At 49.4% G+C, this 249411-nt stretch overlaps 13 protein-coding genes and 1 long non-coding RNA gene across 50 annotated transcripts; 6 read left to right on the forward strand and 8 right to left on the reverse strand.

Annotated features, from left to right (window-relative positions):
* Window positions 1-4249: 4249 nt before the first annotated feature.
* LOC121354728 lies at window positions 4250-6189 on the forward strand. Its single transcript, XR_005955323.1, has 3 exons — window positions 4250-4425; window positions 5095-5274; window positions 6036-6189. It is a non-coding gene; the product is annotated as an uncharacterized LOC121354728 (long non-coding RNA).
* A 3195-nt stretch (window positions 6190-9384) lies between these two features.
* On the forward strand, window positions 9385-35702 carry BACH1 (BTB domain and CNC homolog 1). Of its 8 annotated transcripts, none has more exons than XM_041469528.1 (6): window positions 9399-9476; window positions 18506-18567; window positions 20907-21204; window positions 22978-24369; window positions 25997-26203; window positions 32327-35702. In XM_041469528.1, exons 3-6 carry the CDS (start codon window positions 20965-20967, stop codon window positions 32786-32788), a joined length of 2301 nt encoding a protein of 766 aa, XP_041325462.1. In that variant the 5' UTR covers window positions 9399-9476; window positions 18506-18567; window positions 20907-20964; the 3' UTR covers window positions 32789-35702. The 8 variants fall into 8 exon arrangements, with proteins under 8 accessions (XP_041325461.1, XP_041325462.1, XP_041325463.1 ...); XM_041469531.1 differs by lacking the exons at window positions 9399-9476; window positions 18506-18567 and adding exons at window positions 9483-9986; window positions 28168-28254 and having other exon boundaries at window positions 32327-32459; XM_041469532.1 differs by lacking the exons at window positions 9399-9476; window positions 18506-18567 and adding exons at window positions 9483-9986; window positions 28171-28254 and having other exon boundaries at window positions 32327-32459.
* An 8226-nt stretch (window positions 35703-43928) lies between these two features.
* Window positions 43929-67723, reverse strand: PAXBP1 (PAX3 and PAX7 binding protein 1). Of its 3 annotated transcripts, none has more exons than XM_041469536.1 (18): window positions 67153-67723; window positions 66270-66398; window positions 64494-64670; window positions 63306-63401; window positions 62521-62624; window positions 61938-62158; window positions 60811-61000; window positions 56762-56885; window positions 54645-54744; window positions 54070-54185; window positions 51467-51666; window positions 49906-50050; window positions 49589-49710; window positions 48938-49014; window positions 48611-48677; window positions 46940-47086; window positions 46392-46546; window positions 43929-45187 (listed from the first exon to the last, which is right to left on the reverse strand). In XM_041469536.1, the coding sequence occupies exons 1-18, from the start codon at window positions 67610-67612 to the stop codon at window positions 45070-45072; spliced, it is 2748 nt and encodes a 915-aa protein (XP_041325470.1). In that variant the 5' UTR covers window positions 67613-67723; the 3' UTR covers window positions 43929-45069. The 3 variants fall into 3 exon arrangements, with proteins under 3 accessions (XP_041325470.1, XP_041325469.1, XP_041325471.1); XM_041469535.1 differs by having other exon boundaries at window positions 63180-63401; XM_041469537.1 differs by lacking the exon at window positions 66270-66398 and having other exon boundaries at window positions 63180-63401.
* A 16923-nt stretch (window positions 67724-84646) lies between these two features.
* On the reverse strand, window positions 84647-86975 carry LOC121354713 (interleukin 18 binding protein). 2 transcript variants are annotated; one of them, XM_041469518.1, is made up of 5 exons: window positions 86678-86975; window positions 86315-86377; window positions 86063-86128; window positions 85696-85825; window positions 84647-85586 (listed from the first exon to the last, which is right to left on the reverse strand). In XM_041469518.1, exons 1-5 carry the CDS (start codon window positions 86958-86960, stop codon window positions 85400-85402), a joined length of 729 nt encoding a protein of 242 aa, XP_041325452.1. In that variant the 5' UTR covers window positions 86961-86975; the 3' UTR covers window positions 84647-85399. The 2 variants fall into 2 exon arrangements, with proteins under 2 accessions (XP_041325452.1, XP_041325451.1); XM_041469517.1 differs by having other exon boundaries at window positions 86597-86932.
* Window positions 86976-87967: 992 nt separating this feature from the next.
* RNF121 (ring finger protein 121) lies at window positions 87968-103567 on the reverse strand. 13 transcript variants are annotated; one of them, XM_041469506.1, is made up of 10 exons: window positions 102790-102865; window positions 100055-100133; window positions 97984-98021; window positions 96038-96179; window positions 94442-94634; window positions 93902-94009; window positions 93356-93476; window positions 91235-91368; window positions 89553-89654; window positions 87968-89230 (listed from the first exon to the last, which is right to left on the reverse strand). In XM_041469506.1, exons 1-10 carry the CDS (start codon window positions 102844-102846, stop codon window positions 89110-89112), a joined length of 1095 nt encoding a protein of 364 aa, XP_041325440.1. In that variant the 5' UTR covers window positions 102847-102865; the 3' UTR covers window positions 87968-89109. The 13 variants fall into 13 exon arrangements, 12 of the variants coding, with proteins under 12 accessions (XP_041325440.1, XP_041325441.1, XP_041325444.1 ...); XM_041469507.1 differs by having other exon boundaries at window positions 89553-89679; window positions 91219-91368; XR_005955322.1 differs by lacking the exon at window positions 87968-89230 and adding an exon at window positions 90592-90983 and having other exon boundaries at window positions 89553-89679; window positions 91219-91368.
* A 148-nt stretch (window positions 103568-103715) lies between these two features.
* On the forward strand, window positions 103716-107487 carry LOC121354719 (putative short transient receptor potential channel 2-like protein). The gene is given in 10 exon segments (XM_041469538.1): window positions 103716-103736; window positions 104147-104305; window positions 104308-104411; window positions 104515-104646; window positions 105093-105115; window positions 105311-105437; window positions 105814-106111; window positions 106739-106820; window positions 106971-107110; window positions 107349-107487. Coding segments are annotated over 7 exon segments (864 nt in total). The 3' UTR covers window positions 106739-106820; window positions 106971-107110; window positions 107349-107487.
* A 535-nt stretch (window positions 107488-108022) lies between these two features.
* Window positions 108023-132077, reverse strand: NUMA1 (nuclear mitotic apparatus protein 1). 6 transcript variants are annotated; one of them, XM_041469503.1, is made up of 25 exons: window positions 131646-132077; window positions 129365-129437; window positions 128346-128434; window positions 126569-126648; window positions 125784-125866; window positions 125615-125695; window positions 125248-125332; window positions 124724-124850; window positions 124025-124179; window positions 123567-123684; window positions 121375-121492; window positions 120892-121032; window positions 120427-120549; window positions 112817-114934; window positions 112107-112148; window positions 111118-111186; window positions 110905-111015; window positions 110606-110824; window positions 110440-110505; window positions 109921-110194; window positions 109687-109823; window positions 109383-109583; window positions 108923-109030; window positions 108677-108835; window positions 108028-108473 (listed from the first exon to the last, which is right to left on the reverse strand). In XM_041469503.1, the coding sequence occupies exons 1-25, from the start codon at window positions 131678-131680 to the stop codon at window positions 108438-108440; spliced, it is 4848 nt and encodes a 1615-aa protein (XP_041325437.1). In that variant the 5' UTR covers window positions 131681-132077; the 3' UTR covers window positions 108028-108437. The 6 variants fall into 6 exon arrangements, with proteins under 6 accessions (XP_041325436.1, XP_041325437.1, XP_041325433.1 ...); XM_041469499.1 differs by lacking the exons at window positions 120427-120549; window positions 120892-121032; window positions 121375-121492; ... (8 more) ...; window positions 129365-129437; window positions 131646-132077 and adding exons at window positions 115881-116003; window positions 116346-116486; window positions 116829-116946; window positions 118373-118693 and having other exon boundaries at window positions 108031-108473; window positions 110461-110505; window positions 112817-114973; XM_041469498.1 differs by lacking the exons at window positions 120427-120549; window positions 120892-121032; window positions 121375-121492; ... (8 more) ...; window positions 129365-129437; window positions 131646-132077 and adding exons at window positions 115881-116003; window positions 116346-116486; window positions 116829-116946; window positions 118373-118693 and having other exon boundaries at window positions 108031-108473; window positions 112817-114973.
* Window positions 132078-133460: 1383 nt separating this feature from the next.
* On the reverse strand, window positions 133461-137975 carry LAMTOR1 (late endosomal/lysosomal adaptor, MAPK and MTOR activator 1). 3 transcript variants are annotated; one of them, XM_041469524.1, is made up of 5 exons: window positions 137781-137975; window positions 136505-136650; window positions 135444-135521; window positions 134861-134987; window positions 133461-134583 (listed from the first exon to the last, which is right to left on the reverse strand). In XM_041469524.1, exons 1-5 carry the CDS (start codon window positions 137820-137822, stop codon window positions 134491-134493), a joined length of 486 nt encoding a protein of 161 aa, XP_041325458.1. In that variant the 5' UTR covers window positions 137823-137975; the 3' UTR covers window positions 133461-134490. The 3 variants fall into 3 exon arrangements, with proteins under 3 accessions (XP_041325458.1, XP_041325457.1, XP_041325459.1); XM_041469523.1 differs by lacking the exon at window positions 137781-137975 and adding an exon at window positions 137181-137763; XM_041469525.1 differs by lacking the exons at window positions 135444-135521; window positions 137781-137975 and adding an exon at window positions 137181-137769.
* On the forward strand, window positions 137952-142960 carry TOMT (transmembrane O-methyltransferase). Of its 3 annotated transcripts, XM_041469522.1 has the most exons (5): window positions 137952-138078; window positions 138564-138719; window positions 141426-141674; window positions 142112-142308; window positions 142533-142960. In XM_041469522.1, the coding sequence occupies exons 3-5, from the start codon at window positions 141488-141490 to the stop codon at window positions 142851-142853; spliced, it is 705 nt and encodes a 234-aa protein (XP_041325456.1). In that variant the 5' UTR covers window positions 137952-138078; window positions 138564-138719; window positions 141426-141487; the 3' UTR covers window positions 142854-142960. The 3 variants fall into 3 exon arrangements, with proteins under 3 accessions (XP_041325456.1, XP_041325455.1, XP_041325454.1); XM_041469521.1 differs by lacking the exon at window positions 137952-138078 and having other exon boundaries at window positions 138108-138719; XM_041469520.1 differs by lacking the exons at window positions 137952-138078; window positions 138564-138719 and having other exon boundaries at window positions 141413-141674.
* A 181-nt stretch (window positions 142961-143141) lies between these two features.
* ANAPC15 (anaphase promoting complex subunit 15) lies at window positions 143142-148881 on the reverse strand. 2 transcript variants are annotated; one of them, XM_041469555.1, is made up of 4 exons: window positions 148711-148881; window positions 143771-143830; window positions 143553-143690; window positions 143142-143412 (listed from the first exon to the last, which is right to left on the reverse strand). In XM_041469555.1, the coding sequence occupies exons 1-4, from the start codon at window positions 148864-148866 to the stop codon at window positions 143365-143367; spliced, it is 402 nt and encodes a 133-aa protein (XP_041325489.1). In that variant the 5' UTR covers window positions 148867-148881; the 3' UTR covers window positions 143142-143364. The 2 variants fall into 2 exon arrangements, with proteins under 2 accessions (XP_041325489.1, XP_041325490.1); XM_041469556.1 differs by lacking the exon at window positions 148711-148881 and adding an exon at window positions 144826-145026.
* Window positions 145159-147835, forward strand: LOC121354726 (folate receptor alpha-like). 4 transcript variants are annotated; one of them, XM_041469551.1, is made up of 6 exons: window positions 145159-145303; window positions 146058-146138; window positions 146309-146456; window positions 146670-146858; window positions 146935-147070; window positions 147440-147835. In XM_041469551.1, the coding sequence occupies exons 1-6, from the start codon at window positions 145266-145268 to the stop codon at window positions 147712-147714; spliced, it is 867 nt and encodes a 288-aa protein (XP_041325485.1). In that variant the 5' UTR covers window positions 145159-145265; the 3' UTR covers window positions 147715-147835. The 4 variants fall into 4 exon arrangements, with proteins under 4 accessions (XP_041325485.1, XP_041325488.1, XP_041325487.1 ...); XM_041469554.1 differs by lacking the exon at window positions 147440-147835 and adding an exon at window positions 147346-147374; XM_041469553.1 differs by having other exon boundaries at window positions 145159-146138.
* A 122-nt stretch (window positions 148882-149003) lies between the features above and the next one.
* Window positions 149004-164659, forward strand: INPPL1 (inositol polyphosphate phosphatase like 1). 2 transcript variants are annotated; one of them, XM_041469541.1, is made up of 28 exons: window positions 149004-149195; window positions 153334-153397; window positions 154094-154244; window positions 154330-154450; window positions 154527-154664; window positions 154747-154837; window positions 155065-155154; window positions 155494-155592; window positions 155778-155928; window positions 156146-156252; window positions 156502-156604; window positions 156682-156878; window positions 157250-157367; window positions 157890-157986; window positions 158078-158216; window positions 158307-158406; window positions 158489-158577; window positions 158657-158738; window positions 158833-158922; window positions 159034-159147; window positions 159263-159351; window positions 159438-159525; window positions 159610-159765; window positions 159836-159920; window positions 160307-160456; window positions 160528-161251; window positions 161342-161460; window positions 161948-164657. In XM_041469541.1, exons 1-28 carry the CDS (start codon window positions 149023-149025, stop codon window positions 162036-162038), a joined length of 3816 nt encoding a protein of 1271 aa, XP_041325475.1. In that variant the 5' UTR covers window positions 149004-149022; the 3' UTR covers window positions 162039-164657. The 2 variants fall into 2 exon arrangements, with proteins under 2 accessions (XP_041325475.1, XP_041325474.1); XM_041469540.1 differs by having other exon boundaries at window positions 160528-161460; window positions 161948-164659.
* PHOX2A (paired like homeobox 2A) lies at window positions 162601-169235 on the reverse strand. The gene is made up of 3 exons (XM_041469542.1): window positions 168998-169235; window positions 167160-167347; window positions 162601-166186 (listed from the first exon to the last, which is right to left on the reverse strand). The coding sequence occupies exons 1-3, from the start codon at window positions 169203-169205 to the stop codon at window positions 165758-165760; spliced, it is 825 nt and encodes a 274-aa protein (XP_041325476.1). The 5' UTR covers window positions 169206-169235; the 3' UTR covers window positions 162601-165757.
* Window positions 169236-172768: 3533 nt separating this feature from the next.
* On the reverse strand, window positions 172769-246607 carry CLPB (caseinolytic mitochondrial matrix peptidase chaperone subunit B). Its single transcript, XM_041469550.1, has 16 exons — window positions 245861-246607; window positions 244939-244990; window positions 231432-231518; window positions 219334-219437; window positions 215049-215177; window positions 200663-200760; window positions 194525-194639; window positions 187688-187765; window positions 185505-185560; window positions 182222-182266; window positions 180135-180296; window positions 178293-178449; window positions 175352-175425; window positions 174774-174893; window positions 174235-174339; window positions 172769-173463 (listed from the first exon to the last, which is right to left on the reverse strand). The coding sequence occupies exons 1-16, from the start codon at window positions 246534-246536 to the stop codon at window positions 173212-173214; spliced, it is 2310 nt and encodes a 769-aa protein (XP_041325484.1). The 5' UTR covers window positions 246537-246607; the 3' UTR covers window positions 172769-173211.
* Window positions 246608-249411: the final 2804 nt, after the last annotated feature.

Raw genomic sequence — 249411 nt, forward strand, 5'->3', positions numbered from 1 at the left:
TCATATCACCAAGCCTGCCAGAGCTCAAGGAGCATTTGGACAACACTCTCAAGCACAGGATGGGATTCTTGGAGCTGCCCTGTGCAGAGTCAGGAGCTGGACTTCAAAGACCCTTTTGGGTCCCTTCCAGCTAAGGATATTCTTTGATTCTGTGATTCTATTATCATGATTCTCTTTGTCAGAGACCTCCATCACAGGCTTTATCTGGTGAAAATGCTGTCTTTCTTGATTGAGATAAATATATTCTTTATTATCATTCATTAGGGGATTTATAGTACCAGTGGCATTGTGTCACCTTGCACATTACCTCACGACCTTCTGGTTGTCCACCTGTTCTGGTAAATCACAGTTTTCTGCAGCAACAGCAGACTGCTCTCCAATACACATTATCCTTTACACTACTCTTAAGATACACTGTAATTTAAGAAATGTCATGAAAATAATGTGTCATTTAATTTAAATATAATTTTATATTTAACAGTGAAAATTACAAGATAAGCGTTAAGAAGATATAAGTTAATCTTGTCTTGAATATGACAAGATATTAGTTGCTTCTAATGTTGATTTCTCTATTCTCACCAGCATCAGCAGTGTAAAAACTTGGCAGCAGTTAACTCAAACTGCACCATTTGTGATAATCAATAGTGTTATTTCAAAACCAGAAAGTACCTAGAAAATACAACTGACTCTTCAGCAGTTTTTTTCTGCTGTATCATTTCCACTGCAATTGGCAAATAACTAAAAAACCCAAGCAGGCTGTTCATGTCCTGACAGAAATAATTTTTCCTTTGCCCTGTGCAACTGAGAACCTTTAAACCCAAATCTATACCGCAGTTTACATTTGAGAAGTTTCTAGAAACGTTTAAGTGGTTGTCAATAGTATTTCTCACTTTATGCAACAGCAAGTATTGATATCAATGACAGCCAACTTTATATTAATAGAAACATGTGAAGCCTAGTCATCATGTCCTTACAAATACAACTGCTGGCAACATAAAAACAGTTAAAAGTTTCTTGTTGGAAGAAGAGCAGCTACTAATCCGAATCAAAATGCCTGTGGTGACACATGACCTCTCTCAGTCAAACAGGCAAGATTTGGGCAATGAGAGGCAGAACCTCAAACTGTGTTTTATCTGTATATCATGTCACATTTCAGCTAATCTAAATGCATATTGACAGACAGGTTTACAAGTCTCATATGTGAATCAGTTGTGAAAAAAAGTAATTTTCCAAAGATGGTGAAATTGGTCATTAATTATTATTACACAAGGACATTCACCCAAAACTGGTTTTACACAAAATATCTGTTACTCCTTGTTTTTTGAGATTAGTGTCTGGAAGTTTCCTTCTCATTCTGCTATATCGTTTCAGTTTGTTAAATCACATTGTGCCACCAGTGGAACTGCCAAGTGGTATTAAAATAGCACAGATCAGAATGATGGAGAAACACTTCTCTGACATTTCCTGATATGCAACAGAACAGGGTATGTTATGAATGGATTTTTAAAGGCTTGTTCACTCAGATCTTAGTGGGACTACTCCTCTACTTATGTACGTGTGCTCTGTTAAGTGTCTCAGTCTTAGCAGAAGAGGGACTCAGCCCATCCTATATTCCATTTTACTCTCTCTTTGGAGTATTTGTAACTCACAACCCTGGAGTTGTATAATTTTGCATAAACATTCATTACATAGGCTATAAGTGCCAGTCCCAAAGCCTAAATTCCCAGCTGCAGTGGTGATTTGCATTCCCAAATGCTTCTGTTACATTTGTTACTTTGCTTCAGAAACGCTGTTAAAAATGCCCCTGTATTGTTCACCCTCATCCACACCTCAGGATCTCTTAATAACACAGGAGCCACTACTGCGTATTCACATGCAATTTCTGTATGTATTTATTAAATTCATGCTCAGAGTAAAACGTCCAATTTTGATTCATCTAAGGCATGTGAGGGAGCACTCAGAGCTGAAGGCTTATCAGGTCCAAACCTTACTGTGCTCTGCTGTAGCTGCAAGCAGAGATGTAAACAAGTTGACCCTAACTTGCAAAACTCCACCTGAACTCCAGAATCCCAAATTTTCCAAGTCATTCTGAGGTGGAGGGACATGAGGAGAAGTAGGTAATAAGCACACCATGGAGAACATCACTGCCCCAGGGCATTTTGAGAGGTTAGTCAGCAGCAGACTGCTCTGCCAAGCACTTCCTCTGGATGCCCCAAGAGTAGCAGTGTGCTTGGTATAAGCAGGTAGAGGAGACTGCTCTGCAGGTCCCATAAATGGTCACATCCTCTTAGAAAGGCTGTAAGGGTCTTGCTCTCCTGGGTAGTACACCCACCCACAGACAACAGTCTTACACAACGCCTTACTACAACCAGCTACGTAGTCGGACAGTCCTTGAGTCAATACAGCTGGAATTTGCTAGATAGATAAAAGAGGAGGATTTTGTACTGGAGAAAGAATCACAGTGGCACAGGAAACACTAAGAGAAAATTAATCTAAGCAAAACAACAGTCAGGAATCACCTTATAGGAAATTCAAGTTTCTAGGTCTCTTTATCAGGAAGTAAGTGGGCAAAGAAGGACCCACAAAAATTAGATTCTCTCCCAGCCTTTTGGTAGTGTGGCAACCTTTCACTTCCTCTGCCTTCCCTTCTTTTTCTCAACCTTCCAAATACTTGCTGAGGTGAAGCAGCCAACACGTAACTAAGCTGGTCTCTCCTTGGGACTGAAAACCCTATGTGAGCTCTGCAAACAAGAGATAGAGGCCAATTTCAGGAAAGATAGAGAATTTGCAAAGAAACTATCACCAGTATACTCACAGACTGCTTTTCATCACTGCACTCAAGCCTAGCATACGTTTGACCATTTTGGATATCGAACCAGCCCCAAGGCATGTAACAGTAGGTTGCTGCACCAGCCAGTCTGTATTTAAAAAGCCTTCATTGATTTTTTCAGGTTGTTTTTTTGCAGACAGTTTTGAAAAGGTCCCAGGCTATGCAAGCTCTGGCTGGAGCAGCAGCCAGGCTCCAAAAACACTCAAGACCTGCACAGCCATTAAGAACAATATTTACAGGTTTGTCTGTAAAAAAGCAGCCCTCAAAATTGCTGGAATCATGCAAGAACACACCAGAGATTTTTGCTGAGTAAATATGTCTTTGACAAGGCACTTTGGCCTATTTCAGCCTTCCTTTAGTACTTCATCCCTGCTAAGTAAAAGCTAAGGGAAGATCTTAGCAGGTAAAATACCAGAAGGGGTGATATAAAGATGATGGACATGGGCTCTTCTCAATGGCATCCAGTGACAGGCAACTGGCACAGACTGGAACAAAGGAGGCTCCATCTGAGCATCAGGGAATCTCTTTTCACTCTAAGCGTGACCAAGCACTGCCATCCCTAGAGATACCAAAAAGTGTCTAGGCATGGTCCTGAGCCCTGTGCAGCCCTGCTTGAGCAGAGTGTTTGGAGCAGATGTACCTTAAAACCTCAGCCATGCTGTGATTGCGTGAAGGGAAAGGGGAAGAGAAACTGTGCTCCTGAAATAAGCTTTGACGCTGGTTTCAAGAAGTTCCTGCTTGCACTGTGAGAAACTCAGCTCCAAAAGGTTTCTAAAAAAAGGTTGTGAATCTCCTCCTCTGGTCCTGGCACTCCTTAGCTGGACTCCTATGATGTGGATCCTGAGCTGTGCAAGAAGGGAGAGGAAAAGTACAAACAGTAGGAAATTTGCTGATTATTGTGTGCTAAGCTATACCCCATATGAGAAAAAAAAAAAAAAAAAAAAAAAAAAAAAAAAAAAAAAAAGAAAAAAAAAAAAGAAAAAAGCTAAGAACCAAGTTATCAGGAAATGACACTGTATAATCAGTTCCATCAGTTCTATAACAAGTTCCAGATTTGCAAGTGCACTTTCCAATTGTCAGCTTGCTGTTTTCAGTAACTTTCATCCTCTGACAAGCACCAACCACTAGTTTGTGCACCATCCAATGATCTGGTTTTGAGAAGCTATCAGAGCCAGTACAGAGAATTGCAGGTTTACGTGTCTCTCTCTCTCTCTCTTTCTTTTTTTAAAATTTTTATTTTTAATTTTCATGCTGATGGCAGTATCTTCTTCTGTGTCTGGTTTGCACTAGGTTACTTTTTGCTGTGTGTAACAGTTTTGGTGACTTTCACAGAACTAACCTGGAGATAAAATCAAAAGTAGAGTTAAAACTGGCCTCATTTTCCCTGCAGTAGAGCTGTGCACTTAAACCATGACTCATCATGACTTGCAGTCACACCCAGACCCATGATGAGCTGACTGGCCAGTCTTGAGAACAGAAGGCAATCCAGATAGGCACAGCAGAAGGGTGAAGGTTGGCTCCCTCCTCTTACCGGATCACCACAGTGATAAACAAGCCAGCAATCACCCTGGTTTCTCAACTGAGGTTCCAGCTTGGTAATGAGTCCTAGAAACTGAACAGCCTCTGCTGTGGGACATTTTAATGTGCAGCTCTAGACAGCAGTAGATAGTGAATCAAATTTTCCTCTCTTATGACAAATGGGGAAATGTACAACCTCAGAAAAATATATCACCTTTTCTAAAAGCTGTAACAGGAGAGTGACTATGTCAAACAGTCAAACTATTTTCCTGGCAAGTCATTGAATGATCAATACATGAATAGCAGGCTACAATATGCTTATGCTGTGAAATTAAAACTTAGCCAAGTGTTTGAATGCCTGGTACTCTTTCCTACTTTTGGTATGCTTTCCAGCCTTAGCCAGCTCTTCAAATACATCATTCACTTTTGCAATCATTCTGTGTAGCAAAAGCAAGCTGAGTGATCATAAAGAAGAATTTATTTAAGCAAAAGAGTAGCTTCATAAGTTATTTTAAAAAATTATGTTATATCATGCTGCAAAAGACATGTTACTTTATGCCACTATCAGACACCTCCAAAAGCAAATGCAATTTCACTGTTCTCTATTCTGGTCCTCATATATCCACAGTAGCCTTCAGACAGCCTAAGTCCTTCAGAAGGTTTCTACCAATAAATGTTAAAATTAATCTTTCTTCAGGCATTAGACTCAAAAAGAAAATATGCTTTATTTCTGTATTTTCTTTCAGAGCACGTGAACTGTTCCAGTCCAATGCCTGAAAACCTAACCTTTTGAGTCATTTAACCAGTGTTTTTGTTGTACATCTGTCTGTCTTGGTTGCGTCTGACCTCTGGGATGATTGCAATAGAAAAAACATTCAATTTTTCTTTCTTTCTTCACTATGACTCAACATCCTTCTCCTCTCAGGGTATGACTACAGTTCATAGGGAATAGATCCAAAATTTCAACATTTCAAGCGTCTCACCCACAGATACTTTTGTCATTTAAGAAGTCTCAGGGTACCTATTTTTGCAAATATACTGAACATTCCCTGGGTTATAATCTGGGGTGGGGAGGGTTAGCATTTTTCTAGAGAAGCAACAAACCAGTACTCCAGATATCCCGATAATGAAGCGCTAAGGAGTAAACTTCTGGATTAAAGCAGTTCAGAGTGAAAGCAATAACCAGATACATGTGGGAATATTGCACTACCAGCAATTAGCTCTCCTAAACTAAGCATATGCAGAGGGGTCATCCCAAATTGCTACTTCAGGAGGCTCTCAATAGACTGTATTATAAATTAAAGGGATGGGTTCTTCCCCAGCAGTTTGTTTTGTGAAGAGATTACTCTTTTCCCCAGCATGACCCCTTCACTTGGAAACAGTGGGGTCTGGTATGGATTCAGTCTGTGGTCCTGGGAATGCACATCCTCAGTCCCCCGAGCATCAGATGTTTCACCAGGTCTCCCTCTACCTTCCCAAGCTCCTGGTGTTTCCATCAGTCCATGTGTGGATATGCACCTGGACGGAAACTAAGAGCCTGTGGGTTTCAGGCTCAGCAGTTTTCTGACTTAATTCACACAGAGCCCTCCCAGGTGCGACCCCTCAGCACAACTCGAGGCTGGAGACACTCATCGAGCCCTGCACGACACGCTCTGCTTTCCCCACACGTACCTGCCTTTCCTCACAGGGTTCAAGAGAGCTACTGTGTGACAATGCCTGGTCTGGACAGCCTGGCTGCGGTGCTTTCACCTCACCTCCTGAACACCTCTGGTCTTCTCCCAGATCAATCAGCTCAGGCATTGCTGACAGAATTACAGCCATTGATGGTGTTTACTCCAAGCTTCCAGGAAGGCAAATCCATTTTTCATTAATAAATTGTTTTCCTCTTTTAAGTTCCCTTATGAGGTTTTTTTAGCTGTCCTACTGCAATTCTCATTCTTTGGTCTTTTCATACAGCTCCCCCAGCCTATCTAAGCAGATCTCTTTCTTTTCTGCAGCTAGCCCCTTTGTTTCCCACCTTTTTGCCATTGTTTATACATGGTTTATATCCCTTCTCACGGAATCAAAAATAATTCTCATTCTATTAAAAAAAAGAAGTCCCTTTTTTCCCATTGAAATGTTACTGCTTAATTTAAGGATCACAGTTTTAAAAATGGTATCTGGAAAAAAAAAAAAAAAAAAGGAAACAAACCAGATTTAACTGAGACACCAGTTTTCATTTTAAGACGATTTTATGTGAATGTGGACCGTATTAGCTGTAGGTTTCAGAGAATTTCACTTAGAGCTGCATTTTAAAAGATAGTTTACTAGAATAGGATTTACTTCTAGATAGAAAGCATTTTTTTCTCATTTTTTGTAAAGAGGGAATGTAAAAATATTTTCCTATGATTAACACCATGCTTTCCCAGGACAAACAAAAGACTTTTGTAAGCCAGAAACCACAAAAAATAAGCATGTGTGTTCCCAAGGATTAGAACAGTATTACACACATACAGCAGAAGACGGTATGGAAATAAATTCTAAAATAATGTGTTCAAAGGCTTCAAAAACCATTTTAAAATAAGAGTCAGTTTTTCAGCTCATACCTATTGACACAGCCCTGAGGTTTCTATCACTTAGATACATACCACAGGAGCTCCTTGATAGCTCAATTTACAGTTAGAAAATGTTATCTAAATGTAGATTAGAAAACAGCTTTTGTGTTTGCAAGTTCACAGGAGGGAGTGGTTTAGCTTTCATTTACTGGAATGTAAAATGGACAAATCTTCTACATGATGCCTACAGAAGTCATATTTGATGTGGCCAAGTGTGCAGCAGGGTCATCAGCCTCTGCCCTGTGAACGTAGAAGATGGGCCTTCAGCATTAATTGTTCCTAATGACTCCCCAGCACTTTTGCTGTGAAGGATTCTGATGGCAGCATCCTGCAGAACTCCATGGCCATGGGTTTAATCCAGGAGTTCTGTCTCTAGCCTAACCCAGTGATACACATTCCCTCCACAAAAGCATGGGACAGGCATCTCCAAAAGGAGTTTCATCACAGCTGTCTCAGACACCAGCCACAGAGAGGGAACAATTATCCCATGGAGTTGCCTATCCAGTTCCCTCAGCTACAGAGGACCCTAGATGAGTTGCTTAGACTAGATGGCTAAATTTTAGATGGCTAAAGGTTGGTGAGGTGAATCTCACCTTTAGCCTTGGGATACGGGATATGTCACAATTTACCTCTGGAGAATTTATTGGTCAAGTTTCTATGGTAGGAAACCAGCTTCAGCATAGAAAGGATGAAAAGAGGGGACAAGGGCAGAAGAGAACACACCCAATATTAAAGATGGCCTAAGTATTCCATAGTATGACCTGTGCCCTGCAGTCCATACAGCTAACCTGCAGATTAGAGCACTTTCATCTCTCTGGACCAGAATCAATCCACAGAGCAGCCAGAGCTCAATAAATCCAGTTACAAACTGGGGGTAGCTGAGGCTGGAGCTTTTAGAATGCCAGAAGCAGAAAACAACACAAAGACAGCTCCAGCCAGGCTTCATAAGGAAGTAACAATATTTGATAGAATGGAACTTAAAGTCCCATTAACGCCACCACTGTACCAGAAAAATAAATCTATTTCAAAAAAAAGGGACATTTTCCCTTGCTTTCTTTTGGTGATATTGTTATTATTTGTTATCATGCACGCTAACTTTGTGAGCATTTGTCACCTGAGTTTTTATATTGTTTTAAATACTTAAAGCATTTGTTATTCATCTGCAGGAAGATGTATGTCCCTGATTTTTAGCTTAGATTCCCAGATATCCTTTTTATTGGTTTTACTTCTTCACCTTAGGAAAAAAATTGACTATATTTTTTTATTTTTTCCTCTTCTAGTTATGTCTAATTTCCATGCAGGAAGTACTTATGCAGTTCTTCATTCTGACTGTGAGTGAGAACCAAGCTATTACACTGTAACTTCACTCCCTATTGTGTGGGAAGGAAGAATTGCATCATCCCTAAGATCCAGAACAGGAGATGAAGATCCCTTCTTGGTGGGTGCGGTCCATGATTTTGTAGTCAGTCTTTCAACCAAAGAGCTCCTTTTGTTTTTATTCATTTTTTCCCTCTTCTGTTTCCCTCTCTTCCCCACAAAAATCTTTGTGGAAGACCAAAAAAACCCAAAAAAACCCAACTTTCAGTTTAGCAGTAGGTATTTTAAATTTTAAGCTTAAGCGCTGTAAACATCTCATACTTCTGCAACTCAGCTTTTACCATCTAAACAGTTGCCTTTATTCCCCTCTTCACGTGTGAGTACCAGGGGAATAGGAATTCCCAGCAGATGTAAGAGCATGACAACAAGTCATAGAAAACATAAAAAGCAGGCATAGAAACTTTGATTCAGAGTACCTTAAGTATTGTTAGTACCCAAATCTCAAGACAAATGCTATTTTTAGGATATCATTACCTAATAGCTGCTCTTAAATTTAAACTCCAACAAATTGCTTAGGTTATTTTGTAATGCAACTCTTTGTACTGGTGAATATGTTGACCAACTAATAAATACAAATAATTAAATTCTGCCTTCTTAACAAGGTGAAAGGCCATCAGCGAACAGACATTGAAGGAAAATCTGTATTAGCCTCTACCAAAACTGAAAGCCTACTGTAAAAACAGCTGAAGAAAGTTATGCAACACTTAAATACAGTGTAAAACAGTGTGCCACTCTACAAGACATTAAAAAAAAAAAAAAACATTCAAAGGCACACTAAATTGTTAAACTGGGTTAAAATATCTTAACAGTGCAATTCCCATTAGCACTCTTGGCAGTGCATAATTTGCTGTCAATAACGTTTTATTCACGAGCTTCTGGAGGAGGCTGCCTTCCCTGATGCCCTTGGATAAACAGGTACGTGGAATTTGGGAGGGAGGGAACAGAGAGAGGGAAGGAGGCAGGGCAGGAGGCAGGGAAAGGAGGGAGACAGGGCAGGGCAGGAGGCAGGGAAGGGAAGGGGGCAGAGCCGGGCAGAGCGGGGCAGAGCAGGGCAGAGCCGGTCAGGGCAGAGCCGGGCACGGCCGGGCCCGGGCTGCGCGTGGGGCCAGAAGGGACCGGGAGAGGCGGCGGCGACGACGACGACGGCGGGCACCGAGGTAAAGCCGCACCGCACGGGCCGCCGGCGGGAGCGTGCGCGGTGAAGGATTGGCGGCGGGGGTGCTAAGACGGCACCCTTCGGGCGGAGGGTGCGGTGAGGCGGGGATCGCAGTGTGTTCACAGCGCGTTCACAGCGGTAGTGTCGGTGGCGCGGCCTTTCCTCGGTGCCGCCCGGCCCGTGCGGGGCCGGGGGTCCCGCCCGCGGGGGCGCCGGGGCGGTGTCGGAGGCGCTTCGTCAGCGCCGGGCACCGGCGGCGGCTTTCCCTCGGCGGTGCCTTGCTGAGGGTGTTGCCCCCTTCCCCGAGAGCGGTCCTTGCTCCGTGCCTCGGCCCCGGTTCGCAGGGGTGCCCTTGTGCCCCGCTGGCGCAGGCGAGACTGTCCCACGCCGCGCTCCCCGGTGCTGTGCGAAAGGGCCGGCTCAGCCCCGCTGGGAAGTCGGCGCGATCCCCGCTCTGCCGGGCTGAGGGGTGCAGCTGGTATTCGTTTCCCTTTGAGGGGAGCCGGGGAAGGTCTGTTTTAGATTGTAAACAACGAAATACAAATCCTGTCCGTCCTGTTCTGTGCGCTGAGATCCTCGGCACGCTTTGGGGCTTGGTGGAAATGTAGTAATCACAAAAGAACAGTTACCCCTTTTAGCCTGGCGGTGATCCCAAAATCATCTACAACTCGGTCTTCCAAATCTTTATTTGAACTAAAAAAGGAGGGAGAAAGTGTTCTAGCAGTAAAGGTAACTGTATGTGGAGTAAATTTTGACAGACACGTTAATTTGAGGCACTTGAGGAAGGAGTTTCTCTGTGGAAAACATCTGGCTGCAGTAATGGAGTAATTGCAATCCAGAAGCACTGTAAATTAAGGTGATGCGGCACTCAGATGCTCTAGCATATAGTGACTTATTTAATCTCAAGTATTACACCATACAGCAAGAAAAGAAAGGACTATATTCCTGTCAACATGATGAGTCTGAATTAAACCATCTAAGGTAAATCACAAAATACGATTTGTAATATGAGTTTAGCTTTAAAGATTACTTAAATAGCATAATTACTGTTGCATGCCCTAATTCAAGTGAATAAGCATGCATGTACCTTAGCAAGCAGTGAGGCCCAAAACAGGAAGATTTGCAGAGAGAAGCAGTTGTCACTGAAAACTGAATACTCACTGTGTTTTTCAGAAAGTTTCCCTTTGACCTGGCTTAGTAAATCTGAAAAAAAAAAATAGTTAAATCCCTTAGTATTTGAAATTCTTGAGAACTTCTAGAGTGTGTTTTCCAATTTACTTCAAAAAAAGAGCCTACACTTGTTGTCTGGGTTCATCTTGTGATGTAAGCAAAAGCATAATAAATGGGGTGTTTGGGAAGTTTGCTTCACTAGCACACTTCTGATTTTAACTGAAATGCTGACGTACAGCTTTAGCTTCTATCAGCCGTATCTTTGAGTTTGTGTAAAAATGTAGAAGATCTTAATGTGTTAAATGTTTGCTTTTAATTAGTTCTAATATTATTATGCAAAGGATATTTTGAACACTAATAAATTTCTTATGATAGAAATGGTCTAGTATTAAAACCCATACCCTTTACCTGATCCTTTGGATCAGGTGGGCACTCTTGTTAGGTGTAGAATAGACAGGTCTTTGCACATGAGTTCTGTAAGTCCCAAATAACTCTGCTCTGTGGTTCAGGGAAACGTACTTAAACAAGTCACCTTGTCATTGTCATCCCCACCTTCCAAGTTTGATAATCAGCATGTTTCTGTAAACACTTCATGGGTTTCCTTTTAACCATAGTCCTGTCTTTCTCCCTGCACTGGGCATGCTGGTATGGGGGCAGAGAAGAGTGGTAGATCAGTCAGAGGGCTCACATTTGTGTCTGAATGCTGGCATTTTAATTGTCCCGTAGAATTTGACCACTGAAAATTTCATGGAGGAGGTTTTGGGGAGCAGGAGAAAACACTGTGGTATTCATAATGTGAGTCCTGTTTATGTGTAGTCCTTAGTTAAACCAGAGGTAGCGTGTTGGTTGATGCAAGTGTGGGTAGGAACAAAACATTGAGTGAGCCAAAATTAACTGCTGAACCAGTCATTAAGTTGTGTAGATTCAGCTTAGTGTGACCACAGTGGGGATGATGTATGAGGATCCACCTGCATGTTTCCCTGCCCCCACCTCTAATTCAGAGGTAAGCAGTCTGGAGAGGGGACTAAAAGTGATGGAAAGGCTTGCTTTGCTGTAGTAAATCAAAGGCTGCATCACAAGGCACTCTGTTTCCAGCAGTATGCAGTTTTTTTTTTTTGGTTAAGGCACTCTTAAGGGTGGAAGAAAGTTTTGTTCTTGTTAAGTATGAAGGGAAAATGTAGTATTTGGTATAAAAGTGAGTTAGAAGGTCAGAGTTAGGCTCAACTGACTGATCAGCTACTGAAGCTTTAAAAAGGGGAAAGCGTGCTGTGAAGGGTAAATTGACTTCAGAAGCATTGGTGAAATACAAATAAATTGAGTTTAATCATTAAACATACATTGGAGAGCGGGAGAGGTGTAGCCTAGGGTGTCAGTAACTAAATGAGAGCCTGTGTCTTAAAGAATATTCAAGTAATTTTAAAAATTGTGTTGAGATACTTTGTGAATGACTTTATTTGAGCTGTCAACATAATGTTTGTAGGTGTCTGGATTCCAGTCTTGCCCCATTGACAAATACTGTGATAAATAAATATATGGCACTTGCTCGCCCTGTTCATTATACTTTTAAGGTCATCAAATCACAGAATCCTGGAGTGGTTTGCATGGGAAGGGACCTTAAAAGATCATCCATTTCCAACCCACTGCCATGAGCAGGGACACCTTCCACTAGATCAGGTTAATCCAAGCCTCATCCAGCCTGGCTCTGAACACTTCAGGGATGGGGCAGCCACAGCTTCTCTGGGCAACCTGTGCCAGGGCCTCACCACCCTCACAGGGCAGAATTTTTCTAATAGCTAAAGCCTGCTTTCTTTCAATTTGAAGCCACTCCTCCTTGTTCTGCCAGTCCAGACCCTTGTCCAGAGTCCCTATCCAGCTCTCGTGGAGCCTCTTAGGCACTGGCAGGAGCTCTAAGCTCTCCCTGGAGCCTTTTCTTCTCCAGGATGAACACCCCCAGCTTTCCCAGCCTGTCTCCAGAGCAGAGGGGCTCCAGCCTCCAGAGCATCTTTTTGTTCTTCTCTAGACTTATTCCAGAAGATCCATGTCCTTCTGATTTTCTCCCCCCAGAGAGTCAGAGATCAGTATTTCATGTGGTAGCATCCCAAAAATGGTTACTTACAGGTCAGTTAGAAAGATTGTGTCTTTTGACATCATATGTCAAAGATAGAAAATAGTCTACAGTTTCAGGATGGGAAGACTGAGACAGTTTCATGTGATTTTTTGGAGACCTTTACTAGTGCTACTATCTGAAGCCTGGTCTAGTGCATATATATATGTATATATTTAATTTTGTTATTATATATTGTTAGTTCTGATAAACCTATGCTGTTCTGTTTTCATAGAAATGTTTCTGAAGTTCATTCTGATTTATGTCTAAAACATTTGCAGGTTTCTTTCAGTTTCACATACTGTGAAGAACAGTTGTAGAAACAAATCAAAGTTAAACAGATAATGCCTGAAATGAGATTCTGAATATAATTTCCAACAAGAATTTTCTTTGACTTGGAAATATAGCTGTTTCACAGTGCTTTCAGCTTGTTTCTTGTGTCTTTCTAAGTACATTAAATGGTTAATTTAGTACTCATCATAAATACTTTGGCATATCTACTTGTAAATGGATTGTGATAGTCATTCAGATTAAGTGATTAATGTGGTTTGTTTAAATGTGGCAATGAGTAGAATATGTAGCTCTAAATACAAAGGTATTTGTCCTTTAAGCAAAGGCAGGAGTTGACAGTAGATTTTAGTTGTGCATGCTTTACTTTAAATCTTTATCCTAAGTGAATATTTTATTATCTAACCTAGTACTTATTTAAGAAAAAAATGAAACCACTTTTTACTTGTATTTTTGGGGTGTTGTGTTTGTGGTTATTTTTGTTGTTGATAGATGCTTTGGGGTTTTTTTAAAAGTTCTGTAGAAAGTCTGTGCATTGTTATCTTTCCAGAGCATTTCTCTGTGAATACCAGCACAACTGAAGGGCTGTAAGTGATGGGATTTTTCAGAGGAGTCTCTGAAATCCCTTCAGACCTATTTCATTTTTTAGCAGTGAAACAAACCAAATCCCACAACATGATTTTTATCCCTGATCCCAAAATTAAACAATTAGCGTCATCTAAAATAATGGGAAACTGCAGAGTAGTTTGGGGTTTATTTGGCTTTGACACAGACTTTGTGTCATCCTCTGGGGGAAGCTTTTCAAACGTCTGTTCTTTGGAAAATGTCTATGGTTACATGGTATCAATCTCTTTTTTTCCTTTTAAAATCATGGCTTCTGGAGGCTTGTGACTACTAGGATTCTCAGGATCCCCCTTGCTCTCCTTCCCATGTCCCAGTTTCTCATATAGCATGCAAATACTGAGAAAAAAAGTGTGTATTCAGTCTTAAAACCTGGAAAACGGGTCTTAGCCCAGACTTAAGACTTGTCAGACTTATGTGATTCTTTTTAATACTCATTTGTGACTTGACAGGAGTCCAAATGCAATGTTTAAAATTATTCTACAAAAATACAGACTAGTAATTTTTTAAAATCTCATATAAGTAATTAAGCTGTGAATAATACCTTCCATGTGTTGGGCTAATAAAGAAGACAGTTTAGAATTATGACTCTACTAATAACTGAAGATTAAATATATTTTCTTCCTAAAGGAGAAAGCATTGTTCTTGGGCAGCAAAGCTTGCTTTTTCGTTTTTAATCACTTTTTTCTTTTGCATTCTTTTTGAAGATGAAGCAATGAGCATGCACACTAAAATGCTTGTTCATTCTTTGTCAGCATAATGTGAATCAGCAGCTATTAACCACTGTAGGCATTCATCTGTAATATAACTATTTCCTTAAAAGGAGAGATAGCTGGGGGCAAGGACAAAGAGATAAAACTGTAGAAAAAAGCCTTTGCAATGTGTTTTGAATGAGCTGTATCTTATCTAAACTGTCTTGTTTTAGCAGTAGTAAATTATAGTTGTCACTTTGGACTTCACATGTGTGGATGACAGAACTTTTTTTGTAGGCTAAAGTAAGTGTAAATGTCAACCCTAAGAAAACTGATGGAATGACTGACCTGCTAGAACTTACTCAATAGGTCAGCATAATAGGAGTTGCACCAAGTTTTGTTTTCTCCAGGCTATATTTTTGAGGGTCTACAATTATATTTTTACCAACTGAGGAATTTGTAGTGTTCCAAGGATACAGATGTTTTAGAAGCATGGTGCTAACTGAACAGACCCTTATTTTCTGCTAGGTGATAAATTAATCTTGCTAGTTTTATCATTTTTGTGATCACAACTGAATTTACATTCCAAGTGCCCAAGTTCAAGCAGCTTAGAGAGCAGTGACAGCCAAGGTGTGTCCTGCCTCGGTTATGCAGCTACCAAGGGGAGCTTTGCTCTCTGCTCTCTTACTTCAGAACTTCACCAGGGTACAAGTGATGCTGTGATTGCTGGAGAGGGTTGGTACCCGGTGTGGTATTGCTAGATCCTTGTTCACTAAGGAAGGACTAAGGAACAGGGTTTTATTTACATTTTTAGTAATTTGGGTAACCTTAAGCTGGATCACGTATGGAAATTATATGGTAGGTGCAGATCAGAAAAAAGCCAGACACATATAGACTGAGTTGATTGGGATGGTAGGGATGCTTAATTTACATCTGAGACTCGGAATAAAAGGCTAGCTCTTCTTTATAGGAATATCTAAATTGGATTCATTCACCGATGGAAAATAAGAGGCTTTTGCTCTTTAAAAGAACACTGAGCTCATAGGATGTAACTCTTGTAGATCAAGTGTTTTTGCTTGGCTCTTGCTAGAACCATGGCTTAGTGGAGCTTAAACAGCAGGACCACACGTCCATTTTTGCTAGTTTATTGCCCCAGTTGCTCTTAGGTATGTTACAGTTGATGGTAACAATTTAGTTTCCTGTGTTTTATTTGGCAGTGATTTTTTGAGACAATTGTTAGGTTTGGATCCTAGATTGGATTACATCGGGTGCCTTTGGATGAGTCCTCTCTTCTTCAATGTTTAGCTGGTGATAAGGAAATTCCTGGTCACAGAGGCCCGGTGAGATCCTGCTGGATAGGAGTGGCTGCTCCGCAAGGCTTACTGGAGTGCTGGGTCCTCAGCTGTCCAGGAGAAGAGGGAGAGTGTCAAATGATTTCTGTATCAAAACCTTCTCCAGTTTACTCTGCTCTTCAGTCTGTTTTTTCCTGAATTTGAAAAAACTGTAGTTTGGAGGGGAAAAAAGAATTTGGAAGACAAACTTTGATATACAGAGATGGATGCTGCCTCTAGATTTGGTGTTCCCAGTGCATCTTGGTGACTATTAGATACTATAATTTAATTTTCCAGGTCCTTGGATTTAGCGCATAGAGTGAAGATTGTAAAATGTAAATAGCTGTTTTTCCTGAAAGTCTAAGTTTTCAAAGTAGTAAAGATATGACTGTCATTATTTTCATGGGTTTCTGTGCTCTGATTTAGTATTTTTAATGACACTTGAAACATTCAGAATGTTCAAAAAGCGTTTTGGTAAAGATATATGCAAATGCGTGTGCTTTTGTCACCTTAAATGACAATTTGATGCCTTTTAGCTTCCTTCAACTCTTCCAGGACACTTATTTGTCCACAGGATGTTGAGTGTCCTCTTACATGTGGTGGTGGTGCTGAGCTTGGATGAAAGTTTGTCTGCCTTGTGTGAGATTTTTGTGTGGATGAGGAATATATCACACTATTTTGGGTTCTACTCTGGTACTCTGTTCCTACTCTTGTACTCTACATGCAGTGGATACATTCCTCAACAAGCTTACCTGTTTTACTGCTATTTTCTTCTGTAACTTAGTTCCTTATAGCTTTAGCTTTGCCTGGTTTCAACCACCATGAGTCTCATCTTTGGAATACTTTCTTTTTTTTTTTTTTTAACTATCAATGGGGAGACTTTATGGTTTACCTGAGAATCTACATCAAGTGACTCTAAAGCGGAGACTGTGGTGGAAGGAAGTAAAGGATTTTATATCTACCTTTATTCTCCAGTCAGCTAGTAAAGAGCAGTAATTGTTACCAGGTGTAAGCAATCAGATGAGCAAACCTGCAGCCTAATTTTAAAGTACCTTACACTCACTGTACCTCACTATTACCTTCCTGTAATAATGTAATGAATGACTTTGAATGCATGAGAAAAATGAGCCTTGGATGAGATGTGTATTTTACGAGGAGTCCTGATGAGCGTTTTGCTCGGGTCTCTATACTGTATACTTAAAGAAACATGTATTCCTTCTTTAAATGTGGTTGCACTACTGATTTCCATTAACATAAGTATTTATATGTTCTTCAGAAAAAAGAAATATATATAGTCATTTGCATGGAGAGATGTCTAAATTTACTGAAGATATGGTAATTTTGGGGGTAACTGTTGGGCATAATTTTCATAATTGTATACTAGTAGGGAGAAAAAAATTGAGTTACTTCTCTTTGATAAAGCAGAATAAAGTTTTATAGCTGGTACTTAGGAGGAAATATTTTTGCCCTTATGCAAAATATTATTTATCTCAAGATCATTGGTAAAGAATGAAAACTTTGTAGTAGCAGACTTGGTTGTGCTTCAAGTGTTCCTGTAGGTTTTATACTAGCATGTGTGTATGCTTACATTCACATTCATTTTTTAATTTTCAGTCTCAAGAGTATGAGATTATTAGGTGTGCAGGGTTTCAGGTGAGAGGAATTTGAAGAATGCTCACACTACTAGTTTTCTTCCACAAACTGAGGATTTGTAGAGTGAGCTTTAATGGTGTTACTTCTTTAATCCTTCCAACCTCTGTTATGAGAACTATTTTAGGTTTTGAAAGATCTTTTTGGACTCTCCAGATTTCTTATGGCAATGTCTGTTACAAATATCTATTTGTTATTGTTTGTAGTATCGATTTTCCTTTTTAATACCTGGTTGCTGATATTATTTCCGAAAGTGGTAAAAAGAGCCTGATAAGTAATATTTGTAGAAAATTCAATTATGTAACATGGACAGAAAAGCCTAGAAGGCCTATCCTCATGACAGTTGTAGCACAGACTTGTAAGTTTAATTGAATTGTTTTCTCTGCTTCATACCTTTTCCTCTCTTTGTCCACCCAATCATAAATAAAACTAATTTTAAGAATTCTGGGTGGTCTAGAAGAACAGTTATAGTAGAAGAGAAATTTAACCATTCACAGAAGAGATGTACTTTTTCTCTTTGCTATGACAGGAACCATTCTTGTTGTGGATGTGTGTAGAACAAATCTAGTTATAGAGAAGGTATTTTGTACTCACGCTGCTGTGGAAAATCTGGTTGGCTGTCATGACAGATACTATCGTAAATGTGGTATCCTGCCCTTATTACACAACTGGAAAACAGAATTCAGACATTCACAAGTTTGGCCTCTGTTAGTTCTTAATTGTAACAGCTTTTAACAGTGGTTGCATTTTCTCTTTCCCATTTCATGCTTTTGTTTTCACCAGCATTTTCAGTTTTCTGATGCTTTACCTTTGGAATTTTTTTCTATTGTATTTGAATACCTGAATTTTACAAAGACTGAGACAAATTTAATGTTTGAGGGGTAGTGTGGGAGTGATATTTTTGTTTTGTGGGGTTTTTTTAAGGGTTCTCCTAATGTTTGAAATGCTTATTAAGTGCTGCATGCTATATTTTGGATACCTCAAACTTGTCATCCTGTTTAAATGTAGAGGGGACATAACTTGGCTGATGAAGTCCTCACAATTAGGAAGTACAACATTCTGTCAGAGTAAAGTGTTAAATGGAGTTATGCTCACACTAAGTATTTCATTCACTTCTCAAGAAACAGAAGGTAGTGTTTCAGTGTGGAAAGCTTATTTTTTTTTTTCCTGGCAGATGAAACATTGGAAGCTTTCCCTCAGTGCTCCAAGTAGTCCACAAGCTGCTTTGAAAGGATGGTGTGTGTCTCACAGAGATAAATGAGAAGGACGGTTAACTCTTCTTTGCATTAATTTTTCTGTATCTATACAAATAGAAATAAACTACTGTTCCTTTTAGCCTTCTGTGCTAGAGAAGCGTAGTGAACTGAACTGGATATTGGAATTGATTATTTAATCAGGAAAAACCCAAAAGCAGCATATATGATCTGTGTTGTCTATCTAAGAAGATAGAAAAAAAGAACACTTTAAGGCTTGTCTTTAACTGCAGTCTCCCTCATGAGTTTTGCCTAATGCTCACCCAGAATATGTCCTTGTCTATAATACTTCCCTGTGCTCCCCACCACTGTGGATTTAGTCTTCAATTTTTCTGGTTTGTCCTCTGTTACTTTTTGGGGTTTTGAGGGTTTTTTTTTAAACCTTGTAACAAATACACGAGTTATACTTCATTAAACTTTGTGTGCTGTAAGATATGAGCAAGATGATCAGTTAGGCTATAGAGCAATCCAGTTAGGAATATATAATTTATATTGCACTAGTTTTCATAAGCTCTTCTAAAAATAGAGTTTCATGAATAGCAGTTCCATGAGGAATAATTTTGTTCCCATGTAAATTGATTGGAAATTAAATATTTCCTAAGTTAATGAATCTGTAGTCTTGTTATTAGGTATATGAAAACATTTAAACTGTTTCCTTCCAAAAATAAGCCCTTTAGGATTAACAGTGCATGCCATATAGCACTTTTGTCTACTGCTTCTTACAGAGAAAAACTCAGCTTTGTGGAACTTTAGGGATTTTCCCCTCAAAACTTCTGTTTTCACCATACATTTGTACATTTTGTTGGTGAAATTAAGTGTACAGTGTTCCATAAGGGAGTGGGAAGGGCAGGTAATGCTAATGTGCTCTGCACTTCCCTGGGGTCCGGCCTAGTACTGTGCTGTTACTGCCACTGGAAATGGGGATCTTTTTCTTCTCTCTTTCTGTTCAAAAGTTCACTCAAAATGCCTGTGTGCCATGAAAATAGCTTGACCAGTAGTAACCAGGAGCACAGCTGGCAGCGTGGTTGCTTTTTCCGCAGTGTGTTTAAATATGTCCATGCCCTGTGCACTCCCCATGTTGTGAAAGTTTCCCCACACCTGAAACCTGAGGATTTGCACTGGCTACAGTTTCATTATTGTTGGGAACTGGCAGATGGTAACAACCTCTGTTGAGCAATAGAGCCATGAGGTAGTCCCGTGTCAGCTGAAGTGAGTCTCCACAGCTATGCTCAATTACAGGAACTCTGGGGTCAAGTGTAATCTGAATGCTTGGTTTGTTAAGGTATAATGTGTCCTAGTAATACCATATTTTCTTTATAGGATAATTCCAAGTCTGATTTAAGTGGTTTCTTGATCGAGCAAGGACACTTCTTAATAATCTTTTTTCTTCCTTTTAATTGGAAGCGAGGCTCAATTGAAAGTGAAATACAGTGTAAAGATCAGATTTGGAAATACTTTCAAACTTTGCCCTCTCTAGCAGAACTGCCTTCTCCCTAGCCCTTCTATTTTTCTGCAAATTTAAGAATCTTCAGAACCATTATATATGAGTTATATATTTCAAGGTTTTAAATATTGTATAATATTAACTGTTGTTTATTATCCAATGAATAGTGTTGAGAACTTTGTCAGAAGAGAGACAGTATTCCATTGCCAGGTCTGAATTATGATCTGAATCATAATGATCCATTTGGAAAGCAAGCTTGTAAAAAGTATGACAAATCAAGTAGTCATGGAAGAAAAGGGGGGAAAAAGTTTGTGTTAAGGCAGTTAGAGAATTCAAATTTTAAAACACCAACCTACTAGAAAAGCAGGGTATTTTGCCAATGCCTGATTGGTTTAGCAGACAAAATGCTTTTGAAAGAAGACAGAACACATATATTTTTGACTGCATTAGGTGAATCAGTAAAATGAAATAGCTCGCATAGTATTTTGGTGAATTTTAGTTTAATGCATTTGTTTTATTTCTCTTTACATTTTCATAGTGTTGGAATTAGAATATACCAATTACTAAGAATGAAATCTTAGATAATTTCTAGGTGTTACAGTAAATTTATACCTCTGAATCACTTGGCTAAGAAAGAACTGTTCTTTATTGCAGAGGTCCATTTTTTGGTCTGTGAGATTATAAAAGCTGTGTTAAGATGTACATATCAAGGTTTGGGTACTTTAAATAGTCACAAGCATGCATTTATTTGAAGTACTGATTTGAAGAAGAATTAGACCAGGACAGCGCACGTTTAACATGCTTGTGTTTCAGTACCGATAGGTTCCTCCTGTTGGACGTGACTTTCAGGGGTACACCTTGTTTCTTTGCTCCCCCAGGTCTGAAGCACAGAAGCATGCTTTCCGCTGAGCCTCACACTACCACCTGTGATACAGAATGTCTCTAAGTGAGAACAACAGTGTGGTGTTTGCCTATGAATCTTCAGTGCACAGTACCAACGTACTCCTCAGCCTTGATGATCAGCGAAAGCAAGATATCCTTTGTGATGTTACAATTTTAGTGGAAGATCAGCGATTTCGGGCTCACAAAGCTGTGCTTGCAGCTTGCAGCAGTTACTTTCTTTCAAGAATTGTGGGCCAGGTGGATGCTGATCTTATCATCACCTTACCGGAAGAGGTGAGTGTCACTCCCTTCTGCATTTTACCTCCTAGTGCTTCTAATCTGCTTTGTTCAGTTCTGTTTTATGGTAGGCTGGGGTTTAATTGATGATTTAGAGTAGGGGATTTAAGAGCTGAAAGACACCAGCCCACAATCTGGGGTACCAAAAATATTTTTTTAATTCAAGTACTTCATATATATTATATTGTAAAGACTAAATGCTGTCATCTTGCTCTGAGGTCTGTTGGTTTTTTGCCAGTGCTTTTATTCTTTGACTTTCATCCCAAATAAAAATTAGATAAATGACTACTGCAAGAATTGCTTTTCTAGGTCAGTCACACTAAGAGTCTTTCTACGATTTTTTTCTTGTTTGAGCATAGCTAGCTAGAAATATATAAGAGAAAGTGAAAGGAGTATTTTTCCCCTCTTGATCATTGCAGTTTTTGTAGTGTGTCCCCTTTAAATAGAAAGAAGTTACAGTTTTAAAATACCGTTGTATTTTTTTATTTCAGTTTCATTTATGAATGCTACTTATTTGTAAAGCAACTTTAATGTTTTGTTAACTACACTAAGTCTGAAGACATGTTGACAGATTATGGATAAACTGTCTTTTACATTCTGCTTCCCTGCATTTTAAAGGATGAATTAATGTGGTGGTATAATCTCCAGAGCATATTTCAAATGCTATTTTAAGAATTCTTTAGGAAGATTGTAAGTGTTTACAGACAGTTTTAAAGGACTGGGCTCTGTGCAGATCTCATCAACTTCATGTGTTGTGTTCTTTAAAAAGAACATACCAAACAACTACTAAAAAAACCAAAGTAAACAAACCCTCAACTGATTCTTAAATTGAATTGCGTTAATAATTCATTATTTTGCTGGCAGAAGGGTTCAGTGTAGTTAATGCATTGATATAGTGCTTTATTTAACATAAAATACTGGTCATTTCAATAAAGGCAGAGAGCAGAGTGTGGACTTGAGTTTAGTTATTAATAGTGGACATACTGCTTTATTCTTCATTTGCAGAGAAGAGGCTAAAGGAAGTGTCATGTAGTTGGTAATCTGTGGGATCTGTTTGTGGCTTTCTGCTTGATTCCTTAGACATTTTTTTTATGTGTAGAAGATCTTGCGCAGTTTCTAATGATACAGTTTTTGTTTATCTCTGGGTTCCTTGATAGGCAACTGCTGTGAAGACATAAATGTTCAATTAAAATCACTTGCTCTAAAGGGGCTTTAAACTGAAAATTCTGTTTGGTGTACCATTTTTGAGTGTCTTTCTTTAAATCTATGGGAGGAAGAAAGGAGTAGGTGGCTGTAGTAGTAAATAATCACATGTGGTCAGACTCCATTTCTTTGAACTTTTTGCATGAATGGTGCATAAGACTAAGTGATTAACAGTAATTGCTCATGGAAAACTACAATTAAATACCAGCAGCATACTGTAAAGTAATTAGTATACAACTTGCTTTGAAATATATCTTTGTGAGGTTGGAATCTAATTACTACTAGATTTTCAGTATACAACAGTACTTTCTGCTTATAGTACTGCATTGCCAGAACGTTTTATTAAGAGACAGATCACAGTAAAGAAAACTGTCACAAAATATGCGTGATACAATTGTATCAGAAGAATTGTTTCAGAATGAGTTTGACCAAGTTTTCACAATAGAACAAGTCTGCTGCTTTTGTCCTGTGCTCTGTCCTGCTGGCAAGACAGGTAAATTTGTGTATTTCTCTGCTTAAAGCCAAATTGACCATACTAATTTTTTTTTTCATTTGTTTTTGTAATAGGTAACACTTAAAGGATTTAGTCCTTTGCTTCAGTTTGCGTATACAGCAAAACTTGTTTTAAATAAAGACAATGTGTCTGAGGTTTGCAAATGTGCAGAATTTCTGGGTGTACACAACATTGAGGAGTCCTGCTTTCAATTTCTCAAATTCAGATTTTTGGACTTTAAATTGGATCAGCAGGAATGTCCTAGGAAGAAGTGTTGCACACAGCGTTGTCAGAAAGCAAACCCTAAAACTGGCAATGTGGATGATGGAGACCTAGAAATAAATTATGAAGTAGAAGCACTTCTAGAAAAGGAATATAGTCAAATTCCTGACACAAAGCCCTGTAAAGATGAAGAAAATGCTAAATCATCGCCTGTTCTCCAAAATAATGCCAATCAAAACTGTGATCCTGTACATTTAGAAAGGGGTAGTGCTTCCAGCTTATCTTCCCAATGCCCAAAGTATAGAAAATTCCAGAAAGCCTTTGGAAATGACAAAGTTAATACTTCAGAGTCCAGTTCCAGTATTAAAGATGTTCAGGTACCACCATTTGCAACTTCTCTTGAGAAGGAAATACCTGATAATGATGGTATACAAAAAGCTCAGGAGTGTGTGCCTATGCAGCTGATCTCAAACTGTGAAGAGACTCAGGTAGAAATGGAGGAAGGGGAAGAAGGCATTCAGAAAAAAGAAGAGTTAAGGAGAGATTCTGTAACTCGGAATGTGTCATGTCCTGTGGAGAAAATGGATCTTGCTGCTTTCCCCCAAAACTCTGCTGCACCTCATGGACTCAATTCTGTGTCTGTTCTACATAGTTGTGAGCAATATGGTAACTTGAATTTCAGTAGTATGCAAAACAACACAGTCTTAGCTGAAAAAACTGTGTTAAGTACTGGAGCTGGAAATGACAAAACTGAAAGTCAAGGTAACCCGTCTTCAAAGGTGGATTTGTGCATTAGGGAAGCCACTAGCATCACCTCAGCTGGAGATCGAAGCAGTGTGGAGAGAGAGATAGCAGAACAGCTAGCACAGGGGTTCTGGAGTGATGTTCACAGCACAGATGCCTGTCAAATACATTTACCACCTGCAGTTTCTAAAGAGTATTTGGAGCCCACGTACTCGGGGAAAAAATCAGAGTGTCCGTGGCTGGGGATCAGGATCAGTGAAAGCCCTGAACCTTGCTCTCAGCGAACTTTTACAACACTGAATTCAGTCAATTGCCCCTTTATAAGCAATCTTAGCACTGAAGGATGTTCCAACACCTCTGAAATAAACAGTGGAGATTATGTTCAGGGACAGCAACAAGAACAGTGTCCCTATAACTATGTAATAAGTCTGGGAGAGGATTCGGAGACTGACACTGAGGGAGACAGTGAATCCTGTTCAGCAAGAGAGCAAGAATGTGAGGTAAGAATATCCTGATGTATCCTTTGCTTCCCAGTCTTTTAAGGCCGTATTCAAAAATCTGAGTTTTCCGTGTTTTGTTGTTCTGGGTTTTTTTCTGTGGCTGCTTGTTTTAAAAAAGTCTGGGACTGAAACTTTAAATAACCATTCAGAGGTTTATATGGAAGGTCACTGTTAATTCAAGGAGACTGAATAAAAGTATGAAAGTATTTTTGGTCAGATACTGAAATGTTAGATGCTTACATATTAGATCTTTTAAGATTTTTTTCTGGAACTGTCAGAAAAAGTTGTGAGCCTTAAATCAAGGCATGAAGGTTCATTCTTAGATTTTTTTTTTTCTTTTATCTGCTTCAGTTTACAGTTTAAGGAAACTCTAAACTTCTTGGAACCTTTGTTTAATAGAAACTTACCAGTTTTCTTGGGTTTATTCTGAGCTGTGGGGTGAAGGTGGGAGAGAAATTATACTTCAGATTTAATGTGAAGTGAAAATTAAGCTTTTAAACTTGCTTCAACAGTTGTATATTTAAGACTGTTTAATAATATCACCTTCTCTAGTACTAAGTGATATACCTGGAACAATTTCCATCTCAGTTCTTAGAATCATAGAATCGCAGTGTAATTCTGCATGATGGATCATTAAATGTTACAAAAATTCAGTTATTCTCAAAGCACTAGGGTTTTTATTTTTCAAGATGCAGGGCCTTACTGAGGCTGAACATAATGGAACCTGCCATCAATACAAAAAATCTGGAGTGCTAAACAAAAGGCCAGAATTTGTTAAAAACATTCCTCACATTTATGTAACAGAGCAAGTGGTATCATTGCTGAGGACAGTACTCTGGGATTTCTTATTATTTTTTTCCTGTTTGTCACCAGTAGTAGCCAGTCAGAGGAAGGATTTCCCTGTGTTCTTTTTAAACTAAATACAGATCTTTGACCACAGCAAGGTGACATATTCTGCTACTTACTACACTCAAATGAAAGGATTAAAATAAAATGTCTTTAGTTGGATACTCAAAATCATGGTGATTATTTTGTAAAGGTAAATATGTTTTTCAGTATTAGTCAACACTTTGTGATCTCAAATGCTTTTGTAGCTCAGGTATACAACAGTAGCAAGAGCCTGGTCCTCTGTCTTCTCCAACACTCAAAAATAAAAGATGACTATTGTAACTTCTGTATTTTAAGGAAATACCTGTTTCAGATTAACTTTTCCTGCAGAAAATAAAAAGCGTTGGTATAAAACTGTATGCAGGATACAGTCTTAATAGCAGCTTTGGGAAAACTTTAGACTGTATGAGTGAGTCTTGACACCTGTTTTGTATCTCACCAAACTGTAACTCGTTCTTAGTGTATCACCTGCATATTTGATGCACACACAAGTAGCTTTCAGCCTATTCTGAATATGCTTGTAAGGATCTAAGCTCTACTGCACCTGTGCTTGAACTCCTGTAGTTGAATCCCCTGGATTTTATCCCATCATCTGATGGTTGTTAGTTTGCTCTTGTCTCTGAGATGTAGGAATAAAGATGAGTTGTGTGGTAAAGAATGCTTAAGATGGAAACTTGAGTTGTTGGTGTTTATGTATATTAATTCCACCTTAGATTTACAACTGTATCTCACATTCTAGGTAAAACTGCCGTTTAATGCACAAAGGATTATCTCACTTTCCAGAAATGACTTCCAGTCATTTCTGAAAATGCATAAATTAACTCCTGAACAATTGGACTGTATTCATGATATCCGAAGACGAAGTAAAAACAGAATTGCAGCACAGCGATGTCGCAAGAGAAAACTTGACTGTATACAAAATCTTGAATCTGAAATTGAAAAGCTGGTATGTATAAATATTCATTGCTGTTGTCATGTCTTTCTCTAAACATCTTGACTGGCTATCTGGCAGTAGCTTGAGAGTGGGGTGATTTACTACTTTTTCCACTCAAGTTTATCAGTCTTGTATAACTCCTTGATAGCAGTTCTAGGTTTTTCTGAGCCTTGCTCTAAAGTACACACATCTTTCCTTCTGTGGACTTGTTTCCATTCAAATAAAACATGCATCACAGCATAATTTTTGGTGAATGATGTTTCTGAAACCCATAAGCTTTGAATTTAATTGTACAGAATGATTCCCAGATTGTTATCCTATACTGCTTTTTGCCTCTTCCCCTTTCTTGCTTCAAGATTTTGTTCTTCAGCTCATGGTATTGCTCATGATCAAGTTTGCAGTTACGCAATTGTTAGTTGTGTAAGTACTGTTCTTGGAACACATCAACGTGGGCTGGCAAACTGTTTCCTGAGTCTTGAATGTTAAAAATGAGACCCTTGCAGAAAGGCAGAAGATACAGAAGAACTTGGGAAGTTGCTTGCCTTTTTAGCAGTTGCATCAAGATTGTAGCTGAGGAATTGATGCATCCAGATTTCTCAGCAGCCATCTGTTAATACATTTTCTCCTCCTTAAGAAGGCAATAAAAAGATAAATATGTAATTTAAGAGAAATGTAGGTAATCTGAGGTTAAGATTATGTAAAAATAGCAAAGGCAAGAAGATAATTGAGTGGCTTTTCAGAAAAACAAGTCTTTGACTCTCATCTCAGTTTCATAGTTGGTCATAGCCATGTGCACGAAATAGTTCAGTTGTTTAGGACTACTGTACTCTCATTCATGGAGCATTTTAGGCTTTGTGTACCTGAATTTGGTATCTGCATCAGCTGGAACATAGCAGTCATGTTGCATCTTTTTTGACTTCAAAGTGAAAAGGAAAGTAAAGTTAGAGCCAAGTGCCACGGACTGGAAACTTACTTTCTTGTGATAATCATCTTTCACTCCATCTACTCCTACTTCTGCAATGAGGAGTTCGGCTTTGAAAGAGGGCTTGCAGTGCCACAGAGCTCTGATAAGCTGACAGAGCAGGTTGTGCTCAATAAAGAAGGTGCGCTGTGAGGGAGGGTAATCAGGTGATTGTACTAATAATATCCTTACTGAAGAGAGAAGTTGCATTTCTGACACTTCAGAACTTTTTGCCTGGTTTTGTCATCATGTTGTCATTTCTGTTATGTAACTCTGTCAATATTTTGCAATACTTGGGCAGGTGATTAAAGGTTGATGTGCAAGATTAGGCATGTGGCTGTTTGAAACTAATAATTATAATATCCTTCTTTCTGTGGACCTATGCTGGAACAGATTGAATGTCTGCTGTTTGACAGGTAACACTGTGCAAGGCCTAGATAATAAGTGTTGAGTCTTGAGAACTGTGAGGTGAGGTCTGAGTTATATGAATCATCCTCTAGGCACAAACATGTTCCAGTTGCATATGTTTATTTCAACTGTGTGGTAAGTTTCTTCAGAAATTCTTGAAAAGACTCTGTTTGGAGCTGTTGACCATGCCTGACAGCCACAGATCATCAAATTTGTATAAGCTGTACGCAAATACAGAAACATCAAGATCAGTCTAGGCATGATTTCCAGATGGATGGAAGAAAAGAGATGTCGAGGAGGGGCTATGTATGGTACATCCAGGTTGCTTCATGCGTGATGGCTCCTGCCTTGTTCCTCTTCTCTGGGTCAGTCATGTCTCAGACCTTTTAGACTTTGATCATCTCATGGTTTCATCTGTAATGGGGCTTTGAGAGGGAATAGAATGGTGTAGCTGTAGTTTAACAGCTCTTGACAAGTAGATAATACTCTGTACTACCAGTTAGGAAATACTTTTTCGTGGAATTCCTCATCCTGGTTTTCAGTATGTGCAACATGTTGTCTTGTATTAGTTTCTATTTGGTGCTGCTTCAGTTTTTTTCTCTTTCAGAAGATGCTTGTGGTGTGTTTCTTGGAAAAGTCCTGTATTTGGAACAGAATGACCCCTGCCTGGCTAGAGGCTGGAGACTAGCAGCTGGCAAGTAGCTTTGCTGACAAGCACCTTGGGGCCTGGTCAGACAGCAGGCTGAGCATGGATCAGCAACATGTCCAGACTAAAAAAAAAACGCCATCAGTGTCCTGGACTGTGTTAACAGGAGTGCAGCCCATTGTTGGAGGGCAGTGCTTATTACCTATCTTGGCACATGTAACACTGAATTGTTTGCTGGGTTTTCACCCCGCCCAGTCCCAGGAGCACATTGATCAACAGAAGGAAGGTTGGGTGAAGGCCGTTGGCATGGCCAGGCCTGAAGTACTTCTGTGGTGAGAGGCCAAAGAAATGGGGCTTCTACCCAGAAAAGGGGTGGGGAGACCTAATGGCTCCCTGCCCATATCTGTGGGACAGTCCTTGAGGTTATACAGCCTTTGGTAGTGGAAGATCTTCAGCTTTCTGGGGGAGTACTTGTCAGCAAGAGAACAAGAGATGTGGTCTTAAATTACAAGGGGGATTTCATCTGAATGTAAGGAAAAGTTTTTTCTTCCACTGGGGACAGGCAGGCAGTGGAGCAGTTCACCCTGAAAGGCTGTGCATGCACTGTCTTTGAGGGTTTTATGGCATGACTGAGCAAAGCCCTGAGCAGCCTGATCTTACCTGATCTCCGACTTTGTTTTGAGCAGCAGGTCAGACTACAGACTGCTGTGGTACCTCCCCTCCCAAGTGATTTTGTAAAATTGGAAATCTTACATTAAGTTCTACTTAGATTGAATAAAAATATTGTTCAGTGCTGAATATGTTATTTGGGAGAGTTACCTTTGATCATGTCTTTTGATCTTCTGTACTGATAAAGTCATTTTTTTACCTTCCCATATGGCCTTTGCTTATTGACCTTTCAGGTGAATCTGGGTGTTCGTTGATGTTCTGTATTTGAGAACATGCAAGGGCTACTTAGGAAATGTTAAAACCAGCTTGTTAGAAACAGCTCTTTCAGAGACCCTGTGTATATTCACATTCCTTGTACTTTCTCCTGGACAATGGGATGACCCTGCCTGAGCAGGGAGGTCAGACCACATGACCCACTGTGGTCCCTTCCAACCTGACCCATCCTTGGATTTTTCACTTGGAAACTTTTAAAATGAGGGTACTTGCGAGGGGGAGCAGAGTAGAGGACAACTGGTCTCAAGAAGCACTACTTTGCTGAAGATTCTGTAGCTGAGGAGGATGTCAGTGCTCCAAGAAAAATGTAATTGAGATCTTGTTATATATATTATAGCAGGGTGAGGTGAGTGAACTAAGTACATTCTTTAGCAGGAGATTCAAAAGAGCTCTCAGTTTTTTATGACCTCAAAACTGACTGACTTTGTTTTATAGTATTAGTATTATGCTGATAAAATAAAATAATAATATTTAAATGCATTAACCTGTCAACAGCTTCAGAAGGGAGGTGAGGAATTTATGCTGGAATGACTATTTCTGAATATTGCTTTAAATAGCAGTCCAGATAATTTTATTATAATAATGCAGAGCTGAGTGCCTCTACATAAACAAAAGGTATTAGGTGATCTGCCTAACAGAATGGAAAGATTATTCTGATCAGTATTGAAAAACACCTGGAGAAGAATGCAGGGATCAGTCACAGCCAGCATGGCTCCATGAGGGGAAAGTCCTGCTTGTCAAATGATTTCCTTGTATGGCAGGGTAACCCACCCAGCTGATCTAGGAAAGCTAGTAGATGTAATCCTCTTGGACTTCACCAAAGCTTTTGACAGGCTCTCCCAGGATCCTTCTGAACAAAATGTCCAGCCCACAGCTGGATAAAAACATCATGTCGGCGAGAGCAACTGGGTCATGGGTCAGGAGCAAATGGTGACAGTGACTGGGGTGACATCAGGTCCCCAGTGGGGTTCTGCAGGGCTGCATCCTGAGCCCTGTGCTCCTCACCACCTTCATTGACCACCTGGACAGAGGACTCAATGGATCACACCCTAGGTTTGCCATTGACACTAAACTGGGAGGAGTTTGTCAACTCCCTCAAGGGCAAAGAGGCCCTGCAGAGAGACCTGGACCAATTGGACACTTGGACAATCACCAACAGTGTGGAGTTTAATGAGGACAAGTGCCAGATTCTGCTTGGGGACAGGGCAGCCCTGGCTGTGTGTGTGGACTGGGGAATGAGAGGCTGGAGAGCAGCTGTAGAAAGGGACCTGGGGTTCCTGGTCCATGGCCAGTTGAACAGGAGTCAGCAGTGCCCTGGTGGCCAGGAGGGACATCCGTGTCCTGGGGGGCATCAGGCACAGCATTGCCAGCCAGGCAAGAGGGGGCATTGTGCCGCTCTGCTCTGCACTGGGGCAGCCTCACCTCGAGTGCTGGGGGCAGTTTTGGGCACCATGGTTTAAAAAATGGTCTTAAGCCATTGGAGAGCATCCAAAGAAGGGTCGTGAGGATGGGGAAGGGTCTGGAGGGGGGAAATCTTATGAGAGATGACTGTGGGCATTCAGTCTGTTCAGTCTGGAGAAACGGAGACTAAGGGGAGATCTCATTGAGGTCTTCAGCATCCTCCAGAGGGACAGGTGCCAATCTCCTTGTGACTAGTGACGGGACTCGAGGAAACAGCATAAAGCCAAGTCATGGAAGGTTTAGGTTGGACATTAGGAAAAGCCTCTTCCCCCTTTAGGGTAGTTGGACACTGGAGCAGACTCCCCAGGGCAGTGGTCACAGCACCAAGCCTGACAGAGTTCAAGAAGTGTTTGGACAAAGTTCTCAGGCACAGGGTGTGACTCTTGAGGTATCCTGTGCAGGCTCAGGAGTTGGACTCAGTGATCCTGATGGCTCCTTTCCAGTGTGGCATATTTTATGATTAACAACTGTTCCCAGTATGCTAACAAATAGAAATTTATTCGCCAAGTCCTCTTTCTTTTAATTTTAGACAAAAAGAACTGGCAACAACTGTTCCTCTTGCCAAATGCTGCCTAAACTTAAATCAGTTCTTTCAAAAAGAAGTTGTAGGGGTTGCATTATGAGGTTTCTCTGCAAAAGGGGATGTGAGGAGGAGTGAAAATAATAAAACTTTACAAGAGCGAGTTGACATAACAGTAGATGTAACACATAATCCCTATGATTAAGACTTGAAAACTATTTAAAGCCTTGTGTGTCTTCAAAAATCTATCTTCTTTTAATTAATTAATTACAGAATTAAAAATGTTTGTGACATGTTTGGATTCTGGTTCTTTGTCCTTTTCGTTCAACTTCTTCATGATGGTCTTGGTTGTTCCCTATCCTTTGCCATTTCCTCATTTTTCTTTATTCAAAAAGTTGCTTGTTTCCGTGATTAGACTTCTCAGTTATCAGTGTCTTTTCATCTTTAGCCAGTTCTATCAGAAGTCTCACAAAAATTCACAACATTGAAGCCAAGTAAAAACTTGATTTAATACAGGCTACTTTTTTCTACTTGATAGTTATTATTGAGTTGCCATCCTGTTTGTTGCCATGTGCTTGGACAATCCTGCTACATAATCTCTAGGTTGTTAGTTGTTCACCACATCTTCTTTCCTTTACCTTTCTGAAATTTTCTATCTAATTTAAGAACTATACTTAACTACATTGTTTGTCCTGTAGTGGATTTGGCACTTCTTAAGAATGTAAGTTACTTTCACCAAACAGAAGAGTATCAGCAATTAAAATGATATGTGATTTTCAGCATTTCAATTTTAAAATACAGATCTCTATGAAGACTGCTTGATGTTTTGTTGGCTCATTGGTAGTGGTTTGTGTTATCCTGGAACTAGTGTTTCAGGAATATTCACTGTAAGTGCAGCTATGTTTCATTTGTTCAATAACTACAAATTACTCCTTTGTCTGCCAGCATGAGTTTGGAAAAAGCTGCGTATCTGAAAAAACAGATCAGATATCTTAACTGATGATGCTTCCAGAGAGGTTAGGATTGACCTTTTGATATGTGTTTGATTGTGTTGTTGCTTATTTTCTTAATGCCAAATTACTTCTATTTCAGCAGACCAGAGTATGTAAGGTCTTGTTTTAGCTTTGATAGGAACTTAAAACATAGTTTTTATGTTAAAATGTAGATGTATTTAAAATACTATTTTTCCTTTTGCAGCAAAATGAGAAGGAGAATTTGCTGAAGGAAAGAAACCACATTTTATCAACTCTGGGTGAGACAAAGCAAAATCTGACTGGACTTTGCCAACAGGTGTGTAAGGAAGCAGCCTTGAGTCAAGAGCAAATACAAATACTTGCAAAATATTCTTCTTCAGATTGTCCACTCTCATTTTTGTTCCCAAAAAGAGAACAAACAGCTCCATCTGATAGTGAGCTTGTGCTACCAGCATCTGTAGAATCAGCAAATGGTGTTTCAGGTGTCCCACCTACAGCTGAGCAGAGTTCCTGTTATCAGTGTGTCAAAAGCGTGTGTGAGGCCGCGTATGATCAAGTACAAGAACTGCATCCAGTTCCTGCCAGAACATTGGAGCAAACGTCGCTCGTGGAGCCGTGTGGACAGAACAGTGGCATCACAGACTTCTGCCAGCAAATGACTGACAAATGCACTACAGATGAATGAATCTCTCCTTCCCATTGCCAGCCTCTCAGCATTGCAACAAGAAGTGGGATTGAGCATTATTGGAAAGTAACTTACTAAGTGAAAGAAACGACAAAAGTTTAATCTTTTGAAGCTATATTGACAATTACATGGTCACCATTATTACTTGGCAAGCTTTGTGTTTGCTCTGTGTAGTTCCAGAACATAATTTGTATGTGTCAGCCTTGGAGCTTTTTCTGTGTGGTGATGCCAAGGAGGGTTCAGGAAAGCTGTTGGAAAGTACAAATTCCATGCACAGGTGCTTATTTGTGAGGAAGTTTTGTTCACGTGTAGAGCAGCCTACTCCGATTTATGCCACAGTACTTAATGTTACTCTGCATTTTAAGGAAAGCCTCATGACACTGTTTATGCGCAATGACTTCTATACCTGGAATTCTTCTAAGACTTCTTTCTTCCTGGTAGACAAACCTTAAAAGCATATATAGCTCTGTAAATGTTCATTTTGTAGATGGGCTGTTACATGACAGGATGAGGAGATTTTGAAAAGTGCATTCTGGTATAGCTCCTTGCTTCCTGCTGCTCCCCTCCCCATCCCAGAGAAGACTTTACTGAATTAAAGTAGTAGGCTACTAGTAGTAGTAGAATTGATTGGTAGTAGGCTTTTATTGAATAAGTGGTTTTGTCTTGTCGCTGTAGTACAGAATTAAAAGAACTGGAGCGGCAGAGGTGCTGCCACATACTGCTCTCTTCTCTAAGTTTAGTGGGAGGAATAACAACGCACTGTGGAAGGCAGGCATCTGAAACTGGTGCAGTTCTTGGATGAGTGTGCATTGGATCCTCTGGCATCTGAATCCCATAGGCTTAATAAAACTCACAGTTGTATTGTGACTTCCTGTCCTAGCACCTTCAAGCTTGCTGCTTGTTTGTGGCAAGTTGGAATCAAAGTATTGTGAAAGTCTAAGGACAGACTTTTTTTTTTTTTTTTTTTTTTTTTTTTTTTTTTTTTTTTTTTAAGGTATTCAGGCACCACATTTTTTTCTTTCAGTGCCTAACTGCCTCAAGTAAGTTACAAATATTTGTTCTCTGATCACTGGGACCAGTAAAGTTCAATTTCAGAATCAATCTTCAGGATACTTGATGGCTAAACCTGTAGTATATTTTCAATGGCTTGTGCTATTAGCATAGATATATAAAAAGTTTATTGAAGAAATTAGCTGGAGTTACTTCCTTATTACTTGGTGAAGGAGAAATTCAGCTACTGAAAATAATCCCCATTTTCTAGATTTTTACATAGCAGTGGATGCATATTGTATACCAATGATGTTTTGTTATTGAGATGCTATTCTCACACCAGAACTAAGTATTGAACCTCACCACAGAAAACTTTGGGTTTGCTGGTTTACAAAACATGAAGAATCTTGTACAAGCCAGTGGAATTCTTCATTTCCTACCTCAGAATGTGTATTAGCTTTTTGTGTCTTTATGTGCATGTACAGTAGGCAGCAACTAAGCAACAGCCCTTGTAAATACTGCTTTTCAGTTTTACCTTGCAGCAAGGCAAAACTTGTTCTTGGCAAGGCTCTTTTTTTTCCTCTCCCCAGCATCCATAGGTAACATAGCATTAATAAATACAGTAAGCCACTTATTTAAAACAAAAATTTAAAAATTAACAGATTTCAACAGGACTTCTCGTAACCAGCACGCAACACAAATGACTACACTACCTCACCTATGGGACTGAAAGTTGATTCAAATCTCTAGTGAATCCTGGGATTTTCATCATGTATCATTACTTTTTTAAGGGAAAAAATATGCTGATGGCGCATAGCTTGTATAAATCACAATGCTTGCAGTAATTGAAATTCAGAAATAAATACTACATGGCAGACATCATGATAATTGGATTGAAATTCTTTTAAATTACATAATTGAGATATGGTGATCCTGTATATGTATTACTTCATGAAGTTCTCCGGGCTTTTTCTTCAGTTTCTGTAGATTCCTGGTTAATTTAATCCTGTCTCCCTCCCACACTGCCACCCTGGGAAGCATTTTGCTATTATGTCTCCATTTTGTTTAAAAAAGCAAACCAAAAAGAAATAATAAAAAACAAAATTCAAAGCCCAAACCTCTACTGTTCATAACTACTATCACTTTTAAAGCTGGTGATATTCTGAAATGACGTGGACAATGGCATTAAAACATTGTCCTAGTAGTGCACATAGTTGGAAATAGAATTCCTTGGGTTAAGTCCTTATTATAACAAGTTGGAGCGTCTTTGTAGGGAATGGCTGTCTGGGAGCTTATCCAGTGGCCCAAAGGCCTGACACACTTTGCTGCAGATGTTGGAACACAAGGTCAGTGATGCAATATCCCTAAAGAGTTGTGCTCCACTGCTGGAGTCTGGGGATCAGCCACAGCCTGAATTGCATGTAGCTGATGGTGGAGGGATTCCAGGGCAGGAATCATGGCAGTCATTGACCTATGATAAAAGTAACATCATGTTTTTAAACCTGATATGAACTTGATGAAGTTTGAGGGTAGGTTTGTGCCTGACCAGCTGCATCTAATTAATTTTTAAAATATTTATTTAATACCATAGACCTACAAGTTGCATGTTGACTTCTATAAGCCTATATCATCAACTTGCAAATGTTATGAATGAATGACAATTTTATGATACAGAATTCTCAGGAAAATGTTTTTGGAGTTTGGTTTTATTTTTTTTCTCTTCCAGTAAAGAAACATTCATTTTTGAAATTGTAAAATACTTTGTTAAAGCATGTTTTAAAATACTTTGAACAGACTATCTTAAAGCCATATGGGTATGATGGCATACAGATTGTAAAATAAACAGATAATTACAACAGTTGATTTTGTATTTTTCGTAATTCAGTATTTTCTAAGTCTGCAATAAAAACCACTATCCTTTCTACAAAGGCTTTTCTATTTTGTGTAAGTTTTCTGCTGTGAAAGTCTCTACTGGTGCATTATTCATTTATGTAGTACTGCTCTAGCAGTTCTGAAAATGGTAGCAATAAAGTATAATTTATAAATTTAATAGGCCCAAACCAGTAGCTTAGGATTCTTCAGACAAAGCTGAAATCTAATAATACAGAGGTAATTGTACCAAAGTTTGGTATCTACTAAATTACTCATTATTAATATTTCCTCAGTAGTGTGTATTTTGCCATATTGATTTTCTTTTTTAATTGCATATTGTTAATTACATGAATGTTCTTCTCAACTTACTGAAGATTAAATTTGCCATGTGGAAGACCTGCTGTTTCATATGAATGACAGAGCCAAAATAGGCAGAATTTAAAATAAAAACCCTAAAAATTATTAACAAGTAATGAGTGAGAATAATACAACCATACAAGTAAGTTGAGTATATCTTGTTAACTTGAGAAATAACATTTAAGGCTTTCTTGTTATATGTTAATAGTCTAGTAAGAATTCAGTATGATACTTTAACAAGGTTTCCTAATTTTTTATAATCTACTATTTCATATTTACTGTGGAAGAGGAGGAGATGGATGTGAGAGATTTGGGAAGAAACAAGACTCAGTAATCAAAATAGCACTCCAGCATGTGTACATATTCAACTTAATTAACTGTTGAAGGCCATAAGTCTCAAGCTGTCAGGTGAACTGGTATGATTTTGTTTAGAAGTATTTGGTGATGAGAGAGACTGAAAAGTTCTAAATCATATTGCAATTTTATTTCTCAGCCCAGTGGTGATAAATCAGATGATACATTTCATGTCAGCCTGGCAACATTTGGGACTTTTTCAGGCAATGATCTAGGAAATAGAAGGATTTTCAGTGAACAGCCTCTATTGTTTCTGAGTTTTCATTCCTGTTACTTTGACTCTTGTTAAAAATACACTTGATTTGCTTTAGTACAGGATCCACTGAAGTCCTTCAGATGGAGCCTCATCAGGTTGCACTTATACAGGCCTGTCAGATACTTTTAGGTGGCAGTGAAAAATGGTGTGTTGAATCAACATGTGAAGATAATTTAAATACAGATGTTATAACACTGTTGTTTGGTATTGTTACACAATTGCTCGTTGTCAATAATTACAAGTTATAAAACTACCCATATTTACAACATTTACTTGAATGCAGAATAATCAACTACCAGCTGTGTGAAATTATTATTCTTAACAAAGTAGTAGTAAAAACCAGGGGACAGGTGCAGGGATAAAAGACAATAGAAGTCACAGAGTCCCTAGAGCGGATAATAGCAGACCATGGGAGTTTGGGGAATATCACTGACAGCTGTCTGTTGGACTGGTCCATTTTTCACATGTGGTGTGTGAATGTAGGAATCTTAAAAGGTACATGTAATTTTCAGACTCTTATTCTGGTCTCTGAAGTTAATCAGTCCTGCTTACCCATAAAATCATGGAACTTTGCTAACCTGCATCTATCCAGATGTTATCCCAAAAAGCCTATGGACCTGTCATTGTTCTTGCTGAAAATCTGTCCTGTGAATTGTTTCACCGGCTTTTATAAGGACTTTTAAAACACTGACAATTTTTGTGCTTTTACATCATTTCTTTTTTCTTCCCTCTACAAGAATTTTAGTAAACCTTTTACATGCAAATCAAAATAGTGGATGTAGGACTGAATGAGATTCTGTGCTTTGTGTTATACAGAATACCAGAATTTGTTGTGGTCTTCTGAGTCATAAAATTACTATTTCAGCTTTGTGCTGGACTTACAAGACTTCAAAATCTTACAGAGAAATTTGGACTCTTAACTGGTTGGAAATGTCAGAGTAACAGGCAGCAACAGAACTGTGTGTGGGGACGTTCTTTTGCAGTCTTTGTCCTTTAGGTGTTTCCCTTCTGCTACATCCCAGGCTGACATGAATTGTGTAGTGTAGCCACACCTGCCAGTTCAGACCAATGGACTTTTAAGTAAAGTAAGTATTGAGGCTTGTATGCCCTGAGTTGCCATCAGAGGTATGTGCCTGTTCAAACCAGCTCTCACCATCTATCTCTAGCAGTGCATTAAGGACAGAACTGGGAGCTGTCTCTGCCCTAAAAGGCAGAGAGCATCTGTGTTGACCTCAAAAAGTAAGATTTTTTGTATGTGTGTGACTCCCTTTGTGAATTCTTCACGTTTTCATGTAGTACTATGCAGCTCTGAGTTTCAAGGTTTGTGGAAGGCAAATTAATCTCTTGCACTGAACTTTCTTATGCATGCTGTCATTGCTAGTGAGGGAGAAAATACTGTGATGTGGGCTCCTGAGAGAGGATGATGGTGCCTTTCCTTGGGAAGGAAAGCACCTTGACACAGTATTGGTATGGAGATGATTGGTTGCCCAAGAGAGGTTAAAGCCAGCAGCATCTTTCTCTCTTGGCATTGTGTCTGTGGGAGCAATCCCCAGGGCTATTAAAATTTCAGAGGTCAACTCATGAAGGAGGATTACATTACCTCTCCTTGGGAAGGAAAGCACCCAGCTCCAGTGTTGGTAGTGCAGATTTGTAGGGTGCCTATAGAAATTCTTGGCCAGGAACAACTTTCTCTCTTGGCACTTTTTGTGTGGGAGCCATCCCCAGACGTATTCTGGAGTGGGCTCCTGAAAAATCAAATTACCTTTCCTTGGGAAGGAAAGCACCTAGCCCCGTTATTGGTGGTGCAGATAATAACATGCCATGGGGAGTTAACAGCCAGGAATATTTTATTTTCTTGGAAACCTTTGTATGGGAACAATCCTTGGACATGTTCAGTTTTGGAGCTCAGCTTCGTATTTCAGTGTTGGGCTCATGAAAGAGGATGACAGCACCTTTCTTTCCTCAGGAAGGAATGCACATAGTGCCAGTGTTGGTGATTTAGATAAAAGGCTGCCTAGAGGTGGTAAAAGCCAGCAACAACTTTCTGTCCTGGATGCTTTTGTGTGAGATCAGTCCCTGAATGTATTCAGGACTGAATGAATTCAGGATGGCTCCAATTTTCAGAGAAGGTCTTCTGAAAAAGAATGACAATACCTATCCATAGAAAGGACAGAGCCTGATCCCATTTTTGGTGTTGGAAATGTGAGGTGCCCAGGGAGTATAAAAGCCAACAATAGGTTTCTCTTCTAGCACTTTTCCTATGGGAGCAATCACCAGTTGTATTCATTTTTGGAGCTGGTATCCAAAGTTAGGAGAGGGGCTTCTGAAGAAGTATGGCAGTAGCTTTCCTTGGGAAGGAAGGCACGTACTCCCAGTATTGGCAATGCAGATGATAGGCTGTTCATGGGGTATAAAGGCTAGGAAGGGTTTTCCATCCTGGCACATTTTGTATGAGAGCAATGTATTCCATAATTCTGCAGGTAGTGTGCAGAATTGGGCAAGTGGCTCCTGAAGGAGGTACCTTTCCTAGGGAAGGAAAGCATGTATTGACAGTGAGGGTGCTCTAGATAATTGCCTACTTAATGGAGGTAAAGGCCAGAAACATCTTTCTGTCCTGGAACCTTCTGTGTAGAAGCAAATCTTGAACACATTCAATTTTGGAGCTCAGCTGCAAATTCCAGAGGTGGGATTCCAAAATAGGATGTCACTACTTTTCTTTGGGAAGGAATGCACAATACGCTCAGTGTTGGTGGGAATTTGTCTTTGTCCTGCAAGATCAAGGATAGCAAACCAGATACATCAAAATAAATTATTTACTCTCATAGTCTTCAGATGACAGCATCCCCTATTTTGTTACCCCCTCCAAAAAAGAATCAGTCTGGGCTTGGAGCCCAAACAAAAGGTGCCAGGAGAGAAAGCTTGTGCTGGCCTTTACCTCTCCTGGGCAGCCTCTCATCTGCACCACCACCATGGGGACTAAGTGCTTTCCTTGCAAAGTTGAATGGTGCTGCCATAAATTTCAGAATACCTCCTCCAAAATTTGAATCTGAGCACCATCATTAAAGACATCCAGGGATTGCTCCCAAACAAAAGATGCCAGAACACAAAGCTGATACTGGTCCTTTTCTCTCCTTGGCATACTGTCATCTGCTGCAACAATATTGAGCTTCGTGCTTTTCTGCCCAAGGAAAGGCAGTCTCATCCACTTTCTGGAGCCCACATCCAAAACTGAAATACAGCCTTCAAATCTTAACAGGTTCCAAAATTGAGGCTATACAGGAGGCCCCAAGAGAACAAACTGTTACTGGCTTTTAGGTCTCCTGAGCAGCCTGGTGACTTCAACCACTACTGGGGTTACATGCTTTCTTTCACAAGGAAAGATACAGTTCACTTTTTGGAGGGCATATGCAAAATTTAAATTCAATCTTCAAAACTAAACAGGGCACAGGATTACTCTCACAAAAAAAAAAAAAAAAAAATGTCCCAAGAAGAAAGGTTTTATTGCTGTTTACCTTGTCTGGGCAGCCCAGCATCTATACAAAAAACACTGGGGCAAGGTGCTCTCCTTTCCCAGGAAGCTGTTTCACCCCCTTTCTCTCTCCCTCCTAGAAATTTGGATACCACTGCTCAATTGAATACATCCAGGGACTGATCCCACAAAAGAGATTCCAGAACAGAAAGCAGTTGCTGGCCTTAACCTCTGTGAGGCAGCTCTCATCTGCAGGATGAGCTTGTGTATATTTCCAAGGAAAGGTGATGTGATTCATGTTCAGGACACTAGCTCCGACAAATGGATCCAAGCTGCAAAGGGAAAAAGTGTTGCTGGTCTTTACCTCCCCTGGGTAAGTTATTTCCTCCTACTGAAACATGTGGTCTAGGTGCTTTCCTTCCCATGTAAAAGAACTGTTGTTCTCTTTCAGGATACCTCCCGCAATTTTGAATACATCCAAAGGTTGCTTGCACAAAAAACTTTTTAGGACAAAGTTCTTGTTGGCCTTTACCTTCCTTTGGAAGCTTGTGATCTACAGCAGCAACACTGGCATTATGTTCTGTATTTCCTAAGGAATGGTACTGTCACTCAGTTCCTAGGCCCCACTTTGGAAATTTCAGGCTGAGCTCAAAAATTGAATATGTCCAAGGATTGCTCCAACACAACAGGTGCCAGGCTAGAAAGTTGTTCCTGGCCTTCATTTCCAGTGGGCAGCCTATGACCAGGACTTAAAAACACTGGGGTCTCCAGGTTTTCCTTCCCATGGAACAGCAGTTTACCAGCTGTAAGAGGGAGTGCATGCTGCTAGTGTGATGTGAATTAAAGGTTGCAAATGGAATCTGAAGGCCAGACAAACTTTCCTGCCCTGGAACATTGCTTTTTGCCAGTACTGACAATTTCAACTTGGCATGTGCACACTTCATTTCTTCTGGAGAATCAGGACATTTGCCTCTTTTGCAACTACACTGTCGCCATCGTGTGGATGGCAGCGGGGAAGGTAAAAGACACCACAAGCTTTTTGTTGGGACCCTGTTGGTGTGGGAGCAGTTCGTAAACTGTTTGGGATCTTGGGTCTGTAAGAGGGAAAGAATGGGAAGGTACATGGAGAAGGAAACTGAACAGCACCAGGGTGTGCACAGGCTGCAAGCAGAAGGTGATGCCCAGCTTCTTGGTTTCTTTTTGTTCTAGGACCTTACTCTGGGGGTTATTGGAGATTTCAAATTGGCACATGGCCTCCTCACCAGACTGTAGGAGTATGAGACCCTACATACAGCTGGCAAGAAAAGTGCATAGCCCCAGTGTTTGGGTGCACTGACAGGCAGTGAGGAGAAGGGGCAGTCCAGCAAATCCTTTTTTACTGGTACATTTTTCTGTGTGAGCTGCAGTTGTTTAATTCCCTGTGTCCACAGCAGCTATCCCAAAAGCCCAATTATGTCCTTTTGTGTCCTTGAAATACCTTCTCCTGAGGCAATCTATGCCCAGGATATCCTGGGCCTCTGGGCCGGTCACAATGGGGAGCCATTTGTTCACAGTCAGGCTTGGGATCGCCCTGCTGCCACAGAAATACAGATCGATTCTGCCCCTACATATCTTGATGGCATCAGGGTACTTTGTGCACCAGTGTCAATTAAAGCCTTATATCCGATGCCAGGCCATTGGATCCACACAGCCCCATAGATCAGATTGTCCCTTTCCTCCACCTGGCAGGAGAGAGGCCCCCTCTAGTTCTCATCATGGTACTCACTGCTCACTTCTTGTAAACATGAACTGGAATCCTTCAAGAGGACTGGAAGTAACATCAGCCTTCCTGTTGTGTCTGAGGACTTGCCCACAGGAAATGGGAAAGGCATTTATACCTGTGCTGCCAGGGCAAAGGTGGGTTTTCCATCCCACTTCTTGATGTGCTCTCCATAGTTATGCAGGTAAAACCAAAGGTTACTTGTGGTGTGCACCCTCTCTCTCAAGCAGAAGGTTCCTGCTTCCAATAGCAGAAACTCCAGGCTCTAGGGCTGGGTGTGGGACACTTCTTGTAATCACTGGTAGTCCTCTTTAAATTGCTGCAGGTCCTTGGATAGTCTTTCCACGGACAAGACACAGGCCTGACGGGGGCAGAAAAAATACTTCATATAGCTGGAGTTTGATAAGAGAAGCTTGGTAACTACTCTTTGTTCTTCTTTCCATGGCAGCACTGCCAATGACCTGTCATATGACACTGGCGTGCTCTGTCAGAATTTCTGCCATGGTTTGTGTACACTGGACTTCATCTGGATTTACAGGGGATTGCTCATCATTTGAATCCTTATAGATTATCTCCAGCACCATTAATTCTCTCCAAGATACTGGGTACCTTGCTCCGTGGTGTTCCACATGCCTCAATGCACCACTTGATCCCAGTCTTTTGTGGGTTGTGCCCTCATTGTGCCTCAGCCTGGGACTCAAGTAAGGCTGTCTTGGAATAGGAATGGTACTTCCAGATTTACTGCTCCCACTGAAACCATTCTAAACTATGAGCCACTTGCTCACTTCTGCCCAAGGCAGGAGATTTGGGGGCACAAAAGGTAAAGATCATGGGTTGAGATAGGAACACTTTCCTAGAAAAAAGCGAGGAGAGAAAAAAAAAACAGTAACAGCAACAGTATGAATAAATAAATAATAAGAAATAAGTAAATAAATAAATAACAAAGAGAACTGTGACCACTTCCTCAGCTCCAAATGACACTTACTTGTCACTCCCAGCCCTTATCCAATGACTCTCTCCAGCTCTCTTACAGGTTCCCTTCAGATCCTCTTCAAGATACTGAAATCAGTAACATTTTTAGCAGAGACAACTCAAATCTGTCACTATTAAATCATGCAACTACAACTGCAATACTATTTCAAATATCCAAAGTATGATTTATGTAGGTATGTGAATTCCAGTGTTAATCCTATTGTGTTCACTTGAGAAATCCATCTTTTAAAGATTTTTTTTCTGACATACTGGAATAGTCAACCAGAACCAGCACCCACATCATTCCCTTCACTCCCTTTCTAAAGCAGCAAAGCTTGCCAAGTTGTACTGCAACAACTCCTTGACAGATGAGTTTATTGAAGCGATTTTTAAAAGATTTCTGAGTGTGCTCCATCAGTCCCAACTGTTCAGAAAAACAACTATCCAGTGGCCCAAGAAGTGTCCATGCTACAAATGGCATGTGTTTAATATACTCATTTATATCACATGCCACAAGTACAAATACTATTCAGTATGCAGATTGCTACAGTTCCCTGAAGTAAAAGGTGGGCACACATGGAGAATAGCTCTTAATCCAAGACTGTTACAGCTCTCCACCTGCCTTGGAGCCCAAGATCAAGTCACTAGTGTTTTCATGTATATCAACAGATTTTTGGAGTGGTTTTCACTTACATTTAAATTAAATGCCTTGGGTTTTTTAGGACTACACTTAGATGATATTTAGTGATGAGAGGAATGAGATTTGTCTTTACAAACAAGCTGTGGGTCTGTTGGTAGATAAAACTAGCACTGGGAGATAAAAGAAACAATGGGAAGGATTCCACTGATGGATGAATGGAAAAAGATATTTGCTTTTACAAATAAACTTCAGGTTTGCTGATAAATGAAATTGGACATTGAAAGATGAAATTAACAATGGGGGAAAACCCTAAATTCCATAAGAATTAAAAATTTAAAGGGATAGTTATACATTCGAGGGACATCTTCAGGATCAGGTGTATTAGGAAGTCTGTACCTCTCAAGTACCTCAGCCAATGGGGAAAGAGAGAGGGAAATGTGCCCAGGAAATTAGGATAAAAAGGAGGCTGTGTCCTCCAAAAAACTGAGAGACCCCAGGGGAACGCCCCACGGCCTCTCCCTTTATTTGAATAAAGTAAAAGGACTTCTCTGTCCCCTTTTGGACATAAACCTCTGATGTTTGTGGATTAATTTTCCTAACAGTGGGAAGTGTAACATTTTAATATTTACAAGACAAATACTTCAAAGATTTCAAAATACCTTCATTTTGCTCCATATCTTCATCCACTCTAACCTGAAGAAATAGCTTCCATGAAAGACATTACAAAACAAAACAAAACAAAAAAAACAAAACAAAGCAAACAAACAAAAAACCAAACCCAACTGCCTCCCCCCAATCCTGACACAACTTAAGCAATTTAGAAAAGGAAGGAGGGTCCAGAATTCAGAGGTAAACCATTAGTCCTACGAAATGTAAGTTGTTTTGAGCTTAGGAAGTGCCACCATCTACACATGCACAGTAAGCAAAAATTCACAGTGTTTGCCTGTATAAAAAAAAAAAAAAAACCTTCACCATTTATCCAGATCTTCCTTTTGAAGAAGAGTGGTAAGAGTTCCATATTCTGAATGCAAATCACTTTTTAGTTACTCCACTTGGAGTGCACAGCTGCTTTTTAAAGGTCAGGATCCACTTCAATGTGCCCCTATTCTTCAACTCGTGACTTTTCACATATTGGAATGTTTTACCAGCCCTTTTGACCAATAATACGATCATTTTATTTTCAAAATAAGTATTTTTTAGCAAATGAAAAGCTTATTGCAACAGTACAACATCTCTATATCCAGTGTGAAAGCAACATGGTGGTATAAATATATGCATCACTGTATTACACAGAATCTATTATACACATTCCAGTTAACCATGGAACAATTAACAGGAGTAGATGACCATTGATTATGGGCACAAAGTATTTTTGTGAACAAGATTTTGAGAAACTTGAGGAAAAATCTGGTTTCTGGAAAGATGACAATCTTGGGATTCCATTTTTGTTTTCAATGAAGTCAATGATTTTTATTTTTAAGGATGCTGTATATAAGAACGCATTTTGTATTAAAACAAAGATCAATACTTTACAGTGTAAGAAACTTTACATATGTACATAAATTACACATCAGGAATGGTTTTAAAGCTCAAAATGAGTGGTGGGAAAAGTCTATTTTCCTTCTACTAGAATCTTGAACTCTTTTACGTTGTGATCATTTGCAACAGTAACAGCATGATCCAGAGCTCGGATACTTGCTAGAAGCTTTATGATCTGCTTTATGTGCTCCCTAAAAAAGAGGCAGGAGAAGTCAATACAGAAACAGAACAATCAATGACATTGACTAATTTTCCAACAGAAGACTACATTATGGAGCCATATATTTCATATTCCTGTTGCAGATTTATTATATTTGCTTAATGAGGTAATGGCAACAGATTTGTTAAATGCTGGGAAAAAGCAAGACAGAAGATAGAAATCAAATTAGAACCTGCTATGAAAACAGGATAATTGGATGTTTCTCTTCCAATAAAAATGTTTACCAAGTTATCATTTCACCTGGTAAAGAAAGTTCTTTCAAATTTAGAAACACACCAGCAAAACAAGAGAGTTCAAAACCTTAAATAAATCTAAATCCCAAACTGTTACACTGAAACACAGGACTCTACCAAGACTGGAAGACTGTTCATTGCTGTGCTGCTGCTGCTCCCATAGCATGTCAGCTTACTTGGCCAGCAGTAACGTGTCTAATGCAAACTTTTAATTAAGCTGATCACTGGATTCAAGTAAAATTACTCTTGGATCTCAGGCAAAACAGGTTCATCTAGTTGGTTGTGTAAATAGTCAGAACTTTTGAACTGCATACAAAAGACAGTTTGCAATTTAGAAGCCACTATGCAGGAGTCAGCAACAGGCTCACAAGGTGGAACAGGCCACACATGGTAGCAACAAAATTTGGCAGAATCATAGAAAGCTTTGGTTGGAAGGTACTTTAAAGCTTATCTCAGTCCAACTCCTGCCATGAACAGGTTCACCTTCCAGCAGACCAGGTTGCTTAGAGCTCCAGTCAACCTGGCATGGAGCATTTCTAGGGACAAGAAGCTTCTCTGGGCAACCTGTGCCAGGGCCTCACCACCCTCACAGCCAAGAATTCCTTCCCAGTATCTAACACAAATATCTCCTCCTTCTGGTTTAAAGCCATCCCCCTTGTCCTGACAGTATCTGCTCATATAAAAAGTGCTTCTCCCTGCTTTTTATAAACCCCCTTAAGAATCCAGGACACTAAGCAGTAGTGCAAAATATATTATCAGCGTTACAGTATTTCCAGCAGTTGCTATTTTCAGACACCTTAAAAGTATCCATTTCTAACATCTGAATTCAAAGAAGTTTCCAAAGACACACAGCAGGATGGAGAGAGTTACCCATGTTTGCGTGCATTGGCAAAATAAATCAAATCACACGAACTGCAAGTGCTTTAACTCAAAGTAAGTTACCTGGCATTTCTCTTCTCTACATCAGAGCAACCAATGCTGTTTCTGTAAATTGTATCAGCCAGGTGAACAAGGTATCTACAGAAGTTTTCTAGCTGAGAAATAGTCTTGTCTCCCGTTAGATTAGTGAACCACTGCTTAGGGAAGCAAGCAATTACCTATGAAAAATGGGAAAAAGGAAGTTAAAACACAACGTAATAAAAATTTTTAAAAGCTACGTAACATGTATAACTTGTGAAGTCTGCCTAGTAAGACTGCAGAGATAAGGCCAAACTGAGTGAAAAAATGAGAAAACTACCAAAAAACCCCACACCAAAATCCACACAGTAAAGCACTGAAACCCACAGTATAGCTAATCCATCTACAGGCATGAGCAAGAGAAGGTTCTTTCTTTAGTCTGTATACTACAAAAAAAGAAAAATAAATCTATTTTTTACTAACTACAGCTTTTGAAGTATCAAAGCCAAGATTTCATAGGCAGTGTCAAGTTTTAACTATATTTTTCTTTCAGTTTAAATCCATTACTTTAAACATTGCTTGATTTTACTTACACTTTGAGCTTTCTTAATGCTGTCCTCTCCATACTCTGAGTTTTGAAAAGCCATAAGAATGTATCTATTTAGTAACCCATCTATGGACAGCTCCTGTAGAGTTTTGTTTGAGAGGATTCCATACCACTGGAGAAAGTTTCCCAATAACTAAAAATACAACACAGGGAAAATAACTATTCCAAAATGTACTGAAACCAGAGAGTTGATCAAACATATCAAACATTTTAAAATATTTTAAATATTTTGCAAACCTATTCAGAATACAGTCTCCCTTGCTGCTGCCATTTGAACAGAAAATTCCAGAGAAGAGTTCTGCTTGTGTGATCATGGAGAGGAGTTGTTCAGTCAGCATTAGTCTCTACTTATCTGTTTAGCTGGGAGTTAATTTTTTTCAGTCTTTTACTGGACAAAAACTATGCACAGCTATGAGCTCCCATATTCCCCAAAAGTAGTGTCTTTTATTCTGACAAGCACAAGGATACAAAAAACCTAGGGTGAGTAAGCTAAGTGACCCCATAACACTCAAGTTGAAATGATGGTGCTTCCACCAGACAACCTCTTCAACTACAAAACCAATTAAGTTGGAAAAGACCTCTGAGATCAAGTCCACTCTTAGACCAAACACCACCTTGTCAACTTGATCAGAATATGGAGTGTCATGTCCATCTTCAAAAACACCTCCAGGGATGTGACTCCACCACCTTGCCAGGCAGTCCACCCCCATGGTTAATTATCCTTTCTGTGAAAAAATTCTTCCCAATGTCCATCCTGAAGCTCTCCTGGCAGAGCTTAAGGACATTTCCTTTCATCCTGTCACTGGCTGCCTGGGAGCAGAGCCAGACCCCACTTGCCCACACTGCACTGTCAAGCAGTGATAAGGTGCCCCTGTCCTGTCTCCCCCCTTCCCCACCTCCTCTTTTCCAGGCTGAACAACCCCAACTCCCTCAGTTGCTCCTCACAGGACTTCCCCTCTAGACCCTTCCCAGCTCTGTTCCCATCTCTGGACATGCTCCCACCCCTCAATGTCCTTCCTGAATTGAGAGGCCCAGAGCTGGACACAGCATTCGAGGTGTGGCCTCAGCAGTGCCCAGCACAGAGGGACAATCACTGCCATGGTCCTTCCGCACACACCATTGCTGGTACAGGCCATGTGCCCTTGACCCTTCTTGCTCACCTGGGCACATCTGGCTTGCCTTCAGCTGCTGTTCACCTGCATGCCCAGGGCCTTTCCTGCCACTCAGCCCCCAGTTCTGGGGTTACTGTGGACAGAGCATAGGGACCCAGCACCTGGCCTTGCTGACCCTCATCCCACTGGCCTCATCAATCCAGGTCCCTCTGCAAAGCCTTCCTGCCCTCCAGCAGATCAACACTCCTGCCCAACTTAGTGCCATCCACAAGTTTACTGAGGGTGCATTTGATCCCCTCATCCAGACCATCAATAAGGACATAAAACAGGACTGGACCCAAAAGTGAGCCCTGGGGGACACCACTAGTGACTGGATACATCATGAAGAGGGCACAGTGTGTTATCAAAGACTAAGAATCCAGAGTTGGAGTTTTTGCAAGTGAAGTTGAAGCAGTTTCCATCTACTGTTTTCCACAAAGTTGAGGAGGATTTTACTGCTACACTGTCTTAGACCAAAGATTTACTAGACATATTTACTGACTTACCTTAACAGAGGACCAAAACTGACGTTGGAAAAACAAATATGGACCAGAGTTCTTGTTTTCTAAGATGCTGGAAAGTAAGACATTTCTTTAATGAGCAACCAAGACCACACCTATGTCTTGAATTTGCTGGCTTTTTCCTTCCAAGACACAGTTCACTTCCATAAATATTCCCTTTCATCCTTCTTGTCTCTGCTAAATGCTCCCAGAAGGTTAACAAAAGATCTCCTGTACCCAGGCACTGAACCACACTGGGAAAAACCCCTCTTAACTATGGACAGAACACAGTGACTTGCTAAGGTCTAACACCATAGTTGAAAGTAAACTTACTTTTTTGGATACAAGGGCATGAATACATCATCATCTAGTGTTCTCCTCATTCTTAGCAACAAGGCCTTTAGAAGCATCTGAAACAAGTAATTATTTAATGTCCAATGCACTGCTTAGTAGTTAAACACTCAGAAACTGATTTTTAAAGCAACAAAGAACACGTGTGACCATAACAGTAAACATACATACATATTTGAGCACACAAATAAATAGTCTTAAAGAAGTCTGTAATAATTAACAGAGCAGAAATTTGACACTTTCAATTAAAACTTGAACTATTATTACCACTTCCTGCATTCACAGAAGGCAAGTAAAACAACGCAATTTCCAGGCAATACATTTGAAAAAGCTGCAAAGATCTAAAAAAGAAAAGCCCAAGTATTTGTAGCCAACCCTTACAGCAAAACTGGAGACTAGCAAGTCTTATTACATCTGGTGTATTTTTTTATCTCTGGTATCTATTTTGGGAAGGCTTCACTGAGTTTCTTCTTTTAATTTATCACCATACTTTACTCCCCACAATCAGGCTGCAGAGCATCAAATAACTTTAAAGTTCTTTTTCTTGCTGTACTTCCCAACATAAGGTATTAAAAATGTATTCAACTTCCTTAACGTATGCAACACATTTAAGAAAAAAATCCAACAACTTACTTGTGTATTTTTGTTTTCTGCGTTCACCACTGAGGGATAGCCATCTATTAGTTTCTGTACAATTGCTACCATTCTAGATGTCTGTGTGGTAGAAAAGGGATCCCAGATATTTTCAGAAATTACTGTAAGAGATTAAAGAATTACTCCACTTTACAAATACTGAAATACAGTAATTATTATACAAATACAGTATTATATACTCAAATACAGTATTATATACTCAAATCCATGCAATTATTTACGAAACAGTAAAACCTGAAAGCACAAACAAACATCAGACTCCATAACCCCCTCCCTCCCATTTTTTAAGCCTATACCTGTTAATTTAGGAAGAACAACTCTCTCTACAATGGTAGGCAACAGTGAAATATCAGCATCATCTTTCACCTGCTCCTGCTCTTCACAGCCATAGAACAGCAATGACTCAAACCACAACATTGTTTCAAAATCTCGACACTTGCCCTAATAAAAAAAAGAATTTGGGTTAGATTCCTAAACAAAGATTTGAAGTCAACACATAGAAGACGTATTATGTAAACAAGTATGATACACACACAAAAACAGCTTTAAAACACTCTGCCAAATGAACCAATTCATTCTACCAGCATAGCCACTAGATGTAATGAAAAGAGAAAATGGCTGAAGCAAGACTGATTTTTTAACAGTTTTTGCCCCACAGAATTTAACTCCTACTTACACCTAAACCAAACAAAAGCCTACAGATTAGGGTACAAGTCAGAAGTACAGCTCAACTGTTCTGCATTTTAAAATTATGCCTTCGGTTTTAAAACCCCTTTCTATGAGCACCTTGTAATTTTTCTACCTCAACAAAATGCTTACCAGGATCAGTAACAGAAAGTAGTGAATACAGTTAGACTTTACAATTCTGTACCATGTCTCCAGCTAACATGAGCTTTGTTTTGTTAACCTGAAAACTCAGAGAAATAGCATGGGGGAAATGAGAATGCACAAAAAATGTTTTAATGATGGCATCTTTCTTAGATTTTTCCTTGTTTGATTAATGAAGCCAAACATCAAATTAATAAAATTATTTTAATACTCTGAACTTTCTCTGAAGACAAATCATGCCTCCTCCACTCCGCACTTGGAGAAGAGGCAACAGAAAAACCCCTTCTGCAGATATTCCCTTGGTAGGTTACGGAAAAAAAAAGCACTTCTGAAAAAAGGAGGAACAGAAAGGGAGTCAAAAGCTACCTGAACTGCTTGTCCTGGTGGCATCTCATGAAAGCATACATATCCAGGCTGGACAATAAATGTGTGCCAGGGATACTGGGCTGCCACAGTATCTTTTCCCATGTTCCCTACATAATAACTGGGCAATGAGTACTATGAGAACGACTTGGGCCAGCCAGAATTCTACAGGGTATGGAAGTGTATGTGAGAGACAAATACATAACCTAGAGACAGGTTGTAATGCCACGTAAGAACAAACTTCTTAGTTCCACTTCTGATGAAACAGCATTATCTAGAGTCACAATTTTCTCTGAAGTATTTTAAAGACTAAATGCATTTTCACAGAACCATACAATGGTCTGGGTTGGAAGGGACCTTAAAGATCACCTAGTTCCAACCCACTACCATGGGCAGTTGCAAATTTTTTGGTCTACACCACTTCCTGAGAAGGATCTGGCAACGTGCCAAATTTAACTCTGGTTTGCTGGGAACATAGCAGCTCAACTAGTCCAGGCACCCCCCAGAAAAACTTTGCCCCCAGACAGGTGCCCATTTGAAACTTCATCCCTAGAACACACCTTTAGGAGAAGCATACATCAAAGGTGCAGGTTACTTTGCTCTGCTCAAGTGTGGAAGAACCACCATGTAGCAGTTCACACAGAACCTGCTTGCAGACAAGCTTACCTCCAAAGGAGTCCAGGTAAGCAGCTGAAGTCTGATTAAAGGGTTAAACAACTTTGGTAAACAGAGGCCAATATAAGCATCCTTATAAGAAGCAAAGTACTTGGAGCGCCAAGCTTCAAACTGTGACTTAATGCAATCAATCGAGTAAAAACTTTCCAAAACATCTTCGAAAACTTTGCTGGATTCTTTCAATATACGATCTAGCAAGGAAGAATAGGAACAAAAAGTTAATTACCTACTCCTTGTAGTGCCTCTTTCAAGACATACTTTGATGCTCACTGGCATAAGCTAATTCCCATAAAAAAAACCAAAATAAAAACCCCATCACCTTTAGAAGCTCTGTTACTCCTGCCTCAAACACACAAAGCTATAAAAACAGGAGCACGAGTACTCTCCAATAGACTCGTTTATCACAGGTCTTACTTTTAACATTTCATGGACGGATTTTAAGTTACCAGACGTAATTAGGATTGGTGACATACTGGGCTGTATTCAGAGTGGCTCTAACTTCAAAGCTGGCCTTGCTTTGCATGGGGGTTTCAAACAGGGCCTGATCTCCAGGCCCCTTTCAACCCAGATTATTCTACACCTTTGATAATCCAAGTGCAAATACAGGAGGGCATCTCAGATAAGCCAACTGAACTGCCAGCTCAGACAGGGTGGGTCCTGGCAGACATCATGCTAAAATGCTGCCCAGAACATGCCTGTTAGCACTGGGTAGTGATTATAGGCCTCTAGCACCTTTTCTTTTCTTTTCTTTTTTTTTTTGTATTTGCAGTACCAGTATTCTAGGCAGTCCAGACCTTTTTCTCCATATATTATTTTCCCTTTATCTTTTATATTTCTCAGGGTTAGTTTCATTTTAATCAGTCATATTTGCCGCAGCCACAGTTGTAAATGTTTGGTTACAGTAGTAACCCTTAAGCAATGAACACAACTAGTACACACAGCAGGCAAAGACAGGGCTGAGGGAACAGGAGATTATGTCATATAACTACACCTTTCATACTGGGATTAAGAAAAAACAGTACATATAAAGTTATTAGGTCCAAAGTACACTCCTCTATTCCACTGCTGTTTCTGGACTAACACAAGAGCTACGAACAACAGTAAAAAAGCTTTACAAACACTACACCTCTTCAGAAACTGAAGAAATGTCTACAAAATGCTTTTGCACACATAAATTGCCAAGGTATCAAGTGCAATTCAGCCCCATTGAATCTAGACAATTTAATTTAGCAAAGTTAATTATAGCACCTAACAACCCTGAACAGTTATTCTGTTTATCCAAGACCCCTTCCCTGTAGGAAGAAAATCAGTGCAATCATAAAATTGCAGTAAATTAGCCAGCAACTAAAGGTGTGGAAACCATCTGCACTTCCAAAGGACCTAACAGCCAGACAGTTCATCTAATTGCTTTTCTAGTACGTTCTTACTTTGGGTCTCCACAACCACCTACATCAATGACTTTGCCATTTATTACCTTCTCTGTGGGAAATGACCTCTTTATTTTAAACCTATCCTATCACTTAATTTCATGGTCCCTAGCTATCATACTGTAAAAAGCTGATATTATTCTACTTGGAGAGACCAAAACCATTCAATCCCTCCTCAAATGCAACACAATAAATTCTATGTATGCAATCCTTGCTGGTCTCCTCCTCCTCACTTCTAACCTGATTCTCTTTTAATTAGAGCAAATGCTAATTGTACCACAAGATCTTTCTGCAATGTTTGCATTCAACATTGTTTTCTATCATTTGCACACTTTGCCAAGCTGCAACAAGACTATACAAAACTTTTGTCATTGCATTTCTAGAAGCTTATTCACAACTCCACTAAATCCTTGCCATGAAACAAAAAAGACTTCTAAAGCATTGAGGTTTTCAAAATTTCCCAAGTAAGACAAACATGTATTTCAAGAATGGTAAACTATCTTACAAATTGAAAGACTTACTGACAGTCCAAAAGCTTACTGCCTGCCACCAAAAGCATGTTAGAATTAAACAAAAAGAACCTCACTAAGGATGGGTTATTCAGTCAGCTGCAAGACACACAACAGGTTGGTGATGGAGACTATTCTGGTCACACTGACGATCCAGGAATCGAAAGTTCCTAAACTCCTTCCAAAACATGGTGAAGTATATAAACAGGGCTGTGTTTGGATTCTGTCAAGTATGTGGTATGTTGTTATGTAAGAGAATTGGGATTGTTCAGCCTGGAGAAGAGGCTTCAGGGTAACTTAACTGTGGCCTTAGAGTACCTGAAGGGAGTCTGTGCGATGGAGGGACTATTTACAAGGGCCTGGAGTGACAGGACAAGGGGGAATGGCTTCCCACTGACAGAGGGCAGGGTTAGACAGGATACTGGGAAGAAATTCTTCCCCTGTGAGTGTGGTGAGGCCCTGTCACAAGTTGCCCTGTGCTATGACTGCTCCATGTCTGGAAGTGTTCAAGGCCAGCTTAGATGGGGATTGGAGCAACCTGGTCTAGTGAAAGTTGTTCCTGCCCACGGCAGGGCAGTGGAACTGGGTGGGATTTAAGGTCCCTTCCAACCCAGACCATGCTGTGATTCTGTGATAAAGCTTGCGTAGCTTTTCTAACCTCGCTCCAAGTTAAAGTTTGTGATATCTGTTGAAGTTTCCTCATCATCGCTGGAAAGGCCTTCAAGGTGATCTGCCATCTTCCCAGTCTGCTCTCTCGCTTGTCTGCGGCGAGCTCTAGAAAGGAGCAGCAGTATAAACCAGCTATGATAAAGAAGAGAAACCAGCTGTTTTCCCCACCTATACAATGAATATGCCCACTTAGGCTTGTCCTTTTAGTAGTAGGGAAGTCAAGCTGAGAAGAACTTCTACTATGCCACAACCTCAAGCATTCCACTACGTTGCTGCCTCAAACAGTGAAAAGAAACAAAACCAGCAGAGACCATATAGATATGGAATGTATTTACTATGCTTTCTTTTAGTGATTTTAAATCATTATCAGGGAATGTTTTGTACACTTGCACGATAAGCTGGGATATATAAGAATACCCCTGCCCAGCATACCAGCTGAAGTGTTTTCTTCCCTTTTCAGGGAAGAAGTAAACATTGCCACTTATGTTAGTAAGTCACACAGGACAGTTATATCTTGCAAGCAGACTAAGACTCCTAAAGAAGAAAAGAAATCTCATTCTCTACCTCCTAGCCTCTCTTTCTGCAGTCCGACGCTTGACTTGTTCTTGATAGATCACTCTGTCTCGCCCAAAAGAATCAAGATTTGGAGCCATCAGTGCTTTATCTGTAAAATTACATCAATGAAAATTAAAATGCTTATTTACGATTCTATAAATGTGCTGTAGGCAGTTTCAAAAGAGCCTTTTACCCACTTTTAAACTAAGTATAATTTGAAATAGAAAGTCGAAGTACCAAAAAAGAAAAAAAACCCACAATGCCCCCCAGAAGCCTGAATTCACGACGTGTAGAGGTTAAAACAGAAAGCAGTGGACTTTGGAAACAAATTTCAAATGCCAAATAGTTTTCACCGTACTTCACTCTTATCTCTCACAACAGTGCCGAACTACACAGAAGTCAACAGTTTTAACAGAAATAGCTTAAATGAAATGTCCAAGAAAAAAGTGCTCCTTACATAAACACATTCATCACATAATTGTTAAGAAGAAAACTAGCAAAAAAAAAGCAGACAAGAGTGACTGGGGCAAGAATATACGTTATTTCAGAGTTCTAGTCACATTGTTTCTAAGTTCATATGCTTTAGATTGCCTAAAGTTTAAAACACATCAAAATCTACAGAAAGATAAACCATCTTCCTTCCTTTTTTCAAGCTCTGCTTATCTATGTTCCTGGCTATAGAAAACAACCCAGCTAGAACAGCAGACAGCAGGCAGGAGTGTTTCCAGTTCCTCCTTTCCAGGTAATTTTAAACAGTAGACTGAATGCCAGCCACTGCTCAAGTCCACCCATCAGTATAAACATCAACATTTAAACAACAACCTATCCAAACTTTCCAAATCAGGAATAAATTACATGTTCTGACAAAATCTATTTACGAATTCATAATTTAAAGTATTACTGCCAATCTATGTCAATATTCCAATTCAAGACCTGAACTACTAAGAGCCTTGTCTAAACTTCCAGACACTAAATAAGATCTTTCTCTAAAACCCAACCTCAGCAATGAGAACTATTCCCCATCCTATTATTAAACATCAGTATAAAATATCCATTCTAAGCTTCTTTCAGGAAACAGATTTCTAGTTCTCAAAACAGCATTTTCATGATGAAACCTCAAGGCCATGTGATGCCTGGAACTCCACCCAATAGTCCTAAAAAGAATATGTATACTAACCATTCTATAAAGGAATTACCAACTCTGACATCTTAACATTTCATCATCTTCGGTGAGTTCTAGCTAATGGTATTAACAAGATTTCATCTCTAACAACTGCGGCAGAAGAGGGAAATGGCATTGCTTTAGAATTTTATATCAGCAACAGGACAGAATGCCATTTTTAAAAATGAGAAGTTCTCTGGAGCATAAAGAGGAATGGCTCCTCTTTATGAATCCTCCTATGAATACGATATTTCATCCACTGATTTAATACGCTGAACAAAACCTCTTCCAAGAAACACGTATTTCCATCCAAATTAACATTTACGCTTTTGTAGTGTTTTACATGCTGAAGAGTAACCACCATAAGAAACCTCCTTAGTGAGAATCCCCCATCCTCAAATTCACAGGAAGCAGGCATTTAAACTGGCTATTCTTAAGCTGTATTTCATACAAAGTCACTGTATTAGTCTGATTAGTCTTCCAGTTCTTTAATTTACCAGTTAAGTGTCTGAAATCAAATACTTATACTGGCTACAAAACAGAACATTAGATAGAAGTCTAGCCCAGTGCTTCATGGCTTTATACAGTTAACTGTACATGTTAAATGACATTTATAGATTCAGGAAGGTTAAAATAATTTTTTTTTAAGTTCTGATATAAGAAAATAGGGAGTCACATACTACCACTACTCTCACAGCCACCATGCACACATTTTTAGTGCTGGGAAGAAGAAAATATAGTTAAGAGAAACAGAAAGGAGAGATGAAGTCAGAGTTACAGTGGTTTCGAGTTTAAAACAAAAGAGATTAGAGAACTTTCATCTAAACTTGCTTCTACTTATCTCAAGAGTAAGAATAAACTTCAATAAGACAGTAATACATTAAACATTTACAAATTTCAATTAAGTCATACTAAGTAAACAAGGTTGTTTAATGAATAATAAAAACCTTCAAGATGGACTGACTTGAATGGCTTGAAAACTCCGAAGATTCATCTTTAATATCATCTTGTCGTCTTTGGACAAGGCGGGAAGCTCGCTGTTTGTACAGCTGGTGCATTGCAGATTCAAGTTCGTTAATCAGAGGCACCTGTAAAAATACAACACACCACGTAATACCCGGATCCTGAGCTGCTCAGCTTCTGGGGTCCCAGTCTATTCCGGAGCAAAACGCTGTCACTGTGCTCCCAGCAGCACAAAGTCCTGCCTTTTACTCATCTGTATCACTTGCACCAGGAAATAGTTCCAAGCGTGGAAAGTGCATACATTTAACATTGGCAGCTTTCAATCAGAACAAAAGCATTCTGAAAGCAACTTCCATGGCTTGAATGAGTCTACACAGCTAGACATCCTATTTAGAGGGTGAAATATTCTTTCCAGTATTCTTGCTTTCCCTACCAAGTGTGTCAAGTGTTATGTGGAGGTCTGCAATTCTCAGACATCAATTGTTTCCTCTCTCTCTAAACAAGAATGTAGAAGTATTTTACACTTCAGTGAGAAAATAATCTGACTGTATGCAGTGAAATAAACACCCATCAATCCAACCTACTGAAGCCAGCAGCTACTGTTCTGTGTCCTCTAACTCTTAATAGCACATGCTGAAATACTATGACTGAAATGAAATAAAATCCTGCATAAGGGTGTTATGCCAACAGGTAATTCAAATCAGTAAAATACTCCTCTAGCTTATCACTAAAATTAAAATAGTACAATTTGTGCAAGTTATGCATTAAGCATAACCTTGAATTAATCAGGTAGGACACGTCAGACCTGTCACCTTTTTTTCTTTAATGAACTACTTTGGTATCATCTTAATAAAAATAGATATTATGACAGCCAGGAATTTCCTGACATTAAATAGCAGGTTCACTGCTCTTTTTTTTTTAATTTCCTTTGAAAAAAAAGTCCTTTTGGTATGAACACCTAAGCCATGTCCTCCTTACCTCTGAGATGTATGCTTACTCCACAGTCTTCCAGCCTTTTATATTTCATTGCTGCCTACCATCCAGGATTATGTTTTTTTCAAAACAAAAGATAAAATCAGAAATTGTTTCCTGAAGTATTTTAGAATGTGACTCAGCAACTACTGAAGTTCAGTAAAATGTAAAATTCTGAGTTCATAACTACAGGGTAATTTCAGCTGACTGAGACTGGCATACACATCAGAGAAGAAAAAGGTTTTAGCTCTGTGGGATAAACGGGGCTCCAGGGATTAAAATGAAAGCAGCTCTGCACCAACTCAAAATACACACACTTTTCTTTTGGAGAAAAGAGTAGAGAGAAAGACAAGAAGGGAATAATCTTCCAAGAGCTGGAAGCTCATATTTGGAATTTAAGACAGTTTTGAAAACAGAAATAATAGTTTAAAAATACTAGCTTTACTGCAGTTTACCAGAGGAAATATAGCTTCTTCTCTTAAGCATGTAGAGGAAATTCTAAGATTGAAAAGTTAAATGAAAATTTATCAACACATCCATAGTGGTTCTTTCTGTAATTTTTCTCAGGATAAAAGAAACCTAGTGATGTATTCAAATATATAAATCCACTCAAAATATTTCCCATTCAGAATACAAGACACTTAGAAGCCCTCATTCTTCTCTAATCAATACTGTGGTTGATGAGTAGCTGACAATTTCACTGACTACTATAAAGTTATAGCCCTCATTCCCTGTTTTGTTTAGTCAGTACTTTAAATTCAGTATTTTTAAGGGGATTTTTTTTATTCACTTTCCCTGTAAACAGTGGAAGAGGAAAAGCAGAAAGGTCTCTAAACATTTAGATCACAAGGATAATTCAGATACACAGAGTGTATTTTGGTAAATTACTTTTGCAGGTAAAGTAACAGTTCATCTACTTGTGCTGTCAAAGGTACACCCAGAACAATTCAATCTTTCTGTATCCACTGTATATTCCTACACTCAAAATGTAAAAATGCCATTGTGACTCACCAGCCTTCTCAGAAAGCGTAATTTTTACAGTAATTACTTCTGAAGGAAGTCATGCAACCATCTTCCACTCTCCTGTTTTTCTTATTTATGGGGGGGAAAAAGATTACACAGGATTTGACCTTTCTAGTGCTTGTTTCTAAAATCTGTGTAATAGTTGTCTTCTCATACTCTGCTAAGCCTTAAGACTGATCCTAACATTCAGAATCTCTTCAAAATATCATATTTAAATGTATGTTTTCATATATATATATATAAATATATGTATATACACATAAGGTATTATTATTACACATATACATATTCTTATGTATATTATAATAATGACATACATTATTGTAAATAATAACAACACTTTAAATAGAAGCAGTCAGGGCCACAGGTTCTACAAAAAAGCTGAAGGTAATTTATCTCTACACTCAAAAGATTAGAACTATTTATCATCCTACCGCATTCCATTTAAGTAAAAACTGATACTGATTTTATTACTTGACTTTGTTCCCTTCCGACACCTCCTTTTTAGAAAACTTTTCAGTGTCCTGTGGGCTACTGGTTCTGAATTTGCTGGACCTTTTGTCATCCTGAAAGCACTGAATTCCAAACCACATTATCTAGCCAAACAATATCAAAATAAATGAAATGCTCCTGTTAGACTGACCACATCACCTGCTGCTTTTGCAACTCACTTTACATACAAGTACAGCAGCAGCCTCCACCTGAAACCAGCAAAACTCTGTGAATGCCTCTAAGAAGCCTGAGATGATAAAAGACATAGCTTATGCTATCAAGGAGAACCTCCAGACATGGTTTATAGTCACAAAAGTAATTTAACACAAGGTCTTTAGAAAGCAAACAATGAATAGAGACACAGATATTTAACTTGACTTCTGAAATACAAATTTATCTCAGACTAAAAATGTGAAAACTTATCTTTAATAGGAAATCAGCCATCTGGGTAAGCAGCACTGCCAGCGCTGCTTATGAAAGTACCTTTAATAATCTTCAACAGCTAATGCTAATACAGACTCAGGAATATGGCTTCTTAAGTGAATAATCAATTGCAACTAATTAGTTACACTAATCAGTCAGCTGGGTGAATTAACTGTCCCACACCTCCTGGGTTTCCTCATGACATAGTTACTCTGCACTTTCACAGGATGAAGACTGGACTCTCCCAGTTCCACTAATAGAGGAAAATTAGTATCTAATCCATCAGCACCCAAAATACTTCTCCATTTCTCTCCCACACCTAACAGGCTAGGCAAGCAGTAGCTTAAAACTACTCAATTATTCTGACAAGACATTAAGAAATTAATATACTACTACTTATTCAAGTCAGAAGACAATGAAGAAATAGCCAATATACTGCTAACCGAATTCTACAGCTTCCGCATGTGCTAAATATGTGTGTGTATATATATAGATATTCAAGAGTTTCTATTATATTTACAACAAAGTAAGGAATCAAAACATGGTGCATAACATAAGAAAAAATACTAAGTTTTTGACTTAGAGATGCATAAAAGTATCACACTACATGAAAGAAAAATATTTTTAAGTGTGGGTGTCTGAACAGCTATGCGAGTTTTAAAACTTCTCCCCTTCAGACTCCAGAGCAATAGCAAGAAACACCTGGCAGGAGGAAGTTTATAGTAACACAGAAAATACAAGCCTCTGTTGTTGTGTACATCAAGTACTCCAGAAAGCAGTAATGTCGTAATTCAGCCCTTATTTTTGCTAACCTGATGTCCAACACAGGAAAAAAGGAGTATCTGGGTGAAGCTGAAACGCCAGAGTATCTACGAAAATCCTGAAGACATAAAATCTGCAAGTTTTTAGGCAATCTAAAGTCAGTGAGCTGGGAGGCGAGATTTCTGATAACAAGCTTAGCATGATAGAAAGTTCTTATCAATCCTCAAATAACCAAACCTTTTGAAGAATATGCTCTCAAAGGACTTTTTTCAAAAACAGAGGGAGATGTGTTGTTTGGCATGTAATAAGAGACCCTTTTTTTTTTTTTTTTTTTTTTTTTTTTTTTTTGTAAAGAGATGAATGTTTTTGCATCCTTACCTTTTCACTGAAACACTCAAGCAAGTCTTGGACATACCCTCGCATTTCTTGCAAAAACTTATACCGTTCACCAATACCCCCAGAAGACCCTTCTAATCTTTCAATTGCCTTGGTAGAGTCCTCTTGGCTTTGCTGATGTTTCTCATATTGCTGCCGATTAGCTTTGTGCATTTCTTTCATAGAGTCCAACCTGAAGGGCAATGGATAAATAGTAAATTTACATCCAAAAGTCTGTCTATTTCAGACCATTGAGACATCAAACAGACAGTACAGTGCAAGTACTGAGCCTATATATGGAAAATTTTACAAAGAAATTCTTGACCTTTGATTTGTCATCTTCTCCCCTCTCTCCATGAACCACAAGGCTAATGATGGACACTCATTTGCTAGACTATGCTGTAGTGCATCGCACTGCCCACTCCTACAAATTTCTACAGGAGTTGATAGCACATAGAATAGTGCAAGGCTGTCCCTAATGAAAAGCTGGCAGAACAGGTTGGGGGTGGATGGGGACTACAGCTTATACAAAGCATTCTTTTTCCTCTACTAACTTGATTCACTGTCAAAGGCTACAACACTACAAGGGGCATACAAACCAATTTCGAAGACATGTAAAGCGCAAGCTGTTCATTACATATGATATCTCATTGCAATTGTGTTGCTCATTCCATACCTTCTGCGTACCTGACAAGCAGATTACAATGTTTAAGCCAAAAAACCCCTGTATACACTAAAAATTAAATTCTTTATCTACTGAAGGGGAAATCTCTGATCCACAGTTTAAAGGAACACAGCTTGATAAGCTAAACACCTCACTGGCCTTTCATTTCTTCACTATAAGACTGTGCAGTGTCCAGAAGATGGAACTCAGACCTCTCTTCAACAAGATCAATGGCCTCATATTTAAAGTTTCACTTCCAGAGAAGCAATCCAAGAAGATTTTCGAACAAAGTGTCAGTGTCATCTTCACTTTGAGCTTTTTTGTTTGCCTTTTTTTTTTTTTTAATGGATGTACCAGTCAGTTTCCAGCGATGAAACTCTGTGTTTGCTCACCGAGACTAAAAGACACCTGAGGAACAGAAACCTAGGGGACAGGTCTTTAAGTCTAAAAAGATGGTCTGTCCTACCTGTCTTTAAGCTGTTTCTTTACCAAATCAATAGTAACAGGAGTCATCTCATTACTGGGAGTTTTGAAAGGAACTGTATTATCTGTTTTTTGAGCCTTGGTTTCCGATGATCCATACGCAGCATAGGTGTATGGAATGCCATATGAAGAACCGTAAGACAGTGTCTGGTAAGTGTTCTGGTAGTACACATTATTCACTTCTGCAGGCTGACTTGGTTGAACCTAGTGGCAGAGGAAATGTAATTGTACTATATTAGGCTTTAAAGAAAGGGGAAACTTTTTTACACATTTCAAATCAAAGTGAAAAATGCAAGCAGACACAGTTACAAAATGTAATTATCAAGGGGATTTAAGCATCCAATGTCTAAGACAGAAGAAACAAATGCCCTCAAGAAGGTAAATGGAGAAAATCTTAGTATCATTACCATTCTAAATACTTATACTATTTCCCTTTAAAGAGCATCAGAATTTACAGACTTAATTTCTCAAATGAAACAGCCATCTGTAAACTACCCAAGTTTGTGAAGGATTTAGCCAATACTTGCAGAAACAAATCAAAAAAGAGTGCACAATTATATACATGCCTGGGGTATGTTGATTCCTTTTCGTATCTGCTCTTGCTCCCATCTACTGAGTTCTTCATCTTGCTCCCCTGCCACTAGTGCTTCATCATCGCTTCCCTCAATACCTTCATACAAGTAAGAAAAAGAAGATAATGCATTCATAATTGTTAAGGGCCACAAATCCAAAAACCTGAAACCATGCCTCAGTGAGAACATCTCAGAGCATCTTCCTTTCCTCATCATAAGGAACTAAGGACACTGGCCTGTGAATTATTAGCACAGGCGTTCCACTTGAAAGATCCAATGGGAAAATTCACAATTCACTGCTGGTAAAATCCTCTAATGTCTAACTCCTTTTCCAAAAGGTTATTTTACCTGCTAGCCAGCAAGAAGAATTCTATATCAAATGTTTTTCTTTTCACACTTATATACTTCCTAAAAACAGAGTACAGGAAAAACAGGAATTGAACCTTAGTGTAAGTTTCTATCAGAGTCAGCAGTGTGCACAGGAACATAGTTTTGTGCTCAAAATTTTACAAGCATATTCCATTATGTAGTACTTTTCCTCAGAAATGTTAGGCAACTCCATAAAAACATGTTGTTTCAAAATGCTGAATGGGAGCACTCACAGTGAAAACAGTGTGAACATTTATCAGCTGACCTTCCAAAAAAGGGTTTACCTATTTCCTCAGCAATCTTTTGCCTTTGGGATTTTTCCTTCACTGCAAAAACTATCCTCCTCTTCTCGTCATCATCTTCATCATCACTGGCATCATTTTCATCTTCTCGAACAAGGCGGCCTTTACCTGGTTCACTGTCAACAGGGGTAAAGTCTCCAAGTTCACGAGCCATTTGACGCTTTTTCCTAGCGGCATGAATAAAAGCAGCATCTGGAATTTCTCCTAGAGACAGATGTGTGCACGGTTAAACAATCTCTGCAACAGAACAGGTGTTATAATTTCTTACTGCTCATCTCTGTCACTGTATCAAAACATCTCTGCACACAGAAAAAAAAAAACAAGAGAGGAAGCAAATCCATGCTCATGGAAAACATTTGCAAGCAACTTAGATGCTAAAAGTGTCAACTTTCTGACCAGAAACTCTCAAAGTTAGGACTGTCACAGAAAGTCTGGCTCTGCTTCCAGCAGTTCATGTCATAAGACAGAAGCCTAATGCTCCTATGTGAAATATTCCCAAAGAAGAGGAAGCCCTTTACAGGAGTTGACTATTGCAAAGGGAGGAAGAAAATTAGGTGTGTGACTCTGTAATTTCCTATGCCAGTATTGCTCCCAGCTCTTCTTATTTTGGGGGAATAAAAAGCATCAACCATTTCAACAGACAGTCATCAGCCAGAGATTAAGACTACACCAAATCAGACAAAGTTAATATACAGAAAATTGTACAATCAAGGGGAACATGAAAAGCATCACATCTAATCAGAAAACTCTAAAATGTACAGCACAAAACTTAATGCAACTTACATACATCATTTAAATCAATGTGTGGACCCAGGACACCCATCTGGTACTTGGGGAGCAAACCACCATAATTAGCAAACTAGTTTCAAAAATATTTTCTCAGAAGGATTTCTTTGGCCTCAGGGTTTGACTAAAACCTCAGTATACAAAACAGGATAGGAAAATACTTCAGATACCTTGCAGACCCAATTGAAACATTTTAATTAAAGACGAAATTTTAACTCAAAGCAGCTAATTCTCATGTGAAGTCACCTATTCCAAATCTAGATTTTCTTGCAGTTTGTCATCTACCTGAGAGACAAATTCCTGCTTCTGACATCAGGATGAAGCATTCTGTAGCAAAACATTTTCCCCCATAAGACTTGTAAAGCTGAACACCTTTAGAAAATAGCAGTTGCTTGAACTCTCAGATACTAAATTGTTGGAAACAATTTCCTCATCTCTCACACACATTAGTCTGCTATAAACATTGGTTAAATCACTTGCTAATTTATCAGACATATTACAAAAACCAACCTGGGCGAAGAACATTCAGTGATGACAGAGCACTTGAAAAAGCACCACCAGCTTTTGGTTTTTCTTCTTCCTTCTCACTTTCAACTTCCATTTCTTCTTCACCATGCTCACTGTTTGCAGTCCCATCTTCTTGGCCTACATCCTTATTCTGTCCTATCTTTTCTAGTGGTGCTTCAACTGAAAAGACAGCAAAGTCCATGTTTTACTCCATTTATAAAGATCACTCCAAAGTATTTTTTTAAAGATATAACAACCAAAAGTGAAAATCAAATAAAAATGTTAAATAATAATTTAGTTGTTCGAGATCTAGGAAAATACACTTTCTTAATTGTGATTATATCACTGACATCCTCTCAAAATAAAATGTGACAAGGCTGGCCCCACCAACCACTAAACATTTTCCTCATTGTCAAGTATTAAGAAAGTGGAGGAATTCAACCTTGTGCAACCTTGTCAAAGTCTCTTTCAATGAGAAAGCACTGCCTGTGTTACACCAAGTCTTCCCACAAGAACCAACTGATTTCAAAAGAACCCTTCATTTTCCTCTTGGGCTACACCCTACATTAGGTGGGTAATATACAGATACAGGCAGCAAGTATAAATAATGTGTAAAAAAATGCATGTTAAACCCAGCTACCCAAACCAAGCTGCACATAGCTGAGGTTTCAGACGCAAGCACTTGTTTAGAGAATCCAGGCTACTCTCTCAGTAGCAGCCTTGAAGTCTTTGAACTATAGCCACATGAATTAGGGGGAGCAAAACAAACAGAAATGAAACAAACATGGCCCACACAGACGTGTGCAAAATGTAATGTTTTAAGCATCATTGTGACAGAAGCAAGAATCCAGGTTTTCACAGATGACCTGAACATGAGCCACAGAAATTAAAATTTCTGGTTTTGCTCATGCCCCACACCACTGCATAGGCAATTTAAGGATTCTAATAAGAAAGAATATGTGGGTTTTCCAAATGCAGACAAAACCTTTAAAAATAATTTAATTAAATTTTAAAAGGGTATTTCCTTCATGGGGCCATGTTCAACCCCCACGTGCTTCTCTGGATCATTGCACTCTTTAGGTCATAAACCTCCCAGCTCGTGCTTGTAGCATTACATAATTTATGTAAAAACATAAGTGGAAAAGGAAGCACTACACTTTACCAATGACCCTCCCAAAAACCAATAGTACAATGAAATTGAAGTCCCAGGCTCTATTTCAAGCTCTCAAGGACTGTACATTATTAACAGATCCTTTTAAAAGAGATAGACTTAAAGTGTCTATCATCTAAATCAAGTCTACTCGAATGTCCAAGTCCTGAAACAGGCAGCTGTTTAACAATTAACTTAATAACAAAGACCACCACTCTGCTCACCCCAAAAACCTTCCTTTTCGAAGAAAATGCATTACAAGGACACATCTTGTCAGACAAGCACCAGGTACGTTTTCAAATAAATGGAATTCCTTCCTCATTCAATAAACAATTCATCTGTCATAAACACAACTGCAATTCAGAATACTGATGTCTACCGACAACCATCTAAGAGAGCTCAGAAGTTCCATCCTTCTATTTTAATTTCTACATGAGAACCAAGGGACTCTACCGACATAGACTAGCATTCCTAAGGCTCAAGTAACACATTTCACCTGTGCTTTACTTCAGCTCTAAATGTGACATTTTCTAGAAGACTAACAATTTATTCTGAAAACAAGAAATTAAATTACAGTACTTTATCTTTTTCACTACAGAAGTTACTATTATTATTACTTTTGCAATTACCATCTGTTGGAGAATTGACCTCTGTTCTAACTTTTGATTTTTCAAGATCTTCTTTGTATTCTTTCTTCAACTGTTTTACAATCTTTTTGCTGTAACTTGATTTCTTCACTTTAAAAACTTCTTCTGTTTCTTTAAAAGAGAAATTGGATAATGTTACATCAGATCTGTCAAGGATACTTACTTACTAAATCTCTAAACTTTGTACCTGGAACTTCACAAATGCCACTAACAAACATTGTAGGGTTCTTTCACAGTCTATAGTGAAAGTCTAATTCTATGCCTTCAGTACTTCCATCAAGATTTCAAACGGCAAGTCTTAGAAACCAAGTTTCAGTGATTTCAAGAGAATTCCTTCTAAGACGACTCAAAACTATAAGAACTGTTCGGACAACAGGCAGTGAGTCCGAGGTGACCCATGAACACCAGCCACATCAGATTAAAACAACCTCGACACAAAGCCACGGGACAGTGCTCCTCAGCTAACACTGATGGCTCCAGCGGGAGACTCCTGGCTGCACTTACTCCCGCACAAACCTGCGGGCCACCCAGGTGCGGTGAACGCAGCACAAGTGATGCACCAGCAACACAGAAGCAGAGGCAATTTGAAGCCCTACACCGCAACTCATCCCGCTGGGAGCATGCTGGCCCCGCAGAGCCATGTCGGGCCGGGGAAGCCGCGGGTTCCCCGCTCTCTGTACCGTTCCCTCAAGGCTCGCCCCCTCTTAGCGATCCCACATCAACCCAGGCCACACGGGGGACTGCCCTAAAAAATAAATACGGATCCCGGCCCTCTTGGAGGCCCAGTGCAGACTGAGCAGCTCCGGGTTCCTTCCATCCACTCCCGCAAGAAGCGACCCAAAAGCCAGGCAACCGCCCGCCTCACCCTCCTCCTCGTCCTGGAAGCTGAGCAGGCTGGCCCTCGGCACCTCTTTGTTCTCCTTTGACCGCTTCTTCTCCTTGGGGCGCCCGGCCACCGGCAGCCCATTGCCCTGCTGGGGCTGCGGCGGTGGCGGCGGGGGGCGCAGCACAGCGGGCGCCGGCAGAGCCCCCAGGCCTGCTCGGTCGCCTCCCATCAAGCCCAGCCCCAAGCCGAGAGCCGCTCCGTAGCTCGCGGCACAGGCGAAGGCCGCGGGGCTGCCGGGCAGGGCGAGGGGCACGCAGCCGGCGGGCAGCGGCAGGAGTCCGGCGCCCGACGCCAGCGGCACGGAGGCCTCGCTGGGCCCTTCCCCCGCCGCCCCGGCCGCCGGCGCCGGCTCCTGAGGCGGCTCCTCGTCGCGCTCCTCATCCTCCTCCTCCGAGTCGTTCCGCTTCCGCACATTCACCCTCCGCGCCTTGCGGAACATCCCGCCAGGCACCCCCCGGCCGCCCTGCCAGGCCCCGGTGCCGCCCGCTCCGGCCGCCCCGCGCTGCGGCCCAGGCCCGGCCCCGCGAGCATGGCACCGCCGCCCGCAGCGCCCCCTGCCGTCGGCTCCACCACAGGCGACAGGAGGGCGCGGCACTGCGCCTGCGCGGCGGGGAGAGCGCGGAGCGGGAGCTCGAGGGGCCCACCCCGCACCCGCTGGCCCCTCACGTCCGGCGCCATCTTGTGTCGGGAGAGCAGCGCGACCCGGGCGGAAAGGGGGCGAGCGGAAGGGGAGAGGAGGGTGGTGTAAGTGTAAAGTGACTTGTATTAAAGAAAAGGTTCATCATGCGACATGAGCTTGTTATATAAAATTTGTTTTGTTATACCAGACGTAGATGCGTTTTGGAGACGTCCCTCTGGAAAAATTCTGCGAGCTTCTAATGCAGTACTTCTGTAGTGCAAAGCCATCTAAAATAGAATTGGTAGCGGGTTCTTGGTATCTGCTGGGGCAGAACAGGGCCGTTGGGAAGCTCACCACAATATCGGAGATGTGGATTTCTGTAGTTGAGGGTTTTTTGCTCTTTGCAGGAAAAAATCCTGCAGGGCTTACTTGTGCACTGGAACAAAATGTCTTTTGCACCAGCCTTATTTAGAACACTACAGTGGCAAAAGTAACTAGAAATTTAATTTGCTCTGTTAGAAAGCCCATGGATTTATTAACCTCATTTCTTCCTGAAATGAACAGGCAGGAGATCTTTCTCCTTTTTGATGTCTTTATTAAATGATCAGCTCTGGGTGGTGGCCCGAGGGGTCGCGCACACCACCCCTGCTCTCTGTGGAGACGCAGAGGAGGAGATGATGCAGTTTTGCTGCACAGCAGACCTGGGGCTTCCATCCTCACGGGCCTGCCTAGGAAATTGCTCTACCTGGCTCGAAGTCTAGGGTCCTCACTCTGACCCTGTTCTGTTAGGTTACAGTGGTCTTTAAAACCTCACTAATGGAGTAGGAGTACTCCTTGCTAGTGGAACCCTTCGCTTAGTTTCTTAAATTTTGATTTAGTTTGGTGGTTTTAGGGTCTTTAGTCAGATTCCCTTGAATTCCCCTTAATTTGCATATTTCCCAGGGAGGTTTTCTCGGCGCCATTTTAGAGAGCAGCAGAGGCAGTGCTTGATGGGGTAACAAGGGTATGTGTGGAATGAGGGGATTAACAGTGGAGGTTACTAACACGTTTAATATTGTAACAACAACTTTGCTCATTACAACTTCAGGTTAACAGTAACATTAAAGGTTTTACATTTTAACAACAATTTAATTAACACACTTAACTTCTTACAACTTCACATTAACAGTAATAATTCCAATGGCATTAACTCATAAACTTGTCCATCACATTCCCAACAAGGCCTCAGCTCCTGCTGCATGTGTGAATTTTTGGACACTTGCAGAGACAGCTGGATGAGGGCAGATGACATGAATTATTTGCCTGTGTCTGTAATAGACAGTCATGAGAAGTAACACTGGAAATATTTGTAATTTGGAGAAAAAGGCTTATGGTTTGTTGCCAAGATGGTGACAAAGGAAATGACGTCTTTACAACAGCTGATTCAATTGTTCTCTGGCTGAATTAAATGGAGTTCAGTACTCAGCTTGCAAACACCAGTGTGCTTAAATCTATTTGCAATTACAAAGAGACCTCATTAATTCCATTGTTATCACAATGCTGATTTCAGTGGGAATGCTCACAGTAATGGGGGTTAGGCATGTATTTAAGTTTTCTGAAAAATTAAAGTTTGCTTCCTAGCAAAATTCTCCTTCACTGATTACAGTTATATCAATATGACTGTTTAAAATAGAAATCTTCACTGGTTCCTCCGAATCTTGATAGCCATTCCCCTAAGTGCACAGAGAATCTTGGAATCCGAGATTGGTTTGAGTTGGAAGGGCCCTTAAAGACCTCCCAGTTCAATCCCCCGTGCCATGGGCAAGGACACCTTCCACTGGACCAGTTGCTCAAAGCTCCATCCAGCCTGGCCTTGGACACTCACAGGGATGGAGCAACCACAGCTTCTCTGGGCAGAAGTTTTCTTATATTTTATCTCTGTTTCATGTAATCCATTGCTGGCAATGCAAGGCTCTTACAACTTGCTATTTCAAAGCCTTAATTGTACTGTATGGATGGATCCAGCCTTAGTCATATCTCACAGAATTCAAAACCTGCAGACACAGGCATAGAGCAGCCTTTGGGCTATTTTAGTAGTCCTGGTGTATGTTTTTCAGGGGATGACAACCTTTCTCAGGCAACACATCTGAAAACTGCCCAAAGCTTCACCTCCCTTGTCAGATGAGAGTCATTGTATGGAGTATTTCTACTCTCTCATATGGGAGAGCATGAGCAGTTTGCCATTATCACAAAAGTTGAAGCTCCCTCCATTTGGGGAAATTGCAGGTGTCAGCACATCCATCATGCAGGTGGCAGCCTTTCCTTGGAAAAATATGGATCGGCTGAAGTGGTCCAGTGAAGAGTAAGGGGCTGACACCTGTGATTGTGAGAAAAGTGTGAGGGAACTGGGCATGCTCAAGAAGGATGCCTGGAGGAGGGAAGGCTAAAGTTCATACATGGAAAAAAGCTTGCCAGTAAGGACAAGGCAATTCCACTTTTTTTTTTTCCCCTCTAATTGTAGGTCTAAGTATTAAGAAAATTGCAAAACAACAATAAAAAGCTTTTGACTATTGTGTGAGAATGCTACTGTCACAAGGAAAGTTTATCCTATTCAATGGAAGTTCCAAGTCTATAAAACTGATGTCTTCCATTTTTCTTCAGAAAAAAAAACTAGTTAAACCCCTCATTCATCACTTGTGCTAACATATGCCTATCTGAAAGTGGTGTATTAAGCAAAGAGGATTTTAAGTCTTGAGTAATGTACACAGGATGAATAGCAAACCCATCCAATTTAGATAAAAATGGCATTTAAACTGAGCAGGTGTTAAAATACAAGATTACAGGAAAATGCAATGAGTCAGTCCCTGAATAAACCTAATCTGACTAGCCACATAATCTGATCAGAAAGCCCTAGGGAGACTGCGGCCTTAAGGAAAACAAAATACTGGATTTGCTGTTTTTACTCCATGGGAATTTTAGGAATTCCCTACGTGGGCTGATGGCTGAGATGAATTTTGTTTTCCGTCCCTTTGCTTAAACAAAGAGACTGTACTTATTTAGTTAGTCCATACAGTACTTATTTAGTTAGTCCATAAATTGAGGCAAATAAGTTTGTGATCAAAGCTGAAGTTCTACAGCCTTTCAGGCTGCAGCATGATTCATTCTTGTTGTCAATAGCTTGAAAATTATATTTGTGTCTGCTTGTGCAGCTGAAGCCTGGGCTACTGGCATTAGGTTGTAGCAGTGGAGTGCTCAAGTGTAGTGGCACAAATTCCTGCCCAGCAAGATAAAAATGCAAGATAAAATAGGCAAGCACTGAACTTGAGCACTGAAGCACTGAGCACTGAAGCACTGAATACTGTAGCACTGAACTTGAACAACACACTGACCCTTGAAATGTTTACTGTATAGGATTTTCAGATGCACACAGACTCGAGGAGAAGCAATTCATCTATAAACACCTGTGTAAACTCCTCAAGCCTGTCCATCCTATGTAGAGTTTCTGTCCACAGCAGAGGCAAACGTTACAGCAGGGAAGGCTGTGACATGGAACTGCAGGGAGGCAGAATAATAGGAGAAAACTTAAGGGAAAGGAGCAAATCTTCTCCTCCCAAATAATTGGGAGTGGTAATATCTCCCTTTTTCCCCCAGATGAAGGTCAGCCTCAGCAGGTCACAGCCTGAGAGAGCAGAAAGGAGGCATATGCAAGAATTTAATTTTCATGCTGTGTTTCACACATGCAGCTTGCACTTTTCCTAATAAAGAGTAGAGGGCCAGGATGAGCAGCAGGCTTTGCTTTGCCAGAACACACCTGGAGCTATTCCAGCTTGGAGGTGTGCATGCTGTCTGGAAGGCAGACACACACTGACCTGGGTATTCACATCTGAATTGCATCAGAATAAGCATTTACATAAATGAAAAGTGAGAAGGTATTACCAGCACGGGAGGAGAGAACTGTTTTGCACAGGTGTAAGGTAGAATGATTGGTGGAGTTGTTCTCCCTGGGATTTAAAGTCCAAGTATTAAAAAAACTCCACAAGTCTATATCCATGCATAAAGCATGAACATGCAGGCTCACAAATAAACAATTGTATTTTCATACAAGAAGTACTTTTGTAATTGTAAGGTATGCACAGTCAAAGCCCTGTGTATTCATGTGTCCTGAGAAAAGGACACCTTCTGGGAAGCCAGGTGTCCCAAGGATGGGTGGTCAGCATTGTCCAAAAACCAGAGCTACCTTTGGTGGCTCAAGCTGAGCACTTCAACACTAAAGTACTTACATTTATTTTTTAAAGACCTTTTTAAATTTTCTTTTTTGTATGTCAAATGAACTACTCACTGGAACAAGGGCACTTACACTAAGTGAATGCTAGGAAATAAAGTTTGACAGCAATTTTGGTTATTTCCCAGTACCCTTTCTAACGTGACCTGGACAAAAGTTCAAATTAAACATTACATGAAACTAAGTATTACCTAATCCCAAAACATAATGCTGAAAATTACAGTCTATAGTAGCACTTAATTTTCTATTGTTCAGATCCTAAATTAGGGATAAAAAAGAGCAGAAAGCTGCATGATGAAAAAACTGGTAATATGAAATATTAGTGGTCACTAAGCAGCTGGAGAATGAAACTCTGGAGCCGGGCACCTTGGGGCTGAAAATCTCAGCTCTGTTCACTCAGATAGTGAATGTTGTCATTGCCATTGAGACTCCAGGGCTATATAGAGATAGTATATTTACTTTAGTTTGTCCTTACTGTATCACTGACTTTATTTATAAATTAAATGGCAGAATAAAACAGAAGTCCTAGATGCTCTTTCCTTGAGCCTTCTTTTCCAATGCTCTTCTCAATGCAGTTTTAACTAAATAAAATGTCTCAAATCCTGTCAGCTGGAATAATTCCCATGAAAATCCCTGTCCCCTTTTAAGATTTGCTTAAAGGAGTCTTTGCAAAATGGAGCAAAATCACTCTACCATTCCTTGTGCTTATTATTCATAGAACTATTAATTATTACCTTAGGCATATGGACACAGTGTATAAACAATTGCAAGGCATGAAAGGTAAACTTTGCTGAATCCGTTACTTCACCTCCATTACAAAGCACCAAATTTGAAACAAAAATACCTGCTAGGAGGAGTTACTGGAAAGGGAGAGAAAGCCTCATTCATAAAAATACAAACTATTAAATGTTTCTCTCTTATTTACCCCCCTCCTTTAGAGCCAAAACAGTGACTTACTCTTTCTCTGGATGCCAGCAGATGGGTTTGTCCATGCCCAGTTTCCTGCTTGGTTGAACTTCTCAGCTGTGGCTGGGAATGGGGTCAGTCTGAAGGGCAGGCAGCAGTGCCTTCTCTCTTACTCGATGCTGCACTTTTATGTTGTCATGGGCCAGCATTCCATGGCATTCCCCCACCAGCCAGCAGGGTGGTCCAACGTCTGCCCTGACCATTAATGCCACCTTGTACCACACTGTCAGGAACAAAGGGCTCGCCTGGAAATGCTTAGATGTGCCAGCCAGCTCCCTGCTCAGTCTGGGAGGGGAGCTGGAGTGGCTGGCTGGTGACCTGTGCTCACAGGGGGTTGGATAGGCTGCTGTCCTGGGACAGAAGCAGGGCCTGTGGTGCTTTGCTCCCCTCATGGCTCTGTGTGGCCATCCACCTGGGGAGCCCCATGACTGTCCCCATGGGACATATTCTGCTCTGCCTGCTTCCTAGGGACTTTGGGTAGAGATTTAAAACAAAACTTCAGGCAGACTTGGAAAGCCTGCTCAGCCAACTAGATGGAGTGACTGGAAAGCCGTAAGAGGAATGGCTGAGGTCACCTGGCTTGTTCAGCCTGGAGAAGAGGAGACTGTGAGGGGAAACTTCATAGCAGTCTGCATCTTCCTCACGAGAGGGAGCAGAGGAGCGGGCACTGATCTCTGCTGTCTGTGACCAGGGACAGGACCTTAAGGAATGGCCTGAAGATGTATCAGGGGAGATTTAGTCTGGATATTAGGAAAAGGTTCTTCCTCCAAAGGGTGGTTGGGCAGTGAACAGGCTCCCCAGGGCAGTGGTCATGGCCTCAAGGCTGCCAGAGCTAAACAAGCATTTGGACAATGTTCTCAGGCACAGGGTAGGATTGTTGGAGTGTTCTGTGAAGGGCCAGGAACTGGAAACCATGAACCTTGTGGGTCCCTTCCAACTCAGGATATTCTGTGATTCTATGAAATTTTCAGTCACAGCTTAGCAGAGGCACAACTGGCTTTCAAATGTTCAAACACCATGTAATGCTTCTCCACGATCCGCAGGGAAAACACCACTTTTGTGGCATGTTTTACATTCCAGTTTTCACAGCAGAGTACCTACTGAATGCTAGAATTTCTGCTGCTAGCCTGGGACTAACTGTCCTGAATAAGCAGTGAGATTATTTGCAAGAAAGTATAAGCAGCTTCACAAGGAAATGCAGTAGGACTACACTAAAAAAATCATGAGGCAACGTACTGTGGAGTAAAGGCACTCTAGTAGGGCACATGTAAGGAACAAAGACTAAGAGTTGCTGTGATTCAAATGAAAATATATTTGCTGCTTTTTCAAAAATAATGCCTGGCCTTTACATGCTCCAGGTCCCTCTGGGAACAGCTAATACTGGTAGTACAGTAAGGCCGTTTGGCCAGTCAGGAGGAGTTAGGGTGCCATTTGGGGCCTGGACATCCAGGCATTATTTTTTCCTAGCAAACAGTGCACCTGTCCAAGCCATGAGTTGAAAGCTTTTCCTCGAGAAAGCTGTGGGAAATGGTGTCAACAGCCTTACTAAACCCCAGATAGACAACATCCACAGCCTTTCACTCACCCACCAAGCGGGTCATCTTGTCACAGAAGCCAGGTTGGTCAAGGGGACTTGTCTTTCACAAACCCTTGTTGGCTGGGTTTGATGCCTGGCTGTTCTGCATGTTCCACATTATGGCACTCAGGATGGTGTGCTCCATCACCTTTCAAGGTACCTGAGACTTTTCCTCATTCTTTGTCTCTAGAGTTCCCCAGCCATCCAATAAAGGAGATTCTTCTTTGTTTGGGTTGCAATCAAAATGTCATCCATGTAGTGATAACTGTATGCCTCTGGAAATTGTTCTCTCACTGAAGAGAGCGCCTGTGCAATGTACCATTGACAGATTGTAGGGCTGTTTTTCATGCCTTGGGGAAGAATTCGCCATTGACAACGTTGCAGAGGTGCAGTGTTATTAATGGAAGGCACTGTGAAAGCAAGCTTTGGATATCATCTGGATGCAGTGGAATAGTGAAAAAACAATCCTTCAGGTCCACAATCAGGATGTCCCAGGAGGCAGGTATTATTGTAGGAGAAGGCATACCAGCTTGCAAAGTGCCCGTGCTCTCCATCACAGAGTTGTTTTTTCTTAGGTCATGGAGCAGCCTCCATTTACCAGATTTCTTTTTACAACAAATACAGGGGTGTTCCAAAGGCATATAGATGGCTCTATGTGTCCTTGAGCTGGCTGTTCTTGTGAACTAATGATTTTAGGGCATCTAGCTTTTCTTTTTCAAGGGGCCACTGTGTGGTATCCCCACAGGCTGAGTTGTAAGCCATTTCAGAGCTGGTGTGGGACACCTTACTCCCTTTAACACAGTGGCCCCTGTCAAAAATCCTTCCCTACCCAGCCTCCCCACGTAGACAAAACATCCCTCCCCCACAGGTTCAGTGGTATTATTGTAGGAGAAGGCATACCAGCTTGCAAAGTGCCCGTGCTCTCCATCACAGAGTTGTTTTTTCTTAGGTCATGGAGCAGCCTCCATTTACCAGATTTCTTTTTACAACAAATACAGGGGTGTTCCAAAGGCATATAGATGGCTCTATGTGTCCTTGAGCTGGCTGTTCTTGTGAACTAATGATTTTAGGGCATCTAGCTTTTCTTTTTCAAGGGGCCACTGTGTGGTATCCCCACAGGCTGAGTTGTAAGCCATTTCAGAGCTGGTGTGGGACACCTTACTCCCTTTAACACAGTGGCCCCTGTCAAAAATCCTTCCCTACCCAGCCTCCCCACGTAGACAAAACATCCCTCCCCCACAGGTTCAGTGGTGCAGCAGTGATGTAAGGCCAGATTGTAGCTGTTTGGTCCTCAGGATTTTTGATCAACACAGGATTGCTGCTCAAGTAACAGCAGATCCCGCAGGTGTAGCAGGCCATGATGGAGGACACATGTTGGCAGAGATGATGGTGACATCTGCCCCTGTGTCAGTCATCCCACTGACCTTTATCTGTGAAGGCTTTGCTTTAGGCATCGTAACAGTACAAACCATGTTAGGTCTTTGATCTTCTACGACCTGCGTCCAGCTAACTTGGGGCTGTCCTGTTGATCCGAAGCCTTGGTCTCCTCATTCCCTAAAATCTGTTTTGGGGACAGAAGACTTAAAAGGGATAAGTTGAGCAATTCTGGTTTTTTCAGGTGTAGTCATGGGTAGAGTAGGGGTGAAAACCATTGCATGTATTTTTCCAGTAAAATCTGCATCAACAACACCAGGGTGCACAATGATACCTTGTATTATGGTGCTGGACCTTCCAATTAACAATGCACTCAATCCTTTCCCAACAGGCCCCTGAGCCTTGAGAGGGACCTTTGAGGTACTTATGGTTACTGTGAGAGAGGTGGCCACATCCATTCCAGCTGCTCCTCAAGTCCTTCCTGTGAGCTGATCACATAGGCTTGTACTGGAAGGTAGGAAATTCCTTGTGTTGTCATGCGATTCCCATTCACACTTGGTTTCGTGTTTCCCTGGTTCTTGAGAGATTGACCATTAGCATGAAATTTGGACCTGCACACCTTGGTCACATGTCAGGTCTTTCCACATCAGCTGCAGCTTGCATTTGCTCCCTTCTGTCCTTGAAACGTCCCCTGTGGAAAGGACTTACGGGGACAGTTTACCTTCATGTGGCCTTCTTGTCCACACCTGTAGCAATGAGGTGTTACACTTACAGTGGCTGTTATGGAATCTGCTAACATAGTCATATTATGAGAATTAGATCCAACCTTAGCACAGGCATTTATCATATCATTGAGTGATGGATTTTCATTAGGTAGTAGTTCTATGACCTTTCAGCAGTCCTCATTGGCATTGTCCTTTGCCAGTTGTAAAATTAGATGATTTCTCACTTCAGCATTAACAATTTGTTTTTCCATAGCATCTCGTAATCTCTCTAAAAACAGTACAGTTCCTTTACTCCTTGTCTAATTTTGCACTATGTTTGGGTTGTGTTTGTCATGTTAGTTCCTTTAAATAGTGCCTGCAGACCAAATTCCTTCACCTGTGCCAGAATTAACGGATGTGGCCTGGCCTGGAGTCTTGTATCTCCCACTGACGGGAGACCCAGAAGTTGAGGGACCCCTGCCCCATAACATGGGTCCTCTTGCAAAACCTTTAGATTTTTTAACTCCTGTTTTTCAGCGCTGCTTTTCCACACCGATTCAAAAACCATGTAATGGACAGTTGTAAACACTAGTTTTGCCAGTTGCTTTATATCAAAGGGAGTTATCTCCTTGGTAGTTAAGAACTGTAGCATATTAGCAACTGCAGTAGAACCCAAACCATGTTTGGCCACAAGCTGACACAGTTCAGATAGAACTGGCCATTGAAAAGGAGTACACTTGTCAGAATTAGCTCCATTGCCTCTTATTACTGGATATGCTCCAAGTGTCCCATCCTCAGGCTCCCAGCTCCCTGACATGGCTACATCAATGGGTTCTGCCTCATCATAGACTCACTCCACGCGTGATGGTGGCAAACTTTACCTTTTGCCAGACACTCGCAGGATCAGGCAGGGCTGTCAGCAACAAAACTACTGTGGTGTTGTGGGAAAGACATTTCGTGCTGTTCTTGTGAGCCAGCAAAGGCTTCCTGGAGATAAGGAAAGCCCCTATCTCTCTCAAGGAACACATCAAGGCGATCACTATGCCAGCATGATGGAAGAGGGAAACTTAAAAGATAGGGACGTTAGCTGGCTCACAGAATGAGGTGGCTCCCTGGTTACCTATTGGGAACTTTGTTTCTTTTTAATTACCAATGGGCAATGTATGTTTCTGTTAGGTAAATGTAAATATCTTGAAAAACTACAAAAGCAACATGTTGGTGTAATAAATCTCTCTCATACACCCTTCAGATGGAGTCTGGGTGCTTTGTGCTGTGTCGCACTCTATAGCGACATGGTGTTATTGTGGTATTCCGCAGGGGGATGATAATCCCTTGTATCCAGCAGAGGTGGAGCTGAGGGGATAGTGGCTCCACTTCTGGGTATGTGGTCTGCAGGAGCTTTTGGTGATGTAATTCCCAGACCCGCTCAGGGAAGGATTGGGGGTGGGGCCACGCCCACTAGAGGCATGGCTGTGTTCCAACAGGGGTAGGGCTGGGGGCAGGGCTCTGCCCCCTGAGAGAGGCAGGATCGGGGGTGCAGGCACATCCCCCAGTGTAGGCACAGCCAAGCTCCACAGAGGCATGACTTTGCAACCGGCCCACTCAGTCTCAGCTGGGGGCAGTTTTGACATTTCCATGGTGATGGAAGGTGCAGGCCGCTCTGGTGCAAATGGTGGGAGGGCAGTCCCCGTGGCCACATGGCATGGCACCATGGCCACGGGATTCTCGCCTAGCTTGGCGGTGCAGGGAGGCATTGCAGTGGCCGCCATGTGGTCTGGCCCTGTGGAGTGGGGAGGCATATTGTGTCCCCTCAAGGTAGCAGCATTGCTGATCAACCCAGGACAGCAGCCTCGCACAGCTGAATGGGGGTCTGGCGCCACGCAAAAGGTCAGCAGCACAGCCACAGGGCAGCTTAGCACAACGCAACATCTCTCTGTAGGTGCAAAGCATCTCTGTGCCACCGGAGCAGCACAGTTCGCCAGGGCCATGGCGGTCACCATGACTCCACATGGCTGGATTACATAATCCATTTTGCCACCTCCCTGTGCATTTTCAGCAGCCACAGTGCAGGCAACCCCCAGATTGTCTCCACCCACTGGGGTTCCCCCACTCCCCAGGGCAGCGCTGCCTTCCACGGTCGTCTCACAGTGGCCAGCCATGGTCCCACTGCAGCAGGGCGCGCTCTCACAGTGGCCAGGGCCAGTGTGGCGGGACACAGTGAAGCGGCTGCGCTGCTGCCCAGCATGGCGTTTCCTCATGGCCTGCCAGACCCCCACCACCCTCCGGGGCTGCTCCACTGGCCAGGGCACTGCCTGGACATGCCGAGGCACCGGCTCTGCTGGGACCCAGCCATCCCACCCAGCCCAGCCACACGACTGGGCTGCTGTGTAATCTTCCACATGGCACCCGTTCAGTGCTGCACGGCACTGTGCCTCTCTTGGCACCCGGTCCTCGCTAGGCATCTCGTTTTTTATCTGCATTATTAAATTCAATATAAGTTTTCAAGGTCTTAGGATTTTAACGGCACTTTTGTCACCTTTGTAAGCTGCATCCATTAAATATTTACCAGTCTGTGTCCATGTACGTATATTTAATGCATTCTCTTTGGTAGGTTCCAATCCCTGATTTCTAGTCCATAATATTAATTCTAAAAAATTCTCTTCTTCACATTCTATGTCCCATTCCCTTAGGAAGTTAGCCCCTACCTGCACCACAGGATGTTCTTCCACGGAGATAGATCCTCCCATGTTTTCCAATGGAGTTTTCTTCTATTTAAAAGGGGTATATACCAAGGAAATCTGTATTTTTTAGCAGCTTTTTGCCACAAAACAGCTCTGGTCGCTGTATAATTTGGGCAGCTCTACACACACACCTCTGGTTATATCCAGCTCTTTGCTGGTTCAGCAGCTCTCCGTGCTTGCCCTTTGATTATTTCTTCAGCTTTCCCAATGTCTTTTTCCAGTGGCTCTGCATGCACACAGGCCTGTCTTCTTTTGCGCCCACAGGATCTGGCTCAGTCCAATCATGTCAGTTTAATTATTATTAAATGTAATATGAGGTCACCACATATTACGTTTAATAAATCTGCATGTTTTGTGGGGTCAGTGGTTGGAGACAGGAACAACACACACCCCGATGTCCATGTGGCAAAAGAGCAAGTTTATTCTTCAAACTCCTCTTTATAAAGGCGATTTGAAAAACCCGGTTTGGATAACTCATTGGTCTGATCTTTCACACTGCCCAGCTCACGGACCAGCGAGATGTCTGCAGCTTAGGACGGAATGTAATTGGTTGAGGTTCCTGCCTCTCAGCTCAAGGGCTGGTTTTATGGAGCCAGCTGGGTATCTTATTTATAGCTGAATTAATTGCCCAGTACAAATCAGCTTGTACAGTAACATCCAAGAACCTCCTGAACTCTCTCCTCTGTGTGGATTGTATTTTCAGCAGACATCTAGTGTGTTGAAGCCCCCATGAAGACAAGGACTGGCCATTATGAGACTTGTTTGCCTCTTGGTCCTTGGTTGAGTGATTTCTACCCAGCTCCCACCTGGATATCTGCCCTGTTGGCATTCCCCACAATTCTTACCCACCAACCCTAAACACTTGCATCATCACTATCAAGCTCTAGACAGTCAAAACACTCCCTCACATACAGGACTACCCCACCACCTTTCATTCCTTGCCTGTCCCTTCTGAAGAGTTCACCACCAATCGTTGCACCATTTCAGTGGTGCCAGTCATCCCACCATGTCTTTGTGATGGCAACTATGCCATGGTTTTCCTCCTGTAACATGTCTTCCAGTGCCGCTCGGCCTCGGCTAGCTGGTGACAGGGGGGGCGGCAATCCCCCTCCCCCGAGCTCCATTGAATCCCAGGTGCCAGCGTTGGCATAAAACACAGAGCAGCACACGGGTCCCAGGGTAACTTTATTTGATAGTAAAACTTCCCCTCTTCTTCATCCTGGGACCCCGAACTGAGAGCAGATAGTGACTTATATGTGGGGGCAGGTCTCAGGGAAGGGTACAATCTTTAACAAATCAGGAAAACTGGGAGGGAAAAACAAGGCAGGGAATACAATGTATAAACCAATACAAAATTTCAAGGAAGGAGAATATTTTCAGTGAATTACTAAAGTTTGAAGAAATAGAAACTGGCATCTAATAACAGGAGAAGTGACGAAAGTTCTGGGAAAAGGGCAGAGACAAAAGGAAACAGCATAAGCAAACTGCAAAATTACAAATCAAACAGTAAACATACTAATAAAACAAAAAACACACCACAACATTCCAGGATCTCCTGTTTGCTGCCCACGCTGCACGCACTGGGGCAGATACACTTCAATTGGGTTATCAATCCCAATGCCTTTTTGGGGAGAGAAGCTCCAGTCCCTGAGTGACCATTCTCAGGAGTTTCCATGGTTTCTAGCACATCAGTAACACTTGCACTCTTGCTGCTTTATGGCAATGAAGTAGACATTTCCTATGTCTACTGAGATGGTAGCCTGAACAACCTCACTAACACGCCATCCTTCGAACAGTGTCAAGCCACTCCCAGGCTTATCTCAAGTGACCTGGTTTTTATCCCCTTCCCCCTTCAAATCCAATTTAAGGGTCACTCAACATGCCCTGCTAACTCCCGCACAAAGATTCTTTTCCCTCTGAGACAGGTGTACCCAATAGGCTTGTCACCAGTAGGCTTGTTGTCATCTAAACCATCCCACGATCAAAAACCTCAAAATCCTGTTGGTGACACCTGGCTTAAAGCCAGGGATTTGTCTGTAAAACTTTCCTGTTTCTACCCTGAACAGTGAACCCCCCAGACCAACCCCTCCCAGTTCTACTGCTGACCATGACAACCTGTAGTTGGGAATATGCCTGGGGTCAGCTGGGGTCCAATGTCCTGGCCATGTCCCTTTCCAACTCCTTTCACACCCCCACCCTACTCGCTGGTGGGGCAGTATGAGGAGCACCAAAGGCCTTGATGCTCAGCATTGACTGAAATATCCCTGGTTTATCAATGTTCCCTCCAGCAAAAACCCAACCCACAGCCCCAGGAAAGAAATGGAACTTATCCTCTGCCCAAAACAGTACATTCTCCATCCCTTATTCTATGCCATGTACATCCTGCTCAGGTTCTCTGGTACCCAATACCCACCAGCCCCTTCTCACCCTTAGCTATCATGTACAGATATCATTCCCTTAGTCTATGGACCACTCCTATGAAATGTCCATAAAATGCTCATGAAATGTCCACAACGTCATAGAATCACAAAATGGTTTGGGTTGGGAGGGACCTTAACGCTCATCTTGTTCCAACCCCCTGCCATAAGCAAGGGGCACCTTCCATTGGACCAGGCTGCTCTCCAGGCCCCATCCAACACTGAACATTTCTGGGAATGGAGCATATACCTGCTCTAGTTTGGCCTTCTGCATGGCTGCAGTGCCTCCACGGGTGTACCTGCTCTGTTGGGGGTTTATGCACGGCCACACACTTTGAGGTGTTCCAGCATGACCTCCAGCACAGCCACAGATGCTTCAAGGTGTACTTTCTCTAGCATGGTCTTATCCTTGGACCACATTCCCTTCAGAGTTGCTCCTGCTGCACCATGGACATACCCAATGCTTTGGGGTGTCCTGCTTCCACATGGACACATCCACAGGTCACAGTAAGCAGAAGCAGCCACTAGTGAGAACCAGACTAATTTACAGTAAGGTGAGCACAGGAGCCCTGTGGTTTTACTTTCCCTTTCTCCCTGGCCTCCAGGGCTGCCCTGGCCAGGCTCTCCTCACACCAGATCATACTCCTCATCCCAGGTGCCCCAAGGACAGTGTCTCCTCCTCACCAGAGCTCGCCCAGCTGGATTCCTGCCCTCAGCCAGGGATAGTGCTGCTTGCACCTCCCCCACTATAGCAAATCCTTTATGTGCCATCCCAGCAAGCCCCAGGACCCCTCCTCCTTGGTGGAGGGGTCCTCCAGCACCTCCAACTCTCATCCCCCTGACGCTCCATCACCCATGGATACCTCCCTACATCTGGCTGCTGTCCAGCTCCCTGCTGGCTGATGGTGCCCCTCGTCTGGGGAGGACCCTGCTTCTGAGGGACATGAACCCTGCTGGTATGTGGGGGTGATGGGTGAGCATGGCCAAGTCACTGCTGCCAGCAAAGGAGGAGTCAGAGGTGGCTGAGCACATGAGTGATAAAGTCTTGGGGCTTCACTTTGGCTCAGAAGTAAGCCTGGGGGCCTAGCTGTAGGCTGCCATCCCAGTGTCATGAGCATTGGCCCCATGGTCGCCCTGTTTTTTCTCTGAACCTCCAAGTGTGCTGTACCCTGCTGTCAAGAGCTGAGTACCCAGAGAGAGGTATTGCTGCTGACCTGAGCCACAGCCTATGCTCTCCTCAGCAGCATGGCGGGGATTGGGGCAAGCACCACATCCCGGGTCAGGAGCACTCTGCATTCATGCACCCAGAGTCTCAGGACATGCTGCTGGCTGGGATCCCAGTGAGGTTGCTCCTGGTAGGTGATACAGCAGGGCAGGTCTCAGCTGGTGCTGGCATCACTGTCTGGGTCAGTGCTGGGACGTGTGTCGAGGAAGGGCTTTGCCCTCTGATGCAGCTGGGGTGCTTTCCCCAGCCTGCCCTGCATCTCTCAGCAGCCCCTCCCAGGCCCCAACACCCTCCCTGACCTGACCTTGCTCCTGCTGCCACACCTCCCCAGCCACTTGTGGAGCAACCAGTTGCTTCCCTGTCCACAGCACCACAGCATCTGGGGGCTTCCCTTAGGGTGGCTCTGCCCACCATGGAGCATCTGCTGGCCAGGACTCTGGCCACTGGTAGTCCCCTACACCAGCAAGACCTCCACCTCATCAAGAAGATGATGCTGGACATGGCTCCCACCTTCTTAGCTACTACTGTGTCCACGGAAGCATTCCAGTGCCACCAACCTATCCATGTTGGCTGCTCCACGTCCACCTCCCTCTGGAAAATAGCAGTTGCCCTTCAACTGGGATGTCATCTTCATGATGGAGAACTGCTACAAGTCCCTACCGAGGACTTGTTCCATAAGGACAAGGAGGGCCTCATCCCACTTTTCCAGATGTTTGAGGTTGCTGACATTGCCCGCTTCCAGCGCTGTTTCCGAATGTGTTCAGCACCTATGACTATGATTTTGTGAGAGTTGATGTCCCTGCAGGACAGTCTCTCCTGCCACCAGGCCACAGGGACATGTGGCAGGGAATGGTCCTGTCCCACCAGCTCTGCCAGGACAGGGAGGTCTCGATCTTGGTCATGGCGGGGGGCGTGCCATGGGCACAGGGCTTTGTGCATCTCCGAGCTGCTCTGACCTGTGGTTTGCAGTGGGGTCTGTGGGCAGCAAAGTGTGACACAGCATGGCACAGCACAACACAGCATGGCACGAGATGGCACGGCATGGCGGGGGTGGGTGCCATGCTTTACAGTGAGGAGTGTGCTACTGCCATCACACTGAAAGCAAGGAGAAGGGGTTGGGGATGGAGCCACCAGCATCCCAGGGAGAGTAGCACAGGATGTGGGACACAGGACCATCACACAGGGTCCTGCATGGCAGGTATCTGTGCCCAGCTCAGCGTAGCCATAGTGCCATTGTCCCCGGGACACTGGCTGAGCCTGGCAGGGCCCTTTGCTGAGTGGCAGCTGTGGTGTCAGGATGCAGCTGTGTGTGGGGTCTGTGAGAGGGGATGGAGGCTGGAATTAACCGGGCTACGGGGTGCAGCAGGGCTGCCTTGGGCAGGTCCCTGCCCAGGTGGCTGCTCCACTGCTTGCCTTTCCCTGGCTCCTAAGAGTCACTGTAGGACTGGGGTGTCCCCAGGGGGCTCCTGTGGCTCCCTGGGCTGAGGGCAGCTCATGGGGGCTGCATCTGAAGGCTTCTCCATCCCCCCATCCCTATCCTTCCCACATTCTGAGCATCCTGAAGTGTGATGCCCATAGTCCAGGGGCTGCTCAAGAGGCTCAGAATCTGTTCCCCAGCCAGTCCCACAGCCCAGGGGGGTCGCAGTCCCCACAAGCACTTGAGGGAGCAAGAAGGGGGCTGGGACATAAGAGCAGGGGCCCTGCCAGCACAGGATGGTTACGGGGGCTGCCCCATGGAGCAGCAGATGGGACTCAGCAATGCCATGCTGAGGAACAGCCCCAACCCCCCCAGGTGCAGAGAGGGATGTGATGGTCCCATCTTCCACAGTGCCTGCAACCCAGGGCTTCTCCACCCACCCTCTCCTCCAGGGCAGGGCACAGCCACTGTGCCAGGTATTCCCTGGGCAGAACTGGGACTGACTGTGGCTCTCTAGCCCTTCACCAGGCAGGGAGGGGGTGAGGAATGGATCCTGCCCTTCACAGGCACCAGGGCTACCTCCTCTCCCTCCCTCCTCATCCCACAGGTGCCCTCTACACCCCTGGGCAGCACCACCCCCAGGATGCAGGTGACACTGGGCAGCCTTGACGTACTTTAATAAACCCTGGGGTCCCAGAGCCAGCTATGGGCAGAGCTGGTTCCAACCCAGGCAGTGCTCCTGACTTAGCTTGGGGCACCAGGAGCCCCACTCACAGTGGGGCCAGCACATGTGGGGCCATGCAGTCCCCAAAGCAGGTCAGAGAGACGGGCCTCCCTGGAGGTATCACATGTGCATGCAGTAGTGTGCAGCTGTCAGAGCAGGGAGCTGCACTGCAGGGTGCTCACCCAGCATGGGAGTTGCTCCCTCAGCCCAGGCCCCCACTCTTCCCAGTGACAGGGGCCAGTGCTTGGGACGGCCATCGCACCTCCCTGGTGTCGACACCGAGGGGACTGAGCACCACGCAGGTGAAATTGGTGTGCAGGTGCTGGCTGTTGAAAGAGCTGAAGTGCAGGTCACGGTGCAGGGCCCATCCTGAGCCCTGCAGCTCCTCTCTGTGAACCCAGCGGGGACCAATCAGTGCCCACTCCAGATGGACAGACCCAGGGGCCTTGTCCCAGCCTGGGCTGCCCTGCTGTCACTGCCCCCTGTCCCCATACTCACTGCACTGTCCCCTCACGCACAGCCCCGTCCGGGTGCAGGCTCTCCACGAAGAAGCCGTTCTCCAGCCAGTAGAGCAGTGTCGACTCTGGAAGCTCACTCAACGCTTCACATGACACAGTCACACTCTCCCCTGCAGCCGGAGGGCATGTGAAGGTCAAGGGAGCTGCAAGGATCCCCAGTGCCCTCCAGGCACAGGCAAAGCCCCCCTCCCTAACTAATCAGAATATTCCCCCACCTCATCTGCACCCCAAAATCTTGGCTGTGGGTGGAATATTTGCCTTTTGTCTGCTGGAGGCTGGCACAGAAGCTGAACCCCACTGCAGCCTCCTCACTCTTAGGCCCTGCCATGGCCCTGAGGGTCTCTCACCTGGGTGAGGAAGCTCTGCTGGCATCTGCAGGGTGGTGATGCTGGGCGGCTGCAAGGCCATGGCACCTGGGGGAGCAGCAAGGGGTGAGGTGGGAGGTTGAGAGTGACCCTGAGACCCCACATTTTTGTAGTGGGTGAGGAGGCAGGGTCCCACAAAGGGACAGAGGCTCTGCTCATCCCCAGACCCCTGAAGAGGCCTTTGAGTGGCACAGAGCCCGGGGTTGACCTTAGGCTCTCCAGCCCCCCACTCACCTGTGCAGCAAGCAGCCAGGCCCCAGCAGAGCAGAAGGATCCTGGCAGGGCTTCCCAGGGGCTCTGCAGACAAAAATGGCGCTCAGTGCTGGGCACACAGGGATGCTCCCCATGAGCTTGGGATGGTTTCCCCGGCATTCCCTGAGCCTGGCATGGTCCCATCCTCAGCATCCTCCCAGCTGGCATGGTAACCTCAGCATGCTCCCGCCAGGACTCCCCAAGTCGACGATCCCGTAACCCTCGTATCCGTCCAGCACCCCCGGAGTCTGTGATATCCCGTACCCCCCAGCATCCTCCTCCCGGGGTCACTCAAGTCGTGGCTGGTGCCCCCCAAGGCTGTCCGCCCACCGCTCCGGTACATACGGAGAGTCCGTGCCTCAGACACGGGCGGCGGCGCTCGGCTCCGCGGCGATTTATGAGGCGGCGCGGGGAGGGGCGAGAGGCAGCGCCGTGACTCACCGGGAGCCGCCCTCGGCCCCGCCCCGGCGACGTGGCGCGTTGCCGCCGCACGGAGACCCTCTCCTGGACGCTGACGCGTGTCGATGGGTCGTGCGCCGCCATGTTTCCGAGCCCCATGAACATGCCTTGTGTCCCCAGCACTCCATGCCCCCTGTGCTCTGTGTGGCCTGCACGCAGGGATACACATCCCTCTGGCACTCCCAAGATCGGCATCCCATGACCCTCCCCCCACCCTTGGGAGAACAGCCATGGGCTCGACAAGGATGTAAGGCCCAGCTGGGCCCACCCAGTGTCCAGCACATGGGGCGCTGGCTGAGTATCACAGGATTCTGAACATGCTGGTTTGTTCCCCGATGCTTTGGGATCAGGGACGAGGCAGGGTCTGCACAGGAGGAAGGTGGGTGAAGCCCCCAGGAGACTGAGTACGACAGTGTCTGGGAGAGCCTGGGTGTTGGTCCGTGGGTGTCTCAGCTGGGGGAGGACAACAGCTTAGCAGATAGAAACCCCCCAGGGCTTTCGTTCTTGGCTGCAAGAAGCCATCTCCTGTGTCCCACAGCAGTCCCCCACCCCCAGAGCCAGACCCTTGACAGCAGATGTGGTTCCGACAACCCACTGATTACAAAACCAGGGGCCAGACCCCACACCCCACTTCCCAGCAGCATCAAGGCTGGGAGCCAATGTGGGTACAGCAATAGGGCAGAAGCAGCCACCTGAGTCACAGGCCCTGGCAAGTCTTGGAAAAAAGTCCCTGAACTCCCAGTGAGTTTTGTTTTCCATTCCCAGCAGAGAAGGAAGGTGGCAGGAATAGGAATGTTATGGAGACCTGGCAAGTGCAATACATTCCCAGCCTCCTGCTGGGATAAGGCCACTGGCTGCATCCTCCTCACGCAACCACGGGTGTCAAATGGGCAGTGATGAATCAGAGGTGGCCCCCAGGGCAGCACCCAGCTCCTCTGCCACCTTCCTGCTTCCATCGATACAACCAGCTTAGCTCTGGATGCTAGCGGGTAAAAAAGGTGTGCAGGGAATGCAGATGAGTGCTCACTTCTTTTATGAGGTGAGCATCTGCAGGGAATGCAGATGGGTGCTTGGTCATCATCCACCCAATATCCTTCCCCTAGGAGAGATGAAAGGAGGAACCTTCCATGCCCTGCAGCAAGGAAGATGATCAAGAAAAACCCAGGGCCACATCTCCGTTTCCAGGGCTCTTATTTTGGTGTTTGGCACAACACTGCAATGTGGTCTCACCCAAAAGAAAACTCAAGAGGATGCAGCACGGTGCTGGAGGTCCCCAGGGGGAACACAGCACCCACAGCCATGTCACCATTGTGGCCACTTCCCAAATCCCCTGAGCCAGGAGCTGCCTTATAGCCCTCCACCAGACCCCAGTGCCCTCGGGGAATATGACTCAAGCCTCCACATGCCAAAATACCACCGCTGGCCCTGGGACTGGGGACTTTGCCCCCACCCACTAACAAAAATTGAGCCCAAGGCCACTTGCCCCAGCAGTACTTTGGCATAGCTCCTACCAGCAAGGCCAGGAGGATGTCATGGAGTAATGCTGGAGCCGGGAAACGCCAGCGCCAGCCCAACCTTCACTCCATCCCTTTTGTTGCAGTGCCAAGAGCAATATAGTGAGGACAGACCTGCGCCCTGGGGCAGGGCACCTGCTCGTGAAGTACCATTACCATCACCCAAAAGGGCACAGAGAGGAACAGCACTGGCCCCACTCCATGCCTTGGCTGAACCCCCTGAGCAGTCAGGGGACACTGCTGGACTCCAGGGAGGAACACAGAAAATCTGGGAGCATATAAAAGGGTTCCCCAAGGCAGAGCCCACCATCACCATGCTGGAGAGCAGCCTGGTTGCTGCTGGGTAGCCAGGTGACTTTCCATCCCCTCTTTCAGGGCACTGGGTTCCAGCCTCTCCTCTGTAGCCCCTACATCCCATCCTCACTTCCAGCAAGGCTGCTCCAGGGTGCTGGCGTTGGAAGCCGACAAAGCCTTGGCCCTTCTTGCCATGACCTCCCCTGACAGAGTGGCAGGAAGGAGCTGGAGAACAGCCCCCAGCCCAAAGCTCAGCCCAGGAGGGCCCTGCAAAGGGCTGGACAGAGACAGGGAAAGGGGACAAGTGTCTCTTTGTGGCTGCAATAGAAAGTTTTAAATATGCTCATTAAAATAATTGCTTTTTAAAAAAATCCTTCCCTAGCCCCAGCAGGAGGGGCCCTGATGTTGCTGTCCTTGGTGGTGGCCAAGGTCCTGAGAGGTGACGGAGCAAAGCCAGCATCCCTGGTGGCAATGTCCTCTTGTGGTTCTGCGGCTCCCCACCACCTGCCCTTACTCCAGCCCGAGAATGTAGTTGATTCCCTGGACCAGTCCGATGATCACCGGCTGCCAGGCCACCAAGTAGCGCAGCCAGTCCAGCAGCTGCCCGTACATGACGTGCGGCCTCTCCCAGCTGCGCAGGAAGGAGTTAAAGAGTCGTGGGGAAATGGATGAGAGAAGCATGGCCCACCCAGAAGCCACCCAAAGGTGCCCCAAAGCAGGGACAGAGAACACAGGTGCCCAGAGAGGGATGGACAAGCACTTGGGGAAGGACAGACATGAGTCCTCATGGAGGGACAGCTGTGGCCAGGCTTGCCCTGGGTTTTGCAGGGTCTCTGCCAGAGCCACATGCTGCAGAAACCTACTGAGGGTGCCAGGCAAGTCTCTCACCCCTTGTGTGCTCTACCTACTGCTTCCTTTCCCAAAGTGCTGACTCCCAGCAGGAGAAAGGATACGGATTACTGAACATCCTCTTGAGATCCACCTTCTCTTTGCAGTATGGACACGTCTGCTTCTTCCCGACAATGCACCAGCCCCGGATGCAGAACTCATGAAACCTGGGGAGTGGCACGTTAAGGGGAACTGGAAGAAGAGGGGGTACATGGCTCAGTGTGGAAGAAACCACCAAGGCCAAGGAAGTTCCCCCAGACCACTGGAAACATCCCCCCACATGAGGATGGTGCATTGCAAAACCACAGCCCTTTCCCAGAAGGTGCAGCAGCTTCCAGGGAGAGCAGAAGGAGCTCATGGGGCAGCACAACAGAGCCAGGGTGGCAGTATGAAGGCCCTGACCAATGCATGGGCACCAGGGAGACTGAAACTCTTTGGTGATGGTGCCCAAGCACTGAGAAGGTTTGGACAGCCTGGGAGAGCTCTGTGAACTGCATGCATTTTGGAAACCTTCTTCAAAGGCTTCCTGGAGATTAACATTTAAGGAATTTCTCTGTAAGTAAGGGTCTGACTTACAGGTGCTTGCTATGCTCTGTCAAAAGGATTTGCATAACCTGAGCACAGCCTGGAGAAGTTACAGGAAAATATGAGGTGGCTGCAGCTGACTCTGCCATGTATAGGGATGTCACAGAGCAAACAGACCTTCCCCAGAATATCTCTGCTGCTCAAACCATGGAAGAATGTCAGACAGCAGCAACAGGAATCACTTCCTTGTCAGCCCTGGAGCCACAGATGCAGGAGTGCCCAGCCAGCCATCACCCTTGAGGACCACCAGGAGCACCAACCAGCTCCTCTTGCAGCCACACCACTCCAAGCTGCTGCAGTCCCAGGCCCCTGCACAGTGTCAGCCATAAATCTCACCAATAGCTCTCAAGAGTTAAATTTAGGCTCCTGTTTTGCCAGCATGACCTTTGCTCAAGCCCAGTTTGGAAACCACCTCGCAGGCAGTAACGCACACAGTGCCAGAGGACATCCCATCTCTACACTGAATCACCACAGGGAAAAAACCCCGACTTGCCATCCCAGCTGGGAGTGAGCACTAACCAGTACTTCCAGTTTCAAAACCCACTTCCCATCAATCAGCTGACAGGAAGAGCTGAGTGAGTCCAGTGTGCTGGAAACCCTGGAGGAGTGCTGGAGAAGCAGGAAAGAGCTGGGCTGTGGCCAGAGCAGGTAGCAATCAGCAGTACTGGACCAGGGGGATGTTTTCAGAGGGGGCCAGAAGTGCTTCCCCACAGTTCTTCCTTATAGACCCACTGCAACACATCTCTGATGAGGGGCAGTGTGGCATGGAGCAGGGATGCCTCATGTCCTGACCTCACACCATCACTTCCACCAGAGGATCTGCTGGGGGCACTGCCAGGCAGATGGGTCACAGCAGATTTGTCAAAAGCACGTAAAAACTGAGGTGCAGCTCCATGGCTCAGCAAAGGGAGCTGGGGATGAGAAGGAAGAGGAAACAACCACTTGAGAGGGGCGACGAAGTAATTTCAGGGACACCTCTTCCCATGCCAAGTCAGTGCTGACACAGCCACAGATCACATGCAAATTCAGCCAGACAGCCCCATGTCCCAGAACAGGCATTTCTTCACCCAGTGCGGGAGAAGCCATGGGGCAGGAGCTCCCTGCTGCCCACCCCAGAATGGGGCTAGTGAGGCAGGGGGCTGGCACCTGCAGAGAAGGATACACGTGGTTGCAGGAGAGACGGTAGGTGTTCTCAATGATCCCTTCCTCATTGACATCCACGAAGATCTGCTGGCCACAGACGGCACAGACGCTGTCAGAGAGGTGCTTGGTGGGCATCCCTGAGGCGCTGTAGAACTGAGCAAGGACAGAGCAGAGGGAGAGCAGTGACAGTGGCAGGGCACGTGTCCCACACCCACGGTGGCACAGCTAAGCTCTAAGGAGGGCTGGGGTCAGCATCCCAGGAGTCCAGCCTTGGCCTTTGGGGCTTAAAAACTTTGTTACAGGTCCAGCTGCGGGAAACAACTACAACAGGACAGCTGCTCAGTGATGCAGTGGCCCATCACACCCCAGCCCCATGCACCCCCTCCCCATGTCAAGAGGTCAGCCCTCTTTGCTCCCCAACAGCCAGGTGGGTTTTCAGCTGCCTGTCAGGACCATGCACCCAGGGCAGAGGCTGGGGAAGAGAGCAGGACAAACTGGTGGTCACAACTTTGACCCAAAATAACAGCCTTGGGCTGCCAGTCAGATACAGCCCCCACCTCCAGCCCTGCAGGTCCCTGACACTCATTCAGCAAAGCACAGAGCAGCCACCCCTCTCTATTTCCAAGCCTCACAGCTCAGCACAGGCCTGACATAACACGGAGAGTGCAGTCACAAAACCAGGTCCCACACACTCCAGCTGCAAGGGACCCCTCAGGATCATTGAGTCAAACTCCCTGTTCCACTGCACTACCTAAAACTAAACCATATGGCTAAGGGACTCTGAACTCTGGCAGACTTGATGACATGGTCATGTCTCTAGGGAGCCTGTTCCCTCTGGGTAAATAACCTTTACCCCATGTCCAACCTGCACCTCCCCGATTCAGCTTCACTCCCTTTCCTCACGGCTGAACAACCACCTCCCCTGGCCACACACTGATGCTGTGCCTGATGCACCCCAGGACACAGCTGGCCCCTTTTAGCTGTCAGGACACACTACTGACTTGCTGTGCTGTGAACTCTAACTCCCTAATCCCTTTCCATAGAACTCTCTCTGGACTCTTGCTCCCAAATTTGTACCTATAACCAGGATTACACCTTCCCAGGTAGGGAATCTGGCACTTGCCCCTGTTAAATTTCACACAGCTGGAGCTTGCCCAACTCTCATCTGTCCAGCTCTCTCTCCAAGGAGGTCATAGCTCCTCCTGGTTTAGTACCATCAGCAAAACATGCCTCTGGCAGAGCACTGGCACAGCTTTGCTCTGAACATCCGACAGAGCCCTGAGAATCTAAGAGAGACCCTGTGCCAAGGTGTCCTAGTGTGGCAGGCCAGGGGCTGGAGCAGAACCTCAAGGAGCAGCAGCAGAAAGCTCAGAAAGATGGAAACACGAAGTCCAAGACCCTAAACAGCTGCTGAAAAGAAGAAACATTACCTACTCCACTGGTGTCCTAGGTCATGTATTTTTGGTGGAGTGGGTTATTTTGATATCAGGTGGGTGGGCTACAGATTTTAGGCCACTGCGTCCTCTGTCCACAGGGACAGCTAAAGTTGCAGCAGGTACAAGGAAGGAAGCCCACAGTGGGAATCCTTCCCTGGTGGCTGCAGGTCACATGTTAATACAAGCACAGTGGTGTCAGAAATGGGAGTGTTCATTGGCACTGGAGATTTTAAATGCCCAGGAAAATAAATATTTGTCAGTTTAGCAGGGCTAAACAGATCATTCCACTTCTCCATAGAATCAGAAAATGGCTTGGGTTGGAAGAGACCTTGAAAGGTCACCCAGTATAACCTCCTTCCATGGGCAGGGACACCTTCCACAAATCCAGGTTGTTACAAACTCCATCCAATCTGGCCTGGTAAACTTCCAGTGGATGGGGCAGCCACAGCTTCTCTGGGAAATCTGTGCCAGTGTCTCACCACCCTCAGAGGAAAGAACTTCTTGTCCTGGAGATGGAACCCTGCAGAGGCTGCACTCTTCAGTAAGGATCTCAGAGCAACTCTTATTACATTAGATCCAGGGACCCTTCCATGAGGGGGGAAATTCATTCGAGGGAAGCCAAATCTGCTGCTGAGACCAGCAAGTTTCAGGCCTCCTGATATGGGCACAACTCTGGCCTGGGGTACAGTCCATCGTGAACTCACCCCGATGGTTGAGGCCATGTAATCCGCACACATCTCAGCAAAGTCCCGTTCCAGCACTCCATAGTAAAGACCATAGAAGAGGAGGGAGATGCCAAAGTCCATTGCATCTTCGGGTTTGATTCTACAACAGAAAAACCATCAACAGGGTTTTTTTGAGGGCAAAGACACTGTAATCATATTCTAGAGAATGTATTATTCCAGAGAAGTAGTCAAACTCTCTAACGATGAAGCTGGTTTGGGCTAGAGTCTTCTGCCACGACCCATGGACTGGCTGCTTCTTGCAGTATAGCAAAAAAACCAATGCCACTGCTGCCTCCAGAGCTGGGGGAGCTTCCAACAAGTGAGCTGGAAGAAGGGCTCTCCAGCAACCCAGACCAGTTCAGGTACCAGCACCTCACCTGTCATCCTCCCAGGAGTGAAAGGACACCCCAATAATCTCTTTGGCCCCATTAATCAGATTGCCAAGTAAACTGATTTTGCAGAGTAATAGCCAAAGGTGTGTTCCACCCCATCGCCCCAGGAGTGGGAGCTGAAAAATTCACTCACCTGAATAATAGGTTAAGTCCAAAAAGCGTAAACATGACAGCCATGTACCCCACGATCCCAGTAGCATAGCTGATCTTGTATATTAGTAGAAACCATTTATAAACCAGTCTGTAAAGAATTTTAAAAAAGAATTTCATTACTTCATTTTTTCCTCAATGAAAGTATGCCAATCATCTGAAGAGTTTTATTTTTCACACCTGTTGTGTTTTTGCAGACACTTCACCTACCCTTACACATGGGCAAGAGCTTTACGTTCCTAATTCAACCTGTCACGGGCTGCTCACAATCTTGACTTCCAAACTAAAAACCTCATGATCTCCAAAGGCCATAAGGAAGCATGCTGGGAATGCCTTGGGTGAGGACACCATCCCACATGGAATCCACCTTTCCAGCCCCACCCAGGTACCAGGTATATTGGGCTGGCTGCCAGCTAAGGGCTTCACACCCTTCACACATGTGCAGGGTTCTCACACTCCAAGGGTGCAAAGCTTAACACACATCTGTGCAGGGAAACTGGAAAGAGATCCTTGTAATGGTTACCCTGCGGCTGAGGAGTTTCCCAGGAACAGCAGACAAACCTGGGTGTTGTCTGTACCAGAGGCTTTCGAGTTGCCCGGAAAGTGACAAAAGCTGTGACTGCTGAGAAGAGCACCCAGATCACCAGGAACCGCCACCAGTTCAGCTTGATAGTGAAATACAGAGGCACTACCCACATCTGGAAGAGGGTCACCATCTGCAGGAACAGAGGAAAGGCATTTGAAGCTCGTTCTCTGCTCCTCAGACATCAGAAACACACTGTTAGCTGTGGCAGCCGTTCTCCTGCCTGCATCAAATGGCCCTGAATTGCACCAGGAACCTGGGGAGGTTTGACCTGGGGTACCTAGGGAAGAACTCAAAGCTCAGCACATGAGTTGGACAGGGAGCATCTGAGGGAGCTGGGGAGGCTCAGCCTGGAGAAAAGCAAGCTCAGAGAGGACCTTCCTGTTCTCTGCATCTACCTGAAAATAGGTTATAGCCAAGTGGGGCTCAGTCCATCCTCTCAGGAAACAAGTGACAGGACACTAAGAAAAGGCCTCAAGTTTTGCTGGAGAAGGTTAAGGTTGCATATTGGGAAAATTTCTTCCCAGAAAGGGTGGTGAAACCCTGGCACAGGCTGCCTGTGACAGTGATGGAGTCACCATCCCTGGAGGGATTTAAAAGTTATGTGGATGTGGCACTTAAGGACAAGGTTTAGTGCAGGGCTTGGCAGTGTAGGAGTAACAGCTGGACTCAATGATCTCAGAGGGCTTTTCCAACTCAAACAGTTCCATGACTTTGTGAGGGAGTCAGAGGCAGCAGCCACGTGATTTTTGGGAGCAAAGGGTACAGCTGGCAGGAGAACACAGAGGAATCATCTCCAGAAGAATGCATGGGAGATGATGCACACAACTAGTTGTTGTAAGGCAGCTACATAAACCATCACCTTCCCAGGATCCCAACACTGCAATCACAGACACCTCAGACAGTTATTACATAAGGCAAGAAGGTTTTGGCTTGCCTCTGCACTACAGCCTATTCCCAAAAGGATCTACAGCTGTGCAGCTGAGCTCCCACAGTGCTGCTGGAGGGAAACAGGCAAACAGGTTTAGTTTAAAGTTCAGAGAGGACGGCAAGTACTACCTGTAAACATTAAATCAATATTATTATTATGACCAGGAAGTCAGAGTGAAATTGCTTTAGGTAACTAACAGACTCAGACAAGCTGGTGGCATCAGCAAGTGGCAGGTCTGCTCAGCAGAGTGCTGCAGGAACCATCAAACCCAGGCTGCCAGCAGCAAGAAGCCCCCATTGCTTCCAAGGAAGCACCCACAAAACACAGCTTCCCTCAGGACAACCTCCAGGATCTGCTTGTCCATCCCTGACTGAAAGCACTGTGTCACACTGAGTTATCTGCATCACTTCCAGCAGAAACCTGAGGCCTTCAGAGTCATCCATCCTCATCCCTAGCTAGAATCCCCAACGTCCTGGGACAAACAAGGGGATGCTGGGAAAACAAGGGAATCGACAGCAGACAATAGAAAAACCAGGAACACTTTTCTCATCAGCAAAAGGAGGGCATCACTCAGCACTCCCATGCAGGCTGTAGGGGTAACTTACGTTGTAGGAGCGAGGGTGCCGCTGCTTCCACTGAACCAGGAGGAGCTGTGCCACCACAAGTGTGGCGATGAGGATGAGGACCATTTCGGCATGCATTGCCTCGTGCCCACGGTGCTTGGCATGCATCCGTACATGCTCCACCCTGCAACAACCAGGAAAAGGTGGCTGAAGAGCACACTGGCACAGACTGCATGCTGGGGTACAAACACCTCAGGAGAGCCAGGAAGACCAGATGGAAAAACAGCACTAAGAAGAATTGTGTTTGTGAACAATCCAGAGGGGAAGGGACAAAAGGCTGCTCTGAGACCAGCTCATTTCTACGCTGTGAAAACCAAGAATACTATTTTGCCCATGTGAGCGTGAAGGAGATGGTGAACTCCCACTGACGTACCCGAACTAATGAACATGGAGTGCACAGTTGGCATAACTTGCAATCCCAGAATGGGCAAGGTTAGAAGGGACCTCCAGTGAGGTCATCTCTCTCAACCTTCCTGATCAAGCAGCATCTTCCTAGAGCACACTGCACCTGTTTGACCCAGAGTGTATGCTAATTCTCAATACCAAACCCTCAGCCCAGTTTTGGAACCACTAACACTGTTCTCTCTCTTGTCCAACAAGGGAAAGGCTGGAAGGGTCAGCGGGGAGAGTGGGGGGAACAAGGTGACATCTGGAAAAACCCTCACAACCCCAGCAAATTGCTTCTATCCACCTTGAGTTTCTGGAACAAGTGATTTCCAGCCTGATACTTGCCAGACACCTGGGGTTTCTTTGCCCAGCTTGTGCTGTTTGACCGAAAAACAAGATGGAATTAAGAGCTGACAGACATTGATGAGGTCCCCTGTCAGTCATCTCCTTTTGAGGCTGAACAGCCCCAGCTCCCTCAGCCTCTCCCGATAAGAGTGACACTCTGATCCCCTCATCATCTCTGCAGCCTCCACAGGACCCACTCCAGGACCTCCCTGTCTCTCTTGTCCTGAGGAGCTTAGAACTGGACACAGCACTCCCAGAGGTGCCTCACCAGGGCTGAGTAGAGGGGCAGGATCACCTCCTTTGACTTGCTGTCAATGCTATTCCCAATGCAACCCAGGATCCCATTGGCCTCTTTGGCCCACAGGGCACTGCTGGCTCAGGGACAGTTTGTTCTCCACCAGGACCCCCAGGTCCTTCTCCATAGAGCTGCTCCAGCAAGTCAGCCCCCAGCCTGTGCTGGTGCAATACGGAGAGTCCAGTCTGACTGTGATTTTCAAGAAGCATCTGGATTAAATTTGTTTTTTTAGGAAAAAAGAGGAATTTTTCAGGCCCCTGACTATAAGGCAGACATTGAAGGGCTGGAGAGTGTCTAGAGAAGGGTAAAAGAGCTTGAGAAGGGTCAAGAGCACAAGTCTGGTGAGGAATGGCTGAGGGAGCTGGGGGCACTCAGCCTGGACCAAAGGAAGGTTGGAGGGATCTTCTTGCTGTCTACAGGTCCTTACAGGAGGGTGGGCCCTTCTTCCAGCTAACAAGTGATGGGACAAGAGAAAATGGCCTCAGGTTGTGCCAGGAGAGGTTTAGGATGGATATTGGGAAAATTTCTACACAGAAAGAGCTGTCCAGCCCAAGGACAGGCTGCCCAGTGCAGTGGTGGAGTCCCCATCCCTGGAGGGATTTAACAGACATGCAGATGTGGCACCTGGAGACACGGTTTAGTGATGACCTCGGCAGTGCTGAATGGCTGGACTCTGTAATCTCAGAGGGCTTTTACAACCTTAACTATTTTGTGATTTTATATTTAGCAGCAGTTTAAAAGAAAAAAAACTATTGCCTTTTAAGACAGTCCATACTTCCCCCCATCAAAAAATGGTGATCCTTTCCTGCCCAGCTGTGATCACAGGCTGTGCTGCTCTTGCTCTGGTCAGTAGCAGGAGCTCAATTGAGCTGTATGCTCCAAATCAGCTCCCAAAACTCACCTCCATCTCTCCTCTGGGGACAAGTGTGAAAGATCGATCTAGGGAGAAAAAAAAAACGCCCATGAAATCAGCTGCTGGGAAACTCTGGACTCAGATGCTTTAAATGAGAAACCTCCAAATGCCCACAGTGCCAGCACAGCCCACAGCTGTCCTTCACCTTCCCAGGAAGAGCAGTGACTCTCCCTGCTCCTTTGCCTTACCTACACTCCCATATTTTATTGGAGCCGAGGCTCTGTCCAACATCCCATGTGACTAGAACAAAACGACTGGCTTAAATCCCACATTCACAACCCAGCCAGGTGTCTCAGGGCACAGAGTGGTGATCCCAGTGAAGCCAATGCTCCCACCAGTGGTAGGAGTCCAAAATCCCACTAAGCTGCAGGACAGGGGACAGTATGTCACACACCAGCAACAAATCGATGTCAAAAAGATTTCAAAGTCACAGTAAAAGAAAGATTTAGGCCTTGCTTTGCTGAGATAACTGGAAATTCCTCCCAAACATCACAGGCAGAAGCTATGGAGAGCAAGGGGAGCTGCTGTTATTAGTGATGATTGACAATGGATACTTGTATCCCATCTTCTCCAGTAATATTCACAAAAAGTGTGAATACTCTCAGTTTTGGACAGGGGAGGAATAACGGGAGCTTCAACACTGCATTTCTGCTTTCACCTGGAGCATTATATAGAATCACAGAACCACAGAATGCTTTGAGTTGGAGAGACTGTAAAGGTCATTTTACTCCAACCCTCCTCCCATGGGGACACGTCCTCTAGACCAGGTTGCTCCAAGCACCATCCAACCTGCTGTTGAACACCTCCAGGGATGGGGACTTCACAGTTTGTCTGGGCAAAACCTTCCCTTGATATCTTCAACTAACAGCTGAGGAGCCTCCAGCACCAGTCATGTCCTCACCCAGGGCCACTGACCAGGCAGCACACCCTGACCTATGGCACTGGGGAGGGAATCCCACAGCTCTTCCCATCACCTTTTCTTGGTGAGACACAAACTCAGATTAAATCAATCAATTCATCTGTGCTGGAAACATACATGTGGGGTTTACAAATCCTCACAGTGCTGGAGACACTCCAGTATTGCTGAGGCATTGGAGATGAAGGCTGGAAGCAAGCCATAGCACAGACTGTTATCACTCTTTCCTGCACACACCAGAGATGTGTACACAGGAATGAGCTCCACCTCACCCCACTGGGTACAGGGTTACAGGCTTGGATCCAGCCTTTATGCTGGGGCTCTCCACAGGCTGGTGCAGCAGTCACCTCACCTGCCTGGTCACCATCACCAGCACACAGGTGTCTCCCAGGCAGCAGCTCTGATCACAGCCAGGCTCAGCTGAGGATGCACAGCTGCCTCATTTTCTCTGTGGCACCTAATTTTACCCCAGGGCAAGGAGGTAGGGAAAAACACACCACAGCAATCCATCTGCCTGATGTGGAACATCTGCTGAGTTTCACCCCAGAGCAACACCTGCAAGAAACTCAACCTGCCCTTGAGAATCAAGTCCTGAAGAAACACTTCAGGACTTAGATGCAAAATCTAAAGCTATGAAAATCCTTTTTGGAGCTTGCTGAACTGCATCAGAAGCCAAGGGAAGGTGGTGACAACCTGACACCAAAGAAGGGTGTTTGTATCAACCAAATTCCCTAAGTACCTCTGTTCCTAAAGCAGCCACACCCAGATCCATCAGTTCAGTAATTGCAATGTAATTTGGAGCAACAACTGCTCCAAACAAAGAGGAAAAAAGGAGATGTTAAAATGTTTGCTAGTCACTGCACACAGGAGACTCTGAGAAACCCCTAGTGCTTGTTGGCTCAAGCACAGGTCAATCCCTCTACAAGCTCTGAGAGTCACCTGGGTGCTCCCACTGCCTCCCACCACGAGACTCCCACTCCTCCCAGGCTCTGCCCCCACCCTTGCTGGATGAAGACGTTTGACAAGCACCTTCCAACCACAGCAATGATTTTCATTTCTATATGGTGGCTCAGCTCACTCCCTTGTTCCACACCAGCAGCCACTCCACAGTGTTGGTCCCATCTTGGAGACTGGGATATTTACCAGCCTCTTTCCCTTGGTGTCTTCCCTGGATCTCCAAATTCTTCCAGTAAATGCATTCAAGATGCCTCAGCTCCAAATCCTGTGGAAACACTGCTGCCTCAGACAGTCTTCTTCTGAGCTGTGCTCCCAAGCCAATCAGGGATCCGTGGCTCTGGACACAGTTTTCTCTCAAGTACAAGGACTGAGCTTCACCAGATTCCCCAGAGCTCAAAGCTCCTGAAATAACTTTATTAAGGGGGGCCAGGACGTGACAGAAGGGATGTTGAGAGGGATCTGATGACTGTCAGACAGGACTTGGCAGAGCAGCCACCCTAAGTCAGACCTTCCAGTTAACCCTTCCTTGATCTGCACACTCAGCACAAAAGTTTTGGGTTAGAGCTAAAAATGCACAGGAATGGTGAAGGAAGCACCTGCTCTTGCCAGCAAGCATTCATTCCACATCTAGTTTGGGGTTGTCTGATTTTAACGTGCAGTTTTTGAGTCTTTTGGGTCTCCTTCAAACCCCAACAGCCAGGTAGAAGAACCTCTACTCCTAAATCTCCCTTTACCAAGAGGAGTTTGACAACAACATTTAGGGTGACTGAAGCAGCTGAAGATCAGCTCTACCAAGTGTTCAACACCAGCCTACTCCTGTTTCAGCATCCTTCAGCTGCCATACCAACACAGGACCCAGTGTGCTAACAACTACAGCTCTCAGACAAACTTTTTGTTTTAAAGAAAAGGAATTAAGAACAATTTTTCTTCTCTCTGTCTCCTCTGTAATTCATGATCCTCTCAAAAACCTCAGCCTCTTCCAGGTGATGACTAGGAGAAACTGGATATCTAGGATTAAAGTCTAATCCTCTCCTTGGACATGGCATCATGGCCTTTGGAAGAACCTTGTGCCACTCCCTGGTTTTCTGCAGGAGCTGATGCCCCAAAGCCTCCACAAACCTGTGATCCTCACCACTGGGACAGTCACAGAATAACCTCCTTGAGAAAAACACAAAAACTGTTTATATGGATAACAGCAAAGCTGGAGCCACACATTCCTCACAGCCCAGGGAGCTGGGAGGATCTCTGGGCAAACATACACACCACTGAGAGCTGACTGTAATCCACTTATGCTCTAAATCTCCAGAGGAGGCAAGAAGAATGCCTTGAGGATGGAGAATAAGCAGCTGCTGATTTCAGTTCAAAGCTCCAGAGCAACCAACAGCCTTGATCTCACTTTCCCATTGCCCCAACTTCAGTCTCTGTCTCCCAGCACCTACCAGGAATAACCTGAAATATGGGGAAAATAAATCTCCACAGTGCTGTAAGTCCAACCAAGGCAGGGTGGGATGAGGCATATTCTAGTGAAAGTCTGAAGAGATTTTGGAATCTCAATTCTGCATTTTTTCTGCTCATAAGATGCAGGAACAAGGAGCAGGGAGCGGAAATCTCCCAACTGACCAAACATTTGGATAACTGAAATTAAACCTTTGCCCCTGCACAGGCAGAGCCAGGGCCATGGGACACTTGCCTTTATTCTGGTGGAATGTTAAACTGCTTTCAGTCCCCACCATGAGTGGCTCATCAGCAAACTGATCTGCCCAAAGAGCTGCCAAGACCTCAGGAGAGCACAAGCAGATAGGTTTTGCACCAACAATTTGTGGAATCACAGGGATAAGCACAGTCCTATATGCAGCTCCTCATTTGCTGCTTCCTTGTGGTGCCCTCTCTGCCACGCCCTGATGGAATGAAAAGTGGGAATTTCACTTCTGAGGATCACAGATTTGTATCTTCCACATTTTTACATACAAAGTCACCAAGGAGTATCTTAAAATATAACCATTAGCAACTCAAGAGTGACTGATCTGGGATTTAATCCTCCCATCACCCCACTGCACCACTCTCCGGCAGCAACACAGGGCACAGAGCAGAGGTACAAGCTCCCAGAGCTCAGCCATGCACTAGGGAATCTCCACAACTGGGCCCTGCCAGGAATCTTCTCCAAAACAACCATCAGCATCTGACAATATTTAAGTCACACCACCAATTCATGAGGAAAGGCACAAAAAAATTACCTGACTATACAAGCTAAGTGAACTTATGACCCCTGCGCATCTGCTCCCACAGCACAGACAGGATGGAACCAAGTTTTCCTGGTTCTCTACAAGTGGAAAAAAAACTCCCAAGCATGAAGCACAGGGGACGGTGAAAAGCCACTGCAAAGCCCAGGGCAGCAGTGCCGGAAAGTGGCACACACACTGTGACAGAGCTCCCACTCTGCTTCTAATTCCATCTTTCCAGACAGATTTTTTTTTCCCAGTTTTGCAATTTTTCATCCCCAAGAACATTTAGAAGCCAGCACGGGAACAACAGCTATGCCTCCATCCCTGCGCTCCTGCCCCCCGAGCCCGCACTGTCCCCTATCCCATGGGCCCTCCGAAGTTCCCAGGGCCACCCTGACCCTGTCCTCCTACACCAAGGATCTCCCCCACCCTGACACTCCCCACACCTAGTTTCCCCAAAGGTCTACAAGCTCAGAGTGACCCAGAGTCGCCGCCGTCCCGTTCCAGGGACCCTCCGAGCCCCTCAGCGAACATCCCTATCCCGTTCTTCCGGACCCCGCGTCCCTCAGGACCCACGTCCGCTGCGGCTCCCCTTCACAGAGCACCCCACAGCGCTGAAGCAGCCCGTCCGCGCCTGGGGCCTGGCCTCCCCTGCCCAGTTCCGCCTAAACCGCCCGCCGCCGGCCCCAAGCCCCACACCTCCTCCGCCTCACGCTCAACGGGGCCGCCAACCTCCACCTCCAGCACAGCCGCCATCTTGCCCCGCCCCCCTACTGGCCAGCCTCTTCCGCCGCCGTCCGCCAATCACCGGGCAAGCTGCCGCACCTTGAGCCAATCGCTGGGCTCGGCGCTGCCCCGACGACCAATCAGGAGAGGGGAAGAGTGGAACGGCTGGCAGACACGCCACTTCGGGCGCATAAAAGCGGTGAGCTGTCACAGCTAGGGGCTGGCTCCCGTTTGTAGGCCCGCAGCGGGACGCGTAACCCCCGTCGACAGCACCGGCCGCCTCGCACCGCAGTACCGACCGTGGCAGCGCTGCCGGGCCGCTGCCCTGCCCCCATCCGCCCCTTTCCGCCGCCGCCCCGCGCTGTCCCGGAACGGGCGCAGATGGCAGACGGCTCCTGAGCTCCGCCCGCGGGGGCCGTAGCGCGGCGCTGCCCGCGGGCTGTGTGTCCCGTCAGGCACCGCGGCGGGCCCGGGCCGGACTCGACCCGGGGCACGGTCGGGAGAGCGGCGGGGCGGGAGTGAGGAGCGGGGATCAGGGGTTCCCGTGGCTTGGGCGGCGGGAGATCGGTGCGGCTGGGACTGGGGGGTGAAGCACTGGGTGGACGAATAGCGTGGAGAGGCTGTGGGGCAGAGCCAGCGTTTTAATAGGGCTGGGAAAGTGGGGAACGACGAGGGAGCTGCAGCGATAGCAGAATAGTTCTGAGGCGTTGTTTGTGGGTCTGGGAACACGGGCCGTGGAGCTGAAGGGAATTGCGGGTAAGGACTTGAGGGCACTGTAGAGTAGGGCTGGGGCTGGATGTGGGTGGTACCCGGGTGGCAGAAAGGGGCGGGAATGGGGCGTTGTGGGGTGAGCTGGGGGCACAGGAGTGGCTGAAGGGAGCTGGGGGACTGAATTAGATATGGGGGTTACTGCTGGGACGGTAACCTGAGGGGTGGCGGGGCAGGTCTGGGGGGCACCGCGGCGGTGGGATGGGACTGGGGAGCTGCTGAATGGTCCCAAAGCCAGGAGATGCCCAAGCTCATCAAACTCACCTCTCTGCCCACCAGGCACTGGCGGCATCTGAAGGGAAGTTATGCTCTGGCAGAGTGTTGTCTCCAAAGGATCCTGAATGGCTTTGGTTAAAATCAGCTATATGGTGTCCTTCTCCTCCCAGGTGCCTGGGGGTTTCCTCTGTGGGGCTGGGTGTGGGGGGTGATCCGTCTGAGCTGCTGGGTCTTGGAAGAGGTGGGTCAAGGCATGACAGGGTGCAGAACTACCACACCTTGTTAAGCTGAAGGGCAATGATTCACATCATTTTTGCTTTCTCAAAACTGGATGTTGTTCCTGTAGGTTACCAGAGAATTATGTGTCTCTCCCCTTGTCCAGAACAAGCTAGAGCTGGAGGGGAGGGTGTTTAGGGAGGGGTTGGTACATGATGCTGTGTCCCTGCTGTGTGTGCAGGACCCCAAGTACCCAGCAGAGAACCTGCTGAGTGAGGATAGCATACGGCCCTGACAGCATACGGCTGCCCCAAGGATCACAGCAGGCAGCTGAGCGTGGAGCTGTGACTAAAGAGAGCCAGTCCCATTGGCTATGTTGATGTTGATACTTCCCTGTTCCCCACTCCCATGCAGAAGCCAGGACCATGCCCCGCAATGGGGTCAGCAGCTCTGAACCCCTTTGCCCCGTCCTTCTCGCTGCTCCCCCGGGAACTACAGCTGCACCTTTCTGCAGTTTGTGGTGGGATGCTGGCCCTGTGACCAGCCCTATCTCACCTTGGTGCCCACTGTCACACTGATGACACCAGCTGACTCAAAGCTGGACCAGAATCGCTGCAGGGTTCAGATGTTTTAGGAAGGTAAGGATTGATCCAAAGGAAAAAGGCATAGGGAAGAGTTGTGGGCCTGGTAGTGGGATGGAGCTGATGGGGGGGGATTGGTGATAGTATGTGGCTGATAGGAGGTAGAAGAGGACAGGTAGACCAGGGGTTAGGGTTGTTTATGGCCTCAGGAAAGCTGTACCAGCTCTGCTTCCCTGCCCTTTCTTGTGCCCATAATCCCCCAGGTGTCCTGGGTGGCACAGCAACAGACCAACAAGCAGAGATAGGAGTGGTGTTGGGACAGTGGTCAGTACTGTGCCCCATCCACCCCAGCTGCTCTTCTCCACAGCAGATTTCTCAGAGCTGATGGTGGGGCAGACATGGCACCACGTGCTGTGACAGCTGCAGCTGGTCTGAAGCTGCACAGTTAAAACTGGCTGTAACAGACCCCAACTTGACCAGCCTAGCTCGTTAAAGAGTAGAAGCAAACAAGTCCCTGGGTAAGACAGTGATAAGTTGGATTTGAACTCAAACAGGGGAGCGCAGCCAATCCCATTCAGTCATGAATACAGATATCTAACTGGGTGGTGAGCTGGGTGGCGTTAAGACCCCAGCCAATCAAATGTTCAAGTGCAGGAATTTTGAAGCCCCTATAAAAGGGGGTGCCCATCAATAAACTTTGGCTCTTGTCGCAGGAACTTGGCATGTTCAGTCGTGTGCCTGTCTCCAGAACTGCAGCAGTCTGCAGCTCACCTGTAGCCAGCCCTTTGGTCCATGCAGCTGCTTTGGGCTCTCCTTCATCCGCCTGTGCAAACCACAGGGGTAAGAGCCTGACCCCCCACGGCCACCCCTCCACACAGTAGGTGTCTCTCACACTTCCATGTATCCCTCTCCATGGGGAGGCAGCAGGAAGGGGCTGCTCCTCCATGTGTGGAGGCTCCTCCATGTGTGGGCTCCACTTGTGCCCCATGAAAAGCTCAGGAAGTGCTTGCTGGGCTGAGCTAGGTGCTGTGCCCAGAGTGGTGGGCACAAGGAGCCTGCCTTGATTGCCTGGGGCCTCTCCTTGTCCCATAGGAGGATGCTGAGCACTCAGACAGACCCTAATGCTCCAGCCCTGCCTTTCACAGGACTTTCTTTCCTGAATCATGCATTTACGTGGCCTGATTTATATGTTCCATCCCATCCTGTCCCTGCACAGTGTGGCCTGGAGCCCCTTGAGGTGCTTCCTTGGACCCCAGAGCCCCAGCTCCCGCCAGCTTTGTCCTCCTGCACGGCTGACACTCCCTATCCCCAGGAGATCCAGGGAGGAGAGGCAACTGAGGAGCTGCCTGTGGAAGCTGGAAGGGGCTGCCTGGAGCCTGGCCCACCTCAGCCACTCTGCCTGGATGGTGCTGTTGACAGCGCAGAACCAGGTGCTGAGGCCCAGAGCTGGCACGAGCACCCTGGGGGGTCACCCAAGCTGCTGGCCAAGGATGTGGGAGCTCCTGCAGTGGTAGGTGAGTGAATCTGCACAGCTGTGTCCTGGGCTGGCTCCCAGCCACTGTGGGCAGCAGGGCAAGGGGGAATTCTGCCCCTCTGCTCTGCTCAGGTGAGAGCCCACCTGCAGAGCTGCCTCCAGCTCTGGGACCCCCAACATCAGAAGAGTGTGGAGCAACTGGAATGAGTCCAGAGGCTGTGGAAATGCTCTTGAGGGCTGGAGACCCTCTACTGTGGAGACAAGCTGGAACATCCAGGGCTGTTCAACCTGGAGACAAGAAGGTTCTGAGAATTGGGAGCCCCTTCCACTGCCTAAAGGGGCTCCAAAATAACTGGAGACGGACAATGGCCTGGGAGGACAAGACAAGAGGTAGTGGCTTCAAATTGACAGAAGGCAGGGTTATATGGTATATTATGAAGAAATTCTTCCCTGTGAGGGTGGTAAGACACCAGCACAGGTTGTCCAGAGCAGCTGTGGCTGTCCCATCCCTGGAAGTGTTCCAATGCCAGGTTTGATAGGACTTAGAGCTACCTGGTCTAGTGGAAAGTGTCCCTGCCCATGGTGGCAGGGGCTTGGAACAAGATGAGCTTTAAAATCTCCTCCAACCCAAACTGTCCTCTGTTTGTCATTCCTGCCTTTTTCCCAGGCTCTGCACTGGATGTCCCTACAGCTCCCTTGAGTACCTGCAGGCAGCTGGACAGGCACTGTGCTCACAGCCCTGCTGGCAGGTAATCCCATGGGTCACTGTCTTCCTCCTGCCCTCACCCTGGCTGTTTACTGCTCTCAGTCTTTCCCAGATAATTCTGGGCCCAGCCCTTCACTCTTTTGGGCTGGCAGAATGTGGCATAGGGTACCTCCAGCATGTTACCCCTCTGCAGAGCTCCAGCTGCCACCTGAAGGATGTCCAGGGTGAAAGGAAGAGCTTGAGCCTGTGGCCCCCAAGAGAGAGAAGTCAGGAGGAATGACAGAGGACAGACCAGCAGTGATGGGGAGATAGGTGTCTGCCCCATCTGCTCAGGTGGGTGCTTGGCAGGGGTGTCATCTGGTAGCCAGGGGACACTGAGCAGCAAATGGGGATAGTGGTGGCAGTTCCACAGCTGGGACGCATCACTCCTGCTAGTGCCCTGGCACTGGAGGTGCATCACAGTGTATTTCCAGGCTGCCATGAGAACCATCAGGGAGGGTGTCAGTCCAAACCCCATATCATCCCAACACTAGTGAGCTTGTGACAACCATATCACCTTCCCTTTCCACAGGTCACTTCCTGCTGAATCTGCTCCCCACACATGCCTCCCAGAGTGGAGAAGAACCTGCTGTAGCCTGGCCTTCCTTGTCCCCTGATGGCTGGGTGCCGTGCCCCATTTGCCAGCTGCCCTTTGGTGTGGCAGAGGTGGAGCAGCATGCCAGCAACTGCAGGGAGACACATGGGGCCCTGTCCTCACCCCACTGCCTGCAGGAGGACAGCAGAGCTGGGGACAAACCCTGTGTCACCACCCCTGAGGGCTGAACCTGCAGTACTCAAAGGGGCAGACACTGCAGCCCCCGGACATCTGTGGCAAGGCTGGTGATGGAGGATGGAGAAGGTGTTTCCCACCCCATGGCCAGGTTTGGTGGGGTTTGAAGCACTGTAATAGCAGCGGTTGCTACTGGAGAGGAGTAAGTTAAAGGAGAAAAATAAGAAAGACAGAAATCTGCACTATGACTGCTTGGTGGTACAGCAGGCTCCTTGGGTGAGCATCCTGCCTTGAGACACCGTGTGTAGTCCAGGGATAGGGCAAGGAGGAGGTCATGCTTTCCCTTCTCTCAAGCCCTCGTAAGGGTTCCAGTGCATGTGGACTGTAGGAGGAGGAAGCCAGGATCCCCAGATCAGGTGAAAAATACACTTTATTTACAAGTAGAAACATTTAAAAATGCTGCCTCAGCTTCCCTGGGAGGAGCAGGAGGACAGGGCAGGTGGGGGGGGGGTCCCACACACAGGGAGCAAGGGTGGTGGTGTGAGGGATGCTAAGTTTCACCTCTGTCCCTGTACCTGGGGCTGCAGAATATCCCTGGGGACAGCTCAGCCCCTCCTCTGCACCCCTGTGTGTTTCCAGCCCACAACCTCTGTGCATCCCCTTGCCTTGGGTCCCAGAAGGGTTTGGGATGACAATGGGTACAGGAAGGGCAAGGGGGCCTTGCCATGCCCAGGGCATCCCCACAGTTGTCAGTGGGATATGCAAGGCAGTCGTGTGGGTGGCCCCACCTGTTCACCCTCAGCGCTCCTGGGCCATGGGGGGACAGGAAGAGGTGAGGGGGTGCAGGTAGGGGTCCAGGGCAGAGCCAGCAACGCAGGGACTGGGGAAACCTCAGGATTGCCTGTCCTTGCGCGACTGGCGACTGGCCTGTAAAGGACAGAGCGAAGATGGGAGGTTAAGGACCGTGAACATGACTGAGCCCTACGCTGGGACCTGCTGTTGCCATAGCACCCCAGGGACAGCAGGACTGTCCCCCTTTTCCCCATGGCCTGTATGAACCCAAGGCAGGCTGGGGGCACTGGGGTGAGCATGAGCTCAGAAGTGTGCCCAGAGGGTCAGGCAGTACCTACCTTGCCCTTTGGGGACTTGGCGGTGGCGATGCGGGATGAATGGCGGGTGCCGCTGGAGGATGTGGGAGTGCTCCTCTGGGCCACTGCCCGACGCAGCAGGCGCCTCCCCAGCACCCTGGGGTTGTTGATGCTGAAAGCCACCGACTGGCGTCTCTGAGCCTGCAGAAGAGGAGCAGGACCATTAGCTCAGGGTGGGACAGGACAGAGGGGTCCTTCCTGATCCCTCTTTTTCCCTCTGAAGCTTACTGGTGTGGCTGGGCCTGGCTGCTCACTGTCTTGACTGACTTGGAAGCCACTCTGTGCACTGCGGTCATGGGTGGTCTGGGGCAGTGGGCACCTGGATCGCTTCTTGGACTGGAAAAGAAGGGGAACAGCTAGTACTGCCATCTGAGGCTCAGCCTGCTGTGGGGCTGGCAGCAATGAGGGAACTGTGGGGTTGCAGGGAGGGGATGTGATTGAGGGTAGCAGTGCCCAAGGAAGGCAGAAGGCTCAGCTCTTTGCCTCTGGAATGGCCTCCTTGCCAGCACTGGGAGCATCCCAAATACTAGACACACCACTGGATGCTGGGAATACTGGGCACTGGAATCCAGGATCAGTGGGAACATGTGGCAAATGGGGGTGTTACTCACAGGGCCACAGCAGCTCCCTCAAAATGTGGAACACCTCTTGTTCCCAGCAGGGTGCTGTGATGGGGGACTGAGCTCACCAGGGGGGTGTCAGGGCTCTGGTGGGTCTCCTCCAAAAGGCGCTTCCTCTGCCGGGTAGTGATGCTGCTGGGGGTCTGGGTGCTGCTCTGGCTGCCGGTGGAGATGACCTGAGAGGGCTGCCCGCTGCCACGTTGCAGCGTCTCTTCTGGGTCCCCCATCTTCACATCCTCATCCGTGATGGTTCCAGAGGAGGTGGAGGGCTGGGGAGGGGATGTTGCTGAAGGGCATTGTCCATTGCCAGACCCCCTCCCAAACTCCAGATATGGGCAAAGCGCTGCCTGACCTCCCCCTCCCGCCCCTTACCATGCTCTCTATGGGGTAGCTGGTCTTCAGGTGGGGGGGGCAGGCCTGGTTCCTCCGCTGCAGCTCTGCAAGGCGGTTCCAGTCATCCAGTTGCTCCGGCTCATCTTGGCACATGCCCAGCTTCATGGTGCTCTGGCCTAAATCCGAAGCAAGGAAGGATGAGGAGGCTCCCAGGTAAGACCTGACTCCCCCAAGCCAGGGCAGAACCCCACAGTCAGCAGTTCAAGTGCCTACCCTGCCCACACACACTGAGGCTGGAGCTGCTGGTCTGCTGCAAGCGCAGGGAGCTACGGGTGGCTGGTCGGTACCCAGGGAGGCCTGAAGTCCCAGGGGTCGTCTCTGCAGAGGAGGCTTCCAGCTTTTCAAGAGTTTCCTGGGAGCGGAAGCTGGTGAGGGAACGGGTGGAGGCACCTGAGTGCAGGCGGCCCTTAGCAGGGGAAGATGTTTTTGTGGACTGAGCCAATGGGATGTTCTTGATGCAGACCAGTTCCTCAGACTCTGCCTGTTTCTGGGAGAGAAAAATCCACAGATGGGTTTAGGTTGAATGGACCTTAAAGCTCACCTCCTTCCCTTGGCTGGGATACCTTCTACTAGATCTGGTTGCTCTAAGCTGCATCCAATCTGGCCTTGAACACTTCCAGGCATGGGGCAGCCACAGCTTCTCTGGGCAGCCTGTGCAAGGGCCTCACCAACCTCACAGGGAAGAATTTCTTCCCAATATCCCATCTAACCCTGCCCTCTTGTCAATGGTACCTTTACTGTGGCAGTCATCACCTGGAACTTTCCGAGTTCCTGCACCTGCCGTTTGGAAACCTCCACCTGAATGGGAAGCAGGGAGGAATGGATGGATCTATCCTCCAAGTGAGGTGGTGATGGAAGCGAGGACAAGGAGGGTGAAGCTCAACTATGCCATACCCACCTGAGCTTCCAGGCTGTGGATCTGGCTGGTAAGATTCTTGCAGCTCATCTCAGACTCCTTGGCCTGCAGGATGCTCTGCTGTAGCTCCTTGGCCAGCCTCTCCGATTTGCTCCGAAGCTCCGTGTTCTCTTTCTGCAGGTGCTCCATGGCCTTCAGCTTCTCTGATAGCTCCTGGTTCTGCTGCTTCTTGGCATCATAATGACTTTTTGCCTTCTCCATCTAGAATATAAAGCAGAGGAATCCTGTCAAGCTTTCCAGCAGTGTCAGGCACAGAACGGCCATACTAGCCCCCAGCATACCTGCCCTTTGTAGTGCTCAGCTGCCTGCTCCTTCTGGGTGAGCTGCACCTGCAGCTCTGCCATCTTCTCCTGATGGCTTGTGACCGCTGCCTGCAGCTCCCCTTCGAGTGCCTGTGGGCAGGGAAGAGACTGGCTTAGAGGCAACCCAGGTGAGCCCCCTGGCAGCACCAACAGCTCCAGGACTCAGCCCCCAGGTTTTTGGTCCCTCTTTACTTTAACTCTCTGCTGCTGGGTCCGGGTGGCCTTCTCATGCTGAGTCAGCTTTTTATTCAGCTCATCCACCTGGAAGAATGAACACGGCTTGATGAGATGAGCTCCAGGCACAAAACTACAATCCTGCTGTGGAGGAGCACAGCCCTCCTCTCTAGCCAGCTCTAGGGCACAACAAAGAAATTTCCTGCCACAGGGCAACTGTTCAGCACCACCCACTGCCAAGGAAGATCCCAGGACATGGCAAGGTGACAGTCACCCCATGTTAATCCTTACAGCAAGGCTGGCTGGAACTACCCAAGCATAAGGAGCAGCCATGTGCTGGAAGTAAAGCCTGTGTTAAGTTCCCAGTGCCCAAGCACTTGCAATCTGGAGTCACACAAGTCTTCCAGCACTCTTTGACATAGGTAGCTGGCTGCTGCAAGTTCTGGCCTGGCCATGCTCTGCCTGCTCCAGGGGATGCTTGAGGAGCCCTCAGCCCCCTGGTCATAGCCACAAGGTCTCTGCAGAGTCCTGGACAGCTCTGGCTGGGACTGGACAGGGAAATGTGGCTTTTCCAGCATTGTTTCCCAAGTGCTAACTCCTACCACATCTGAAATCAATGCTGCTCTAGCCACATCTGGACCATGCTGTCTGAGCACAGCTGTTCCTATCAGTTATGCCAAGAGCTGGGCCTTGGTTAAAGGTGAGGGGAGAAGCCATCACAGCACTGCCAGTCCTACACTGAGGAGCCCTGGATGCTCCTGGCAGCCACTTGCTGCGTGTGCTGCCATGGGGTGTGCAAGAAGCCATACCAAGTTGCAGGCACCAATGTGAGGGTGCAGGTGGCAGGATGGGACCCCCTGGATGTGCCCAGAGACTTGGAGCCAAGTGCCTATGGCTGGGTCCATACTGTGAACAGTTCACAAGAGGAGAGGGTGGCTCCAACAGGAAGTGACAAACAAGGAGGGCTGTGCACTGTCACTGAGCAGCCAGCTCTTGGTGTGTGTTACCTGCTTAGTTTGGTCCTTCTGGATTATCTCCAACTGCTCCACCTGCAAGCACAAAAGGCAGAGGTGAGTGCACAGCTGGGACAGAGGCTGTTTTTCATACAACCATGGAGTCATTTAGGTTGGAAAAGCCCTCTGAGACTGAGCGCGCTGCCAAGACCACCACTAATCCACATCCACGTGTCTGTTAAATCCCTCCAGGGATAGGGACTCTACCACTGCCGTGGGCAGATTGTGCCTTGGCTGGACAACCCTTTCAGGGAAGGAATTTTTTCCTAATATCCAACCTAAGCCTCCCCAGGCACAACTTGAAACGATTTTCTGTTGTCATGCCACTTGTTATTTGGGAGAACAAGTTACCTGGGAGACCCCCATCTGGCTGCATCCTCTTTTCAGGGAGCTGTTTCAGGCTTTCAGGGGAGAGACGGTCTCCCTCAGCCTCCTTTTCTCTAGGCTCAGCCCCCCTTCCAACTCCCTTAGCTGCTGCTCATCAGACTAATGCTCCAGATCACTCCCCAGCATCGCTGCCCTTCTCTGGAAATACTCCAGCACCTGAATGTGACAGTCCCTTTCACACCTAGAAATGTGTCCCACACCCCTAGTCCCTGTGCTGGGCAGGACATGGATTCAGGGGTGTGCAGAAGGCTGAACACATCCCTTTTCCAGGAGGGCTCCCCCATTCACATCCCTCCTGCTGGGAGTGGAACCCCTACCTGACTTGTCAGTCTCTGCTTCTCTTCCAGGAGTTTCTTCCTCTCTTCCAGGAGTTTCTTCTTCTCTTCCAAGGCTGCTGCTTTGCTGCTCTCATACTCCTTACTCAGGTTCTCCAGCTTCTGTACTGCCTCCTTAGCCTCCTGCCTGCTGCTGGTCACCAGCTTCTCAGATGCTGCCCGCAACTGCTCCAGCTCCTGCATGTGCCGCTCCCTGGCCTGGCCCAGTTCTGCCTCAAGCTGCCGCTGCCCTTGGCTGCGGCTCTTGCTGAGCCCCTGGTTCTCCTCAGCCAGCCGAGCATTGGCCTGTTGCAGCCCTGCCAGCTGTGTCCCCACCTCTGCTGCATCAGCCTGCAGCTGCTGAATGGCCCGGTCCTTTTCTGCCAACTGCTCCCGCAGTGACGGCACCTCAGCCACCTCCAGCTTGGCCTGCGCCAGCTCGGCTTGTAGCGTGGACACAGCTTTTGCTCTCTGCTCCAGGTCCTGGTGGTGCTGGCTTTCTAGGGAGGCATGCTTGGCCCGAGTGCTGTCGAGCTCCTGCTGCAGAGCAGCCAGGAGCTGCTCCTTCTGTAAGCACTTGTCCTGGCAGACCTTTGCCTCCTGCCGCAGCTCATCCTCCCGCTCGCTCTGGCAATGGCGGTCCCTCTTCAGGGCCTCAATGGTCATCCGCTGCTTCTCCATCTCTTCCTGGCACCGCTGCACCTCCACCTTCATCAATGAGCACCTCTCAGCTGCACGGGAGGCTGCGGTGGCCATCTCTGTCTGCAGCACTCGCAGCCTCTCCTCCAGCTTCTTGCTCTTCTCTGACTCAGCCAGGATCAGGCGTTTCAGCTCCTTGCTCTCCCCTTCCTTCTCTGTCACCTGGTGATGGAGGATGGAGACTTCATGCTCCAGGCTGCTGATCAGGCTGTTCTTCCTCTCCATCTCCTGGACACACTGGGACACTTGTTCCTTCCAGCTCTCCTTCTCCTGCATGGCAGAGCGGAGGGACACCAGCTCCTTCTCTGCAATCCGCAGCTGATCCACGGTGCCTTCCAACTCCTTGGACTTGAGCTTCTCCTGGGACAGCTGCTGGGAGACTCCCTCCAGTGCCTCAGCAGTTCTTTGGGCATCCACCTCCAGCTTGGCCACACGCTGGGCTGCTGTTTGCTCTGCCACAGCCATCTTCTCCTGCAGGGATGAAATCTCAGCCCTCAGCCTCTGCTCCTCACTCTCCTTCTCCTTTGCCCATGACTGAGTGCTGGACAAGTCAGCCTGGAGGCTAGCCAGCCGTTCTGCCTGGGCTTCCACCTTCTCCTGCTCAGCCTGCAGCTGCTGACAGGTCCGGCTGTGCTCTCGGCTCAGCGCCTGTATTTCCTCCTTCAGCCGCCTGCACTCTTTGTCCTCCCCTCGGGCAGCGGGAGAGGCTCCCACGGGCTGCTCCTGGCTCTCCTCTGGCAACTGGCGTGTGGCCAGCTCCTCGCCCTGCCCTGGAAGAGCTAGCTCCCGGCCCTGAACCAGCTGCTGTCTCTCTGCCTCCAGCTCAGCAATCCTGGCCAGGTTGCCTTCCAGGCACTCGGCTGCCCGTCTCTTCTCATCCTCCAATATACCCTCAGTGTTCCGCAGGGATTCCTCCAGGAAGAGCAGCTGCTCCTGCAGGCGGCTGTTCTCCCGGGCCAGCTTCTCCCTCTCAGCCAGCCTCTGTTGGCTCTCCTTTAGCTTGCCCTCCAGCTCTTGCAGCTGGGTTTTCAGTGCCTCTGCTGCCACTCCCTGCTGCTGCTGGGCACCCAGCTCCAGGATCTGGGCTTCCAGTTCACCGACCTTGCGGCTCAGTGCAGCCTTTTCTTCATCCACAGTCTGCAGCTGGCTGCGAAGGGATGTGTTGGCCTGCTGGAGCTGCTGCAGGGCAGAGTCCCTTTCCCTCAGGGCCTGCTCATGCTGGACGCTGAGGGCAGCCAGCCGCTCAGCATGGCCCTCGGCAGCCTGTGCCGGCAGGTCTCGCTTCAGTCTCTCTTGGGCCCAGTGGCTCTCAGAGAGGGAGTTCTGGAGGCTGGTGACAAGGCTGGTCAGCTGCCGCTTCTCCTCCTCCAGCTCCAGTCCTTTGGCCGTGAGGCTGGAAACTTCCTGCTTCAGCTCCTCCAGCTGGCAAACAGAAGAGCAGGGAGACTGTATTGGGTCTGACTTGAGACAGAAAGATAGTGCTGCTCAGCAGTACCCAAAACACTGGTGTGTTATCAACACCTTTCCAGCTACCCATGCAAAGCACAGCACTGTGAAAGCTCCCAAGGGAAAATGAACTCTTAACACACACCACCACCACCCCCCCCGGCCCCCCCAGCAAGGGTCTGGGAGTGGGCACAATGAGGCCAACTGACACAAATTAACCAAAGGGATATTCCACACCATATGAAGTCAGCTCAGATATAAAAGCCAAGGGAGGTTGGAGGAATGGAGGGCAGTCACTATTTTAGTGTTTGCCTTCTGGAGCAACCACTACATGTGCTGAAGCCCTGCTTCCCAGGAAGTGCCTAAACATCACTCGCTGATGGGAAGCAGAGATTAGCTTTTCTCTTTGCTTATGCATGCATAAACTTTCACTTTTCCTTTTTTCCTTTAGTAAAGTGCCTTATCTCAACCTACTAGTTCTTTTCCATCTTATTTTTCTCTCCCCTGTCCTGCTGGGAAGGGGAGTGATAGCGGAGCTTGGTGGGCACCTGGTGCCCAGCCACGGTCAGACTACTACAGGGACAAAACATACACCCCCTATTACTCAAGCTGTAGCCAACATGCTCACCAGAGCCCCATGTGCTGCATCCCACTGGGAGCTACCCAGTGCCTGCCTTCCCTCCCATCACACCCCCAGAGCACCTTGCTTTCCCCTCCGCCTTGTGCCAGTCTGCTCCCTTGGACCCAACACCTTCTTTTCACCAAGCAGAAGATGCTCTCTTCACAACCAGTTAATGTTGTGGGAGGCTGGGGAAGCCACCAGCTCCCTGGCAGCAGTATTTGCAAATTCAGCCCAAAAATTTGCACTCTCCAACTGGAGTAGTTTACTATTCAAGCCCTTGCTGCAGGAGCCCCAATGTACCTTCAAAATGTCCCCCATGACTTCTCCCTTCTCCTGGGTGCTGCACTCCTCCAGCTTGGCCAACTGGTCCTCCAGCACAGAAATCTTTCCCTGTAGAATCTCGATTTTCTCTTCTGAGCATTTCTGGGGACAGAGATGAGACTGAGCATCGTGCACGACAGAAGAGCCAACCAAGCAAGGAGAGGCACAGTCACCCACTCAGTACTGACACCATGCTTTTCCAGCAGCTTTATCTCTCCCCACTACAAGGACAGCAGCCTGTCCCACCATGGGGAACCCTATCTAGGAACAGGGAGAGGCTTCCCACAGGAGCTGACAGTTACACGGCTTCTCCCTGTGTGCTGGCAAAAATGGGCAGGAGGCTCCTGGCCACTGCACCCCGCTTGCAGTTGGTATCTCCCCCAGCTGGGAGGGGGCTATGGGGGAGCTATAGGGGGGCACCCACCACTCCCCAGGCCCGCTGACCTTATCCTGCAGGGCTGCATGCAACTCCTTCTCCAGCTGTCGCTGCTTTTCCTGCGACTGTGCCATGGCAGTGTTGTGCTCCTCTGAGAGCTCATTCAGGGCTCGTTGCAGCTGGACCATATTGCTGGCGATCTCCCGCAGCTGCCAAGTGAAAATCCACCCAGTCCAGAAGAGAGGCAGAGTGTGCCTGTGCTGTTCAGGGCTCTGCCTACTCCCCATTCCCAAGAGCTGCAGCACACATGGGCATCCTGGGTTCTGGGTGTTCACCACATGCAGGCAGCTCCACACAGCCTCCATTCCCCCACCAGAGTTCTTATTTGGATCAGGATCCAGAGCCCAAGGCAGGCTTGGTCACTGGGTCAAAGATTGCATTAGCAGAACCATAAACATCCCAGCATCCAGCACTGCCATCAAATCCTCCTTCCAGGCTCCATCACAAGCAACTGGGCTGTGGGGACATGGAGAGGACACTGCACCCCATACCTTGAAGGAAAGATCCCCATTCTCCTCAGAGAGCTGGTTGATTTTTCGGTCCATCTGGGCTTTTTCAGTCTTCAGGTCCTGGCACTGCCTGAAGGCCTCATGCAGGCGCCCCACCAGGCTGTGGGAAAGGAGATGGTTAAGGAGGCGGTGCATGCTGGCAGCAGGCAAGGATATCACCAGGGATCGGTGCTGCTGGATTTTGCCACGGACACTAAAGGTTCCAAGGGATCTCCATGCCTTGCTGTGACTCTACCATCAACCCAGCTCTAAAACTGGGTCGCGATAGGTGGCAAAGCAGAGTAGAGATACGCAATGTTTGTGCTTTGCACAACCCAACTGCTCCAAACTGAGAGCAGAGGCAGCCTTGGGACTCCAGCCATGGCCCTGCAAAGGGAAATAAGTGAGGAAAGGACAAAAAAAGACATGGCACTTCCAGTGGACGTTGGGCAGCCTTCCTGAGTAAACAATGGCACAGGGAAAGAGCAAAGACCAGGATCCAGTGTGACAGGTGATTTCAAGCGTGTGACAAAGCCTAGTACATGGGATCAAAGTAAAGGCCTGGGAAATGGGCTGGAGTCAGGAGTTCCAGGATCACCCTGAAAGCTTCTCCTTTTCTAGGGCAGGTGAGACCCACAAGGTCAGCACACCCTTTTCACATAACAGGAATAGCTGCTCCCATGCAGGGTTTGAGCTAAGAGTCGGCTGTTAGAACAGGCTGCATGGTTTGGGACTGGATCCATGCCCACTGCAATAAAAATGGGCTGCAGGCCATAACTGCCCTGAGGGCATGGGCAGCATGATGGCAGCACAGCTGTGTCATGGGCTGGTCCCACAGTGCGGACAACAAGGGAGCAGGGGATTCTGCTCCTCTCTGGTGGGACCCCATCTGCAGAGCTGCCTCTGGCTCTGGGGTCCTCAGTATCACAAGGAAGTGGAGCTGCGGGGGCAAGTCCAGAGGAGATGCTCCAAGGGCTGCTGGAGCCCCTCTGCTCTGGAGACAGACTGGGAGAAACCTGGGGGTGTTCAGCCTGGAGTTGAGAAGGCTCTAGGAACATCACAGAGCACCTTCCAGCACCTAAAGGGGCTCCAAGACAGCCAGAGAGGGACTTTGGACAAGAGTCTGGAGCGACAGTGACAGTCTCCCGCTGACAAAGGACAGGGTTAGATCAGCTATTGAGCAGAAATTCTTCCTTGAGAGGGTGGTGAAGCCCTGGCACAGGTTGTCTAGAGAAGCTGTGGCTGCCCCATGTCTGCAAGTATTCAAGGCCAGGCAGGAGGAGGCTTGGAGCAACCTGGTCTAGTGGAAAGTGCCCCTGCCCATGGCAGAGCATTCCAGCTGAATGAGCTTTAAGTTCCTTTCCAACCCAGACCCTTTTCTGATTCTGTGCCTGGTGTCTTCTCCCCAGCAGCAGAGGAACAAGAAGGTTTGCTTTCTCCCCTGTTTCATGCACTGCTAGACAAGAGACAAACAACATAGAGTCTGGGGATGTGGGAGTGACAAGGTCCCACCTAGGAGGAAGGAGTGGATGTTCCTGGAGGATTACCTCTCATTCTTCTCCCTCAGCTCCTCCATTTCTTTGGGCTCCAGCCGGTCTTCAGTTTGCTTCTCACTGAGCTTTACCAAGCGATCAATCCGCTGCTGCATTGTGGTGATCTGAGCATCTGGGGAAGGGGGCAAGAAAGGGCTTGTTACCAAGTTTTCATGTCACCTGAAGCCCCCACAACAGCATTTCTGCACAGAAACCCTGTGCAGCAGGAGATCAGAGCCAGGCTACCAGTGCTGCTGCTCAGCATAGGTGTTGCTTCAGTCATGGCTTTTGTTGCCCAGTATATATAAGGGAATACAAGATGGAAGAAGGAACCTGGAGTCTCACTTGTGGCATGGCAGGATGGACCATGCATGCACTCTTTGTCCTCCCCTCGGGCAGCGGGAGAGGCTCCCACGGGCTGCTCCTGGCTCTCCTCTGGCAACTGGCGTGTGGCCAGCTCCTCGCCCTGCCCTGGAAGAGCTAGCTCCCGGCCCTGAACCAGCTGCTGTCTCTCTGCCTCCAGCTCAGCAATCCTGGCCAGGTTGCCTTCCAGGCACTCGGCTGCCCGTCTCTTCTCATCCTCCAATATACCCTCAGTGTTCCGCAGGGATTCCTCCAGGAAGAGCAGCTGCTCCTGCAGGCGGCTGTTCTCCCGGGCCAGCTTCTCCCTCTCAGCCAGCCTCTGTTGGCTCTCCTTTAGCTTGCCCTCCAGCTCTTGCAGCTGGGTTTTCAGTGCCTCTGCTGCCACTCCCTGCTGCTGCTGGGCACCCAGCTCCAGGATCTGGGCTTCCAGTTCACCGACCTTGCGGCTCAGTGCAGCCTTTTCTTCATCCACAGTCTGCAGCTGGCTGCGAAGGGATGTGTTGGCCTGCTGGAGCTGCTGCAGGGCAGAGTCCCTTTCCCTCAGGGCCTGCTCATGCTGGACGCTGAGGGCAGCCAGCCGCTCAGCATGGCCCTCGGCAGCCTGTGCCGGCAGGTCTCGCTTCAGTCTCTCTTGGGCCCAGTGGCTCTCAGAGAGGGAGTTCTGGAGGCTGGTGACAAGGCTGGTCAGCTGCCGCTTCTCCTCCTCCAGCTCCAGTCCTTTGGCCGTGAGGCTGGAAACTTCCTGCTTCAGCTCCTCCAGCTGGCAAACAGAAGAGCAGGGAGACTGTATTGGGTCTGACTTGAGACAGAAAGATAGTGCTGCTCAGCAGTACCCAAAACACTGGTGTGTTATCAACACCTTTCCAGCTACCCATGCAAAGCACAGCACTGTGAAAGCTCCCAAGGGAAAATGAACTCTTAACACACACCACCACCACCCCCCCCGGCCCCCCCAGCAAGGGTCTGGGAGTGGGCACAATGAGGCCAACTGACACAAATTAACCAAAGGGATATTCCACACCATATGAAGTCAGCTCAGATATAAAAGCCAAGGGAGGTTGGAGGAATGGAGGGCAGTCACTATTTTAGTGTTTGCCTTCTGGAGCAACCACTACATGTGCTGAAGCCCTGCTTCCCAGGAAGTGCCTAAACATCACTCGCTGATGGGAAGCAGAGATTAGCTTTTCTCTTTGCTTATGCATGCATAAACTTTCACTTTTCCTTTTTTCCTTTAGTAAAGTGCCTTATCTCAACCTACTAGTTCTTTTCCATCTTATTTTTCTCTCCCCTGTCCTGCTGGGAAGGGGAGTGATAGCGGAGCTTGGTGGGCACCTGGTGCCCAGCCACGGTCAGACTACTACAGGGACAAAACATACACCCCCTATTACTCAAGCTGTAGCCAACATGCTCACCAGAGCCCCATGTGCTGCATCCCACTGGGAGCTACCCAGTGCCTGCCTTCCCTCCCATCACACCCCCAGAGCACCTTGCTTTCCCCTCCGCCTTGTGCCAGTCTGCTCCCTTGGACCCAACACCTTCTTTTCACCAAGCAGAAGATGCTCTCTTCACAACCAGTTAATGTTGTGGGAGGCTGGGGAAGCCACCAGCTCCCTGGCAGCAGTATTTGCAAATTCAGCCCAAAAATTTGCACTCTCCAACTGGAGTAGTTTACTATTCAAGCCCTTGCTGCAGGAGCCCCAATGTACCTTCAAAATGTCCCCCATGACTTCTCCCTTCTCCTGGGTGCTGCACTCCTCCAGCTTGGCCAACTGGTCCTCCAGCACAGAAATCTTTCCCTGTAGAATCTCGATTTTCTCTTCTGAGCATTTCTGGGGACAGAGATGAGACTGAGCATCGTGCACGACAGAAGAGCCAACCAAGCAAGGAGAGGCACAGTCACCCACTCAGTACTGACACCATGCTTTTCCAGCAGCTTTATCTCTCCCCACTACAAGGACAGCAGCCTGTCCCACCATGGGGAACCCTATCTAGGAACAGGGAGAGGCTTCCCACAGGAGCTGACAGTTACACGGCTTCTCCCTGTGTGCTGGCAAAAATGGGCAGGAGGCTCCTGGCCACTGCACCCCGCTTGCAGTTGGTATCTCCCCCAGCTGGGAGGGGGCTATGGGGGAGCTATAGGGGGGCACCCACCACTCCCCAGGCCCGCTGACCTTATCCTGCAGGGCTGCATGCAACTCCTTCTCCAGCTGTCGCTGCTTTTCCTGCGACTGTGCCATGGCAGTGTTGTGCTCCTCTGAGAGCTCATTCAGGGCTCGTTGCAGCTGGACCATATTGCTGGCGATCTCCCGCAGCTGCCAAGTGAAAATCCACCCAGTCCAGAAGAGAGGCAGAGTGTGCCTGTGCTGTTCAGGGCTCTGCCTACTCCCCATTCCCAAGAGCTGCAGCACACATGGGCATCCTGGGTTCTGGGTGTTCACCACATGCAGGCAGCTCCACACAGCCTCCATTCCCCCACCAGAGTTCTTATTTGGATCAGGATCCAGAGCCCAAGGCAGGCTTGGTCACTGGGTCAAAGATTGCATTAGCAGAACCATAAACATCCCAGCATCCAGCACTGCCATCAAATCCTCCTTCCAGGCTCCATCACAAGCAACTGGGCTGTGGGGACATGGAGAGGACACTGCACCCCATACCTTGAAGGAAAGATCCCCATTCTCCTCAGAGAGCTGGTTGATTTTTCGGTCCATCTGGGCTTTTTCAGTCTTCAGGTCCTGGCACTGCCTGAAGGCCTCATGCAGGCGCCCCACCAGGCTGTGGGAAAGGAGATGGTTAAGGAGGCGGTGCATGCTGGCAGCAGGCAAGGATATCACCAGGGATCGGTGCTGCTGGATTTTGCCACGGACACTAAAGGTTCCAAGGGATCTCCATGCCTTGCTGTGACTCTACCATCAACCCAGCTCTAAAACTGGGTCGCGATAGGTGGCAAAGCAGAGTAGAGATACGCAATGTTTGTGCTTTGCACAACCCAACTGCTCCAAACTGAGAGCAGAGGCAGCCTTGGGACTCCAGCCATGGCCCTGCAAAGGGAAATAAGTGAGGAAAGGACAAAAAAAGACATGGCACTTCCAGTGGACGTTGGGCAGCCTTCCTGAGTAAACAATGGCACAGGGAAAGAGCAAAGACCAGGATCCAGTGTGACAGGTGATTTCAAGCGTGTGACAAAGCCTAGTACATGGGATCAAAGTAAAGGCCTGGGAAATGGGCTGGAGTCAGGAGTTCCAGGATCACCCTGAAAGCTTCTCCTTTTCTAGGGCAGGTGAGACCCACAAGGTCAGCACACCCTTTTCACATAACAGGAATAGCTGCTCCCATGCAGGGTTTGAGCTAAGAGTCGGCTGTTAGAACAGGCTGCATGGTTTGGGACTGGATCCATGCCCACTGCAATAAAAATGGGCTGCAGGCCATAACTGCCCTGAGGGCATGGGCAGCATGATGGCAGCACAGCTGTGTCATGGGCTGGTCCCACAGTGCGGACAACAAGGGAGCAGGGGATTCTGCTCCTCTCTGGTGGGACCCCATCTGCAGAGCTGCCTCTGGCTCTGGGGTCCTCAGTATCACAAGGAAGTGGAGCTGCGGGGGCAAGTCCAGAGGAGATGCTCCAAGGGCTGCTGGAGCCCCTCTGCTCTGGAGACAGACTGGGAGAAACCTGGGGGTGTTCAGCCTGGAGTTGAGAAGGCTCTAGGAACATCACAGAGCACCTTCCAGCACCTAAAGGGGCTCCAAGACAGCCAGAGAGGGACTTTGGACAAGAGTCTGGAGCGACAGTGACAGTCTCCCGCTGACAAAGGACAGGGTTAGATCAGCTATTGAGCAGAAATTCTTCCTTGAGAGGGTGGTGAAGCCCTGGCACAGGTTGTCTAGAGAAGCTGTGGCTGCCCCATGTCTGCAAGTATTCAAGGCCAGGCAGGAGGAGGCTTGGAGCAACCTGGTCTAGTGGAAAGTGCCCCTGCCCATGGCAGAGCATTCCAGCTGAATGAGCTTTAAGTTCCTTTCCAACCCAGACCCTTTTCTGATTCTGTGCCTGGTGTCTTCTCCCCAGCAGCAGAGGAACAAGAAGGTTTGCTTTCTCCCCTGTTTCATGCACTGCTAGACAAGAGACAAACAACATAGAGTCTGGGGATGTGGGAGTGACAAGGTCCCACCTAGGAGGAAGGAGTGGATGTTCCTGGAGGATTACCTCTCATTCTTCTCCCTCAGCTCCTCCATTTCTTTGGGCTCCAGCCGGTCTTCAGTTTGCTTCTCACTGAGCTTTACCAAGCGATCAATCCGCTGCTGCATTGTGGTGATCTGAGCATCTGGGGAAGGGGGCAAGAAAGGGTTTGTTACCAAGTTTTCATGTCACCTGAAGCCCCCACAACAGCATTTCTGCACAGAAACCCTGTGCAGCAGGAGATCAGAGCCAGGCTACCAGTGCTGCTGCTCAGCATAGGTGTTGCTTCAGTCATGGCTTTTGTTGCCCAGTATATATAAGGGAATACAAGATGGAAGAAGGAACCTGGAGTCTCACTTGTGGCATGGCAGGATGGACCATGCATGAGCAGAGTTTTGGTGGGGTCACAACAGAAAAACAGAGAAACAAGGGGAGATCTCTGCCCCACAGAGCCCTCCCTGCGCCCCAGGATGTCCTGGACTGACCCTTCTCAACCCAGACCCTTTTCTGATTCTGTGCCTGGTGTCTTCTCCCCAGCAGCAGAGGAACAAGAAGGTTTGCTTTCTCCCCTGTTTCATGCACTGCTAGACAAGAGACAAACAACATAGAGTCTGGGGATGTGGGAGTGACAAGGTCCCACCTAGGAGGAAGGAGTGGATGTTCCTGGAGGATTACCTCTCATTCTTCTCCCTCAGCTCCTCCATTTCTTTGGGCTCCAGCCGGTCTTCAGTTTGCTTCTCACTGAGCTTTACCAAGCGATCAATCCGCTGCTGCATTGTGGTGATCTGAGCATCTGGGGAAGGGGGCAAGAAAGGGCTTGTTACCAAGTTTTCATGTCACCTGAAGCCCCCACAACAGCATTTCTGCACAGAAACCCTGTGCAGCAGGAGATCAGAGCCAGGCTACCAGTGCTGCTGCTCAGCATAGGTGTTGCTTCAGTCATGGCTTTTGTTGCCCAGTATATATAAGGGAATACAAGATGGAAGAAGGAACCTGGAGTCTCACTTGTGGCATGGCAGGATGGACCATGCATGAGCAGAGTTTTGGTGGGGTCACAACAGAAAAACAGAGAAACAAGGGGAGATCTCTGCCCCACAGAGCCCTCCCTGTGCCCCAGGATGTCCTGGACTGACCCTTCTCCATGATGAGCTTGTGATTCTCCACCACCTCCTCCTCCAGCTCCTCCTGTTTCTTTCTCTCAAAAGCCAGCTGCTCCTTCAGCCGCCGCAGCTGAAACTGGGGGGTCTGCATGATGTCCCCCATGGGCGAAGATGGAGTGCTGGGCAGGCTGCAGGGAGACACACACACAAGCTGGATTATCCCGAGCCAGCACAGGCCCCATACAGCCAGACCTACTCTGCTACTCCCATCTCTGGGGCAGGTTCTCCTGCCTAGATCCCCAAGGAACTGCTGCATTAAAAATCTAGGAACAAAACAACACACATACAAAACAATTTCAATAAAGGAGGTAATATAAAAGCTGGTCTTTCATTGGAGGCCTCCAGGGGCAAATATGGAAAAATGCCTCCATTTGGAGACATGGTTTAGTGGTGGCCTTGGCAGTGCCGAGGGCACAGTTGACTCGATGGTCTCAGAGGGCTTTTCCAACCTGAACGACTCCATGGTTCTAAAAGGAGCTAAAGCCCAAGCTCACCTCCATCATCCATCCCCACATCATGCCCGAGCAACGTGCAGCAGGAGAGCACCAAGGCAGAACAGGGCATTCTGGGGAGTCAGCGTGCAGCCTGGCTACATCTGTGGGTCCCAAAACCTGCCCTACCCACTCCTCCCTTCCTTCATTTCCCCTGGCAGCCAGGAGGCAGGGCACATACTTGGTGCTGGGGAAGGAGGCAATCCTCTGCAGCTCCAGGAAATGCACCTCTCGCTTGTGCGGGAGAGAGAACAGTGGGGAATGCTCCTCAGAGCTGCTGCTGAACACACTGGACAAGGATGCCTCTGCTGGAAACAAAAAGGGAGAAGAAGGCTGTGATCTTTAGTATCTAAGAGGCTGAGCAGCTGAAATCTCAGGGGCACAGGAACCGCAAATTCCAGTAGGGATGGAACAGCCAACTGAGGAAGCCATAAACCTTCCCTACATCCCCATCCCTCCTGCTCCACAGTCCTTCCCCAGCAACTCTGCTCCCACAAGACTGTCAGCATCCCACCTGCTCCTCTCCTCCAGGGAAAGGCTGAGGTACTGTTGAGTGGGAAGAGTCAGCAGATCTAATGTAGCCCTACTCTTGGAGTTTACAGGGGACTGTTTTGTAGCTGAGCGCATCTGGGCTGTGCAGCTGCCTTTATGGCTGGGCAGCTACAGCAGCACAAACAGAAGGAAAAGCCAGGGCCCAGCACTTACCTTTCCTCTGCAGAAAAGACTCCAGATTCTCATTCAGGCACTCCTCGTTATCCAGCACAAATTTGACAATTGATGCTAGTTCAACCTGTGTTGGAAGAGCTGCAGAGTTAGTGGCTCTGCTGCAGGTCACAGGCAGCACCACAGCAGGCGTGGGGCGGTGGGCAGCTCCCTGCCTGCCTGTGCTGCTGCCCACACTTGCCTGCCACAAGCTTTGGATAGCCCAAAACCACCAGTGAGCACCACAGTGCCCACTCCACACCATCTTTCAATGAGACCCAGGAGGGCAAGTCTCAAAGCACTTTCCCCCAAAGGAACCACTGCTTTCCCCTGCACCCCAGATCCAGAGGAGGAACCCCAGAGGGATTACCTGGGTCTTGTAGTCAAATTCCTTCCAGTCCCCAGAGTTCTTGGAACTCATGGCGGTGTGATACAGGAGCAGCACGGCCACCTGAGCAAGGCAGGAAAAGCATGACTAATCCCAGGCCAGTCACAAGCACATTGGTGCCATCTGGGACTAAAACATGCCACACGGTTACCTTGGCCAGCGCCAGCTCCTCTCCATCCAGGAGTTTCTGTGCAGAGACAAGGTTTTCTGCAGCCAATTTGTGCCGGCAGTGCTCTGCAACATGAAGCGGAATTCCCAGTCACATAGGAGCCACTGGGCACACTGCCTCCCCTGAGGTGACACTCATGGCCACGAGGGAACTGTAATGCATCCCCAGGGAGAATGGACATGGGGCAGGATGGGCTCCAGAGCTGAGATCCCAGTGGTCAGCCTTGGCCATTAACTCTGACCGACTTTCATTCCCCTCCCTGGAATTCCACCCTAAATCCCAGCCTCCCCACCTTGGCATCTCTCCTCCAACATCAGGACAAACAGAGAGCTCCATCTCTGGGTGGGATATGAGGTAGGATATGTTTCCTCCAGGAAAGGCTGAGCAAGAGTGTGAGAAACTTCCCATTTCCCCTCCCAGGATTTCTGCTTGGGTAAAGGTTTTCAGCTGGGATTTGAAGAGCTTTACTCCAGGTGCCCAGCTAGGAAAACTGCTCCAGACAGTATCACAAGAGCAGCCACTGGCACTCTGCCTTTCACACCCAGGACCTCCTTTGCTCTGAACCTGGGCTCTGGTAAGGATTTCCATCTGGAAGTTTCCCCTTCCACAGCTGCTGCAGGAAAGCTGCTGGCACCTCACAAAGCTGTTGATGTGGGGTGAGGGGGTCACTTTGTGGAGAGGGAAGCTGCAGCCAGCAGACCAGACTCTCAGAGGTCAGGGACACCGAGCAGGGGCAGTCGCTTTCCCCAGCACACGAAGGGTCTTACTCTGCAGGAAACCATGGATGAAGGAGATCCTCTCTGGCAGTGGCTGCTCCAGCACAGACTCCCCCTCCTTGCTCCCGTGGCTGGAAGAGTGTAGGGTTTGCATTAACCCCTTCTGGAGGGATTAGACCAACGCCGAGTTTTGTGCAGCAGGGTTTGCTGAGCCAGGGGCTGGCTCTGGAGCGCTGCTCTGCCTTCTGCCCCCACACCAGGGCCAGTAGAGCCAGGACCAACCACATGATGCACAGAAGTGGAATCCCTCAGAATTCCCCTGCCGGGAGAGCAGCTGGAGCCGGGCAGCCGACACCCCCTGGCACTGCTTCCTATTCTGCCTGCCAGCCCTGGCATCCAGCACAGCACAGGGAGCTTGTGGTGGCCCCACTGGCCAGGAAGTACCACAGGGGCCAGTCCGTGCATGGAGCCTGGGGTTTTTCTTGCTGGATTTTGGGGAGGCTGAAGCTTCCTCTTGCATTTATTTTTGACTACACTCTTCCTGAGCAGCGATCAGTTCATGGAATATCCTGAGTTGGAAAGGACTCACAAGGGTTATTGAACCTAACTGCAGCTCAGAAATGGCATGCCCAAAACTCACACCAATCATGCTTGACCAGTACTGTCACTTACTCCCAAGGTGTCAAAAGCAGGAACCTGGCCTGGGACAGGGGCTGCCGTGAGGATTTGCTCCTTCTCACGGACTTCCCTTTGTGCCACCGGGAGCTCTTCAGATCAGCCAGCTGCTGTGGCAGCTGCCCTGCTGCCACCCCACTTTATCAAGCAATGGCCAGGCCTCTTCAGAGAGCATGTGCCACCAGGATCCCTACTAATCCGAGCTGGAGCACAGACCCAGGAGATTAACCAGGTCTGACTAAATATATCTGCGGTGCAGGCAGCTCCTTCCTCCCCACCCACCGCAGGCAGATCCCTGCTCCAGGCAGGCTCTCCTTACCCCACACAGGAGGTAATTATAGTAGACAGGCTCCCAGTGAGCCTCCCACCGGAAGGGTTTGAAAGCAATGCATGGCAGCCTCACACCCTCTCAATTTGTTTTGCCAGCTCCTTAACCACTAGGATTCGTCCCACCTCTGATGCCCATTATGGCCTGTAGATTTTAGTTGCCCCTTGCTCCCAGGCAACAAACACAATTCCTGTAGGAGGCATTCCTCCCAACCCTGCCCAGCCACCTCAGGTCCCAGGATGGAGCAAACAGGCTCCATCCTGACCACATTATACTCAGCAGCAGCCTGACATCTCCAGGCAACAGAAGCACTTCATGGGGCAGAAACTGTCATTCTTTACACTGCTTTCCAGATACAAGGTTTCCTCAGGATCCCAAGACTGCCACTCAGGAAAACTTGCTGGGCTGTTCCCTCACCAGAGCAGCATAAAGAGAAATGGATAATCTCCTGTGTGGCTGCAGGAACCCCTGTGCCACTGGCAGCAGCACTCAGGTCTTTTCTTCAATGCCAGGAGTGAACCCGGATGTTAAATGCCAGATGTGATAACAAGTCTCAAATGACTAAGGAACTCTGACCAAAACATTCCCTGGGCAGCTCTGTGGGACCCAACAGCTCTGCAAGCAGACCCCAGCTGTGCAGTGGCACAGATGAGAAGAGATCCCACCATCTCATATGCCAGAGGAGGAGTAAATACCCCAAGAGCCCCACTCCCACCCTGCCCAAGACAGGAGCCTCTTAGCTCCTGGGGGCCAAGGCCAAGGCTCCAGGGACAGCACAGACCCAGCTGCGTGGTTTGAAATGTGTACACAGCTCCCCATACTCACATTTTGTGGATAATTCTGATGAAGACACTACAGTCCTGGAGCTGGGACAGATCACTGAGGGGATCAGGACAAATCTTTGTGCTGTTCACCTAGAAATGGGGTGGGACTGTCAGAAGGCAGAAACCAAGACAAAACTGTGCTGTGCCACTCACCATCTCCAGTCCTGGCAGGGGACAGCAACACTGGTCTGGGGGTGAAAGTAAAACTACCCCTTTAAACCACCCCTGCCCAGGGAACAGATGAACATGGTCCCCATAGCTCCACCTCTGGGAGTCTGGCATAGGTCCCATTTATCACACTGCCGGACCCCTCTTCCCTGGAGAGGCTGAGAGATCTGAGGTGTTCAGCCTGGAGAAGAGAAGGTTCCAGGGAGACCTTAGAGCCCCTGCCAGTGCCTAAAGGGGCTCCAAAAGAGTGGGAAAGGGACTTTGGATAAAGGCCTGGAGTGACAGAACAAGAGGGATTGGCTTCCCACTGACAGAGGGCAGGGTTAGATGGGATATTGGGAAGAAATTTTTCCCTGTGAGGGTTGTCCAGAGAAGCCATGGCTGCCCTATCCCTGGAAGTGTTCAGGGCTAGGCTGGATGTGGTTTGGAGCAAGCTGGTCTAGTGGGAGGTCTCCCTGCCCATGGCAGGGCATTCCAGTTGAATGAGCTTAAAAGCCCCTTCTAACCCAAACCATTCTATGAGTTTCACTTGGACAACCAGTGCTTTGTGAGACAGATCCAACAACCCCTTTGCAGTACAGCTGCTGCCTGCTTCAGGCTCAGCTCCATCTCCCAGGCAGTTTCCATGACCAAGCCATTCCAGCATTTCTGGTTGCTCAACAGGAAGGGTGAGCAAGGCTTCTCCTGCAAACACCCACCTGCCCAGGAACAGCAGGAACTGGACTGCCCTAGGACCTGCCCCAGCCACAATCCCTCCTGTGACAAGCCCCAGCATCATGCCCCAAAGCTGCCAGTGCTGGCAGCAGCATGTCCCACCTATGCAGTGGGCTCCAGCAAGGAGGGGGGACTTACCCAAGCAAGGAGAGCAGCAACCCTTGTGCCATGAACAGACATTGTGGCCAGTCTATTAGGTTCCTTCCCAGACCTAAAAACACCAACAAAGGGGGAGGGGGGATAAAAAAGGTAAACTATAGTAATTATGTTACTAAATTACTTGCACCCAGCACCAGGCATTTGTGCCCACCAAGGAAGGATGTGTCTCTGCATCTGGTCAGCTGTGCGGGAGCAGCCAGCATCCTCCTGCTTCCCCACAGGCTCAGAGTGGGGAGCAATGCTGAGCAGCAGCCAGGTCCACTCCCACAGATTAGGATCCCGACAAGGGATCAATGGAAAACTGCTGCTCGGGCTCCTCATTCTCCTGCTGTGCCTTCCTCCCTCCCTTGCCTCCAAATGTCACTAACATTTCTTGCCCAGCAAGGCAGTGGCCAAGCCATGGAAGCACTGCCAGCTCCCCTTCCCATTGCTGCTAGTGAAAGAACCACGTGCTGGGGGCACAGGTAGCTCGCTGGGCTTCGCTGCATTGGATGGGAGCAGGGATGAGCTGCCCTGACGGGATCTGGGATCACTGCCAGGTCCCCTTCACAGCGACCTTTGCCTCCACACTGGCTGCTCCCAGTGCCACTGCTGGGAACCAAAAAGTCACCCAGATGAGGAGGGAGCTCCTCACCCTGTATTGCACCTGGACACCCGCACCACGATGGGCCAGGAGCCTGGTTGGGATCTGCAGTGCTCAACCAGTCACGGTGGTTTTGGGGACTACAGAGCTCCCACTGCCGTCAGTCCAGCTGGGAAGCATGGGATCCTCAGCAGGACAGGTCCTCCCTCAATTTGGCTAAAACCCAGATCCCTGTCCCATGGCTGGGTCACTCAGCAACTACTGTCCCTCCCCCCGGTGGCACAGCCAAGACCTCTCCCTAAAAATCCACCCAAAGGCACCGGGCAAAGCACTCGTGCAGCACTGGATGCAGACCCTCAGAGAGAACCGTGTCCCACCAGCATCGAGCCGGGTTTTACCAGAACCAGTCTGCAAACACACGGGTGCCTGGTGTGAGATCTGGACGGGAAGGGCTACCCGCTCCTGCCGCGGTCACAGCCTGGCTGTGACACTGGTGACACTGGGCACCCTGAGCATCTGAGACAACGCCACGACCCGCCGTGAGAACGTGTCATTCGTATGGCAGGCGGGAAGTGGTCGGGGAGCCCGCCAGCGGCCGTGAGCGCCTTCCAGCTGCATCCCCGAAGAAAGCAGCTCCGGGAGGCGGTGGGGACCGGGGAACGAGTCCCGGCGGTGGCGGCGGTCGCGGCAGCATTGTCCTTCCCCTCCTTCCCCCGCCGCTCCGGTCACAACACGGCGTTACGCAAGCCCGCGCTCCGGAGCTCCCGACGTGCCAACGCGCCGGGGGACGGCCCGCGGGCCCCGGGCTGTCCCAGGCCAGGGGTCCGGCTGCGGAAGCACCCAGGCCGGGTGAGCGACCTACGACAGCCCCTGGCAAGGACGGGCCCTCAGCTGGCGCGGGGCAGAGGGGGAGAGCAGCCGCCGAGCCGAGCGCCCGGATGTTGGCGAGCCCGGCGCGGCCACCCGCGGCCCCGGGGACCCGCACGTCGGGGGCTGGCGAGGGGCCGGGCCGGAGCCGTACGCTGCGGCGAGGCGGCGGAGCTGGGAGAGCTGAGCTTCGCCGCCCCAGCCTCGCTCCCCCCACCCCCGTGGAAAACAAAACAAGGAAGAGGCAGAAAGTCTTTGTTGGGGCCTTACCGGGGCCGCGCGGCCGTCGTCGGCGCGCTGGGGTTAATCCGCCATGAGCGCGGCAAGCCGCGAAGGGCCGGGGAGGCAGCGGCCACGCACAAAAGAAAAGTTGTTGAGCTTCTCTTCGGCGGGGCTGGCAGGCGGCGGTTCCCCTTCCTGGCCCTACGCCACCCCACGTCACCGCGCCAGGGCCGCGCTCGTTAAAGGCGCACGGCACAGAAACCTCCGGCGCCTCGCCGTGGGGTGCGGAATCGTCCGACCCTGGACGCGCTCACTGCCGTCACCCTGCCCAGGCCCAGTGACGGAGTGCCGGTGGGGCCGGCACAGACCCGCTCCCGGCCCCAGCGCAACTCAGGGAAGCCGGGGCTCGGCAGAGAATGGCTCCCGATACTACGCCTCCCTCTAACCTGACTGGAGTTACATCCCAGCTGACCCCTGAAAAACTACCCCCGATACGCACACACCCCGCAGCCACAGATTCAACGGGAACCGGACCCTACGGGTCACCAGCTAGAGCAGGGAGGACTCGGACGAGGAAGGGAAGCTCACCCTTCGCTGCTGTTCCGGAGACTCTCGGAAGTCATCTCCGCAGCGCCCGGGCTGCCTGAGGAGGATCAGGGCCGCAGGATGGGGCTGCCCCGAGCACGGCACAGGAAGGGCACAAGGAGAAGATTCTTTCAAACCGGCGCTGGGGGCAGCAGAGGAACTCGCAAGGAACGCGGCCGCCGACTGCCGCTGGCGAAGGTTCCGACTTTGCCAAGCCCCGAGAAACGAAGAACCACACGCCCAAGCCTCAGCGCTCCAGCCGCGACCGCCCCGTCCTTAGGGTCGGGGACGCAGCTGAGCTTGGCCCGAGACGGAGGCAATGCCACAGGCGTGCCCCGCCCGCCCGAGGGTTCCGCGCCTTGCCCACCTCTGGCACAGCCGCGCTCTGCGGCCCTGAGCCCCCGCCGAGGAACCACCGGGGCCCGCCCCGCGGGTGATTTCAGCTTTCCTCGTACCGTGATCGTAGCTGGGGATCGTGTCCTTCTTCAGCGTCACCGGGGCTCCAGCCCGTACTGACGGTCCTCTACACCACCGAAGCCGTCAGGGCGCGGACCACGGCCGCGCGTACTCGAACGGCGGCGGCCGCTCTTATTCGAACGGCAGCGCCCGCCCTCGCTGCTGCCCATTGGGCACCGCCGGGCCGGGGGCGTCACGCGGGCGGGCGGACCGCGAATCGCGGGGTCCGGCACTCACACCGGACTGCAGGGGAGGGCGCTCTGCCGGGCACCGGCACGCACGCGGGGCCGTGGGCTACCTGGGGGACACATGCAATAGCCTAAGCGAGGGAAGCTCTAGTGTCGGGGGAGGAGGTTATAGGGCTGCCTGGGGCCAAGGGGAACACAGGCAGGGCCCACCCGTGAAGGTATAGTGATACAGATGGGAACACGGGGGTGTGTGGGAGTGTGGGTCTCAAGTACCCAGTCAGAGGTGAGGACACATGAGGGAGGTTGTGTGACACGTGGAGGGGGTTGTGTGGGGCCACACGGAGTACTGGAAGCCCACAGTGAGTCAGGGGACACGTGGGGGACTCTGGCGGTATGTCACATGCAGACACCCCACTCTGTCCTGCAGTGCCAGCTAGGCAGGAGTCCTCACCAGCCCCCAAACCTGTTAGACCTACTAGTGGGGCCTCGTCTCACTTGGGGGGTCCTGCGCTTGTCCCCGTGGCCACAGCCCTATTTCATCCTGTAGAGGCCCGGATAAGTTTAGTCGTGGACTGGATGGTGGTGGCTCATGTCCCTACCACTGCCCAGGCCACACCAAGACCTGAGAAATGCTTGTTAGGCCTTGGCCTTCACAAAGAGCACCCAGACTAAGCCCCTCTTGAGTTTACTGGATATAATCTGTTCCAAGGAACTAACATCGAGCATCTTTATCGAGCATGTTTATCGAGCATCTGTTTTTTAATGAACAGACTTGGAAACTTATTTTTCTTGCCTGAGTAACAACCCAAGTCAAACAGTATTTTTGCTGTTGAACCTTCAACCAACTCAAATTGTGGCCAGGATGGAAAATTACTATGACTAAAGCCCACTCTCTTGAGTCCTTCTAGACAGCAATCCAAAGTGAGACCTTTTGAGCTCTCAGTTATAAAGGGCTAATGCATACTGAAGTCCACTCTCTAATGACCCTATAAACCGCAGTCCAAAGTAAGTCTCACTGAGAATTCTATTCCCAGAACATAGGAGAGCTAATGTGTATGTCTCAAACACAGATAACTGGATGGCTGTGGAATGAAGCAGGGACTGTTGGCAGTAAACAAGGACTGTTGATATTAACACGCCGTGAGAAAGAAAAAGATATGGCTGAAGAGGGAGGCAAGGTGGAGAAACATCCTTGTTGTAGTTCCTGCTGATAAGCACAAGACAGCACAGCATAAGCACAGGGATGAGTGGCAGGAAGTGGGCATGGACTATAGGGTAGGATTAAGATGACCAAAGACCCCTAAACCCCTCTGACCCATTTCCAGGAAGACCTGAAAGAACAAATTGCACATGGTAACTAATCTGCATAGAAAATGAGAAATCCATCTTCAGGCTGGGGAAACCTATCCATGAAAAGGTACCCTGCAATTTCCATGCCAAGTGTGTAATTTACCAATGAAACTTTCTGATTACTTGCAAACCCTGACTTTTGACATTCCTTTCGACCTTGAGCATTTAGGAATCTCAGGGGCCTCCTTCCCCTTAAAGGTGGATCATCATACATTCCCTGTCCCCTTGTCCTCTTGGCCCTGCAGGACATGATCAAAGAGGTGACAGGGGTCAGACAGATGTGTGTACCCCCCACCAGAGTATGGCTCTCCCATCACATCCATGCTGTGTCCGACAGAGAACAGTGAAAATAGGCACTGGATGAACGTGGCTTTATCTACTGTGGCAAAAAATAATAATTATTTTAAAAAACAAATGAGCAAACAAAAAAAGCAAAATAAAGGTCTAAACATGTAAAAAGGAGAAGGGATGGTGTTGGAGCCACCAGGCCCCATGCAGAGCATCACATCTGGCTGGCTCCAGCCCATCCATCCTGGTGACCTGGCACATGGTGCTGACCCACACCAGGGCCTTCTCGCACCGGCTGTTCCCTTTGTGCTTGTCCCTGTGCAAGGCAGCGTCCAGCTGACACAGCCTCCTCCCCAAAAACACCCACCCACAAGGAGGAGAAAGCCTCAAGCAATGCAGGTGGGCTCGACGTGCCAATGATGGGCGCCTTGGCATTTAGTAGGAAACAGGGTATCTGTCCAAGTTCTGTGGCAGCAGCACGGGGAGGGAAGGGATATAAAGAGAAAAAAATGGGGAAAAAACCAAAAACAACCCAAAGCAATGAAGCAGTAGTGGTAGGGGCAGATTCAGGGGATGCCAAACTGTACAACCAGTTCTTCTTTGGCGTCGACACGGATCTGTGAGAGTGCACTGAAGGCATAGGCAGCTATCCGGGACACCTGCAGGCACGAAGACATGGCTGTGTCACAGGTGACTACTGAAACCCGCAGTTATCCCAAAGAAACTGTTGCAGAAGGTTGGCCTCCAGCCCTAAGGAGTCCCAAAGCCCATCCTGGGCTTTGTTCCCACCTCTAACAAGGCCTTAAACCTGACCTAGTCTTTGCCTTCAGCTCTAAAAAGTCATGTCAGGGCTCTGGGCATTACTGCTCCTCCAGGATGAGGATGTGTCTCTGGAGAGCATGGCAAGGGCTCAGGGCTCAGCCCAGCCCTGCTCACCTGCTGCAGGTCTGCAAAGGGAACAGGGTCGCTGGCGAGCACTTGGTGTGGTTGATTAGTCAGAGATGGCAGCAGTGGGAGCTTCTTCCAGTGCGTCAGGTTGTTGCTGAGCATAGCCAGGCGTGTGCTGTCAGGGAAGAGCAGCGAACATCAGTGCCATGCCAAGACATGGGGACATCCAGAAGATGGGTGCTGCACCCCCAGGCACCCAGAACCCCCAGGGGGAGAAAGGGAGAGCAGTGGTGCTGCACTCCCAGCATCCAGCCCTCTCCACTCCCTGCACCAGGAGGATGAGGGAGCTTCCAGCTCTCCCACACAGGCACCTTTCAAGCAGAAGCAGCCACATCCAGCCCCCCACCATCTGCCCCAAGGGCTGGGTGAGCACAGGAGCCCTTTGTCCTGGGCTCTGCTGCCTGCACTGCCATCAGCTCTCCCTGAGCAGGCTGCACCCTGCTCTCTGAGATGAGGCAGCCCTTCGACATGCCGAGTTCACTCCCCCAGGCCAAAACCCCAGGGACCTGCCCAGGGACACACACAGCTGTGAAGGACTGCGGGCACCCCAGGGGAGAAGTGCAGGTCCCACCTGTACTGCCTGGCTCTGTCCATGTACTCATGCTGCTCCATGCCCTGGGAATCTGCTGCCGACACGTCAATGATGTTGCTGCAGAGACACGAGACAGTGGCTCCCACTGGAGGATCATTACTCCCCCTCAGTTCCCTCCCTATCTCAGAGCATCCTCTGACCAAGGCAGACAAAATCCAGCACCCACCAGACCAGCACCCCAAAACAAACATCTCAAGGCCAAACTCGCCCAATGAATGCTGCCAGCTGGCCATAAGTGCGCCAGGCTGGACTGGCTGTTCACCAGGAAGGAAACGCCAAGGACTGTTTGCCCACAGCTGCCCTGGGGCAGAGGGAGGCAGGCAGAGGCTGCAGGAAGCTGGGGGCTGGTCTGGGCTCTGGGGAGCTTGGCATGCAGCTACCTGGAGAAAAAAGGAACGATTGGGAGGACAATGTCCTTGGCAGATATCCTGAGAGCCCCTGTACCAGGCCCTGGGCTCACAGAGGACCTGGGCGCTTGCTCAGGGCCCTGCCACAGCCCCACTGTGTGCACCCCACAGCAAAGCAGTGCTCAGAGCTGCTGTGGCCCTGCATGCTGGACACACACCAGTGGCCTCTAGCTCTCCAATGTCAGGCAGAGGAGCAGAAGGGCCCATGAGCATCCCAAAGCTCTCCCAGCCAGGTTGGACACAGCCCTCTCCCTACATTGCCCCTGCACACTTGAGGAAAAGCCTCCTCAACAGGGGATCCAGTGCTGCTGCCCCTCCAGCCACCCTCTCCACATCCCCAGGGACTCACTTTCTTATACAAACCCTGTCCCTACTTTCAGCCCAGCAGCTGAGGGGTTACCTCACATCTGGGGTCTTGTCTCTGTGTCCTCATGGGGCTCAAAGCTGAGGGACAGGGCTGTCTGAGGACAGAGGGACGTGGGGGATCTGCCACAGCTCCTCCCTTCCCCTCAGCACATATGGCTGATCACCGGGGCCCTCAGCCAGGCAGCCCCCCAGCTGCGTGCCTCACCCAGGGTCACCGCTGGTCCCCGAGGCGTGCTGCCTGCCCCATGGGCACGGCCTGAGGCTTACATGGCTGTTTTGGCAAGGATGGAGGACAGCATGACCTGCTCATCGGTGCGTGCTGACGGGAGGTTGTGGTAGCTCTGCTCCGCTCCGTTCAGCACCTTGCTGGGCGGGCTGGCTGCCGGCTCCAGCAGCCGCTTTGTCTCCTCCTCCTGAGTGAAAGGCAAGAGGAAAATCAGCCCTGGCTTCCCCACACCAGCAGCACTAACCCCACGGGATAAGGCAAGTCTCACCCTTCCCTCACCAGCCAGGAGGGCTCCCTGTGCACCCCAGTGTAAGTCTACACCGCTTTTAAATCCCACCAGGATTGGGGACTCCAACACTGTTCTAGTCAGCCTATGTCACAGCTGTACAACTTTTAGGGAAATTTTCCCCAATATCTAACCTAAACCTTCTATATCACAACCAGAGGCCCTTTCCTCCTGTCCTGTTGCTTGTTCCCTGGGAGCAGAGACAGACTTCCACCTGGCTCCACCCTCCTGTGTCAGGGAGTTGTAGAGGGTGAGAAGGTAATTCCTGAGCCTCCTAGGAGGCTGAGCCCCCTCGGCTCCCTCAGCCAACTCCTAGTGCTCCAGCCCCTCCTCCAGCTCCATTCCCTTCTCTGGACATGCTCAATGTCCAGAGAAGGGAATGTCCTTCTATGTCTGTCTTGCCCTGAAAGGATGCTCAGCCTGTGACCCACGGTGAGCTGGGAGTGCAACCAGTTCTCCACACACGCTGTCAGTGGCATCTCCAGCTCTTCCCTGGCCAGAAGCTTCCTCTCCCGTTCGTCCTGCTGGGAAATGCTGCTGCGATACTCTAGCCCAGGCGCTTCTCCTTCCTTTCTCACGACACAAGTGCAAGCCGGCTGGGCTCCCCCTGGGACGGGCTGTCACAGCCTAGCTCTCGCCGCACCCGGGGATTAAGTTTCGCGGGACAGGCGACAGCCCCAGTTCTGCCCCGGCCCCTGAGCTGCGTGGCAGTCACGCTGTCCCAAGAAGGAAAAGCTGGCGCTGCTCCCGCCGGTGCCGTTTGAGGCCTTGGACGTACACCGGCAGCGGGAGGGTCTGGCACGACCCCCGAGCCCCCGCGGCACGGGGGGGACACACGAGGCGGGGCGAGACACGCGAGGAACGAGTGACACGAAGGCGGCGACAGGCGGGAGCAGCGCTCAGAGACTGCCCGGGAGCGGGGAAGGGCCGGGCCCCGCCGAGGACGCGCGCTGCCTGCCCCCCCGCAACCGGGAAGCCCCGGGAGTAGGGCCGAGCGTCCCTCCCGGTGCCACCCCCGGCGCCAGGCCCACCTGGTCGGAGGCCTCGGCCTCGTTGCTGTAGCAGCAGCCCATGGCGAGCGCGGCCCCAGCTGCGGCACGGCCCCGCCGCGCGGTCACGTGAGCGCCGAGTCACGCCGGTCACGTGAGCGGCGGGGAACACACGGACACGCACACGCGCGAGCGCGCGCGCAGGGCCGCGCCCGCCGCCGGGGCGCGCGCGGTGGTGTCACGTGGGACGGAACCATGCCAGCACGTGGGCTACGTCACGCAGCCTTGCGGGCGTGGTCACGTGTCTGCTGCCAGGCACCGCCCCCCCCGCGCGCTCCCGGTGAGTCCCGAGCGCGCTCCCGCGCTCAGACGGTGCTCCCGGGGGTCCTGGTGTTCCCAGTGCCCCCGTGTTCCTAGGTCTTCTAGTGCTCAGAATATAAAGTGGGGAAAGAATGGGGAAGAGGGGGATGTCTGGAGTGATGGTGTTTGTTGTCCCAAATAACTGTAACATGTGATGGGGCCCTGCTCTCCTGGAATAGCTGAACACCTGCTTGCCCATGCGAAGTGATGGCTTAATTCCTTGCTTTGCTTTGCTTGTGTGTGTGGTCTTTGCTTTCCCTATTAATCTGTATTAATCTCAACCCATGAGATTTCCAGCTTTTACCAGTCCAATTCTCTCCCTCATCTTTCTGATGGGGGAGTGGGCAAGCGGATGGGTTGGGCTTGGTTCCTGTCCTTGTTTGTCACCCAGCATGGGGCACTAAGGGTTGAGGTAATAATAGAGTGGCTTGGAATCAAATTTGATCTCAGCATTTGCTGTATTAGGTCCAGAGCCACTGGTCACCATGGTGCTTTGTCTGTTCCTGTGGGTATGGTACCCAACCCTGGCTCTGTTCCTGTATTCCTGTATGCGCTTCTCGGGGTGACCTTTTACGGAGCAGGGACAAGGATCGGCATTTCTTTGTTGCTGTGCTGTGGGAGGTGAGTTTATGACACGATAACATCGAGGGCAATGAGGGTACTCTGCGATGTGTATTCAGTGCTGCTCTCCTGCCCTTTCTCCAGCACTACCTTTGGGAGTCCATTAATGACCATACCGAGTCTGTGGGGGGAACAGGGGAAGGATGATTTTCTCCATTTTTCCCCCCTTTTCCTCCTTCGGGCCTGTTACAACAGCTTTTGAGAATTTTTAATTGCCTTTGGATGGTAAGGAGAGCATGTTCTTGTTGGTATGTCTCAGTGCAGTCCACACTGTGTTTAGAGTCACGTTTGGAGGCAGAACTGAGGTTTCCAAGAAGGCCATTCAGAGACCTGTCCCCAGGGAGAATAGCCATGAGTGGCGTGGAATGTGTGAGAAAATTGGCCAATTTTTTGAGAAATTCTCTGCTCCGCTGGTTGGAGAGTTCACCCCTGAACAACTAGAGGACTCTGATAAAGTGACGGAATATTTGCAAGGAGATGCTGTGTCAGCTCCAGAGATGAGCAACTTCCTGCAGTGTGTTGGGCCCTGGCTGCTCTTTACGGGACACTGGTGCTCAGTGGGCAGCACCCTCAGGGGAGGAGGAGGAAACAGAGCAACAGGCACCATGGCCACGCCAGCTGCAGCTGAGCCAGGGGAACAGCCCCTGCTGGGAGCAGTCGCCCCTGCAGGGAAGAAGGAACCCAAGACAAAATCAGTTCAGTTAGTGAGGGATGGCAAAGCATCAGAACAGAGGAGGAGGAGGAGGCCCTCAGAACAGGAGGAGGAGGCAGGGCCAGAGAAAATCGCCTGGTCCATGTCCCCAGGTGAGCTGTAAGATGTGTAAAAAGGTTCCAGCTGCCAGTTAGGTGAGCCCCTGGTGACCTGGCTACTCCAGTGCTGGGATATCCTGGCCCACCATCTGGAACGGGATGGTAGTGAAGCCAAGCAGCTGGGATCCTTGTCCTGGGATGTGAACATTGACAAGGGCATCGGGAAGAGGACAAAAACTCTCAGGCTCTGAAGGCAACTCCAGTCAAGCCTTAGGGAAAGGCATTCTCTCAAGGATGATCAAGTGGTGCATTGAGGCATGTGGAACACCACGGAGCAAGGTACCCAGTATCTTGGAGAGAATTAATGGTGCTGGAGGTTGAGTCTGCTATAGAGATTTGAATAACAAAGTCCCCTTTAGGCCCAGATGTCCAATGTACACAGTCCTTGTGGCACGAGTTTGTACAGAGCATTGCATTGTCATACGCCAACTCACTGTCCAGTAAATTGGCAGAGGGAGCTGTCTGGTGTCGTCTGTTGTCAGAAGGGGGTCTTCCATGTGTACCCCTTGTCATGAATATTGTTGCTGTTACTTGTACCCCTTGTCATGAATATTGTTGCTGTTACTGTTCATTTTCTTATAGCCAGTAAATTGTTCTAATCTTAGCCTGAGATCTTTACCTTTTGTGCCTCCTCTCCATCCTGCCGCTGTGAGAAGGGGGAAAGAAAACAGGGGAGCAGGAGAATGGGCATGGTTTGGAGGGTCTCAGTGGGGGCACTGAACAGGGGAGTACCATTCCTAAGCCACAACAGATCCCAGTGCCCCAGCCCTCTACACCCCGCGTGCTCCCAATGCCCCCATGGTCCCTGGGCCCACAGTGTCCCGAGTGTCCACTGATTAGGGCTCCCAGTCCTCCCAGTGCCAGTGCTTCCGGCTGCCCGTGGTCCTGTTGCCCAGTGTTTCCAGTACCCAGTATTCTCGGTGCACAGTGACAGGACTCCAGCTCCAGTACCAGGACCACAGCTCCTAGTACTACACAACAGTACTGGGACCCCAGCCATGCTACTGGTACCCCAGGCCCCAGTATCAGCGCCCCAGCTCCAGTATCAGCACCCCAGCCCCAGGCCCCTTTATGCAGCCCAGGAGCACCTCCCAGCCCCAGCCTGGCCCCGTCTCCAGCCAGCCCCACGGAGCTGGTAACCGGAGCTCCGATAGCAGCTGCAGCTGTGGTGATACCATCAATAATTGAGTGGCAGCAGGGCTCCACACAGGACTGCCTGCCTCTGTCTGCCTGGAGTGTGGGGACAGGTATGTGCCACCCCCATTGCCCTATCCTGTTGCTGTGGCTGGGCACCCCAACAGCTCAGGGTGTGGGGAGCAGGGTGTGAGGTATAGAATATGGGGGATAGGAGCAGCAAAGCTGGACCAAGGGGGGTGCCAGGGGTTGTGCTGAACAAGGCCCCTCACAGCAGCACAATTCCCTGTAATGCCGGCCCTGCCAACCCCAATATCTGGACCCTGGCAGATGGGTCCCCAGCACTCCCCAGCCCTGACACAGAGATCTCCACAGCATCCTGGGGTGCCCCAGCCCTGCAGGCCCAGCAGCACTGGAGCCCAGGGAGAGGTACTTCCAGGGGGTGCACAGCACATCCAACTCGTGGCATGAGTGGGAGCTGTGAGGCTGGCACCCTGTGCCCCACAGCTCCCACTCATACCACAGCAACCCCTGTGAAGGGATAGATTTGCCTCATTACGGTTTAAGGGCTCACAATGCTTCAATGATCTCTGCACAGGGGAGATTTTCAAAGCCTGGCCAAGGTTATGCTACTGATAGTGGACACAAAGGGTGCGGAACTTCCCATTTGGCAGAACTCCCAAGATAAGTAGGAAACTAACAAAGTCAACTCAGCAACTGTGCAAAAAGCACAGCCTCATTCCCTTGTGATGGTGTCTCCAGCGATTGCCCTGGCCTTCCTCCCCTTCATTGTCACCCTGCTGATCCGGTACCGGCACTACCTGATGCTACTGTACCGGGCAGTGCTGGTGGCCTGGCTGCGAGACCGGCTCACTGGCACCTCGCGGGAGCAGCGTGCCTTCCAATACCTGCTGGCCCATGCCATCCCTGGGGACCCCCACCACATCCTCCAGACCTTCGATCAGTGGTGCTACCACTGTGAGCACCTCAGCTGTGTGGGGCCTGACAAAGGTGAGTGCCACCCTTGCTTGTCCACACCACACAGGGCATGGCAGTGGGCGTGGCCATTGCATCACTGACACGGCCGTGACACTGCCAGCATGCCCACAGCACCACTGGCATGGCCATGGCACGACTGGCATAGCCGTGACACCACTGACATGGCTGTGATAGTGTTGGTGTGATCTCACCACTATCAGCATGGCAGTGGCATTGTTGATATAGCCATAGTATTGTTGGCATGACTGTGGCACCGGTGACATGGCCATTGCACTGCCAGCACAGCCTGGCACTGTCGGTATGGCTATGGCATCATTGACCTGGCTGTGGCATTTTTGGCATGGCTCTCCTCCATCCCTCTGGGTACTGGGAACTGCCTGGCACCTTTGCCCTGCCCAGGGCTGGGGTGGCACAGATGGGTGGGTGCTGAGAGGCACGTGCCATGTCAGGGCGGATCGTGGAGCGGGTGCTGTTGGAGCGGGCACCACTGAGGGTGCTGGAGCTGGGCACGTACTGTGGCTACGGCACGGTGCTGCTGGCACAGGGGCTGCCCCCAGGCGCCCGCCTCTACACCATCGAGGGTGACCCCCGACACGCTGCCGTGGCCGAGAAGGTCATCCGCCTGGCCGGCTTCAGCGAGCAGATGGTGAGCACCCGGACACTGGGATAAAGCTCCGCTCTGCATGTGAAACCAGGGAGGAGGTGGGTGGGGTCCTTTGCTGCTGCGGCAGGGATTGCGGCACCTGCTGGGTAGTGTATGTGGGAAGAGAAAGATCCTGTGCCATGTGGACCTCTCACCACCCTGTGAAGCAGGGTGGTGGGTGGGCACCCTGACACCCTGCCCCAGTGACTGAGGGTGATGCAGCACAGGTGGAGCTGATCGTGGGCCCCTCGGAGGAGGTGATACCCCGCCTGCGTGAGAAGCACGGCCTGATGAATGCCAACTTGGTCTTCATGGATCACTGGAAACGCAGCTACCTGCGGGATCTACGGCTGCTGGAGAGCCACCAGCTGCTGGCTGAGGGGGCCACCATCCTGGCTGATAATGTCCTCTTCCCTGGGGCACCCCATTTCCTGCAGTACGCCAAGACCTGTGGCAAATACCATTGCAAGGTGCACCGCGCCAGCCTGGAGTACTTCCGCGCCATTCCTGACGGTATCGCTGAGCTCCGCTACACCAGTACCAACTGAGCGGGCAGCGGGCTGCTGCCTTGTACTGGCCACAGTTACCATGGGAGTGCCAGGTGCCCAGCCCCCTGCCATGGCTTCAACATGGGCTCTGGAGGAAACGGAGTGGCTGCTGTGGTCTGTTGTGGGGCGCAGTGGGTAACGAGGGGGCTCATTCCCCAGAGTGCTCCTGCCTGCACTGCACAGGGAGGTCTGCCAGGCACACCAGTGGATGGTGGGGAACAGCCCTGCACTTGCCTGGGTGGTACCCCCTGCCTGCCCTGGTGGCCTCAGACACCAGATTTGGGCTTGTTTTCTTGAAAACCAAGTTTATTAGAAAAGATGTGTCAGTTCCAATGTGCCAGGTGGCAGTCTCCCCTCTGGCTCCTCTTGGGGGCGGGGGGGGGCGGTTTCCCTCTGAACTTCCTGCCCCACACAGCACCCGTGGCAGGAGGAGCTTCACTGAATTGTGCCCCAGAGCCGTGGGGGGCAAAGGCTCTCCCCCAGCCTCTGGCTTGGTGTGGCTGTGGCAGAATCAGATCATCCACTGGTCCTGGTCCTGCTCTGTCCCTTCCATGTCCACCTGGGAAAGAAAGAGGTCTGAGATCTCCTCCAGAGCAAGAACTTAATAGAGGGCGTGAAGGAGAGAAGACAGCCCCTGGAGCTCATGCTCAGGGTCCCACACACTCCACATCCCCTGCTTTGGGGTCTCACACTATTTACCTCATTGATCTCCCCATCATCAGGAGACTCATTATAATCATTCATCTCATCCATATCCTGCATGTCCTCATCATCTTCTGAGTCCTCTTCGCTGTCTTCATCATCTTCATCATCCTCCTCCTCCTCCTCATCATAGTGCTGTGGACACAACAGCTCCAGCAACCCGATCTGCCCCTCAAGCCCTGTGGCAACCCCCCACTTCCTGTCCACACACCCACCTCGGACGCTGGCTTTCCTATGGGCACCAAGTTGTTGTCCTTCTCAGCAATGCTCTGGAGCTGGGGAAGGGAGAGAGGTAGGTAAGCACTCCAACAGCTCCACGACACCCCAGCAAAGAGGCCCTTCTGGCCCTTGTGTCACTTACTGACCATGCTTATTTCCAGCCCCAGTCCTGCTGCCTCCCTGGCATCCCGCAGCCAAGAAGGGAAGAGCAGCTTTAACACCCTGCCTGAACACCCTGGCACCAAGCAGGGTGATCCCAATGACCCTCTGGTGCTGAGAGGGTTCGAGGTGTCCCCATGGGTGGCATTAGAAGCCCAAACACAAAGCTTATGTATTTCTTTATCAAAAAATAACCAAATCTGGGACATCTGATCAGCCAGACAAACACAACCACAGCAGATAATTAAAGCTCAATTAAAATACGTCAGCACCTCCCACCCAGAGGGACTTGGAACCTCTTCTACGTGCTGGGGTTTTAATTGATTTAAACTTTATTATTTAATTACAAAAACTTAATTACTGATTTTTTTTTAAACTTTAATCAAATAGATGTTCTTCCCCCCATACTCAGGGGCACTGCAGCACCAAACCACGCTCACAGCACAAACACTTGTCAGTTATCAGGATCAGAAATCACTCCTCGCCTCCCTCGGGAGACTAGTTAATGAATTAATTGGGAGCGAGTGCAGGAGCCTCGGTTCAGCATCTTAGTAATTAACCCCCACACAGTAAACGGGGAGCTCCGGTAACAGCCCGCACCGAGCCAGTGTGACACACGGATGACGGACACGAGAGTAGCGATGCCCGAGCCGGCAACACCGGCACAAGACGCTGAAACACGGGCACAGTCGGTGAGCACCCGGGGGGAGCGACCCAGCGGGGGAGCCCCGTGTCCGGGACACCCCCATCCCGGGCACTGTCTCGGGGCCGCAACGAGCGCCGCGCCCGTGCCCGCTGAAGGAGCAGGGGCCGCTTCCCCAGCGCCGAACCCGTTCCCGGCCTCCTGACACCCGGCCCCGCGGCCTCACTCTCCCCCAGCCCCGGTGCCCACCCAGGCCTGGTGCTGCTGCTCCTGCTGCTGCAGCTCGGTCTCGTCAACGCACGGCCGGTCGAGGTTGAACCAGAGGGACTCGGTGAGGCGGGGCAGGAGTGAGGGGAACAGCGTGGACATGGCGGGAGCGGCGGGAGCAGCGCCAGGCCGGCGCCACCGCCCAGCCGGAAGTGGAGTCCAACCCGGAACCAGTTACGGCGCACGGAGCATGCGCAGAGGGAGTGCGGTGATGCCTGACTGGGCCAGGCCCACAAGGGGGATAATTAATGGTCCGTGGCCTAGGGCGCCTCTGGAGGCGGGGTGCCGCATGATTGACAGGCGATGGGCTGGGCCCCCCCCGCGCGCCCGAGTCTGGGGCCGCAGTGGCGGCCCGCGCGTACGTGAGCGGCCCGGAGTTATGTGCGACCCCAGTCAGGGGGTGTTTGTGATCCCCGCGGAAGATGTGTGCCTCCCTTGGGGTATTTGTGACTAATGGCGGGTATGTGAGCCCCACAGGTACCAGTGACCCCACTGAGGAGGTATTTGTGATCCTGATGGGGTGTCTGCTCCTTTGGGGGCAAATGTCATGCATGGGTGGGGGTATCTGTCATCTGTGAGGGGGATAACTTCCCATCCCCTCAGGGCATCCCCGGGGCGTGTCTGCCCCCCCATCACCTGTGACCTTGAAAGTATCTGTCCCTTACAGGGTATCTTCCCTCCCTGTTCCCCCGCCCCGAGGCATGTCTCACTCTGGAGCGTTTCTGTCCCTCCCGAGCCACAGGTGACAGCTCTCCCGCAGGGTATCTGCTCCCCGCTCCATGGGGCATCTGCGATCCCCTGGAGTACCTGCAATTCAATGAGGAGTTCTTGCCTATACGCTGTGGCCATCTGTGACCCCGCGGGGGGTACCTGTCCCTGCCAGCAGCATCTCTTACCCACTGTGGTGTTCCCCCCCAGTCACTCACAGGGACCCTGTGGTGTTGGGGGGCCAGGTACTGCCCCTTGTGCTGGTGTCAGCGAGTCAGGCCACCTCCCACAGGAGGGAAAGAAAAACAGCCGTAAGCGGATTTTGGCTGATGCTGGCCCCAGCCTGGCGCCAGGAAGATGAATCCCAGCTGCATGTGGGGCTGATGAGGACCAGGATGGGCACGAGTGTCAATCCAGAACACAGTGGGGTGCCAGGGCGGGGTGCACTGTCTCCTCCGCGCCCTCAGTGCTGCCCAATCCGCTGCATTCCCGCGTCCCGTGATCAGTGGCCACGGGTTGTGCTGCACCACGACCTTTGAGATGAGCTGTGCTCGTCCCACGGCACCTGGAGCCCAGCTGCCCCCCAGGTAAGAGCCCCGGGCCCCTGGCACCCCCAGGTAAGATCCCTGACCCTGTTGTCGGTGGTCGTGGCAGTGACCATGTGCTGCTGTGCTTCCACATGCACAGTGGGGGACTTTGTCCCTGCTGTCACTGCGTCTCTCAGTGCTGCTGTCCTGACCTGCTGTCGCCCTGGCAGAGCGATGGCAGCGGTGTTGGCTCTGCTGGTGGCCTGGCCAGCTGCTGCCACAGCAGTGAGGGTGACACAGGACTCGCTGCTCAATGTCTGCATGGATGCCAAGCACCATAAAACAGAGCCTGGCCCTGAGGGGCAGCTCTACGGACAGGTACGGTCCTCATCCACTGCACCAGCACCCACTGGTCACTTGCTGTGGGTCACCAGGATGGAGGCTGGGGGGCTCTGTGCCCCAACATGAATTCCATCAGCCAGTGTCACCCACCCATGGGCACTGGTGCTTTTCCTGGACCTGCAGCAGGTCCCATCTGAGGCCTGGTGGGTCCTGATGGGTCCCAGCTGAGCCCCGGCTGCCCTGGTGCAGTGTGTCCTCTGGAAGGACAATGCCTGTTGCACTGCCAACACCAGTTTGGAAGCTCACCGGGACCAGTCCTACCTGTACAACTTCAACTGGGACCACTGTGGGGCCATGCCAGAGAAGTGCAAGCGCCACTTCATCCAGGACACGTGTCTCTATGAGTGTTCCCCTAACCTGGGGCCATGGATCGACCAGGTAGGTGCAGACCCCACCCTCACCCACCCACCAGGATGCCAGGGGTGAACTGGGGGGAAAACTGGGGGCCCTGCAGGCAGACACCAGCTGGCGGAAGGAGCGGATCCAGGATGTGCCACTGTGCCAAGAGGACTGTGAGCAGTGGTGGGAAGATTGCCAGGATGCTGTCACCTGCAAGGTCAATTGGCACAAGGGCTGGAACTGGACTACAGGTGAGTGGGGGTTGCAGGCCACCCCCCATCATGCCTTCACCCTCCTGTGGGTCTCCAGTCACCCTCCATCTTGCTGCAGGGGAGGTTGTGTCCACCCTCCCTGGTGGCTGTGAGTGGGTTCGGGGGTGTGAGCGTCCCCGTGGGGTGGGAGTGGCAGCCAGGAGGGAGTCCCCTGTGCATGTGAATGGGTCAGGGGGTGTGAGGGTCCTCATGGGGTATGGGGTAATGCGGTGTGAGACCCTGTGCCGCCTTGAGGTCAACTCTCTCTTCCCTAGCAATACCAGTGTGACCCATCTGCACCCCATGCACAGGGGAACCACACCCATTTCCCAGAGCCCTTCATCCTCTTCACCCCCTGCCCACCCCCAGGCACCAACCAGTGTCCCAAGGGTGCCATGTGCCAGAAGTTCAAGTTTGTGTTCCCCACGGCGGCTGCACTCTGCGAGCAGGTCTGGTCTGGCTCCTACCGCTACACATCCCACCACCGTGGCAGCGGTCACTGCATCCAGATGTGGTTCGATCCCATGCAGGGGAACCCCAATGTTGCCGTCGCCCAGTATTATGCCCATGGCGATGCTCCCCCAAACTCCCTGCTCTCTATCCTGCTGTCCCTGCTGCCCCTCACCCTACTGGCCCTGCTCTGAGCAGGAGCAGGCAGCAGATGGTTGGGGGGGTCCACAGGCTGCCTTGTGCCTCCTCATGGGATGTCCCCAAGCTGTGTCCCCACTCGAGGCGTGTGGGTCATGAATAAATGCTCCTGCCCTGCTTGGTCTTGGGGTGTTGTGTGATGGTTGGGGGGGCAGTAGGATGGTTGAGGGACCTAGTGGTGTCTGCTTGTGCCATCCTGCTTCTGTTGGGGAGATGAAGCAGACATCACTCCTATTCATTTGTACCGATCAACCTGGCTACCCAGCACTGCCTCCCCCAAACCACTGTACTGGGCAAAGCACAAGGTACAGGGCTGCCTGCCGCTGGGGCCCAGGAGGATGGGATCGCTGAATGTGTCCTAGCACCTGACACAGCTCCAGGGCCCCGGGTGTCACTGACACTCTGGGGTGCACAGGATGAGACTGGGAAAATTATGGGGAAAAAGGGGAGGATACCCCTGGGACCCTGAGGTGGGAGCGTGGTTATCAAGGGAGTTCCGCCGGCCCAGAGCCCACCCCAGTTGTCTCTTTTCCCCCCACATGCTCTGTGTTTCCAGCTGTGGGGTGGCACCGTCCCGATCCCTGGCCCATGGAGATGTCCCCGGTTTTGGTGGCGAAACCGGGTCGCGCCTCCCACTTCTTCAGCCCCCGGCTCCAGCCCTGCCCCACCGCGGCCCCCCTTTCCCCGGTGCCCGGCTCCCCGGTACCTTCACACTGCCGGTGCCTTCATACCACCGTGCCCCCGCTCCTCCCTTCGGTATGCCCCTGGGTGTCCCCTGGTGCCCCTATCTCTCCAAGTGCTTTCCCCCTCCCAGGTGCTCCTCGCCCCGGTGCTCTTCATCCTCCCGGTGCTCCCCACTGCTGCTACCTGCTACCCGGTGCTCTCCGCCCCTCGGTGCCGCTGCCCCTCGATCAGACACCCGATGCCCCCCTGATCTGTCCCGGTGCCTCTCAGGTGCGCCCCCCAGGATCCCACCAATGCTCCCCCGTTACCTCACTGGTGCTCCCCCAAGCTCCCCGCTGCTGCTCCCCCAGGATCCCCGCGGGTCCCCTCCGGTGCCCCTCTCGACTCCTGCGGGTTCCATTCCGTGATCGCCTCTCACGGTGGCCACCCCCGGATCTCTCCCCGTGGGCCCCTGGGTACCTCATCGGTGTCCCTCTGGGGCCCACGGCGTCCCCAACCCCCGAAGCCCCCGCCCGTCCCCGGGATGTCCCCGTCCCCACCTTTCTCCGCCCCGGTGCCCGCCCCTCGGCTCCCCCTCCCCCTCAGAGCGCGGCCCCGCGGCGCGGCCCCGGCGGCGGAGCATGGCGGGTGCGGGGGGCGCGGGAGGAGCGGCCCCGGTGCCGGTGCCCCCCTGGTACCACCGGGACCTGAGCCGGGCGGCGGCCGAGGAGCAGCTGGCGCGGGCCGGGCGGGACGGCAGCTTCCTGGTGCGGGACAGCGAAAGCGTGGCGGGGGCCTACGCGCTCTGCCTGCTGTGAGTGGGGTACAGGCGGGGGGGTGCCGGGGGGACACCCACGCGGAACCGGCGGGCCATGAGGGGAGATCTGGGATCGGCCATCGGGGGTGGCTGGAGGCGGTGCACCGGGAGGGGACCGGCGCGGGGCCGGGGGAGCTGCGGAGGCACGGGCAGGGTGTCGGCGGGAGGACCGGGGGGGACCATGGGAGAGCTGCAGGGGGGAGCTTGAGGGGGCCACCGGCGAGGTACCGCCGGAGCTGTGGGGGGATCCCGGGAGAAACGGGGAGGGGGTACCGGGGGAGATTCGGACGTAGGAGTGGAGTGTTCAGGGCGGCACTAGAGGGGCCTCGGGGATGGTCCGAGGAGAGCAGGGGGTCGGGAGGGCAACCGGGGGTGGGTCCTGGGCGAGCAGAGGGGAGGATTTGGGGGAGCGCCAGCGAGGTACCAGGGAGAGCACTGAGGCGTCATGGTGGGGTCACTGCAGGGATTCAGGGGAGCACTGTGGTACACCGGCCCGGTGTCCAAGGAAGTACTGGCAGAGGACCGGGAAGAACAGTGGGAGAGGCACCGAGGGCGGGACGGGGGGCGCCAAGGAAGCACGGGCCGGGGAAGCAGTGGGGATCGCTGGAAGGGATCCAGGGGAGCACTCAGGGAGCATTGGTGGGGGTGGAGGGGAACACCAAGAGGGCAGCAGACAGAGAGGGAAAGTCACCTGAGGGATACAGTGATACAGTGAGCACGGGGGTCGACAGTACTGTGGGGGCTGCTAGGAATTTGGGCACAGGGAGGCTGGGACAGCTCTGGTCAGTGGGTGCTGCGGGCACAGACACGGGGAGACCTGGGGTTTCAGAGGGACACTGGCACTTCTGGGACTCAAGGCACCAGGGGAATGGCACCTGCTGTGATCTGGGTGTCCCAGGAGACCAGACACCAACAGACTCTGGAGGGGCTGGGAATTTCTGGGCAGTGGGGGGATATTGGGCTGGCTCGAGGAGGACTGTGTCACCCCCTCAACCCCCCGCTACCCTGGGGGTCTGTGAGATGGAGGGCCTGGCACCTACCACACACTCTCAGGGTCCCTGAGCCTACCCATGGCACTGGGGGTCCCCAGCTCCTGCCCTCATGTCTGGGGGTCCCCAACCTGGGAAGGGGGGACAGCTCTGTGCCCTTGAGTTGTGCCATGGAACTCCATGGCTCCCAGCTTGTGCCAGATCACAGGTGAGTGCTGACAGCCCTGGGGGTCCTGAAGTGCCTTTGCCCAGTGGTGTACCCCAGTACCCCTCCATACCTGGAGCTTCTGGCACCTTGTTGTGCTGGGATGCTCCTGGGGCATGCCACCAGCTCTGCTCGAGGCTGGCTACCTGTGCCAGCACCTGGACCTTGATGTGGTTGTGGAGTGGCGGTGAGGGCACTTGAACTCAAAGCTTTTCTGTGCCCTGAGAGCCTGTGGGAGAATTGGGAGTGCACTGTGAGCTGGCCTGCCCTGGCCTGGGGTTGCTCTGTGCTGGTGTCAAATGCGGTTGCCAGGCATGCAGCCTTCATGGTGGCATGGTTGTCCTTCCCCGTGGACGGTGGCAAATGCCGTTTCCCAGCCATGTGGGCACAGTGTGGCTCTGGGCACTGGCTCCCCACCACAGAGCTGGGCCAGCCAGCAGCACCAGGCACAGCACTGGGAGATCATGCAATTCCAGCACCTAATGGTGCCATATGGCTGGAGGCATTGTGGCATCAGTGTGGGTGACGGGGCTACAGACAGCATTGTGGTACGGGTGCCTGGATAAGGTGTGCCTGTCATTGATGTCTGTTACTGCTTGGTGAGGAGGCCATGGGTGCCACGTAGCTGGCCTGTGGGATTGGACCACGCAGCATGGCAAAGCCCGTCATGGGGATGCCAGGTTGGGAGGCTGCACTCCAACAAGAGCTATTGGGAGTCCCTGGTGCTGTGATCTCACCAGGCACCCCCATTGCCTGTGAGTGGGTGGACAGGGCTGTGGAGCCATTGGCCCCAGCTATTGCTGGGGTCCTAAATATAGCTGCAGAATCAGGAGGAGGAAAGGGAACTGCAGCGGGATCCTGGCAGCATCGGCTTCCTTTAACCCTCCCACTGGTGTGCCATGGACTCACCAGGCTGGATGTGGCACACCAGGACATCTCACTGTGCCCTTGCTGTGGCACACTGGGGTGTCTCACCATGGCACACCAGGGCGTCACACTTGTGGCCTCACTGTTGCATATTGGGGCATCACTGGAACTCACAGTGGTAGCATACAGCAGTGGCACCCCAGGGCGTGCTGACATCACTGGCTGGTGAGCAGTGCTAGTGGGGACAGTCCTGGTGTGGTGTCCCACAGGAGCATGGGGGCTTGGAGCTTCCATCCTGGCTCACCACCAGTTCATGGGGGACACCAGTGCCAGGATGGTGCCAGTGGGCACATGGTATCCCCCTTGCCAGGGTGCCCACACCCTGCTCTTGGTGAAGTAGGGTGGTAGGTGCCCCTCTGTGTGCCACAGAGCAGTGGGGATATGGGGTGCCCTCTGTGCTGACAGGGTTGTGGCAGGGTGCTGTGCGTCAGAGCGACCGGGGAGTCCCATAGCTCCCGCATAAAGGCTCTTTGTACCCAAGCCCGGTGCTCTCTGGCCCCCCCTCCCTGTCTTTGCTCACCAAAATAGCAGCCGACAGTGGTGCGGGACTGGGCAGCCAGGCGGCCCTGCAATCCCCCTCCACAGTACCACCCCCTGTGCTGGGTGTCCCTCCAGCCCCCTGCCAGTCATCCGTAGAGAACCCCTTGATGTCCCCCACAGCTGAGGTTCCTCCTAAGGGTCCTGCTCCTTGTCCCTCCAATCTGGAGTTCCACATACTGGTGCTGTGCTGGGGTTCCTCTTGCACCCACATCACCTCTCCACTAGTGTTCCTGCTATGGAGACCCCAATTGTGTGTTAGGACTTCCCACAGAGACCCCTTATGCTACCCTCGTTTGGGGGTGTCTCTTTGTGCCCCCCCATCCTACCAGCTGGGATTCTCCCACAGACTTCTTTGAGTCTGGGAACCCCTGATCCCTTCACCCACCCTAGCAGGGTTTTCCATACAGCCCCCCCATAGTGGATTCTCATTCAGCCCCCTCTGCTACTTGGAGAGTTCTCCATGGCCCCACCCTCACAATGACCTCTGACTGGGCATTGGGGCACCTGAGAAGACCCCAACAATGCTGGGGTAGGTCATACCTCCAGAGGAGGCGGGAGAAATGGGGACTTGGTACTGCAGGGAATGTGGTGGCACCAGGGCACCTGGTGCTGTGGGGTGGTGGCAGGGTAACCAGAACTGTAGGGTGACACCAGGGGACCTGACAGTGGGTGATAGGACATGGGGGGCACGGCACCCTGTCCAGGGGCACAGCATAGGGGGGATGGATGCCTTGTCCCAGTCCTCCAGCCCTGTGTCGTGCTGCCACTGGGGCAGGGGACACAGCAGCTGAGTGGCCCTTGTGTGGTGACACAGCCTCAATGCTCATGGTGACCTCTGTGACCAGAGGCCAGCCAAGGAGTCACGATCCCTGCTGACAGCCCTGGAGTGGGGAGGCCTGGCAGTGTTGAAGCTCCCTGTCTCCTGGAGTCCCTGAAATGGGGAGGGCTTCCAATCCTGCTCCTTACACTCACTGATGTTTTCACCCCATCTCTTAGCACTGCCCATCACCCCCTGCCCTGGGATCATGTCCTTGGTTCCTGTCAGCTTCCACAGGAAAATAAATTGTTTCCTGGTGTCCTGGCTGCCAGCTCCTGCCTGCTCCTGCCAGCTCCAGCCTGTGCTGTGGGCTGGAGACAGTGCCTCTGGCACAGACAGGCGGTGCAGCAGGGGCAGCAGCACTGCCAAGGACATAGTGGTGTCAGCTGTGGGGTCGGAGCAAGCAGGGGAGTCACTCTCGGACTCCCAGCACCCATCCTGCAAGCATTTTCCCATGAGCTTTCCATGGGTTCCCTGTCAGCTCATTGCATTCCATGAGGAATAGTGGTATTGGAGCTCCTCTCTGTCGGTGCTGGTGAAGTAGGGGTCTGACTGGAAGAGTACTGGGCATCCCTTCGGGTTTGGCAGGGGCTGTGCAGGCAGGTGGAGGGACACCACCCAACCCCCAGCACCCTGATGCCCTCCCTGCTGCCACAGGTTCCAGAAACACGTCCACACCTACCGCATCCTGCCGGACGAGGAGGATTTCCTGGCCGTGCAGGTGGGCAGCGCGGGCATGGGACACCTCTGGCTCATGGGCGGTGGGGCGTCTCGTGCTGTGAGTTTACCTGTCTCTCTGGCTGCGCTGGGTGGCTGTGCCGGGCTCAGCCCTGGCCCCGTGCCACATGCATGCCTGGCTGTGCCGGATGGCTTGGCTGTGCCTGTCTTGGCCGGCTGTAGCACTGGGTATTTTTAGAGCAACAGAACCCTCTTTGTGCTGGCCTGGCAGGCAGGAAAAGCTGCCCCTGGGAGGGAGGAGGCTGAGGGATGGCTGCTGCCTGCACCCTGTCAGCCCACCTACCAGCCCTGTTGCAATGGGCCCTGGTCCCCTCCGTGGGACTGTGGGGTCAGCGCCCCATCCTGCATGGGGATCCCTGCATGGAGGGGTTCCTGCACTGTGGCATCTCTGCATGGGAGGATCCCTCCATGGGAGTCTCTGCATGAGGGGGTCCCTGCATGGGGGTCCCCTCATGGGAACATCCCTGCATGGTGACAGCTCTGCATGAGGGGATCCTTGCATCACCCCCTGCCTGGGGGTCCTTGCATGGTGTATCCCTGCCTGGGGATGTTTTGGGACATCTCTGCATGGTGGCATCCCTGGATGGTGGGTTCCCTGCTTGGTGTTGTCTCTGCCTGGGGGGGTCCGGTGATGCTGGCTGCAGGTGCTGATGGTCCCGGTGTCCCAATGTCCCCGCAGACGTCACAGGGGGTGCAGGTGCGGCGCTTCAAGACGCTCAACGAGCTGATTGCCCTGTACCTGCAGCCCAACCAGGGACTGGTCTGCACCCTGCTCTTCCCTGTTGAGAGGGAGAAAGAGAAGGAGACCGTGGAGGACAGGGACTACTCGGGTATGGCAGGGTGACGTGGGTGGGTGAATAGGGTCCTGAGACTCCTGGGGTGGTAGTAACTGGCCCCCTCATTGCCCCATTGCAGATGGAGAAGATGAGAAGCCGCCATTGCCACCACGCTCCGGCTCCACCAGTTTCTCTGGCACCTCAGTGGGGCTCAGCCCCACTGGCCTGGGACCATCTGTGTTGGAGAGGCCAGTGGAAAGGTGAGGGTCTGCCTGTCTCCTGTCTGTCCCCTGCTCCTCCCTGTTGGCTCTCACCCCCTGGGTGCTCTCTCTGTAGCACCAATGGGCTCAGCAGCATCTCTCATGAGTACCTGAAGGGCAGCTACACCCTGGATCTGGAGGCAGTGAAGGGAGGGGCCAACAGCCTCCCACACCTCAACAAGACTCTCGTCACCTCCTGCAAACGGCTGCACAGGTGAATGCCGGACACTGGGACAGATGAACAGATGGAAGGACATATGTGCCACCCAGTGAGCTGGCTCCTCTTGCCTCTCCAGTGAGGTGGACAGGGTGCTGGCAGGGCTGGAGATCCTCTCCAAGGTGTTTGACCAGCAGAGCTCCCCCATGGTCTCCAAGATCCTGCAACAGGTAAAGGGAATGTGGGGACACAGCAGTGGCAGCCCCCCACCATGGACTGCACCCACAGACCCAACCATGGTGCCATCCATAGGTGGTGGGAAAAACTGTGGAGAAGCACCTACCATCCTACCCCATCCAAGATTGCCAGTGGGCTCTGCCACTTGGGGTGGGGGGAGGCTCTGGTGTGGGTCTGGGGTTCACATCCCAGTGCTGGGGTGTCCTGCTGGGGGTTCCAGACAGCAGGGCAGAGTGGAGAGCAGGAGCTGGAGAACCTGGTGCTGAAACTCTCTGTGCTGAAAGATTTCCTGTCCTCCATTGAGAAGAAGGTAAGGCTGAAGATGCAGGGGTGGATGGCCTGGTGGGGGTGTTCTGGGGGGTCTGGATGAACCAGAGAGACTGTGGGGCTGAGGGCACTGGTGGGACTGGGGCAACTGGCAGAGATTGCTGGGCTGGTGGAGCTTGGGGACTGGGGATGGGCTTGTGGGATTGAGGCACCAGTGGGACTGGGGAGGGCCAGTGGAGCTGGTGCTGGTAGGGCTCAGGGGGCTGGTGGGGCCTTGTGGACTGTGAGGGCTGGTGGGGCTTGGAAGATTGGTGAGACTGGATGGGTTGGTGGAACTGGAGGACTGGTGGTCTCCCTCCTGACTCTGCTGGGGCTCTTGCAGGCACTGAAGGCCCTGCAGGAGATGAGCTCAGCCACCCCCGCCACCCCCCCTCAACCCCTCTCCCGCAAGGCCAAGAGTATCCCAGTGCAGACCTTTGAGGTGAGCCCTACCCTACCCCCTGCCCTGCCCAGTTTTGGAGTTTTGAGGGGATTTCAGCATCAACTGAGTACCTCCAGTGTGACACTGAGGGCACAGACCCCTACGTGTCTCTGGGGGAGGCCAGATGCCAGACGGGGTGCTGGGGTGTCCCCTGTGTCCTTCCTCATCCCAGTGTCCCCTGGCAGGTGAAGCTGGATATCACCCTGGGGGACCTGACCAAGATTGGGAAGTCACAGAAGTACACGCTGAGCGTGGATGTGGAGGGGGGTAAACTAGTGGTGCTGAAGAAGCAGAAGGACTCCCAGGAGGACTGGAACACCTTCACCCATGACAAGAGTGAGTGGGGAGGTGTCTGGGGTGGCCCCAGCACCCGTGGGACTGCCTTTGTGCCGGGGAGCATCCCTGTGAAGCTCAGTGGTGAGCTGGAAGCTGGGGGATTTCCTCATGCTGGGGGTGTCCCCATCTTGGGGGGTCCCCCAAAGCATGGACTGGGGGGGGTTCCATCACCCAGCTAGCACCCAGCAACGTCCCAGCTCTTGCCACTCCTCCTCAGTCCGACAGCTGATCAAGTCACAGCGGGTGCAGAACAAACTGGGCATCGTTTTTGAGAAGGAAAAGGATAAAACGCAACGGAAAGACTTTGTTTTTGTCAGTGCTCGGGTGGGTAATGCTCAGCTGGAGGCGGGCAGGGGACAAGGGGTCCCTTGTATGGAGGGGGTGGGGCAGGATTTAACCCCTGGGCCCTGGTAGGGCTCAGGGACAGGTGCTGGGTACCGGTGCCTGATGGCTGGGTGATGTCCCTGGGGTGGTCCCCATGCCCAAAAGGTGCCAGCTTTGGCTGAGATAAAACGGGGCGGGAGAGGGTTGTGGGGAGCCCCTCTGCCCTCCCCTCACTGCCCCCTTCTGCAGAAGCGTGAGGCCTTCTGTCAGCTTCTGCAGCTGATGAAGAACAAGCATTCTCACCAGGATGAGCCTGACATGATCTCTGTCTTCATTGGCACCTGGAACATGGGTGAGCAAGGCCAGGGGCAGCCCTCGGTGGGGTGTCAAGGCCCTGGGGTCCCCCTAACTGTGCTGTCCCCCCTGCAGGCAGCGTTCCCCCCCCCAAGAACATCACTTCATGGATCACCTCCAAGGGGTTGGGCAAGACCCTGGATGAGGTGACAATGGCCATACCGCATGACATCTACGTCTTCGGCACCCAGGAGAATTCTCTGGGAGACAAGGAGTGGGTGGACTTTCTGCGCACTGTTCTTAAGGACTTCACAGAGGTTGAGTACCGCCCGGTAAGAACCAGGGGGTCCAGGGGACCCTGGGGGTGTGAGGTGCAGGCACTGGTGGGTGGTGGAGGTGTGTGATGCTCAGTGTCCCAGGGGTGGCTGTGCTCTGGCTCTGTGACACCGGCTGTTCTGAGGTGCTCTCATGGTGCTGGGTGGCTGTGGGTGCTCCACATCTGCTGACACAAGGTATTTTGGGGTGGTCTCCTGGTGCTGGATAGCTGTGGATACTGATGGATGGTGGTGGGATTCCATGGGGAACAGCCCTTGGGAGAGGCTGAATAATGAGCATTCCCTGTGGACACACCAGAGGGGCCCCCATGGCCCCAGGGGGCCCCAGCACATGCTGGCAAGGGGGCTGAGGGTGCTGGCACCCACAGGTGGCCATGCAGTCCCTGTGGAACATCAAGGTGGTGGTGCTGGTGAAGCCAGAGCATGAGAACCGCATCAGCCATGTCAGCACCTCCAGCGTCAAGACAGGGATCGCCAACACCCTGGGTAGGGCCAAAGCGGGGCACAGAGGGACATGGGGTGTGCAATGCACTGGGGGGAGTCCTGGGGTGTCTGCACTGTGGGGGGGTTCTGTCCTTGCATGTGTTGCATGAGGAGGAGTCTCAGCATGAGTACCTTGCATGATGAGGAGTCCTGGTATGCGGGCATTGCATGGGGAGGGGTCCCAGTGTGCGTGTTGCACATGGAGGGGTCTTGTTGATGCACAAGGAGAGGTCCCAGAGCACGGGTGTTCCACGAGGAGGGCTTTGTGTGCAGTGCACAGGGAAGATTCTGGGAACGTTTGCGTTGCATGCAGAGGTGTGGATAAGTGTGCTTTGCACGAGGGCGGCTCCGGGGGGGTGTGTTTCATGGGGAGGCCTCTCAGCCTGTGCCAGGCTGTACGTGCCTGTGCTGGCTGGCCAGGTGGGGACTGTGCCCCATCACTGTGACCTGGGGTCAGCTGGTGTCTTTCCCTGAGGTAGACTCAGGGGTTGCCTGATCCCATCCCATGTCCCCATTTCCTCACAGGGAACAAGGGTGCTGTGGGTGTCTCCTTCATGTTTAATGGCACTTCCTTTGGCTTTGTCAACTGCCACCTCACCTCTGGCAATGAGAAGACAGCACGGTGAGCACCCCCACCTTGGGCTGGGCCGGGACAGGGCTGCTGCCCTTATCCTCATGTCTGTGACACCCTGTCCCTGTGTCCCCTGCTTCAGGAGGAACCAGAACTATCTGGACATCCTGCGTCTGCTCTCACTGGGGGACAAGCAGCTGAGCTCCTTTGACATCTCTCTTCGCTTCACCCACCTGTTCTGGTTCGGGGACCTCAATTACCGCCTAGACATGGACATCCAGGTCAGGGGAAGGGGTAGGTGGGGGTGGGAAGGCAGGTGGGAGTGTCAGGGTCCCCCTTCCAGCCCAGTGCCAGCGCCTTTGTCCCCACAGGAGATCCTCAACTACATCAGCCGCAAGGAGCTGGAGCCGCTGCTGAAGGTGGATCAGCTCAATCTGGAGAAAGAGAAGCACAAGGTGTTCCTGCGCTTCGGTGAGGACTGGGGGGCTCCAGGAGGCTCTGGTGCTGCAGCCCCTGCTGTTGGGACTGTCCTGACCCACTGCTGTCCCTGCAGGTGAGGAGGAGATCACCTTCCCCCCAACCTACCGCTACGAGCGGGGCTCCCGGGACACCTATGTTTGGCACAAGCAGAAGCCCACAGGGGTAGGTGCTGGGGTAGGAGGAGTTGGGGGAGTGGAGGACACCCCAATCTGAACCCCAACCCACTCCCCACTCCTGCCAGGTGCGTACCAACGTGCCGTCCTGGTGTGACCGCATCCTCTGGAAGTCCTACCCCGAGACTCATGTCAATTGCAACGCTTATGGTGAGCAGTATAACCACCCCCAGCATTCTTGTCCCTGTTCTGGGGACAGTCCTCCCCTCCATCCTAACTTCTTCCCCATTCCCACTGGCTGCAGGGTGCACAGATGACATTGTCACCAGTGACCACTCACCCGTCTTCGGCTCCTTTGAAGTAGGAGTGACATCCCAGTTCGTTTCCAAAAAAGGTGCTTATGCCCAAGGGGATACCTTGCTGTCCCCTGCCCCTCCATGGTCCAACCTCTCCTTCTAAATGGAGAGGTCCCAGGGAGATTCCAATGCCTTGCCTCTCCATGGAGGGCTCTCCAAGTCCTCAGAGCAGGCATACATCGAGTTTGAGAGCATAGAAGCCATCGTGAAGACTTCCAGTCGCACCAAGTTTTTCATTGAGTTCTATTCTACCTGCCTAGAAGGTGAGGACTGGAATGGCTGTGGGGGGGGGTCCCAGAGGGCTTAAGAGGGATCCCTGGAAGCTCATGGCATCCTGGAAGGCTAAAGGACTGATGCCATATCCTGCTACCACCACAGAGTTCAAGAAGAGCTTCGAGAACGACAGCCAGAGCAGTGACAACATCAACTTCCTCAAGGTGCAGTGGTCATCCCGGCAGCTGCCCACGGTGAGGAGGGGCTGGGGGCTGACAGGGTGGGTGCAGGGGGAAACTGCAAACAGGGAGTCTCAGTCTCCCCATTCCCTTGGCCACAGCTGAAGCCCATCCTCTCTGAGATTGAGTACCTGCAGGACCAGCACCTCCTGCTCACCGTCAAATCCCTTGATGGTTACGAGTCCTACGGTGAGTGTCCACTCCAGCACCATGTCAGACTGGGGGGTCCGTGGGGTGCAGACCCCCAACCTCTCCCGCTGCTGTCACCCCCAGGGGAGTGTGTTATTGCTCTGAAGTCGATGATTGGCAGCACAGCACAGCAGTTCCTCACCTACCTCTCCCACCGTGGTGAGGAGACCGGCAATATCCGTGGCTCCATGAAGGTCTGGGTGCCCACGGAGCGCCTGGGCACCCGCGAGAGGCTCTATGGTGAGGACCCCTCACCCAAGGGGGGACGGTGGGGAGAGGACTCCACCACTGAGCCCCTGTTCCCTGGCAGAGTGGATCAGCATCGATAAGGATGAGACGACAGCCAGCAAAGGGAAGGTGCTGCTAGGTGCCAGGGCCACCCAGGACAATGCCAAGTATGGGGGACAGGGCTTGGCAGGGTGGGGGGCACCGGTTCCTGGGGGTTGGGAGGCCTGAGGGATTCACCTGAGCACAGGTATTGCTTAGAGTATCCCTCTGGGTTGGTGTGTGGAATATGACTGGGGACAGTCCTGATGCCAGTTTTGTGCCACACAGGGCAGGGATGGGGCTTTGAGTCTCCGAATGCAGCTGTGTCTGTGTTTTGGTGGCTGAACCTCATCCTAGAGGGCAGAGCCCCATCCTGGAGCCCTGATCTGGGCTGCTGAGACGCATCCCACTGGGTCTGAACCTTGTCCTGGGATATCTGAGCCCTGTCCTGGGGGTCTGAACACTGTTGTGGGTGTTCAAGCCCCATGGGACACCCAACACCTCCTGTTGCCAGGTCTGCGGGGCGGAAGCCCACCAGTGCTGAGCCCCCCACCACCATCCTGGCGAAGCTCCCGGAGGAGCCTGAGAAGAGCAGCACCACAGCAGCACCGCGTCCCCCAGCCCCACACCGCAGCACCCCCAGGGATGAGGCCACCCCAAGCCGGTGAGGGAGTATGGGCAGGGCTAGGGAGGGGGATTGCTCTGGGGGTGCCACGCTCAACCCTGTCCCCATAGGTCCAAGGCGGAGGCAATGCCAGAGCTCTCGGGGGGTCCCCTGAAGAACAGCTTCAACAACCCAGCATACTATGTGCTGGAGGGGGTCCCCCACCAGCTGCTGGTGCCAGGGGACCCCGGCAAGCCCCCCAAGGGCAAGGTGCAGCTGGCAGTGCCGGAGCGCTGCCAGTGCCCCTCGGCATGCTGTGGTGGCGAGAGTGATGAGGAAGAGGACCTCAGCACCCTGAACCTGCCACCGCCGGATTTTCCCCCACCGCCACTGCCGCGGGAGCTGGAGCTGCCCCCAAACACCTTCTTGGGCACCCCCAAGGAGCTGCTGGTATCCAGTGGGTGTGAGGACCCCAAGTCCCACTCTGCTGCCTTTGGAGAGGCTCCCCTGCCCAAGCTGCAGCCCCGGCCACCCCCAGCCGCCAGGGCTGGATTTGGGATGGAGGGGGCTGGTGGGATGCCTGTTACTGGGGGCCTACCTGCAGCTGGGGGACTGCCCACTCCTGGGGGCCTGCCGGCAGGGCTGATGGATGACCGCTCCTGCTCGGTGCTGCAGATGGCCAAGACACTGAGTGAGGTGGACTACGGGGGTGGGAAGGAGAGGGTGGTCCCCCCACCACCACTGCTGGCCAAGGGGGCGTTGCCTCCCCGCTGTCTGCACCCTGACTATGGCCGCCCCCTTGCCTTCCCTCCCCACTCCATCCAGGAGAGCATCCAGGAGGACCTGGCTGAGGAGGTGGGTGATACAGGGTGGGTGGGGATCCTCAGCACCTCAGCTGGGGCTTCCTTTGGGGTGCTCAGTGGTGCTGAAGCTGTTGGGGTGCAGGCGCTGGGCCGTGGCGTGGGCACCGTGCCCGGTGTGGGCGAGTGGCTGCGGGCACTGGGGCTGGAGCGGTACGAGGAGGGGCTGGTGCGCAACGGCTGGGATGACCTGGAGTTCCTCAGGTGAGCAGCCCCCCAGAATGGTGGGGAGAGACCCCCACCCACTCCCACCACCAGCCTGGCCAGCCCCAGTGAGTCCATGTCTTCCCCAGAGGCTCACGGTGATGCCTGGGTTCTGGGGAGGTCTGTTGGGATGCTGCCCTTGATGGTCCCCACTATCCCTGGGTGTTCCCCGCGGCCTACTGAGGGTTTCCACTGCCCCTGGAGGGCCTCATGGCCCCCAAAGGTTCCGTGCTGCTCTCCAGCGTCCCTGCTGCCCCTGGGTGTCCCAGCTGCCCCAAGGTGTCCCCACTGCTCCCACATGCCCTTTGCCTCTCGGGATCCCCACTGCCCCCTGAGGGTCACAAAACCCCAGAGCAGGGACAGAATGGAGCCTGGGTGTGCACCCAGCAACCTGAGTGGGGGCTCTGGCACCCCCATGTGGGGACCCCACCCGAGACTGGGGTGCCCCTCAGGGTCAGAGATCCCCATATTTGTGCCTCTTTCCCAGTGACATCACAGAGGAGGACCTGGAGGAGGCTGGAGTGCGGGAGCCTGGCCACAAGCGCATCCTTCTGGAGAGCCTCCAGCTCCGCAAGTAACTCCCACCGCACATCCAGCATCCCGTGCTTCCTATGGCCCAGCATCCCAAATCCTGCAGCCCTGCGTCTCAGACCTTGCAGTAGTGTTTCCTGTGGCCCAGCATCCTGCATCCCACAGATGTACATCCTGGATCCCGTGGCTGTGCATTTTGTATCCTGCTGCCACATATCCTGGACCCTGTGGCCCTGCATCCTGCAGCTGAGCATCCCAGATCCTGTGGCCATGCATCCCAGATCCCTCAGATCCTGTGGCCGTGTGTCCACAGCCCAGCATCCTGTGACCACAAACCTTGGGTCCCATGGATGTGCATCCCAGATCCTGCAGCTGTGCGTCCTGCAGCTGAGGATCCTTCATCCCACAGTCGCACATCCTGCATCCATTCATCCCACCATCACCAGCAGCAAGTGGGAACCCCATGACCTCCACAGCCCATCCCCCACCCTGGATGCAGGGTAATGGGGTAGGAAGGGGGAGTGGGGGGACAGGGGGGTGGTGGGTCCTGGTCAGATAATTTCACATGAGGATCCCTACAGGGTTCCCTCACATTTAAGTTATTTTTTATTTATTGGGAGAGGGGGTGGGGGAAGAGGTGTTTGGGGGTAACCTTTGGGATCCTGGCTCCCCCATGACACTCACAGCTAGGAGGAGGAGGCTCTGAGCAAAGTCATGTTTCCACCCCAAGTGCCTTCATGATGCCTGGGATGGGATGGGATGGGATGGGATGGGATGGGATGGGATGGGATGGGATGGGATGGCTCCGTCAGCCTCCATAGACAACACTAGGCCCAGCTCAGGGTCCCTATCCCCAACTCTGAGGATTCTGTCCCACCCTGAATGTCCCATCCCCACTGTGAAGGTTACTGTCTCCACCCTGGGCATCCCTGTCCCCACCCCAGGGCACCTGTCCCCCTGAGGGTCCCTGTCCCCAAGATGGATGTCCCACTCCCACCCTGGAAAATCCCCATCCCCACCCAAGGGGTTTCTGTCACCATCCCTGGTGGTCCCATTCCCTTGCTGTAGGTTCCTGTCCCAGCTCCAGAGGATCCTGTCCCCACCCCTGGACCTCATATCTGCACACCAGGGGTTCTACCCCAACTTTGATGATTCCCCTCCCTGCTCTGGATGTGCTGTCCCCACCCCTGGGGATTCCTATACTCACTCCATGGGTCCCTGTCCCCATCTCTGGGGGTTCTATCTCCACCCCAGGTATCCCTGTCTCCACCACAGGAGTCCCTCTCACCATTCCTGGGGGTCCCATCCCCATTATAGTGGTTTCTGTTCCCACCCTGGGGTTGCTGTCCCCACCTTGGGGGTGCAGTCCTCATTCCCAGGGGTCCCTCCCCCACCCTGAGGGTCCATCCCACCCAGAGGTTCCATCCCCCTGCATAGTCCCCACCCCTGGACCTGGAACAGGGGGTCCTGTTCCCGTATTGGGGATTCCGTCCCTACTCCTGGAGTCCCTTTCCCCACCCTGGGGGTCCCATTCCCACATGACAGGGCCCCCGTCCCCACTCTGGGAGTGCCTGTCCCCGTGCTGGGTCTGTCCCATCCCCAGCCTGGGAATCCTGTCACAGCAGAGCCAGATCAGTGCCTTCCCCCACAGCCCACCCCACACCACCAGTGCCTCCGGGGCATCTCCCCCACTCCCAGCCAGTTTGCCCATTAGGTGCTTGCTGAGTCTGTCCCCCCACGGGGGTTTCTGTTGCCCTTGGGGACAGCGGGGCTGGCAGCTGGGTCTCCCTGTGGGTGCTCAGCCCCCAGCCTTGCCAAGTGTCCTTCCAGGAGGGTCCCCAGGGTGGGAGTCCCCAGGATAGGGGTCCTCCCACTGTGCTTTCCCCACTGGGATGCTCCCTCCAGGCTCTCCATGTCCTCAGGGAGCATGGGGGTGATGCTACCCCCAGACTCCCCAACCCCTCACTCCGGCTGAGATGAAGGAAGGGCCAGGCGCCCCTGGCATACCCCAACATCCCCCCTCTGTTACTGGGGTGTTTAGCGTGAACTTCCCCCCACTAAACCCCCAGCTCCTGTGTTTGGAGGTGTTTGGTAAATCTGGAGTGATTTTTATCATGTTCATGCAATGGGTGTGGTGAAGCTGTCAGCATGGCGAGGTGGAGAAGGTTCTGGGGAGGGGGGCAAGATGGGGAACCCAGGGGGAAATACTGGGTCCCAGCATAATCTGTGACCCCTCCAAGCTGGCTGTACTGGTCCCAGCAAGGTGGGGACCAGGTCCCTTGTCCCCTTCTTGCCCATCTTGGGTACCTCAGACCACTCCCCAAATAGCCTGGCGTGCTCCTTTCACCGTCCCAATGCCCACAAGACCTTCTTCATCACCCCCCCTCCCTGCAAAGGGCCCCGAGAGGCCAGGGGGGTTGTGTGGGGCACTCCTCGTCCCACTTGAGGGGGCTTCCCAGGGGGTGCCCCTTCAGCTTCCTACAGCTGCTTGGGGTCTTTGGGTGGGGGACACTGAAAATAATCCCTGAGGTGCTGGGGGTGTGTGGCATCACTTGGGGGGTTCTGGTGGGTTTCAGAGGGTCCAGGGGTGGGGACTATGCAGCCCCCCCACCCCTGCAACCCCTGTTGAGGGTGGGGTGCAACAAGGGCTGAGGGCCAGCAGCAGTGTCAATAAATTAAGTTTAATTTGGATTAGTGGCATTTGCAAACATGGGTAATAAATTACAGAATGGTTAAAAAAACGAAAGAAAAGTGGGGACCCCACCTCGGGGGAGCTGGGAGGGATACAGGGGGAACAGGGATCGATGGATGGGCTGCCAGCATCCTCACCATGCCACGAAACCCACCAGCAGAGCAGCACGGGTGTAGTGGGTGGCTGGGCACGAGGGGCCCACCAGCACCCCCTGCTTCAGGAGCCCTGTGGGAGTCACGGGGTTGTGTGGGGGACCCAGCTGCAGCCGTGCCCGTTTCAGTGGGAGCACCCAGCCTGCTGCTGGCAAGGGCCATGGCTGCTCCCAGATATCCCACCGGCTGCGCCAGGGGCTCCATCCCACAGCACCCCCCTCGAGGGGCCACCTCACTCCCGACAGTTCTTGCCCTGTCCCCACTGGCAACGCCTGCAGCAATGCAGGCGAGTGCTGAACCCCAGCCCTGCGAGTGCTGAACCCCAGCCCTGCGTTTACTCCCCACAGTCTCCGCGGGTGGGGGTGTGTGTTCCTCCTGCCAGGGCGCTGCTGGGGGGAGTCCATGTCAGCAGGCAGGATCTGGGTGACATCAACTCCTCCCCACGCCAAGGGGCGTCTCCATACCGGAGTCCCCGGCACTGCCCAGCCCGTGAACCCCAGAGGCCCCCCATAAAGTGCTTCCTCGCCCCCAGCCCAGCGGCACAGACCATTGAGGGGGACGTCTCCTGGGGCGAGAGCACCCACAGTGCTGTGGGGAGCCCCACATCTGCCCCCACCCCTGGAGTGCACCGGGAGCCCCCAGACCCAAAGGCTCTGCCGGGGGCACGCTGGCTGAGCGTGGGGGGTGTTCCCCGTCTTGCACCCCCATGGTCCCACAGCACCCACGGGTGTCGGTGGGAGCTGCCCCCACTCCGGGTCCGCCCCATGAGCGCCGGGTCCGGGAGGTGGCGGGGGGGTCCCTGCTCCCTCTCCCCGTTTGCTGAAGCATCGTGGCTGGGTCCGTGGTGGGGGCGGTGGGTGGAGGGTGCAGGGTGGGGGTCGAGGGGGGGTCTGGGGGGCAGCCGGATCCGGTGACTCAGCGATCAGAAGAGGTTTGTCTTGATGCCGTTTGGTTTCCGATGGAAGGAGGAGAGGACACCGGAGAAGGGTCCTGGCACAGCCTCGGTGGGCTGCCAGGCCTTCAGCAGCTCGGCCGTGTTGGGGGCACCGCTGCCACCCCCCACCCCTGCCCAGAGGGGTGCCTTGAGGGGCTGGGGGGCATGGCCGGGTCCCAGGGGTGCCCCCGCGCCAGGGCTGGGGCTCAGGCTGCCGCCGGGGCTGCCGATGGCAGCAGCAGGCAGGGACGCCGTGCTGTCTGGAGTCGGGCTGCAGTTGGATTCCTTGGATTCGTCGTCTTCTGAGGAGGAGCGTGGCTCCGACTTCTTCCCGGTGCTGCCGGTGCCGCTGGCACCCTTGGCATTGGCCGCGCGCTCCTGCTTGCGGAATTTGGCTCGACGGTTCTGGAACCACACCTGGAGGGGGATGGAGGGGGTGGGAGCAACCCTTGCCACGGTCCCTGGGGCTTCGGGGAGCCTGTGGGTGTAGGCAGCCCTCCCGGGCTCCGGGTGGGCTTCACAACCCTCCATTCTCTGGGGGGAAATGTCTTCCACATCACCAGAGGGATCCATGTATCCACAATAATGTAGATTTGTGAGGCTGACGCCGGGCGCTGGCGTGTGCTCCGGTGTTGGCAGGGGAGGGAAATGGGGAGGGGACATTGTCACACTGCACCCACACCGGCACCTGGTGTGGCCGGAGCCCACCCCCAGCTCCCCATGGTGCCAACGGTGGGGTCCACACTTCACTCACCATTCCCCCGGGAGGGAGGGGGCCAGGACCCCCACTCCTATGGGTCCCTATATTCCTATGGGGACAGATGTTCTCACAAAGGGGGTGTCTGCACTCACCAAGGGGGTCTGAAGCCACAAAAGGGGGTATTCACTGACACGGGGGGAATCCCACACAGAAGGACCCCACAAAGACGGTTCTGCACTGACACAGACTCACGAAGGAGGATCTGCACCCACACGGGGGGTCTGTCTCTGTCCTGACTCCCCCAGGAGAAATCTGCACTGACACAGGGGACCCACAAGGGTTCTGCACCCACAAAGGGCCACTCTCTGTCCTTCTTGGACTCTCACCAACCTCAAGGTGTTTGGGACTGAACTAAATCATTAATGACAGTGATGGTGCTGTGGCATGAACCAATGACCGCACTCTGCTGGGAGTCAGGCTGTCCCCCCGAGCTCTCAACAGAGCAAGGCTGTGACAACAGTGTGTCCCCCGACTGCGGTAGTGCCAAGGCCAAGTCCCTTCCTGCCGCCCCTGCCAACGCAGGGAGCAGAGCAGCAGCGTCCCACGGTCAGGGTCCCTGCTCCAGTGGGATTAGAGCCTTTCACCCCCAACCCCAGCTCCCCAGCCCCCTCCTCCCTCCCCGGAGCTGACCTGCACCCGTGCCTCCGTGAGGTCGATCTTGAGGGCCAGTTCCTCTCGGGTGTAGATGTCGGGGTAGTGAGTCTCGGCAAAGACCCTCTCCAGCTCCTTCAGCTGGGAGCTGGTGAATGTTGTCCGGATCCGCCGCTGCTTCCGCTTCTCGTTGATCCCCGACGGGTCCGAGAAGAATTTGTAGGGAACTGGGAGGGAAACGGGGAGTCAACAGAGCCGGTACAGTAGGAGGACTGTGGTGGACACTGGGGGATACCTGAGCAGGGGGAATCAGGCAGGGATGGATCGGGCAGGGATGGACGGGAAAGAATGGACTGGGCAGGGGACACTGGCCAGGGATAGATGAATAGGGAAGGATGAACTGGGTAGAGATGAACCAGGAAGGGAAGGAAAGGGCAGGGAAGGATTGAGCAAGGATGGCATAGGTAGAAATAGACGGGGAATACATAAACGGGCAGGGGGATGCACTGGGCAGAGGAATCGGCAAAGGGTAGATGAACAGGGAAGGACAAACTGGGCTGGGGTGAACCGAGAAAGGGTAGACCGGGCAGGATGAATCAGGGCATGGACCGGGCACGATGAACCAGGCACACTGAACCAGGCAGGACACTGCGGGCAGGGCGGGAAGGACGAGGGCAGGGCTGGATCGCTGCCGGCCGCGGCGCCCCCGGCCCTGTTCGTCGTTCGTTCGGAGGGACCGGGGCCTCGGGGCAGGGGCAGGGCTGGCGGGGCAATGCGGTGCCGGTGCGGACGGGGCGGGCGGTACCGACCGGCATCTCCTTCGTTGTCGGCGCAACCACATGCAGCGCCTCCGCGATGGCAACGAATTCAGAGCGGAGAGTGGGTTTTCAGCGGCGGGGACCTTCCCCAGCCCCGTTCTGGGGCCGCCACAACTCCAGGGATCCCCGGGGATCCGCGGCCGTGCTTGGGAGGGTTCATCCCTACCGACGGAGGCGAGCAGGGGGACCCGGGACGGGGGGCGGTGGGGACCGAGCCAGGCAGGGCCAGCCTGGGCTTCGAGCACCGGCAGCACCGGGAACCGGTGGGACCTAGCACCAATAGTGCCAGGAATCCATAGCACTGGGAATCGATGTCATGAGGAAGGGACGGCACCGAGGACCGACAGCAGCTGTTACCGACGGCATCGAGCATGAAATGCCGAGCACCGGCGGCAACGGGAACGGGCAGCACCGGGCACTAATGGCAGCGTGCACTGGCGATACCGAGAATCGACAGCACCGGGAACGTGCAGGAACGGGCACTGGCGGCACCGGGAACAGAGAGTTCCCGGAACCGGCGGCATCGAACACTAACGGTGTTGGGCACTGGAGTCACTGGGAACCGATGATATCGTTCGCCAACGGTACCTGGAACCGATGGTTACGAATCCTGACAGTGCCGGGCACCAGCGGCACCGGGAACGGGTAATAACAGGCACTGTCGGCACCGGGAACCGATGGTATCGGCGCCGACAGCACCGAGCACTGACGGTACTGCACAACAACGGTACCGGGAATTGGTGGGAGCGGGCACCGGCGCTATCGGGTACAGGCAGCAATGGGCACCGTCGGCATCGAGTTCTGACAGTACGGGGCACCGGCGGCTCCGGGAACCCACAGTACCGGGCACCGACGGCATCGAACACTGACGGTACAGGAGACCGACGGCTCCGGCAACCGATGGCACCGAGCCCTGACATCACTGACAGCCGCCGGACCCGAGCCCCGGTGGCCCCGGTCCCCCGCCAGTTCCGATCCCGGCCAGCTCCGACGGCGCGGCCGCTCCCTCATGCCCGTCCAGGGGCTGCTCCCGGCGGGCAGGGGGTCCCTCTCCCTTACCTGCCGAGTAGGGCGAGGGTTGGTGGTCGCGGAGGGCACCCAGGGCGCAGCTGGCGGAGGCGAGGGGGGCGCAGGCGGGCGCAGGCCCGAAGCCCCCCCGCATGGGGCTGTACTGGAAGGAGCCCGCCTGGCTGCAGGGGCTGAACTCGTAGCTCGCCTCCATGGCGGCCACGCAGGACTCGTAGGAGTTGAGGTAGGAGTAGTCCATGGCGAGCCCGGTGCGGCCCCGGCTGCCGCCCGCCCGTCCCCGCCGCCTCCTGCCCGCCGGGCCCCCGCCCGCCCCCGCCACGGGCGGAGCCGACACCCCCCTCCCCTCAGCCCCCCGCCCCCCTTAACCCTTCGTGGGCGCAGGCACCCCCCACCTCGGACCGACTCAGCAGCCGCTACTTCGGGGCTGGGGCTCCTGGGCACCTCCCGGAGCAGCACTCGGCCGGCCTGCTCTGGGACCAGCGCTTGGACCTTCCAGCCGTGTCCCCATCCTTCTGTGTCATCCCTGTCCCCAGCGCCATCGCCATCCCATCCCATCCCTCGGTCCTGTCCCTGTCCCCATCCCTATCCCATCCTGTGTGCGTGTCCATCCTGATCCCCATCTCCCTCCCTGTCGCAATGCCATGCCATGCCATGCCTCTGGGGCTGAGCATCCCAGGTGCAGGAGGGCAAACAACGCCACCACACCCTCTCCCTGGGTGCCCTCCGCAGTCCCTGGGTGCATGGGGAAGCAGGCGGCTCTGGAGGGATACTCAGTCCCACCCCTCTCTCCTCGGGGGGCTCTGGCCTTTGCAATCCCCCTCCCCAGTTTTCAGCCCTGATGAATTTCAAAGCACCCCATCCCCCCACCGCCCTGCAGGGACCAAGGCAAAGGCTTTCGCCCCTTTCAGCGGCACCAGAGGGGCATGTGGGGAGGGGGGATGCGGGAGGATTTGGCGGGATTTGGGACATTTTCAAGACAAACACTTTCACTAAAGAGAATTTAAAAGTCTAATTGTGCACAATGAAGGGCTTTGGGTCCCCCAGGGGACCGGGGGTTGGGGGAAGAACGGACTCTGGCTGGGTCCTGTGGGTTCGGTTCGAATCTGTCCTGGCCTGTATCCAGCCCCGCATCCTGTCCCACCTTCTCCCGTATATTCTTGTCCCATCTCCTGTCCTAACCTGTGTCGTTCCCCATTTCCTGCCGTGCATCCTGCCCTGTGTATTGCCCTGTGTTTTGCCCCGTACCTGGTCTTGTGTCCTGCCCCACGTTTTGCCCCATCTCCCGCCCTGTCTCTTGGCCCATACCCTGCCATCTGTCCCGGCCTGTGCCCTGCCCCATGCCTGTCCTGCGTTCTGCCACACATCTCAAGCCACAAAGAGTCTTGCTCCGTGCTGGACTCCGTTCCCTGGGAACAGCCCCCACTTCCCCCGGCTGCTCGTCTCTGTCTCCGCTTCCCCGCCCGAGCCCCTGGCCCCGGTGGGTGCCGGTGGTGCCCCCCCGCGCCCACCCCAGCTGCGCGGCCGAAGCGGGCAGGTTGCTAAACAAGTTAATTCGATCAGGGCGTGGGGCTGGCGCGGAGCGAGGCCCCACTGTCGGGCTGCTGGAGCTGTGAAAAGTTAATTCAATTAAGTTTTCCCTCTAAACTAATTAGGCAGCAATCTGCCACGCAAGGAGCTGCTGGTGCTACCCAGAGACGGGCAGAGCCGGGAGGGCGAGGAGGAGGAGGGAGATGTAGGGGGAGAGCAGAGGGGGTGGAACATGGAGGGGAGTGGGATGGAGTGCAGCTGGGGGCAGAGCCGGGGAGCTGACCTGTATCCCCGCGGCTCCCGCGGGATGTGGATGTGGGTGATCCCTGCGGACTGTGGTGGATGAAGGGAGATGGGTGCTGGCAGTGGCCCAGCTGTCCCCGAATGGGGGGTGGGGGTAAAGTTGACGCCCCCTGCTCCCGAAAGGGGAAGCACTGGCAGCGGGGAGGGCTGAGCACAGTGGCGGAGATGGGGACAGGGACCCCCATCACTCCATCCCATTGTGTGCTGGGAGCTGCCTGTAGGCTTGGAGATGTGTCCATGTGCCTGGGTGGATCGGGGTCCCTTCAGAGCTGGGCAGGGGGGCTGATGGGACCCTCTCCAAGCCCAAAGGAACTGTCCTGATGGGACCCCTGTCTAATGGGAGACTCCTTCCAATGGGACTCCTTGAATGAGACCCCTCTGATGGGTGGACCCCCTCTGATGGAACCCCTCCAATGGATCCCATGCTGATGGGACCCTCTCTGATGGGACCCCACTACAAGATCCCCTCTGATCACACCTGAAACTCGCCCAGCTCTAGTGCCAGCTTTGTTGGGATGATAGCACCCACCTCATCATTGCCGTATCTCCCACAGTCTCCAGCCTTCATTGGCCCATGGAGTCCCCCAGGTTATGTGTCAGGAAGTCCTGGTGGGTCCCCCAGCCCCACAGCTGCTCCCAAAGGTGCAGGAGGCCTCTGTTCACTGCCACATTGTCCCTGTGGACAAAGCTGGGGTGCTCCAGTGTGTCCTGAGCCCCCACGCTGGTGACACCCTGTGCCCTGACTGGATTGGGTGCCAGCATGAGGTTCAGATGCGGGGAACTGAATGTGTCTGGCACAGCCGAAGAGAATTCTTCTTCCAGATCCCATGCTCCCAGGCACTCTTCCTGGCAGTGGAAGCCCATTTACCTCTATTGGCACCAAGAAAACCACATCAAAGGGTTGTGGAGGGCCCACGTGGCCCTGGCTCCTGCCTGTGGGGCTGCGATCCATGGGGTTGGCACAGCTTGGCATGGTGGGATGTGGCATGGTAGAGGGTGGCACAGTGTGTAATGGGACGTCATGGTACAGGATGATGTGGCTTGGCATGGCACAGTGTGACCTGGCCTGGCATGACACGGCACAATATGGCACGGCAGTGTGATGGCACAGCACGGTGTGACACGCCGTGACCCAGCACAGCAGGGCAGGGCACGCCTGTACCCTGGGACACCTGAGGAGCACACGGCTGAGGCACAGCCCAGCCGACAGCTGTGCTCAGAGGTCACACCCCGCACACGTACGTTACACCTTTGTGTTTCCATGCACACACATGCAGACCTCACTGCACACCTATGTGCACCTGTGGAACTGAGTCTGACCTTAGGAGGCTCCAGCAGAGCCTGGTGACACTCCCAAACCCTCCTGGGATGGGATCCTGCTCCAGCCCCTGGCAGTAAGCCAGGAAAAAGGCTACTGGTATAGGAAGAGGGTTCATCTCCTGGTATCCCTAGTATCCCTGGAAGACAGGAACCAGCAGCAGAACCAAACCCTCCTGGGAACATCAGGGTAGGGGGTAACAGTGGGATGAGGATCCTATCTGCATCCCAAGGGACAGTGACTTGGGGCTTATTAATCCTGGGAAGGTTGGATTTCCATATGTATTTCATGTTCTACTCTTGGAAACCCTGTCTGGGGTGGCCCCAGTGGTGACCATGTCTCCTATTTCACCACAAACAGCTAGCTCCCTGAAGGAGCGCCCATGGGACATGGGGGAAAACTTGGACAGCTTAGCTCCACTTGAGATATTAAATATTTCCTGAAAGAAGGTCATGAGAAAAAGATTCAGCAAGGGGTTTGCACCAGGATGTCGTCTGGCTGGGCTGGGGAGATGTGACAGTGGGTCCCAGTTCCCAGTGGTATTCCCCACTCTTGGTGATATTCCTGGCTCCTGGTGATGAGCAGGAGACCCAGGAGTGCCCTGGGATGAGGGTGGTGATCTCAACAGCTGCTCCTTCTGGGGACACAAAGGGTTGGGTGCGCATAGCATGTTTATTGCCACAAAGAAACGGGGACAATACAGAGCAAGTGCCCGGTGGCTTTTATACTCTCACTCAGTTCCCATTCCTCACCTTGCCAGCCCAGCTGACCCAGCAAGCCCCTTTCCATGGGAATGACAAATTCACCCCAGCTCCCGCATGGTCCGCAATTTGCTTCCCCCTTCCTTAAAAAACTCCAACACCCTGTGAAACCCCAGGACCATCCACTGCCCCACCCCTGAATGGCACCAGGGCACTTTGTCACACACAGCTGCACCCCTAGAGCCCTTCACGCCCATCCCAGGGCAGCTCCTGCCCGTGTCTGTGTCCATGCCTGTGTCCATGCCCAGCGGTGGCAGGGCTGTGGCTCTGCCCTCTGACACCGCTCTCTCAAACTCTTGGGGTGTTTTATTGTCACTGTAAGCGCCCAGCGCTGCCTACAAGAAGTAAGTGATGTTTTTGGGGTTCAGCGGTGCCTGGATCTCCAGTTTTCGGGCCTTGCGGTCCTTCTCTACAATCTCCAGCCGCAGGGTCGGCACCTTGGATTTTTCTGTGCTGGAGGAAGACCCCTCTGTGGTTTTCAGCAGCTGCTTGTTGGAGTCCTCCACGATGATCCTGAGGGTGCAGCCCTGTGGCAGCAGGTCCTGCTCGTAGGCAGCTGCCAGCTGGTTCACCACACGCCGCTCCACCTGCGGGACAGACCAGATTCTGTCAGGAAAACCCTGTGGAAAGTCTCCCATGGAGATGGCTAGCTCCTTCCCACCCTCAGCTAGTGCAAAATCATGCAACCTTTTCTTCATTCCACTTATTGCCTGTCTCTGGAATGTGGGTGTGCCACTTCCTCCACAAGACCACAGACATCTCCCCAGAGATGAGGACAGTCAGACCCACACAGTCATGAAATCACGGAAGCGTTTGGGTTGAAAAGGACTTTTTAAAGTTTGTTAACATTTCACACCCCCCTGCCATGGGCAGGAACACCTTCCACTAGACCGGGTTGCTCCAAGCCATGTCCAACCTGGCATTGAACATTCCCAGGGATGGGACAGCCACAGATTCTCTGGGCAATCTGTATCAGAGCCTCACCACCCTCACAGGGAAGAATTTCTTTCCAATATCCCAGCTAACCCTGCCCTCTTGCAGTTCGAAGCCATTTCCCCTTAATTTATTATTCCTTTGTCCAAAGTCTGTCTCCAGCTGTCTTGCAGCCCTTTCAGGTAGTGGAAGGGTCTCTAAAGTCTCCCCAGAGCCTTCCCTTGTTCAGTATGAACACCCCCAGCTCTCCCAGCCTGTCTCCAGAGCAGAGGGCCTACAGCCCTCAGAGCATCTCCATGACATCCTCTGGATTTGCTCCAGTGACTCCATCTCTCTTTTGATGCCTTTCCAATTCTGGCTCTCCCTGGGCAGTGGGGCTGGAGGTGACAACACGAACTTCACCCCAACTCCCCTCTTGTCTTCACCTCGTGTTTGATGGAGCGGGCACCATAGTGAAGGTTGTAGCCATCAGCCAACACGTCCATGACCTCCCTGTCCCACAGCAGTGTGATGTTGTGCCTTGCCTTGGCCTGCCAGGGGGGAGGGGAGGAAAAGGAAGAAGAATTATGGATGTTCCCCAGCAAGCCTGGCATCCTTCTTGAGCAGCGAGGATGCTGCACTGGGGTGCTGAGAAGGGCTGAGCACCACCAGACCAGTTCTTCCACAACAAAGGAACCCCAAAATCCCATTTAGCCCTCAGAGAGCTCAGATGTGCAAAGACCAATCAGACAAATGACATCTATGAAGGCAGCCTGGAGCTCATCCCTGCTGCAGTCCAAGAGGAACCACCTCTACTGTCCCCACAGGTCCCAACTCTCCCCAGCACCCCAAGTTCAACAGCTTGTATGATGATGGTTAAGACACACATCATTGTGTATCTTTACCCCAGGGCACATGCTCCAGAAGTGATTTCTTCCAGAATTATTCTGAGAAGTCTCCTCTAAAGCCACTGATGTTTTTTTACCTTTTTGGCCCAATAATTGAGCTCCTTGTTGACCAGCTGGATGAGCTCTGAGTGGCAAAAAGGGAGAAAATAAACAATTTCATTGATCCTCCCCAAGAATTCATCCCGTCTGAAGTGAGCCTGCAAGAAGAAGGGAGGAGGTCAGCAGGGTGACCCTGATGGGAGCAGCAGTGAGAATGACATTGCCGAAGGAGCTCCCCAGGGATCATCCCACCTCCCATAGCCTCCCAACAGCCATCCAACCCCCAGGCCATGGAGCTGGACAGCATCCTGAGGTGCTTCAGAAACATCTTAAAGAAACTCTCAAGGTCACGGGGATGTCACTGCAGTCAGGTTTTCCTGACCTTGGGAGAACAGAGAACCCCCAAAGCACACTGCAGCACTTCCTGTCCTGAGTCCCCTTTACACCATGTACCATGGCTCCACTCCAAGAGTAAAGAAATTGTGATTTATTTCTGCTGGGCTCTGACTTCTCCAACATTTTTAGTGGGGTTACATCCTTTCTCTCATAGCTGGAAGGAGTCTGGGACCAAAGCTCAGGACACCTGAAATTTGAGCCATGAAAACATTGTCCATACCTTCAAGATGGGGCGAATAACCTTTTCCTTGAACTGCTTGGAAATTGTGATCTTGTCAGTCATCTGGACATCCTCTGGAAGAGAGATGGGGGGGGGGGTGTCAGTAGGGACAGTGGCTTCATCTCTGTCTGGATGAGCTGGAGCTGAGGGCAAGGAAGGGTCTGGGGGGTACTGCAGGACAGACCTGGGATCTCCACATGTGCCAGCAGTTTGCTTTGGCAGTGTGGTGTCCCTGCACTTGGACAGCAGTTCTGGATCCTGTGGTGCTCCAGGGGAACATCCTATGCTGATGTGGCTCCCTTAAATGGCCAAAGAGCCCTAGCTCTGCCTCTGCTCCCTGCTCTGTGCTCACAGGAGTTGCTCCCAGAGGTTTTGGGAAGCTGAAGTGCCCAGTTGGGCTCCAGAGCAGCCGATGACCTGACACACAGAGCACACTGGCCCTCTGGGGCTGTGAGAACTGAAAGAGCCTACGGTCTCTCCAGCAACCACCAAAGTCATGCTCAGGGTGCCTGCGGCACTGGTCAGGCTGCAGTCTACTTCCCTCTGCTGACTGCAGATGGAGCCAGGGTCTGGCTGCTCTCAAATCCAGGCTCCCAGCCACTCTGGATGCTTGGCTGCAGCATCACCCTTCTTCCTCCCAGTGTTGTCTTCCTCTTTGTCTTCATCATCCCAGTTCTTCCCACAGCTTCACCCATTCCACACTCATTCACCTCCATGGGCTGTTTGACACCAGGGTGCTCACAGGGAGATAGATTCCTGTGCTCTGGATTGGATCCTGGCATGCAGGGCAGGGCAGGAGACACAGACCCATGCTGGGTGCTGGGACCCTGTCTCAGCTTTGCAGCCTTGATGAAGATTGCTGCCCCTCACCAGCAGTGGCAGAAGGGGTTCTCAGGCTCCACTCTATAGGCACTTTAGGCTGGAAAAGCCCTCTGAGTCCAAGTGTTCCCCCAGCACTGCCAAGCCCACAACTAAACCGTGTTCCCACATTCCGCATCCACATATCTTTTAAATCCCTCCAGGGGTGGGAACTCCACTACTGCTCAGGGCAGCCTGTGCCATGGCTGGACAACACTTTTGGGGAGTAAATTTTCCCAATATCCAACCTAAACCTCTCCTGGCATAAATTGAGACTGTTTCCTCTTGCCTGTCACTTGTTACCTGGAAGAACACACTGATGCCCACTTGTCGTACTCTGTTCAGGCAGTTGTAGGGAGTGAGGAGGTTCCCCCTAATGCCCAAAGTGGTGCAGGGTGCTCTGGGATCACCTGATCCAGTTCCAGCCTCTCTTTCTCGGTCAAGGAGAGACCGCAGTAAATCCCAGTGTTTTGCCAGAGGAGAGCTGGAAAGGTAGAGGACCCAGCACTGCTACCAGCATTCCCACTTCCCACATGTCATATCTGCTGCTGCCACTGGTAGATGCAGAGCCCACTGGGGAATCTGCTCCTTCCCTTTATCTTCCCATTCATCTGCCTGCCAGGCACTTTAGTGACTTCCTGCCATGGCATCTCCACACTGAGAACTCAGAAAATGGGCAGAAGCTCCTTGAAATCCAATTGAGGGCAGCTGCTGTGCCCAAATGCCCTCCCCAGCTCCTCTCCTGCTGCAGCTGTACTGTCCCAGAAATTAAAAGTCAATGCTCTCCTCACTGAGCAGGGAAACGTTTGGCATTTTCAAATGTTATTCTGGAAGGTTCAGTTGACGATGTGTTTTGTCCTTTACCCAGCCTGACTGAAGTTTAAAGATTCTGAATTAAGCCAGTGTCGACAGTCACTTCTCCAAAGTAAAAGGAAGAGACTGGGAGAAAGAAGCTGGAAAATAGATTTGATCTATTTTCAAAATCCAACTTTTTTTCCTGCTCCTATGGAGCTGATGCAGGAATATGGTGTATCTTAGATGGCACAGGCTGCTGGATACCTTGAGAAAGATGTGGCATCCAGACAATTAAGATCATAAAAGGATCTTAAAAACCCCAAAGTAAGCTTTTTTAAAACTGATGAGAAAAGAAGGGATGCAGTCACTGTCCATGGTTTCCTGATTATCCACAGGCACAGCAGCACGTGATGGAAACAGGCTTTTCCTCTGCTCTGTGTGACAAACACTGCCTAAAAAGGACAGTCCTTAGTGTCCATCACCATCCATCTGTATATCCTCAGAATTACCAGCAAAGGCACTGGACATTGCACATCAAGTTGTTCATTTTCAATTTCAGAGACTGCCCTTGCTCTCCTCATTCCCCTTTTGTTACCTAATTCACATTTTGGGAAATTTTTCTGCAGGAGCCTGATATGTGAGGCCAGGGCGCCCATTCCACGGGGAAGTAAAATTCACTAAGTTCAGATCTTTTGGGAAAGACTGAGAGGAAACAAAACTTTTCCTCTTTCATATAGGCACTTGAACCAGCCACAGTCTTTTGCAGGAGGCATTTGGAAGAGTCCCAAAAGAAAGAGAAGGGTGAGTTGATAAAGAGAATCATGGAATCACACAAGCATTTGGGTTGAGAGGGACCTTAAAGACCATCCAGATTCCATCCACCTGCTCTGAAATCCTCATTATTTGACATTCCTTCCGAGGAAGACTGCATCTTTAAGGCTCTGTCCAATCTCTCAGCCTTTGTAATCCTGTGCTCACTTCCCTAGAAGTGTTTCAGGCCAGGCTGGATGGGGCTTGGAGCAACCTGGTCTAGTGAAAGATGTCCCAGCCCATGGCAGGGGGTTGGAATGGGATGGTCTTTAAAGTCCCCTCCAACCCAAACCCTTCCAGGATTTCTTGACTTCCTGTCAGAGGAGCTTTCCCAAGTCATGTGGACCACTTGGGACCAGTGGAGAGGGGACTGAAGGATCTGGGTGTGCCCCCTGCCAAGGGATGGCTGAGCTGGTGTCAAAGGTGTATTAGGAAGGAGGGAGGTTCTTTAGGGATTTGAAGATTGAAACTCCAGTACCTAAGTTTTCTGCAATCCTTTTCTTGCTCATCTCCATGGCCTCTTGCCGGAGCTGCAGTGCATGCTGTGCAATCTCATCACTGGCCACGTTGGAGGTCATGATGAAGATGGCATCCTTGCAGTCAATGGTCTTCCCCTTTCCATCTGTCAGCCTGCCCTGCAACAACAGCAAGATGACACCAGCCGTGTCAGCAGGTGCTGGAGGACATAGCCAAAACACGAGGAAAAAGAACATGGGTCCCTTTTTTCCCCAGTGTGCATTTAATTTTGAAGGGATATCCAAGGACTGAGGTGGAAGAAAGCAAGGATGAGGTTGGAGAAGTCCTTGTCTCTCCATGAATGGCAGGAACTTCTCCTGCACATGGTCCCAACCTGCCCTGTCCAGGATAGAATTGATGGAAGTGCTGGGAGATGCCTTGCCAGGAGGAGGGTTGGGCCAGTCCATGCCGTTGTTCAGCCTGGAGAGAAGGAGGCACTTCTTGCTCTCTACAGCTCCCTGACAGAAGTTAGATCTGTGATGGAGGTCTTGGCCCTCCCAGGTAACAAGGGACAGGACAAGAACCAACAGCCTTAAGTTGCACCAGGGATGATATAGGTTGGGTATCAGGAAATATTTCTTCCCTGAAAGTGTTGTCCAGCCTTGGCACAGTCTACCCAGGGCAGTGTTGGAGTCCCCATCCCTGGAGGCATTTAAAAGCCACCTGGATGTGGCATTTAGGTTTAGTGGTGGGTGTGGCAGTGTTGAGGGAAGGGTTAGACTTGATGGTCTCAGAGGGCTTTTCCAACCTCAATGATTCCATGACTGTGTGGCTGCCCATATGTGACTCCCCAGCCTTTGACCCTCTGCCTACCTCCCTGTGATGGTTTTAGGTCTGACACAAGCCCCAGGCTCAGGTCAGCACTAATGCTAATGCTATCCCTAACCCTGACCCTAACCCTGCCTGTGGCTGTGGTTTGGGCTTGGCAGAGCCCACAAAGAACCACGTTATGGCTGTAGCAGTGACCTGAGTAGCAGAGCTCCTCATCCCTGTGGGATTGATCACCTGGCAAACCAGGGCTGCCCAGCACCACCACTGCTGAAGTGACATCAATCCTCAGCCCCCCAAACCAATCCCGGAACCTTTCCAAAGCAGCAGTACTCTTGATTAATAATATAAAAAAGAGAGGGAAATAAGGAAAAAAGCAGCATCTCCCCAGGCTGTTTCTTTCCTCAATCCATCTCCAACAGCAGAGATCCAGCACAATGACACAAATCCTTGTTGGGTGCTTGAGATTAACATTTGGGTTATTGCCCTGTCAAGTGCCTGGTACAGGAATTGATTTCACATTGAACTGCTACTGTGATGATCTATGCAAGAAAAATGGTGTTATTAATCCTTAAAACAAAAAAACCCTTCAAAATTTTCCAGCATGTTGCTCTGGAGTTTGGTGGCCTCTGAGGACAGACTGGGACCTTCAAAATCAACCAGAGAGCTGTAGAGTGACTTTGGATAAGGGCCTGGAGTGACAGGACAAGGGGGAATGGCTTTACACTGCAAAAGGGAAGGGTTAGGTGGGATATTGGGAAGAAATTCTTCCCTGTGAGGGTGGCAAGGCCCTGGCACAGGTTGCCCAGAGAAGCCGTGGCTGCCCCATCCCTGGAAGCGCTCGAGACCAAGTTGGACATGGCTTAGAGCAACCTTATCTAGTGGAAGGTGTCTCTGCCCATGGCAGGAGGGGTGGACTACCTGTGCTTTTAAGGTAGCCTCCAACTCAAACTCCTCCATCTGTTATCCCTCTCACCCCTCACTGTCACCTTCTGCATGTCCCTTGTGTTGATTCCAACCTCTAATGTGGATTTACCTCATCAAACAGCTGCAGCATGATGGTGAGCACATCAGGGTGGGCTTTGTCCACCTCGTCAAAGAGTACCACAGCATTTGGACACTGCCTCAGCTTTTTGGTGAGCTGTCCACCCTCTTCATGGCCCACATAGCCGGGTGGTGAGCCGATGAATTTTGCCACCTGGGAGGAAGGAACAGGAAAGGTGAAGGCTGATCCATGGACAATGGGAAAGAAGCCCTTCTGGTAGCTTGTCAGGCCGCCACTGCTCTTTGCTGCTGACAAAACAAATTCTATGTTCTTTGTGACACCTATCGCACCCCAGGTATTCCAAAATCAGATTAATAAGCAACAATTAAGCAAAATAAGGATTAAGCAATTCCCTGCCCAGAGCTTAAACCAGCAGAATCCAAGGAGCAGGCATGGCCAGGTGGGAAGGCACCAGCCCTGATTTGCTATGCAGGGTCTGAGCAACCTGTCTGAGATGTCCAAGACTTATTTTCATCCCTTTTAGCCTTTTAAGAGCAAGAATTCAAAGGATTATAAGTGGCAGGTGGTTCTGGTGCAGAATCAAAGCCACAAGTAGGCTTTGTGGGAAGAGGCCACAAGTAAAATACTTTTCCTATGTCATCACTTCTTGACACAGTGTTTTTTAAAAACATTTAGAAATTTATATAGAATAGTATTTCTGACAACAGGAAAGTTTTGGCAAAATGACAATTTTTGACACATAGCTTGGTGCATCTTACATCTACCCATGTCTGAGTGTCATCTAAAGTCACAGCCTGTTATCACAGATCATGGAATGGTTTGGGTTGGAAGGGACCATATGGTGCCAGCCCTGCTGCCATACACAGGGACACATTCCACTCCACCAGGTTGCTTCAAGCCCCATTCAATCTGGCCTTGAACACTTCCAAGGATGGGGCAGCCAAAGCTTCACTAGGCAACCTGTCCCAGTGTTTTACCACTCTCATTGCTAGGACCTTGCTACTTTTTGGGGAGACAGAGCCCTCCAAAGGGAGGGCTCAGGTCCAGGGTGAGGACCTGAGCCCTGGACCTTGGCAAGGATCGCAGAAAACTTGGCGCCTTGGACTTCCCATGGCACCAGAATTGGGCAGAAGTTGTGATGGGAGAGGTGGACTTGGCACCACTGTCCTGTATTCCGCTGGATTCTCCCCCTTTCCTACATGGCAGGTAGGCTGAGGCAAAGATCTCATACTGGACTTAGCAATGTTTTGGGGATAAGGGGTTTGGGTAAGCTGTGCATGCCTGGGCAATGTTAGGTGATGAACAGCAGGTTTCAAGATGATCCTCTGGATTTCACCATCTCTTCTCAGCTGCTCTCTCCCCAAGGGCTGACCCCACCCCAAGGGAATTCACAGCACTGGACACATATTGTTGAAGTTTTCCTTGCTCCTTTGTCTCTGCTTCTAATTTGCCTCAATGTCTTGGCTCCAGGCAGGACAGGGTTAATTTTTGCAGCAGCCAGGAGAAGCAAGGCTTGGACCTGGAGGATATTCTATCTTACCTCAATGCCAGGAGTGGAGGGAAAGGAGTCTTCTGGGGAGAATGGGTTCCTTCTGGTCAAATAAGAGCAGCAAAAGGACGGGGAATATCGTGAAGTAGCTGGTTCTGAGCTGGAGGGCGTGGCTGGGGGAGTGTGGCTGTCGCTGGTTTGGGTCAGTGAGCATTTTGCATATGAATTGCTCTCTCTCTCTCTTTTACATACTTTTGATTTTAATATTGTTGCTTGTTTGTTTTCTTATGTCATTTCTGTTTCCAGTAAATTGTTATCTCAACCCATGGCCTTTACCTTTTGAGCCTCCAGTTCTCCTCTCCAGTCCACTGCTGTGGGGAGGGACAAGGGGAGGCAGGGAGTGAGTGAGAGGCTCCTGGTTTGGAGTGTCTCAGTGGGAGCACTAAACTGGGGAGTAACATGCCTAAATCACAACACTCAATTTGCTTTCTGGCAAGTTACTTGCAATGTAATGCACAACTTGAAGCAAGTTCTGTTGTTCTGATGTGCTCCCACCCTGACACACCAAAATGCCCATTTTTTTCTGGATTAAATTTGAAGCTGCTCCCTTCAGAGCCCATTTACTCACCTCATGCCTCTCCTGGAACTCCGACATGTCCAGTCTGATGAAACCCTGCAAGAAACTTAGGATGAGATTTGATCAATCTGCTCGCTGCCAGAGCTGGAGCAGTACTGACAGGGCTGAAATTTTCTAAATAAAATAGATATTTTTGTGGTTCAGCTTTTTAGAAAGCAATCGCAAGAAGAATGCAACACCCCTCCACAAAAATCCAGCAAAAATCATAAAGCTGAGGTGAACCACACTTGTGGGTGATCACCTAAAACAGAGAATAATGCTAGAGAGTTTACAGCTTCTACCCAAGCATTCATTTTGCTTCTGAAAAGCTGATGATTCACTGCAGGTACTGAATGTTGTGATCATGGAGCTGTAATCCACATCCTAGATAAGAAAGGAAAAGAGAGGGAGAGGGAAGGGGAGGGAATAGGAATATTTCAGTTGGAAAGGACCTACAGTGATCCTCTCATGGAGCTGACCAAGGAGAAGCTGAGCCTCAACTTCCCAGCATCATCCTGGACACAGTCAACAACACAACCACTGTCCGTGGCGGAGAAGGAGACATGTCTGGGAATACCTGGACATGTGTACATGGCACACTCACGGACACTATCACATAGGGGTCCCAGAATCAGAGAACAGAATCACTGAACCATTTGGGTTGGAAAAGCCCTCTGAGACAACAGAGCCAAACTGCTCCCTCAGCAGTGCCAAGCCCACCACCAACCCATGTCCCCAAGTGCCACATTCACACACCTAGATGTTAAATCTCTTCAGGAATGGGGACTCCACCACTGCCCCAGTCAGCTTTTTCCAGAGCTAAGCAGAAAAAAGATTTCCCTAATATCTAACCTAAACCTCCCTTGTTGCAACTTGAGGCAGTTTCCTCTAGTCCTGTCATTTGTTATCTGGGAAAATAATGGAATCAAAGAATGGTTTGGGTTGGAATGGACCTTTAGGACAATTCCATTCCAACCCCCCTGCCATGAGTAGAGACACGTTCCACTAGACCAAATGGCTCCAAGCCTCATTCAACCTGGTTTTGAACACTTTCAGGGATGGGACAGCCCCAGGTTCACTGGGCAAAATATTCCCATGCAAAAATTTCCCTGAAAATTATTAAAATATCTACAAACTGCCCAGGGCAGAGCAAGATGGAAAAAACTGACTCTTGCAAATGAGAGGGGGACAGTTCCAGGTTTTTCTTTCTTAATCCATCAGTTCCTGTGAATTGCTGGCCCTCATCAGAGCCCGTGGGGTGTGTATGACCCCCCCCTCATCCCTCATTAGGGGACCAATGGCTGAGCTGGTTCATTCCTAATAAATCCCAGATTCCTGCTGCTATCAAATTAACACAACACTCAAGAGTTTTAACTGATTTCCCCATTGGATGTCTGGCCATGGAGCAGTTCCATGTGTGGGATCAGGGATGAAGGTGCTCTAGATCCAGGATTTCTGGCTTCTGGAAGGCATTTATAGAGGCATGAGGAAAAGGAACCAGAACAGCTGTCTTTATAGCATTGGTTCCAGCTTGGTCTTTCTACACGCGTTGCTGCATTGTGTGTCCATTCACTGCTGGAGGATGTGGGGAAGAGGGATTAATGTATGCACAGCTCTGCTTGCCTTTCCTTCTTTTCCCTGGCTCCATCTAGGAGAGAGCTAAGTACCTCTTACAGGTAGGCAGAGGCTTAAATGTAAAACATGGAAGAGAATGTAATGTAACAGAATGGAATGAATGGAAGAAAACGGAATAGAAGAAAATTCCATTGGAATGGAATGGAATGGAATGGAATGGAATGGAATGGAAGATTGGGATTGAATAGAATGGTATGGAATGGAACAGAATAGATTAGAATGGAAGACGGGTATGGAACAGAATGGATTTGACTGGAATAGAATAGAGTATTGGAACGGAAAATAACAGAACAGAGTAGAATACATTGCAACTGAATGGACTGAAGTAATTGTAATGGAATAGAATAGATTGGAATAGATTGGAAAGAAACAGAATAGAAAGAATGGAACAGATTAGAAATGAATGGAATGGAATGGAATGGAATGGAATGGAGCAGGACAGAACAAGATAGGATAGGATTGGATAGGATAGGATAGGGTAGGATAGGATAGGATAGGATAGGATAGGGTAAAGTAGAATAGAGTAGAATAGAACGGAATGGAATGGAAACCCCAGACACCACTGAAGTGTTCTGCAAAGCCACCACCTCCATGAAATAATTCCAACCCATCTTCTCTAAAATCTAACCACTGGATAACAAACTAAATAATTCAAACTGCTTCTGGATACCAAACACTTCAGCACTTAAAATTTTGAGCAGGAAATCAATGTTGCATCGCTACAGTCCATACTGGCAGAATATGATGAGTGGTGGAGCTGGGGACATGGAAAACAGATTTCTGAAATTTTATCCTTCTAACAGTTTACAGTGATATTAGAAATAGAGGAAAAAAAAATATGTTCACAACACAGGATGTCAAAATTAGAGCAAAATTCAACAGGAAGCAGGAATGTTACATCCATTTAAATTTTTCCAATTCAAATATTCTGGTATAGACAGGAGCATATATATTCTATATATAGACAGGAGCAGAGATGTCCTGGGTTGATCCCAAAGTGTGGGCAGCAGGGTGAATTTTGCCCCTCTGCTCTGCTCAGGTGAGACCCCACCTGCAAAGTTGCCTCCAGCTCTGGGGTCCAACATCAAAGGGATGTGGAGTTGTTGGAGTAAGTCCAGAGGAGGCCATGGAGATGCTCCAAGAGCTGGAGACCCTCTGCTCTGGAGACAGGCTGGGAGAGCTGGGGGGGTTCAGCCTGGAGAAGAGATGGCTCCCAGAAGACCTAAGAGATCCTTCCAGGGCCTAAAGGGGTGGCAAGAAAAGGGCATGGAATGACAGGACAAGGGGGAACAGCTTGATACTGACAGAAGGCAGGGTAAGATTGAAGAAATTCTTCCCTGCGAGGGTGGTGAGTCCCTGGCACAGATTGCCCAGAGAAGCTGTGTCTGCCCCATCCCTGGAAGCGTTCAAGGCCAATTTGGATGTGGCTTGGAGCAACCTGGTCTAGTGGAAGGTACCCCTGCATTTGACAGGAGGGGTGGAACTGGATGAGCTTAAAATGCCCTTCCAACCCAGACCTGTCTGTGACTCCATGACCTTGACAGTTCCCTCTCAGTGCAGAAGAAGCCCTTTCTCAGGGCAGCAGAGCCACACACTGAACCCCCTGACGACCCTCCCTGCATCCCTTTCACTGCCAATAAAAGCTGGGATGAGCCATTACCTTTTTGATGTCCTTATGGATATACTTGGCCGTTTGCTTGGCCAGCTCTGTTTTACCTGTTTTGGAGAGAGAAAGAAAACAACTTGCATTAAACCAGATCTGTCCATCTTCTGTCTGTTCAACAGCTCTGCTAACACCAGGGCTGGAACTTCCTGCAACCAACACATGTATTTTCCTTGGGAAGTGGGTATTGCTGTTTTATCTCCAGGATCACATTCACTGGGGTTGCCAGCCTGGGCAGGGTGAACAGATGCATTAGAATTGTGGCGTCTCTGCATTGGCTCCTTCAGCTTTAATTGACTCTCACATGATGGGAACAAAGCTCTTGATTTTTTCCACAAAAAGATGTTGATAGATCAGATTTTTGCTATATTTAGCCTCAATATTCCAAGTTCCTTGTGCAATGCCTTGTAATCTCCAAATAAAGAATTTCAAGGAAATGGGGTGTTTTTTCTTTGCTTTATATAAGATGACAGTAAAAAAAATCTGGGTTTAAGAACAATCAGTAATGGAGCAAATCCACCGTGGAAGGCATTTATAGAGGCCTGAGGCATTTATTGAGGGTGACTACATGCACCAGCTCATGCCAGGCCATGTCCTGTTCTCCCAGCCCATCCATCTGAGGAAAAACTTCATTGAAGAGGCAGTTTTATTGAAGTGTGGATGCCAGAAAACTTCTCTTCCCTGCTGCTACACTGCTGGCTTTGTCAGGTTGATCAGGGGAAGGATTGGGCCAATTTTGGCTCCTGGGGTGACCAGCAAAGCTGAGGTAAAGCCAGTCACCCCTCTGGAGGATGGATGCTCGGGGGGTTCACACTTGTCCCTGCACACATGTCAGCAGCGCACTGCACATGGATCCTTGTAGGATTTACTTGAATACTGAAAAATAAATGAGCAGGGATGGAAATAACTATTCTGAAGGAAAAAAAAACACCATGTGTTTTTAAAAGTAAATCAGGTTAAAAAGTACATTCTTACTGGAGTATTGTACATCTACCCACAGCTGTATTGCAGGTACAACAGATCTGGTGGGTCAGATCAGTAAATCAGCAAATCAAAAAAAAAGGGCTACAAATATGGGAATTCATGGGGTGTGCTCTGCTCCACCTGATAAATCTCTGCTAAAATTTTGCATTTTATTTCAGTTTCAGCTTTGCTGAGTTTGGATGATGCTGGATCAGAGCTCCTGATGTGTTAGGATGCAAGAAAATATGCTTCTTGTAAAAAAGAAAGAGAGAAAGAGAAGAGAAGAGAAGAGAAGAGAGAAGAAAAAAGAAATGAAAAGAAGAAAAGGAAAGAAAAGGAAAGAAAAGAAAAGAAAAGAAAAGAAAAGAAAAGAAAAGAAAAGAAAAGAAGAGAAAAGAAAAGAAAAGAAAAGAAAAGGAGCCCCCATGGAAGTCCACGGGAGTGGAAGAGTCAACAATTTACACCCCTGAGTCTTTAGATATGCTTTAGCAGGGCAATGAAGTATCAAAAATATTTTATTCTGGTTTTATACAGCTTTATAGCAACTTAATGCTTGGCCTGGTACTGTTCTGCAGCAGGAGCATAATCTCACCTGTGCCCCTTTAACCCCTCCAGCACTGGAGCATCAGAACCTTCTTGAGCCCTTTGGGAGGCAGTGGAGGCGGGAGAAGCCCTGAGGTTATTCCAAATGTCACAGATCAGTTACTTTGAAGCTGTTTTGTTGGGGTTTTTTTCCACAACTAAAAGTCATTTGGACCATTTCATGAACTGATCAGCTGTCATGTGGCATTTGATTGGGCTGGAGGAAAAATCTTATTGGTGTCAATAAAATCCTGTCATTCCAAAGCAATCTGTGCCCACAGGAGCAAATGAGCAGAGATTCAGTTTGCAGGCAGCAAATTTCTACTATTATCCCACCATTCCCATTGGAATAGAGGGGTTTTCACCAGAAAGTTGCTAAAGTAATACTTTTACCCTGAAAACTGCCCCTTTTTGTGACCTGGAGGGGGGTTGTCCTCTGGGATAACTCAGCATGAGTTTGGATGTGACTGTGTGTGCTGGTGTCCAGCTGTGGTCACCCTGCTGGATGATGGGTGACCCGCTGAAAGATTACAGTGGGTTTAACTGGCATTTTATTCAGACCCTGCAGCCCTGCAACAGCTTCCACCCCCTCTCCTCAGGACTCTCCATCCCCCTCACCACAACCCAAATGTTACCTATTCCAGATGATCCCAAGAAAAGAAACACCAGCGGGTGCTCCTCATCATACCAGCCATTTTCTTTCCTCCGAATAGCTGCATTTGAAGACAATGAAAACAAAAAAGAGGGGGGGAAGCATATAAATCAATGCCACAAAGCAAGTGTAATTATCACTAAGTATACACTATGTTTTACTGCTCTCTACCCACTCACAGTCCTCCCTGCCATTAGCGCTCTCTAATTTGATTAGCTAGCCAAGGCCCCAGAGACACCTAATAAGGTTAGCATGGATTTGGAAAGCTGCCCAGAGCAGATTTCGGATAAAGTTTTCCAGGATGTGCACTCAGCGTTGCCAGGGAGATGGCGGAGGGGGGACAAGGATGGATGGATGGACAGAGGGATGGAGAGGCACTCTGCCTCACCAGCTCCCAAGTGCAACCTTTCTGTGAGGAAAAAACATCAGTTTTGAAGAGGTTTATAGGTTATTTCTGGCATGGAATGGGAAGAAAGAGGTGGCTGAAGGTCACAAACACTCTGAATTGGTGCAAGGATTGGGAAAAGTGTGGTCATTATCTCAGTGCCTCCCTGGATAGGGGCATCCAAGTGCATCCTGAGTGAGATACCAGTGGAAAATTTTACAAAAGGCAAGAGACCTGATTCCTTCCCAAACTCCCAGTCCGACCAGCACAGCTCTTTCTCAGGACAGACATGGATCTGCTGTGATAGCACCTGGGGGTGATAGCACCTATCCCCATGGGTGCCCACGGCTCCCCAAGGTACTCTTCAGCCCCCCAGAGCAGCCTCAGGCTCTGTGAGTGTGCTCACCAAACCAGTAACATCATTGCACTGGGTTTATTTGTAGGAGGAGGAACTGCTTTTGAGGCCAAAAGATCAAATCTCATCCTCTGCTGGCTGGATCTGGTCTCTGGAACACAGAAGTGGTTTCCCTGGATCAGACCAGTTCAATGTGAGAGATTAACTGACATCCCAGCCTTTCTGCTTTATCCACAGTATTTCAATCCAGCCTGTAAATCTTGTGAGGTGTTTTGTAAAAGAGAACATGCACTGTACAGTCTCAGGACCCCTCAGACCCAGCAAGGTCTCATGACTGGCACATGGCACCCCCAGATCCAGCCAAATCCAAAATGTGGCACATTAGGAAGCAGGGCATGAAAATGGCAAGATGCCCAAAAATTGTAACTGACAAGGAATTTGAAGGTAGCAGGGGAAAACAGCAGCACTGGATGTGGGATGAGCAGAAGGAAAATACTGGGAGAGCTGTGGCTTAAAGCTTTTGCAATGCTGCTGCACACAGGCATGGCAAAGCTCGGCCTCTGCTGCCTTTCAGTGGTGTCCACAGCAAAAACAGGAATAAAGCCAAGAAAGAATAAACCCACTTCTCTTTGTGACTGTCACCCTCAACACAGCTCCCTCATCTTCTTCTGGCCACTGTCCTGGCTCTCAGCCTCTGTCCTTGAGCCTCACTCCTGTGTCTTCCTTGAATGAGGCACTGGCTGGCTCTGTGGGGAGCTGTGGGTTTGTTTTCTTCCCTGAGCTGGCAGAAGAGCACAAGAGTGGCTTTTAAAATTATAGGATTCTTAAATTCAGTCTCAAAGTCAATCCATAAAACCCTTTTCTTGATGGGGTATGGTAAATAGCAGACACCTTAAAAAAGGCATCCTAGGCGTGGCATGCCAAGAGCTCTTCCTGCATGGGAGAACAAACTGACATGGGAAATAAATAGTGCCATTTTGCACATTAAAAAATTTGCATATAAAAATATCTAAACAGTATTTCCATTTTGCAAATAATAAGAAATGGAATGTCACAGCCTACAGCCTGACATGGAAATGCTGCCTCTGCCAGCAGGGACACACTGAGAAGATGTTAAACAGCAGCAGCTTAAGTGAGATATTCCAGCAGCTGGAGTTTATAGATGCATGGAGGGGTCTCATGGGAATTTGGAGCTGCAAGACCTGCATGAAACTGAGCTCCTCAGAGTCCATGCTTGTATTCCAGGAGACCCAGGTAGCAGGGGAGCCAGCAGATCCGGTGAGGATTAGGAAAACAAGAGCAAAGCCTCACTACAAAAACAAATCAATGAGCTGAGGTTAATGACGAGGGGTGTGAGGAGTGACCTGACCACAGTCATTAAGTATTTCCCCGAGAAGGCACTGAACTTGCTCAGCTACAGAGAAAATTAAGGTGCTCCAGGGGCTGGAGCGAGAGGATCAAACTATAAATAAAGCAGAACAGTTTTAATAACAAAGGTGATTAACCACTGCAGCCACTTAGGAAGAGAGTGGGACTGAATTCCTAATCCCTGTAAAGTCTGCAGGGAAAGTCAGAAGGGCTTCCCAAAAGGCAGTGGTAGCTCAGGATGAAGATGAAGGTTTACATCGCTGTCCAAATGTCAAAAAAATCCCCAGTTTAACCTTAAATCCAAGGCATGTAGAATCATGTAATTGTAGAAGGCTGTGGGTTGGAAGGGACCTTAAAAACCATCAGTCCCAACCCCTTCAGAAATGGGACCGAGTGCAGGGATTGTGCATGTAGTGGGAGCTGAACCCCAGTGCCACAAGAAGTTGCCATTCCATGCCTGGACACAGGCATTACCTGTCCTGCTGGCTGTGCTAATGAGTCCTGACTCCTGCCAAGGCTTAATTAGCTTGGGTACAAGGCCAGATGCAGCACTGGCTGGTGCCAGGGTCCATCTCACCCTGCCTGGGCATATCAGCATGACAGACCAGCTTGGCTGCAGCCAGCAATCTAGGTCTGTTCAAAATCCTGGGCAGACTGTTGGAATCCCATCCTGTCCTTCAGCTGCTCCCTGGCCATGTCACCCCTGGAAACAGCCACCGCAGGAGATGAAGAGGAGAAAATGCTCTGCCACTGACAGTGAGGTGTAGAAAAGGGTCTGTGCTGCATCCCTCTGTGTGCCCTTCCCAGCGCTGCACATGTTCCTTCTCAATCCTTTACAGCAGCGAACGGAAGGTCAAACACCTGGGGTGGGAAATTTCATAAAAACTGATGGGGAGTAACACAACCGCCAATAATTCCTGCAGCTATCTCAGCTAAGATAATAATGGTAATAAAAGTAATAAACTTCTGCTTTGGGGCATGGAGTGACCACTCACAGGGTCAAGCATGTTCAGGGTCCAAAGACAGTGGGGTTAAGTGCTGCCTTCTTCCCCTCCCCTCTGCAGCAGGATGCCAGAGTTTATGGATAAATACTCAAAGCAACTCCAGGGATATAAAACACCCTTTAAAAAACTACCATAAAGTTAGAGCTTAGATTCAGCATGTGATCTCTGTTGGAAGATGCTGAGCATCATATTTAGGAAGAAATTCTTTCCTATGGGGCTAGTGAGGCACTGGCACAGGTTGCCAAGAGAAGTTGTGCCTGGAAGGCCAGGCTGGAACCTGATCTAATGGAAGGTGTCCCTGTCCATGTCAGGGGGTTGGAATGAGATGGGCTTTAAGATCTCTTCCAAGCCAAACCGTTCCACAGTCACTAGTCAGCAGGTTAATCAGGTCAACAGAGTGATAAGGTATAAATGCTTTTCTACAAGCAGCCTGAAAATGAAGAGTTATTCCAGCACACAGCACTCTTGAGGTTTGGAAAAACTTAAAAAATCTGGATATCCTTAGGGAGGTGACACCACTCCCTATGTTCTACCACAGGGGCTGGAGGAGGCTCTCTCAGGCTGGCCAGTTCAGTGTTCAGCTTCAGCAGTAGCAAGAAAAGCCCCATTCCAGGGCAGTGCAGTGTTCAGCTTCAGCAGCAGGAACAGAAGTGCCATTCTGGGCCAAAGCAGAACATCAGTGCCAGTTCCAAGGATGAAAATCTCAGCTAGGATAGCCACAGAAGCACTCTTCTCCTTGGAATCTGCACTGCCAAAGCAGCTGCTGGCTATGCTGACCACTCTTCATTGTCACCCAAGCATGAAATCCATGCTCTGCCTCTGGGAAAGCTGCCCCCTTCCTTCCTCCTGGCATAAATAAATAAATAAATAAATAAATACCAGGAGGGAGGTCACACTGCTGTGCTGAAATCTCATTATGACATTCAGCCCCAATGTCCAAAACAAGAGCCTGGTGATGATGACGCTGTGGCCTTCTTCTGCGGAGCTGTTCCTGGCATTGCTGCCGTGCTCTCACTTTATTTCGTCCATCTGTAACGGTGTGACTGCAGCCCTGCGTCTCCAAGAGGCCCTTCAGCCCGCTATTGAACTGATAAATTCACTGTATTACTTTACACAAATCAATACCCCAGCAGTTATCAGCACTTGATGTGACTGAAATTGGTTTCAGCCAATTTGTGAGTGTAATAAATGTCCATTTATCAAATCAATTCATTCTGCGGGGCTCCTCGGCCTGACTGGGTTTGGGGTACCGCAGGGTGAAGGCTCTGGGGCCAAACCCATCGTGGGATCATTGCTTCCATCCAGGTACTGCATTGATGCTCCAGGGTCCACAGCATTCCCAAAGGAGCTCTCTTCCAGCCCTGCTGCTGGTGGCTCAGGGCTATGGAACCCCAAATTACATCAAAGCTGTGTCCTTTCAAAGTTTCACCTGACCTGCAGACAGCAACACACATCAAAAAACAGCCCTCATAAAGTATCCCATACTGTCCAAAATAACCTCAGTTTCCTTTGGACCAGAGCAGGATGATAGTCCTCCTCATCCATTTCCCTACAGTTTTGAAAACTGACTGATTTTTAATATCATAGCTGCTAAAATTGGGAATTTTATCATTAAAACATAGATTTTTCTGCACTACCCTTTCTTCAAAATCCCTGAAAAATAAACAACACTTTTCCTTCTTCGCTCCTTATTCAACCTCAGGAAGAGCTGGAACAGATTGCTTCAACCCTCAAGGTTTATTCCCCCTGAAAAGGGGAAGTGGTAGGTTTGACCCACCCTACTTCTAAGTGAGTACTGACTGGCAAACATGGTATATCCATATAAAAAAGGTATTCTTTACCTGGCATAATATTCAGGATATTAGACCAAAAGAACAAATACACATATATATATTTGGGAAAAATGCCTCCTTTAGCTTATAACCTCAGAGAGGAGATGTTGCTGAACCCTTCTGCCTCCTCATCTTCCAGTGAAAAGGCAAAGCAGCCCTAACCAGATCCAGAGTTCAACCATTTATGGAAGTGCCTGGAAACACAACCCTAAGCCTTTTAGCTGCTCATTTGTATGTACCAGTTAGAGAATCCCAGCAGTTCCTGAGATGGCAGCAATGACCTGCCTGTTTCTGATGTCAGGATATGGAATATTTAATGGGGATTTATTAAGATGAACTGAACATCTACAACCGTTGAGGGGGGTGGCCAAGCTCCCACCATCAACCAGTCAGGCACCAGTAGAAACCTTGTACACTAGGAGATGCCCAGTTACCATCAGTTAACCATCATCCACCTTCTCCCAGTCCTGTCCTGCTCCACATATCAGAAAAGAGTGCTGCACGGCTTGAATATATCCTGTGAAGGGAATGGGGAAGGAAGATTTTCCTCTGTGGCAGTGATGCCATGCTGTTGGGGCTGTGGCTGCAGTGAGCTCCCCACCAGTGCTCCCAGTGCTTCTCCTTGCAGGGGTTTGCTGGGATAACTGCTGGACTTGGTGATCTTAGAGGATTTTTCTAAATTATTCCATAATTCTGTGACTCCATTCTCTCCCCGTCGCTCCAGACCTTGTGCTTCTAACCCCAGATCACACGTTCCCTTTGTATTCTGGCTAAGCCCCTCTGGAGACTGTTTGGATCATGCACCGAGTGACGGATTAAATCCAATTATTCAATTAAGGCACCAGTTATAAATTAAACATATCAGGCAGGCTTGGTCGATCTGAAGATGTCGTGTGTGGCAGGTCTGCTCACCAGCAAATGGCAGTGGTGAGGGTGGAGTGGAGGGATGCAAGGTCCACAAAGCAGCAGGAAAACCAGCTGGGCACAAAGTAAATAGCAGAGATAGAGAGGAAGTGCTTGAGAGAGAAAGACCTGTCTTAAAATTCATCCTTCTGGACAGAAAACCAAAAGAAAAAAAATGAAAAGAAAAACTGGACAGAAGGGAGAGGGGGGAGGAGGGGACAGAGAGTCTCCCACTACCTTTTGGTACAATATCCTGAGGCTGTAGGGGTATCAAGCACATTCCCTATAATTCAATAAGAAAAACCTCCATAAAGGCAAGGACGTTAATGCGCAGAAACGCCACCTGTGTCAGGAACAGGCACTGCCCATTAATCACAGCTCCCCAATTAGCTGGGCTGCTGCCCCCAGGCACAGCCGTTCTCTGAACACACAGGGTGGCTGTTGTTTTTGCAGGAGTGTAGACTCCTTCCCAGCTCCTTCCCGGCTCCTTCTCAGCTCCCAGCCCACACTGGGCTCCTCTTTGTTAACTAAAAGCAATAGGTTTATGTTTCTGACAGCATGTTCCTTGTGATTCTGCCCTGGCCTCAACAGCTCTTATTTTGCTGTCCCATTTTCAGGCATAACTGGGATGCATGGATGGGTCAGGAATTATTGACAGGATCCAGAGGCTTTGGACTGGCAAATCATACCCAGCCAAGACTGCTGGAGCCTTGATTACATGGAATCACAGAATGGTTTGTGTTGGGAGGGAGCTTCAAGCTCATCTCATTCCAACCCTCTGCCATGGGCAGGGACACCTTCCACTAGACCATATTGCTCCAAGTCCCATCCAGCCTGGCTTTAAATACTTCCATGGATGGGGCATCCACTGTGAATTCCCCGGCAGCCTCCGATCAAGGCTTTAGGCAACAGCTTGTCTTCCCTGTGGAGCAGGTGTTGGAGGGCAGAGTTGGCAGCATGTGAAGGATCCTACCTGCCCCCACTGTGGCTATGGCATTCTCCTGACCAATGATGTGCTCTTTTAGCCGCTGTTCCAGTGGGAATCTTCGCCGTTCCTCCACCTCCCTCCTGCGCTGCTCCTCCTGGAACTGTGGAGGGAAGAAAACATAGGGATCAGAGACTTTACAGAGCACTGGGTCACTACTACAGAGCCCTGTATGGGGATCTCTCTGACATGGAGCCAGAGCATCCCCAGTTTGGTCTGGATGTACCAGCCTCAGCAAGAGGAAATTTCTGGATCTGTCATGGATGGAAGCTGGGGTGAGTGGGAATAGGGATCCTGCTCTGCTGATGGGAAACCAGTCCCTGTGCTACCTCTGTACTGGTGACAAAGAGGGAACAATGGCACTGCTCAACAGCTCTTAACCATTAGGTGCTGTTCATTTTGGGAAATAAAGTCATGACTGTTCTTCCTAGATTTGTCTTCCTACCCTCCAACCACTTCCTGTTCAAAGACTCCAACCAGATCCTTCAGGGATGGCAGCGTATCACTCTGCCTTACATCCAGGAGAGCTGGAGAGCGATTTTGGACAAGGGCATGGAGTGACAGGACAAAGGGGAATGGCTTAGATGGGATATTGGGAAGAAATTTAGGGTTAGATGGGATATTGGGAAGAAATTCTTCCCTGTGAGGGTGGTAAGACCCTGGCACAGATTACCCAGAGCAGCTGTGCTGCCCCATCCCAGGCAGTGTCCAAAGCAAGGCTGGATGGGGCTTGGATCAACTTGGTCTAGTGGAAGGTGTCCCTGCCCACAGCAGGGGGGTGAAATTAGGTGAGCTGTGAAGTCCTTTCCAACCCAAAACCTCTGATTCTAACATCTTTGGAAAGGCTGCTGAGCACTATTCCTGCCACAAGATGAGCTTGGACATTCCCAACTGAGACCATTACCTTGGGAAGATTCATCCCCCAAAGTCAGACTCAGATGAAAACAGAACACAAAGAGCCCATGGGGTTTACCAAGTGAGTAACTGTACCCACAGAACAGTCCCTGTCATTGAACCCATCTCACTAAGGGGAAACACCCTCCAACAAAGCCAGAAGGCAGGTGCCAAAGCTGCAGCAAGATCCAGCTGCTGGAGCCAGAGTGGATAACCCCCAGTCAGGCTGCTGACATCTGGGCTAGCAGTGATTCTGACAGAAGTTAAAAAATAATAAATAGTGAACAATCCAATTTTGGCTGGTGCTATCAGTCTCACGTGTAACAGAGATGCCATCAGCCTTGATCCTCAGACAGAGCAATAACTTCCCTGCAGATCCCAGTGGAGCAGCTCTGGGACAGATGTCCTGCCTGTGCTGATCCCCCTGGCACTGGGTACGACCTCAGCATACATCTGTGTCTGGGGGATCCTGACAAATCTTTTCTCTCTCCCTCTTCTCTGGCCTTTTGGAAGATGCATAAATGTGATCAGTGATGTTAGGACACCCAACGATTCCCATGGGTTTATGGAGAGTGGGTAAGATGTGCAGGAAGAGAAGGAAGGGATACCTATCCTCTGCAATGCCCTCTCCCTCCCTCCTTGGAAAACTGACACAGTACAAGTCCTGTGAACAAGTACCATTTTCTGCTCAGGATCTGTTCTGGAGAGCCCTGCACTCATGCCAGCTACTCGGTGGGCCAGAAGTGCTAACACAGCTCCTAGCTGGGTCATGCAGCTGGCCCGGAGCATCCTGAGCATCTGCCTTAGCTTACACGGAACAGGGGACACTGGCATAAGAAAACCCATCAAGAAAAATGTATCTTAGATCCATTGGTGACAGAACCTCCAAGAAAAATCCCCACTAATCCTGGACTTTACGTAAGACACAAACTTCCACTCCTCTCTCATCTGCCCCCCTCTCCATACACATCCAGCTGTTCCCACCTTCTGGCTTTGTGGTGTGCAATGGTGTTGGTGGGGATCATGTTCTCACCCTCTGGCAGCTGATCTTCCATTGTCCTGATGACCCTTGCCTGGCTCAGCATCAGCACTTAAGTGGAGCACAATAGTGCTACCTGCTTGGAGAGCAATGCAGGGAGCACTGCTCTGCTCTTATGTTGGAGGCAACCAGACTTCTGCACTCAACTGGGTTAAGAAGTTCTCCTGACGCAAGGCCAAAAGCATCAGAAATCTTAATTTTTAAAAAGAGAAGGACTCAGTCTGTGCAGATAACAGCTGTCTGCCTGTCACTGGGGTGGGCATGGCAGTCATGGAGTCACAGAAGGGTGATCTTAAGAAACCTTATAGACCATCCCATTCCAACCCCTTTGCCACGGGTATCACTAGATCTGGTTGCTCCAAGCCCCATCCAACCTGGTCTTGAACACTTCCAGGCATGGGGCGGCCACAGCTTCTCCGCACAGTCTGTGTCAAGAGCCTCACCACCTATACAAGGAAGAATTTCTTCCCAATATCCCATCTATCTGCCCTCTGTCAATGGGAAGCCATTCCCTCTTGTCCTGTCCCCCCAGGTCCCTGTCCGAAGTCCCTCTCCAGCTCTTTTGCAGCCTTTTTAGGCACTGGCAGGGGCTCTAAGGTCTCCCTGGAGCCTTCTTCTCCAGGCTGAACACCCCTAGCTCTCCCAACCTATCTCCAGAGCAGAGGGGCTCCAGCTCTCAGAGCATCTCTGTGGCCTCCTCTGGATTTGCCCCAGCAGCTCCAAGTCCTTCTGATGTTGGGAGCCCCAGGGCTGGAGGCAACCCTGTAGGTGAGGTCTCACCTGAGTGGAGCAGAGGGGCAAAATCCCCACCTCACCTGCTGCCCACACTGTGGGATCAGCCCAGGACACAGGGGGCTTCTGGACTGCCAGCACATGTTGTTTTAAGGAAGAAAAGTGGAGAATAAAATAACTGAACTCTAAGAGCAGGAGGGGTAGTATTATCTGCTGGGTAAATGCTCTCTTGAGCCCAGCACCAATAAGGAAACCTGCCCTGAACAGTTTGAAACTTGCCTTGCTTTTTATGCTTAAGTAACAGTTGGAGGAGAGAAAGGAAATATATCTCTGGAGCTGTTCCTGAGGAAGATGATTGTACTTGTATATAAACCACCAGACTGCCAAGCCAGCCTGTGATGAATATTCAGCTGGGGGGAAACTGGTGCTCCCGGGGTTTCATCCTCCCCAGCAGCCACATTCCACTGAGAGTCTTTGAGAATTTATTGCTCATTTTAATCACTGCTAGAGAATGAATAGGCAGAACTATTACGGGATGGACATATCCCATAGATTTTATTTACATATCCTTGTGACAGAATAACAAGGAGTTTTCATATGTATTTTTAATTTATTTTGATTTCCTTTATTCTTTAAAAAAAACCAAACCAGAACTCTGTGTCTGCTTTTCCTGATCTTAGACCATACTTGCCTGGTGTTGAGGACTCTTGAGTTGGTTCCTAGTGCTAAACAGTCTGAAGAAATTAAAATAAGCACTCGTGTATCTATACTAAAAGGGAGGGAAAAATACTTGAAACTGGTGTCTTTCTTCTGTCACTGGAGGGATAGCAGCACCTGCACTGAGCTTGGCTCTTGCAAGTCTGTCTCTGGCATTCAGTTCCTCTTTGGACCCTATCAGACCCATCTGGTGACCTCTCCTGCCTTCATCAGTGTCTGATGAAGGTTTTTTAAGGAATATTTCAGCTAGGAAGAGCATACAGTTGCCCTTTCCCTTCTGGAAGCAGCAGTGTGAGACCTCCTGACCAGGAGCTGGTGTCCACTTCATCCCAGCCATCACATTCGATAGGCCTTTCCAAGAAAACAAGCCTCCAGCTGTGACTTACATGCTTCTTTTTCCATCCTGAACATCCTCAAGTTGCTGGTTTAAGCACATTTCATGAGAAAAATGTCTCTTTTGGTTATTTGAAAGCTGGCTGTTGGCTAATCTGGCCACAACCTTCTACGTGGAGTTTGGAGCAGTGAAAGCTCATTTTAACCTTGCTTTAAACCCACAAGAATTACCTCAGGATTTGTTTGGCCCTTCCTATGGAAGAACCCCTCTCCAGACCTCCACAAAGCTATCACAGCTTAGCTCATGTCCCTGACATCGTCTGGGCTGATCAATTTATATCCTGTTTTCCTTTAGTATTTCAAATTCATTTTCCTGTAAGGTGAAAGACACTGTCACTCTTTGCAGGTTTTATGCCAAAGTTTGGTTCTGCTGGTGCTGTGCTCATGAACCTCTTCCCTTGGAGTGTTTTCTCATAAATGCAGCCATGTTTGGGAGGGATGCTAGAGGGATAATGGATAATGAAGCTGATGAACATGGAGGTACTCCAAGGGCTGGATCACCTCTGCTCTGGAAACACCTGAGAGCTAGGGGTGTATATCCAGAGAAGGGCAGGCTCCAGGGAGACTTTAGAGCACCTGCCAGGGCTTAAAAGGCTGCGAGAGAGTTGGAGAGTGACTGAATAAGGGTGTGGAGGGATAGGACAAGGGGAAATGGCTTCCCCCTGGAAGACAGAGGGCAGAATTAGATGGGATATTGGGAAGAAATTCTTCCCGGTGAGGCCCTGACACAGGTTGCCTATAGAAGCTGTGGCTGTTCCATGCCTGGAAGTATTCTAGGCTGGGTTGGATGGGGCTTGGAGCAAGCAGGTCTAGTGGAAGGTGTCCCTGCTTATGGCTGTGGAGTGGAACGAGACAAGCTTTAAGGTTCCTTCCTTAATGCTTTTATGAAAACCTGCTCTGAGAGCTGTCAAAGTGACCACATAGTGCTACTGGCTACAAAAGCAGCCATCAGGACCACAGAGGACAGGCATGGCAGGATTTCCTTTGCCAGGAAGGAGTATGGAGAGCCCCAGAGGAAAGATCACTCTGTCAGTGATCTTTATTCAGTGGACTTTATTCAGCACTGGGGAATGTGGTTTTGAACTCCTGCCTGAGTGATGACTTTAAGAGGTGAGCAAAGACAGTGCAGCAGTTGACACCGGGAGGGTTTATTTCATGATAATACCTTCTAAGTGCAGTAATTGACATGGTTTTAATTACCTTCATCCTCCACTTGTGGTAAGCTCTTAGCCTCAGGTTTATAGCATGCAAGTTTAAATTCCAAACCCATAGAACAAACACTGAGGTATACAATGTCAGAGGAATTTGCAGCCAGGAACAAACCTGGTCCTCTTGTGCCTCAGCTCCTGCTCTTGTGGTCCGGTGACAAGGGAATGTCCCTTATCTGGGAGTCTCCTGCCCTAGCTGATCTGTGCTGCTTGGAGAGATGATGCTCACAGGGCACCACAGAAGGGTTTGGCTTGGAAGTGATCTTAAAGCTCACTCAGTTCCAACCCCTCCCATGTGCAGAGACACCTTCCACTAGACCAGGTTGCTCCAAACCCCAACCAATCTGGTCTTGAACACTTCCAGATATGAGGCATCACTTGCAACTGCTGTGATGGCCTCTCCTACCCATTGATAATTCACTGAACAAGGCCTCTGCCCAGGAATTTTAAATCCCTGAGATCCAGCTGCTGAACCCTCATTGTTTAGTAGCACACTGCACCACAAACGTACTGATTGCTGGCATTTTTATTGAAACCATGATGGCAAATGTGTTTCTTTTCCTTCTTTAAAGCAAATGGGACACGGAGGCTGAAGGGATGAGATCCCACCACAGAAATGGGTGCCTTTTACCTTAGGTTGGTACACATGAACACCTGTATCCCAAGGCCATAGCTGGACTCTGGATTTTCAGCCCTGCTTGTTTGACAGACAGTTTCAGAAAATACAGTAAAAACAGGCTCTGAATTTTACTGCATCCAGGAGGCACAGAGCAGCATTACTGGTCCTGGACAGGTCACTCCTGAGTGAGAAATGGTAAGTTGGAAGAGGTGGGCACAGTAACAGTTAAAATACTACAGAAACGGATATTTCTCCTTATGCATCACGTTCTTAATTTTTACAGACATCTTTTGGAAAAGGATGGAGCTTCAGGGGTGCTAAGGTGGCCTTCCATCACTTGCACCCTAAAATCATAGAATGATTTGGGTTGGAAAAGAGCTTTCAGATCATCGAGTCCAGCTGCTCACCCAGCCCTGCCAAGGCCACGACTAATCCATGTCCCCACATGCCACATCCACATGACTTCTTTACAATTGTTCTTGTAGTGGGAAAGGAAACCCAAACTGCCAGAATCTCAGGCTCACCTTCGCCTCTGAAGCTCTCAGAAGGTTCATGACCTCCCCTTCACGGGCGTAATCCAGGGGTGTGTGTCCCATTTCATTCTTCTGCAGGGGGTTGGCACCTGACAGCACAAGAAATGAATAAGATCAGGAGCTCAGAGTTCAGTCTTGGGGCAGAAGGAGCAGGAAGCACATCCTCTCTGTGTTCCCTCCTAACCTTTGCTCTGGAGCGTGTCTGGATCAGAAAGAGAGAATGTACAACCAGCAGTTACAAGCACAGATCTCCAGGGAGGAAGAAAAGGGATTGTCACTGCTAACAGCTGGCTTGTCAGTGAAGAGATGCTGAGGGGGGATGAGAGCACATGGTCACCAGAAGGAAATACAGTTTCACAAAAGCACCCACTCTCAGTCCTATGGGAGCCACATGGGACCATTACAGCTTCAACTGGATATGCTGCCTATGCCAGCTGGAGCTGAAGCTGGAGCTGAAGCTGAAGCTGGGGCTGGCTGTTGCCTGTGGACCAGCTGCTCGACTCAGCCCCTGGAGCACTTCTGGGGGAAAATCACACCCTTCCTTGCAGTGTAATTTAAAAAACCCCAAAACCAACAAATCCCAAAGACTGAGCTAGACTGAGTTGGATGGGCACCCCACAGAAACACACACACATGGAGAGAGCTCTCCTTCCTAGATACACTGGATTGCAGAAGAGCATTCCATGTCAAACTGGTCCAGTTGCAGTGATGGGAAGTATACAGGGGGAAACTTGGTGGTGTCAGGAGGCAGGGGTAATGGGCAATAGCTAGAGGGGCAAACAAGGTCTCTGGATGCATCTCTCACTCTCAGTATCTCAGGAGCTGTCTCTAAGGCAGAGACTTGTCACTAACACTGGTGCCTCCATGACCCCACAGCAGCTCCTAACTGCCAGAGTTTATGAGAATGAACCTTCAAATTGGTCCCAAACTCCCCAAACTGGTGCTGAAACTGACCATCCCACTAGTTATCAAGACTTGGAAAACAATCTGATGGAGGAAGACCCCATAACTGTGCTCAGCAGGTCCGGGATGTCTTCTATTCCAATCCTTCCACTGCAATTCTGTGCAATGTGCTCCTGCCTGAGCAGGGGAGTTGGTGCAGATGACTCCACTTGTGTCCCTTCCAGCCTGAATCATTCTCTGACCATGCTGAAAACATGGGAGTGAGACAAGTACCTTGGCAGAGGCAGACCAAGCTGCTTCTGTGCCATGAGACAGTGTAAAGCACCAGGATGCTCAGTAATGGCAAGCAGCAATCAGAACAGATGAATGAATTACGGGGAGTGTGTGGGAGAGGAGCCGGAGAGATTAGCCATTCCTAGGCATTGGCATCAAGGAACTGTATTTGCTTACAGAATGAAAAATGTGCTCCATAAACATTTGACATGGACTAATTTCTATGGCAAGCCTTGTCTTCACAAATAAAGACCATGATCAAGACAGGTGAAATTACACACTGCCGGGCTGGCTGCTCCATATACATTAAAGAGACAGCGCTGCCATGATCCCCCCCCGCCAAAACCCACCTGGGTCTATGCAGTGACCAGTGGGGTATGTTCCTGACTTCTCCAAATGATGACATACTCGAGGCTAGGCCTGCTTTCATTTCTGATGGAGGGTTTGTTTGGCTGTGCCCTGGATCTATCAGTAATGGCTCTCCAATATTGGCCTAATCCCCCTGTTAATGGCTTTGACGACTTGACTAATTGCTGCAATAATTGATAGAACCTGACTCCTATAACTGGTCGATTCCAACCTCGAGTACCGGCAGCAATAAAATATTATGCTGCCATAAATAACAGTATCACTTGGCTTGCTAATAGAAGGTAAAAGTGGCCACTGGTCTGCCGGTGCCCTGGCTGACCCCACTCCACACCCCCACCTCCTCTCCTGCCCTCTCCCACCCTGTGCCACAGGCTGCAGCAGTATCCAAGGGGACGTCAACCTTCCATGACTTAATAGAAGGCAATTTGTCACCTCCCACTCGCTGTCTGTAGCTGGAGATGGACACCTGGGCAGCACCTCAGGCTGTATGAGCCCGTGGCCTCCTCCCACCCTCCATGCTCATATTAGAAGGCCCGGCTGATAATATTTGATAAATAGCGTGGGGCCTCTCTCCCTGCACCCGCCCAGCATTGTGGCGCTGCAGCAGCTGCAGAAGGTCACTCATTGGGGAAATATGTTTCTGTCAGTGGGATCGAAAAAAGTTTAGTGGAGTGACAGGCCTCAATTTTTCAAATTTTATTAACTCCCTCCTCTTAACAATTTGTCTTGAATTCCTTCAGATTCTGGATAACTGTCAATAGAGCTGGCGACGCAGCGGATACTGGTATTTAGGGCCCCCACTGCTGTCAGGATAGGGAGGGGGATAGCAAAAGGAGGGAGATGGCAGAAGGAAAAGGAGAATGCCAAAGGGCACAGACAGAACCTGGAGGAACATCCCTGTGATGCTCCCTGTGTCCTTGGCAGCCCCACAACCCTGCTCTTGTCACTCCATCCTGTCAGGGCAGAAGACTAGCAGATCTGAGCCTGCTGTGGCCAGAACACAGCGGCACACAGTGGCGTTGGAACCTCATACAGACAACCAGAGAATGACACTGCTCCGAAGAGTGGACAGATCACAGCTTGAGAAAGCCCTGAGTACTGGGACAAGGAACGGACTCTTGAGGACCTTGTTTCACAGCCCAGCCAGATGGTGTGAAACCTCCTGTCCTGGGCATACCCACAGGTAGCCTCCTGCTGAGTGTTTGGGTCCTGAGCTCTTCCCAGCAGTGGGTGTGGGGACAGAGAACTGGCATGACACAGTCCCTGTCTGATGCCACTCCAGATGTTCTGCCTGCAAATGAGCTGGGCAGCAGCAGTGGCCTGTGCTGGCCTGTGTTATGGAAAGACAAGATGCCAAAATGTTCAGTGTCTCCTATCTTCCTTCTCTGGTGTCCAGAAGGTATGATATGGTGGAGGTGGAAACTGAGTGCTTGTGCAAGTCTCCGGCACAGAAGACTGCACTGCTTCAGTCAGGGAAAAGCCATTCTCCCACTATAAAGTCATTCAACAGGGATAGAATCACAGAATATTTTAGGTATGAAAAGTCCTCTGACACCATTGAGTCCATCCACTCCCCCAGCACAGCCAGGGCCACCACTAACCCATGTCCCCAAGTGCCACAACTACATAGCCATCCCTTTCAGGGATGGGGACTCCACCACTGCTTTGGGCAGCCTGTGCCAGGGCTGGACAACCCTTCAAGGGAAGGAATTTTCCCCATAGCCAACGTAAACCTCCCCTGGCACAACTTGAGGCCATTTCTTCTTGTCCTATCTATCACTTGTTAACTCAGAGAAGATACAAATCCCCACCTACATAATACAGCCACTGCATAAAGCCACTCTCCCCAGTATAAAACTGTTCTCCCCGTATGAAGACATTTTCCCCACTATAAAACAATTCATAGAATCCCAGAATTGCTGACTGGTTTGAGTCCAAAGGGACCATAAAGACCATTTATTTCCAACCCTCTTGCTATGAATAGGGGTGCCATTCTCCCCAGTATAAAGCCATTGAATCAGTACAAAGCCATTCTCCCCAGTATAAAGCCATTCTCTCCAACACAGACCCCCAGCACCAAGTTTGTCCTGAGTGGAGGGTCTGAGCACACTTGGCCCCTGGGCAGGACAGGTACAGACAAGACCTGGGTACAGGCAGCAAGGATGAAACTTGGGGCACTTCTCTCTGCTCCTCAAGGCACTGCACCCAGGAGTACCTCAATATCTTTTACCAGGCTCTGTGAGCACCCATTCTGCCTAGGTCACTGCCTTGGACCCATCCTGTGCTCCAGCACACTGAGGGGACTTGGGAAGCATCCCTTTCCTTGCAGCAGACTCTGCTGGATCCAATATCCCAGAAGTGAACAGGAAATAAACTTTTTTTTTCTGTTGAAGGGCACTAAATCCCAGAAAGAGGAGCCTAGAAGTACCAAAGCCATGGTGGTCGCTGCTGAGGGTGCTGAGTGGCCATCACCCTAGACCAGGATGTCCCCATGTGCCACATCTACACATCTGTTAAGTCTCTCCAGGGATGGAGACCCCACCACTGCCCTGGGAAGCCTGTGCCAAGGCTGGACAACACTTTCAGGTAAGAAATTTCCTCTAATATTCAACCTAAATTTCTCCTGGAGCAACTTCAGGCCATTTCTTCTTGTCCCGTCACTTGTTGCCTGGGAGAACCTGGCTACAACCTCCTTTTGAGTAGTAGTAGAGAGTGAGAAGGTCCCACCTGAACCTCCATTTTTTCCCATAAGTGGCACAAAACCAACTCCAAGATTTGAGGTGCAACTTCAGCAGTGCCCGGTACAGGGATCAGTCATTGTCCTGGTCCTGCTGGCCACCCTATTGGTGACACAAGCCAAGATCCCCTTGGTCTTATTGTCCACCTGCACCAGCTGCACTTCCACCACATCAAGTGCTGCCTAATGCACAGCCCTGGGCTGACAGCAGCCCTCACACAGTTCTAGGGAACAAGGTCTGTGCTCCCTTGGTCCAGTGTCCTCACTCTCAAAGCACAACAAGCCTTTACAATCTAAATTTGTCCAGCCAGATTGGATGGGTCTTAGAGCAACCTGTTCTAGTGGAAGGTGTTCCTGCCCATGGCAGGGCATGGAACTAGAAGAGCTTAATCCTTCCAATCCAAATCATTATGTGATTCTGTGAATGAAGAGTTTAGACTTAACTAAGAATTAGACATTTCTGGGGTAGAGTTTACATGGAAAAGCATATATCCAGAGCTCTGAGATGAAGGTCAGATGCTGACAAGGGCAGGTAGCAACCAGCAAGGAGAGGTCCTCTTGGAGGTGCAGCTTAACCAGTGCTCCCAAACCTTGTGAACCAGACTGAACACAAATCTTTATGCACTAGGACAGACACAACAGTTTCAGGACCGGGATGCATAAGATGGAACAGAGGCAAAGGAGGAGACTGGTCGAAGCAGCATGTAAACTGGACTGCAGGAAAGGACTGAGCCCCACTGGTGGAGTGGTGAGGTCAGCGATTAAAGACTGGAAACAAAATGAAGGTAAGAAAGGTGATCGTATGAGCCAGTGACACAGGATTAGTACAGAATGAAATGCCCTGACCAAGCAGCGAAAATACAGCATGAAGGTCACCCCTCTGAGACACTGAAGGGCACTACAACACACAGAAAACTAGCCCAGGGACTGCAAGGATAAAGAGCACAACACCAATAAATTGTTAAACTGGTGGAAACCAGAGACTAAGAGCTCTGGCAGCCAGAAAACTTCCAAGATAAGGTGCAAGCCTTAATTCAGACTTGGACAAAGCAAAACGCTTTCTCCAAACCTCAGCTCCTAAGTACTACACCTCAATGGGATACATGTTCATGCCAAACTTCCTCACCAGAAAATCCAGCAAAGAATCCATGGCTAAGGAGCTTTGTACCACAAGGGGACAACATGGATCTTGCTCGAAAGAAAGCAGCAGCCCACCAGCAGGTAACTGTCAGAAACATGGATGTAAATGTTGTATTGTGTTTTGTTATGCTGTATGCCGATTTGGTTTGTTCCTTACACCCCTTTCTGTTGTAATGGTTCTGCCCTGGTTCTCTCTCTCCTTGATCGCCCAGTCCCTCAAATCTCTAAGATTGAAGAAACCCAATGATATTTATTAAAGTCCTTATCATAAGAAGAGTTAGGAGCTTCTCCTAAAGGGAGAAACCACACCATCATCCTTCCAAACCCAGGGGAGATGAAGAAAATCTAATGAAGTGTTTGCTCTGGCAAATTAAATGCAAAAAACCCACAGGTAAAAAAGGATTTTAAAGAAGCCCCTTCTTTAGGAATGAAAGCTAGGACCTCTAAGCCTTATTAGAAGCTGGAAGTCAACCTGAGATGGTGAGTTTCCATAAGTGATAAAGATCAAGGCCAGGCTGGACAGGACTTGGAGCAACCTGATCTATTGAGAGGTGTCCTATCCATGGTGAGGGTTTGGAACAAAATGAGCCTGCCTGAAGGTTGCTTCCAATCCAAAACTGTTCTCTGACTCTATGGCAAATGGGAAAGTTGCAACAGAAGAAATGGGGAAAGAATGAATGAATGTCTTAAATGTGTGCACCTTTCACTCTTGCCTTAATGGAACCTGAGTGTAATTTGGTCTATGCCTACTTGACAACTGTGTGTGAAAAGAATCCACCTGACTCCTGACTCTTGTTTTGTAAGGTAAGAGAGGAAACTACAAAATCATACTCTTCCTATATATCCATCACCCTTTCTTCACATACCCATGTGTGCAGAGCTCTTAAGATCATGCCAAACATGTCACTGTCAAGTTTGTCCCCAGAAACACTTCAAGAGGGATCTGTTTACTCCCCTGTCCTAAGGGAAAATTATTCCTAAGTGCTTCAACACAGACAGAAATGTGCTGGCACTTTGGACTCTTATTGCTGTCACCACAGTGGGATGCTGGATGCCTCAATGCTGGGATATGATTGGTTTCTAAATCCCAGTTTCATAGGATTTTAATTACTGGTCTGGCATGGTAGGGAGTGGAGCTGCGGTCAGACGAAGGATCGATATGCCGGCCCAGAACATATTGAGCCTCGGCACTCGCAGATGCTATTGCACTATTTAATCATCTTTTGCAAAATTTACAGTGCAACAGAAGGAATCAATACAGAATTTATCCGATTCCCTTGTAAATATGAGCATGGAGAGGGAGAGAGGATGTCAGGCACTCTAGCATGACAGCTGGTCAGGGCAGCAAACCTGCACAACAGACCACCCAGGACAGCTACCATGCCTGTGACTCACCAAAAAGGGCCTAGCCAGCCACTGGGACTTGCATTCCTGGGGACAGCTGCATCCACAGTGGCTGCATTTGTATGCTCTGACCTGCTTGTAAGCTAAACCCTGTCCTAGCCACTCTAGAGGAAAAATGGGAGGAAGTCACACAGGGTTGTGCAGAGCTTTACTCTGCACAGCGTGGTTTACAGAGTCTGTGTTAGAGTCATGGAATAGTTTCATGGAATTTCCTCGGTTGGAAAAGCCTCGCCAGACCATCAAGTCCAACCACTCCCTCATCACAACCCATGTCCCTAATTGCCACACCCACAAGGCTTTTAAATCCCTCCATGGATGGGGACTCCAACACTGTCCTGGGCAGTGAACAAGCCTGAACAACCCTTTTAGGGGAGAAATTTTCCCCATATTCAAACTAAACCTCCCCTGGCACAACTCAAGGCAGTTTCCTCTAATCCTGTTACTTTTTACCTGGGAGAAGAGCCTGACCCCTACCTGACTCCACCCTTCTTTCGGGGAGTTGTAGAGAGGGAGGAGTTCTGCCCTGAGTTCTTTTTTACTGTGGTAACTGCTGACTGCAGCAAAACCTCAATGTTACTTTCTCCAGATATGTTAAAACCAAAGCTCTCTCCTCTCTGGAAGTGGCTGCTGGGGACCTGAAAGCCTACTCTCTAGGGATATCCTTCACTCTCCCTCTGGAAGAATAGACTCTTTTAATCTGGGATGGAACAGAAAACACTCCAAGATATATTAAGCAGTAGTTAATAAGAAATTAATTGGGTTAGAAAAACCCAATTAATTAGAACCTGATTTTTCCAGAGAATACCATAAGCACTTTTGCTTTCTGATGTCCAAAACCCATCCCTTGCAATGCTGGCTCAATAATCTTTTTACCCATCACTCACCCTACTCACAAGATCTGCAATTACATTGGAGTGAGGAGACGAGTGCACAATATTACAAACAAATGCACTGCGCTAAATTTACTAGCAAATCGAGTTCAGCAGACCAGGTTATTGCAGCTTCAGCTAAAATGTTTTCACAAATGTTATGTTCATTTCTTCCTCTCTCTCTTTCACATCTAATTAGAGATGAGAGACTCCAAGATTGCTGAAGAGGACTTTTGGACAAGGGCAAGGAGTGACAGGACAAGGGGGAGTGGCTTCCCATTGACAGAGGGCAGGGTTAGATTGGGTATTAGGAAGAAATTCTTCCATGTGAGGTTGGTGAGGCCCTTGCACAGGCTGCCCCATGCCTATGGGGGCATGGGGCATCCAGGTTGGATGGGGTTGGAGCAATCTAAATTAATGGAAAGTGTCCCTGCCCGTGGCAGTGGGGTGGAATGAGAAGACCTTTAAGGCCCCTTATGACCCAAACCATTTTGTGATCATGTGATCCCCCTGCAGATGTATTGCAGGAGGCATTTCCAATACAGTAACAGCCTGGTCAGCCTGTGTGCTGGCTCTAGGAGGAGCTGGGAGCAGAGGGGCTGATTTCTGAAGATGGGAAATAGAAAGCAGGGCAGTCAGGGATGGGGAGAGCACTGGGGAGAATGGGGGAACATATGGAGCCTGCTCATGTTTGGCAGGAGGGCAGGTGTTGGTTTCTGCAGTGGGGATAGAGAGAGGAGAAGTCCCATGAACTGGCATGGGTCAATCTCTGAAGGAAGGAGCTGCTCTATTTTTAGGCAAGGGTAGGAAATATAAGCCCCTACACATCTACGTGCAGCAGCGGAGTAGTGCCCTGCCACACAACCATGTAGAAACAACACTTCAACATGTCAGCAGATGACAGTTCAGACAACCCCTTGCTACATGGACACACACACACACACACCCTCCAAACACACCTTGGAAAAGCACTTGGAAATTAAATCTGAGATCCCAGAAAAATTGCAGCTGAGCTGCTACACACCAGGGGAGCCTTGCTTCTATGCTTCTTCCTGTGCCTACTTTCTCAGGTATATACATAAGCAAGTGCTCACAATATTCTGATTTTGCATTTTGTAAGCTCCAACCTAAGACAGCTCCTGCAGCATCTTCTTCTACGCTCTATCTAGTATAACTTTAATTTACTGAAAGGTTACCACAGCTATGACAACTCTTCCCAGTACAAGGCTGTGAAAAGGGAACAGTTTCTCATGCTGGAAGAAGGGTCATTTACCTGCAGAGTAAATCTCTGAGCAGCAGCAGAGCTGTCCCCATCTTTGAATAACAGAATCACAAGATTGTTTGGGCTGAACAGACCTTAAAGCCCACCTCATTCCACTCCCCTGCCATGGGCAGGGACATATTCCACAAGACCTGGATGCTCACAGACCTATCCAACCCGGCCTGGAACACTCCCAGAGGTGGGGCAGCCACAGCTGCTCTGGGCAACCTGTGCCAGGGCCTAACCACCCTCACAGGGAAGAATTTCTTCCCAATATCCCATCTAACCCTGCACTCTGTCAGTGGGGAGCCCTGACTTGTCCTGCGACTCCATGCACTTATCCAAAGGCCCTCTCCAGCTATCTTTGGAGCCTCTTTAGGCACTGGCAGGTCGTCTAATGTCTCCCAGGAGCTTTCTGTTCTCCAAGGTGAACAACCCCAGCTCTCCCAGCCTGTCTCCAGAGCAGAGGGGCTACAGCCCTTGAACAATCTCCATGACTCTGGGTACATGAATCAGTGTCTCCCTGCATTTCAGCAACACATTCTGGAGCAGAACCATTTGTAGAAGGGAGGTTGATGTTGGCTATGCTCCATGGCAGGGTTATGCCATTGCCAGAAAGCTGCACCTTTTAATTCTGGCTATTTCACTTAAATACTGACATAATAAAAACTCCCTCTAAAACAAGGAGACTTCTGTCACCAGCAAGCTGGTGACCCTGCCTGCCTTCCTCTGAGCTAAACACAAAGTCCCTGGAATCAATTGTGCCTGCAGTAGCAACTGGTGCACTCTGTGGATGCGAGTGCTCACCCACCCCTTCCCCAAACACCGATATTTATGGTGTCGCCTCAGGTCAGGGGACTGTGAAATGTCACCAGCAACTGCCCGAAAGGACAACAGAGCTGCCACTTCATCTCGCGGTCTGCTGGGCACACACATGCTGACCAAAGGGCTATAAGGTCCTGGAGGGGTCAAGCGAGTCACTGAATGGGTCACAAAAGGCTAGGGATGGGGGGTGAGGGGCAAGTGCAGGGGGCTTCCCTTAAAAAACAACAGGAGGGTACGGAAATGGTTGGAGCAGAGAGAGGCTGGGCAGTTAATGGCTTTGGCCCGAGGGCAGAGCACCAGCGAGAGAAGTTAGAGGGAGAGTAAATGGAGAGTTAGTAAAAGGCAGGTGTAGGGAGAGACCAAGGGAAGCCTGTTCCATGTCAGCAACCAGGAGCCACCCTGTGTGCGATGTCAATGGCAGCACAGAGGCATTACCCTCACAAAGGGCTGAACGGTGTTCGATCTCCACATGAAGACCCTTGACCATGTATTCATCCCAGATTACACTGATGAGGAGGCAGGGATCCCCTGCTTTGTTATCACATGGAACTGGGAGGAGGGGAACGCCTCCAGTGAATGCCCCAAAATCCTCCTATCATGCACCCCTCAGGAAATCCAATTCCAGCACCCAAAACTTGCTGAAAGGGCAGGGAAGGGTCTGCTGTCACCCCAGCAGCTCAGAGTCCACCTGTCAGAAAGGTGAAGTTTATTACATTTAGCAAATAATCCTCATAAATCTGCATCCTAAACCATGACTGCAAAGGGTAAGTGGGTATTGTAGACGGTGAACTGGGATTAATCTGAGGAACACTGTGATCTCAACCTTGGGAGGGGCTCCAATGGGAATTTCACACCATCGCCATATGGAGATTCCCACTGGTGGGTTGCTGTCTCCAGGATCTGAGCACTGGGACATGCTCTACAAGACAAGGATTTCCGCTTGGAAATGAACTCTGCTGCTCTTGAGCAGGATCCAGAAGGATTTCTGAGGGGCTGGACTAAGAACGGAACAGTGATGAGTGACCATCACCTCTTCTGGCTAAGTTCTGAATTTCCACTTTGATTTCACACAATCCTTCCATTTGTACACAAACAAACACAGTCCCACAGATTGTTAAATGCTTTTTTTTCTTTTTTTCTGAGATCCAAGGGGGTTCTTTCAAGCTGAGACACTTTGCTACAAAGAACTCTCTGTGGGCACCAGGCAGAGAAAGGGCCATTCACAGGGATGGCAGTAGCTCCAGGATAGACACAGAAACATCTCTGGAACAAAAAGAACAGTTGCCTCTGCGAAGTGAGGCCTGAATTGGAAGAGTACTTGGAGAGCTAAGCAGGGCAAACTGGAGAAATAAGGTGGACTTACTCCTTACAATGATTTATTCAGGATGGAAAAATTCTTTAGTGCCAACTTCAATTATTCGCACCCATCATTTACCTGTACTTAGGGTAACCAAGGAGCTGCCCTATACTTTCAATCACCTGATAATATGTCATGCAAGGAGGTTTTCCAAGGCAGAAATGAGAAGCAGATATCTTTGTAGAAAATGCTATTCCAGGTGATTCTGCCCCTCTGCCCCACTCCGGTGAGACCCCACCTGCAGCGCTGCCTCCAGCTCTGGGGTCCAACAACAGAAGGATCTAAAAATGCTGGAGTGAGTCCAAAGGAGGCCACAGAGGTGCTTTGAGGGCTGAGTCCCTCTGCTCCGGAGACACACTGGGAGAGCTGGGAGTGGTCAGTCCAAACCATTCTGTGATTCTATGATTCACACCATGACATATCTCAAACACTCTCCAGCCTCCAGGACAGACTCTGCATAGATCTGTTCCCAATACTGCTGTGGCAAGGACTTTTCCAGCCCTTCAACCCCACTGCCACTCTCTGTAACACTCCAGAGCCCCTTGCACTCTCCCGCAAAGCCCTTCCAGGTCTGTGCATTCACAGCTCATTTACCCACAGGTAAAGCGCCCTCCACTCCGCTCCACTCTGCTGTGCTCCTCCTGTGGGGATCCCTGCCCACAACTGTGGGAACCCAGAGGTCTTGTTGGAGACCTTCTGACCGTCAGTGCCCATGGCCAAATGATCACTGAGCAGGTGCTGCTGGCCCATGGAACAGACATGCAGTAAGTCATATGCTCTGTGACCGTGCCGGGTTCTGTGCTCATGCAATGCCCACACATGCTGTGAACACTGAGTGGGGCTTCTGTGTCAGAAAAATGCAAAGGACCCCACTTGAGGGGGGGCGTATTTTTCTCTGAAGACTTCCCAGCCACCATGTCCACACAGTCCCACAGCTTCCTGAGCAGCTGCCTGCTTTTTCAGCTCCCTTCCCTGCAAGGAGCCCTGAATTTGCAATAGAATTTCTTTAATTGGTTCCTTTGGTTTTGGGTTAATTTATGGCCAGGAGCTGGGGTTCTGGTATCTGTAAGGCTCCTAGGGAAACCCTGACCTGGAGTTCAGTGCTACAGAATCTCACCCTTTCACTCTTATATTTCTATTTGTGAAAGATAATAAGCACTTAATACAGATGAGTATCAAGGTTCAATGTTGCCAATTAATTTTCTTCATCCCATCTGGGGATGTTTAGCCATCACAGATGCTACTTTCTATTTTTAGCCGCTTTCTTAAAGAATGAGCCTTATGAGACCATGTCATACCATTACATACTCGTCTGCCTCCCTAGAATTAACTTCTGAGATGCCTACACCACAAAGACTACAACATTCCTCAGATCTTTGCAAAAATCAGCATCTGGCCAACCAGACCCTAGTGAGCCTGTCTCTGGTAGGGCCAGGCTGTGACAGGTGACTACTTTATGTTCCACTTGGCAGAGGCTGCTGGCAGCATACACCTGAGGCAGGGACAGCACTGATGTGGCTGGCTCATCTCCAGGTGACCTTGGGGACATCACAGGAGGAGAGCTGTTGAAATTGCTGGAGGAGAAAGAATGCTGGGAACAAAGGACATCACATCTGGAAGAAAACAGAACTATAGACCAGCTTGATGGTCTGACACACTGTATGTGCAGATACGCACTAAGAAGATGCCAGCTCTGGAGAACAGCACAAGAGTCACAAATATCATCCCAGAAGGAACAACAGGAGGGTACATATAAAAACCATTGTCAGGGCAACACATTCCTATTCTGTTGGCTAAATGCATCTTCTCATTCTACTCCACTAGTGCTGATAAGCTTTTCCGCATGAAGACAGTTGAGCACTGAACAGGTTGCCCAGGTGAGTATACAAGAAAAGACAGTGAAACAGGCTCTGTGAGGAGAGGGGCCCTGTGATTTAACAAGAGGACCAGTAACTGCATAAGCTAATTCTGATCAATTCTCACAAGAGTGGCATTGTCCCGGTGCCAACAGTACTTGAGTGTCCAACATTTCATCTGGGTATCTGTCACGGTTTGACCCGGAAGTGAGGTTTTGGGAAGTTATGGTCAAACCAATCAGTGGCCAAATTTCAAATTGGCACCTGGTGTGGCCACTGGGCACTTGGATACGCCTCTGAGAACACACAGGGGTTAAAAGCAGAGCACTCCCAGAGAGACTTCCTCTTTGGAGTCCGGCAGGTGAGCGGATCTGAGCTCTCCCCTGCCCAGCTGTGTCTGGGTGGGGGAGGGGAGTGACCATGCAGCCTGAGAGAGAGAGAAGCCGGAGCCGCTGCAGTATCAGCACCTATCCTGTGCCTTGTCTACAGAGCAGATCCATTCCTGGCATAGTGGGGACCCTTCCATTCCACAAAGGGACATGAGGGATATGACAGATGGCCTGAGTAAATACTGCAGATGGGAAATGAAAAAATACTAAGCAGAGACCAGTGGGGGCATGTTCTGCACCCAGTCCATCTCTGGGGCTCCCAACATTAGAACTAGGGTGTAGAGCTGCTGGAGTGAGGACAGAGGAGGTCACAGAAGCTCTCCAAGGGCTGAAGTCCCTCTGCTCTGGAGACAGGCTGGGAGAGCTCGGGGTGTTCAGCCTGGAGAAGGGAAGGCTGCAGGGAGGCCTTAGAGCACCTGCCAGTGCCTAAAGAGGCTCCAAAGGAGCTGGAGAGTGCTCCAAGAACCTGGAGTGACAGAAGGGGAAGAGGCTTCCTATTGACAGAGGGCAGGGTTAGATGGGATATTGGGAAGAAATTCTTCCCTCTGAAGTTGCCAAGGCCCTGGTACAGGTTGCCCAGAGAGGTTGTGACTGCCCCATCCCTGGAAGTGTTCAAGGCCAGGTTGGATGCAGCTTGGCACAACCAGGTCTTGTGAAAGATGTCCCTGCCCATGGCAGAGGGTTAGAACTGGATGATTTTTGAGTTCCTTCCAACCCAAACCATTCCAGGATTCTGTGATTCCCTGCATGTTTAACTGCACGAGGAAAGGGAAAACTCAATGACTAAGGTGAGAAGAGCCACCCAAAGCACATGGAGAAAAACTAGTGGAAATGAACAGGAACACAGAAACTGAAAAGTAAAGAGATGAAAGCAAATCACACCAAATTGTGACAGTGACAGAGTGTGGCCTGTGTCTGAACCTGACAGTTTTGTAGGATGGGCTGACTCAGAAGTGCTCCTGGCCCATGGGCTGGGTGGAACTACAAAACTCACCTGCATCCAGCAGCAGTTTGACTGTCAGGTAGTCATCAGCCAGAACTGCGTAGTGTAGAGCTGTGCAGCCCTTGAAGTTGGCTCGGATGTTGAGACGGTTGTTGAAGTCATCCTCCCGGGTGACAAGGACTGCAGGGGACAAAGAGTGAAAGCTCAGCTCACTGAGATAACGACAGAACTGCTCATCTGGGTTTGCAGCAGCAGCATGGACCCACCACCCCTTACCAAGCAGGAAGCTTATTAAGGGCTTTGTGACCTTTTCTGGGACCACAGGACCCCAGTGTGGATTTCTGGTGGCCGTCGCCCCCACTGCACTGAGCAGCAGTGGAAATAAGGACAACATGGTTTCCATGTATCCCAGTGAGTGTCTACACAGTGCCCATACAGGGGAGGAGGTGGGTGGAGAACATCTGAACAAAGACTTTAGCCTTTTTCCAGCCATTTATTGTAGTGTAACAGCATAGCTTGACTTGGAAGAGACCTTAAAGCTCATCTGGTTCTACCCCCCTGCCATAGGCAGGGACACCTTCCATGAGACCAGGCTGCTCCAAGCTCTGTTCAGCCTGGTCTTGAACACTTCCAGCAATGGGCCAGTCACAGCTTCTCTGGGCAACCTGTACCAGCGCCTTGGCACTCTCACAGGGCAGAATTTCTTCCAATATCTAATCTAAATAACGTTTTTAGCGAACAGAAGGGAAACTGGGACAGGAATGAATGCTGCCCCACCATGGCTTGCTCTTCAAGCAAATTCCTGATTTTGGGAGTCTCCAGCACATAAGTCTGTCTGTCTCAGCAGAGCATGGCTCTGAAGGAAGGGTCTGCAGCACCCCTGCTCTCCTGTAGCTGGTTTAAGGATCAGGCTTCAGAAAACCTGGATTTTAAACTCTTTGCTTTAGTCATCAGCAAAAAAAAAAGAGAGAGTGACTTTTTACAGGGGCAGACAGTGACAAGACAAGTAGGAATGTCTTCAAACTGACAGTGGGCAGTGTAAGATTGAATATTGGGAAGAAATTCTTCCCTGTGAGGGTGGTGAGACAATGGCACAGGTTGCCCAGAGGAAGCCCCATAAATACGCTGTCCCACCATGGAGAATGAGTGATGGTTGAATTGGCATATGCTGTCTCCATTCAAATGAACAGCACCCACCTGGTGGGCCAAATTCTGCTCCTGGAGGTGTGTCCAGCTCCTTGGTGAAAGGGTCTGTATCCAAAACTCATTAGACCCAGATCCAGGAGCAGGGAGAGCTCCCAAGTGCTCTGAATACCTTATACTGTGCTATTGCAAAGCAAGCAGAGCTGGAAAATGGATGGGCTGCAGGGACTTCTTCACAGTCCCTCCTAAGAGCCATCAAAAGATTTCTAGGAGATTCAAAAAGTTTAGAAGAGAGAAACACTGTGATGACTACCTGATGCTGTCCGAGCCCAGCATCTCCACTAATGAACCACAGTCCCTCCAGGAAGATCAATTAATGCCCTGGCTCCTTTCCTTCCCTGGGTCCTTTCTCCAAGCACACAGGGTGAGTATGTATATTTATTTGTCGTCATTTCCTACCCAGGGAGGAGCAGGATAATGAACGGCGTGCGTCAGGGAAGATGAATCTGAGATACTAGGGAGCAGCGCAGTAAAGAGATTAAAGTGTTATTATTGTTGGTTTTTTTCCCCCATGGTCCGTTGTGACAGCTCGGCCGTCATCTGTAAAAAATGTCTCTGAGAAAGATAATCATCGGAAACTCAATAAAGCGTCAGGGGAAGCCTCGTCCACCATCCATCACTGGGTGCCTGGAAATTTTCAGCCCTCTGTCTCCCTTCCTGCCATCCATATAAATGTCTGTAATATATTTTGCGCAGTAGTTGTGGAGCACACCCTCTCGATTTGGATGTTTTTATGAAAAAATATTTATACACGAAATATGTAAATGTCTAAAAAAAAAAGAAAAAACAAAGGCAGTTTCTCTCTCTCTTTTTAAAAACGCAACTGAATTTATTCTTTTTAATAAAACATGTCAACCAAAGAATTAATGCAACTTCTCATGGAGTGGCCTTATCTTTTCTTCACCCCAAAATATATAACATTAGAGAGGGATGAATGCAGACAAAAACAATTAACTTTCTTGGTTGATACACTTTATCTTAAATAAAGTCTATGTACATGCATTATGTATTGGCATTCTATTGCTCATTTTTTAATGTAGTTTCATACATTTTACATTCCCTGCTATAGGGATATGATCTATGTATACCCTCTCTCCCATCAAAAAGTAGGTCTGCTGCATGGGTGGGGTCACAGTGAGGGATGAGAGCAGGTAGCTTTTAAAAATACAGAATAATGCCCTGTCAAAGCTGTCACCTCACTGCTCCATCTTCTTAACTCAACCTGTGTTTTATGAAAGGTTCAAATATTACTCCTTCATTAGGCTTTCACAGAGCTTTTGCCTCTTAGCACCGAGTCAAAAGCACAGACAGGCATGTGGATAATGTCACTGTGCTTCAGCAGCATCCATGGTGTGGCTGCATGACAAGGGAAATGACCCTGTGCTGGGCTCAGCTCCAGATCCCTCACTCCAAGAAGGACATTGAGGTACTGGAGCATGTCCAGAGAAGGGCAATAGAGCTGTGGAATGGTGTGGAGCACAAGTCTGGTGAGGAGTGCCTGAAGGAGCTGAGGAAGCTCATCCTGGAGAAAAGGAAGCTCAGCCTGGAGAAAAGGAGGCTCAGTGGGACTTTCTCATTCTCCTCAACTCTCTGACAGGAGAGTCAAGCCAGGTGGGGGTCAAGCTCTTCTCCCAAGGAACAAGGGACAGGACAAGAGGAAATGTCCTCAAGCTGTGCCAGGGGAGATTCAGGATGGATATTGGGAAAAATTTCTTCATGGAAAGGGTTGTTAAGCCCTGGCACCGTCTGCCCATCTGTGGAGGGCTTTAAAAGTCATGTGGATGTAGCACTTGGAGACACGGTCTAGTGGTGGCCTCAGCAGTGCTAGGAGAATGGTTGGACTTCATGGTCTGGAAGGGCTTTTCCAACCAAAATGATTCCGTGATTCTATTCTATGACTCTATGACTGAGGCTCTGCAAACCATGCTGTGCAGACTGAGGCTCTAGACAAACTGTGTGACTTCCTCCCATTTTCCACCCAGAGCAGCTGGAACAAGGTTTAACTTCCAAACAACTCAGAGCACACAAAAGCAGCCACTGTGGATGCAAGCGTATCTGGAAACTCAAGTCCCAGTGGCTGGCTGGGCTCTGGCAGGGCAAGGGGGATGTCTGGGAAACATCCCATGGTCTGCCAGCTCAGAGGTGAGGTTGGCAGGCCAGCACAGTGCTTGCATAGAGAAAAGGCTTCTGGAATGGGGAAGGAAAGACAGGGACATTTTAGGGGGGTTGAATCCTATTATCATTCCTGCTAGCATGAGGAACAGAAGAATCTCTGAACGTGCAGCTGGCTGCTCCAAAGCACAGCTGGGCACCTAGAATCCAGACATATCCTGATAATCATAAAACCAAGAAAATTTTACCACCATTTATTGTCATGAAAAGTGGAAACTGTCTGGGCAATTTAAATAGGTCTGAATAAACAAAGCAGGTGTCTGAGAAACCTGGCCTAGTGGAAGGTATCCATGCCATGGCAGGGGGTTGGACTGGATGGGCTTTAAAGGTCCCTTCCCACCCAAACCATCCCGTGATTCTATGATTCTGAGTCTGCATCAACCAGTGATGAGGATAATGAAGGGGTGAGCGTGGAAACTGAGATCTGCCAAGAATATCCATAATGAGAGGACATGACTCTGCAGAAAATGACCTTGTTTTCATGGAAAGTCATCCAGGGCTGAGAGCTGATACTGATGCCTGCCCAAACCCAACAGTAGTCACAGCAACCATTCAGCTTGCATCATTCAGCTTTATTTCAATTGGCCAAGTCTGTCTGCATTTCACAGCTCATGATAAGATCTGGATTAAGGCTGCTGGTGGAATACACTGCCCTGAACCCTTCCCCAAGATGTGGCTGCATGTGAGTCAATGGAATGATGTTTCTATCTACGACTTTGTATTTTGCTCTGGCTATATAAAACCAGTTTATCTCTGGTTTGAAGGATTGCTTCTATATAATATCTACATAATGTTTCTTTCCTCTTCAGACACACATTCACCCAAGTACCATCAATTACTTTTCATGTAAATGGAAAAAAGAAGAAACAAGCTCTAAAAAAATCCCATGAGGTCAGATCAGGAAACAAAATTTTGGGACCTGAAAAGCAAATGTTTGTAGCTACACACAAAACCATCTTACCTTCCAAGGAATGGAGGCCTTTTTCTTTAGCAATCTCATACACACTGCTGAAATCATCCCCAAGGTTTGGATCTGCATTAGCTGTGAGCAGAGCCTTTACCACACTGTCACAAAACAGAAGGAAAGTAAGGCAGAAGTTGTAGAGGAGGAATTGAAGCCCCTCGAGGGTCAGAGACTGAGAAGTGCTCAGAAAGCCCTCTTCAAATATTCCTGGGAATGTTAACATTCCAGGGAAGTTAACCCACAACCATAACTGAACATTTCATCAAATAGAGTTCCCCCAGCATATGCTAAAATGAATGATATGGGGGAGGGACTGGAGGAAGGGGTAGAGATATGCAATCCTTCTGAGATATGCAATCCTTCTGAGGTGACATGCACAGAACATGCTTCTAGCACAAGGCATATTCCTAGACACAGACCTTGACTCCAAGGCCACCCCTGTCCCTGCAAAAAGGAAGATTATTGTAACAGTCTGCAGATTAAGGGAAGCAAAACTACATTGCTTTTGGGAGGCAATCGTACAGGACCTAAATCTCCAATACTAAAGGTGCCATTCTACCACAGGAAATGCAAACAACTTTCACAGCAAGCAGTTCAGAGGATGCTTTGAAGATAATCAGAGGGCTGGAGCACCTCTGCCCTAGAAGACAGGCTGAGAGAGTTGGGGGTGTTCAGCCTGGAGAAGAGAAGGCTCCAGGGAGACCTCAGAGCCCCTTAGGGCCTAAAGCGGCTCCAAAAGTCCTGGAGGGAAACTTTGGACAAAGGCTTGGAGTGACAGGACAATGGGAATGGCTTCCCACTGACAGAGGATAGACAGGATATCAAGAATAAATTCTTGTCTGTGAGGGTGGTGATGCTCTGGCACAGGTTGCCCAGAGAAGCCGTGGCTGTCCCATCCCTGAGAGCGTTCCAGGCCAGACTGAGGCTTGAAGCAAACTGATCTAGTGGCAGGTGCCCCTGCCCACGGCAGGGGAGTGGAATGAGGTTGGCTTTAAGGTCTGTTCAGCCCAAACAAGCTTCTGATTCTATGATTCTATGACTTGAATTTTACAGCCCTTTTAGACACTGGAAGGGGCCCCAAGAGGTGTCCCTGAAACTTTCCCTTCTCCAGGCTGAACAACCCCAGCTCTCCCAGCCTGTCTCCAGAGCGGAAGTGCTCCAGACCTTGGACCACCTCCTTGGAGCTTCACTCCACCTTGTCACTCCAGCAGCTTCCCACACTTCTGAGGCTGGACCCCAGAGCCAGATGCAGCTCTGCTGGTGGGGGTCTTGTCAGACTGGAGAAGAGGGTCAGAAGCTTCTCCCTTGCCCTGCTCCCCATGGAGCTGGGGATCAGTCCAGGACATGCTGGATTTTGAGCTGCCAGCAAATGTTGCACATTATGAACATGCTGCAGTGGGACATGGGACACACTGCCCAGGCCATTTTGGTGTGGAAGTCCTCACTCTCTGCTTCTGAATCCAAACAATCATCAGGTCAGAATTAAATTTCTCACTCCTTCTGAAAGCAGCTTAAAGCCAGTTAATTCTTAATTTTTTTTTTTTTTTCAGCATGCAGGCTTCCCATGACAACTAGACAGTAACTCATTTGTTAGCATTCATCACCAGTGACATGGCTCACAGGCTGACAGCAATGTGTGCCACAGCCTGACATGTACCTGCAGGCTGTGGCTTGTCAAGTCACATCTGGAATTTAACTTAAGCTCCTCTTCCATTTACCCTATAAATGCATTAGCAGAATCAAGGGTGGTTATCTTATTATTTGAGCATGGTATAGCAGAGGCTGGCTCTTTACTAGCACTGGTGTGCTCCTCACCATGTATAAAGTCACCTCTAATGAGCACAGCACCAAGACTGGGGGCTGGAGATAGAATCATGGAATTGTTTAGGTTGGAAAAGCCCTCTAAGACCATCGAGTCCAACTGTTCCCCCAGCACTGTCACCCACTGATACCTGGAAAATATAATAGATCTTTCCAACAATGTGAAGTGAATATAAAAGCAAATCTTTACTTGAAAGCTTTCAGGTACACAATGTGGTGAAAACTGCATGTGGAATAGTAATTCTACAATTTTTATAATGTTACTTGATTAGTGTACTTATCATATACTGTCTAATTAAAAGGTTGGTTGTCTAGGTAATAATTCCTGGGGTCTTGCTCCACTGGAAGCAGTCTAGCTGTTTCTTTTGCCCCACTTCTGTTATGTCTGGTCCAGATTCTGACTGGAAAAGAGAATGTCCTTGTAGCTGGTTCTCTTCTTGGAACAAGACTAAACAGTACTTAGGAATGTCTTTATAAGGTTAACTTATTGTTCCTAAATGTAGGGAGGAAAGATAGGAAAAATACTAGAAGCTACAGCTATGCTTTAGCAATCTACAAATATATAACAAGCTTTAGCAAAGCTACAAATATATAACAAGCTAAAAATCTTAGGCATCATTCCCCCCTAAACTGCACCCCTATGTCAAACATCCAAATATTTTTAAATCCTTCAGGAATGGGAACTCCCCAGGGCAGACTGTACCAGAGCTGGACAACTTTTTGGGGAAGAATTTTTCCCAATATCCAACCTAAACTTCCCTTGGTGCAACTTGAGGCTGTTTCCTCTTGTCCTGTCACTTGTTACCTGGGAGAAGAGACTGACCCCCACCTGGCTCCACTCTCCTGTCAGGCAATCCTTGTGAGCATACAGAGCTCGTTTACATCTGTACTCCATTTATATCCATATTTCAACAATATTGTTTGTTCTATACTATTTAGGTTGAGAGGCTCTGGCTCTTATTCTGCAAACAGCAATTTCCAGTTATGGCCCTTCCCCTTTTCAGTCATCAGAAGAGTGCTGCAATGCACAGGTTCTTGAGTGGATCGAGTTGTACAGCCATGGCTGAGCAGGCACTAAGGATGGGCATGATGAAAACCTGGAATGCTTTGGGTTAGACAGGGACCTTAAAGCTCATCTAATTTCAACCCCCTGCCATGGACAAGGACACCTTTCACTAGACCAGATTGCTCCAAGATCCATCCAATTAAGCCACACTTCCAGGAATGGGGCAGTCACAACCTCTCTGGGCAACCTGTGCTGGGGCCTTACCATACTCACAAGGATGAATTTCTTCCCAATATCCCATCTAACCCTGCCCTCTGTCAATAGGAAGCCAATCCCCCTCATCCTGTCACTCCAGGCCCTTGTCCAAAGTCCTTCTCCAGGTCTCTTGGAGTCTCTTTAGACACTGGCAGGGGCTCTAAGGCCTCCCTGGAGCCTTCTTTTCTGAACAGCCTCACCTCTCTCGGCCTCTCTCCAGCCCCTGGAGAATCTCCATGACCTTCTGTGTACTTGCTTCAACAGGTTGACATCTTTCTTTGGTGGATTACCTCACCTACTTTCAGATATGAGCAGTGGAAGCCATAAAGATCAGAGCAGCCTTTCATCACATATGTGCTCACTCTCTACCACACAAATCTCTTCAATGAGCCTGAGTTTTCTCTCAGTTCACTAAGTAGTTTTGATTTTGTTTGAAGGGTCAGTGTGCGAGATAACCCACAATCTCCAGTACAGTTCCAGTGAGACAACCTCACTGTGTCATCCTCATGCGTCTATGGCAGTGCACCCCCTGCCCCACCCCCAGGCCACACTGTGATCTGAGAACAGACAGTGTGATGCCAGGGAAAAGACACTGATCCAAGTATCTGCTCCATGTCAGAAGAGACATGTCTACACTACCTTGCTACACTGCTCCTTAAGGCTGTATGAGTGAGGACATCCCATGTAAGAGTGCCACAACAAGCCTATAGATCCTTCTGGACTACCTTAGGAGCATTGATGAGGCACAGGGCACAAAATGTATCCTGAAATTCCTTCAGCATCTCTAGGAAGGGCTGCTCAGCATGCCTAGCTCCACTCCCACCTCTGCTTCAGAACTTGGACCTTTATCACTGCCCTCTATGACTGCAGCAAAATGCAAAGCAAGGAAGCGGTCTGGCTGCAAGAAAAGCCCCGTGAGGCCAAGTGCGTGGCCTTGGACATCCAGAATAGATGTAGCCACAGGCCACCTGCCCAGGCTCTCCCATCTCTGGTCATTAGGTAGGACAGACCTACCCTTAACATCTGTCTGGCACTGTGCCATCTGTCAAAGACTGTGGAACAGAGGGAGATGCACCACATCCAGTCTTTCTAGTTGGGAAAGCTCTAGCACAGGTCACTGATCTGTACAAAGTTCTTCTGGAAGATCCAGTGCTGGATTCCTCTGGAAACATCCTGCATCTCCAGTACTTGGCGCTACTGTGGTCAACCCAGACACCAAGAGAACTGCATCAAAGACCTCAAATAGGAGGTCCCCATGAAAGCAGGAGGTGCAGGATGGAAGATAGCGGGACAGGTTATGTTCTGTATTGACAACCTCCGTACTGCTAGAGATGGACATCTACCTACTGAACAGAAAACATCACAGAATCATGGCTTTTAAATCCCTCCAGGGATGGGAACTTCACCACTGCCCTGGGCAGCCACTGCCCTGGCAGTGACAGGGCTGGACAACTCCTTCAGGCAAGAAATTATATGCTTCAGTTAAGCCTTTGATGATCTTGCCCTAGCAGGTGGCTTACTGTGATTCTTGCAATCAGGGTTTCCAGCATCCCCACCAGGCAGCTAAGCCTCATGGATCACTCAAGTCTTTGGAAGCACAGGTTCTGATATGGTCAAACCACCCTTCCTGGACCCCATTCTCATGGCTACTACCACCAGAGAGACCCCTCTACTTCAATTTTAGCTCACAGGCTATGATATACCTTCAGGTCCCTGAATCTGCCTCATTTTAAGGGAAGTGATCCCAAGTCCCAGTGTAGGACTTTAATCCACAACATTGTGGCCCATGAGTGAGCTACAGGTACTGAGCGAGTCATATGGTAAAACAGGATTTGTCATTTTCTTGATAACTCCATCCATCTGCCTTTTGCGCCCTCGGTGACTGCACTGAAATGAGTGTTCTTCCCAGGCACTCCATCAGATACTACCTCCATGTGCTCTTGGATACTCAGGAAGCCCTGTGCTTTTCATCCACTGCCAACACATTCAGCATTCTTCTCTGGGAAGTGGCCTTCTGTGAGAAGTTGAGCAGAGGACTACAACTGCTAGATACAAGGTGGTCTGAGAGTGGTGTAGCAGGTGATGGTGGCAGAACAGCTCTGCTCTCCCTGTGAATTACCCTCTGCACCATATTCCCTGTGGTAAGAAACATTTCCATAGCTCTTATGATGGCTGGGAGACTCAAGTTTAATAATAAGCACTGATATAATCACTTCCTGTCAAAATCTGCTCTGCCTAAATACTGGCACTAGTCTAATAATAACACATCACACATTCAGCCTTCCTTTCCACTCATCTTTCAATCACATTTCCTGCTTTTGGGATGTGCCAACCCCTCCAAGCACTTGTCCATCAGCTAGACTCCTGGAATCACAGCTATTAACTGCATCTATCCAATTTGCAGGTAATGGGACATTCAAGCAAATTACCCTGAGGAAAGGTAACAGTGCCATGAAAATGCAAAGGAACTGTACTCAGCGATGCAAAGCATGTGAATGTTCCTGGAAAAAAGGAAGGAACTTGCAAAATCAGGTGATTAAAGAGGCTCCAAGGGAGCTGGAGAGAGACTTTGGACAAGGAACTGGCGTGACAAGACGAGGGGGAATGACTTCAAAGTGACAGAGGGCAGGGTTAAATGGGATATTGGGAAGAAATTCTTCCCTGCAAGAGTAGCAAGACCCTGGCACAGGTTGCCTACAGAAGCTGTGACTGCCCTGGAAGTGTTCGAGGCCTGGTTGGATGGATCTTGGAGCAACCAGGTCTAGTGGAAGGTGTCCCTGCCCATGGCAGGGGGATTGGAATGAGATGAGCTTTGCCCTTCCAAACCCAAACCATCCCATGATGAGTGAGTTTCAAATGAGGGATTCTCTGGCCCATACACTTTTTGTGTTCTTCCTCTTGCTGTGAGGCACTGGGGCAGAACAACACCCTACACCAGATTCTAGAAGGAGTGGGATGCCACTGTCCAACTGGGCTGTTCCAGCTTCCCTCCATAACTCACCTGTGTTCAACAGCCTCAACAAGCTGAGTTTTAATTTGCTGATCAAGTTTTGATTGGATTAGAGGCAGAGCCTATTCAACAGCATGAATACAAATCTAAATTGACCCTGGTGATGACTCAGAGGGCAATGCTGAGCTAGAGCTGGCTGGGCAGTTCAATCGATTGGGGAAAGTGCTTTCTGCTTGTAATGGCTGGACTAACATATTGTTCAATAAATAAATACATATATACAATACAGGGGGTGGGGAAATCAATGGTGAGATGGTGGGAGGTGACTGGGGCTGTGTGAAGAGAGATGTCATGCCTGGACCACCGCCGGCAGCTGGGGTTGGTGAACCAAGAAGCCTCATGATCCCCATGACCGTGCGTTATCAGCACAATGCAAACGCCTGGCTGGGTTTTGATACGCGGCTGCCCTGAGCTCTGGCAGGAGCCACATGTCCTGCCTGGACACAAAGAAGATCCTTGTGTGGTTATATCTTAACTGTGTAAAACTTAGCACAGCAGGAGGGCTGGAAGGAACTGTTGCTCAGAGGAAGCTAAATGTGGATGTGTGCCTTCCCAGGAGCATGTTTACATCTACTGATGGCACAGAAAGCCAGGCAGCCACAGCAATCCCTTGCGCTGTGATGTGTTATTATTAACCCAGATGAAAATGACTGACTCCTCAAAAAGGAATAAAAAAGGACAATGGAATCCAAAAAAAAAAAGGAAAAAATCTCGAAGGGTGGTAATTGTTATATTCTTCAGTTTTCTTTAAGAGTGCGACATGGGTGAATCATCTTTCAGAAGCATGGTGAAGGCACACAAGGGAGCTGAGGAGTGTTAGAAGCCCTGCTCCCTGCCTGGAGCATTAAGAAAATGTGAAGAGAAGCCATTTCTGTGGCTTGGAGGGGTGCAGGAACCTGCTAAACTGACAGTATCACATTGTGCCTGAGTTGCAAGACATCAGATGGTGTTCATCCCTGAAAACAGGGATGCTCATGCCCCGGGGTCTGAGATGGGGGTACTGCCAAGGCAGAGGTGTGAGCAACAGCTGCAGGAACAGCCAAGTGGTCACTGTTCATCAAAAACACCCAGAAAGGGAGTGGTTGAAAGTCAATGCCACAATTTGTAGGATCAGGCCCTCCAAACATTCTGTCATCACAGCTGAAACCCACAGCCAACTCCTCAGTTCACTGACAGGTGACACATTGGGCCTTATCTTCTTCCCAGGGTACTCAGATATTTCTCCAGCTCTACTGCAGACAGCTCTGAATGACTTGCCTAAAGTGAAAGGAGTGAAAAAACCCCCATGGACCAGATATATGTACCTAATATAGATAACAAGACTGCACCAGTTCATCATGTCACTGCCTGTAAACAGGGAAGAGATCCAGATCAGTCACCCTTCACCAATCTCAGAACAAACCCACTAAAATATCACAGTGCATGAGGAATTTTCATTACCAATATAAAACAGCCACATAGCATCTTCAATGCACGTGTGAATGAGGCACAGCTCCCAGCAATGTACATGGAGGCAAGGAACAAACTACTTCCTGACTCGCCTCCCTAAGGAGGATTGGAGGAGGGTGAGGGATGGGGCAAGGCCACACTGGCCCGAGCCCTGCTGGCTCTGGTTCCATGGGAGAACCTTTGACCCACAGCTCCTTTGATCTTCACAGAAAGGCAAAGAAGGAAAAGGAGAGCCAAGGCTCAGGGAGGAGTCACTTGACATTGATCATTCCCGGAAGAAAGGTGTTGAGAAGCAAAGGTGAAGAAATGCAAAGAAATCCAGACCTGAAGAGGAAGGCAGAAGAAGAAAGGGTGTGCAGGAAGTCAAAGCTGCAAAAAGAAAATGAAGATGAGTAGATGATGTAGGGAAGAGTCAAGAGGAATTTGGAGGCTAAAGCCCCCAGTGAAACAGGAAGACAAAGCTCAACATGTCCTGACAGTGCACTATCAGAAACCCATACCCTGGGCTGATCCCACAGCATGGACAGCAGAGGAGAGGGCAATTCTGACCTCTCAGGTGAGACCCCATATGCAGTGCTGCCTCCATCTCTGGGCCACCCAAAATCAGAAGGATGTGAAGCTGCTGGAGTGAGTCCAGAGGGGAACAAAATGATGCTCTGAGGGCTGGAGCACTTCTGTCCAATTAAAACATGGGTATTGCTGCTGTGAAAGCCTTTATGGAGTCTTGCACAGGTTTGAACTGCACTTGAACTGGATTCTGAGAAAGGAATCCCTGTGAGTGCACCCAGGTGCTCCTTCCCACCACATGAGCCATGCAGAAAACTTTGGAAGCCCTAAAATCACAGAATCACAGAACCATTTAGATTGGAAAATCCCTCTGAGATCATAGAGTGCAACTGTTTCTCCAGCACTACCGAGGCCACCACTAAATATTGTCCCCAGGTGCCACTTCCATATGACTTCTAAATCCCTCCAAGGATGGTGACCCCACCACTGCACTGGGCAGTCTCTTCCACGGCTTGACAATATTTTCAGGCTCGGAATTTTCCTTAATAGCCAACCTCAAGCTCCCATGGCACAATTTGAGGCTGTTTCCTTTTTTCCCTGTCCCTTGTTACCTGGAAGAAGAGAGTGATTCCCATCTGGCTCCACCCACCCGTCAGGGAGTTTTACAGAGTAAGAAGGTTGCTCTTGAACCTCCTTTTCTCCAGGCTGAGGCCCCCAGCTCCGTCAGCCACTCCTCATCAGACTTGTGCTCATGCTCCAGCCCCCTCCTTCAGAATTGCTGCCCAGGAGTTGTGTCAATGTGGTTGGATGGGAGCAGAAACAAGGTTCCAGTGTTTTTTAGAACTACTCAAACTTATCCCACTGGGACTCAGACTTTCCATGTTGCTCTGTGCCTTAGTCTCCCTTACCACACAAGTAGTTCTCTGCCTCAGAGGAGGCAGAGAAGATGACTTGATATTTCAGTGTCACTTTATTTCTGTGGAAATGATAAAAACCGGAGTAGCTGATAACCAGATATAGAAAAGGTCACTATTCTACAGAATGTAGACATACAGCTAAAGTCCTACTTGCTTTGGGGTTTCATTTATGATAGCTTTATTGCTTATTTTAACAAATGCACAAACCCCACAAAGCTCTGAGTTTAAATACTAAAAATATGACAATGCTATGGTAATTCCCACAGCAATGGGAATTACAGCATAAAACCTTCCTTTGCTGCTGTAAACATGGTCACAGCTAATGTGTCTTTAGCCCACGACCCAGTTATAACATGTATCATCAGGGAGCCAAATAATTTGGACATTGTCTCGTATAAAAAAGAAACCCTAAATATCTGTCTCCACTAGATCCACTACTGCATCTCCCCTCCCAGGCAGAGACCAGTCTCCTCCTGGAGACCTATCCATGGGAATATTGCAGAATGCTTCTTAATGCCTCCCCGCATTTTGGATACAAGACATTTCCAAGAGGAAGAAGATGATCATTGTTTTGCTGTAAAAAGAAAAGATGGACCCCAAACTTGCCTTCCGGCACACTGGATTTCATCTTGTAGCTGATGGCAACTGACAGAAATCATTAAAGCAGTGCCCCTGGAATTAAATTAAACAGATGGACTGGGGCGGTCTAATTGGAAGAGTGAGGGCTGTGGAAACTGGGAAACATGACAAAGCTAAAGGAAAGGTCACAGAAATCTCCAGCGCACAGTGGAGACTGAAAAACGTTCATCGTTCTTCTCTGAAAAACACCTTTGGAAAGGCATCGAGGATGAAGGCTTCCTTTTTATTAGCTGAAAACACTCATCTCAGTTCCCAGCATCCCAGCCCTTCAAAACCATGCTGAGGAACCTGTGGAGGTATCATTAGCCGTAAAACTGGAAGTGGTGAGAGAGCCAGGAAGTTAAACATTGGAATGACCTTGATCTTTTTGCAGGCAAACAGTTCATGTAGGTCCTGTTCAGCTGGCTGAACCTCAGACATCTCTGAGCCAGGGACAGCGCAGCTCACCTCTCCAGAGGCTGCTGGCCTGAAGAGCGAAGGACCAAAAGTCATAACAACTTCAAATCCATCATATCAGGTGGATTACACAGGCAATTGGACTAGGGAGGATGGATTCACACTGCCAGAGGACAGGGTTAGACTGAATACAGGGAAGCAATTCTAACTTGAGAGAGTGGTGAGGCTCAGGCACAGGTTGCCCAGAGAAGCTGTGGCAGTCCCATCCCTGAAAGCGTTCAAGACCAGGTTGGACTGGGCTTGGAGCAACCTGGTCTAGTGCAAGGTGCTCCTGCTCACAGCAGAAGGGTGGAAGTGGATGATCTTCAAGGTCCCTTCCAACCCGTGATTCTGATTCTGAGATCAGTTGCTGTGGCTGAAGAAAGCAGATTTAGAGCATAATCTTTTACAGAGGGACCATACTCTATAAACAAAACCATCCTGCATCCTGGTGCCTTTGACTCCTCCCTTCCCCATTACACCCTGGCCACAACATCTAGTTTCAGTTACACAGTTCACCCTGTGGACTAGGTCCATTAGCAAACCATTTGTAAGCAATTTCAAACTCTCTGTGGGTCATGTTACAGCTCAATGCATTTCCCACTCTGCACTGTGGACATTTCAAGTCTAGAAACAGGACCGAGGGCCAAAACCTTGTCTGGCATGATGCAAGAGCTGTTACATATGGAATAAGCTTGCATTTATGTTTGCCTCCAGAAAGGAGGGAAAAGAAAGGTGGGAAAAGACCTTTAAGATCACCAGGTCCAACAGTATCTAATTACTCTTCTGCTACCTGGAAAAAAGTTATAGTGAGCTTCAGGTATTCAAGGTCTTCTTAATTTTCACTTTAAGTCAGTATTCATCTAAAATGTGGGAAAAATAAACAGAATTTGCCCAACACAGCCAAACCCTTTTTCTTTTGGCCAGGTACAAAACAAAGACAGATGGGATGATGACTCTGCCCTCTCAGAAGGGACCAGCCTGGAGTCCACAAATTTTTTACTGTCAAGATGTTTTCATTAGCATTTCCACTTTATTTTAGGCATGATTTTAGGTAATTATTGTCCCATGAACAGCCTTTCTCCCTGTCTCCCCTTAGCCTTTGCAACTCGGGAAGTCCTGTTCTGCTTCACCAGTCACTTGGAATGGTCAACAGTCGTCACACTCTGCTGCTGACCATTGTCCAGTGGGAAAGGTGGGAGGCTCCCAAGCCCATCCCTTCATGGACAGGCAAATAACAGAGCCCGTTGCTGCTTGGACATCAAAGTTAAACAAACATTCACAAGCCCCCACCTCTGGGCCTGTTTTAAGGAGCTCCCTGAGGAGGTCACGACTTTCAGCTTGTCATAGTACACATCAAAGTTTGCACCACACACGAACTCAGCACATGGATTGGGATAGTGTCACCCGAGAGCGGATATTCAGCCTTTGTGCACTGCTTTAATCCTGTGTTTTCCCAAGTAATTAAGCTTTTTTGCTTATGAACTTGTGACTAAGTAAAGCATCCCTGAGAGGTTGTAACATCAAAGCTCATTCTCCCGTCTGTCCCACATTTTCCAAAATTGGATTTCTTTTTCTCTTTTTTTCCATAAATAAAAAAACCTAATTGAATTTAGTTGTAGACTGAATATATTTAGGAGTGTCTTTAAAAGGTTACAAGAAGCCAGAGTGATCATCATGGGAACTGTGGAGCAAGGGCACAGCATTCAGCCCCAGTGACACCATCACCAGTGAGAAGATATGGGACAGCTCTTACAGGAGCGATTTTGGCTGGTGGGGTACCCTCCACAATGACATCCCACAGGTATGGGCTCATCTGTGGCCAAAACGTAAGAGCTGGTGTGGAATGGCACCATCAGTTCAGCTGTCACATCCGTGGGATGGGGGAGCAGCCTGCCCTGATCTGTCACACCACACCCTGGGCATAAGGAGAGTGACAAGCTCCCTTGGGTTAAGTTTCACAACACATCCCAAACTTTATGAAAACCCTCTACAGAGCTCAGTATGACTTTAGGAAAAGGCTGAAGTGAGTAATCATGATGTGAGATGCACATACCTGGAGTGCCTGCTGATGGCTGCCACCATGAGAGCCGTCCAGCCAAGCTTGTGCCTTGTGTTCACATCTGCGCCTTCTTCCAACAACCTGGAAAGGGGAGAGATATGATCAGAAAACAGATCTAAAGACAGCACCTCAAGCATCCTGGAGCTAATGAGGGAAAGCACAATGTTTTACTGTGCAGGCACCTGCTCCAGCAGAGCCCAGAAGACTCAACATGAAATTGATTCAATACAGTTCTCAAAGGTGACCAAACTTAAACAAACATTCAGTTGATGGCAGTCCCACTCCTTTCAAATGGTGCAATGCCACCATCTTGCTTTCTGTATTATTTGTTTGTTTATTTATTTAATCTGTTTAGTCTAATTTCCAAAGAACCAATCAGTAGCAAAACTGATAAACCCGAATTCCAATGACACTTGAATCCTTTGGCTGCAAAGCACCCATTAGGCTTCAGAAGCAGCTCAGTGGACCTCCAAAGCCCAAGCCACCTGCAGATACTTTGTAGTTTTCTCATACAGCATAAGAACAAATAAGACACCCTCCAAAAATACTAGGAATTAAACTATCCTCTCCAAAATTTTCTCAGCTTTTGCAAGATAATGGCAAGGGACAGGTTTTTGCAGCAGGTATTTTAGCTCAACCTAAAACATGTGTCAAACCCAGACAGTATGAAATGATAGTTCTCTCTGCACACCACAAGGAAGAAAGGAAGTTCAGAATTGAGACACAGTGCTCAAGTTCAATGAGAAAACTCTAAACCCTGCATGTTCAAATCATAGTATCATAGAATGATTCACAGAAGGGTTTGTGCTAGAAAGGACCTTGAAGACCATTTTGTTCCATCACTTCTGCCATAGGCATGGACATCTTCCACTAGACCAGGCTGCTCCAAGACCTGTCCAACCTGACCTTGGACACTTCCAGGGAGGGGGCTGCCACAGCTCCTCTGGGCAACCTGTGCCAGAGCCTCACCACCCTCTCAAGGAAGAACTTCTTCGCCACATCTAATCTAGATCTCTCCTCTGTCAGTTTGAAGCCATTTCCCTTTGTCCTGCCACTTTCTGCCTGTGTAAAAAGTCCCTCTACACAACCAGATCCATGACTACGAACCAATTTTTCTTGCAGGAGCAAGGTGCTGCCAATACCGAGACAAGGAAGCCATGGATCAAGCTTTAGAAAGCAGGGTGGACCATGCAAGAGTCAGCAGTTCTCTGCCCCTTGGTTTATCCTTCTCCCTTTTCACATATTAAGGTTTTTCCATCTTCCTTTCTGGGTGAGGCTGTCCCTACACAGTGCATCCTTCACACAGGTATAACAGGGAAGAGCTGTCATTAAACTCCCTACTGGGAGAGACACAAGTGAACACAGCAGCCATGTTCCATCTGCCCAAAATCCCAGGCAAGGAAGTCAAGGTCAGGTGTGACTGCTTACATGCACTGAACAAGTCAGATCACCTCTTTAAGGACATAGAGAGGTAAACGTCTGAATTCAGACAGCCTTTCCAAATTCCTCACCCTTGGTCTGCTCTGGTGGCAATGCTCTCACTGGTTAAGGGTGGAATGAGTGAAAAAGAAGGGAAATGAACCATATTCCTCTTCCGACAGTTGGAAAAAAAAAAAGGAAAGAAGGAATGCTGGTCCAGGAAACACTCACAGATATACCCCCAGGGTGTCTTGCAAACCTTCCTCCACCTCATTGGAAACCTTCACAGTAGTTTCACTAGAAACTTATCCCAAGGAACAAATACACTCATATACAGTGACACCTGGTGTGTTCAACCCGAATAAGAAAGGCTCCAGGGAGAACTTAGAGCCTCTGCCAGTGCCTAAAGGGGTTCCAAAAGACCTGGAGAGGACTTTGACAAGGGCCTGGAGTGACAGGACAAGAGGGAATGGCTTCCCATTGACTAAGGGCAGGGTTAGATGGAAGAAATTCTTGAGGGTGGTGAGGCCCTGGCACAGGTTGCCCAAAGAAGCTGTGGCTGTCTTATTCCTGGAAGTGTCCAATACAAGGTTGGACAGGGCTTCTGGCACCCTGGTCTAGTGGAAGGTGTCCCTGCCCATGGCAGAAGGGCTGGAACTAGATAATCTTGAAGCTCCCTCCCAACCAAATCCTTCAGTGCTGCGATATATGGTATGATAATCCTAAAGTTATTTCCAACTAGCAATGCCTGAACTTTGGCTGGTATCTTGAACACAGCTGAACGCAGCTCACCCCACTGACTGGGCAAACCAGCCAGATAAACATCATGTGAATAAAAAGCCTGTAATCCTCTCCAGTTGAACTACTTGCCTTATTTGACAGAGACTGAAGCCTGAGAGCCAACAGGCAGATGGTTTCAGCCAAGCTCTACACAGAAGCACGTTGGTGAACTCTTCTGACTTAAGTGGTGGTATGATACACAGGTAATGGGTCTGGGTGGACAATTTGACCATCCTTTTTTGACAGAAGGAGTGGCCAGTGCTAGTGCTGTGGTTCTGGGTGCTCTGAACTGTTCATCACATACTTGGACAGAAACCTAATAGCTGAAATACTAGAATCATAACTGGCAGCCTCCATTTGTAGCTCCCAACTGTGATTCAGGAGGCTGTGACCACTTTAAATTATCACAGCACCAACAGAAGCTTTATGCTCTCTTTACCAGGGTTACAATTTAAAGTTCAATGATAATGAACTATCTGGCAGGTCAAGAACAGGACCTTGGTCCAAAGAAGCCTGATACTTGAAGAATAAATTTTCACACAGAATCCTCTCCATATCTAATTTTTATTTCCTTTTTCTATCTGGTTTAACACCTGAAGAACCACCCAGCAGTGTGATGGAGAGCAGGGATGATTCACCTACAGCCTTATGGGGGTTTGGATCTACACAGCCCTGCATATGCCTAATACTGGTCAAGCTGCAGCTCCTGCATTATCCAGTGGCCCAGTAAACTCATCTGGGGAGTTGCACAAGAGCAGCCTTGGCCCCCACAGGGTATGGCATAGAATTATAGAATCATTTGGGTTGGAAAAGCCCCTCTGACACCATTGAGTCCAACCATTCCCCCAACACTGCCAAGCTCACCACTAACTCATGTCCCCAAGTGCTGCATCCACCCATCTATTAAATCCCTCCAGGGATGGGGATTCCACCACTGCCCCAGGCAGCCTGTGCCAGGGCTGGACAGCCCTTGCTATGAAGAATTTGTAGAATATCCTTATGCTTTCTCCTTCTGCCAGCACCACATCCCTGCAAGTGAATGCCAAGAGTGTGCTGCCAGTTCTGCTGCCTAAAGAGCACTCTCAGACAACAGAACGCTAAAAGGAGAAATATCCCTGTGCAGCCACAAAGCTTTCCATCCTGGTGAGGCCGGATGTGCCCAGACACACAGGGGATAGCAGATTGCTATCTGCACAGATCAGCTCCCTTTGCAGCTCCACTTACAGAGGTGTTTGCACTCACAACAGAGATAAGGTAGCCTGACTCAGACCCATGGCCACTGCTGGTCACACCATCACCTGCTCCAGATGGAAGGACACTGCCTGCAGCAGAAATCCACACCACAGCTCCATCTGTGCCACCATGTGTGCCCTGTCCTCTGTGCAGGCACAGGGAGTTGCTCCCTCAGCTGGAAAACTGCTCGCTCGCTGCCACTGCCGGAACAAACTCCACATCCAGCTGCCCCAGACCCTAAGGAGCCATTCCCACCAGCACCAGAGCTCAGGATGCTGCAATGGCAGAGATCTTACTGTCTCCCCTGACTCACCCTAACTGCTTCCAAAAATCCTTTCCCAGACATTGTGATGCCCAATCCCCTTCCACTCCTCTCTCAGAGTGGTGTGGATCAATGTGTCCAAGTTATTTCTGAATTTCATTGTATTTACTTGGCCATTTGAAAGTAATTTGAAAGCAGTAACATTCACATCACCCCTCTCCTACAGTGTGTCACTGTGACAACCTAAAAGACACAGAAAATCCAGGAAATACAGGCATCTTGATGACAAGGGAGAGGGAGCCTGAAAAAAGAACCCAGAAAGGGCACAGTAACCCCAACACCAAAACTGCAGGTAAGAAGGCATCAGCTATGCCAGGATGGAGGCACACAAACCCCTTCAGGCTGAGAACTTTTGCCTGACAATAAAAGCCTTAAAGCGCAACACCAACCACTGATTAACATCCTCAGTAGAGTTTAATTGATGTAATTTTGCAAAGTATCAGGCCCATTTGCACCTGACCATGGTATTTATATTTTACATTAAAAGGGCAGAGAGACCACCGTCCTGGTCACCTTCTGCCAGCCACGGGGTTGCTCTGCTGCAAAGAGTCAGTCTTAATTTCACCTGTCATGAGTTTTAACATTTCATGAGAGGGTTTGGACTGGAAATGACCTTGAAGAGCGTCCAGCTCCAATCCCACTGTCACAGCCAGGGACACCTTCCCGTGTTTGCTCCAAGCCCCATTCAAGCTGTCCTTGAACACTTCCAGGGATGGGGTAGCCATGTGAATGGGTATTTCTTCCCAATATACAATCTAACCCTGCATTATGTCAGTGTGAAGTCAACCCTTCTCTTGTTACATTTGTTTTCTCATAAATGGGACCTGCAGTGTAATTCCTCAGTATCTCCCTTTGAGACAAAGGACAGGACATCAGCCCTTATTTAAAATAAAAATATGATGTTTTAAACTAAAAGATGAGAGATTTACATTAGATATTGGAAAGAAGTTCTTCCCTGTGAAGTTGGTGAGGCCCAGGCACAGGTTGCCCAGAAAAGCTGTGGCTGCCCCATCCCTGGAAGTGTCCAAGGACAGGTTGGAAGGGGCTTTGAGCAACCTGGTCCAGTGGGAGGTGTCCTTGTCCATGGCAAAGGGGTTGGGACTAGATGATCTTTAAGGTTCCTTCCAACCAAAGCCATTCTATCATCCTGTGATTTTAGAATTCTCAAGGCACTTTGGAGGAGTCACTGAAAAATACCTATGAGTACTGAAAGGCTTTTTTCTCTACAGACTGGAAGGACATACTGAATACTAAATTATCTTAATTCTTTTAAAAAAATAATGAAAAAGATCCTAGTCTGGCAGTCAAACCTGTTTAATCATCTTGCATCCAACAGGAAGGATGCTGGAGCCTCTCTTGTGGGATTAGGTTACAGGCTTGGAGCAAAGGTATTAGGATCGGTCAAGTAGTTTTCCATTCAGGAATCTAGATCATCATAAGCATCATAATGCCACATCACTGAGCCCAGTGAGGGAATTACTTGTGTCATACCATCTACCATAATATGCATTGACATTTCATTTAGGAGCTGGATTTTTTTTGTTTTGTTTTGTTTTTTTTGTTTTGTTTTGTTTTGTTAATCATTGCAAGATGCTCAGCAACTTAGCAGATTTTCAGACAACCGAACTTTATGTTCAGGGTCTTCAGGCCCACCATTTATTTTTTCTCCACCTGATTTAATGATATGACAATCGATAAAGCCAAGACCACTGCTCAGATCCCAGACAGCCAAATGTATTTACCAGCAGGAGTATTTTATTTTAATTAAATAAAATCCTCTGATCAATGTTTAGGATGTTTATCCACATTTTAACCAAGTAAGATCCAGGACACTCCCCTCCTAAGGAGCTTCTCACATGGATACAGCTCTATTAGGGCCACTTCCAGTGTTTCTCAAATGACAAACTGTTCTTTGACTGCAGTGGTGCCACCAAGATATCCCTTCCCCTGGCAGGAGTTGAACTGGATGACCTTTAAATGTCTCTTCCAGCATAAACTCTTCTGGGGTTCTGCGATTCAAGACCTGGTCAGAGGAAGAACACTAAACCAGAGCTGGTGCTGTTTCTGACTGGGGAAGTACTCATATTTAAGGGATTTTGAGAAAACTTTTTTTTTTTTTTTTAATGGTTTTAGGGCAGAAAGCTGACAGACAGCAGGGTTAGATTGAATATTAGGGAGAATTTTTTCCCTATGAGGGTGGTAAGGCCCTAGCACAGACTGCACAAACTTACATGTCTGCCTCATCCCTGTAAGTGTTCAAAGACAAGCTGGATAGGGCTTGAAGCAACCTGGTCTAGTGGAAGGTGTCACTGTCCATGACAGAGGGTTCGAACTGGGTGAGCTTTAAGGTAGTTTCCAACCCAAACCACTCTGTGATTCCCTGACTCTATGAACATTACTGTCTGCTCTGGAATTTGCTAAAGGAATCTGGGCAGAGCAGCACCTACTGCTTTGTGCACAGGCCCTATTTTACCTCAAGACAGCAGCTCCCAAAGCTTTAGCACTTTGATCCCCACAGAAGAGATAAAGAGCCCACATCGGCAGCAATGAGCCTTCTCCCCCCACTGCCCCCGGACAGATGTGCCTTCTATTCACCCATCACTGGGGTTCTGGGTGACTGACTCGGTGACACTGTTGAGCCCAGAGGGCATGTTTGAGTTTGTGCTCAGCGCTGGGAGCATGCCCAGCACTCCATCCTGACAGGTGGAGGAAGAGGAAGCTGGAAACTTGAACTTTTGCAACAACAATAGCTTCTGTTTCTGTCAGCCTCTTAAGACATTTCCCCCAGCCCTGTCCCAATATGTCACTGTTTAACTGCAGAGTGTGGGACACCCTCAGATGTGCTCACCCTCCTGGGAACTACCCTCTGCTTTGCAGAAGAAGTGGGGAAGAAAAACATCCCAACTGAACAGTATCTTGGAATATGAAAGCACAATCCCTGCTAGATTTTCCTGTCAGGGAAAGGATCTGCTTGTACAGGAGGACACAGCGAGCTGCTTGAAACCCTTTGATGTGGCTGCTGTATTCTCGGAGAAAGCTCATTGCTGTCTCTCACCACTCCCCATCTGTGCAGGGCCAGTAACACACCATGGTGCTCCATGAAAACACATGGAGCAGCACATTGTGGGGAAGGGAAGGGAAGGGAAGGGAAGGGAAGGGAAGGGAAGGGAAGGGGAGGGGAGGAACAGCATTTCTCTACAGCTCTCAAGGCAGGAAAGCTGCTCCCAGGACATGGGGGATCCTGGAGGAATCCTGGTAACCACAGCCCTGACAGCACAAACAGGCCATGCAGAGAGGCCAGTGGCCAAGGAGAAACTCCTGGAAATAAATTTTCAAAATCAAGGTAAGCTCTTATAAATCCAAGTTTCAAGAGATAAAACCAGCTCCAAGAGGAGAGCAGGTCTGGGGACACAGAGGGTGGGCAAAACCACCATGGGTGAAGCACATGGAGTGGGAAAAGTCAAAGACAAGTACAACCCAAGCATGAAAAGGCTAATACAGACACGTGAGTAGCTGTAGCTGCCCTGTACCTGTAAGTGTTCAAAATCAGGTTGGATGGGGCTTGGAGCAACTTGGATTAGTGGAAGATATCCCTGCCCGTGGCAGGGGGCTGGAACTGGATGAGCTTCAAAGTCCCCTCCAACCCAAATCCTTCTGTGATTTGACAGTTGGCATCACCAGGTTTGGAAGAGAATGTGAAACCTTACATGGAGTAACCCAAATTCAGTCACCCCAATGCAACAGCTGAGCTGTGTGCCAGAAAAATACCCTACCAGCCTGCCAACCTGCTCTGGCAGAGGCCAGCAGCGTAAGGGGGAAATGAGTCATCATTGTCTGCAGAGGAATTTGAGCATAATACACTAACTTCTGACAATCCATTTCTGCTGGAGGTGGCATGTGTCACCGGCTCAGGTTACTCTGCGCAGGTCTGAACTCAAGTGTCAGACTCTCTCACATGCACCAACATTCACCGTTTATGTGCTGTGTAAGCAAGCACTCAACATCTTTTTAACCTGCTACCTCACATCTTCCAAGGTATCCCTTAACTCCTGAGCTGTGAGGAAAGTGGAATAATTGCTCCCCTGGTTGTATGTGCCACATCCATGCTGGTGGACTGCTTCTCCTCCAAACCCAGAGCTGCTCAGGAGGCTTTCCTGCACTCAGCCCTGCTGATAAACATCTCCACTAACTGGAATTAACCCTGTGATGGTTCCCAGGCGTATTCCAAACATACAGAAGCTCCCACACATCCAGGTGTGTTGGTGTCTGCTTCCAGAGAGAGGGATCTGGGATTTATGGGCTTTAAAGCTGCTTTGGAAAGAAGCATGAGATCTCCTGTCTCCCATGGTTGGCTTGGCGTCGACTGCAGAGACACTGTGACTCAGTATGCAAACTCAAACAATCCTGGGAGGCCAAAATACACCAAGAAGATGATAAAAAAGGACAGTTTTCCAGCTATCTAGAATAGGAAAGCCAATAGTCCCCCAATACTTCATTGTCAACATGAAGAAATCTGGGCTGTTGTATCTGCTCTGAATTCCTGCAGCCACAGGCCAATTTAAATGCAATAATCAGTAACAAAACTTTCACTTAAACACAGTCCTGGAAATTTTGGTCATTTAGGAGAAAAGACTAAAGGGGACATTTACATGATAAACATCTTTTTATCCTAAAAATCCTAGGTGTCTGTAACTCAGATACACACAGACAAATGCAGGGTCAACATCATATAAACACAGAGTAATGGAAATAAATATAATCGTAAATCATCTCCCAATCCTGTCTTCAACCTGCTCCCACTACCACTGCTGAAGATATGTCAGCTGTTCAGGACTGAGATAAGGTACATGATGGCTAGTGGCCAGGAGCCAATGACATGACTCTTCTGTGCACCCTACAAAGCATTCAGGCATCCCTCAAGCCTCAGTCATGACACTCACAACTATTCTGTGAGAGAAGATCCTTCAACAACATGGGATACCGGCTCCCATAAAGGCCCACCTCCTCCACACAGTGCCTTTCAATGATCTGATGCTCCAGGTAAACAAAGCCTGACACACTGCAGAGGGATTTTTTACCCAGTCTCTGAATTCAAATGCAGTCTCTGAATTGTTGTAACAAACACTGGAGACAGGAAGCAAACATAAGGCTGGGGGACTGTACTCCCAGTCCATCCCCCAAAACTGGAGAGAATCAAAGGATTACAGCTGGGGGAGAGCTCAAAGCTCATCTTTTTCCTACTGCCTCCCATGAGCAGGAACACCTTCCACTAGCCCAGCTGCTCCAAGCCCTGTCCAACCTGGCCTTGAACACTTCCAAGGGACAGGGATGGGGGAAATTTTGCTCAATGAGCTGTGCTGCTTACAAACAAGGGAGAAGAGACAAGGACAGTCTGGAGGAGGCAGAACTGCAATGAGTCAGAGCCAAGATGAGTGGTGCTGCTTGAAAACTGAGAGACCACTGTCTGGGGCAATCAAGCCTGACTTAGCTGTTTCTGCATCTCCTCCACCTAAAAAATCAGCTTGGAGAGAGCAGACTCAGCTGAAGCAACTGACATGGAGCTTCCTGCCCCAGTGCCATGTCCGTCTGGATCCCTGTGAGAGCAGGAGAGCACCTGGTCAGCTCCAGACCTCATTACCACACAGATTTGAGTGGCTGCCTGCTGTTAGGAACGAGGCTGATAACAGCCATCTGACACATGCTCTGTGTCTCCATGAGTCACAGCTGCACAGGGCTGAGGAAAACACTACTCCATCATGGTTATCTGGTGAGAAAACTGCTGAAAGCCTGTGCTTTTGGGGTGGCTTACTAAGAAACAAAGCTGGAACACAAAGAATCAATATTAATACTGAATATCTACACAAGTGGGAGTGAGATGGGCATCTTTTATGCCTTTGCTTCTTGCTTTCCCTCCAAATGCACAGAATAACTGAGGCTGAGGGAAATTAAACTATCTACATCAATTACGTATTATATTTTGTGCTGGCTAACAGCACGAAGGGCTTGGAGGGAAGAGCTGGTTTGCCACACACTCCAAAGGGGATGCTCTCAGAATTTAGCACGTTCTTTCAGCTCAATGAAGAATTCAGCCTGGTTCCCTTCATTCAACAAGTGGTTAGAGATGAGAAAACTTGGCTGGAAGCTCAGAGGAACCAGAGATGATAGAGGCAAGCCTACAGCAGAGGGGCTGGATTCAGCCTGTGGATATGCATTCTTCGCACAGCAATACAAATGTGCATTCCAGTGAGGTCTGTCTGCTATGCCTGAAAGGCCTGCTCCTTTTCAGAGTTAAGAATCACTGCTTGGAAAAATCACAGAATCATGGAATGGTTTGGGTTGGGAGCAACCTTAAAGTTCAGCTAGTTCTAACCTCCTCTCCCATGGGGACACCTTCCACTTGCCCTGGTTGCTCCAAGACCTATCCAACCTGGCCTTGACCACTTCCAGAAATGTGGCAGCCATGGTTTCTCTGGCCAGCCTGTGCCAGGGACTCACAACCCTCACAGGTAAGAATTTCTTCCCAATATCTCATCTAACTGCCCTCCATCAGTTTGAAGCCATCCTCCCTTGCCCTGTCACTCCATGCCCTTGGAGTCCCTCTTCAGCTGTCATGGAGCACCTTTAGGCACTGGCAGGGAATTCAAGCTCTCTCAGGAGCCTTCTCCAGGTAAACATCCCAGCTCTCCCAGCCTGTCTCCAGAACAGAGGGGCTCCAACCCTTGGAGCATCTCCATGGCCCCCTCTGGGCTCACTCCAGCAGCTCCACAGCCTTTTCATGACGAGGGCCCCAGAGCTAGAATCAGTACTTTAGGTGGGATCTCATGATCTTCTTGGTACGTACTACCCTCTCTCACACAGACATTTTCTACACTTTAGACTAAGATTGTATTTCCTAGTAACTGTATTCTGATGTTTTCATGTGCAGAGGGCCATGACCAGCTGGCAGCTGAAGGCACTTGGAAAAGATCAGCATCCCACTTCAAACAAGCTTGAAGCTGTATAAGAAACACCCCAGGGGACAGTGCAGGCAGGGGACAGCAGTGTGGCAGGAGGACAGGTAATGTTCCATGGATAGCTGCCCAGCTGGATTGTCACACTCCCGCCCTGTCAAAGCTCAGCTTGGACTTTACCCCTTGCAGGTGGAGAGAGCATTGAAGGCAAGACTGTTTGTGTCTTCTCTGTCAGCTCTGCAGTAGGTCTGGCAATCTTGGGCTGTGGAAGCTTGTTGTAAAGAGATTTATGGAATGAGAGAGTGGTTAGGGTGGGAAGCAACTTCTGGAGATCACCATGTCCAACCTTCTCCTTAAGCAGGTTCACCCAGAGCAGGCTGCAAAGGATTGTGTCCAAGTGGGGTTTGAATATCCCTGAGGAAGAAGATTCCACAGGCTCTCTGGGCAGGCTGTTCCAGTGCTCTGTCACACTCACAGTACAAAGTTCTTTCTCATATTGAGATTCCTGTGCACCAGTTTCTCCTGATGCCTCTTGTCCCATTGCTGGGCCCTATTGAGCAGAACCTGGTCAATCCTCTGACAATCTCCCTGCAGACTGACAGACAAAGATGAGTTCCCCTCTCAAGTCATCTCTTCTTGAGGCTGAACAGCCCCACCTCCCTCAGCCTTTCCTTGTAAGAAGGATGCTCCAGTCTCTTCATCATGTTTGAGACTGAAACTGCGTGCAGCAGGGCAAGTCAGTAGTTTTCACCATTCATGCTTCCTACACAACCAAAAAGCATGTGCCAAGGCAGAGTTAAGCACAAAGCTTCGAACAGTGGGAGGGCTGCCAGCCCCACATGGAACAGGATGGGAAGGAAGGCCCTGGAGAGCCTTTGCAGAGGGATCTGGACAGGCTGGCTTGATGGGTTGAGGCCACTGTATGAGGTTCAATAAGGTCAAGTGCTGGGTCCTGCACTTGGGTCACCACAACCCTGTGCAGATATACAAGCTGAGAGCAGAGTGCACAGCAGGAAAGGTCCTGGGGGTGCTGGTTGACAGCGGTTAAACTTAAGCCAGATGTGCCCAAGTGGGCAAGAATGCAAATGGTACCCTAACTTGTATCAGCTACAGTGTGGCCAGCAAGCCCAAGGCAGATCTTTGTTCCCTTGCACTGGGCAAGGTACCTCAAATCCTGTGCGCAGTGCTAGGCTCCTCATGACCAGAAAGACTTTGAGGTGTCCAGAGAAGGACAGTGAAGCTGCTGAAGGGTCTGGACCAAAGGGGCTGATGAGGAGTGGCTGAGGGAGTTGGGGGGACAGCCTGGAGAAAAGGAGGCTCGGGGGGACCTTCTCACTCTGTACAATTCTCTGAAAGGAGGGTGTAGCCAGGTGGGGGTCAGGCTATTCTCACAGGTAACAAATGACTATATGAGAGGAAACAGCCTCAAGCTGTGCTATCGGAGGTTTAGGTTGGATGTTTGGGAAAATTTCTTCATGAAAAAGATCATCGAGCCTTGGCGCAGGCTGCTCAGGGCAGTGGTGGAGTCCCCATCCCTGGAGCGATTTAACAGACATGCAGGTGTGGCACTTGGAGACACAGTTTAGTGGTGGGCTTGGCAGTGCTGGGGGAATGGTTGGACTCAATGATCTCAGAGGGCTTTTCCAACCCAAATGATTCAGTGATTCTGTGACAGAGCACAGAAACAAAGGGAGAAGCTGTAGACGTGCAGCCCAGCAGGATGGTGTACAGCCGCCAGCCCTGCCCTGACCAGCTGGAGCACAGAGCATCCCTCTTGCTGATCTGCCTGACCAGGCTCACAAATCACCCAGACATCCCTAAACAGCAGCTTCCTGCAATTACAAGCAGCAGAACACATGTGCCAATTAGCTGCACACCAATATCCTCTTTGCCCCTTGATCTAGGCCAGATCTCAGCCCTGGGGTGCAGCAGAGCCAGGTGCTTCATCCAAGATCCTGGAAACTGGATGGAACATCCCCTGGCTGCAGGCCAAGAGGGCTCTCCTCTCCCTCTCTTCTTTTGCACCTTCTCTTCCCTTTGCTTCTATACAGGGATGGCAGCTCCTACCTCCCCAGGTGCCTGTGCTGGGTGGGAGATCTCAGCCGGAGACAGAAACACATGTATGGTGTACACAGGAGAGCAGCAATGTCTCTTCCCATCCTACACAAGCTGCCAGGCTGCCAAAAAGTCTGAATTCTATACTGGCTGAGGGCAGCTCTTTGTTACCACCTCATGGAATTTAACAGTGCCAAATACACCTAAAAGGTGCCATGGCATCACCCCATGAGGCAGGCACAGCCAACTGTGACAAAAAGCCTGCCACCATGGGACAGGAGCTCTGGAGATGCTCCACTCCCTAACAGCTATATCTTTGGTCACCCAACCACTCAATTCCCTGACTTCCTTGGCTGGGTGGAGCTCCCCCTTCTGCTTCTTGTGGGACAAAAGGCCCCTGGAGAACTCCTGGCTCAGGCTGAGGAACCCACAAGGGCTGTTTGTTCAGAGACAGACCCCAACAGATGAGCTTCTGCAGCGTGTCGCTCACAGGGGTATGTCCACACCTGCACAGTATGGCCTCACACTGTCCTCTCTCAGCACAAGGATCTGTGATCCACCTCCTGCTCAACAAGTAAGGGTGTTCCCCATCTCTCCCCACCCATTCTGGATCTGACAGGGTGAGGGGAGCACCCCATGGGGGCTGGGAGCAGCCAGCCTCTTCCTTCTCCATGTGCTGAAAGGGTTTTCCTGCCCTCCCAGCCCTTGGCATACTGCTCTCATGTCTCAGAACCCTACTCACCTCTTGACTTCTGAAACGTCGTTAATCCTTGCAGCTTCCAGAAGAGCATCCTCTGAAATGCAGAAAGAAGGGAGGAGGGAGTTAGCATGGAGAACACACATGGACATCCTAACCTGGAATGTGCAGGGGCTGCTGCTGCCCAGAGCTCTCACTGACCACCCCAGTGAGCAAGAGCCTATTCCTGTGAGCAGGTTATCTAAAAACTTCTCACTGTCTGTCTGACTGACTCCAGCCCCCCATCACACACCTTGAGAACAGGGTGCTGCGGGACACAGCAGGCATCCCAGGGCAGTGGACGCTGTCACCCCAAGGTGTCAGCCTCAGCTACAGGTTTCCAGACCCCACAGAAGTGTTCCTACCACAGAGTCAGAATGACACCCCCTGGCTAGAGAAGGGAAGAGCAACACCCAGCTCTGGGAGATGGGGTAAGTGATGGGTTGGGCTGAGTTGGGAGGGACCTAAAAGCTTATCTCATTCCACCTCTCTGCCATGAGAAGGGACTCTTTTTACCAGACCACGTTGCTCCCAGCCTTGTCCATCAACACTTCCAAGGGAAGGGGCAGCCACAGCTTCTCTGGGCAACCTGTGCCAGGGCCTCACCAAACCTCACAGGCAAAAATTTCTTCCCAATATTCCATTTAAGCCTGTCCTCAGGATTAGAAGAAGCTAGTCAGTGGGAAACCATTCCCCCTTATCCTGTCTCTCCACACCATGTCTGAAGTCTCTCTCTAGCTCTCTTGGAGCCCCTTTAAGCACCAAAGCATTAAAGATAACCCTTCCCTGGAGAGCTCCCCAGGTTACAGACAGCAGGCAGGTTCCATCCCCAAGGAGGGACCCCACATCCCCTCCGAAAGGGCACAGGACTCTCTGTCCTGCATCCCACTCCTCCCGCCCTGGGGCCGGCCCCAGCAGCGATAGTCACCCTTGGACAGGCGGTCCCGCAGGTAGCAGTAAGCCAGCGCAGCGATGAGGGCAGGCAGCCCTGCTCCCGGGGAGCAGCTCCCAGCTCCACTCTGATGCCCGCCGGGGTCTCCCGCATGACAGCAGTGCTGCTCTGCACCTGAGGGCCATGGCGTCGGCTCTCTGAGGGATGCCATAAGGCTGGACGATGTTGCTGGCACAAGGCAGCCAGTGCTGGCCAGGCCGGTGGCAGGTGGCTGGGGTGTATGCAGTGCGCCCAGGCCTGGAACAGGCAGCCCTAGGCTCTCCGCCGTGGTGGTTCCCTTTAGGCCTGGCCCATTAACTAAGGGAGAGCCCCTTGGGCCTGATCCCCTTGGTAAAGTGGGGCCTGGCAGGACAGCCACCGGAGAGTCCCCGGGGACCGGCCCCGCTGCCAGGGCTTCCCCCCCTAGGCCCCTCTGCCGCCCTCTGCAGGCAGCGAGCCGCCATGACAGCCTCGCGCTTGGCGCCGGCCCGAGCCCACGGCGTCCCCTGGCGGCCAATACCGGGAGCAGCCGCAGTCGGGCCCCGGCCCCCTCAGCCACAGCCGCCGCCGCCGCAGTCCCGTAGGTCGCACGTGACGGCGACCACCATGGCCGCGCTCGGAGGAGCCGCGCCAGCCCCTGTGGCAGAGGGCAGAATGCCAGAGACGCCAGCATAGTTCCCTCGCTCCTCCCGCTGCGCCGCTCGCACCTTACCCCCCCCCCGTCGCTGAGGCCGGTGGACAAGATGGCGGCTGCCGGCCGGCGGAGCTTGATGAAGCGGGCGTGCAAGGCATGCCGGGAGATGTAGTCCCTGCCGCACCCAGCGGCGCCCTTTTCCGCCGCGGCGGACTACAACCCCCAGGAGGCGTCGCGACGCGGCTTTCCCGGGGCATGCCGGGAAACCGTCGTAGGCTGCGGGACATGGAGGGACGTGGCTGGCGGGGTCCGGCAGGGGGAGCAGCGCAGGCGGGGGGGGCGGGGACCCCGGGCGCGCGCATGTGTTACGCAAAGGGGTCGCGCGCGCGGGAGTGCACGGACGGACAGACATGCGCACAACGAACAGGGCACTGACCCCACCCACACAGACACACCTGAACACACACACACACAGACACACCTGAACACACACACAGACACACCTGAACACACTCACACACAGACACACCTGAACACACACACACAGACACACCTGAACACACACACACACAGACACACCTGAACATACACACAGACACACCTGAACACACTCACACAGACACACCTGAACACACACACGCACACCTGAACATACACACAGACACACCTGCACTCACGCACACGCATTTATTCACACACAAACATGTGTGCACTCGCGCACACAGGGGTGTTCTACACGCACACATGCAATGCCACACGTGTGCACACAGGAGCTTGTGCACACCTGCATGCACGCCTGCTCTCCTGTGTACACTCGTGTGCAGCACCTGCGCCCCCAGGCAGGACTTGCACGTGTGGCGGTATGAATCCCGGGCATCTGCTGCAGGCTGGGCTCAGAGGGGATGCTGTGTGGGCACATGCGTGAGCATGCATGTGTGTGTGAGTGCACGTGTGTGCATGCTGTCCTCTGAAGTTGCCCATAGCCCCTTCGCGCCCCAGGATTTGCCACCACCAATTCCCATTCTACCCACTTCCTCCTGTTTCACCCCAATTCCCTCCATGTCCCATTATCCCAGCAGCTGTTTGCCCAGTTTGCCATCCCACCATCACTCCAGCACTTCCACAGGGTCCGACACACTCCTGGATTAAACAGAGCTGCTAAGAAGATGCATTTTAGGGATTTGATTTATATATATATATATATATATATATATATATATATATATATACATAAGAATTACTGATTCCTGCATTTAGCTCTGCACACTGCTGGCAGATGTGGGATGGTGGAGCAGGAATAAGGATTGGGACCCGGGGAGCTGGGAAAGAACCAGGAGTGTGGGGGAAGGTGTCAGAAATGGGCATTTCTGCACCCAGACTGGGGCCAGCAGGACTAGGAGTTGTTACAGAAAGCCCAGTGCTCCCAGTTCCCCAGTCCACTTCCCCTAGCTCTGTCAGCTCAGTGCTCTCACTTCCCCCGCCCAGCTTGCTCACTCCATCAGCTCAGTGCTCCCAGTTTCCCAGCCCCGTTTCCCAATTCCATTAGCCCAGTTCTTGTAGTTCCCCAGCCTAGTTCTTCCAGCTCGATCAGCCCACTGCTCCCCGTTCCCCAGCCCAGCTTCCCCAGCCTGACTGTTCCCCTTGCTCAGTTGCTCAGTCCAGTTCTTCCAGCTCTAACAGCCCAGTTCCCCCGGGTCCCAGCCCAGTCTCTCCAGCTCCCCAGCTCCTCCCACCATGCTCTCCAGCTCAGCTCAACAGCTTCTCCAGCCCAGCTCTCCCACTTCTCCCTGCTGCAACAGCCCAGTTCCCCCAGTTCCCCAGCAAAGTTTCCCCAGCTCCCCAGCCCAGCTCCCCTGGCTCCTCCAGCCCAGATACCACATTCTCCCAGCCTGTCCTCCCTAGCCCATGACTCCCATGCCATCTGTGTTCCAGATTAGGAATGGCATGTGGTACCATGGGAATGCGGGTGCTCCTGCTTCCAGTGCCAGGACTACTGGGGGCTGGGAAGGGCTGTAGCGTGATGGCTTTCACCTTTCCACTTCCCTCGGCACAGGCTGGGAACAGCCCACGCTTTCACAGCAGAGCTGGCAGAAAGGGCAAGGAGAGAAGGATGAGGGGAGAGGGTCCCCCTGCACCAGCCATCCACTGAGGATGTCCACTTCCAGTGGGATAGGATGCTAGAGATTCCCTTGGCTCCTTTTCCAGGTGAGGATGCTGGGAGCAGTGGTGTGGCATGGTGAGCCTTGTGATGCCAGGTCCCTGTCTCCTCACAGGCGCTGAGCATGGTGACATTTCTGTGATCTCCTATCCCTCTGGCTATTGCATCCCTGGAAGGGCCTCATCCTGGATAAGGAGCTTGGTCCCACATTCCTGCTGCTGAGACAGGCTTTGCTTTGCCAGTCTAGGTACATGCCACACTGCTCTGTCATCATTTACAGTTATTCACGGGAGCTGGAAAAGGGTTCCTCGGTGCTCCCAAGTGGAAAGAAAGAAATCCTGAGTCGGCAGCATTTTCAGAGCTGGATGGGAGCCAGAGCCCGAGCTTTTCCAAAAATAACATCCTAGTCAGCACTGCCAATGGCAGCATGCCCACCTGCTCCTGGCCACGGTACCGTGGGGATGCCATGGCAAGGCCTGCATTGGCACAAAGGATGGATAATGCTGGTGTGCTGCACGGGTACAGGGCACGGGCTCACAGCTGACAGTGCCACATCAGGGTGACCCGCAGCCTGCAGAGATGCTGTGGGTCTCTGTCCGGCACTTGTGTCCCATCCTACCCCAACTGGAATCATGGGATCATTTGGGTGGGAAAAGCTTGCTGAGACCATTGAGTCCAACCACTCTCCCTGTACTGCCAAGCCACTACTAACCCATGTCCTAACGTGTCACATCTATTTTTTAAACCCCTCCGGAG

Source organism: Pyrgilauda ruficollis, unplaced genomic scaffold, assembly GCF_017590135.1.
Source record: "Pyrgilauda ruficollis isolate IOZ18807 unplaced genomic scaffold, ASM1759013v1 scaffold236, whole genome shotgun sequence".
Classification (NCBI taxonomy): domain Eukaryota; kingdom Metazoa; phylum Chordata; class Aves; order Passeriformes; family Passeridae; genus Pyrgilauda; species Pyrgilauda ruficollis.

Coding starts and splice junctions, on each gene's coding strand:
- BACH1 (XM_041469527.1), top strand. CDS start 20,965: ATGTCTCTAAGTGAGAACAACAGTGTGGTGTTTGCCTATGAATCTTCA. Junction 21,205..22,977: donor TCATCACCTTACCGGAAGAG/GTGAGTGTCACT, acceptor TTTTTGTAATAG/GTAACACTTAAAGGATTTAG. Junction 26,204..32,326: donor AATCTGAAATTGAAAAGCTG/GTATGTATAAAT, acceptor TTCCTTTTGCAG/CAAAATGAGAAGGAGAATTT.
- PAXBP1 (XM_041469535.1), bottom strand. CDS start 67,612: ATGTTCCGCAAGGCGCGGAGGGTGAATGTGCGGAAGCGGAACGACTCG. Junction 54,745..56,761: donor GGAGTTTTCAAGCCATTCAA/GTCAGTCCATCT, acceptor GTAATTTTACAG/ATAAAGCACTGATGGCTCCA. Junction 47,087..48,610: donor AGTTTTGGTCCTCTGTTAAG/GTAAGTCAGTAA, acceptor TTGTATTTTTAG/TTATTGGGAAACTTTCTCCA.
- LOC121354713 (XM_041469518.1), bottom strand. CDS start 86,960: ATGTGTATCCCTGCGTGCAGGCCACACAGAGCACAGGGGGCATGGAGT. Junction 86,378..86,677: donor GTCTGAGGCACGGACTCTCC/GTATGTACCGGA, acceptor TTTTGTCTGCAG/AGCCCCTGGGAAGCCCTGCC. Junction 86,129..86,314: donor CCTGGCTGCTTGCTGCACAG/GTGAGTGGGGGG, acceptor CTGCTCCCCCAG/GTGCCATGGCCTTGCAGCCG.
- RNF121 (XM_041469504.1), bottom strand. CDS start 102,846: ATGGCGGCTGTGCTGGAGGTGGAGGTTGGCGGCCCCGTTGAGCGTGAG. Junction 94,635..96,037: donor GGCACCCTCGCTCCTACAAC/GTAAGTTACCCC, acceptor CTGTTCCTGCAG/ATGGTGACCCTCTTCCAGAT. Junction 90,984..91,218: donor ACGTGTATCCTTCTCTGCAG/GTGCCAGCCCCC, acceptor TCTCATCCCCAG/CTCCCTTTGCTGAGCCATGG.
- NUMA1 (XM_041469503.1), bottom strand. CDS start 131,680: ATGACTTCCGAGAGTCTCCGGAACAGCAGCGAAGG. Junction 129,438..131,645: donor CTCCGGAACAGCAGCGAAGG/GTGAGCTTCCCT, acceptor TGGTGTTTTTAG/GTCTGGGAAGGAACCTAATA. Junction 126,649..128,345: donor ATCAGAATTATCCACAAAAT/GTGAGTATGGGG, acceptor ACACTCTTCCAG/CCACGGGAGCAAGGAGGGGG.
- LAMTOR1 (XM_041469523.1), bottom strand. CDS start 137,228: ATGCCACTGACAGCGTGTGTGGAGAACTGGTTGCACTCCCAGCTCACC. Junction 134,988..135,443: donor GACAGAGCCAGGCAGTACAG/GTGGGACCTGCA, acceptor CTTCCCTGACAG/CACACGCCTGGCTATGCTCA. Junction 134,584..134,860: donor CCTTTGCAGACCTGCAGCAG/GTGAGCAGGGCT, acceptor TCGTGCCTGCAG/GTGTCCCGGATAGCTGCCTA.
- TOMT (XM_041469520.1), top strand. CDS start 141,413: ATGGTGTCTCCAGCGATTGCCCTGGCCTTCCTCCCCTTCATTGTCACC. Junction 141,675..142,111: donor CTGTGTGGGGCCTGACAAAG/GTGAGTGCCACC, acceptor GTGCCATGTCAG/GGCGGATCGTGGAGCGGGTG. Junction 142,309..142,532: donor CCGGCTTCAGCGAGCAGATG/GTGAGCACCCGG, acceptor GATGCAGCACAG/GTGGAGCTGATCGTGGGCCC.
- LOC121354726 (XM_041469551.1), top strand. CDS start 145,266: ATGTGTGCCTCCCTTGGGGTATTTGTGACTAATGGCGG. Junction 145,304..146,057: donor GTATTTGTGACTAATGGCGG/GTATGTGAGCCC, acceptor TCCCGTGATCAG/TGGCCACGGGTTGTGCTGCA. Junction 146,859..146,934: donor TGGGGCCATGGATCGACCAG/GTAGGTGCAGAC, acceptor GGGGCCCTGCAG/GCAGACACCAGCTGGCGGAA.
- ANAPC15 (XM_041469555.1), bottom strand. CDS start 148,866: ATGAGGTACCCAGGGGCCCACGGGGAGAGATCCGGGGGTGGCCACCGT. Junction 143,831..148,710: donor CTTGGGGGAGCACCAGTGAG/GTAACGGGGGAG, acceptor TCCCTTCCCCAG/CTCCAGAGCATTGCTGAGAA. Junction 143,413..143,552: donor ATGATGGGGAGATCAATGAG/GTAAATAGTGTG, acceptor TTTCTTTCCCAG/GTGGACATGGAAGGGACAGA.
- INPPL1 (XM_041469540.1), top strand. CDS start 149,023: ATGGCGGGTGCGGGGGGCGCGGGAGGAGCGGCCCCGGTGCCGGTGCCC. Junction 155,593..155,777: donor TCCCAGTGCAGACCTTTGAG/GTGAGCCCTACC, acceptor GTCCCCTGGCAG/GTGAAGCTGGATATCACCCT. Junction 156,605..156,681: donor CATTGGCACCTGGAACATGG/GTGAGCAAGGCC, acceptor TCCCCCCTGCAG/GCAGCGTTCCCCCCCCCAAG.
- PHOX2A (XM_041469542.1), bottom strand. CDS start 169,205: ATGGACTACTCCTACCTCAACTCCTACGAGTCCTGCGTGGCCGCCATG. Junction 167,348..168,997: donor ACCCTCGCCCTACTCGGCAG/GTAAGGGAGAGG, acceptor TTTCCCTCCCAG/TTCCCTACAAATTCTTCTCG. Junction 166,187..167,159: donor TCACGGAGGCACGGGTGCAG/GTCAGCTCCGGG, acceptor ATCCCCCTCCAG/GTGTGGTTCCAGAACCGTCG.
- CLPB (XM_041469550.1), bottom strand. CDS start 246,536: ATGCTGGCGTCTCTGGCATTCTGCCCTCTGCCACAGGGGCTGGCGCGG. Junction 187,766..194,524: donor CATAGCCACAGTGGGGGCAG/GTAGGATCCTTC, acceptor CTTCAAATGCAG/CTATTCGGAGGAAAGAAAAT. Junction 182,267..185,504: donor TCCATAAGGACATCAAAAAG/GTAATGGCTCAT, acceptor AGTTTCTTGCAG/GGTTTCATCAGACTGGACAT.